This window comes from Euleptes europaea, chromosome 1, assembly GCF_029931775.1.
Source record: "Euleptes europaea isolate rEulEur1 chromosome 1, rEulEur1.hap1, whole genome shotgun sequence".
In the NCBI taxonomy this organism is placed as follows: Eukaryota; Metazoa; Chordata; class Lepidosauria; order Squamata; family Sphaerodactylidae; genus Euleptes; species Euleptes europaea.
This window is the reverse complement of record NC_079312.1, coordinates 158440157-158684298: the sequence shown is the minus strand read 5'-3', so window position 1 is coordinate 158684298 and position 244142 is coordinate 158440157. Positions and strand designations below refer to the sequence as shown.

Genomic DNA, 244142 nt, shown 5'->3' with positions numbered 1-244142 from the left:
TACATATGCAGTATAACACAGGTTTGGCCTTTGATATCAACTTAACACTCCTGATAAATTTGGCATTCATTTCTTCCAGATCAATTTTCCAGCCTTCGTGTTATCAGTCACCATCTGGTGAAGGCTCAGAAACAGTGATATTCCCTCTGATTAGGAGTCAGGTATCTATGGCTTAAATAGTACCAGGTTACATCTCATAACCCTAGTCCATTGTCTGTCTGCTTCTGGAAGCAAAGAAGTGGAGTGAGACCCACATATTTTGCAGGGCCCACTCCACTGATTTTATGGCATGCACTGATGAATCGTGATGCATTTTAGTTTTAGAAAGATTGTGTTAGAAGCTGAAAAGAGGAAAATTAAAAAATCTGATATCAGTGGTGCCCAACTCTTATACCTTGCGCTAGGTAGCATTCCACAGCAGAATAGAAGGACAGTATTAGAAACATTTTGCTCAACTAATTAACAAGAAGGCTGTTTTGCTTCTGGGGTTGTGATAAGAATACTTGAACTGGAAAAGCAATATGACAATAATCAAGTAATGCAGATTACTGTATACAAATCTGTGACAGTAAATTCAAGAAATAACTTTTGAGTATCTGCTTCACAGCAGTCCTGACCCATATGGCATCTTTTCTATTTGAATACCCACCTATCGGGTGGAACTCAATTAAGCAAGTCAAAGGCCTCACCAATATTTTCCACACAAAAAAAGCCTACTCTTAAATTTGCTGAGATCTGTCAGGACTTGGTTTATATTATGGTTATCAGATGCTTAACTCTAAGAGGAAGATGTTTTTAGATGACCTGGAATTGCGCAAGCTACATACTTTGCAATACACATACTTTCCCTCCAGGAAACAAAAAGAGGGAAGTGCATGACAAAGGTATTTTTAATCACTATAATTTCCTGTTGGTAGTTTTGCATAGCTGTGAGGTCAGCTAGGGGGATATGGAGCCACATCACTGTGGAAAACTGAGATGAATATGATCAAACGGTATCCCTAGGAGTTGGGCTGCTTCCAGTGGTCATCTCCAAATGGCTATTTTTGAAGGCAATCCAGCTCTCCAAAACATACTTCATCGCTGTGTTTTGCTGATTTAGGCAGCAGGGGAAAGAGAGCAATAGTTTCAAACAAACTATGGCAGTTTTCATTCAAACATTATTTGAAAAATCTGAAGTAGAGACTTAAATCAACTATGAAAGACTTATTCATATATTATTCATTTATGGAACCCATTGCCTTGGGACATTGTGACAACCAGGAGCTCATTAAATAGTCTTATGATATTTAATGATATGCCAAACAGCTGGGCAGGTCTCTCCTGAAACATGGATACTTTCTTTCTGGGATTTGGGTAGTTTGATTTTCCGCTCCCCCTTTTACTGCCCAATGGTGCTAAACTAGAAAGACAAGATCCAAAATCACCTGCTATTAATGGCTTTCTCCAATGGGATAGTATTTTGCTTTGGGTAATCTGACTCACAAAAGGCAGACAGGCATGGTTATTTTTGGATGTATGCTTGTAAATATCAGTCCTACAAGTATATTATTATTTACTTTTATGTTACTGTGCATAAATGTCATAGAGGTTTGTGTGCGAATATGTGTTTGTGTGAGAGAGAGTATGTGAGGGCGTATGAAAATGAAGAAATGCGTTTGAGGATAACAAGGACTGAGTTATTTTTTTATTTTAATCACATGACCAAAAGGCCATTCACTGGTTGAGATTGTTTTTTATTTGTTTGTTTGTTTTGATCACATGACCAAACACAGCACTTGAACATCAAATAGATTTTAAAATATTAAAAAAAAATTAAAATATAAAAAAAATGAGTTTAGAGCTTTTCACTCCGATCCTGCATTTGGGACATGCATAGCTGTCATCTCAACCTTTCCAAATGGAAACCCCATTGGCTGGCTTTGAAACGGGAGGCCGCCAGTGAGGGGAAACTGGGATTCCAAGGGGAAAGCTAATGCCAATACAACATGTATCGTGCCATACAATAACCTTATTTTCCCAAAAGGTGCAAGTTGGTTTTAGGTCATGGCTGATGTTAATCAACAGGGCCTTTTGTTGTACTTGGTCAGTGTGTCCACTCACACCTCTCCATCATCATCCCAAGCTGCTGCCTTTCTCTACAAAATGGATGCCAGTTCACTTTGGAAGCAAGAGGCAGTCCCATCAGGACATTTGGGGAGATCTCAGAGACTTTGCAGGAGCGAAGCAAGGCGCCTGGACTTAAAAATGCTGAATGTTCATTGTAAAAATTTCTGTATTGAGAGACTGCTTTAGGCTAAGGTACCATTTGCACTATGGAAGGTTAAATAAAATTTAAAGAGACTAGGATGGCGTTTCCCTTTTGCGACACACCCTAGAGCTCAAGAAGAGATACTTTTTATGTTTGTGCTTTCTCTTTTTGTAATTGCTGTGTGTGAGGATTTGTGCGTATGAATCTTGATGTAGTTCCCTTCCTGTTGAAGGCAATTCACTGTGTAGTTCTACATTCCCAGCAATCAAACAAGCTGTTGTATCTGACTTCCAAGCCACAAAGTGTCTTGTTACTGCCATACCTCTGAACACAACTTTCACAGGGCAAACTAATCCCTATAGTTGCATTTATGTATGAAATATCAAGTAGACATTTCTGATTGTTGGATCTCCTAATTAATATAATTAGCCAATCAGTGTCCATCTAAAATTGGCTCCCTTAGAATGTCAGGGATGAGGGAGAAGAATCTGTCTCAAATAACTAGTTTAGGGCAAGAACCTGAAGGTGGACTTTTAGCATATTTTCAGATTGATCCTCACTTATTAAGAAATCAGCAGTCCTTTTAGCAAAGATAAATGCATTCTCGCAGGGAATTAGGAGTATATTCAACCGATGGAAGTGGATGGTCTGATAAGTGGGATCAGTTCTCCAAAGAGGTGGCATATCAGCTTTCTAAATCAGTAATAAATAGGATCAACAGCCTGGGAATTGGGATTCCTTAACTCTCCTGCAAGAATCAGAAGCAACTTTGGTCTAATTTTGAGCCAAATTGACTTTATCTCTGTGTGGAACAGGGATGAGACCTCTCTCCTACTGGTGTTATGAAATGTAATTGGTATAGCTAACGGAAATGCTAAAGGCACAAGAGTGATCAAGTTATTCAATACCAATGCATAAAAAAGAAACCAGTGTACTTTGTCTCTCTGCCAGCATTCAGCTGATTTAAAATGTTTCATCATTTCATGCCATACTTCTTCACACTGCTCAAGTCTATTTCTTAAATGGCCTCATTGCCTTTTATCAGATCAGCACAGTTCTGGGCTGTTTCACTTAACAGCTTGGGTACTGGAGAAGAACTATGAGGCAGAAAAAAATATATAGTCTTCCTTCCTCAGTTGGAAAAGTTCCTAGTTATTCACTTTGCCAAAAACCCAAGAAATGAACATATTTCAGGTACAGGTACCCACTATCTTCGTCCTACTCCTGAGGATTTACTGACTGAAAACATAAAACTAAACTGAGGTGGCACTCATTTGCGAGGAAGTGGGGTCACAACAAATGGGGACTTTTGTAGCTGTTATTTCATATACATTTTAGAAAAAGAAAACTAGAGGAAAGCAAACAAAAATAAGGGTTGCCTTGGCTATTTCTCTTCTGTGTTGTATAAACTAAACTTTTTCTGTAACTGGCTTTAGACTGTCAAGTATATCATAACCATTGCTTCTGTTGCAATTTCTCTTTGTCCTTTTTTAGATTTTTTTTGTACAATAAATATATATATAGCAAAAACATGTTCTTCTTTTAATGCACTGGCAAAAGTATTCTGAAACCTCAGTGAATAATTTAGGAAGTCTTAGCTTTGTGTTCCCAGTGTAAACATTAGATATAATTTCAGATAATTGTATTATACTTTGATTTTGTTTTGGGAAAGGAAATGAAACAGGACAGCAATTAGACCAGAAGGTGGACAGGTGTCTGCTGCAGATGGCAGGGATGGGACTAGTGATTGGATGCACTGGGTCTCAGAACCATAAATTGTATTTCCCCAGGAGAGCAGCGATACAACATGCAAGACACAGGGCCCCTTGGCTAAACAGAGTTAAATCTACAAGCCTGCTTTAATTTAGAAGCCCTTTATATTTCAAATCCCTTGCAATCCTGAAAATTTCCCATCAGTCTTCCCTTTCAGTTACTCACTTCTCCCTGCTTAAATTTTAGTTAGAAATATTTGTATTGGCTCCATAACTTTCTCTTTGGCTTCCCCACCCCAATATATTGGATGCTATACCACCAGTGCAGCACTTTGATTAGGCTAAGCACACTGGGGGCAGAACACAGAAGAGGGAACCTTTTTCCTTCTCTTTTAAACAGAAAGCAGGCTGTGTGACTTTTCTCCCCATCCCCCAGAGTAATCTTGGGCTGAGCTAATAGCCTCACTCAAGCTAAATCTGAAAATATTCCTTAATGCCTCTCATTTTCCCCCACACTCCCTGATGCTAAATCATCAAACTACTCCACTGGAAAACAAATTCCAAACAGCCTCCAGCAGCCTCCTATTCCTCTTTCCCTGATAAAGAGAGAAAGCAAATGTCACAACATTAAGAACTGGGGGTAGCGGATAAGAGGAAAGTCAGAATTTCTCATTTATACCGAAATACTCTAAATAAGACCCCACAGAGGACTGAAACCTGAATTGAATACTAGCCAAATTAGTTTGATTCTCAAAGGCAACCAAGCTAGTCCCAGTCTGCAATTTGAGCACCAATCTCCATCCAATTTCTTTTAAGAATGTTTTTGTGGTTCCTAAAGGGCTCATCAGCCCAGTGTTTACAAAAATCAAAATGGGCTACAGCCTATTTAAAGGATAATTGATATCTTTCCCTATTATAATTACTGTAATTTATCCCACTACCCTTCCTAGGACTGCATCTGTACTTGGGGCACCACTGTGTAGATTCTAAGGTACAACAGTGAGCTATGCATAAACTGCTATGCCTGAGGGCTGCTGCAAGCAGACCTGCTGGTCAGATGGTTAGTGTTATCAGCTTTGACAGTGCTGATTACCTGCTGGGAGGGTTGGGGAATCTGAGCTCTCCCGTCTTTTATGCAAAATGGGATGACAGCCAATGTGAGAGATGACAGCCTTGACCATCAGGGCTACATGTAGCCCTACATGGCAGGTATAGTAACTTTTTAACCCATGCAAGCGCACTTTTAAGTGCCGTGGATGCTATCCAGAAAGATATCCCATGGAAAAAAACTTGCATCTACATGTAAATCATCCTTACTTCCTGATGAGGCAATGTCTCATCCAATGTCACTTCCTGATGTTTTTGTCATACATTGGAACACGGCTGGAAGCAGCAGAAAATAAGGTAGTCCTTCCCTCCTACTGGGGATTGAGTCTAGAGCTTCTGTATGTCTGCTCTTTCTTCCTTATCTAAAAGAAAGGTCGTGAAGTAGCTCAAAGTCATTCTTGGGTTTGAAATTCCCTAGCTGAAAGAAGGTTAAGTTCAGAGTGCTAAAAAGGGACACTGCAGAGCAGACTACAATGTTTATTAATGTAAACCAGGGTAATAACTGGCTTTGGAAATGAAAGCTCATTGCTGCTGAGAACATAGGAAGGCAAGAAAAGCCCTGCTGGATCAGATCAGTGGTCTATCTGGTCCAGCATCCTGTCTCACACAGTGGCCAACCTGTTCCTCTGAAGATCCAACAACAGGGCACAGAGGCCGAGCGAGACCTTCCCCAATGTTGCCTCCCTGCACTGGTATTCAGAGGTTTACTGAGAAAGATTGCCATGATGACAAGCTCACCTTAAAAACTGAGAATGGCCAATTGGTGCCGATGACAACATCTTGAAAGGTACCTGTTGTTCACATAGAAAATACTGGAAAATACAGGTTCATCTCTAAGAAGCCCTCAGTGCTTCCTACCTGAAGTCACTGTTGATATATGATTGGAGGCATTTTGTCTTCTCCACTTTTACCTGTAACTAAGTTTCAAGGTAAGTCCTCTGGGCAGAACCTGTGCACTCTGGATTCCATTTCCTATATAGCACAATGTTCATGTACAAATAAGGACAATATTATAGCTGTACAACAGGAAGCATGTCTACTATACATAGGAAATCAAATCCCATCTAGAAAGGCAGGTACAAAAAGTAAAATTACTCCATCTTCTTTGTTCAGATCAGAAGGATCTAAAACATGATTATTATAAGAAAGGGATGGTCGATTAATGCATCAGGACCAGTATTCCTACAAATCATCAACTTGTAGTCCTAACACCTTGTGATTATTCACACATACATACAGGAAGGACACATGCACTTCAATGCAATAGCCAACGTTACCTTTCTCTCCCTCATCCTTAGCTGCACCCCTGAATCCTGTCCTCTCTCTTCTCTTTTATTCTTTCTGTACTACAAGATCATTGGACAGAAATTATGCACTTCTGAGTTCCATGTAGTATAAGTGTTGGGACTAACGGTTTAAAATAGTAACCTTATTCTATTATAATTTCATAGGGAAAAGCAAGCCTACTATGCATAGGAAATCAAATACTGTTGTGAAAGTAAGGAGCACAAAAAAAAGTTATTCCATCTGTTCTGCTGTCCCGAAATTGTAAAAGCTGAGATTTACAACTGGCCAGAAGTGCTGCAGGAAACTGAATCATGGGATGCTGTTTTATGGAGCCCTCATTAGGAGGTGACAGGTATGCTGAGAATGCAAGAACTAATTACATTGCCCCAATCAGAGGAAGTGGTGTGAACGTACATGCACACATGGACATGAAGTCCATCAGAGCAACTTTAGCGTGTGGGTTATGTTTTGTCAGAAAGAAAGGATTTGACACAAATTCAGTTGCTCAGTAAAAAGAGAAAGATGAGCAAAGGGGTGGCAGGACAAGATAACATACCCCTCTAAAAGCACAGGTTTGTTTCAAGGAGTAGAAAGTTGGACAAATGTGTTCCAAATTCTAAGTAGATTCTAATCATCCATGAATGTCAACCTTTGACTCCTCAAGGCATCAAAGCTCCTGCTTAAACATTGTGGGGAACATTCCTGACACAAAGTTTTGAATTCACATGACACACCCCTGTGAAAACATTTTAGCGGTGTGTAATTCATGCCAACATGTTCAAAGACGGTGTCCAGCCAGATCCAGGAGTTAGTTGAATCTTTGAGGAAACTGAATAGGTGATATCCAAACTAATGTATGTATACATGGAAACTAGCCTTCATATGTGTGAGTTTCTGAAAGTTCCTCTGCCTAAGGTTAATTTGATCTAAAGTGTCTTAAAGATATAAATACATGATATCACACTGGGTCCAGTAACTAAGTATTGGGATAGATAGATAGATAGATAGATAGATAGATAGATAGATAGATAGATAGATAGATAGATAGATAGATAGATAGATAATTTGCGGCCCTTGGCCAGATAAAACAAAATACATGGACTAAAATGGTTTTACCGACAAAGGTTTACTGTCCGAGTCTTAAGTCACTTAAAAAAATAAAATAAAATAAAATAACATCCAAGTTACATCTGCCATTTGGACTAAGAGACTACTTTGTGGCAACGAATTTTCATTGCAGCCGTACAAAATTTTGCTACCTGAGAGGTGATTGAGGGATTATCTCCTTGTAGGAGCTTTTCTATCTTTTCTCTTTCCCTGTCGGGTCCCATTCTCAGTATGAGGGGCTCAATAAACTTAGAACGGGGTATAGTGTAAAAGTTACAGTTCAGGAGAACATGTTCAGTGGTTTCTAAATCCTTGGATTTGCAGGGGCATAGTCTCTCTGCCCTGGGTATCTTCTTGAATTTCCCCTCTAACATAGCAGAGGGTAAGGCTGCACACCTAGCCAAGGTAAAAGCCCTCCTATATTTTTATCTCTAAGTAATGGAGATAGGCTGCCGGTGCAAGGATAAATTTGCAGTGGGGGGGGGGAGCCATAAATAGGGGCACTCTTGCTAGATCTACTTGTCGCTCGATATCTTTAACCCTTTGGTTTATAGTTGACTTAGCTTGATCCCACCCTAACTGAAGTAGTGCTGGGGGGTAAAACCCAGGTTATTTAGTTTGTCTTCAATGGCTATTATCCACTTTGACCTAAAGGTATCACAAAGAATCAGTGAAAGAAGACTCTTGGGGTTGAAATTAATGTTCAGCCAGAGATAAAGCGAGGACAAGACAACCCTTGCCTCCACCTTCATCATGCCAGTTTCTAAATGGATCATAGCATTTGATACACATCTTGGCAATTGCAAGGCAGCTCTAAGAAACTTGGATTGTGCTCGTTCCATGGGAATAAGACATGAGGGTGGAGAGTCAAGTTGTGTTCCATATAACATTTGTGCTAGAGTTTTCGCCTGAAAAAGTTTAAGGGCGGCTAGAATATAGTGTGCCCCTTTGGTCCGGAGAAAATTTATTATTGAACGGGCTGATCTTTCCCCTAAATTGGCAACATAGGTATTATGGGCCAGCTTGGAGCCAGATGCCTGGATTGTCGTTCCAAGATATTTGAATTGGGTTACCTGTTCCAACCTATGGCCATTTATGCTCCACCTCTTATAATTAGGGCAATTACCAAAAGCCATTACTTTTGTTTTGTCATAGTTAATAGTCAGGCGTTCCTTCTCACAGAACGCTCCCACTCACTAGCGCCCTCCTTAGGCCAACTGGGGTTCTTGAAAGAAGTACAGCATCATCGGCATAGAGCAGAATATGAATATGCCTTTCCATTAGTTTAGGTGGATGTAAATCTGGTGCATTTAAGGAACTGACTATGTTATTTATATAATAGGCAAATAGCAGGGGGGGCGAGTAAACAGCCCTGCCTAACTCCTCTATAGGTGTTTATGGGGACGGTAAGATGTCCTCTTCTATTGCACCTGACTCTCAGTGCTGTCTGTTCATGTAGGGCTCGCAGCAGCAACAGGAGCCTTTTATCTACATTTGAGGCTTCGAGCTTGTCCCAGAGTAAAGGTCTGGAAATCGAATCATAAGTATTGGCTTACTAACCAAGTGGTCAGAGCTAGCACCCCCTCCATCTACCAGAGGCAAACAGCAGCAGAGAGTTCTTACCACCATACCCTGCTTGCAAATTTCCCAGGAGTACCTGGTTAGCCACCAATGGAGACAAATGCTGGATATATGGACCTTTTGTCTAGCATAGCATGTCATTTTAATTTTTTTTGTCCACCCCTAATTCCTTCTATGGCATTAGCTTTCCCCACTCTTTCCACAGGTACAGTATCCTTCTAATTTAACTATTTGTAGAAGATCCAAAAACATACTATATGAAGTACACAAATAACAGTTTAGTGGGCCACTGTCTACAGACTCACAGTTCTTGAAAACCCCAACTTTCCTTTCCTTCTGTTCTGAATTCCCACTCTGTTCCATTCATGGTCTCTCTCATCTGATAAGATTTCTTTTTAGAAACAAAGGTCTCCTGTGCTCAGGGCAAATTCTCAATGCCAACCGTACCTGAGCAAAAAAGGCAGTTGAAACCTTAATGCCTGCAGCTGTCTTAAAATTTCTTTGTTAGGGTTCAGGTTTTCCCCAAGGATTCAGCACCTAAGCATGTGGATAAAACCGTGAATCCTCTCAGAATGTATTCCTAGGGGTAACATATTGATTCCAAGGCAGTTAACAAAAGGAGAGCAGGAATGAGGACAAATCTGTGAAAAGGAGAGCAACAGGAAAGTAAAAATTCAATTCAAACCATTATGAACAAACTAAAAGAGCTCTGAGGACCTGCACTATCATCTTGAATAGAAAATGATAGATTATATTCCTGGCCAGATATTGATTGGCACTCAGCAGCTTCAGGACAACTGAGGGGAAGCTGACGAGAACGCAAGACCATAAAATACATAAAACATTAGCTTGATTTCTTGTTAGTATACACTTTATTAGTTGTTAGGACTATATTGTGGGTTCTGCTAACTATTCAGTTAATGTTTGCTATTAGATCATTTTTTTGTTAACATAAATTTACATAAGCAGAGGCCTGCAAGGAATCATGGGGAAAGGCACAATTTTTGAAGAAGAGTTGGCTTATGCCCCGCTTTTCTTTACCTTTGTCTCAAATCGGCATACATTCACCTTCCCTTCCCCTCCTCACAACAGACACCTTATGAGGTAGGTGGAGCTGAGAGAGTTCGAAGAGAACTGTGACTTGCCCAAGGTCACCCAGCAGGCTTCATGTGGAGGAGCGGGGAAACAAATCTGGTTCACAAGACTAGAGTCCACTGCTCTTAACCACTGCACCACGCTGACTCTCTACCCCAATTGACACCCTAATTCCCCTCTTCAGAATCCTAGAAGTACTCAGGGGCTTGAGCAAATTATCCTCTGCTCCTCTCTCTCATGATTATGTGCTTTCTGGAACATATTCAGTTCTCATAGGGCCATTCTGGTTAATTTACGGTCATATACTCCTATGTGGCTTAGGAGTACCTTGAGTATGCACAGACCCATACCCTGTTTATGGAGGGCCTGATTTGGCTACTTTTGTGACTGACACAGGGGCCAGCCACTTTGGTATAGTGAGCCATTTGGAATCACGACTTCAAGGCTTTCCCTGAATTTCTTCAGCTGTGCAGCTTGTGTGTGTATGTGTGAAGTGCCGTCAAGTCGCCTCCGACTCATGGCGGCCCTATGAATCAATGTCCTCCAAAACGACCTATCGTTACTGTGAGTAAATCCCTACTTCTCAGCAAAGATACAAAGGATATGTAAGCAGGCAGGGGTAGCAATTTGTTCTTCACTTGGGAGGAGGCAAGGGGACACACCAAGGCAACTGTTCACTTTCTCCCAGAAGGCATGGGGGGGGGGAGATGGGCCAGTCCAGTTAGAGGCTTCCTCCTTAAGCTGAGGGTGAAATGGAGTGACTGTCTCTCAGCCTTGCCTCACCTGAAGGCAGAGCACTGTACATTGGTGTCTGGCATAGGCACAGAGCAGATGATGTCTCTTGGGAAGGTGGGAGGGGAAGAGGACCAACAACAGCCGTTTGTCTTCTGCCAAAGCTCAACAAGCTGCTGTTCTTGGTTGAAACTGGTGGTTGGTGGGGCATGGGCACCCACTCCAGGATTCTATTAAGCCCTCAGAACCTTAAGCAGACTAATTTCCCTTCCTTTTACCCTTTAACTGCCTTTCAAGTGTTGGCAAAATTCTATGCTTCCTGAAGCATATTCAGTCATCATCAGGCCATTTCTAAAGTCACATTTTCCTGCTTGCCTGGATAATCCACAGACTTGTGTAGAAATGCCTGCCTTGTTTGTGGTTTTGTGTTTCTAATAGATATTGATTTGAAGGGAGAGGTGCACAAGGGGAAACAATTTGGAAATCCCACCCTGCCACTTCTGTTCAGAATTCTATAAACTCTCAGGGTTTGGGAAGCTCATTTTCCTCCCTTCTCCATTTTCCTGATTCTGAACTGCTTTCAACAATTTGTATCTCCACCTAGATCATATTAAGTCCTCAACAGGCCATACATATATGTAGAAACCCCTGCCTTGTCTGTGAGTGGCTGGTTTGATCCTTTCATGATCATAATGGGGCCCAGCTACTTTATTGTTAGAATGAATAAGGATATGTTCCAAGGGTTGCAAAAGAAGCCAATCAAGCATATCTGAATACTCTATCCCCGTTCCACAGTTTATCTGAATATTATCTGGGCCTTAACAAAATGTTGCAAACTACTCGGAGTGTACAGGTAGGTTCATATGGGAGGAAGCTGTCCTTAAAGTATGTTGGTCCCAGGCCAGGCAGGGCTTTAAAGGTCAACAGAAGTATAGTGTCCAGATCACGTGAAGTGATTGTATCGCTTTACTCTGCTCTGGTTAGACCTCACCTATAGTATTGTGTTCAGTTTTGGGCACCACAATTTAAAAAAGATGTAGATAAGCTGGAACGTGTCCAGAGGAGGGCAACAAAGATGGTGAGGGATCTGGAGACCAAGTCCTATGAGGAAAAGTTGAAGGAGCTGGGTATGTTTAGCCTGAAGAGGAGAAGACGGAGAGGGGATATGATAACCATCTTCAAGTACTTGAAGGGCTGTCATATAGAGGATGGTGCCGAGTTGTTTTCTGTTGCCCCAGAAGGTCGGACCAGAACCAACAGGTTGAAATTAAATCAGAAGAGTTTCCATCTAGACATTAGGAAGAATTTTCTAACAGAGCAGTTCTTCAGTGGAACAGGCTTCCTCGGGAGGTGGGAAGTGCTCATTCCCAGGAGGTTTTTAAGCAGAGGCTAGATGGCCATCTGTCAGCAATGTTTATTCTATGACCGTAGGCAGTTCATGAGAGGGAGGGCATAGAATCTTGGCCACCTTCTGGGCATGGAGTAGGGGTCGCTGGGGGTGTGGGGTGGGGAGGTAGTTGTGAAATTCGTGCATTGTGCAGGGGGTTGGACTAGATGACCCTGGTGATCCCTTCTAACTCTATGATTCTAATAGCAGCAGCTTGAATTAAGCCTGGCAGCAAATTGGAAGCTGGTGTAGATGGAACAAGACTGAAGAGATATGGTTCCTACTACCCACTCCAGTCAACACTCTGACAGCAGTATTCTGTACCAACTGAGGCTTCTAGGCAGTCTTCAATTAGCAGCGCTACTAGAGTTCATTGCAGCAATCTAACTTAGATGTTACCAGGGCATGCATAGTAGCAAGATCTTTTCTGTCTAGGAAGGGCTGCAGTTGGTTCTCCAGCCAAAGCTGCTGAAAGACACCCTTGGCCACCTGTTTATCCAACAGGAGGCCTGTGTCCAGGAGCATCCCTAAGCTATGAACCTGTTCCTTCATGGGGAGTGCAACCCCATCCAGAATAGGGAATAACCCATTACTCAGATTTCCCCCCCACCAGCAGCACCTCCATTTTGTTGGGATTTGATAAGGTAAATTTAGTGTTTTATCCTGTCAGTTTTATTGTTTTTATATGTTAACCTGCCTCCCCACTGGAACACACTACAGAACATATACTTAAATAACATATAAAAATCACAGAATTTAAAAAAGGGGAATATTTTCAAGCCAAAGCCAGAGATACCTAGCTCTCATCACCCTATGGTAAGGCAATGAGGAATCTCATATGTTGAAATCCACAGCCAGCCCTAAAACAGCAGTCCAACCTCTGCCAAAGTGGGTTCTCGAAGGAGAATTCAAGGACAAGAGATTAGTGGGTGAAAGCATCACATTTCAGGGAGCACAGCCTGCCTGAAATGCCTGGACTCCTTCAAGCTGATGGACTCCTCAGTAGACTCCGCCAAGACCAGGCCCTGCTGCAACCTGACGGGCACCTTCCCCGGCTGTGAGGCTTGCAGTCTCCTGAGGTAAGTGCCGAGGTTGAAGCGTTGCCCCTGGACAGCTTGTTACTCCTCATTTCAAATATAGCTAAAGATTCCCTCACCCCCCAAAAAGAGGCTTCATGTAAGATTATGTGCTATACTTGCATATTTTAAAAGTGGGCACAGAGAGCTCAGATAAAGTAAGATGAATTCTTTTTTTTTTTAATAAATTTTTATTGATTTTTTAAAACTATAAATTCTCCATAATTTTGACAACAATGTAAAAATAGTATCGCAATCACAATTATATTGATTGTTGTCTTAATTACCATTAAACATAAAAGTATAACAACTTCCCCATCACCTCCATCTACCTCTTAATAAAGTATTATTATCCTTCGTTAACATGTACTGATCCTAGCTTTAATTTCATTCTAAAGTTTCATATTTTATAAAGTTTTACATTCTGGATCAGAATAAAAAATAACCTTCCATTATTCCCAGGTCTTGTACATTATCACAATGATTCCTTCAATTCTCCCCTTTTCCCTAGTTTCTCCAACTCCACCAGTTCTAACATTAAAATGATTTAATCCCTTTATTCTGAAACCTTTGTCCCTTTCCATTTGGCTGCATCAAATTGCAGCCATTATAACATAAATTTAATCATACTAAACAACATTCTCTCCAGTATTTTGGGGATATTTCCTGTTTAATCAATCTTATTTCAGTGTAAATCATATCCCAGATCCATATCAAAAGTCTACCCATTCCAGTATACCTTTATATCAATTGATAATCTATATTAGGAGGACTTATTTATATAATCCAAAAGTGATGTCTTAATCTTAATTCCACTACTTCATTAATAGCCATGCCACCCGTCCACACTGTCAAAGCCTTCCAATCCAGCAATCATATTTAAGTCCATCCTTTAACCATGGTCTAATACTTCCTTCTGTAACTGAAATAAGCCAGTCAGGTATGGGCACAGGATTTCTTTGTTCTCTCTCATTTCCTCAAACAAGGTGCGTATCCAAAAATAATTCTTTCTGGGCTTCATCTTCATCGTGGCTTCAATCTGTGTTCCTTGACCTGCTCTCTCCTTCCTTATATCCACACGTCCTTCCGTGACTTTTTTAGATGAGAAGTCCATTTCTTGTATATCTGATCTCTTTATCGCCGACTGGTTACTTTCTTGAACTTCTGTCTTCTTTATATCCTTGTGTTCTTCCGTAACTTTTTGGGCAGAAGAATCCATTGCTTGTATGTCTGTATTTGTAATCATCGTTTGAATTTTCAAGACTTTTATGTCTTCTGTAACCAGATTCAACTTCTGATTACATACCTGTGATGATTGGTCAAGAGTCATCATCATTGAAATCAATTGAGCCATCTGTGTTGAAATCTGTTTTAATTGTTTAATTGTCGCCTCAGAATGTTTAGCAAGCATATCCTGTACTTTTTTTTCCATGGTTGAATTCTGTAAAATTCCCTTTGATTTCATAAGAGCAGGGCTATATATTTAGCCAGATCAGGGAGAGGTTCCAGAATATATAACTTGATTGAATTAGGTGGTCATCTAGCAGGAGACCACTCCAGGTGGTGAGTAATAGAGGGTAGTTCAATGATCAGCTTAATAATTTTTTCGGGTTGAAAAGAGCCAAATTTGGCTTTAAAACAGCTTGATAAAGTTTTGAAATACCAGCGAGTTTTACTGGACGCTCTAGGTCGGATCTACCAGGAAGTATTCCGGAAGTTGAATTTGCCACGGACCTTCTACCGCATCTCGATGGTTGTTTCCTTCAGGAGTTGTTTCTGTGTTACTCAAGTGCGACGCGTATCCGGTCCTGCGACTTGTTTCCTGTTGTTATGACTCAAATGATAGAGAGGGTGGTATAGAGGGGCTTCCGGTCTGATGAATCCCTTGCTGCTAACGTGGCAGGAAATTCTTTTTCACCAGAGAATCAGGAAGAAATTCACCCTCCCCTTCCTTCAAAGTTGCTTCTCATTGGTGGAGATTTTAGTCCATCATCTAAGCGTCCTTCCAACTCTTTGTTTTGGTTTAAGCTGATCTATTTGATAAGGCTCCTGCCGCTAATCCAGATGGAATTTACAAATCAAACTTTCCCGATTCAGATAAGGGAGGAGCAGAGGTACTGGGAATATCTTCATCTACCCCCCGGTTGTTCAGTAATGCCAGTAAAAGACGAAGGATTCTTTGTACTCACTTAGGCATCGAGAGGTGAGGTTCTTTTCTTAAAATAGTCCTTATGTTGATATTAAGGTGGTGGAGGGTAGAGCCTTATGCCAAAGTTGCGTTTTGGCGATTCCTTTCCCTAAGTGCCCTCGCAGGACCAGCGTCCAAAGCTCCGGGGGACTTGTAAAGCTCCCTCAGAGTCTTTGGGAGGTCAAACTGCGTTTGCGGGCTGCAGGGAGTTCCTGCTGTCCGACCCATTTGCAAGGGTCGGATTGGGGTGCATATATCACCCCTAAATTAACGCAAACTTGGATTTCCCCCAGGACAACCTGAGGGAACGTCGTACTCGTCCCAGCACACCACCGGAAGCCCTAAAGTAAGATGAATTCTTAAGAATGTTAATTAGCCTGCTGGAATATGCAGGTGGCAGGCTAGACTCAACTTGCCATGGGATTATTCAGTTGGAGCTGCTAACCTTTAGGATCATTTTCAGACATGCACAAGCTAGCATTATTTCTAGGACCAGTTAACTTGAGGCTGTGTGTTGTTTAAAGCAGTGGTTCTCAACCTTTTTCCTTCCTGTGGCCCCCTTCCGACCTTGTTTCCTTCCTGTGGGCCCCCTGTCCTGCCTGTAGAAAGGTAGGTATTTAAATATTTTGTTTGTAAATAGCCAAGGAACAAAGAAGCATAAACAGCCACACAAAATCCACACATGCAGTTCTTATTGGGAAACTGAAATTTACAAAAAATACCCCACAAAAAGGGAATGCGTGTGTGTGTGTAAAGTGAATACAACACGCTAATATGTTCACATGCAAGGGAGAACAAAGCCTTTGCCACTGTTGCACAAGATTACAGTGGTACAAAAATCCAGTTGCAAACGATGCATAGAAGTGCAATGAAGAAAGTCATGTGTTAGGTTTTCATGTGTTTGTTTTCTTCACTTCTCACTTCCCTCTGTGGCCCCGTAGTCTCATGCCATGGCCCCCCATTTATGCAGTTTTCACCTGTGGCCCCCTTGGAATATCCTGGGGGCCACTGGGGGGCCATATGGCCCCAGGTTGAGAACCACTGGTTTAAAGGATTGCTTGCAGCTCCTGATTGTAGTGACTGCTTCATGAAAATTGCTCACTGTGATCCAGTGAAGTGTAGCTACCTAGAATCCATCCTTGTCTACAAGAAGCTGGATGGAGGAAAAATGGTAAAACCAAAAAAGGGTGTTATAGTAACATCTCTTGTGGATAAAAATGTCATAAAATCTTGAGCATCAAGCTGGAAAAATAAAATGATTTGGCTAAATCAAACTATCCAGATACAGTTACGAAATCACATCAACTAGCGTTCTCCACATGCTCTTCCAGGTTAGAGCCAACATGCTTAGCAACGGATATACACCAAAAACAAAAAGGCTACCTGACTGCCGTGGACATTATGAAGAAGAACAAACCGCTTGTTGCTAAAGTTGCTAGCATCAGTACCATCACGCCATACTACTATGTGTCTATAGCACCACAAGGGTATCTTCTCCCTAGCACGCGTTTCACAATGTAATGCACTCCCAGAGGAAAGTACAGAGCCAAGACTGATTTTCTGTAGTTATACAAGGGACTCTGGAATACACTGTCCACCCCTAACTTGGAAGAAAGTATGTAATATGGGGATAGCAAGACCATCACCACTGACAAGTTTCTGCTTGGATGTGTTTGTTTTGAAGAAAGATGGCAAAAGTTTAACGAGCAATTGCTACTGTTCTAGTCACGTCTGCATCACCTGCTTCTGCTTGACCAGTGGCTGACCTAATTCAGAGGGAGAAAGTATGGGGGGTAGGCTATAAACTCTGAGCAGAAACTGGACAAATTAGGACAGACATATATTGGTTGCCCCCACTGTAGATGACCACCCACATACCAGGGCCAAACCCCGTGCCAGCTATGAAATAATGTAGGCTTCTGATCCAACTCTTTTTACTGCTTATTCACAAGTCTGCCTTCATGCAAACATCCATAGTAATTAAAATTCTGAGCTAGAAAGGATGACTGGCTTCCATCAGTTTTGTTACTGGCAGATAAAAGTTGCCAGAAACCATACACAGGAAAGCTTGCAAGGCATTTATCTCAATTTCTCCACAAACCGACAATGGTAATCAGCTTCAGCCTTCCCTGCTGATGTTTTTGGGATTATTTTGCTCAAAGCCACTACAATAAAAGTGTTCCCCTTCACAAAAAAAACCTTACAGAACATCCTACAACACCCTCCTTCAGTGTTTAAACAATGGAAAGATACAGATCCAAGTACAAGGATTTCATTCTGCCTCACAGAGGGTATCTAAAGCAGGTTTGTCATCACAGAAGTAAACTAAAATCCTTTCTAAGGTTTTAGAAAGGTTGTCTCCTGAGCACCTGGTAATCAAAAGCATTCATACTCAAGTACAGCATCCAGTTTCATTTAGAATGAAGGTGGAGCTTTATCAAAGTCTCTTTCCAGGCTGAGATACTTATTGACCTTACAAGGATATGGACCATGATAGGATAAATAAAAACATATCTTCCTGTAATTACCTATGTGCTCTGCAGTCAAGAATGTGATATTAGTATGAACTTCAGCACACCAAGGACCCATTTTCAAATGGGGAAAAAAATGAAACCCCCCTTTCTGTAGGGCTACAGAAAAAAAATCTTTTCGCAAGTTTTCAGGATGTTCCCATGCAAGTATAGCTGTAAATCTAAAAGATGCTATCAAGATCTCTGCTTTTACTTCATTCATGTGGAAAGTGCTTAATGATTCTCATTCCTTAAAGGTAAATGTTGCACTATCACATATTAGTTAATAACAGCATCTTGTTGATAAGTGACACCATCCTCCTCTGATTTGTTGAAGTGCATCAGCAATGAAGAGTATACGGGGTGGCTGATTTCAAGAGGTACCTGAGATTTCTGGGAATAAGATTGAAGATTCTGCCACTGTTTTAGCTCTTGTTATTCACAGAGAGGCAAAGAGGAAAGCAGCTGACATTACAGAGAAATTACAGCTCGGAGCACAGGAAAGCAATTCACCTCACAGCTGGCCAGAAACAAGCCAATCCCTTCTAGCCCCTCCCCTAGTAGAGGGGGAATAATTAGAGTCTCAAAGGTCAAAGCTTCAGGTGAGAGGTCAGTTGATTTGCCCGCCTCTAGAAATAAAATTTTGCTGTGTCTCTATAAATATTTAAAAGAGCAGCAGGGTTGGGGGCAGGGATGAGAACATATTTCTCTTTATTAACTCCTCACTGGTACACACTTCCAAGCCCTCTCTCCCTTTGTTTTATTATTTTCCTGAATTTAAACAGGAGATTTTTCAAACCCAACCACAGAGGGCTCAGGGGCAAGAGGCCACTGGGGAGTATAGGACACTGCAATTGGGAAGAACATGTGTTTGTATTTCTTTTTGAAGGGATGCGTGCACATGCACACATGGTATCCCTTCTCTCCCATTCCTTTTCCCATTTAAATTGTGCATGCCTAATGCAAATTTCCATCTTCCCCTCCCTGACCTACAGTTCTACTTGCATTTAGAGTCCAAGCGTCTACTGTTGAAAAGTGACTTCATGCTGAATTTGGGTGCTGCACGGTCTTCCAGTGCTCTCACGCTGCAAGGCTTGGCCATCCCTTTCTTTCGCTCGTTTTCCCACTTTCCACAACTCATTGTATGCCTGCTGCTTTTTCTATCTGCCTATTCAGCTCAAATTAGTCACGAGCAGCCCCCAGCTTAGAGAGGAAAAATAAATTAGGTAGTGTTTTAAACACAGTTTGATTAGAATGATGCCCCCCGCCCACTGAATAAGAGGGAATGAATACCTTTTAAAAGATAGTGTCCTAATAAAATCCTTCCCCCACTACAGGAGTGGGGCACAAGACAGGGGATAGGAAATCCTAACCAGCAGTTACCCTCTAGGAGCACAGACAAAGGGTAAAGGTGCCCAGATAAGGAAATCAAGTGGACAAAAGGATTTATAATCATATCAGTACCTGAGCCAGAAGAGAAAAGACAATGGATTTGATGGATAAGGAATATATCTGGAATGCATTTTTATTTTACGGGTTTGAACAAGGACAGTGTAGTAACTCTCTGTTTTGCCCATTAAGAATAAGGTTTCCCCAATCCAACCTTAAATCAATTGGTTTCACATCTTTCTGAGTATATCTGTATTTACCTTTCCCTTCCAGTAGCAGCTACCTTGGACTGCAGCAACTATGCCGCTTCTGTCTATGTGACCCTTAAGCTCTCTTGACAAAGTTATTCTTGGCACTGAAAACAGGTAATGACTAAATATAATCCTTTGTTTGGGATATAACAGACCAACAGGTAGGAAGAAAAAGCATGATCTTGTCAATGAATAACAAACAAACAAAAAAACCCTCCTCATACTGAGTACAATAATTCAGGAGCAGCATTTGCTGCAGAATAACCCACATTAATTCATTTTTAACTAGTGTAATCATCACTGAATAAAAATTAATCCTAAAAAAGAAAGAGTAGTTGAACCATTTTTAAACAGATAGCAAGGCTGAAGTGTAGTTACTAGTACATGTTCTAGCAGGTTGTAGAATTCTTGGATTCTATCTACACAAATGTCAAAAGTTTGAGACACTGTAGAAAAGTTATTTTCAGATTTTTGCTGATTATTCCAATTGTCCAAAATAAGATGCATTTTTCTAGTCCCTCTGCAATGATTTTCAGCTACACTGACAATGTTCCTGTGAAATACAAAGCAAAGACAAAGACAAACTAAAATGAAAAACACCACCAAAAGATCAAGCTTCTTTTGCAGACCAAAGCCTATTTATTAAAACCTGAAATAAAATGCTTCCAAGTACCAAACAGTAAGATGGACTTCTAACATGGATTGGGAATGTGAGGAATCATAGTCACAGACTCCATATGTGACCCTTAGACAAATTAACAGTGCTCAGAATTACTTAACAAGGGTAAGGTTTTTTTTAACACGTCTTAATTGTCCTTAATCAACCATCAACGTGGTTAATGAGTAGTAGGAATGAATACTCCCTGACCTGGATGGCCCAGCCTAGCCCAATCTTACCAGATCTCAGAAGCTACGCAGGGACAGCCCTGGTAAGTATTTGGATGGGAGACCACCAAGGTAGTTCAGGGTCTCTATGCAGAGAAAGGTACGTTGTTTACTCACCGAGAAGGTCCTTTCCGCTCTGAAGTAGAAGGTCATCTTGAAGCATTGGGTGTTTCTCGCTCCCATTGCTTGGAGAGGCAGGACAAAAGTTAAACTAACTTCCTGTCTTGGGGCGAGGAACGCCCACAGATCCAGTTTTACTACTAAGAGCTCACAGGAGACAATCAAACAAGAAAAAACAATTAAACAAGATAACAGAAGAGACACGAGACAGGATGTGTGTTTCCTTCTGAGTGTCATAAACTTCTAAATTCCTTTAACCTTAAGTATAATACAGAAAGGTAAGGGAGATAGGCTAACGAACAGATAGCCACCCTTGGAAGATGAGTTACATCTCCGGGTGGGCAAGATGACCTTCTACTTCAGAGCGGAAAGGACCTTCTCGGTGAGTAAACAACGTACCTTTCCCGCTCTGAAGGAAGGTCATCTTGAAGCATTGGGATGTCCAAGAGCCCTTATTGTGGGTGGGCAACTGAGTCCTCATCTTCCACTACATGCTGAAGAATGCGTCTGCCAAAAGCCGCTTCTGCAGATCCTAGAGTGTTTATGCGGTAGTGCCTAATGAATGTGGAAGGATTCGACCATGTGGCGGCCCTACAAATCTCTTCAACCGAAGCCTGTTTAAAGAAAGCGGCTGAAGTGGAGGTACTTCGTAAGGAGTGTGCTGTGATACCCCGAGGGACTGGAATGCCACTTGCTAAGTAGGCTTCCTTAATGCAGTCTCTAATGGTTGAACTAATGGATTGGCGAGACATGGAGAGGCCTCTATTGGGACCATTAAGGGAAATGAAAAGAAATTCAGTTTTTCTAAGGGAGGCTGTTCTGGAAATATATACATGTAAGGTACGCCGTAGGTCGAGCGTATGCCAGGCTGCTTCTCTGGGATTGGAAGGATTAGGGCAGAATGAAGGAAGATTAATGTCCTGTGTCTGATGAAAGCGAGAGCGAACTTTTGGAGTAAAGGAAGGGTCAGTCCGGAGAACTACCCTGTCTTTGTGGAAAATACATAAATCGCTGCGTACGGAAAGTGCCTTCAGCTCCGAGACTCGTCTGGCAGATGTGATGGCTGTTAGGAAAAGAGTCTTCATTCGAAGGAATTTTAAAGGAACTTCTTTCAAAGGCTCAAACGGTTTGGAAGTGAGTGCTGTCAATACTGTATTGAGCCTCCAGGTGGGAAAACGATGTGTCACTGGAGGAGTGGACTGTTCTACTCCCTTTAAGAATGCCTTGACCTGAGGATGGGAAGAAATGGAGATTCCGTCGATAGAAGGACATATTGATGCAATGGCCGCAACCTGTTTACGAAGAGTAGCAGCTCTAAGGTTTTGGCGGACGCCATCCTGTAAAAATTGGAGAAGTTGCGGTAAGGAGGGGGAGGTAGGGTCGGTATGTTTGCGGGTGCACCATCTAGCAAAGGCCTTCCAAGTGTAATTGTAGATTCTATTAGTGGAAGGACGCCTGGCCCGAAGAATTGTGGAGATAACTTATTCTGAAAGGCCGAGAGCTATAAGCCGGTTCCTTTCAATCTCCAGGCGGTTAAATGGAACCATCCCGGATCCGGATGGTACATGGGACCCTGTTTGAGAAGAGTGCGAGTGGATGGTAAATGCCATGGAGGGCGGACTGACAGTTCCATCAAGGTTGGAAACCAAGGACGGCGTGGCCAGTTGGGGGCTATAAGGATGATGTCCGCTTTCTCCTGGCGAATCTTCCGTATCACCCTTGGGAGGGTGGGAAGAGGTGGAAATCCGTAGAGGAGACCCTTTGGCCATGGGGACAGAAGAGCGTCCACCTGCTCCGCTTCCCAGTGGAAGAATCTGGAGAAGAAGCGAGGGACCAGACGGTTTTGGGCTGTGGCGAACAGATCCAGGACTGGCATTCCAAAAAGCTCCGCTACTTGTTGAAAGATCTGAGGATCCAAGGACCATTCTCCTTCGATGATTGTCTGACGGCTCAGCCAGTCCGCTTCGAGATTGTGGGTTCCTTGTATGTGTTCCGCTTTTAGTGAGAGAAGATGTTTCTCCGCCCATGAAAGGATGGCGATGGCTTCCTTGTTCAGAGTTCTTGATCTTGATCCGCCCTGTCTGTTTATATGGGCCTTGGAGGCCACGTTGTCCGTCCTGATGAGGACGTGTTGATGGTGCAGTAAGGGCTGGAACTTTAGGAGGGCCAGGTGGATTGCCTTCAGTTCGAGGAGATTGATATGCATCTTGGATTCCGCGGGAGACCAGATGCCCTGTGTGAAGGTGCCCGATGCGGTTGCTCCCCAACCCACAAGGCTGGCGTCGGTGAATACTTGAATCGGTGGCGGGTGAATGTAATGTTGTCCCCCCATGAGATTGTTGGGGTTGGACCACCATTTGGGGCTGTTTCTGGCATCTATGGTCAAATCGATTTGTTTGTCTATCTTGTGGGCGATGAGGAGCTGGAATGGCTGAAGAGCGTTCTGCAGGGGTCTGGAACGGAAGCGGATCCACGGTCCCAAGTCGATGCAGGAAATCATCGAACCAAGGAATCTTGCAAGAGTCATGAGACGATGATGAGGTGATCTGGCCAGAGTTTTTGCTGTCAAGGCCAATTTGGATGCCTTGTCCTGGGGAAGAAACACTTTGTTTAGGTTGGAATCTATTATGGCCCCTAGATGGCGGATGCGTTGAGAAGGGGCTAAAGAACTCTTGGATTTGTTGATGATGAACCCATGGAGTTGTAGTGATTCGACTACTCGGTTAGTGTGGGTAGAAGCTAGGGCGGCCGATGGAGCACAGATTAAGATGTCATCAAGGTACGGATGTAATTGAATTCCCTCTCTTCGAAGTGAGGCTATGATGGCGACTAAAATCTTGGAAAAAACACGTGGTGCGGAAGCTAAACCAAAAGGTAAGGCCTTAAATTGAAGATGTAAGTCCATGTAATTGAAGCGGAGGAACCTCCTATGAGAAGGGTGAATGGGAATGTGAAGGTATGCTTCCTTTAAATCTATTGAGGACATGTGAGCGCCAGGGCGAAGGGCCTCAAGAATGGACCGAAGGGTTTCCATCCGGAATTTTTTCTTCTGGACAAAGCGGTTTAGGTATTTAAGGTCGAGAATAGCTCTCCAGTCGCCGTTTTTCTTAGGGACGGTAAAAAATATGGAATATATTCCTGTGGACCTTTCAGGGAGGGGTACATCCTCAATTGCCCCTATGTGGAGAAGATGTGAGATGGCGCTTAGGGTAATTCTATGTTTATCTGGGTTTTTGTAGACTGGGGAGGATTGGAACCTGTCCCTAGGAAGAGATTTAAATTCTATGAGATAGCCGAATTGAATGGATTGAATTACCCAGGAGTCAGCCTGGGAGGAGGTCCATTGAGGAAGAAAACCCTGAAGCCTGCCACCTATCATAGAGGATTTATTGTTTGTTAGGTCTGGGGAACTTGTCAAATTTGTCTCCCTTGAAGGACTGGGGGGGAGGTGGTCTTCCAAATCGATTGAATTTGCGAAAGGAGCCACGCTGGGAAGACCATGAGGAACGCCTCTGGTCCTGCCTGAACCTAGGGAGGGTATGGGAAGAACGGAAAGTTGGAGAGTAACTGGAGTGTCTGGTGTCCTTTCTCTGATTTTTCAGCATGTACCTGTTTTTGTCTTTGGTATCTACCAGCATCTTGTCCAGCCTTTCCCCAAAAAGTTTACCTCCTTTGAAGGGGTGAGCTAAAAGAAGGGCCTTGGAACGATAGTCAACCTGCCAAGGTCTGAGCCATAGAGCACGGCGTATAGCCGTGTTGGAGGCTATTGCTCTGGAGGCTAGGATAAGAGCATCCAAGGATGCATCCGCCATGAAGGCGGAGGCCTGTAGGACTCTAGATAAACCCTCAGCTACTCTCTTGTCTGCAGAAGGTAAAAGTTTGATTAACTTCTTGGTCCAAGCATTAGTTGCTCGGGCCATCAGTGCATTGGTGGTGTTGGTCTGTATAGCGAGGGCGGATGCCTCGTGGATCTTTCTGGAAAGGAAATCCATCTTTCTGTCTAACATATCCTTGATAAACCCTCCCCCATCTTCTGTGAAAAAATCAGAGGTTTGTAGTGCAGTCACCGCTGCGTCCACTACGGGGAGCTCCAGCAACTCCATGGCATATGGAGCCAGGTCATACAGCTTTTTGGCAGAGCCTGAAAATTGTTTATTGTGAAGAGGTTTGTCCCATTCAGCTCTGATAAGATTCTCAAAATGTACAGGGAGAGGGACCTTGATAATATGTGAATCTCCCTGGGGAAAATAATCCTTGCAACCTCTGCGTTTTACCTTAGATTGAGGTTCTTCAGAGGGCTCAGGCTCGCTCAGGAGGTCTAGAGCAAATAACGCCTTAGCCAGGAGAGACTGGTAGTCTTCATGGTGAAAAAGCCTAGGTTGTTGTTCCTGAGTGGAGGGGAGTTCTTCATCTGAAATGAATTCTCCTTCCTCCAAATCCCCTGGTACAAACTCCCGGCTAGCCACAGAATCATCATCCCTGATGGGAAGGTTAACACTCTTGGACTTAACCTTAAGAGCAGCTTTAGTTAGCCATTGTGGGTTGGGTTGGCTGCAGGCTGGTTCCTCTTGAGAGGATGTAGAGGACTGGGAGGGTGATTGGGAGGCAGAATCTGAATCCCTGGGGCCCTCAGTCCGGGGGATAGACTCTCCCTTTTGTGTCTTCAGTACAAGGGCTTGCAGTTTGAGGAAATGATCCTCAAAGGTGTTTTTAATTAAGGTCTGGACTCTTTCCTCAGTCAAGGGGGCATTATTGGGGGGCCCACCCTCAGCCGAGGGGGGGGTACTTTACCCTGAGAAGCTTCTGCTTGGCTGCTGGAGGAGGGGGCCGGCAAGGACCTTAGAGGTCGATGCGGCGTTCCTCTTAAGATGGCGGCGGCGGGTCGTCCTGTTCCCGCTCTTTTTATCCTCCTTCTTCCCTGCCGCGTCCGCGGCGGCGCTGCCATTGTCGGGCTTGGGGGGGGCTGGAATATTTGCCCGATTCCCGCGCTGCGGGTCCGCCTGGGCGGCCCGCAGTGGAAATCACTTTAAGGGCTGCATCCCTATCGTTGTCTGAAAGGAGCTCGACTTCTTCCGAGCGGGACGTGGCGGCGGCCATCTTGGTTTCCCTAGCCCAGCCGACTCAGCCCTAACTCCGGAGCAATGCAGCCGAAGCCGCTAAGGTCCGGGCGGGCGCAACAAAGACAAACGGAGGGGGGGGGGGAAACGCAGACGAGAGGAAAGGTAAGAATAATCTAGGAAGGGGAAGAAGTAGAAAGGGCTTCCAAATTTGAGCGCTAATTCCCAGCTAAGGCTGGGACGTCCTCTCTCCGCGGAGGCAGGAGAAAAACTGGATCTGTGGGCGTTCCTCGCCCCAAGACAGGAAGTTAGTTTAACTTTTGTCCTGCCTCTCCAAGCAATGGGAGCGAGAAACACCCAATGCTTCAAGATGACCTTCCTTCAGAGCGGGAAAGGAGATGGCAAACCACCTTTGTAAGTCTCTTGCCTTGAAAACCTTAAGTGGTCGCCATAAGTCAGCTGTGACTTGACAATACTTTACACACAGAGACACACACACAAGAATGAATATTCAAGCATGTTTAAGTATAGAACCAGGAGGCAGTAATTATTTGCAATAAATTAAACAAATTAAAGGACATGATCAATGTACATACTTATATTCACCCTGGGCCAGTTTCATGAATGCAAAACCAGGAATATAGAAGAAAAATGTATGATGATAAAGACATTGAAGATTAAGATTTTCCATGGATTTTTTCACAGCCAGCTATATAACCAGAACAACATCAGCTCTGCAACAACAATTAAACTTTATTGTAAACATAGCTATTTACATAAGTATGCAGCTACTCTTCATGATCTCTAGGAACCTGAATAGCTGCTATAAATGCTTTAATGAAGATTCTTTTTTACCTTTACAAAGATGTACTCAGGGGGACGGATACATATTTTAGACAAGAGTAAGTAGTCCTGTGGGAGACCACCAAGGAATACCAGGGTTGCTGTACAGAGGAAGGCATTGGCAAACCACCTCTGTTAATCTCTTGCCATGAAAACCCCAAAAGGGGTCGTCATAAGTTGGTTGCGACTTGACGGCACTTTACACACACACACAAGTAGTCCTGGTAGCTACCGTCCGGCCTCCTCGGTACTAAGTTACATAACTGCTGCATCCATTCTCTCCTTTTCTTTGCCCCTTCCCCCTTTCGAGCAAACTTAATCAACAAAAAACACCATAATGTATGAAAGAAATCTTGTGCGGTGTTTAAAGCGAAACATCAAGTGTAGAGGATTTTCTGCGTTCAAGCAGAAGGCACACATGGTCATTATTTGTATCCTAAGGATACTTCTTTCAGTTCCTTTTGTAACTTTATGTGCGCATCACCAGATTAAAACACAAAAAAGACACATCTGGTACCCTGTTCCATCCAAGAGGCAGATAAAAGCGTTGCCTTGAAGAAGCAGTTTATTATGAAACCAAGAACAACAGTCAGTTCTGGTTTCAAAACACTCTACAAAATATCTCAAGCAAGTACCCAAACCACCAACATTTGATGAGTAGAAAGCACATATTATAAAAATCAACATACGATATAAAATCAAAATAAAGTTAAGAATATGCATTTTGAAGTTGGGGTTTTGAACCGATATCAGATGACCTCAGGATCTAGTGGCAAATTAGCATATAACTCTAATATGGCATGAATAAAACAGAGCATAACACATAGGAATAGCTGATTAATTAAATGCAACACAGCTGAAATATGCATAACATATAAAATGAAAGAGGCACCTAATCATCTGTCTTAGCTGTATTTAGCCTTCTCCGTATACAGAAAGCTGTGTGATGAACAAAGAGGAAAATTCGGATTTGAGCCCAAACAGAACCAATTCAGACTAAAATCCAAGCAACGACAATCTAAAAACCAGGAGCAACAAGAGAGAATACCATTTGTATGCAGAAAAATTTAGAGGATGAAAAATCTGTAATATTAGCTAAACAGTGTTTGATCTGGTGGTGGAAAGTGCTGTCAAGTCGCAGCCGACTTACGGCAACCCCTTGGGGTTTTCAAGGCAAGAGACTTCAGAGGTGGGTTGTCCTTGCAAGCCTCTGCGTAGCAACCCTGGACTTCCTTGGTGGTCTCCCATCCAAATACTAACCAGGGCTGACCCTGCTTAGATTCCAAGACCTGATGAGATTGGACTAGTCTGGGCCATCCAGGTCAGGGCATGTGTTTGGTCTACATAAACTGATCTGGATGAAGTTATATGTAATTCCACAAGAGTAGACTTCTGTTCTTCTACCACCATCTTTATCTAAATCCTTATATAGGGAACTGGTAAAGATGGTGGCAGAATGTGGAACTACATATAACTGAAGTCCTTTTGTAAGAAATGAGATGCAGCAATATGAGAAGCTTACCCCAACTCACTACATCTTAAAAGGTAAAGGTAAAGGTCCCCAGTGCAAGCACCGGGTCATTCCTGACCCATGGGGTGACGTCACATCCCGACGTTTACTAGGCAGACTTTGTTTATGAGGTAGTTTGCCAGTGCTTTCCTCAGTCGTCTTCCCTTTACCCCCAGCAAGCTGGGTACTCATTTTACCGACCTCAGAAGTATGGAAGGCTGAGTCAACCTTGAGCAGGCTACCTGAAACCAACTTCTGTCGAGATCGAACTCAGGTCGTGAGCAGAGCTTGGACTGCAGCTTACCACTCTGCGCCACGGGGCTCCTGCATCTTAGAGCTTCTTATTTAGCCAATATACCAAATCCAAAGCTTAGAGCAGCCTTTACATCCCTACGGTTTCAAACAATGCCAACGGCTGTATTGATCGGCCGTTATTGCTGAATTCCAAAAGATCAACGTTTTTGCATCTGTGGAACGTCTGCTCTGGAGGACTTATACCACTACTTATTTGAATACCCTCTATATGTGGAACCCAGGGCTAAATTTCTTGCTGGGTTGGTTTCTGGCCTAAACACTTGTCCTAGTGCTGAGAAATTAGTATTTTTGTTAAAAGACACTGATGGGTTTGTTTCTTATAGGACTTCCCTGTATGCTCTGGCGGCAAAGAAAATAAGATCCAATATGGTTGCTAAGACAGCTGATCCTGTGAGTTGATTTTAATGGTTGCTAGGTCCCATTGGCCTACTGGGACACCACCACAATTTTTAGTTATTATTTCTCTGTATGCATCAATTTAGCATACTGGGACACCACCACAATTTTTAGTTATTTATATTTATTATCAATCCAGCATTTTATTAACCCTGTATTTCCTTTTATTACGTATCTGTGGGTTTGTTGATATGTTTGTGATGGCCTATGGCTAAATGAAATTAAACCATTCATTCACTACATTGTCTAAACAACAATAATGCAAATATAAGCTTCAGATCTTTCCAAAATGCATCAGATTCATGGAAGAAATAAGAAAAACAGAATTTGAACATTGAGCTAAGATGCATACAAGAAACTCTGAACACCAACATTTCATTTCAATAATTCCATGGTTATTATCTCTACAGTTTTTTGATGTCATACTACTTCTTCAAAAAAAGCAAATGCTTTCATTTTAAGACAAGTAAAAATGAAAGACAAGCCTTCTACAATATCATTAGCAATAAAGCATCTCTGGTCAGCCCTGGTTAGTATTTGGATAGGAGGCCACCAAGGAATTCCAAGGTCGTGATGCAGAGGCAATGGCAAACCTCTTGCCTTGAAAACCCTACGGGGCTGCCATAAGTGGCTGCAATTTGACGGCACTGTCAACATATGTCAAAGTTATGCCTAGTCTGCAGTTTGCTAAACAGATCATACTGATCAGAGTGACAGCTAAGTCATGTGATGAGGCTGGTCTGATCCAGTTTGTACAGCCAGGAATGGGGATTTCCAGAATGACTCATCTCAGGTGAACTGTGATTGGTCATGAATGTGTATATAAGTCTGTATAGTGAATGTAAGTTACCTATTGCCTGAAATATATATGCTGGCGAAGCACTTTGATGCTCAGAGCTGTGAATGTTAACAGCCAAAGGACTCTGTGTAGATATTGTAAATAAACTGTACATAGCAGAACTGCGTGGTGTGAAGTTGCTACCAGGTAAACTCCTGAAGTCCAGACAAGCTGTGCGCGACAGGGTTATCGGCCCAGATAGACTGCGCTGAGAGCTGGAGGTTCTATTGGAGTTGGTGAGCTACTGCCGTGAGTTGCTGCTGTGAGCGGTTTGGATGTCTACAGAGGCCAGCGACGCTGAGGACCTTGATGTACAGTCTGCAGACGGGTCAGTTGTTTCTGACAAAGAGTCGGAGGAGGAACCAGGGGAAGATAATCAGCTACTGCCGGTGAGCGAGGATATCATGGCGCAAGCTGTTTCTGCCCTGCTGGTTGATAAACTGACCGCAGATAACTATGCTGTGTGGTCTCTGCGAATGGAGCATTATCTTAAGCGTGAGTCATTGTGGACATATGTGGATTCTCCCCCACAAGCTCCCACGCCTGAGGAAAGTTTAAAAGACCAGAAGGCATTGGCCACGTTGATATTAAGTGTTGCTGATGACCAGTTGGTGCATGTGGCGGGACAGGGGTCAGCTAAAGTTGCCTGGAATAGTCTCAAGGCTGTATATGTGCAAGACACGGCTGGATCTCTTATTTCCCTGATGAGAAGGATTTATAGAAAGACTATGGAGCCAAATGAGAGTGTCAGAGCTCATTTGAACACCTTAGCCACGTATTTTCAACTGCTGGCTCAGAGGGGAAAGCAGATTTCTGACCAGGACCAGGTGTTTATAGTTTTAAGTTCCCTGACGGAGCGTTTCGACCCACTTATCTCAGCCCTTGAATCTGTGGATGCAGCAACGTTATCTCTGCAATACCTCACAGGGAGGTTATTATCAGAGGAGACGAGATATATGCAACGGGAGTTGGCAGCCGGCCAGACCGGGAGCTGTGCCAAGCAAGAGATAAGGAAGGATACAAGCCTCAGCTGTGAAGCAAGTAAGCCTATACCTATGGTGTTACGTGAAAAGAGATGTTTCAGATGTGGGAAAGAGGGACACATTCAAAGATTTTGCCCTGCTGCAAGAAAATACAAAGAAGGAAAAAGGACTCAATTTGTGACCAAACAGCAAGCTACGCTGGTGAGAGCAAGTCCAGACTCCCTAAATGACTCTTGGATAATTGACTCAGGAGCTTCACAAATATTTGTGAGGGAGGAAAGGCTACTAATGAACTCACATCAATCGGCGTTAGGTCATGTAAGTTTGGCAGATGGACGTTCTGCAACTGTTTCCTGTGAAGGAAGTGTAATGTTTGGAAGTTTAAACCATACATTCAATGATGTGCTTTGTATACCCTCTCTTGAGAGAAACTTATTAAGTATAAGTGCACTAGATTCTGCAGGATTCAGTGTGACTTTCAGAAATAAGTGCTGTAATATTCTCAAAGGTGATAAAGTTATGGCAGTGGGGAATTTGAAAGATAATGTGTATGTGCTAGAGAACATGGCAGGTAAAGCACAAACAGTGTTAAATAAAAACCCACACCATAAATGTATACATTTGCTACATAGAAAACTTGGCCATGTGGGTTGGGGTACCTTGAATAAAACTCTTGCCATGCTGGGCAAAGAGAAGGTTGAAGGGTGCAAAACATATCTGGATTGTGATGTGTGCAAGCAAAGTAAATCTAAAGCACACCCAGTTGCACCAAGGAGTGACAGAGTAACAAAAACCCCTCTATATCTTGTACATAGTGATCTGGTAGGCCCTTTCCCAGACAGTATATCCAAAAGAAAATTTCTTCTTCTTTTGATAGATGATGCCACAAGGTTCACATGGGTGTATCCCATAGCAAAGAAGTCAGATACTATAAAGATGTGGGCTAACAATGTGCAAAGGCAATTGGGGCATAAAATTTGTAAGTTCCAAAGTGATTTTGGGGGCGAGTACATGTCTGGTGAAATGGCTCATTGGTTTAAGACTCAAGGTATTGAACACAGAATTGCAAATGTATCTATGAGTCAAGAAAATGGTGTTGCAGAGAGAAAGGGAGGAGTACTGCAAACAATGATAAAATCAATGCTACTTGATGCTGGATTGCCAAAAATGTTCTGGGCTGAAGCGGCAAAAAATGCTTCTTATATTTCAAATAGAATTTGGACAAGTGCCACAAATAATATTCCATACAAGGCTTTGTATGGGAAAGATCCCAGTTTGGATCATATCAGGATATTTGGCAGTAAAGCATGGGTTAATATACCACTGAAACAACGTAGGAAAGGTGGTGAAAGAGCAAAAAAGTTGACATTCCTGGGGTATCAGACAGGAATGAAATCTTACCGTTTTGTAAATAACCAAAATGCATTAAGTTTCAGTCGTTCAGCTACATTCTGTGAGGATGCTAATTGGCCTAAAATACATGCAAACCAATTACCATCTACAGCAATGTTACCTATGGATGATAATTCTGAAAATATGCCAGAGGTGAAACAGGAGGTGCAGTCACCAATACATGCAGACTCTGAGAGTGTGCAAAGTGCAGATCAGAGAGTAGTACCAAGAGTGTCCTCTAGATCTACAAAAGGTATTCCACCTCAAAAGTATGGTGTAACTGCTAACCATGTGTTTGTTAAAGTTCCAACTGATTACAATGAAGTGTTAAGTCTAGCCTCAGAAGAGAGAAATGCCTGGCTGCAAGCCATGGAGGCGGAATATAACTCATTGGTGTCAAATGAAGTATTTTCCTTATCTGAATTGCCAGCAGATAAGAAAACTCTGAGTTGCCGTTGGTTGTACAGACTCAAAACCTTGCCAAATGGGAATGTTAAATATAAGGCAAGATTAGTTGCAAGGGGATTTACGCAGGTGGTCAGACAGGAAACATCTAGGCCCAATTAAGAATTACCTAGGGGTGCAAGTCTCCAGAAATGAGAATGATTGGTGTGCACTAAGCCAGGAGACTGAAATGTTTGAATACTGAAAGGTTTCAATAGTTAAAGAAATGGCTGTGTTTAACAAACGTTTGACTAGGGAGGCGTGTCAACATATGTCAAAGTTATGCCTAGTCTGCAGTTTGCTAAACAGATCATACTGATCAGAGTGACAGCTAAGTCATGTGATGAGGCTGGTCTGATCCAGTTTGTACAGCCAGGAATGGGGATTTCCAGAATGACTCATCTCAGGTGAACTGTGATTGGTCATGAATGTGTATATAAGTCTGTATAGTGAATGTAAGTTACCTATTGCCTGAAATATATATGCTGGCGAAGCACTTTGATGCTCAGAGCTGTGAATGTTAACAGCCAAAGGACTCTGTGTAGATATTGTAAATAAACTGTACATAGCAGAACTGCGTGGTGTGAAGTTGCTACCAGGTAAACTCCTGAAGTCCAGACAAGCTGTGCGCGACAGGCACTTTACCCACACACAATGCATCTCTGAGTCTGGATAGCACTGGTTAATAAATCCATGGTGAAATCCATTAGCTTTCTTCACCCTGGGATGCTCTAAACTGCAGCTAAGTGCTGTCATTCAATTAATTCCATTCTGTGGGCCAAAAGTATCTTTTAATATACATGACAGCTGCGTAAAGTATAAAAAACAGGGCTCATACTTTAGTTGGTCACTGTACAAGACCCTTCCAGGCTGGTTGTATAGCAGACCTGAGATCTTACTTCATAAGACCCAACCTAAGTGAAATTGTGTCAGAACCTAAGGAAATAAGTGCTTTGGTTTTGAGCATAAAAACATTTTTATTCTCGGGTTGGGGGCAGTCACCTGAGAGATGATCTTTAGGAATTATATTATTAATGGTGGCAGGGAGAAAGAGGAAGACTAGTACTTAGTCATAGGCAATATGGAAAAGGAATTAATGAGGAGATCAATGTGTAAGAAAATTGTAAGGGTGGGTATAGACTGTGCCTGATTTAACTTCAATTCGAGCCAATGATACAACAGAAATCTTAATATTCATTCTACTTCCAGTTTTTATTTTATGCAGTAGATTTTATCTGTACAAAAGAGGAGAAATGTTGGAGATTTTGTACTCCCCTCTATACACTGGCATACACTGAATACAAGTGGCTGGTAAGAGAATATGACAGACAATTCAAACTGTTGCATACTCAGAAAGAACACTTTTATTCTATACTCCAAAATGTATTTCACGTAAAAGTCCAAAGGGGAAGGGAACAATTGAACAGCTAGTTTTAAAATGCAAAGCCAACATCTGTGTAAGGAAGAAAATTATATTTCTTATTAGATTTGCAGAACAAGAATGTGTAAAAGACACACCCCAAACAGGTAAGCACTAAGACGAGGATCATCAGACGATGCCAAAACGTTCTGCCCTTTTTCTTTTCTTTGCCTGCAAATAGGAATTAAAAGAAAGGGGAAGTAAGACAAAGGGGAATGGCAAACTGTGAGCATGCGTTTTGGCACATGGGAAGGTAGAGCGTGTGTACAAAAAGCATCACATTGTTAGTTCAAGAAAGTATTTTTCATATCACATTTCACAAGGGTCACCACATTTGCAACTGGGCCTCCAACCAGAGGAAGAAATTAAATTGTAAAAGCTCGAGATACAGTGGCCTGGTGGTTGCTTCATCTTGGTGGGTTACACAAGAGAGCTATGCTAGGAACAATGACCACTTTAGAGGCCTGGAAAGCCTTCCAGGCAATGGGGAGGTGGGAAATGTAAAAGGCCAAAGGGTTAACACTCTTCTATTCATGGGGAAGGCAAGTGGGACACAGTCAAATGCATTAAATATACTCATGCGTCTCTGAGATATGCCTCTAAGTCAATACACCAGGGGCATATAAATCTTAATTTTACCAGGATAAATAGCCTGGGGGGTAACAGAAGTCCTAATCAAGAATCTCCAGGGGAAAGGTGCCATTCAGCATGCACAATACTAGAAAAAGACCTTTTTGTTTCAGGCACAGTCTCTAAGTGACCTAACGGAAAAGCATGGAATCCTTCAGACCAGAGCCCAAACACCCCCTTCCCTCAAACTGAACAGGGGGATCATTCTACAGCTAATACTTCATTTTGTAGAGCAGTGCTTGCACAACATCTGGCAAAAACAAAAAGCACCAAGCCATATCTGAACCCTATACAAGATGCCAAAGAAAAAAACTTCCTGTATATATTACCCAGGATTCATTCAAGGAAAGGGGTTCAGAGACCCAAAAATTGCTTCTCTTTCAGAGGAAAAATCTGCCCACAGCAAGAAACCCTCTTGTGACAGGGACTATGGCTCAACACCAACCACAACACAAAGAACTACCATGTTGAAAAACAAGGATCTAACTAAAATTTGTTTGTGATCAATTGTTCCCTATCATGAACCAGAAGACCCATAACAAGATAACTTGTCTGGTTGTAAAAACTTACAAAATGTGCTATGAGCAGTGGTAGCAGATAACTGCTCAAAAAACGATAAAAACCCATTAAGAGATGGGAAAAATCAAAGACAGTGAAAAAACATTACTACTTCTCTCCTTCTCCCTTGCCAATAATTTCAATAAGGAGCTTTTTAGCCACCTTGCAAGAGGCAGGCAATCGAATCCATAAATCTGGAGTGACATTACCTACTTCTTCCTCTCTCTCACCCACCCGTCCAAATTAATGGACAGAAAGCTGGATCTACTGACCCAGGTTCAAATTTTGCTTCAGCCACAAAGCTAACTTGCAGGTTTTGGACAAGTCACAAAGGTCTACTCTACTCATGAGGATAGGACAGAAAGTCCACAAGTGATAAATATTAAAATAGTGATAAAATATAACACTGAGGCAACAAATAATGACCTGATATACAACCTTTAAAGAGAAAAAGCAGCAACTTTCAAGGTCACTGATGGAAGTATCTGTATGGCCACTGAGGCCAGTTCAGGGATCTAGAAGGTGACTGAGGTCACAGGATAGGGGAGGAGAATTGCATAAAAGGGAGATAGTACCATCTTGCAGAGTGCTTGGCATTCTTAACAATTTGCTGCAGAAAACATTCTTAACCGCTACCCAGAACATTATAAAAACAGAACATGCCCCTTTTCATCTTTACCTCTGTGTCCTCTGTGGTTCCTGCCCCAGCTGAGCTTGTTACAATACCAAATCTCTCCTTTCTCTTTTTGAGCTTCTCATCATCTTCGGTCTATTCAAAAAGAAAGAAAAAATCAGTTGCCTTTGAGATCCATTTAATTGCTGATTTACTTTCTTTCTGTGCTCTCTCCAAGTCTTATAGAGCCATTCAGTGGAAGTAAGTTTTACAAGACTGCACAGGTAGTTAGTTCTCAGAACTAGATGCTAACCTAAGTATAATAAACTGCTATCTACTTCCAGAGAGATTGCACATCTGTCAAGTCTGTGATGTAAAGCAAGCCAGGTTTCTCTATTTTAGTTTCCTATGTTCAGACTTGCCCAAAGGCTGTTCCTTCCTTGGTATCCCCCCGATATGTAATGCATATGTACACTTACACACATCATATATATATAATCACATATACATAAACATATACAGCTGATTTTATCTGCCTATTTGAGTTGTAGTCTTTCTGAGTGGCACTGCTTATATGGATTTCATGCCGGATGGGTCAGCCCTGGTTAGTATTTGGATGGGAGACCACCAAGGAAGACCAGGGTTGCTGTGCAGAGGAAGGCACTGGCAAACCACCTCTTAGATTCTTGCCATGGAAACCCCCAAAAAGGGGTCGCCATAAGTCGGCTGCGACTTGACGGCACTTCACACACACATACTTATTTGACGTCTTTTTTTTTTTAATTTGTAGTTTATTTTTTTTAACTCGCACATACAAACAAACAAATACAATACAATTCGTAACTATTCAACATCACACATTATGATAAATTGGATCAAGAGGTAATGACTTTAAGAATAGTAGGTTAAACCTTTACCCATTGGAATGTATTGAGTAGTTAGAACAGGTATTTAAAATTGGGAAAAGCCAACATATCAAATTTTTCTAGGATTCTAAGAAAAGTGACTCGTGGTTGGGGTTTTCCATTTGCTGTACTTTTTCTGATATTTTTTCCATACTCAGGAAATCTTTAATACGATTCAGCCACATAGAAACTGTGGAAGGATTTTTGTTTCTCCATTGTGATGCTATTATTATTTTTGCTATAGAAATAAGAATTTGTATGAGCTGGATTCTAATCTTGGGAATTTTGGGATCATATCCTTGATTTAGTAATATGAGTTCTGGTTGTTTTGGTATGGAATAACCTGTGAGTAAAAGGATTTCTCTTAGAATATCGTCCCAAAAAGAATTAATGTGTTTGCATGACCACCAACAATGTAGGTAGGTACCCAGACTACCACAATTTTTCCAACACTTTGGAGAGAAGGAGTTATTAATATGGTTTAATTTCACAGGAGTTAGACACCACCTTTTCAACAGTTTCACCATTTGCATCTTGACAGAAACTATTCTTGATGTATAGCTGTATGATTTCCAAGTTTGTGACCAATGTTTGTCTAAAATTATTTTTCCACAATCTTTGTTCCACTTAGTTAAGTAGGTAATAACTCCTTTTTCTAATGTTTTCCCCAGTAAAATAGGATAAAGTTTTGAGATTAGGCCTTTTTGTCTATTGGTGTTTAAATTAACCAGAGTTTCAAAATCAGTTAGGGGCTTTTTAAAAGCTTGTATAAATTGTTTGTTGTTACATGAATGTTTTACTTGGAAATATTAAAACCAGGGTAACTTAGAGCTAGTACCAGCTTCAATCCTAGATTTATCTAAAAGATGTCCTGCTTTGATGATGTCTTCAAAAGTAATTTTCCCATTTGTCCTCCACCAAGTAAAGTCATTAGTGCTAAAAGCTGGCACCATTTTTGTCCTGTAAAGGGGGATATTCTAGATGGATGGGGCGCTAAAGTTTGTCGATATTTGTCCCAGATTTTTATACTGAAATTAAGAAAGGAATTCTGAGTTGTTCTGTTTGGTCTATCAGTGGGATTATTCCAGAGGAATTCAAATATTGAGACTTGTGTTCCGCCAGAGAATTCCAAGTCTAACCAGTCTGGGGCAGGCTTATCTTTCATTAGTACTATTATATTTTTGAGGTGAATAGCCTCATGGTAGAGGCAGATATCCGGGACATCTAGGCCTCCTTTCGCGGATGGAGACCGAAGTGTATTTAGTGAGATTCTTGGTTTGTGATTATTCCAAATGAACCTTTGGATCTTGTTTTGCCAATACTTCCAACAGGAGTAAGAAAACATTGATGGGAGAGATCTAAATAAGAATATAAAGTGGAGAAGAATTAAACTTTTAATAAGGTTAATTCTTTCAAATAGGGAAAGTTGTATTCTTTGCCATTCCAAATATAACTGGTTGAGTTTCTGATTTTAGTTATATTGATTTTTTCTAGATCAGCAATATTGACAGGATTGACAAACCTAGGTGGTTCCAAGTTGTAGACACCCACTTGTAGTCAAAATTCTCTTTGATTGTTGAGAAGGATTTAGGTGATAAATGTACAGGGTAAAGTTCACTTTTATTTTTGTTAATTTTTAAACCTGAAATACTGGCAAAATGCCCAATAGTTTCATCCACGAAGGGGAGTGATGAGCAGGGTTCTGTGATATAAAGAACCATATTGTCTGCGAACAGTGACAATTTGTATGTCTTGTTTCCTACGCTAATACCTTCAATTTTTGAATTAGTTCTAATGTGATGGGCGAGGGGCTCAATCGCTAATGCAAACAATAGTGGAGACAAGGGGCACCCTTGTCTGGTTCCTCTGTGTAGTCTGATTGATTCTGAAGTCAAGCCATTAACTTTTATTTTAGTAGTGGGATGAGTGTAACTTGCTTTGATTGCTTGCATAAATTTTGGCCCAAATTGCATTTTCTCTAATAAAAGAATTAGGTAATTAGTTTCTACCGAGTCAAATGCTTTTTCAATATCTAAAGAAATAATGACCGAATCAGTTTTCAAGCTTTTGCAATATTTAATGATATTCAAGGTTTTCCTGATATTGTTTGTTAGCTGCCTCTGGAGAATGAAGCCTAATTGGTCTGTATTGATATAGTTGCCTATAAACCTGTTCAGTCTGGCCGTTAAAATTGATGCAAAATTTTTTGAATCTTGGTTTAAAAGAGAAATAGGCCTGTATGAGGATGGATTTGAGAGGTCTTTTCCTGGCTTTGGTATTAAAATTGTGGCAGATTCCGACCAGGAGGGGGGAGTTATTACCCTTTCCATTACCATATTGCAAATTTCTGTAAAAGGAGAAGCGAGTAAATGAGAATTTATTTTGTAAAATTCTGATGGAAAGCCGTCAATTCCAGGCGCCTTGTTAATTTGTATTTTTTTAATAGTATCTAAAACTTCTTGGGGGGTTATGGGTTGATCTAAGAGTTTTGGTATAATCTATTGTATTTAGATAGTTCTCAATTTCTCCATAATTCCAATTGAGGTCTAGAAAATTTTTTATTTCAAGTTCGATTTATTTTGCAATAGAGCCATCTGTCAGCAAATTTCTGTTGAGAGACCAATAGTAATTTTTTATATTGGTTTTGGGATTTTTTATTGTGATCTCAACACAGTGGTGATCAGTCCATAACTTTAGTCCTATCTTTGTTGAGTTGAATAGAGGTAATATTTTTTTTTAAATCAAGATATAATCGATTCTAGTGTATGTCTCAAATTGTGAGGAATAATAAGTGTAATCTCTGCAATTGGGATTGTGGACTCTCCACAAATCAATCATATTAAATTTTTGAATTGTTATGGCTAATTTTGATGTATTGTTTCCCAGCTCAGATGGGGAACTACGTTTTTTGTTTGTGATTTTAGACCTATCTAAATGAGGGTTGTTAATAACATTGAGATCTACTCCCATAACTTCTCCCTCTTTGACGTTTTCTAATTTCATAAGAACATTCTCAATGAATTGAGTTTGATTGGTGTTTGGGACATATACTGATGCCAAAGTAATTTTGACGCCATTTAATAAGCCTGAAACAAAGATATACCTACCATTATAGTTTTTACTAGTTTTTTGTAGGGTAAAATTAACATTACTGGAAATTAAGATGGCAACTCCTCTTGATTTGGATGTGCCATAAGCATATAATGTCTCAGCCCATCTCTTTGATTGGAATGGTTGTGTTTTAGAATTTTTTAAGTGAGCTTCCTGGAGGAAAACTATATCCCGGTGTTCTTTTAGAATCACAGACTGGATACGCTTGGCCTTGATCCAATTATTTAAACCTCTACAGTTGAGGGAGAATATTTTGTGCGACATCAATAACAACTTATAAAATTATAACTCTATAACTTTAAAGAATTATCTAAATTTAAATTTACTTATTAAACTAAACTAAACTAAAGCCCCTCCGGAAAAGGCTATACCCAAACATACACACACACAAATTAAATAGGTGTATTAAACTCACCCTTGTTATTTAACAGTAGAAAGCACTTAATTCTATATCTAGCCTATTAAAATACAGGGTCAATAATGACACCTGCAGCCGGGGGGGTTATAATAAGGAGGGAGAAGATCAAACTACCCTGAACTGCACCACATAAGCTTGTTAATATATGCAAAAGCCGCAAATTAAGTTTTTAAGTATGCTCAACAGTCTGGGGTTTTGTTATCTTTTTTTTTTTTTTTTTGGTGTGAAATGCTTTTTCAGTTCTGTGGAGCCTTTAGTTGATTGAGTTTTCGCCAGATCTTCATTCAAGGTTTCCTTTATGTCTATCTGTAAGTCTTGAAGGAGTTTGTAACCTGAGTCCAGGTCTTCAGCTGTGAGAGTATGGCCGTTTTTTCATACCAAAATATTTGAGTTAGGCAGCCATTTGTATCTTGTAGATGCTGCTGAAAGAGAGGATGTGATGGGTTTCAGGATTCTTCTTTTAGCAAGGGATTCCGGTGCAAGATCTTGGAAAACTTTTCAACTGTTTAAAAAGAAGAAAACCTTTAGCTCTGGCCTCGTTGTAAATCTTGTTTTTGGTTCTGTTGTCTGATATTTTCACTATAATGTCTCTCCTTAATGATGAGTCTGGTTTAGGAATGGGGCCTGATCTATATGCTTGAGCAATATAGGGAGCTACCCCATCCTCCAAGTTAAATATATTAGCTAACCAATTAGCTATGAATATTTCCAGAGGTTCGGATTGTTCCACCTTCTCAGGGAAGCCTCTAAGTTTCAAATTATCTTGACGCAGTTTTTGCTTTAAGTTATTTTGGAGCTCTAGAAGAGAAGAAGAAGTAGGTTGGAGTAATTCTTCCATCCTACTTACGATTTTGTGCTCAAGTTGGCGAAGGGCAGTCGTTATTTGATTTTCCAAGGCTTCTGGAGCTTGTTCTTCACACTTTTCTTCCAGCTTAACTTGTTCGGCGGCCATTTTGCCTGCCTGCCTGCCTAGGAACCCTGGAGGCTCTGAAGGTCCTCTACGCAGAAAAGGCTTCAAATCCGGCGATTTCAGGTTGCTTTTCCTGTTTTGCCTTCCCCTGATTTCCCCATAGCTTTTTGGATATTTTTGGCTTAGCTAGGATTTAACTGTGGCGATTTTTATGAAGATTGGTGAAGATAGTAGCGATCGGACGTCTTCTACATAGCTCGACGCTCCGCCCCTCCTCATTTTACATCTTGGTTAATTACCGCTGTAGCTGGTTTTTACTGCATCTTCAACTGGTTTTAAATTGTTTTTATAATTTTTAAGAGTTTTATTAATTTTATTGTTCTATCACGCAGTTGTTTAATGCTGGCTGCATCAAACAGAAGTCTGGAGAGTTGGCTTAAAAATGTAACTGCCTACCTAAACAACCGTACATATATTTTTTCCAAGGAACACTTTTCTCCAGGCACTTTAATCACATGACTTGTCTCTCCCCTGCTGCTCCTCACTTCACTTCTGTTGTTGTGGCAAATCTTGGCCATTAAAAGCTGGAAATGACATCTGGAATAGCCTTATGTGGCTCTTTCTACCTGGAGAAATATTATGATGTCTGCATGTGTGCATTCCTTTTCTCTTTTTTCGAGATTTACAGAACCTGTGGTTCTTTAGAGCGAATAAGAAAAGGAAGACAAAGTACAAACTGTATTTTTCTTGGATACAAGAAGCAACACCACTTCTCCTGGCTTTAAAAAACCACAACAGACACACAGAACACTACACCTATGTAGTGGGGGTGGCTATGTGAGGGTGCAGCTTGCCTGGCTCAAATGCTACTCACACCGGATGAATGACAAATTAAACGGTTGATTTATAACAGGCAACTTACTATAAATGCTCTCTGAGTCAAAACTAGCACTTTACATTTTGCTGGTAAGACAAAACACACACACACACACAAACCACTAAGATGTTGAGTACGGTTCAACATCTCCAGCGTCCCAGCACCACCAAATAGCCACCATAATAATCAATCCCACCTGAACACCGCCTTAAAAGAGAAAGCTAAGATGTTCCCAGTTCTACGCCAATGCCTGAAGTGCAAGGCATCATTTAATGTGTCATGTTAATACTTCTGCTTTGCTTCAGTTCTGTTTTTAGACTTCTGGTTGGTTCTACAACCCTAATCCTATTGCATTTATTGAATGTCCCATCCACTGATTGTATTGGCTCACTCTGTGTACTCTGCCTTGAGTCCCAGTGAGAAAGGAAGACACCCCCCCCACACACATGGTATTCTCTCTTTTTGAGTGAGAAAACTCTGGTCTTACAATGTATTCCATTCATTCGATAGGTACAGCATGAAACGGTCTGAGGATCTCTTCAATTTTTCCAATGTAAAGATGGGATCAGCCCCCCCTGATCCCACCTTTACAAAACTTGGGGGTTCTTACAAGACTCCTCTGAAGCTACGCTGAAAGTTTGGGGGCTGTACCCCCAAAAATGCGCCCCCTGCAGCCACGGAATGGCTCGAATGTGTGCTGTAAATGGAATAAAAATGCACATTGGGGAGGACCCCTTTCGGGGCTCATATCTCGGGACCCCCTGACCCAATCTTTACAAAACTTGGGGGTTCTTGCAAGAAGCGTCCCCTCAAGCTACCCTGAACGTTTGGGACCTCTACCCCCAAAAATGCCCCCCGGAGCCACGGAAAGGCTCGAATACATTTTTAATGGCTTTATTTGGCCGAATTTTTCCCCGAACTCGGAACTTGGTGCCGAATTCCACGGATCCGAATCGGGAGAGTTTGGACTTCGGCATTTCCCAAATTAAAACAGGCCGAATTTTGCCGAATCTGAATTTTACGAATTTTTTTTTCAACAGCCTACATGGCACATTCTTTCTCCCACCTTGCAGCAGCCTCTAGTTGGGGTTTCAGATCTCCCATTAGAATGGCTAGAGATGCTGCAGCTACGAGGGCAAATGCAGAATCTTGGACTAAGCTGATTACCCTCTGGGGGTATCAGCACCTCTCAGCTTAACCCTCACAAGAGGGGACCACCAGGGGTTTAGGGATACACAGCATGCTCATAATTTGCATACTTGGGCACTAAATAAAGGGACAGAAGTAACTGGCCGCTCTAACAATGCAATTCTGTTGCTAACATCATTAGGCTCGGCACAATATGCGTTATTAGGCTGCTCCTCCTTGTTCTCCTTATATTTTAATTTTGACACTGAACAGAGGAGAGTAGGGATCAAGAGATGAAATGGATATTCAGACTTTAGGTTCCATTATATAAGATTTGACTTTTATAAGACTTGAGGAACAAACATTTTTTAGTGCAGGAAAGCAGCTAGCGACATAAAAACTTGCTATGTAAACTATATCTTTGCCATGGATTTATCCTTTCCTTCCTTAAAATCTTTTTTAATGTAACCAATTTGCTATCATTATAATGGAAGCATTTTCATTAAGCTGGCCTGCATGGCACTTAACTTATCTTCCTAAATTCCACTTCAATTATTTTCTAAGCTGAGCGAACAAATACATTTTGACTTCAGATCTCTTTTGGTGCAGATTCCTCATAAGCAAGAAGGTTTTTTTATTCTCTTAACCTTTAACCATGCTGCTGGCCTCAGCCTACAGTAATAATCAAGGCTGTTATTGCCCTTTAAGAGCTTCCACCACATCCATTTACCACGGGAGTTCTCTTGTGCTATTTTCAGCCCACCAAGACTGTCCAATTACTTTGTTCTACTCCTGCAATTCTCCTCACCTGCTCATAAAACACATTTACAGTTTCCATTCTATCCTATTTGATATATTTGATTATCCAGTAGTGCTGGCCATGAGACGCACTAAAGTAATGATAGCCTTTCACAATAATCATATTGAGGATGCAAGAATCAATGGGATGACGGAAATGAGCCATGAAGCAAGCTAAGACCTTTAACTATATTGCTAGGTTTTATGAAATTCTAGCTGAATGCACAGCTTCCCACGTCCATTAAGTGCCCTGATAAAATGTGGGTTTGAACCTTGCCATCAGCTGGTCACATTAAAAATGACAGACTGGTGAGAATGAAAACCTGGGAGAACAGTTCCCCTATGACTATATTAAGCCTGCCCTCTCCTCCATAGTACATATTTGCAAATAACTTCTAATTACAAGTGCTCAGGTTTGATTCATCGACATTAATCAGTCAAAGCAGTGACAACCACTCTCTGCTTTTTAAAAACAAATGTAAAACAAAATATCAATCAACTCTCAAAGCAAGCTTGCTGACATCACTGGTGCAGCAGGCAACTTTTGTCACAGAAAGTTGTGTTCGACACCTCCTCAGTGAGTGGCAAGACTGCCTTCATTATGTCAATCCCTTACATAAATGACACCATAGCAACCAGGCTCAGCTTTATTAATTATGACATCTTCATCTGTTGTGGCAACAGGAATGATTGAAATGTTTAATAAAAATGCAGCCGTTTCTCAGGGGCTTCTGACAACAGCAGCAGTTGTTACCGTAATAGCATGCAGATACTCTTTCCGTGCATTTATAACATTTTGTAATAGTGAGTTCCTGATTCTACAGGCTTGCCATTCCTTTGGCCACAGGACACTTTGGATTTTCTGCTCCAATATTTCTTCTAAGCCTTCTTTTTCTGAGGGCCATCGTGAAGATAAGAGTTGTATTCATGACATGACTCTTATGGAAATGGGTTTGGAGAACTTGTGGTAGGTTGGCTGGCAGATTTATTCTACCAGCAGATGGAATGCTGAAAAGGAAGACAGAACAGTGTACAACATTCTTGAGCTTTCCTTGTAGGAATTTCTGAACTGTTATCTTGCAGTATTTCTGCCATTCTCAGAATATAAACTAACACTGAGGAATCCAGATAGCCAATACTTGGTATGGCTGTCTTAATGGAAACTGCCTATCATAACTACTCTTAAGATGTGGCACCAAGGGAGGATCTGCATTTTGAGCTCAGTTTTGCATGGTGGCACCTTCAGTAGGCTTTGTTCACATGAACAAAACTGCTGTGGCAGAGCATAGCAGAAGTCCTACAGGCTATGTGGCTACAAAACCATTTAAGGTGTTGTGATAACCAGAATCTTGAATTGAACCTGGTAATATCTACAGTGTTACTGAAATATCAGGTTCCTTTAACCAAAGAATGGTACAATAGTAAGATAATACTATGATAATACTATGCCAGTAAAGTAAGATAATACTATGATAATACTATGCCAATAAAGGAGACTGCATTGTATTGTAATACTATGACTGAGGCCAGGCATGTTTTAAAAGGATAACTGGCATACCATCTCCCCCCTCTCTTTTAAAGAAGAGCTGTTGTCATGTTTAAATGCCTAAAATGTACTATGAATTGAGCAGAGAACCAGTAAGCCCTGATTTCTTCTTTTTAACTACCACATGCAAGGGAGAAAATATTAAAAATTAAAAATGGTACATTGAAACAACACACAAAACACTGCTTCAACAGACTTTTATGATTTGATATGTTCTCCCTTTTGTGCTATAATGAAAAAAGGAAAAATGCACGAGTAAAACTAAATAACATAACATTAAAAAATAAGATAACATTGGGGGATAAGGGGAGAGACGCAGCAGGAATAACCATAGCCAGGACTTCATGCTATTCCTGAGTGCTGATTTAAACACAGTACTGAAGTTTGGCAGTAAGCCCTGGGTACAAGGATTGGGAAAATGATATATGCAGTGGCTTCCTTGTGATGTATGCATGGTTGTCTAAATTTTGCCAATTGCACACTTTTTTTCTGACACAGATTAATCTGCATGTGAAGAAGCCTCAGGTTTTCCTGTATTAATGCAAATGCAGACACAGCCCGCAGAATATATGGCCTACACTATTACTACTACACAATAAAAAGTATCCTGCTTTTGGAGACCATGGTAAGAAATATTTCAGAATTAATATGAGGGAAGAAATGCTTCTATCTAGCAATTCAAAATATACCAAAGCATGAAGCCTTGCGCTGAATCAAGTACCTCCCAGTTCACACAGAAAGTAGAAATGCATAGCACGGAGAAACTGTGACATGTTATTTATACTTACGCTAATGCAGTCAGCTCAACTAACAACCAAAACCCACATTATTTACATTGTTGATGATAACCAAGTCAGTACCTTTATGGTATATAAAGGCAACTTGGGAGAGGGGGGGAGGGAATCAGTCAAACAGCAACTTTAAATGGACAAACTGATGTTGTAGGGCATGTAAAATGCCGCAGTGAGTTGAAGTTTTTATTTATTTTTCCAGTAACCTTGTATAATCACCCCACCCCCCACTCTTTGCCCTGAAGGGAAAGTGTGTAACAATCCCACTAAATCAACACTGTTCTAATGATCTCACTCACTTGACCCCCTAGCACACCAGTGTCAGATGCAAACACGCTTACAATAAACTTCACTCCATCTTTAGCTCCTCACTGACAGGTTTTGATACATGGGGTGCTGAAACCCATCTGAGGAAAATTACCTCTATCAAAACACAGCTATCTCAGCATCTATCAAGCTCTGCTACAGCCCTGGGGCATACTAGAATATGCACATGGGCATTTATGTATGTGAAGGGGGGTGGGGTGGGAGTTGACCTTTCCTGGGCAGTGACAGATAAATTTCTTGAAGCATGTGATTTCCAGATTTCCCCTTTTACTGCTCATGAAATAAACGGAGCAAGTATTTGGGGAAAGATCCCAGCTAACAACCTTCACAATTTAAAATATTGTCATTTATTCAAGGAAGATCTTAAGTTTGAAATTCAGTAAAGAGACTAGAATTAGCCACCCATACTTTTGTTTATGACAAATTAATCTCTGTCAGAAAAAGCTTCTACTATAGTATTTGAATGGTGGCAAATAAATGTTTTGCTGTGGAGTGAATGGATCAGGAAGCTCAGCAAAAGAAAAAAAATCAATTCTGAACACCACTTGGAATTGACTACGTTAATGCACAGAAAAAAACCAAGGAAATGCTCAGCTACTAGGAGAAATAAGATTTCAGGACACAAGGGACCAGCATCTGTACCATCCACACAATCTCTACTCCTATTTCCTGCACAACTGCTATTTCCAAATCTTTCTTGCCTTACAGCTCAATTCTTGCAAAAAAAATTTCCAAAATGTTCTACAGAAATCTAGGAAGCAACTATGCAGTACACATTCAGGGCCCCCCAAAGTAATATGCTTCGTTTATACTGAATATAGAATTTACACTTCTTTGGAGTAGAATCTAAACTTTTGAACATCTGGGCAATAACGGAAAGTATTAAAAAGATACAGTTTACTTCAGGTTCTAAAAGAATTACATTCTGATCACCTTTAAGCAAGGGAGCTATTTTATGGGCAACTGCTGGAGAGAGAAGAGGAGGACACCGCTCTGACCACATCCCCTACCTTGTACAGTCTGGTCAGCTGGAGTAGGAGAATGATATGGCTGTACAGGCTAAACAGCTGCCTCCTAAAACAGCTGCTATCCACAACAGTGGAGAACAGGAGGTGTGGCTGTTTCTCTGTGATGCTGGCACTTTCTGGAAGTGTGGTTCAGGGCAAGGCAGAAACTGGCATCTAAGCAAAGGTGGTGGCTTTCAAATCTTCAGTGGCGGATGGTAGAGAAGGAAGGATCTTTACATGGCACCATCAGACATTTAGGTACAGGCCTCAAAGTTTTGGTGTAGCTTCATTTTTTAAAGAATTCTCAAAATGTTCATGGCATGTTTCAGGGCTGATTTGGGTGCATGAGGTATAGGAAGTCCCAAAGCACAGCCATTTTGGTTAGCTCCAAACAAAGTGCAGCAAGGACTTGACCACACTGCTTTGGCAATTAGTGCCATATGTTTGCCCAATGTTTCCAAAAGCATTCAATGTATTTTGGGATTTACAGTTTGGGACATTCAGGCAACTGGAGTAGGATTAATTTGCTTTGGCTGCCACAGTCTCATAAAATTCTCCTTTTTACATGGGGAGGGCCCCTTAACGCCCGCATGCATGGCACCATTAGCACTGGCTGCCCAACCTGTGTCTTCTTTTACAGCCTGTGAACTATCCTGATTCAAAGACTATGGTCTGAAACTCAAATTAATTTTGGAGTGGAGACATTCCACTTGTAAGCACTGTGGCCTCCAAGATGGTCCAGTATCCTTATTTCCTTTTGGGGAATCCTGGAATGAGGGATCTGAGACAATGCCTAGCTAATGATCAGAACAGAGTTAAGCATTTGTAAGCCGACTTAATAAATGTGCTAATTAATTTTCAATGTTTACAGAATTCATGGGAGTTATCTTACAAGCACAGCCCTAGTGAAGCCCCTTTCTTGCTAAGTATTTTGACATCGCCTACCACACATCATAGACATGACATGGAAAACTATAATGAGAACTCTGAAATGCAGCCTGTGCTTAACTTACCCCCACTTTAGGATTGCACACAGTTGAAATAGCACCTGTCAAGACTGCTCTTAGATTATACAGCTGACAGTGACTACCTGCTGGCCTAATCATAAGGAGTTATGTTCAGGCAGTTTACAAAGGCCCATGAATTCACTGCATATCCATCTGATACCAATTCAAGGATTGGAAGGTTAAAAAAAAAACGGGCCAAGAGATAAAGAAGTGTAATGAGGTCCTCCCTCTCTATGGAAAGTGCCTGGCAATTCTAAAATAAAGTCATAAATACAGTAAACCCCATTAATCCCACAACTCCAAGAAAAGGCCTGCAGCTCACATCCAATTAAAAGCCCTAGTAAATAAAACAGCTGTACAGCACCACCTGAAAACATCAAAGGACGGCATTCACCTCAACAAGCCACTGCTGAAAAGGCCCTGGCTCTGTTAGAGACCAAATGGGCAAGTTCAAGCAGGGAAAAAGCAGAAGGTGGTACCTAGAGAATGCCAATTGGCACACAGGGACATATGGGGAGGGGTGTCCTCACATTTGTGTGTCCAAAGCCATAAAGGATAGCCTGGATGTTTCCATTAAGCGATATTGCTAATTAGAGTACTTGTATTCCACTTTATTATAAATACTGGCATTGTGGCTTACAAAAAGTTTTAAACAAAACAAACCCCCAACAAATAAAAACAAAAACAAGACAACTGGGGCTGCAACAAACCTGAAGTGGTCCTCTTTGCAGTGCTGCTGGAGGATGGAGACAAAGCTGACAAAACTCCTAATCCCATATCTCAGATGGTTTTGCTACTGCTGCAGTTGATTTCCCTCTAGGCTGCAGCAAGCCTAGGGGATACTGCCTTCCTACCAATGTAGTTGCTAAGCAACCTTAGCAATGAATGTCAACAGTCATGGAAAGTGGGTGAGGGGCATCTCCTCTCCCAAGCCATAGTTCTTAAAGCAACCCCAAGCCCTTCTCTTCTTGCTGCAGTACTGGTGAGAACTGGAAAAGACAAAGCTGACCCAAGTCTTTGTTTCTGTAAGGATTTTTTTAAAATTTCCTTAGGAACTGCTATGCGCCCAGGGGGATTACAGCCCTCCAGTGTTTCTAAGGAATCACAGGTTGATTAACCGTTTATCACATCCAGAAAGTGCTTGTCCGATGACAAGCTCAGGGTCTTCAATATGTAGAACAAGGAAACGTGTCAGAAGGTCATATTAAAGGAGACACCTTAATTTTGCCTGTAGAATATTCAGTTTTTCCTGACAGTGCTCGTGACTCAATAATGTGCAAATCAACACTTTAGAGTCATATTTAGTATAAGTGAAAACTTGTATTTTTACACTTCTTCCTCAAGCACTACAATGCTGTTTTCTGGAGAGGAGAGACACTGGTTAAGCCTGAGCTGCAAGTATACTCTTGACACTCTTTCCGTTTTGAGCCATATTAAAAGTTGCTATAGGTGGGGAGTTCCTAAGCTTGTCCAGTGTGAAACACTGATCCAGCTGGACAAGATAAGAACACTATTCCAGTTTTGCTGGGTCATAGTTATCTTTTCTAAGTATGTGGATCCTTAGAAGTGGCCATAAAATTATCTTCTGGGCATAATAAAGTGCTGGCAATACCAACAATAGATTGTAGTTTAGCTTCAATTCAGTTGCCAGGACTTGAATTGCAAATCATGGTATGAGACCAACCGCTCCCTGTAGTTGTTTTTTTGTGCAGGTTTATAACAGGTGATGGCACACCATTTTTTCTTGATTCATGTGGATATGAGTCAATATCAGCTATCTTTGGAATACCTTACAAGGAACTTTTGAGACACCAGATCTTACACTTTAGATTGCCTAGAACTCAAGGAAGGCTACGGAACTGCGCAGCAAAACAAAACCACTTTGGTGATATAAAGAGGACTAAATTCATTCTCAATCTTTCTTGCGTCTACCCCATACTTGTGCTTTGGCTTATCCAGAAACCAGAATTTTTCAGGATCTCTCTTATGGCTAGATGTGGGTGGGGGGAGGGGGAGATATAAAAGGTCTGGAACAGAATGCTGCTGTTACATGCAACTTTTTGATGTTATTAAAGAGAGGTGTAATACTTGTTTTGTAACTTAATGAAGATATACTACTGAGAGACTTCTCCCACTGGAGAGAAAGCGAGACTTCTTGAGGAAGTGGGAGAACTTCATAGGTTGGAAGCACCAGGGGAGAAGAGCTAGAATTCCACCCTTCACTTTAGCTAACTTGTTATGAACCTGAAATAAGTACAGCTAGAAGGTCCACCTTCGGTCTGATGCTGCATGCTTCTATGGGATTGGAATGATGAGTTTTCCTTAACTGCTAGGTTATCTTTATTGTTGTTTGAGGCACCTTGAGTTTTATTGTAGTTTATTGCTGTTCTGTAATTGATGCTTCTATTATGATATGTTCTGCTTTGGAGGTATTTATACTGAAAAATGGGATACAAATAAGTATCTGCTGATCTACATGGACAAGAGAAGACAAGTCCATTATTGTCCAGGCTTATGAAGCCCTACCCACTAGTAAAACCCAGATCCATAGGCCTGATTATCATCTGAAATATGCTGTAATGCCAGTCTTTGGTCCCCGTGCCTTCGTGAGAAGAGGGGTCCAACTGCTTACAGGTCAGATATCCCTACCTCTCACTCAGGCAGGTCTCTTACTGTTGTTCCCTTGCCAGACTGATGGCTGCTCAGTGCACTTTCTTCAGATGTTCCCTCTTCCTATAGTTCCCAGCTGGCTGGGCCACAAGCTATGAGTCACAGACTAAGAGCCAAAGGCCAAGAGCCCTTCGAAATAGAAAGGTGGAGTATAAATCTTCTAACAAATAAAATTTTGTCCATAACTAAGCCTGGCTCAATTCTATTATTTTTTTATGTTTCCAATAGAGAAGAAAGTGTTTTAACAACTGAAAAAAGCCACAGACAATCTGAAAAACAAATCAACTCCAAGGACAAAGAGTTAGGAAGATCCTATCCTTGCAGCGGTGGAGAAGGAACTGAGGAAAGGGGATGCCATTCCCTCAGAGCATATGATGGTTTCAGTAGAAAACAGCAAAGTGTCCACAGTCAAGGCAAGTTCTTGACTTGCCTGGCCGACAATTTCCTTCATCAAATGGTGGAAGCAGCGAGGGGCTCAGTCATACTCAATATTGACCAACAGGCAAGAGATGGTAGATGGGGTGAAGGTGATGGGGCCCTTAGGGGGAAGTGACCATGTCCTCCTAGAATTTCTTTTGCTGTGGGGGACCAAGGAAGTTAGTAGCCACATGTGTCTGTTAGATTTTAGTAGGGGAGACTTTAATAAATTCAGAAGCATTATGAGAATCATTCCATGGGCAAGACTGATGGAAGGGAAAGAAGCAAGTGAAGGGTGGGCTCTTCTAAAACAAGAGCTCTTGCAAGCTCAAGCTCTCGCTATTCCAACAAGAAGGAAACATGGTAGGGAATCCAAGAATCCAATATGGATGAACAGAGAACTCCATGATGAGCTAAGGAAGAAACAGCAAATGTTCAAGAAATGGATGCAAGGACATACCTCTAAAGAAGAGGTATCTGAGGGTTGTTAGGCACTGCAGGTCAGCCATCGGAGAACCCGAAGTGCACAGTGAGCTGAGGCTGGCCAGGGAGGCTCACTACAACAAGAAAAATGTCTTCAGGTATGTGAGGAAAAATGCAAGGTAAAAGAGGCTATAGGCCTACTGATGGGTGAAAATGGTGAAACTCTGACAGAGGACAGAGAGAAAGCAGAAAGGTTCAATGCCTATTTTTCTTCAATTTTCCCCCAGAAGAAGAGAACAGGCTCATCTAGACATGGCAGTAGGCAAGGCACGGCATCTGGGCTGCTGGTTGACATGGGCAGAGAGATAGTTGAGAAGCACCTGGCTGCATTGGATGAGTCCAAAACCCTCGGGTCAAACAGTATGCACCCAAGAATGCTCAATTAGCATGATCTCTGCTTTTTTCTTCAGCATCTTCTGCAGTACACTCAGAATGTTTGCTCATACAGTAAGATTGGAGTACATCACTTGAGGGCATCAGTATCTAGTGAAGAAAACTCACAGTTTGTGGTTTCTGTAAACAGCTCCACTCTGAATCTCCCAAATCATGATTTGACCTGATTTAACATTACTGGGTGTAGCTGCCATCCTGTATGACTCAGTGTGTGTCTGCTGAGCCACCCTGCTGTATGTTGGATATGCTTGTTATGTGCTCCACCTTGATAGACTTGAGGTTCACTTCCTAGATGATAAGCAACTATAGCATCACCTTATGAAGAGAAGAAGATCTTGCATCTTCTTTGTTTATTCATGCCTTTACCAACATACTGTCTGGGTATATTAGAACATACACCTCCTGTATCCTGTAAGGCCAGGAGAACTAGTCTGGCTACCTTCCATTCTAACTAACTGATGTTCTCATTCACTTTCTGAATGCCTCGGGCTGTAGATCTTTAGAAATGAACCCCCTAACCTGTGAAACTGGTGTCCTTTTTAAGCATCACCTGTATTAGAACGTGGAGTAGTGACCCTGACAATAGTCCTTGGGTAAGCTACCACCTTAGCTCTTTCAGGAAGGAATGATGAAGAATTTGAGATGCTTAATTTTGGCAATTGAGAAGATGTCTCTGGAGAGCCTGGGCACAGAACTGCATCCGGACAAGATAACAGCATGCCGAGCAACTGTGTTAGATGTAGAATGTTGTCTTGAGATTGACCTAGAATCTTTGTTAGCACCTCTATGATCTTTTCTTGCCTCCTAAGAAAGTAACACTTTGTCAGATTTTGTGTCTCCCCACAATCCCAGGTGTTGAATCTGCTGCCTGAGAATCAGATTGGTTTTGTCCTAATTGATCATGAATCCATGAAACTGGACTCACCCAAATATGTCTTTCAACCCCTGATAAAGACTTGAGGATCGCCTCAGAAGGTTCTCTAATTATAGGAACCAGATGTAGGGTATCTTTGTAGGATCTTTGTAAAGATTTGAGAGACTTAGAAACAGAGAATAAATACATCACGTTTTACAATGCTAGAGGTTAAAATGGGATAAAAGACAAATTCCCACCCAGTGTATATACATTGTTTTCTATATAAATAAACAGTAGATGTAATATTTTTGATGCATTATTGTAATCCCCTATTTCCCCCTATCTCTTTTCTTTTATGTTCACTCCTTTATTCTTTTGAAAATTAAAAGAAAAAATATTTGAGACTGAAGAAAACTCTAATGGGAGGGGGAATGCTGAAAAAGTCTCTCTATATAAGATGAACTGGGGGGTTCATTTTGAGAGAGATGGTCTGACTGGAATGTGGGAATCTAAACCGGGGTTTCCCCAGGCCTAGTCCACAAAAGTTCTCCTTTAATAATGTTCCAGAAATCAAGCTTATACTGTGCGAAAACGTCTTTTATTGTTGTTTTATCAAGCACCTCCAACCCATTTCCTGCATTTGGAACAAGTGTCTTTTTAAAGCACAGGATATGTATTTCAAGTACTAGTTTCCTTCCAATAGAGAGAAGATAAATTGTTTTCTTTGGAAGTGGTAGGTGAATGAAAAAAATTGTTTCCAAAGAAAAGATGGAAGGAGACGTCCTCCAAGAGGGGTTGTTCAATAATAGATTCACTGAGCAGCACACTAAAAACAGTATATAACTCTAGTGTAATGCTAACCTAACTCTTAAAAATCAATGTTTTACTACATTTCTCTTCAATTACTTTAAGGTAATCAAGCTAGGTTGTAAAGACAAATGATAAAAGCAGCTGGTATGTTACCAGTCTATTAACCCTTCCTTCGCCAAAGAAAGTAACGGAACTTTCCAGATGCATTCACATTTTTAAAATCAGAATTGAGTCTTACAAAATGGATTCTGCAGTAATAATCCAGCTTAAACCATATTGGGAAACTGTCTAGTAGAATCATGACCCCAATAATTGGTAGTCAGGAATTCTGATGCTATACAAACATAATACTCCGCTATGCTGTTGATTATTGCTCTCTGATCTTCCAAGAGTCTAAGGTTTAGGAATTCACTGATCATTATCTGGTATAAAATAGCTATAGAGGGACAAATCATTCTTTTTCATACGAGGTATGTATTTACTTGACACTATGAAAATGAGTTCATCAAACCAATTGTGTACGCTGCATATGTAGATGGCAGTGATAGTGAGCAGAGCAGAAAAATCACATCTTTGTTTTAAACCTGTGGCCTGTTAATTTCTTCAGGTGTCCCTTTCCGTTTATTTTTAAAAACTGCTACATGACATTTTCCTGGATTGCATTTTATGAGCCAATGGGAGCGCATTTATATAAAAATGGACCCTTCTGGTCACCACTCGTATATCTCCACTGCAGCATGACTGATGGCAGGATGAAAAGCAGAGCCTCTAGGCTTTCAGGCGATGGTAGATTAATGATGACATGGCCTTGACCTCCAAAAGGTAAAGGTTATGAAACACTCACGAGTAGCTGGCTTCCAATTTCATACCCAGAGGGTGAATGACAGCCACTGATAGTTTTGTTCTTCAAAACACTCTAATCCTGGGATGCACAGCTGTCACCCACCACATTTTTGAAATGCATCCCAACATATTTAGATCTCCTTCCACTTTTCCCTTGTGGACTCTATTCTGTGTGCACATGAACAACATTCACTGACAAATGTTTAGTAGGAGCCATGAAGTGCCTGGAAATTGAATGGTTGCAGCGTAAGCATCCCCTGTGAAGCAGGGAATCCTCCCTTTTACAGCCCTAGAATTATCTTTTGCAGAGCATTCAACATGCTTAGTTACACATTGCACATGCACTGTGATCAAGTGGATAGGAACAATTAAAGAGCTGTTGGTTTTATAGACTCCAATACAGCCTACCTTCCCACTCTGCTCTCCACAAAAGGCCCAAAGAATATGTGATTGATCTCCCCCTTTCAGGACTAGTCAGTCAAATCAACACAGGCCTTTAATCTCAAACCCCAGGAGAAAGTCAAACACTGTGCAGCTCTTCCCAACCCCCAACAAGTCATGTTTCACCAAGAGCTCAATGTAGTTGTACAAGGATGCAGTGACACTGAAACAAGCTCTTTTCAGAGCCTCAAAAGTATTATTTGGAAAGGAAGCTACGCTTGTGAACTAGTGTTACATAAGGTCATGCTTCTGTTTCTATGCAGAAGACAGCTGACAGGGTTCACATCACGTGAATGCTACAACTATTTGTCCTTTTAAAAAGTATAATCTACCATACCACGAGACTAGCAATACATAAGATGTCAATATATATCAATATTCAATCATGCCTTTCTTACAGGAGTATATTTTTTTTCAGACTGCAACAAAAAATAGTTGCATGTTCAACTATGTACAAAGGCACAGATTAGCATGCTTAAAAGAAATGTGCTTAATCCATTCACTAACTTGTTTACATAAAGTTGCAAGTTATACATCCTAATGCTGGTTTTACAGTTAAACAGAAAATGCCAGCTGAAAATGATCCTCATAGTTTCTTCAAACTTAAAACACAAGCACAGACAACAAAAGAGAAAGCTTAAGAGATCAAAATTGTTTAGGGGTGTTGAAATTGTTAAAAGGCAAAGTTCTGAGAGTCCGCAGTTCTGAAAGCTGTATGTGTCAAAATACCAAGGCCTTCGCAGATAAAAGTTTATGCTTGTTCCAAACGGGATCAGCGGGGGAGTGAGGCACAAAAAAAAGTCACAGCCATGTGTTAAGAGCACACCTGCAACTCCCAGAGTTTAATTCTGAAGTTGAAAAGCATTCTTTGACTTAGACGTCAGAGGATGAAGCATACATATAAGGAATGCCACATGGCAGAGTGAAAGACACATCTCAGGTGAAAAGAAAAAAAACGGAGGGAGAGAGAGGGAGGGGGGAGAGAGAGAGAGAGAGAGAGAGAGGGAGGGGGGAGAGAGAGAGAGAGAGAGAGAGAGAGAGAGAGAGAGAGAGAGAGAGAGAGAGAGAGAGAGAGAGAGAGAGCTTTACAATCTTCTGACACGATCTAAAGAAGTTTAAGATTTAAAAAAATATTCAAGACGATAACAAATACAAGAAATACCAGCCATTCTTCTTAGGAAACATTTGGGTACCTATAACCTCCTTCCTCGCAGAAGAATCAGGTCATGGATTTCATAGCAGTTAAATATTTGAGTAGCTTCTCTATGCAAGGAAGGTCAATACTGGTGTCTCTCTACTGTCCTTACAACCAATGGGATTGTCCTACCACTCTGCTCACCTAAGGCCAGTATATTCTATTGGCACAAGGTATGTTTCACCACAGGAGAACAACAGAGAACATACCTCGTACTGATGGGAGCATGCTGCCCCTAAACTGAGCAGATTGGTAGGACACAACCTAATATACAGAACCAGCCAGTTGTGCTTCTGCTATGATCCCACATCTGTCATGCTGGAATATCTTTTCCTGGCCACCAAAACCAGGATGACAAGAAAAGAACTATTTCAAAACCTCTTCCTCCATATCACCAATTTGAATAAGGGTATATGTTAAGCTCCCCAAAAAATCTCTTTGTTAAATGTGTTAGAATAATCCACAGGGCCCTCAAGAAAAGTGATGTGTACTAGGAGTAGCACAAACCCAAAAGAGTATTCACTGTCCAAACATACTTTTTTCACTTCTGTATATGAGTCTACTGTTAGAAGCCCAGGAGTAGGTCCATAAAAAGTAGTGACAATATTCTGGACATATAGATTGCAGTAAAGCAGGCTAGAAATCATGCAGCTAAATACATGGAATATTTGTGGTGCATGAGACTGTACTCTGAGTGTGGTAGAATTTCCACCACAGAATCAGAGTACATTTAAAAAACATAATATATGTTTCATGATGGGCAGCCATGTTAGTCTGTCTGTAGCAGTAGGAAAGAGCAAGAATCCTGTAGTGCCTTAAAGACTAACAAAACCTCTGGCAGGTATGAGCTTTTGTGAGTCCCAGCTCACTTCTTCAGATACTTCTTCAGAAATATATGTTTGAGATTAAAGAAAGCCTGAAATATATACAAAGTTTCTTCTAAATGACTGTTTGTAGGGAACCCATAGGTCATACAGTATTGCCTTTCTGTCCTGTGGTTCTATTGCTGATAAATGACCAGCCTTTTTTGAACAGTTCAGAGGAAGGCGAATATATCATTTCCAAGCTACTACATAGTACCCCCCATATGAATCCACTATGCACATTATCCTTCTGCACACCAATCCCTCATTTCTACCTTCCATCCCAACCAAAGCCTCCCCATGGCTACATGAACCCACAAAGATGAGATAAAAGCTCACACTAATTATTAAAATATTATTATTTATTAAAACACAGGGAAATGAGGAAGAGAGGAACTATTGAGATTGCAGTAAATAATAAATGACATGCTGCAATTCTATGCCTACTGAATTGTGAGCAAGCTCTACTGAAAGTAGACTTACTTCCAAGTAAACATGCATCTGACAGTGCTACATGCTTCAAAAATAAAGCAATATGTACATGGAATGCAGCTCTCCAGTGTCCCAATGTGCTCTGATGATGCACCACCAAGGAACAGTTCTTCTGTGTGTCTTATGCTGTCTGATTGCATTGTTTGCACATTTTGTAATCTGATTTGAGTCTCAGCAAGAAAGGCATACAATGAAGTCAATAAGCCAGATGTGCAGATTTTTTCCAATTGCTTGCTCTAGTGCTAACAATGTTAGTTTATAGGTGATGAATGCTAAGAGGTAAACCTAGGGAGAGCATCAAGTCAAAGTTGAGAATAATGCATTCTTCTCTTCACAGGGAATTAATGTGGGGCTTTGATGCATGGGACACCTAGGATTATACATACAGAGGCTACTTAATTTTCTCTAACCTCAGGAAGTGTTACAACAGTTCCATATTTTACTCATTGTCACAGCCACTACAAATCATTCTTATTTCCATTTTACAGATAAGAATTGTGCAAACTCCCTTCAGCTGGCAGGGGCCCTTTATTCTCCTCCGTTTGCATCCTGCCCCATGGGTCTCCACTGGCCTCCAAAATGTGGGGCAAGGGGGACTACATTTGTAGCACTTTGAATCACTCCCTTTTCCCCAGGAGAAGTCGGCCTCTCATCAGCCAGCAAGGAGGACCTGCTACTGGCATCGGTTACTGCTGTGGCCGGCTCTGGAGTGTGCAGCTTGCCAAGGGACTTGCGGCTCAGGCTTGGTCCTTCTCCAGTCTTTTCCTCAGCCCCCACCATGTCACCGGTGCTACGGGTGGCCACAGCCAGTTTCTGGAGCTCAACAGCAGTGCCTGGCCCAGGGAGGCTCACCCCTCCAACAACTGCAATGAGGTAGAGCATGGGGTCACTTCCCCCCTTTCAGATAGCCCCAGTCCCTGCATCGATATCTCCTGGTCAAGTAAGTATAGGGCGATGGTGCGGACGAGTCCAGAGATGGTCCCATCTCTGGCCAAATTGTGTCTAAGTTCAAACACTAGTCTCCTGAAGGTAATATCTAGACAATGGACAACTAAAGATGGATACATCTGTAACTATAAAATACAGGTAACAGAGATACATGAAACTGGATTTAACAATCTCACCACATCCAAAATACTTTTGGCACCAACACTGAACATTTTCTTCTGAGAAGGGGCTAGGAAGGAAGGATGTCTCAAAGACCAAGGATATAAATGGTATTTTAGAGATAACTCCATGTGATTTGTAAGTAGCGCAGAGTGGTAAGCTGCAGTACTGCAGTCAAAGCTCTGCTCACGACCTGAGGTCAATCCAGCCGGAAGTCGGTTTCAGGTAGTTGGCTCATGGTTGACTCAGCCTTCCATCCTTCCGAGGTGGGTAAAATGAGTATCCAGCTTGCTGGGGGGAAAGAGAAGATGACTGGGGAAGGCACTGGCAAACCACCCCATAAACATAGGCTGCCTCGTAAACGTTGTGATGTGATGTCATCCCATGGGTCAGTAATGATCTGGTGCTTGCACAGGGGACTACCTTTACCTTTTTATAGCACTAACTGTAATTGCCTGGATCGGTTCAGTTTAATTACCCTGAACAATGTTGACAAAACCCTTTGGAGTGTGAAAGCCATCACCTGTAATTTAGACCATTACCTTCAAGCTTTATAAAATCTGGGAGTGAGGTAAAGAGACCTTTGATCCAGAAATAGGGCATGCCTGCTTTATCACAGAGTTCCCCACCCCCTGTAATAAGTAGTTAGCAGACTTTTATGGAGAGCCAGCGAGGTGCAGTGTTGTAGGACCTGGGAAATCCATGTTCAAATACCCACTTGAGCCATGGAAGCTTGCTGGGTGACCTTGGGCCAGTCACACACTCTCAGCCCTAACCCTGGCTAGTATTTGGATGGGAGACATCCAAGGAATACCAAAGTCGTGACACAGAGGCAGGCAATGGCAAACCACCTCCAAATATCTCTTGCCTTGAAAACCCTACAGAGTCGCCATAAGCCAGCTGTGACTTGAGTGCAAAAAAAAAGGGGGGGGGAAGGAAAAAATACATGAAATAAATGTTCTTAAGCATGTATTAGCCAACTACAGACTTGGGGAAAAAATTATTGAATGAGTGGCAGCAGAACAGTTCCAGGATTACTTGAATGACACATGTGCCCTTGACCCTTTTCAATCAGGCTTTAAGTCTGGTTTCTGGACAAAGACAGCTTTAGTGGCACTGATAGATGACCTGCATATTCTAATGGACAATGGGAATCCATCCCTGCTGCTTTTATTAAACTTTTTGCCTGTTGTTGACAACTGTGGAGCATTTCATACTGCTGAAATGATATGAAAAGGAAGTAGTTCTAGGTAGAGTAGTAGTTACAATGGTTTAGGTCCTTTGTAATAGGCTTCGGTCAGTGGGTGGTAGTAAGAGAAGCAGAACTAGATCCACAAGATCTGTTAAGGAGGGTCTCCCAAGACACAGTAGCCTATTTGCTATTGTAATCTGTCCATCAGGATCACATTACACCAGTCCTGAATTCCCCATTTGTTTCATCATCTAATTCAAGGTGCCGGTGCTTACCGTTAAAGCCCTTCCTAACCTGAGGCCCACGTACTTGAAGTATTGTCTCTTCCAACTGGATCCTCTTTGGGAATTGCGCTCCTCACAGCAGGGTCTCCTAGCAGTCCCCCTGCACTTGAGGATATGATCTGTTAGACCTCAGGCCTTTTCTGTTGCGGTCTCACTGCTAAAGACAGCCTCCCAGAAAGGTTAAGGCAGGCATCTAGCCTGCGGGGGGGGGGGGGGTGTCCTCTGGCAAAATTATAAAACACATCGAAAAGAGCTTATGGGATAACTTGAACTGGCTCTGCCTAGTTTTCACTATTTGTTTTAAATGATTTTAACAAATGCTTTTTCTAAGGGATGTCATGTTGATGAGGGAACTAGTTTGTTCTCTGTTGCTACAGAGACGGACACAGAGTAATGGATTTAAACTAAGAGAAAAGCGATTCCACCTAAACATTAGGAAGAACTTTTTGACAGTGAGGGCTGTTCGATGGTGGAATGCACTGCCTCAGAGGGTGGTGGAGTCCCCGTCTTTGGAGGTCTTTAAGCAGAGGCTGGATGTCCATCTGTCGGGAGTGCTTTGACTGTGGGATCCTGCATGGCGGGGGGAGAGTTGGGGTCACTGGGGATATGGGGGGGGGAGGTAGTTGTTAATTTCCTGCATTGTGCAGGGGGTTGGACTAGATGACCCTGGTAGTCCCTTCCAACTCTATGATTCTATTGTATTTATTGTTACTCACCTTGGGTCCTGGACTGTATGAGGAGAAAGGCAAGCAATATAAGTATTCTAAATGAATAAATAAAATGATTCTGGTTTTATAGGCTTTGGATCCTATGGAGTTTAACTGCAGGGGTTAGTTTATATACAACTGCTTAATTTTATTTACTTATTTGATTTGTTTATATCCGGCCCGATGAGGACCTAAAGCAGCTTACATAATTCTCCTGACCTCTATTTTATCCACACAATAACCCTGTGAAGTAGGTTAGGCTTAAAGTCTGTGACTGACTCAAGGTCACCCGGCAAGCTTCCACGGCAGAGTGGGGATTCAAACCTGATACTCCCAAACACAACTATTTCCTTAATCTTTTTAGTAAAAATATATATTCTTTAGACTTCTAAATTAAAACAGTCTTGCTTTCTAAGGCTTGAATTCCAAGCTTTCTTTCCACTTGCACCCACTGTTCCTACATTATTGAAACATCCTCTACTGTGGGGTACGTTCCTCTAGCACTAGGTGCTTTGAGCAGAGTGTGTAATGGAGGAATGCTCTCAGCAGCAGAGAATTGCTCCATAACAGAAAAGGCACTGCACAAAGTGTAAGCAAGGCTTAGGACACAAGCCAAGACATCTCAGTGTAGACGTGGAACACGCTTTTGCTCACACAGCAGGTGGCAGAGGCCACCAACTCTGCCTACTGATCTATAACTTCTGCCCTCCCCACAAGATACAAACTGGCTATAACCAAGTCAGTGAAAAACTGCTTGGGAGAGTTCTAGGCAAGCGCTGGGCTGCCAAAAGGGGGAGAAGTGGCCATGCCCCATCCCTCCTAACATGCCTCTTGCTTACCAAATACACTCTTTAGAGCCAAATCAAGCTTTGGGGGGGGGAATTACTTTTGCCACAAACTTTTCAATACAGAAGACATAATTAACACTTACTAGGTACACATTTCCTCAATCCAAAGTACCAACAAACAAGCCCATCTGTGTCACCAAAATCAATTTTGGGATTCTATCAAATTTCTCAACTACACAACAATGATGCCCCAAAGTCTTGGTCCACCTAAGTACCTCCTTCCTCCAAAGTGTAAGACAACTGTTTAATCAAAACTGAAAGTGTACCACTAATAACAAACAATGTGAACATTATGAACAATGACACAAGCTCCCTGGAGGATGGCATTTTTGTTTAGCAAGTCTAGAGCACTATCTTAAAAATCACTGAAAAATGTCAGTGAGGCAAATTGGAGTTTTGAGAAAGGGTAAATTATTGCTATCAAAGAAAGTATTGCAACAGGCTACAGAACCACGTTTATAAATGCCTACCCCATTCTTCTTCTCACTTTAGATTACTTTTGTTTTTTCATAGTGAAGAGGAGTTGGGGGGGGGGGGAAGAAATGTGACTTTGTTTCTCTGGTTAAAATTAGAATAGGCCCTTGAAGGCTAGGAGTGAGAGCACAGTTCTCTATTATTCCCCTGGTTGCTCCTCCAAATTCCTGCAGCCAAGTGGTTCAACAGTTCCTGAATGGCACACATAATGACATCATTGATTGAACTATAATAGAAGGGGAAGGGGGGTTGGGGAAAAAGATGTATTTGTGTTACAGACAAAAGATAAGTTCTGTTTCACAGCAGGGACAAATGAAGAACCAGATGACTGGACAGAGTGAGGTCGCCGAGTACCCTTTGCCATTGTCTTCACTTTAAGCAACCCTTCCACTACTCCCTAAAGGTTTGTTAGGGACTCAAAATCCTTTTCAAATGGCACGGTGGAGAAAGGAAAGATCAGGAGCCCTGCTGACCCTCCACAACTCTCTCATCATTTATTTTTGAAATATCATGTATTATATATTGGGGAAGGGGGTTGATATAAATACTAATAATGGTACAATCTTAAACAAGGAGCTATCATGGATCCCCAAATGTCAGAAAGGCATAAGAAATCAGTTACCAAAGAGGCTCCGAATTCAACAGGGTCCATCTAATATTTTTTCAGTCTGGTCTTCTGTGCGTATTTCTTTTTTTCCTAGAGTATGTTTCATTGGAGCATGGCTCTAGTATACGTTAGAAACCCCTCCCATGAATTTGGACCACCTACATGAGGACTGTGCTATTTTGAGATACTCTGAAAGGATTGGTTTTCCATTGTTTGCAAAATCTGGATTGACAGAAACCCAGGACTACATTTGTTTCGCTAATAGTAAATATACATAAAATGAAGTCATTTTAAAATATGCTGGCAAGGATAAATAAAATATTACATTAAGTGGACGGAAGCCACTGATTTTGATGCAAATACTGATAGTTAAAATAAAACAAATACAAAAAAATGCACCTCCAGCTGGATTACTATGGAACTAAAGTAAGGGAGTATTCAAACCCCAGTCTCAATAATTTGGGACAGCAGCAAAAGCTTCTTACATATTAAAAAGCATTTAATCTTGTATTAAATATGAAAGGACAAAAGCTTGTGTGGTAATGACACTGGTATGCCAAATATGTTTGGAGCATTCTTTATCCTTGACTTTCTCTCTGAATTTGAGCAAATAAAGTCATACTGTCTTCCAATATTATTTCTTAGTCTTACAAATTACGGTTAAAGTTAAAACACAGCGTCCATGCAATTATGCCAGTCCGAAAGAATCATCTTTGAAAGAACACATAAGAAAAAGTGACCATTAGAAGGAATACAAAAGCCAAAACATACACCCAAACAAACAAAAGGTAAGAGGCCCCTAAACTTCAGTGTGTTCTTGTTAAAATAGTGCTGAGTTCTTTAAACGAGATTCATGATTATACATTCCACTCCAAAAGAGGGGAAAATCCTCAAATTATATAATATATTGATACACCATGCTCACCACATGTGTTTAGGGTGATTTCCACATTAAAATGTACAGGCAACTCTGAAGATCCTGGTGAAGAAAGTGTTGGATGCTGACAGTACTTGTACTGCCTGGCAATCCACTGCTTACAGAGCAATCCTATGCAGAATTACTCCAGTCTAAGCCCATTGAAATGAATGGGCTTAGACCAGAGTAAGTCTCCTTAGGATCGTATTGTTTGTGATTTAAAATTAGTCTTTTACAATACAGGGTCTTATGCAGGAAAATGGAGACCTTTGAGAAGACGCTTTCCTTCTAGCCTATAGTTTCTGTTTATGACAGTGTTTCGGTGAATGCTTCCCATTAGCAAAGTAAAAACACTGTAATACTAAACATACATCTAAACAGACATGGAATCAAGGTGTAAAAGTAGTGAGAAAGTGGATTCAGAAATTTTAATGCGCAAAGCAATATTTAGGAGGCAATAACTACAGAACATCTAACAGAAGATTCTGAAAGAAGGTTAAAACAAGCAATACTCTGGTGGTATCTGAAGGAAAGCTGTGTCAAAGAGAAAATATTTAGGTGGTGGATTTGAGAAAGAGACTGGAGAGGATAGGGAGTGCAACATGAGATCAAAGATGTGCTGGGAAACGCATAAATAAAAGCCTTTCATGAATACTCATCATGAGCTTAGTCAATATTGTTTTCGGCAGAATACAGTCTAAGAATGATCATATCTATCTAACAGTACCTCTGAATATCTGGGACTACCATCTATCCCCCCACAATTTCCCCCAATATTTTAATTCACAAATTTGGGTTACAATTATTATTTTTAAAACCAACTTATTTAGTTTTAGAAAGTATTTGAGAACTGCCACACTGCTGAACTGAAAAAAAATTACATTGTAGCCACCAAAAGTTTTTATCTGGAGGTCTGCAGTTCAATGGTATAGAGCACTGGTTCCCAACCAGGGGTCCGTGGACCCCCAGGGGTCCACGAGAACTAAATTAAGGTCCGCGAAACAAAGTTATAAACCCATAATAAAATAATATTTTCAATTAAAAGTTCTCTATTATAAAATATATATATTCAAATATTATTCTAAGCTTAATGTTTAACTAACAGTTATGTTTAAAGTTTATTTTCAAATTCTCAGAATTTTTATTTTGAACCTTGGGGTCCCTGCACTGAACAAAAAAGTCCTAGTGGTCCCTGGTCAAAAAAAGGTTGGGAACCACTGGTATAGAGTATGCTTTCCATGCAGAAATTCCCATGTTCAATCCATGGCTTAGAGGCAATACATAGTCTTATGCAGGACAGTGGAGCCCTTTTGGAAGGAGCTTTCCTTATAGCCTATAGTTCTGTTTGTGATACTATTTTTGTTTATGAAGTAGAAGAAGAAGAGTTGGTATTTATACCCTGCTTTTTCTCTACCTTTAAGGAGTATCAAAGCGTCTTACAATCGCCTTCCCTTCCCCTCCCCACGACAGACACCTTGTGAAGTAGGTGAAGCTAAGAGAGTTCTGAGAGATCTGTGACTAGCTCAAGGCTACCCAGCAGGCTTAGAGTGGAGAAACAAACCCAGTTCTCCAGATTAGAGTCTGCTGCTCATGTGGAGCAGTGGGGAATCAAACTTGGTTCTCCAGTTTAGAGTCCACCACTCTTACCCACTACACCTGTGTTGGTCTATGACCATAATAAAGTATGAAGATGCATAACCACTACACCACGCTGGCTCTCATAAGACTAAAGACCTTGTAGAGCTGCTGACAATTCAAAGTACCCCACCCTTGGCTACTTGGAAAACTGACAATGTAGTTTCATAGATTCATATTCACCTTTTGAAAGTATCTAATCTTCAACCCCTCTCTGGGATGCACTTTAACATGGTACAGGGGTTTGAGCATAATCAGTGAAGCTGAGAGCAATACTGTTAGGAGTTTTGTCTCTGTCAAGAGGCTAAACTCCCAGCAGAGTCACTCAAGGCACAATGGTCAAGGCTGAGACCCCAGAATAAGATGCATCCACCCTCTTCAGGAATCACCGGAAACATCAGCAGAAGAGAAGGGACAGTTCCAATGCTGATGGGGGAGAAAGATATCTTGAAGGGCAACTACTGGACAGCAGTAGTTTATAGATTACAGCAAAGCTTTCATGTGTGGATCATGAAAATCTCTTGATGGGTTTAAATGAAATGGGTGTGCCACAACATCTGTTTTGATGCACAACCTATACTCTGGACAAGGGGCTACTGTTAAGACAGAATATGGAGAAACAGAATGGTTGCCAATTGGGAAATGTATCAGATAAAGATATATTTTACCTCCCTGTCTCTTCAATCTATTTGCAGAATGTATCATAAGCAAAACTAGATTAAATTTAAAGAAGTAGTGAAAACTGATGGAAGTAACTTTAACAATTTGAGATATGCAGAAAATAGTGAAGACTTGAAACAATGACTGATGGTTAAAGGAGAAAATGTCAAAACAGGATTACAGCTGAACATCAAGAAGACAACAGTAAAGACTATTGAGGAATTACACAATCATGGATCACAATAAAGGAACTGAAATTGTTAAAGACTTTCTATTCCTTAGTTCAATTATCAACTAAAAGGGAAACCACAACCAAGAAATCAGATGGAGATTTGAGACTTGGAGAGGCAGCTGTGAAGGAACTAGAAAAGATCCTTAAGTGTAAGGAAGAGTTGCTGGAGACCAACGTAATTCATACTATGGTATTCTCCATTACTATGTATGGATGTGAAAGTTGGACAATGAAGAAAGCTGACAGGAAGAAAACTGATTCATTTGAAATGTGGGGTTGGAGGAGAGTTTTAGGGATACTGTGGGCTGCCAAAAAGAGAAATAAATGGGTATGCAACTATGGCAAAATTGACATCTTTTATACATAAGTCAATTTTAGAATTTTGAGAAAAATGGAATGCTTTTTAATTGTATAGCTAGAAATTTGGAATAGAACTTAATTAAACTGAGATAGGAGAAAGATTTAGGTTAAATATGTTTAATAAGTAATACATGTATTAACAGATTTGGAAGAATATGTGGAGAACAAAGAGTAATGTAATCCTAAGAAATTAGCAATCGAATTGTAATTTTGAATGGCAAACTTCAAGTGTTACATTGTGTATATGATTTAATGTGCTCATGTTTGTTTGTGATGTCCTGTTAAAATAAAAAGATTCCCTCTGGGCATTACTGGCAATACAACAGCCCGCAGAGAGTGCAATCTAAATTCCTTAGAAAAATCTTCAGGCTCCAAATAACATCTCTAATGCAGCACTGAGAATTGAGTCTGGATGACCACGGTTCAGGCCAGTCTCTGGATTATCACCTTCATGTTTTGGCTAAAGTTGTTAAACCAAAAAAAGGGCTGGCAAACCTGATATTAACCAACTCTTTTGTAGCACCCTGGCAATTAACTCTTAATAAAAAATTGGGCCACTGCAGGCTCTCGTCAGCTCCTCCTATCAACGACAAATGAATTGGCTAAAGAACTTATTAAGACCAGAGTCTTTGAGGTAAAGAGGCAGCATGATCTGAATAAGATTCAGAATTCCCTCTTCAGAAAGGACCTGCTTATAGGGAACATCATTATGCCTTATTTGTCAGATATTACAAACCATGAATACCATAGGGCTTCTATGCTCCTTCGATATAATGCTCTTCCCTTTATGTTTCTCGAAGGGATATAGTATCGATGGCCAATGGATGCATGATTCAAAAAATTTAAAATTAAAAAAACCCTATAGGGTTGCCATGAGTCAGCTGTGACTTGACAACACTTTCCACCACCAATCAAGGTGGCTGAGAATTCTTTACCACCTTAAAATGGTTCATCAGCTCCAGCCCTTCTTAGATTAATGTAACATACCTTATGTGGGGTTGTTTTTGTTTCAGTTGGCTTGAAGTTTGTTTCCAGGTACTAGGTTTTTTTCCCCTTTTTCTTTGCTAGTTCTGACCTTTAAAGCCTTAAACAGTTAGGTCCCAAAGCACCCAAAGGATTGCCTCCCCCTATATATCCCTCTCTGTCCTCTGAGACAGGGGAGGCACTGCTGAGGGAACCATGGAAAACTGGTATATAAATATTCCAAAATAAATAGTCAGGTTTGACATACAGGGAAGGCGAAATAAAATGGGAAGCACCATGTTGTTCTCTTCTGACTAGTTTCAACAAGGGAAGAAAGGTTTCCTTGCTGTTTTCCTATATACTCAGAATTTGGCAATACTTAGAGGCTGAAGAGGGAGCATACCCACTTCTGCTAAAGCTACCCCAAAGGGGAAATCAAGGCATTTCCATCATCCTCTCTTGTAGTCTCAATCTAATATGCTGTCGGATTCAATCAGATTTCAGGCCTGATGATGTCCCCCAGCTGTCATTTTGCCATATCTACTGTAGAGGAAAAGGGGTATCTTTATTTTAAAGATCAAGTTAAGTAGGTTTTAAAATGTTAATGTGGGGTACTTATGATAGAAGCCTATCTACCTAAATGTTATTTGTGAGGGTTATGAGATGAGTCACCATAGAGAATATACTTTATTAGAGTCACAACTGGCCCAAGACAGGATTTTAAAACTAGGATACAGGTTTTGAAATCAAATAAAGCTTTTTCCATACCCCAAAGTCTTCAGTTATTTTTTTCCAAACACAAAGGGACTTTTTATTTAGAAAAGATGGGAAAGGCAGGAAAACTACCATATTTACCCAAACAGAAGATGAGTCAGTGTTAGACAATAATTCTGTTAGACTATCTCCTTAAAAATGATATGCAAATTTAAGATGCCCCCCTTTTCTTAATACAAAAGTACACAGCAACTGTGGCCAGTGAAGTAAACTACAAACTCTACAGTCCTATATATGCCAAAAATTTATCTAAGGAATCATCAATATAGATGGAAACTGATCATATAACCAATATGGTTAAAACCATTATGGACAAGATAACTGTTGCAAAAGGTATAAAACATATCACTCCAAAGAGTGATAAAAAATCCATAAATTCCATATACAATCAAATCCAAAGCCAATATCTCCATACATCGTCTCAATCCAAACAGAAAGACATGAAAAAGACAGGGATCTGGTAATTTCCTGTATAGCAGTATCTTCATCAGTCGCGGGTAATTTGTTCCACAGAAGTTCCCAGGGACACATCATAGCAAGTTCACAAACACCACGTGTCTGAAATTGTATATGAAATTATCTGAATGTTTTTGTCACTCTTTGGAGTGATATGTTTTATACCTTTTGAAACAGTTATCTTGTCCATAATGGTTTTAACCATATTGGTTGTATGATGAGTTTCCATTTATATTGATGATTCCTTAGACAACTTTTTGGCATATATAGGATTGTAGAGTTTGTAGTTTACTTCACTGGCCAGTTGCTGTGTACTTTTGTATTGATCTTACTGTGCAGTACTTGTGATTTTGTTTGATTACCCCTTTTCTTAATGGCACATGTGGAAAAAATAAATCTTCCTTTCAATTAAATAGGTTAATCCCAAAAAATATATACTTGACCTTTCTCATTTTTCTGTAACTTCACAATTAATTAATTTGTAATTATTTTAATTGTAAATGTGGTTGATTTTAAACTGTGCTAAAACTGTTTGTGAGCCACTCTGAGCCTGACCTGGTCAGGAAAAAAGGTAAAGGTCTCCTGTGCAAGCTCCGATCATTCCTGACCCATGGGGTGACGTCACATCCCGACATTTCCTAGGCAGACTTTGTTAACGGGGTGGTTTGCCAGTGCCTTCCCCAGTCATCTTCCCTTTACCCCCAGCAAGCTGGGTACTCCTTTTACCGACCTCAGAAGGATGGAAGGCTGAGTCAACCTTGAGCCGACTACCTGAAACCAACTTCAGTTGGGATCGAACTCAGGTCATGAGCAGAGCTTGGACTGCAATACTGCAGCTTACCACTCTGCGCCCTTTCCTGACCAGGTCAGGCTCAGAGTGGCTCACTGTTTTAGCACAGTTTAAAATCAACCACATTTACAATTAAAACTATAACATGACTTTAAAAAATCCAGGCGCCCTTAAACCATAAGTAGCACATAAAGGTTATAGTGAGAAACTATGCAGGAATACAAGGGAATAAATATATTCCAAGAAAAATAAATAAATAAATAAATAAATAAATAGGAAAACTCAGCAATAATAAAAGGGAGAGAGGGAGGGGAAGAGTTACCTCCTTATAACCACCAACACAAATGAAAGTCAAAATTTCCAGATGTTGCCCAAATAGTTTCAAGCTTATTTTTGCAGATATATAGACTGGAAACTTGCACTTTTTTTAAAAAAAAAAGTGAGAGTACAGGTTCTCAGGCTGCTGAATTCAACAGCTGCTCCAAGTTCTACACTCTTCTGTGCTTGCACAAAATAGCCACAACCCTGAGCTTATTTTACATTCTGCTCCTTATTCACCAGAGCTCTAAATATATTGTTACTGCACCCTCACAAACACATGAACACACATTCAGATTCACATGGGAATTAGCTTGCGTGTTTGTGCAGGACACAGCAAACCGGGATCTTTTACCTAAAGAGGTGGCTGTGAGTAGCAAGTCTTCAGTAGGAAAAGGATGACAGAGACCTGATTTAAAAGGGAATACAGAGTTTATTGAGAGATTGAGAGAATAGTAGGGGGGCTTATCCTAAGCAAATACTAGCAGTACTAAACCAAAGCACAGACACATTTCTTATCCCAATATAGCAACAATTTACAAATATTCAGCAAGCTACTCCAGTCTTGAGCAGGAGTTAATCCTTGAGCTAAAGGTGTGGAAAATGGGGAATACTGGTTTGGAAAATGGGGTGGGGAATAGATCAGGGGAAGAGCAAATATTACCTGCCCTATTCTGCGAACAAATGAGATGGAAGAGGAGGGATCCAGTGTGTGTTGGGAGTATGTTGCAGTTCAGCTAGCATCCAGGATCAGAGACCTCCTGGCTCTAAAGTCAGGTTAGTTATACAGTTTTTGGCCCATAGCATAAAATGGGTCTTTTTCAAGAAACAAAAGATTACGACAGAGGATAAAGGAATAATGAGAGTAATCAAGATAAAACTACATAACTGACTAAAGGGCTCCAGGAAGGGCAGTTTTTGATTGAATTATAATTCAGGATTACAAAAGCTTAGGATATTAAGGTCTTGGGCAGGAGCTCTGGGGACAATGGGAAGTTTTGAGTCGGAGGTTCCAGACTGTCACAGGGCACTTAGCGGCCAAACTGTTAATGGTCAGTTATTGCATATTCTGTAAAAGGCAATACAGGAAGAGGAATCTTTGTCTTCTTGCCAGGTGTGGCTTGACTGCGGTTGGCACATTCTGATTTCTTCTAGAGAGGCTGCCTTGGAAGCATTTTGCTGTGATCATTGACCCAGAATCCTCTGCTGTGTTCACCTTGCAAGGTTCTCTGTGAGACACAAAACATGGCAGTGCTCCCCACGTTCTGCATATGCCTCATAGGACTTGTTCCCGGTGTTAAGCTGACAGGACATCCATTCAGGCTTGGAGGGAGGGTGTGCAGATGAAAGGGGGGCTGGCAACAATATTGCACGAACTGTTCCCTGTTTATTTCTCCAGGCAAAAAGAATATTTTTATTTATAAGATGCTCTTCAAAATCAAAGCTTCCTCTAGTTAGGAATGGGGATATTCAGCACTAGATAAATGTCTCTCTGCCCAGATACTCTGTAATTATTGTCCCCCCCCTTCACAACTATCACCCTAAGCAACACAACTCAAGCGTTTTCACAAAAATTCAAATACTGCATCAGAATCACATAATTTGAACAATTACTTCTGAATTTTCAAATTTTGCAACAAGGGAATCGAATTGTGTTGAACCAGTACGAGCAATCTCTGCAGGTAATATCTCATAAGGAAGCCAAGAAGCCAGGAGCCCCGTGGCGCAGAGTGTTAAGCTGCAGTACTGCAGTCAAAAGCTCTGCTCACGACCTGAGTTCGATCCCGACAGAAGTTGGTTTCAGGTAGCTGGCTCAAGGTTGACTCAGCCTTCCATCCTTCTGAGGTCAGTAAAATGAGTACCCAGCTTGCTGGGGGTACAGGGGAGATGACTGGGGAAGGCACTGGCAAACCACCCCGTAAACAAAGTCTGCCTAGGAAACGTTGGGATGTGACGTCACCCCATGGGTCAGGAATGACCCGGTGCTTGCACAGGGGACCTTTACCTTTAGCAAGGAAGCCAGATAGCCAGGAAGAAGAGACACTTGATAAACACCTGCAATGAACTATTGCCCACAAAAAAAAAAATCACCATTTAATTTTGATACTAGTTGGAAATAAGTTAAAGAAAATATATCCCAACTTTTCCAACTGAAAATAGCAATGAGTGACACATACCTGCTCTAAGCATTGTTCAACTGGATTTCATATAGTTGTTTCCATCTTGTAGAGATATATGAGAATAGCTTATGGTTACTGGACTCCAGGGTCACAAAGTGTATAAAAGTCATATTGAAGTCTGTTTGCTGTTTAGATCTTTTTAAACTATTTCTTTTATTCATTCTACCCTTTCACAGGTAAAGTCAGTACATTCTACCCTTCACCATGAGAGAGTGTGAAGATGGTTCAGTAGATGGTTGAAGTGAGTCTTGGAGCAGGTGGTAGAGAAGAGGTGGGAATGCATGCACACATGGAAATGAATTTGGGCTTGAGGGAGAGCTTCTTATATGAATAAAGAAAATAATCTGGACTAATTGGTTCTTGTAGGTTATCCGGGCTGTGTAACCGTGGTCTTGGAATTTTCTTTCCTGACGTTTCGCCAGCAACTGTGGCAGGCATCTTCAGAGTAGTAACACTGAAGGACAGTGTCTTCAGTGTTACTACTCTGAAGATGCCTGCCACAGTTGCTGGCGAAACGTCAGGAAAGAAAATTCCAAGACCACGGTTACACAGCCCGGATAACCTACAAGAACCAATGAACTCTGACCGTGAAAGCCTTCGACAATAATCTGGACTAATAATAACAGGAAACAGGAACAAGGGAATGAGGGAAGCAGATGAAGGGTTAACATCCTGACAGCATTTACAAAACGATTTTTGGACAGTGATCTATCTTGTCCATGTATAATTAGTTTAATCTACCCTGAACCTCTGTGGTGAGGCAAGCTATAAATCTAAATGTGTAGCCATATAATTAATCTTTTTACTGAGACAACAGGCCTGCATTTAGCATAGGCTACATTCGGGAACTACTACGTGACCACCACTCTACTTAACCACCAGCAAGGAAATCTGGGTGCAGCAAATGAGCCTGTAATTATGAAATAATTACAGAATATTAAGTAAACTAGTTAAAAGTATACCTTGAGACACCAAGGACATCCATTGTATATTTGGATTTGCAATCCATGCAGCCTATGACATACATGTGTTCCTGCATAAACCATTGGACTTTCCCCCCCTAAACAACTCAGAGTGTGGGGGAGGAGGCGGCCTTGCTTTCAGCATCCCTATGTTGAAATGTCCATGACTGCCAGCACTATTCTTCACCTTGTCACTTCCCATTATTCTAAAATCAACAGGCCTACATTCAGAGCTACTCAAGTTGGAGCATGGTGACATCATTTCAAAGCAGGGGGGTGAGGGGAAGAGAGAGAGAATGTGTAGCTCCAAGGGCAACCTTCTACACAGGACGTGTCTATGTATTGTTTGATATTAGAAGAGATTCATACTTCTTAATATTTTGAACTTTGTACCAAACTTCAAAGTATAAAGCATGGATCTGCTCTTATACAGACATTGCATGCAAATTGAAATGCTAAAAGTCACAATCAGCATGCTTTTAAAGTGAGACTGGGAAAGAATATGGAAACTAGCATTTATCTCTGAACCTGCCTGCCTCCATATTAGTACATTTTTCTTATAGTTCAATGTATTTAAAGGCACAAGCAAAAAGGCAAAGCAAAATGGTAGATATTCTCTCTCCTAATTCAGGCTAACACACTTGCTGATCTGAAAACTTTACCCCTTCTTTCTGCCCTCCTAAAATGGCTGAACAAAAAAAAATGTGACCCAACTCTGACTTCTGACACACCAAAGTACTAGATTGTTCTGGATTGATCCAATACTTGCAGCTTCACTCTCTACTTTTTGCAACTCCAAAACCGTGGCAACCTCCTGAAGGACCTGATTATGCCAGTTTGTAGAAAGACTCAAGACTTTCTGAGAACATCATTACTCAAAAAGAGCTTCTCTAATATTATGAACACAGAGAAATTGACTCAAATATTTAAGCATCATTGTGCCAACTCAGTTCATTAGTATCAAGCATATCAGGACATTGTAGCTTGCTCTGAGATCCTCATCCTAAACATGATTTCTTAGAAGCAAACTCTGTATTTCCAAGTAACTGTACTTGGGATCATAGCCTAAAAGATAATATACTCATAATTTATCTTGAATGCTATGAACACCAGCTGCTACAAAAATAATGAAGTAGTATTTGCGGATACATTTTGGACAGTATGAATTTTATCCTAAAACTTTTGTTATGTATATTTATATGCCATATTTCATCAACAGATTTTTGACCTTGTCACTTGCAAAAACATGAAGCGATAAGATAATGCAAATTAATGTTTTTAAGTTTTGGGTACTTTTTATCTGTAATATGCTTTGTTGCCATACAGTGATCTAATAAAAACATACAACTCAAGCAAATTTCAAAGCCTTGGGACACCGGAAGGGAGGGAGAGGAGGATGCTTGTCCACAAGTAGAAGATTGAACTCCTTTCTTTCCATATAAAGCCTATTTCCATTTGCATCCAATTTTTGTGGCATATCCTAAAGTGATGGAGACGAGTGCTTGGTTTTCTTTCATTCAGCCCTTGAGTATAAGCCTCAAGGAGCTTTAAAAAATGTAAAAAATGTCAATCCATATACTCAACAATCCACATACTCGACCTTCCACAATTTCTTTGTGGAAGAGGAACGGAGAGTGAGAGAGAAAAGCTCTTGGCAATGGTACAGTGCTCTGATCTGGAACACCAATCTGGAGTGAAATTTAAACATGGCTTGTGTGTGTGTATATTTCCACCTTCTGTAGGTTTCTCTTGCCTCACCTGCTAGAGCCAGTGTACATTTTTGCACAGGTAAAAGCAGAAAAGGGCCAAACGATTTCAGATGAAATCTGAATACAGAAGATTGCCTGAGATGCATAGGAACAGAAGTAAAAAAGGTATGAGGAAACAGTGCAGAGGCCATATGCATACATGGAAACATAGAAGTCTGTCTATAAAGAAATAGGATAAAGTGAAATAGGATAAAGTGAAAAACAGAAGTCTGTCTATAAAGTGAAAAATAGAAGTCTGTTTATAAAGAAGCAAGATAAAGTGAAGCCCTAGGTTGGTTATGCATGGTCGGTTTAGCCTCCTTCATTCCTGTTTCAGCCAGGATCAAGTTTTTGAAAATGCACATAACCTCATTCCTTTTTGGCTCAACCCCGTTTCAACCGTAAACGAACTTGGCTTTTCCCATTCCTCTTCTTGGCTGAGTCAAACAGTCTTTCCTAGCTCATACCAGATTCAGAGAGCGTGCATACACCTGACTAGCGTTGAGCTTCCTCCCCCCCCCCCTTTCCAAACCCCTCTTCTGTTCAGTTTGCTGATAGCCATAATGGGGAAGCAGCAAAGACTGGCTTCTCTCACAGCCAATCAAAAAGAAGTGTATAAAGAGGCAGGGATTGAATTGCTCCCTTCTTCCTGGGAGCTCTTTCTGGAAGAAAGAAAGGCTTTTTTAAAACAAGACTTGGATTTTGCCCCCCTTTTTTCAAATGGCTCCATTTTTTGTTTTTTGTTCTTAAAATGCTTTTTTATGCAGCAGTTGGGTCTGGGGGGAAGGAAATGTTCTCTCACGAGGTGAACCAATCACAGACCAGCAATTAAAGGGGTGGGACTTGATTTGAACTTGGGAGACTGCTTTTCTGTATTCATGCCTCCGATTTGCACACCGTTTATTCCCTGATCATTCAAGCCAATGCATACAGTTTCCCCCAACCCAGGTTGCTTTGATCCTGGCTGAAACAGGGAATAAAGAAGGGTAAAGTGAGCATGCATAATCGGCCCTATTGTACCTTCCAAGTTAGCCTCAGCCATGTAAGCAATGGTTACAATGTCAATGGTTGCCTTCCCTCCTGACAACCTACCACCTCTAAATTTGTAGTGTCCAAGTGCCAAACATCTGAATTGGATGTCACTGGGGAAAATGTCTGACTCTTTAAAACCAATCAAGTTCATTCCATAAAATAATAAAATGGCATGTTCCCAAGTAAAAAGTTCTGTCCTTGCATTTGATGGCAGTTCCTGCTGATCTTGCTCCATTCTCGACAGTTTCTAACCAAGCACAGAGACTGAGCAGGGAATCTCCCCTCCCTCAAGAATACCCCATAATAATTCTCACAAACAAAAAATCTAGCCTCACTGCTTACACTGTGGATATCAGTGTAGTATAATATAAATCTTCCCCATCATTCAAAAAGCTTTTAAGTCTCAAAGTCAGTATGGTTCTACATTAAAGGATGGCCTAGACCAGGGGTATCAAACATACGGCCTGCGGGCTGGATCCAGCCAGCGAGCCAGCCACCTCCCCTCCACTCCTGATCTGGGTTCCCACAGCAGGCTTACCAGCCAAGGCAGCCAACCCCAAGTCCCAAGCTGTCCATGATCAAAGATGGATAAATAAAAGAAAATACTGTAAGAGTGTTAGTGTTTTAAACATGTTTGTATTTTAAGTAAAAAATAAAATCATTAATTGGCTTTGCCTGTGTCGTCTATAAAGTTTGTATCTAGGGTACCTGGAATTAAATTTTATGGTACACATGGCCCGGCCCAACCAAGTGACAATTATGTCATAACTGGCCCTCATAACAAATGAGTTTGACATGCCTAGACATTATAAAAGGAACCAACTCTTTTAAAAGGATAATCTTCTATTTTAGTTTGACAACAAAAGGGTCTGACTCAAGACCACGTCTGAGCTCGGAATATGAGAATTTGTCTCTAAAACTGTGACTCTGGTGATTTTCTGCTATCCTGTGTAGGCATCGCTTGCTTCACCTACAAAAGGGATGGGGAACGTCCGGCCCCCGGGCCGTTTACGGCCCCCGAGGCCATTTTCGGTGGCCCCCGGGAGCTCCAGGGCCCTGCCAGAGAAACACAGCACGGCCCTCCCTGAAGCCGCAGCGTGCAGGAACGCCGCAGCCCCTTTAAACCCCCTCTCGCCGACTGTCAGCTGTTAATCAGCGAAGGAGGGGGAGGGAGAAAGATGCTTCCCCCAAGGCGGAAAGGCGAAGTGTTCCTGCACGCAGTGGCGCAACAGTTTAAACCTCTCTCACCGCTGAGGGAGGGGGGGAAGAAGAGGAAAAAGCCAGCCGTTCCCGGCGGCGGAGCATGCGCGTGGGAGCCGATCAGGTGGAGGACTTTTGTGGAGGAGCGGGGAGGCTGAAGCCCGGTCGCATGGAGCCGGCTCTGTGTGTGTGTGTGTGTGTGTGTGTGAGTGTGAGTGAGTGAGTAGGCTTTTCTCTCTTTTCTTCCTTTTTCTGTCACTCTCTCCTATTCTTTCTCTCCTCTTTTTCTGTCTCTTTCTTTCTCCCCCGTCTTTCTCTATTTTTTTCTCTCCTTCCCTTTCTTTCTCTTTCTTTCCTTCCTTCCTTCTTCCCTTCCTTCTTCCTTCCCTTCCTTCTTTCCTTCCTTTTCTTCCGTCTTTCCTTCCTTTTCTTCCGTCTTTCCTTCCTTTCTTCCGTCTTTCCTTCCTTTCTTCCGTCTTTCCTTCCTTTCTTCCGTCTTTCCTTCCTTCTTTCCTCCCTTCCTTCTTTCTTCCCTTCCTTCTTTCCTTGCTTCCTTCCTTCTTTCCTTGCTTCCTTTCTTCCTTGCTTCCTTCCTTCTTTCCTTTCTTTCCTTCTTTCCTTCCCTGCAGATCAACCGCAGGCTGCAAGCTGCGCCCCCCTTGCACCTCGGTTGCCTTGGCCCACCGCTGGGCTCCCACGTGGGAGGAGGGGAAGACCTGGGGGAGCAGAGGCACCCTCCAAGCCTTCGCTGCATAGCTTCCCTTAGAGTTGCCAACCTCCAGGTGGTGGCTGGAGATCTCCTGCTATTACAACTGATCTCCAGCCAATAGAGATCAGTTCCCCTGGAGAAAATGGCCACTTCGGCCATTGGGCTCTATGGCTATACAGTCTTCCTCCCCAAACCCTGCCCTCCTCAGGCTCCACCCCCAAAACCTCCCGCCAGTGGTGATGAGGACCTGGCAACCCTAGCTTCCCCACACACACACACCAGGAGATCTATGCCCCCGAACGATGTTATAAATATGCAAATGGCCCTTGACAGAAAAAAGGTTCCCCACCCCTGACCTACAAGATCCAGATGATCTGGTGCGGGGGCACCCTAAGTCGTTGAATGGACTTAGAGAGGTATAATAGTGCTTAGGATTGCTCTGTCAGCTTTCTACGGGGAAAGTGGGATATGGCGAACAGTAAATGAAAATGTTACCAGCTATTTGAAAAGCGGCACCTTGCTTTCCTCAGCTCTCTGTTTGGGCCCTAAAACAGACAGAAAGACACAGACTAATTTATTTGTGGAGAAGAGTGGTGACCCATAGTATGGATGTGAGTTAATACTTGGAGAGATCTTCATTAGGACAGAAGTTAGTTTAGATGGCCTTCAGATCTTTTCTAGCCTTATGAATAAAAGCATTATCCCTTCTCCCGCTCTTAAGGGGTGAATATTTTTCCATCTGGCAACTGGTGGGGGGTATTTGGAAATATTACAGGGAAAGGAATTGGCCATGAAAAGTATCCTTCCTCAGCATGCTGCTCTAAACTTGCTGGAAACTGAACAATTAATCCAACTGTATTCTCTCATGTAGTTTGCATATATGCACAACTTTCTGCTATGTTTGCCTTACAAAAATCACACAAATGTTGTGAAAAACCAACTTTTCCAAGCCTATCTTAAACAACAAAGCACAACAGCTCTCTTCTGCTCTCTTACCAAGCCTCTGTCAAAGAGAATTAAACCAGTATTAAGAACTTCAACTAATATTCACATTTACCAGACAGGATAAATTACGTTTTATATGCAAAATTTAAAAATTAAGAGTTGGGTGTTAAAAAAGCATTTTCTTGACTGGGGAAACTGCTGCTTTCATTGTACCAGTCTTACAGAAAAAAATCTGTCTTCACAAGCAGAATCTGGGGAAAAGGCAATGCAAGCCATGTGAAGCTTGCTTTGTGATTTATCGGTAAAACAGGCTTGGTTTATCCATCTTTCCAAGGCAGAAGAGTACAAATGCAGTATCTTTTGCAGCTGGCCTCTTTTTGCTTATTCAGTGGTGACACATCATCATTCCATGGGGCCACTTTTGACAAATCTGGGTATTACTGCATTTGTAAATAAATCCCTGCTTGATTGCCCAGCACTAACCTTTTGGGTTCAAGCAGAGGACTTGGATTCAAAGTTCCTTTGTTTTCTTTTCAGCTCAAAACCCACATTTGATAACTGGAAGAAGCTGATGCTAAGAGATCTGGACTCAGATCCCTGCAGTCCTATCTCTATTTGCAGAAGGACTTTGAAATGCTGGTATTTCCCCTCCCCAGCTCCAACCTCTGACAGGCTGCAGGTTAATTAGCTACTTGTAAAACATTAGATGATGTGAAACACAAATTATTTTAGTCATTTGTTCTGACTGGGAATGGCACCAGATAATGCAGTGCAAAAAGGAGAAAGAAGCATTTATGCTAACCCAAGGGCTCTCTAAAGAGCCCCCAAGCTTCTATTTTGTGGCAATACTCTCTCTGCTGGATACCTAGGAGGCTGTTTTATGCATAAAGAGAAAAGCAAGCCCTCAGAGAATGCGCTTTTGCGTTACGATGCAGGCAGCCCCTTTTGCAGCAGTGAAGCCTGCAGCTATCAGCTCTCCCACTGGGAAGCCAGGGGTCCAGCGTGGTACAGGGAGCAGCTGCTACAGAGGGGGAATTTACAAGGGAAGGGAGCAGTTTAAGTGTAACTTGCAGAAATCAAGGGACAGCAGCCTCAGGTCAGAGGGTAAATTTTAAAAGGAGGACTCCCATGAGAACATGGGGAGGGGCATGTGATTCGTTCTGGAGAGAAAAATGCTTTCGTGATTTTAAAAATTAATTTGATGGTTCTGTGTTGACCAAAAAACAACAAAACCAAAAATAACCAACCAGTAAGCACCTGCCACTTCTATGACACAGTGCCAATCACAACCTCTGTTTCCGCTGTATGTTATATTTAGGAAGAAAATATTTAGCTTAATATATTCTATACTGGCATTAGTTTCAAAGCCACAGATTAACTAGACAGCCACTTCTCAGACCTAGGTTTGTTCCCCTAATCCCATCAGGTTTAAAATGGCCCTTAGCTATATTCCGCTTCCCCCCAAACTCCCTTCTTCAAAACCAATTTGAATAGGAAATAAAATGCGGCTCCATAGAGACAATGGTTTATTGTGAAGTTTTTGCTGTAATGCATGGTGTGAAAACCTGCAAAGACACATGTAACCAGGCTATTTTGTAATGAAAAGCTATAAAGAACACCCAGGTGGGCAACACAATACTAGAGGCTAATTGAAGCAACCAATAATATTCCTCAATAGAATTCAAGAGTGTGCTGTTCACAGGAGGAAACTACTTCCTAACAGAAGGGTAGAAAATCCTCAAGACAAATCACTATTATGGCTAATTTCATTGCTGGTCACCTTGCCTGGTATATACAAGCAAACAAACCCAACAAAGATGCAAAAGATAGTATTTTAAAAATTCACATAAATCTAAAAATCTTAGCAAATCAATTTCTGACCTTGGGCAAGTCATTCTCCTATTGGTATTTTCTCCATGCGTTCCATGGGGATCAATTCACTAATGAAACTAGACCCACATTCATTTTCTAAGAGCATCTAAGTTAGATAACACTTAGTTATAGCTTACATCTTCATCAAATATCGGGCAGGGAAAGGTCTTAACGAGTGCTTAGAATTCATATTAAGCCTCATCCATACAATTCTACTCAAAAGAACCTCAGCTATAAACGCTGACAAAGCATATATTCTTCCTGAAAAATGTGTACTCCTAGTGACAGGGTTAATGATGTTTGAGCAGCCTCTCGCCCTGACCTGCCCCTCTGCATATTCCAGCTTTAATGCACTTGCATGATTTCACTCTCTCCCCTCCCCACCCGATAGCAGAGGGTAGGGAGAAATGCGGCCTCCACCTCCAGTTATTCTCTACATGGTTGAACTCCCTGGTGCCAGGTTCAGTGCCTTACTGCAGAATGGAATGCATTAAGTATTCAATGTGCAAATAACCATGAGGGATGGAATAGCTTATTTTCCAAGGGTGAAGACAAGACAACAGCCTTCCTCCTCCTCTGCAGACTTTTTCAAGGAGAACATTCTCAAGTCTAAAACAATGAACAGACACTATTTTTCTTCTTCCATTCTGAACTCTTATCTGTTGGGCCTGAACAGCTACCCATAGGAAGTAATAGTTAAGCCCACCGACAGTTTCTAGAATGAGTTCCATTGTTTTTACTTGTCTCTCACGCTATTGCTATTCCTTAGGTAGAACATTTCTATAGGAAAGATTATACCAAAAGTCACCTGCTCCAACAAGCTCTGCTTGAGAATTCTGTCCATTCCCTTTTCCCCAGCAGCCAACAACATAGTGCTTACTCCTTTCAGAGATGCTTGTGTTCAGTTGTTAATGAAAGTATAACCAACCCAAGCCTTTTATATTTAATCCTGAGAAAACAAGGCCTTGAGTAAGATGACTGAGGAAGCCCAGAGTCATGCCCCACTAGGGCCAAATTCTCACTGAGGTGGCAAACAAACCTAGGCTGTTACACTTCAGGTGGTGAATCACAAAACAAAGCTCTTCCAAGAAAAACAAAAACTCAGAACTCCACACTAAAAAACCTAGCCCACTCTTTCTCAATTTCATTTTTCTACACATAAGGAAGCTGTATGGAGGAGCATAATTACTGGCAGCCTTCTAATGGAAATGGATCAACCCAAGAACATATCCACCACCTCAGAGAGAACAAAGCCAAGTTTGGTGGGCATTCTCATCTCTCTGAAACCAAGTTACTTGATGTTTGAGTTTTCTGTTTTCCCATTCTGAACAAACCTGTCCAAAAGAATATTACCCAAAGTACAGATAAAATGAAAGAGAGTCAAGAATCTGTCCTAAAACCAATTCCAGAGTCACATGTCCAAACCATTATTTGACCACCTGACACAGTTTAGCTCTATATAGGTCACGAAGCTGGAGGTTATGAATGCAATCCTGAGCACACTTACCTGGGAGAAAGCCCCACTGAATATAGTGGGTGTTTCTGCTGAGTAAACATGCACAGGACTGCACTACATCCACAGCCTATCAAGAATTTCCATCAAAACAATTAAGAGAAAACAAGAAGAACAGTAAAATTAATTGGTATATTTGCAACAATTCCTCCAACATCTACTCATTTGCCATAACAGCACTTGCCCTGAAACCTTACCTTTTTGGAGACTGTGGAGACATTCAAGCCAAATCTCTGAGCCCTTTCCTTTAATTTGTCTATATTTACCTACAAAAGTCATAGGAAGCAGTTTAATACAAATTCCACTTCTGTTCAATTAAGGAAACCTGAACAAAACCTTTATTTCTGGCAAAGAACATTATGACACCTGAAACAGAATATTGGTTTGGGTGACTTCGTTATAACCCTGAAAACAGATTCTCCCTTCAATGAACTGTCAAGATTGCATCCTCTCACCCATCATAGCTGAAAGGGACCGAATGATGGCATCCGGCGCAATTTTAAAAGGCGCAATTTTAAAAAATGTTCACAGTACTTTTAAGAAGGGGTTTCCACTATTTGTTTTAAGACCTCAGAACACAAAGATCAATTCCTTAATTTTGATATGCATCAGTATAAAAATGGATACCATATTTGTTGTTTCAAAGCCAGCTAGTACCTTTTCTCCAATAAACGAAATGTAATATATTTTAAATCACCTAGTTTGTATTTCTAACAATATAGCCGAAATTGTACACACCACTGAATTCTGCAAGATAATTTACACAACAAAAGAAACTCAAGTATCAGATGGAAGAAAAAAATTCCACCAAATATCATTATGCTTTTGAAGCTATGAGTAAGCTGCTCTGTATAATTATGTTCAGGATTAAGTAGCATTTAATTTAGGGTGGACCCAGATTTTCATGGGGCTTGCTTTTTTTGCCAGAAGAAGTTGACTTTTGGGGATACATGAAGGCCTCTAAAAGTGCAGCACACCCCTAGGGGGGGAAATCACCTTCAAAATTATGTAATTCGTTATATGCCACATTTCTGCCTGAAAACAGAACAGTTGTTAAGACACAACATAATAATATTAAAAAATTAAGGCAGTGTTGAGAGGGAGGGAACTTGTTGGGCATCACGATATGAACTGCCTCTTTTAAAGTGGCCACAACACATAATTTGCACTGAAAATTTAATATAAAATGCAACCCACCCCCTCTCTTGTCAAACTGCCAATCCCTGTGGGCCCTCCTCCCCTTACATGGGCTGCCACAGCCACTGTTAAGACCAGCATTTTGCAGCAATGCTTGGTGCCTGATCCTCCCACTACTGCTTGCCCAGGAAAGAAGAGGATCACAACACTGCAGATGGCTTCAAGGGGCAGTTATCCCTTTGAAGGAGGCAAAGATTTTTACTCCTCTTCAATAATCCCCCCCCTCCAAGAACGATTACCAAAACTGGGAGCCCCATCTGGCAGGGGCAAAACTGTTGTACAAAGAGAGTGCTCATACACTGACACAGCTTTGATTGGGCCAAGATTATTTTAATTGACACATTTCCTCAGCTTCTTTTAAACTACTTGAAACATGGTTATTGCCTGAACAACAGCATTCCACAACACAGTCTGAAGAGGGGCATCATGAAGTCCAAACAATGAGAGAAGTGAAGTGAGAGCAACTGAGATGTGACAAGGAAAGGCTAGAAAGTTGCAGGAGTCAAGGCAGGAGGCAACAACAATATGCTCCACAGTTGAAGCTGGGTGTGTGTGTGGGGGGGGGGGAGAAGAACAGGTGGAATTTTGCAGTATCACTGAGAAAGAAGCAACATGTTTTGTGGCAAACTGAATATGAGGAGCAAAGGAGAGAGAGAGAAATCAAGATAGCCAAAGCTTCTAGTTCAGTCTACTACCTTTGTACTAGAACTACTGAGTCTAAGGCAATCAGCATGGCATTCTACATTATGGGGTAAAAAGGACAATGAACATGCAACATGAATCTAGTCCGGTATTCTCTCATGCATCAAAGGAAGTATAAGCAAAAGGAGGAAGCACAATACAACAAAAATATATAATCAAACAAAATGTCTCCGGTCACTATGTTTAACACCAATTTTGAGATAACCATGCAATAGCTACAGCTTATCAATTTAGTTCTTGGTGGGAAAGAGATTTATCAAAATGGCCTTTGTGAACTAAAGTGTTTTAAAAAGCCAAATAAGACAACTGAAGGCAGAATAACCACTTACTGTAGTCTTACTTTCTGCAGCCAGACCTGAAATTAAAACAAAAAAAATACATTTTAATTACACCTGAACCAAGCAAAGCTCCTTCAGATCACTATGCAGGAGATGGAAAAAAGCAGCAAGACTCATCCTGCCACGTCTGTTCCATATGAAATTTACAGATTATGAATGATGAGAAGTAGGAAGGCAACCCTATTCCCATGCTTGGTTCCAGCAGCGTTTCGCTTCATGACCGTGGAATCAATCCCTAACTCCTCTCCCCCCAAATACAAGAGAAGAGGTGACAGAAGCCTTGCAACTTGCTGCCACAAAGATTCAATAAGCCAGCCTGATCCATTTTAATAGTGCGGGTCATTAAAATATTGTTACATTAAGGCCATTTGTATGCAGATTTTAAGAACAGCACTGCTAAAAGGGAAACCTCTGCCAGTCACCCCACTGGGGCCATCCATGTTCTATGGCCTGCAGCCAAGTATTCTAACTATCTTTAGACAGCCTATATACATACCACAGATGTGCTGCAACATTGCTTCTAGTATTCCCATTTGGAGGGAAATCTCCATGAATACAGAACCCTATCATAGGGCTAGGCTAAATTGTTAAATACAGTCTTGTCTTGGTGTGATGATTCATTTGACAGTTTGCCCCAATGGTCAATTTGGCTCACTAATGTGCAGCAGTTGGTTCTTGCTCTTGCCCATCCTAGATCACACCACTTTTAAGTCATATTTTTGCATGCTTTGATTTCCAGAGGTTCCAAGAGTAGAAATCCTGATTTACAGATCCTGGTTTTCCCACCTCATGTTCAGAATGAGATTATATTTATTTGCATCAAGGGAATGTTGCAGAGAGACGGGTAATGTACATGGGTAATTAAATTTTCATAAGAGTGATTCTCCCAATGCCAATTAATAGTGCCAATTTTCAAAACTTCCAATGGGTAGTCACACCGAAAACACAAACATTGCTAACAGCACCCAAAAGGTCACAAAGGCAACTTTTCTTCATTCTTTGCCCCAATTTCCCATGGTAATTGGCAGCAAAGGGGCAAAAGTCTGTAAAGAAACACTGCTTGACACTCACATACCTTTAGTGGAAGCTGTAGGCATACCAAACCTGTGGAGCAAGGTGAAGATTCAGTTACAAATTCCACAGTTTAGATTCTAGCCCATAATAAAAAGTAAAAAACATATTGGTGACAATTTATGAATTGTGAATATCTCTTCTAAACATGCTGAAGTGGTACTTGCACTTATCTCAGTCTGGCAGCAGCAGACAGCCCAGGATCTGCACTGGACCTGGCAGTGGCTTTGACAGCTCCCAGTGCACCCACCTGGAGCAGTCCAGGAGAGTCACTGAGAGGGAGACATGGAGGGGGGAGAAGCCTTGGCGTGTCTGCCTGTAAGCCACCAAGGGAGTCTGGGTAAGTCTGGGTAAGCCACCAAGGGAGGCTGCTGTGAGGAGGGAAGGCTTGGTGCTCGCCACCTAAAATGGGACTGTGGGGAGCGAACCTGCAAAGAAAGCGGATGGGGGTGAGGGGAGGAAGCAAGGTGTGTGTGTGTGGGGGGGGAGAGAAATGGAATGGCTGCTTTCACAAGTTTCTTACGTGTCCCCACTTGAATATAATAACAATTTATTCCATTTAAGGATGTAATATTTGCGGTCTATAAAAGGGACTAAATGCTCAATTTTGATATCCGATTTTGTACTCTTTTTGGCATTTGTGGGGGAGGGATGGACTCCTACCTGGAACAGGACATTAAAAGATATTACTACATCCTGTTCAAATCTTCACAAAGCAACAGAGTCCCTATGCTGTTACTCATAACTCCACTTCCACAGATCCTCCAGTGAAGCTGCACCACCTACTTAAAATATAACTTAACAAAACTTCCCTCAGTACATTCTACAGGTGCCAAGCAGCACATGGAGGCAGCAGAGTGACAATAGCACAACTACAGGCTTACCGAGCTGCCCTCGCAGCCTTCTTACTCTCCAAACTCACAGGAACATTGAATCTCTCTGCCCGTTTCTGCATTCTCTATTGTAAGAGACAAAGATATAAACACAAATTTGATGCAAACACTACAGAGAAAGAGTGCATTCCAGTTCTAAATTACCACGTATCTGTACAGTCACTGTCTGTCTCTGCCCATTAAAGGGGACTATCTATTCTCCCAATTTAATGCCCCAGAAGCAGAGGGAACATTATTTCGTTAGATTCTCAAGGAAGAAGTTGATTCTATTCAGGCAAAAAAATCAAGTCCTCCCTCTCCAGCCCTCCTGCGGCTCTTTGATATAGGGCTTCTTAGTCTTCTCAAATGGCTTCTGTCACCCACCACACCTTTGCATGCAAGTTATGAGTAAGTTCACATTAATTTGGCTTCTAAGCTACCAAAAATGTAAGAGCAACCCCCTCTCTAAAAAAGAGAGAGAGAGAGGTGGGAGCCAGAACAGTGTGACTAAATGCCTCTGCAAGCATAGAACACTTATAACTTGTTTCTAATGGCTACTCCCCTGTTCAGATGTGAGCTTCCTCATCAGCCAAAATACATAGTATTCCATCTCATGCCCCAACTACTATTGCCAAATCTGGCCTATTAGCAAGATCTTCTGGAAAGAGGTTAACTTGCCTAGAATGAAGGGAAAATTTATAGCTGTTTTACATCAGACAGGGGCAACTCAACTAGATGGGCCCAAGGGTTAACCCAAGCCGTCAGCTATTATCTTTCTGGTCCTTGCAGCACTTTCTATTCTCGCTTCAACAAGACTGACTCCAGCACTGTATTTTGAAGACTGAGCTATTATTCAGTATGGGGAGGATTTGCCAGCAAAAGTGAATTAACTCGGTGATATGAAGGAAACTGAAGTCGTTTCTTATTTTATCAATTAGCATAATAAAAATGTGGTGCTGAGGCAAAGGTCTGTGCGCCAAGCAAACGGCAGAAAATGTGGTAGATTTCATCTAAGGAGAACCTCTGGCCAGAAGGTACAGGAGCAGCAGCTCTGCCATAACTACAAAGTGAGCAACTAACTTTCTCTCCTAGCTACAGGAACCAAGTATCAACTCAAACTGCTCACAGCTGAATTGGAAAGCAAGGAGAACTTCTTTTTTTTTTTAAAGAAAATGTATCTTTAAAATAAAAACAGAAATTGTTCCATGGAACACTGGCATGAACCCAAGAGTTTCATGAAAATGGCTGCATACTGCATTCAGTAATTTTGCATGGAGTACATGATTAAAGCTAAATTTGCTTTTGGAATAAAGGCAAGCAATTCAGAAATGGCTTTCCCCTAGCAATCAGATTATAGAATGGAACATATAAAATGTGAGAAAGATAACTCCTAATGGCCAATCCTTCGTCTAGAATTCCTTTTGAAGGTTACAGAATATTTATGACTAACAAATGAAAATAATCTACCATACAATAACTATTAACCCCCAGCACTCATGAACATGTTAACTCATGAACTCAACCTACTCCTAATTCTTGCAAGCAGTAAATTTATTCACTCTACATGATTTATTCTGACTAGAAGTTTTCTTCCTGGACAGAAAAATATGAATTCCCGCAGGCAAATTTGACCTCAGGAGGTAACCTAATTGCACCTCATGTGACCCTTAGGCAGTTCAAGTGTAGTATCATCAATGACAGAGCTGGGAATAAAACCCTGGAGTTCTGGGAATGTCAACATGCATCAGGTGCCTTCCTTCATACGTCAATCGAAAGGTATTTACATTCTGTGGTTATAGAGGTTCATAAAACATCAACAGTTTTTAGTGTGAATGGAGCTTGGCAGAGTTGCAAACTGAAAGCAGCAGAAGAAAGAGAGAACATAGTAAAAGAATTTAATGATCTGTTGATGATGGCTTCCCACAAAGTTTGGAATACGTCATTCCATCACCAGCTCCATTTCAGATTATTTTCCTATTTATTGTTTCTGAAGTAATCATCTGTAATTTGTGACATCAGCCATCCCTAGCTGTGGTCAGTTTACAGATTAAGCTTTAGAGGAGGCAGTTAACAGCAGGGAGAAAGACTGTGTTTTCACATCAGGTTCACCAGTTATGGAAAGTACAATGAAAAGTGATGGAAATGAAGGATTATAGAAAGCCAAGCAACTGTAAGAGGGGAGGAAGTGTGCCAAGTTTCCCCATAACTCATCAACTCTTTCATTCCTTGTAGGAAAGCCAAATTTAAAGCTATACAGGACACCAAAGCTTATAACTTGTGTGTGAAAGTCATTTCACACAATGGTACCATGGGTAACATTCATCTACTGACTGCACCAGAGTTGGAGATTTGAATCTTGTGTTGCACTCACACAGGCAGCTATACTAACAGAGGTCACAGGGCAAACAGACAGGGTAAGAGAAAAAGGCTCATATGATACAACCAAATCCACAACTACAATACACAAATTAAAACAGAGTGGCAAACTGGCAACACAAAGCCAACCAACCAATCCAAGACTGGAAAGCTAAGTCAAACCAATTATGAAATGCTGCCTAAGTCTCAGCTACATGCTAAGATTATGGAAGGTCTAGACATCTAAATGTGAAAGCCTACAGGTTAAAATGAGGGGTCAGATTATCAAGAGGAAGGCTTACCTCCGTCTGTGGAATTTCTGAAGTAATTTTCACCACTTTCTTTTCTGCACCCCTAAAAAGGCAAACAAGATTGATCAGAGCCACAAATACAAATTTAGCTTGCCATTCCTATCTGATACAGATACCATTTTTTTAACTTTTATTGGAATTTTTAAAAATTATGCACAGTCCAGCAATCCATGTTTAATGATCAGAGCAATGCTTCAAGGGATGAACTCTGGATGCAGTTTCTCCCCTTCAATAGATAAAGTGTGTGGTGCCTCCATGTTCAGTCTGTATCCAAGCCAGAATTATTTGCTGCCTGCAGAATCTGAAGGACTACATTGACCCTGAGCAAGTACTGGTTCTGAGGAGCTCATCTGACTTCCCCTCCAGCTCCTGCCACTGTATCATCAAAAGAAAACATGTGTAATACATTCTACTTGGTTAAGACCCCTTACCAAAATACATCAGAGAAATGTTGGAAGATGCCAGGAGGAAGAGGCAAGTTTTTTTGGTAGCTTTGGGGGGGAGGGGAAGCAGCATGGTATAGCCCAATCTCATCAGATCTGGGAACCTAAGCAGGATCGGTACTTGGAAGAGAGACCACCAAGACTCTGTAGAGGAAGGCAATGGCAAACCACCTCTGTTTCTTCTTACTTGCCTTGAAAGCCCCTTGCTGGGGTCGCCATAAGTTGGCTGCGACATGACAGAACTTTACACACACGTACAGCTTTGGTGGTCTGTATCCAAACACATATTCTGAGGGCTTAAAGCCACTTAAATTTTCTTAAAATAGGCTACCAATTTCCACCAATCCCTGAGCCCCGCTTTTCTCCCTATGCTATTCTTAGGAGTCCACACAGGAAGAAAATGGGGGGACACTTAATAGGCTGCAGCGGAGGAGAGAAATTGGCAGAACTCACCACCCAGTCTTAAGAAGAAAAGTCTCTTAAGTATTTGGAACTGTGTGGTTGGATACAGGCTAATGTGTACAGCATGTACTGGAAAACTGGTAAGAATATTAGACATTAGACACAAAATGAAGAACTGCCCTAAAATATTCCATTGGGTTATAAATAATATTTCTTTCAGATAAACACAGGGACATACCACTAAGTTTATATATATCGAGGGAATCATGTAAAAGGAAATACAAGAGGGAAATGTCATAAAATAAATTTAGATTTTAAGGTGGAAGGAAGATCTTTTTTTAAAAAACCTTTGGATCTAATGTTAAGGTGTGATGCCATACTGCTCAACATATCCAAAAATGCAGCAAAAAACCTGATTATTCTGTAGACGAGTAGTCTTCAGTTGGGAAAAGATAAGATAAAATAATGTGCTGAACCTAAACTAGTCTAAGGTTGCAATGAACTCTGGAAGGCAATATTTATATGCATGGGATTCTAGGACAAAAATATCATGGGATACAAGAGAGAAGATCAAAAGTTTAAGGAAGCAGCATGGTATTTTGGCAAAGACAAGGTCTTGACCAAAAATGGTCTCCAACCCTGCCAAGCACTGATATATAAACAAGAAAACAAGAGAGTAGCTTGTCAGTTTCTTGCTCTGTTTTTTATATGGTGACAACTCTTGTATTCTAGTCTGACTGATCCTCAATTATCTGCACAGCTTTGAGAATGAAATTATCTTCAGCTCTGAGTAAAACAGATGTCATTCACCTCCAAAGCATGGGAAGAGAACAGGGAACAGACAAAGGATGAAGATTACTGATCAAGAGACATCCAAGAACTTCAGCTGCCCAAACCATCACTGTCCACATTCACTGCCTCTCCCACGAGTCAATGTAAACGGGACAGTTTATCCAAACTTCCAATTATTCAAATATTTGAATGCCCCTGTGCCACTTAAATAAACGAGGCTGTATTCACAATGTAATCACTCACATACCACCAGTACAACTGTAAAAAACCTCTGTCACTTACACACTGAGTAGTCTGCCTTAACCAGAAGCACCATGCCTGTGTTGTGTGCCCCCGAGGTTCTTTATTCCTTTATGGCCACACACTCACAAAAGGGCAGCTCTGTTGTAGTACACAGGAGAGCTATGGTTGACTTTTGGCCAGGTCAGCTCTTGCTCCATTTCAAACACACACTTCTTTAACAATGCGCAGTGGGAGCCAATAAACAGCCCGAACAAAAATATAATGGAGTGGGCGTGCTTGAAAGTTTATGCTCTGAAAACAGGGTTTTAGGCTTGCAAGAGAAAACAAAGGAGGAAGATACAAAGTTCGGAAGTTCCCAGGCTAAATGAAACAGCATCCTCCTCCTCCAAACAGCTCCCATAAAACAGTGGGTCATAGCCTGACTCATTAAGGTCTCCCATTTAGAGAAATGGATGGCTTTTGTTCAAGATGCCTGGACAGTTTTCTCATTTTTATGCCCCGAAAGGTAGTAATGGTTTAATGACTTTTTCACAGGAAGCAATTCAGAACAGGAACCAGGGACTTGTTACCCCTGCAGCACTGCTGGCAGTTTGTGATGCAGAGAAAGGGCACCCCCTGCTGCCTAGGAGCAAACACTGCACAAAAATACACATCCTAGCCTCCTAATTCAAGCTTCAGCTATATCAAAGAGGACCTGGGTTAATTCTGTACTTTTCTGCTAGATGTTAATGTACGAACACACTTCACAACTCCTAGCATTCACGTAAAAGATGCAAATCAGCCTTTGAACATGGTAGTTGGTTTTGATGCTAACATAATTCTGGAGCTATTACTTCTACTTTTTTTTTTCCAAATCACAGCTGACTTATGCCGACCTTGTAGGGTTTTCAAGGCAAGTGACGTTCGAAGGTGATTTGCCATTGCCTGCCTCCATTTCACAATCTTGGTATTTCTTGGAGGTTGCCCATCCAAATACTTGCCAGGGCCAACTCTGCTTAGCTTCTGACATCTGACGAGATCTGGCTAGCCTAGGGCTATCCAGGTCAGGGCATCTTCTACTTTATACTCGTGCAGAAAACAAGAGCAATAATCTTCCTAAATATGTTTTTGTCTCCACTGTACTGTGAATGTGAACATAATGTAAACATGGGAAATTGCTGAACTTCTAACAAAGATATGTAATATGTCCCTTCAATCAGCCTCTGTACCAGAGGACTGGAGAATGGCCAATGTAACACCCATTTATAAAAAAGGTTCCAGGGGGGACCCAGGAAATTACAGGCCAGTTAGCTTAACGTCTGTTCCGGGTAAATGGGTGGAAAGCATTATTAAAGATAGAATTGTCAAGCATATAGAAGGGAAAGGTCTGCTGAGCAAAACCCAACATGGATTCTGTAAGGGTAGGTCCTGTCTCACTAACCTATTAGAGTTTTTTGAAAGCGTCAATAAGCATGTGGACAGGAATGAGCCTGTGGACACTGTGTATTTGGATTTCCGAAAAGCTTTTGACAAAGTCTCCCACCAAAGACTGCTAAGCAAACTTCAGTCATGGGATAAGAGGACAAGTCCTCTTATGGATTGAGAGCTAGCTGAAAAATAGGAAGCAGAGAGTAGGAATCAATGGTCGGTTCTCACAATGGCGGAATGTGAGCAGTGGGGTGCCTCAGGGATCTGTGTTGGGACTGGTGCTTTTGACTGTTCATCATTGACCTGGAGTTGGGGTTAAACAGTGAAGTAGCCAAGTTTGCAGATGACACCAAATTATTTAGGGTGGTTAAAACAAAATTGGACTGTGAAGAGCTCCAGAAGGATCTCTATATACTGGAAGAATGGGCATTAAAATGGCAAATGAGATTCAATGTAAGTGTAAAGTGATGCATATTGGGGCAAAAAATCCCAACTTCACATATACACTGATGGGATCTGTGCTGGCAGCAACAGACCAAGAAAGGGATCTTGGGGTGGTAGTGGATAGCTCAATGAAGGTGTCAACCCACTGTGTGGCTGCTGTAAAAAAGGAAAATTCCATGCTGGCCATAATTAGACAAGGAATAGAGAATAAAACTGCTGATATACTGCCCTTGTACAAATCTATGGTGAGACCACACTTGGAATACTGTGTACAGTTCTGGTCACCACACCTAAAAAAGGATATTACAGAGCTTGAGAAGGTGCAGAAAAGAGCAACCAAAATGATTAGGGGACTAGAGCAACTATCCTATGGGGAGCGGTTAAGATGCTTAGGGCTGTTTAGCTTGGAAAGTAGACAGCTAAGGGGAGACATGACAGAGGTCTATAAAATCATGCATGGTTTGGAGAGAGTGGACAGGGAGAAGTTTTTCTTCCTCTCCCATAATACTGCTGTCACTTACAATATGTCTCTTTTTGCCCTAGCAGCCAGGAAAATTCGAGCCAGCATTGCAGTTAAACCGGACAACATTTGTATTTGATTCAAATTTATTTTTTTAGTTGATTTTAACTGTTTTCTTGTTGAATCTGATTTGATTGTGTCTACTTAATTGTAACGGCCTTTGGCTATATGCAATAAATCTGTACCTACCTACCCTCTCCCATAATACTAGAACACGGGGTATACTACATGTATACCAGTAATTCTTGCAGTCGGTACATACTATGTAAGAGTAAATACAGCTCCAGGCAAAACAGTTCTTAGTTCCTGTTATAAGAACATAAGAAAGGACCTGATGGATCAAACCAAGGCCCATCAAATCCAGCAGTCTGTTCGCACAGTGGCCAACCAGGTGCCTCTAGGAAGCCACAAACAAGACGACTGCAGCAGCACCATCCTGCCTGTGTTCCACAGCACCCAATATAATAGGCATATAATAATAATAGAGGGGAGTGGACATATTCACGGAGGAAATTCATGGCTATTAGTTAGAATGGATACTAGTCATGCTGCATACCTATTCTCTCTAGTATCAGAGGAGCATGCCCACTCGGTACACACTAGAATCTTACAGTGACTATCCACAACAATAGATAAAAAAGAAGACCAGTATGTTCTAATTTCCTAAGTACTGGGAAAGATACTGGTAAAGTAAACCAGAATGCTGTTCATATTAATGGCAATTTATTCCCCAAAGCAAACCACTTGGCTTTTCTACGCTCTGGTTGTGCCATTTTATAAGCCTAACTTCAACAACAGCTCAGAGCTGAAAGTTCTAGCTAGAAAAAAACTGGAAGGAGGGCTGGACTTTATTTCAGTTCTTTCACCTGGGTATAAAAGCAACATTCATAAAAGCCCTGATATTTTAATACCCTGGATTAAACAGAAAATGTAAGACTTAAATCTGCAAACAGGGCTATGCAGGGTTTGCAAATACTTTTAAATATATCCATGGAATTGAAAACACTCACTCTCAGGAAGACCAGGCCATTTCACAGATTCCTATGTCAAGGAAGCCCCTATGCGTTTGCCAGAGTCTAATAAGGATACTGAAAGCAACTGAGAGCAATCATATCCAAGTGCTCACAAAGAGCACAGTCTGCTATATTTTGTTTATTTTAAATTCATGTTTTCACCAGAAATATCAAGAGATCCTTAGTAAGGGCAATTGTTCGGGGAGGTGCTAGTTCACCCTACTTGACCTCTTACTCCAGTTTGTGAGTATGCCTGCATGACTGAATCAGGAACAGGCTGTGAACCCCTTTAAACATTCAGTTGATGAATGGCATTGAGGACAAATGGGCAATTTGCTTCTCAGTCTTTAAAGCATACCGTTGACACAGGTGGCCTTTTTTTTTTTTTACAACTTGCTTGTTCCTTGATGTAGAAGGAACACTGCAAACTAAGCTGTGTATCTTTGCTTTGTCTTTTTAAATGCTGAAGTAGTGCTAACAGTTTTTCTTAAGACTCTGGAAGGCTCATCAGCAGTGAAACCGAGATTCCACGCTTAAAGCATATGGTGGGAAAGATGATATAGTGGTGAGACAGCAGGAAGTGTGATAATATTAACTTCTTAGGAAAAAATAACAGATTCACACTTGTATCACACAGAAGCTTTGCGACAAAGATTGAGGGCTGGGCATCTTATGCAACTGCATTATGCAGTCCCACTAATTAAGCAAGGCACTTCTTTTTAAAAAAGATGAGCTTCTGGTTCTGTAAGTTGCAGGCAGGCTTGAGAGTACAAGCAATACCCACTTGAATTACAGGGAAAGGAGGTTAAAAAAAGTTTTTCAATGTTAACTCATGGAGTTTCAAGTGCCTTGCATACTTCCTTATCCCTTCCCCAAAATTAGCAGAAGCAGCACAAAGTTTTCAAAATGACATCAAATTATTTAGGGTGGTTAAAACAAAATTGGACTGTGAAGAGCTCCAAAAGGATCTCTACAACCTGGAAGAATGGGCATTAAAATGGCAAATGAGATTCAATGTGAGCAAGTGTAGTGATGTATATTGGGGCAAAAAATCCCAACTTCACATATACACTGATGGGATCTGTGCTGGCAACGACAGACCTAGAAAGGGATCTTGGGGTGGTAGTGGATTGCTTGATGAAGACATCAGCCCAGTGTGCGGCTGCTGTGAAAAAGGCAAATTCCATGCTGGCCATAATTAGACGAGGATTAGAGAATAAAACTGCTGCTGTCATACTGCCCTTGTACAAATCTATGGTGTACAGTTCTGGTCACCACACCTAAAAAAGGATATTGCAGAGCTAGAGAAAGTGCAGAAAAGAGCAACCAAAATGATCAGGGGACTAGAGCAACTGCCCTATGAGGAGCAGTTAAAACGCTTAGGGCTCTTTAGCTTGGAAAGAAGGCAGTTAAGGGGAGACATGGTAGGGGTCTATAACATTATGCATGGTTTGGAGAGAGTGGACAAGGAGAAGCTTTTCTCCCTCTCATATAATACTAGAATGTGGGATCATCTGCTGAAGCTAGAGGAAGAGAGATTCTAAACTGATAAGAGGAAGTATTTCTTCACACAACGCATAGTTAAACTGTGGAACTCCCTGCCCCAAGATATGGTGATGGCTGCCAACTTGGAAGGCTTTAAGAGGGGAGTGGACATGTTTATGGAAGAGAGGGATATTCATGGCTACTAGTTAAAATGGATACTGGTCATGATGCATGTCTATTCTCTCCAGGATCAGAGGAGCATGCCAAAAATATTAAGTGCTACGGAACACAGGCAATATGGTGCTGCTGCAGTTGTCTTGTTTGGGGCTTCCTAGAGGCACCTGGCTGGCCACTGCTGAACTTGATGGGCCTTGGTCTGATCCAGCATGGCTTTTCTTAGGTTCTTATGTAAGATTTTTCTGGTGCAGAATCTGTTATCTTGATGCAGAATACGGATTTTTAAAAGAATGTGTACAATTTACCCAGCCCTTGAAATTGTCGGGCTACATTATCATAAACAACACAGATATAGTTGATGAAAGTGTAACTGCAAACACACTAGCTTACATTCACAGTGCATTCCTGACTTCTGAGGTCTAAGTCCTCGGGAGGCCAGGAAGGGGCTGTGCTGGCATCGGGCCCCTCTATGCCGGTGTCCAGGGTACTTACACTACCGTGAGTGGCCCTAATGCCGGTGGCAAGGCCCAGATGCTGGTCTCCCTGCGCTGCCATGGCAGCGCCACCCCTGGACACCAATGGGGCCTTCCACCAGCGTCCCACTGGTGTAAAGTCCTGCGCCGGTGTTCCGGGGGGCGTTCTCAGGGTGTGCTGGGTGTCCCCTTTCAGCCCGGCTCGCCAGTGGTGACAACGGTGGTGCTGCGCCTGTTTTTAGCAGGCGCAGCCTCGCTGTTCTCTATGGAGCGAAAGGCCCCATTTAAAATTTTAAAAGCCTTTTTTTGAGCTTTCAGCGCCTGGGAAACGGGTTAGGAGGTGCCATAGGGGCACCTCCTCCTGCCATCCCCGGCCACCGACAACTCAGGAATGGGCTGTAAGAATAGCATCCATCTGGTTCTCTGCAAAAGAGATATCCTATGCATGAAAGAACTAGCAGTTTCACCTATTCTATGTGACGTAAGTTAAATCTAATTTCCAAAATGACAGAATATTCTATGACTCCATTCTGCTAATAGCAGAGCCTTCTTCTCACACTAGGCTCCTTATGCTGGAAGATTCTGCCGCTAATGGAAGGGAGTCATGCAACACAGCCCCTATGTCTAGCCTTCCAGCATTTCAATTTATGATAATGTTTCAAAATATAGCCTCTGTATTATCTACCACCCACCCTGACCTATTCTACTATAGATCTGGATTTGCCCTCTTCAACGTAAGTGCCTAAGAAGTTAGCTCATAATCATAAGATGGACAGTATTTCACAGCAGAGGTAGCATTCAGATGATGGAGATACACGAACTCAGTAATCTTTGACCAATAGCTTGCTTTGGTTATGAATGATAATTACACTTCAGCTGATTTTTCCACAGGCGTTTCCTCTTTGACAGGAGTGTCTACTGGCTTCTGTTCTTCTTCCTGCAATACAATCACACAAAAGAGAAAGGTAAACCTGCAGAACAGAAGCTTCACAAGAGATGCTGATGTGGACTACGGATACTATTACCAGCCTGGTACTACACTTTGCTTTGGAAGTAAGCCCCAACATGTTCGATGGAACTTAGGTATGCATGGGATTGCAGCCTTATTTGTAGCACCCCAACACTACAATCATTGCTCTGGGCTCAGAGACACATTTGCATATTTACAAAAAGAAAAACTGGCCCAATGGATACACTATCCTTTTTATTTTTGTAAATTTCAGTCAAAGCTCATACATCTTTTCCATTAGCTCCATGCTTAATAAGCTAATTTACAAGCCATGGAGATGGATTCTAGCAGACTTACAAGAAAATTAAACTTCAGAAATAGTTGCTCTATCCCACCTTTTTTAAAATGACAGACACAACAGACACCCCACAATAGGTAACATGATAAGATACTACACCCACATCTCTTAGTAAACACAATATGAGCTGTCAAATTACACAGAATTCTTCAAGCTGCAGAAGACAACTCCAAACTGCCTGACATAATATTCTAGGTAATATCAAAATATTTATGCTGTTTCAGTATTATCACAAGTTGGCCCAATAGTCAATAAGCACCATCTTTCTTTTTTAATACTAACAAGGCAAAAACTCTAAAAAGCTCAGAGCAATTGATGCTATAGGTATTACTTGAGGACAGATAGTGCACTTTGTTCTCTCATACTTTCAAGATTTCACCTTTAAAAAAACCTTAATGTCCATATAAAAATTTCAATAGCTAGTTTCTCTTGGCTGCAAATAGAGATGATGGGAAAACTGTGATGAGATCCCCTAGGATTCTTAAAAGTGCAAAGTGTGCGCGTGGGGGGGGGGGAGTTGGAAGGCTGGGGGAAGGGACGTTTTAGCTCTCATTCTTTTCTCTAATTGTCCTCATGGAGTTATTTGGCCTGCAGGGAGAAGCCCGCAGCTATACAGAAGTTCTAAGCACCATATGTATATTTAAAGTGGGGGAATGGTATAGGTAGAAAGTGTTAACCACAACTCCCCCACCCCACCTCAGTAGACCAGATCTGGTTCCCTAATTATTGGCAAATGCTACTAGCATTTTAAAAAAATCATAGGATGTCTAATCATTAATCTTCTGTCATTCCATATAGTTGGTCCTTAGTTGGACTGTGCCTCCAAATATGCACTCAGAAACCAACTGCATGGTGCTCTAAATGAATAATGTAAATCTTGGTTCTGGGAGCACCACATAATCATAAGAGTCAGAACTCAGTAGATCACGTTGCCCTCCTTAACAGAGGAGCCGCAGTAGTATACTTCTGGCTTTACAGATAACAGAAATATGGTAAGCAGCATTCTGAACTGGACGTTTTTGGCTAGGAACCAGATCAGTCTGAACTCAAATTACTTCACCTTCCCTCATCAAATTTTTCCATGCTTCCAAGGGGAATAAAGATAGACTATGAAATTATACGGAGTTCTGAAATGCAAGAGCAACACAACAAACAATTTTGGGGGGAAATGCAGATCTTAGTAGCCTCATTTGGAACATTATAGAGAAATCTATATATATGGCTTCTTTCTGTAATCGTTCTGCAGAAGAACACAAGGGGTAGAATGTTCGTATTCTAAATCTGATTTCCATTTTAAACAAAGCAAATTTCCAGCTTTTATGGCTACAAAGGTATGCTTGAAACCATGTGGGTAATTGTTTATAAAATCTTGGCAGTGTGGAAGGAGCATGGGATAATGAGCTGAGTAGGTTCAGTGTCCTGTATTTGTTCCTTCCCAAGACTAGCAGAAGTAGAGCATACCAATTTAGCCAATGTGGCAGTTTGTTTAATATACTTGACTCAGGTCACAGAACCTATCTTTTTGGAACACAAATTGTGAGTTACTCTGGTGTAGCTTACTCCAGAATAGTCAAAGAATTATTGGTTCTTTTGGCTGACAGTTATTTCTGATCTCTTGATATTTCTCGTAGAAGCCCTTTTTGGTTTTTATTCACATGCAACTGAACTTTTCTGTGCAATTAATCTGGGGGTCATAGATACAGCTGTATCTAGGCCAGGCTGTGTGAATATTTGAGCTGCAGCCCAAACTGAATCATAAACATGAGTGACAGGGTCACATACCATCATGCTTCTCCTACACCCAATCACATTTACTTGCTGGGTTAATGTAAGCGATCATGATTTCTGAGGTCAAATGAGTAACACTTGCACAAGACAAAGGAATTTCCAGTCATTTCAATTCATTAAACTCTGTATCAACATGAAATATCAGTCATGTTTATGCAAACTTCTGATTATCTGAATAATTTAAATTTTATGGAACTAACTAGGATAGGCAAAATTGCTGCTGTTTTACATTGATCCACAAACCTATCTCATCAGCTCATATTTCAACAGAAAACCCCTCATAAATTCATAACTTGATTAAAAAATTTGTTCAATTCTATTAATTTTAGTTATAAATTTCTGAGTCCTTGTTCGGATGCATTTTTAAATTTGTAGGATGAATTTAGTTTTTGCAACACCAAATCCAAGCCAAGTATGAGAGATATTCAGAATAATTTCATCGTGCAGTCTCCTCAATGACAGAGGGAAACATTTACACTAAACAGGACAATCAGTTTCTTGACCATTCTTAAAATACCAACAGTGCAACCTTATGTGGAATTAATTCTACCCTTAAATTTCAATGGGTTTTAGACTGAAGTTAATTCCATACAGAATAACAGTCTCCTTAAAGCATTCATGAAATGGAACCGGGTGGGTCCCATTTGCTATCTTTTATAGCACGTCACCTAAAAACAAAATCTGTATTCATGTTTTAAGGGTATTCATCCCAGGCAATAATACTGGTTATCTGAAAAAATTAATTTTGACACATCTAACCATCTAGTATGAATAGCTCGAGTCTAAATTAATACTGTAAAAAGATAGCATTCAAGAGCCATTCACACTGTATCATTAGAGACATGGCAAAATAATCAGTCACCACTTGGTATTTCTGAATCTATAAATCATCAAACGTACATGATTCATTGGAGATTCATGGCTAATTACTAAACACCAATAAAACATGGTTTACTTGTATCAAATGATACAATCACTGTGGTTTCTTAGTCACGAGTATTATTTAACACCAGTGTTAAAAATATTCCTAGCTACAGATGTTACAGGCGACTACATATTTCTGGTATTACCACAAAACATTTTAAAGAAATTGTACCAAATACTGAGTAGTTCAGACACACTGTGGACTCCAATAAGACATGTGGCTCTAAACCTGATGTTACTGGTCATCATGAGCCTTGTTTCCAAAGTGCTAGTAATATAGACCACTATAAGGGTCTATATTAAAAAATTACATAAGCTACATTATGGAGGAGGAGAAGGAGAAAAAGAGTTAGTTTTTATATGCTGACTTCCTCCACCACTTAAGGAAGACTCAAACCGGCTTACAATCACCTGCCCCTCCCCTCCCCACAACAGATACCCTGTGAGGTAGGTGGGCTGAGAGAGCTCTAAGGACTAGCCCAAGGACACCCAGCTGGCTTCACATGTAGGAGTGGGGAAACAAATCCAATTACCTTGTAACCATGTATAACTTACCTCTGTTTCTTCACCCAAGACATCTTCTTCGTTTGCCTCTTCTTCAGCTAGAAGTTAGGAAAAAATCGAAACAGTGACTAATTAAAATACATTTTATATGCTGGACGTACTGAGATTCTAGTCATTAGGCACTGGAATTCTCCAAACAGAATGAATAAATTACATTAGTTTTGTTACATTATTTCAGAATATCTCAAACCACCTCAAAGTTAGGACACCAGTGATGTGGATTTTCCAGGAAAAACTGCACCAGAAAATTTTCTGATATAAATAATTTAAATAATATTAGCAGAAGAAGGCAAACATACCATGCACAAGCCTGTACTATGTACAAGCACTACTGTTTGTCCTTGTTTCATATCTCACATTTAGCCCATTGAACATTATGGATCACAACAGCCCTGACAACTATAGACAAAACTATATTTACGTACATGGGGTGGAAGATCTTCCACAAAAAATATAGCATTAGAAAATTTTCCACCCCACATCGCTGTAGGATATCACAGCAAATGCTACCAGATTTATAGCATTAGAAAATTTTCCACCCCACATCGCTGTAGGATATCACAGCAAATGCTACCAGATTTATACACACATATTACTAATGCAATTTAAAGAGAAAAAATATCGAAGTATCTTGTTACTGTCAATAATACATTCCCCCCAAAAATCATAAAAATTTATAAAAATCAGTCTGTAACAGCACAAACATGTTAGCATGTTGCAAGTTGATTAGACAGAATACTATGGCAAATTCTTCAATGGCAGCTAATTCTGTTTTTCGGGATACACATTTCCATGATTTAGGCTAGCATCCCATTGGTTTTTCTAATACAACTAATACTGGAAATATCTCAAGAAATACAACTATTGTTGTCACCTCAAGGGCTCTCTTATCCTCTGTGCAGCTTACAGGGTTACAATCCTGTCTGCCCCATGCGCTATTACAGGAAATCATTTTGTGGCTGGCTCCACCTCCTGCAGCAGCCATTTTGTTGCTGCACACGCCATGCTGTGTCAGAATTCCAAATGTGCCCACAGGCTCAAAAAGGTTGAGCCTATGTGCAAATTTACTATACTATAAAGTTATAGAGGATGGGTCAAGTGTTCCTAATAATTCCTACCCACCTTGCATCTGCAAGTAGCAGCAGCGATTTGCTCAAAGATTCATGGTATGAACCTTGTGCAACAGGCAGTCCTGGGGAGCACTTCATCCCAAGTCACAATTAAGCCCTTTCTAAGAAGTTGTGAGGAAAAAGGAAAGCACAAACAATTGTGACTATGTTCTACGGTCATGACTGTGAGGAGGCAAGGAACCAATTATAAGAATGAATTAGGGAGAGGGAAGAGCCTCAAGACTGCTGGACTGAGTGAAGGAGGACTGACCAAGCAGCCACCAACTGCTTTCCTATGCCAACTGTTGGCAACTCTGACTGACTACAGCCTACTTGTCGTGAGTCAGCCTGAACTCTCCTCGGAAGAAGAGGAGGAAGGAGTGGCAGAGCAGGGTGATGCACCGGTGGAAGTCTTACCAGGGCGACTGGACCATAGGTCTGAACCAGCAAAGGCGACAGATGCAGAAGAAAGTGGTACATATTGGGAAGGAGCAGAGGAACAGAGAAGGTTATCACCTCTAGACCCGCCCAGCCCAGTTAGCTGTCAAAGATCAAAGGTTCGGCTCAGTTTGCAGGAGAGGCATCGCAGCGCGAGATTGCAGGCAATTGGTCGTAGGTGTTTGCAGGAGTCAACACCAGCGAGTGATGCAGAACAACTGGCCCGGGAAGGGAGTGAGGAGGAACAGCCATAAATCTTAGTCTGGCCAGTCAGTCAGTGTGGGAACAACTTTGCTAATTACTGCAAGCTCTGCTGCTCGTGCTGAGATCTCTGCGCTCAGTATTATCTCGCTTAGGTGCCAGCTACCAGCTCCTGCCCTTCTGGTATCCCTGCAGAATCTGGGAGGACCGAGCCTAGACCTTGATGCAAAGGAACTCGTACTGGTAAGTGAACCTGTTCCTTGTTTAGAGTGCTGCCTTGGTTATACACTCAGTCCGCCCACACTACCAGGAAGAGTAAACCGCGACAGGCTCTGCTCCCCCCAGTACTCTCCATTGCTGGGAGTGGAGTCAGAGGCCAAGCACCTCTGCCTGGTCCCTGCCTGTACGCAACACTACTCATCCTACTGTATTTCTTGACCTAACCTGTTACCAGACACAGTGGACGTTGAATCTTAGGCTTACAGAGCGTATTATTTACCACTACAAGTCCTACCTAGGGCTTCACTCGTGCAAAACAATATGATTAGAGGTAACATGAAACAGGGGTGAGGGGGTGGGAAGGGATTCTATGACTTAAAGATGTGCTTCTATGGATAAGAGATTAGGGAGCACCAGTGAGTGAAAGCTCTGGATTCTAATCCTATTGCTGCCAAGGTCATTTTCATTCATGCCTCAGTACTGTTGAAAATGGTTGCTTGTGTGTGTTAAGTGCCACCAAGGTGCTTCTGACTTATGGAGACCCTATGAATCAATGTCTTCCAAAACATCTTATTAACAGCCTTGCTCAGATCTTGCAAACCGAGGGCTGTGGCTTCCTTTATTGAGCAAGTCCATCTCATGTTGGGTCTTCCTCTTTTCCTGCTGCCTTCAACTTATCCTAGCATTATTGTCTTTTCCAGTGATTCTTGTCTTCTCATAATGTGACCAAAGTACAATTAAGTTTAGTCATTTTAGCTTCTAGGGACAGGTCAGGCTTGATTTGATCCAGAATTCACTTATTTGTGGTGGTTGTTTTTGGTAATCCATGGTATCCGTAACACTCTCCTCCAACACCACATTTCAAGGAATCTTTCTTCCTGTCAGTTTTCTTCACTGTCCAGCTTTCACACCCATACAAAGTAATAGGGAATACTAAGGCATGAATTAACTTGATCTTGGTTGCCAGTGACAAATCCTTATACTTAAGAATCTTTTCTAGCTCCTTCATGGCTGCCCTTCCCAGTCTGAATCTCCTTCTGATTTCTTGGTAGCAGACTTCCTTTTGTTTGATGATGGAACCAAAGAATAGAAAGTCTTGAACAATTTCAATTTCCTTACTGTTTACTGGATGTCAAATGTATGATTAGATTTATATGTACACAACAGCTATGATGTAACCAGGGGCTACATTGGATACAACATCTTGTCTGTAATTATTCAAATCCCCCCTACCCGCTCCTAAGATAATGCTCTTTACCACTGTTACACAGCCTCAGGTCAGTAGTTGCTTCCTACCTTCTACTGAGACAGTGGACATTTCTTCCCAAGAACTATATATATATCCCAAGAAATTCTGGATGCAGAAATTTCAATTGTTTTCAATTGTTAGGAATTTCTCCGTACTAGCTGTATCTTGTACAACCTCTGGATATGCATTTGGCTTGGAGGATTTGAAGTTGCCTCTCTCAGATTTAGGGCAATACTGTGGGCCACAGTAAGAATACTGACAGACCCTAGAATATAACAAGGCAACCTGATGTTTTGCATCCTTAGGACTCTCACCAAGGGTCTGAAGTAACAGTGATGACGATGGAACAGATTGGGTGCTGCCAGCCACACAGCTGTGACGCTGTTGCAGAACTGATGCTGAGGGTAGAGAAGGCAAGCAGCGAGGAATCCAGGAGCGTTGTCTAGGCTCAGGCAGTGATTAGCGGTGGTGCTAAACTTTTGCTGATATTGAAAGGACTGTAGGCATCATTGCCTTGCTCGTTTCTAATTTTGTTAAATAGGCATTGTGCCGCTGACTGTGCATTGTATCCTATCTTGCCCGCACAAGCCTAGATCGAGTGCTACACAGGCAGCTTGCACTGACCACAGGAACAAGTTGAAAGGATAAAGTTTTACGACAAAGCACATAGAGAGAATACTTATTACTTTATGTATGCTAACATGTTCCAGTCAACATCTCATATGCCATCCTGTGGCCACCTTCAACAAATATGCAGTCCAATCTTTAAAATGGTTACTTGAAAGTAAACGCCACCTGATTCAACTGGACTTACTCTCTTGTTAGGATGCTTAAGACTGCAACATTAACTGGGACATCATCTTTGTTCTAAAAGATGATAAACAGAAAATTAAAAGGGGAAGAGGCTTGAATGAATTCACATAAGAATTATGTGGAGCATAATACTTATTTTCTTGTCACAGAGTCAACACCCTCAATAAGATTGCTATTGTTGAAGCTTTATATAAAAAGTACTTTATTGGTCCAATTATTGCAGCTGTTGGATGGAAAGACTAGGAGGAATTTTTCATGACTATGTAAAGAAACACAGTTTAAAGTTTATGGTTGTTTTAGCAGGACTTCCAATGAACCTCGTTAAGGACTGGAGAAGAGTTGTAAAAACCTAAAGAAGAAACCTACCATGTTGCTCAAGATAGGTCTGAAGCCTGTTGATGAGATCCTGTTTGTTTCCTTTTGTCTCCAGGCCTCGGGCTAAACATTCTTGCTTCAGCTCAGCAAGCTGTGAAGTATAACAGACTTTATTTTACTAAAGCACATGTACCCTCTTACAGATTTGGAAGGTGAAATGAGAAATTACAAGGAAACCAACAGAGATGGCTTTAAAAAAGTCTTTTCGAGCCTTAAACTTTTTACATCACTCATTTTATGATCTTGAAGAAACATTCTGTAAGAATGTGAGGCAGAAGCCAGATCAATACAAATTCTCTAGAAATACAGTTAATAATGTTGGGGAAGGAACTTGCACTCCTTTGGCACAGCTATTCTATTTTCAACACTCACACACACACACCATACTACACAATTGTATTGTTCACATTTATGGACATTGAATCAAGTCAGACACTCAAGGAAAAGTTTTCTATCCCAAGTTAGCTTGCATTTCTACACAATTTAGGAAATACAAACTAAAGGTTTGTCGTCAAGTCACAGCAAACTTATGGCGACCCTGTAGGGTTTTCAAGTATGGTTCAGATGTATTGACATACAAGGTGTTCCATGCAAACCCAGGTTCCAGATTGGGATTAAACTACTAGGTTAGATCTTGTGGATGGAAGAATGGTGGATCTTTTTCTAGTCACACCCATTTCTGACCCTGGGAAAGTTTATTTCTAGGATTGTGGGATCTGTTTTGGGAGGGCGAAGGGAGTGTAATCCCATGTAGGTTGAGAGGCTGCAGTGGGAAGGGGGAGTAAAAAAACCTCTTTCCTCTGTCTTCTATCAATGGCGCTGAGCTGATGGAGGAGACAGAGACTGCAAGTTCATCCTCTTCCCTCTCCCCATTGCAGCCTCCTGACGCTCATGGCTGTTAGACTTCATGAGTCCTGTGACCCCAGAATAAACTTTTCCAGGGTCAGAAATAGCTGCTGGGAAGGGGGCACAGGAAGGATGTGCATCCATTAGCACCTTCTGTTGAGGGATTGTGAGACCCAATCCATCTTTTGAAATCCTGGTTTGTTGAGAAAACATATAATATTGTTTGTCCTTTTGGGTGTTTCACAGTAAACTGTTTTGCTGCAAAAGTGGAAATAATTAGCTGATAAGGCGAAGAATCTAGGCTCATTTGCTTAGAAGAAGAGTTGGTTTTTATATGCCAACTTTCTCTACCACTTAAGAATCACCTTCCCCTCCCCTCCCCACAACAGACACCCTGTGAGGTAGGTGGGGCTGAGAGAGCTCTATAAGAGCTGTGAGTAGCCCAAGGTCACCCAACTGGCTTCATGTGTAGGAATGTGTAGGAAACCAACCCAGTTCACCAGATTAAAGTCCACTGCTCTTAACTACTACACCACGCTGGCTCCAAGCTGCCGTTACTCATAACAGTTAGTCATAACCCCAAGCCACCAAAAGCACAAAACTGGGACCCCAATTCTGTGGCATTGTGCCCAAAAAGAGGCCTGCCAGTATCTGATACGCTGAAGAATATTTTTATTTTGTGGTTTGGGTTTTTAAAAAAAATCATGGTAGTGTTATACATCTTTGAGAGCCAGAGTTGTCTGTTTGTTAAAGTGTCGGGTTAGGATCTGAGAAATCCATGTTCAAATCCCCCCTCCTGCTGCGGAAACTTGCTGGGTAACCTTGAGCCAGTCACACTCAGCCTTGACCCTGGCAAGTGTTTGGATGGGAGATCTCCAAGGAATACTGGGGCATGATGCGGAGGCAGGCAATTGTTCCTATTCAGAATCTGTTTTGGAAGTCTTATTGGCAGGAGGTCCTCTGTGAAAGGGGAAAGATTAGGCCATTTAGGATCTATAGACCATGTTTAATATTTAAGTCAGCTGTGACTTGATGGTGTGCATATACACACACATATTATTTATTAGGAAATCTAGAACCTGCTAAAACAATGCAGCAGAATTCAAGGGTAAAATACACTACAGAAATGCATTACATCACCTTTTCCCACAAAGACAGCACATTTCTTATATACTTCAGTTTAAGAACAGGGGCATTTAAATAATAGCTACAGCTATAATAAAAGAAGTTATGCACATATACATATTGGTTTGTCCAAGTCTCAACAAGCCCAAAGCTTCTTCCAAGCGTGTTCACTTATGGTAAGTATCCCATTGTTTGCTATGACATATAAATCATGGTAAGGTTTGCTAGTTCTTTTCTATACAAGTTTCTTTTCGTTTAAATGGAGTAATTTTAGATTACCAAGTGAAGGATTTCTTTCATTTCATCTGCATGCCAGGAAAAGCTTCATCTGCTAAATTCTGTGTTGTGTTACTGCTGAAGGTATTTGAGCTGGGCCAGAAAAGACATAGCAACTCTAACTTCGTAACAAATACTACCTGCAAGTCCCATCAGTGTAAAATTGCCTATTCCTAGGAATGCAGCTATTTTTGGTTCCTTTGTAGTTGTGCAAATGCAAAGATTACATATTCACTTCCACAAATTCTCCTATTATTATTTGTATCAGCCCTTGGTTCTCTTTTAACTAGGTTTTGATACTTGTGTAGCAAATGCTTGTTAGATGCAGAGGACAGAGTTCATGATCATGTGGTCCATTCACAGGATCTTGGCCATGGTTTTAAAAAAAATCACAATTTTATATCAGTATTGGCCTAGCAAAAAAAAACCTAAAAAAAAAATTTAATGAGGGATTTTTACAGAAGGATTTTTTCTTTGTGAAACAACAGATCTATTTACTGTTGCAGGGCATTTAGATGCTCTTTCTCATGGAAAGGCATTTAGATGCTCTTTTTCTTCTGTGAAAAGTATACAAAAAAAATTTTAGAATACATGCAGCAAATTTTTTTAGAAGCTGTGAACCCACTTTCACTAAAACACCCAATTGAAGTATCCAATTTGCTGCATGATATATACATCACTAGATATATACATCACTGCAAAACAGTGATTAAATGTTTAAATGCTCAGAGACAACAGCAGATACAGCTGCTACATCACCAGCTCTGTTCCTCTACAAGCGTCTTCAATCAATTAGCACTGTTATACCCTCCAGAGGAAGATGGAACCAACAGGTTCAAGAGAACTAGAAACATGCTAAGATTGCAGTACCTGCACCTTCTCTTGGTGCCTACACAACATAAAATGTACCGAAATTGTCTCTGGGGAACAACTTGGCAAGAAAATAATCTAATAATGTGGGAGGGTATTATTTCACACTCAGCTATTCTAAGTATGATCTTGTCAATGCTTTAGCTCTGAAGCTTCTGGTGGCAGAAAACGTTAGCCTGGAAGATTGTGAAAGAGCGGGTCACCGACATTCACTTGGACTTCATAACAATGAGAGAAAGTTCAGAAACTAGTAAAGAAGGAAACAGGCCCATTTGTGCAGGTTATGTGTATTTACTTGGAAATAAACTTCACTGCATTCCAGGGGCAGGGTTTACTCAGGCATACGAATACACACAGTAGCACCCTTAACATTTAAGGCATGAGCCACATTTTGAGATTCTAAGAACTGGAAAAGAAACACTACTCATACCTTCCTGGGTACCTAAACGGTTTAGTAATTATTTATGAGATTACCGTTCCACAGACAGGCTCCCAAAAGATAGCTACTTCCAAAAGTAGCTAGAGAGGAAACAGTGATTGACTAATGTCACTTCCAGTCAAGGTTCTAACTAAAGAATATCGGGCTTTATGACTGCTCACATTCATTCGAACAAATCTTTCCATACAGCTTGTGGTTAGTAAGGGGTCAGCGTGCTGTAACTGAGCAGAGCCAAGAAAGGGCAACTTCCAGGAAATCTTCTGGAAGTAACTACAACTCATCTCTGGACTACAGTGTTCAGTTCCCTTGGAGAAAATGGCTGCTTTGGGGAGGTGGACTCTACAGTATTATGCCCCACCGCCCTCCCCAAGCCTCCACCCCCAAATCTCCAGGAATTGCTTGACGGGCCCAAACTACTTCCAAGTAACTATAAGAATACGAAAGCAAGCAGAGACTACAGCGTCCTCCTCCTGGTGGGGCCTGATAGTTAAAGACAGGCACACGCCTGCAGATCGGTCTAAGGAAAGGAGAACGCTCCGGGGGACGGGGACGGAAGAGGACATAGAATCATAGAGTTGGAAGGGACCACCAGGGTCATCTAGTCCAACCCCCAGCACAATGCAGGCATTTCACAACTACCTTCCCCCACACACACACTACCTCCCCCAGTGACCCCCACTCCATGCCCAGAAGATGGCCAAGATGCCCTCCCTCTCATGAACTGCCTCGGGTCATAGAATCAGCATGACGTGAGATGAACCGTCGCGTATTCCCCCCCCCCGCCATTCCACTCCCCTCAGGAAAGCGGGCAGGCAGGGCGTGCGGCCAATGCAAGCCTGACACAGGAAAGGCAGGTTACTCGTTAAAGACTGAAAAACGAGGCACCGTCGCAAAGTCTGAGAAAACTGGGGATGGAGCGAAGGAAGCCGCCGACTCCTCGGAATAAACAGAAACGATCCTCGTCCCTCCCCGAACGGCCGCGAGGGCCCGCAGTACCTTCAACTTATGCAGCTCTACGATCTCCGCCGCCATCTTATCGTCGCCTCTCGTCACAACTCCGCCTCCCGCCGGCCACCCGCAGCGCGTGCGCCTTCCATCCAATCGCGGCCGTCCTCTTGCTTGAACTTTACACCTACCAATATCGCCTTTGTCCATTGGCTCCTTTTGCCGGGAAACCGGCTAGAGGCCGAGGCTGGCGAAGGAAGCTGGCCAGTAGGGAAGAAGTGTGGAGACTGACGCGCTCGCCGATTGGTCGGATGATGAGGCAGGGGAGCGTTTGCGGAAACCGGGCTGCGGTGGAGCTGCGTGTAGAGGAAGTGTGTGTGTGTGTGAGGGAGGAAGTGGGGTTGCGCCCGCCTTCGTTTTTATTATAGGAAGCGACGTTGCCGAAACCGCCAGGTAGGCTCATTGTAGTCTGCGATGTGGGTCGGGGGATGGGGATTCAAAGCCCCACCAAGCCATGCATCTCACTGCGGGATCTTGGGCTGGTCACTCTATCAACCTAACCTGCTCTATAGGGTTGTTGTTATGATGAAATGAGGGCGAGAAGTGCTGTTCTAAGCTCCTTTGAAGGACACGCAGTATAATAATGCAATAGCTGGCAGGAATTTAGGCTTTTTTTCCTGGGGGGAGAAAAATCCAGTGCGTTCAATGGGGAAGTAGATAGTTCAGCACCTCCCCCTACTGACTAGTTCAGCGTCGTCGTCCCCCCCCACTGAAGTCTGTCTAGTTCAGCATCCCCCCCCCCACTGGCTATTCACAAAGAAGGCAATCGCCCCCCCCCCCCGTCGAAGCTGCATGTTTTGTTGCTTATGAAAAAGAGGGGGTGGGGGATGTCTGAGATGTCATGTGTGAGGTGGGTTGGAGCAGAGAACAAAATAGCTATTTTATGACAGGGGACGGACCATTCCTTAATGATCATGTCACAAGCTGTTATGTAACTAGGGGGGATAAGTAGCAATCAACTTTTTGAACATGTCTGTTATGCTGTATTTCTCTTTTAACCATTATCATTTTTTTCGGAACTATAAAGAATTTAAGAAATGCATAGTGAGCTATCATGGCATTGTATAAAGGTGCTATTCAGTTTTAAACTTATATTTTTATATTTGTAGGAGATAAATCTTTATAACTTCTGGTTTGGCATGGTCAGCAGCACTTGTAGTGTTGTCACTGTTCTTTGTGGAGAGTTTTTGCATATTTATCTATATTTGGTTTTAATTGCTTATTTTAACTGGGCTGTGACTCCTTCAAGCTATATTTTCTTAAGGAGTGACTAACCTTGAAAGATGCAATATAAATGAGTGGTTGTGTCTTTTTTTTGAGGACAGTAACGATGATGACCTCAGCTGAGTATGATGAGAGACTAAGGTGTACTTGTAGCAATGAGTTAGTGTGTATTTTTATTTAGAAAAATGTCAAAATAATGGCAAATCCTGATCTTATATACACACATATAGATACATGCACATACACAACTGAAAACTATCAAGGGCTGAATGTGTCATTCCTTCTGTCAAAACTGAAGGACCAAAAATTAAGAATTGTCAAATTTTAATCTGATTTCTCCACAGCATGAATCTACTGAAATGCAAGACTCCTGTCTTGGGTACCTTTTTTTGAGCTAACACTCTACAGACCTGATCATTCAGGAGATAAAGAAATCTCAAGAAGGGATTAAAAGGTCTTCTTGGGTCAGATCTCCTGCTTTGAGCCAGAATTCATGTGTACTGTTTTAGAGGGCTGAGTGAGATTCACTATAAGAAGGTTACTCTTGGATTGGGTATCTTCTAGTTTAAATTGCAGAAAACAAAAATCCGGTACATTTTAAGAACTTTTGTTGTGTTTAATATTTGTTCCTTAAAATAAGCAGCAATATAGGAGTTTATAAAGAATAAACATGTGGCCTGAAAAAGGAGTTTTTCCTTCGCTCTAAATGGTACCCCGTCAGGACTAACCACTTTCATAATGTAGCTCCTTAAAAAAATTGTGCTATGGAGCTTTAACCATAGCCTGTCACTAGCAGGTAGGAGCAACAAAGTACATTGCAATAATATACCTCTATGGTAGATCCTTGTAATAAAGAAACCTTTATAAATATAATATAAATGGCTTGATAAAGCCATTGCCTTCCCCTGTGAGGAAATAATCCCTATTATTGCCACCTCTTTGTAATTGTATATAGCACTTTTTTTCTAGAGGGCTTTGGGAAATTGCTGGCCCAGCTGTTTTCTTGGTTCTTCCTGCCAGCAGCTGCTCTGACTCAGAATTTCAGATGATTTATGTAATAAAAATCCCATGATGAGTTACAACAGAAGGCAACTTTAAGCTACCTAGATTGTTAGGCAGGTTGCAGCTAGTAGGGAACTGGGGACATCTGAATGAGCTGGTCCCTGATGATGAGCAGCACTCATCCAAAAGTAAAGGGGAGAGGCTGTGGCTCAGTGGAAGAACTTCTGCTTGGCATGCAGAACGTCCCAGGTTCAATCCCTGGCATCTCCACTTAAAGGGACTAGGCAAGTAGGTAATGTGAAGGACCTCTGCCTGAGACCCTGGAGAGCCACTGCCAGTCTGAGTAGACAATACTGACTTTGATGGACCAAGGGTCTGATTCAGTAGAAAGCAGCTTCATGTGTTCAAATCGTATTGGTGCTCAGGGCTGTACCAGCAAACATCCTTTTGCAGAGCCATCTTAAGTTCTAGTTTTGACCATGGGAAAACACAAAAGGTTGAGGAGTTGTAGCCTACTAGGATTCCTCCCCTCCCCCAGGTTTCTGTAAAGAGTTTAGTAACGCTAGACTCCCAGTATGAGTGGAAATTGCACTCCCCGGAACAGTGACTCCTAGCTGTCCCCGTCCCCAAAATACAATCTGCTACGGCTTGGGCCTTTTTTATTGCTGCCCTGCAGCTGTGGAATAGCCTCCTGGAAGGGGTGAGCCTGGTACCTTCTGGTGAGACTAAAACAAAGGCGCTTATGGGGCAGCTTGAAGGTGTGAGCTCTGGCTTATCTGTGTAATTATCTATTTGGATGATGTTTTATTCATTTTAATAGATAATTTGGTTTTGTATTTATTATTGTTACTTAGGTACTGACTGTGCCAGGAGAAAGATAGGGTATATAAATAAATATGCTAAATAAATAGCTCACTATTGGTTACAATTGGAAGTTACAGTTCCTCTTGAGTTGCAGCTCCCTTTTTGTCACTGATTCTGTGATCTCGGGCAGTCATGTTACTTGGGTGTAGTTTTCTGTGACTAATGTTTTGAAGGCGGTGAAGTTGGGTTGGATTCTGCATTCAAGCTTGTATGCCAAATTAACAGGCTGTCCCATACCAGGTCTGCAAAAGGCATTCTGGTTGGTCAAAGGAAAGATATTGTGACTGCCAAAGAGCTCAGCTTCCATTGATGTTTTTAGATGAGTAAGCGGTTGGTTCCTGGTGGTACCTTTGTGCAACCAACTTTTTTATTTCTCTTCAGCATGAACGTTGGAGTAGCACACAGTGAGGTGAATCCCAACACACGAATTATGAACAGCCGAGGCATATGGCTGGCCTATGGCATCTCTGTGGTCACTCTTCACATCATCCTTCTCAGCATCCCCTTCTTTAGCGTCCCTGTGGTCTGGACCCTAACCAACGTCATCCATAACCTGGTAGGTCAAAGTTCTGTTACTGTTGCCTCAAGACATACACTTCAGTTCCCTAAACCTGCCTCTTGGTCTTCAAAACCTTTAAGCATTCTCTGGGTGTGTCAGTGTTTTAAGAAGGTGCTTTATTTTCCTCAAGAAGGGAAGCTTGATTGCTGTTGTGACTTCCCATTATGGATGTTGCGGTGTGGAATCTGTTTGAGGATTTTCACTATGTTGAAGCCTCCCGAAAATTCCTCTGATAATACCATTTCATCTGAGCAGCATAAGGAGACATCTCTGGTGCCTTGTTGCACTTTTCTTTGGCTACAAAATAGGGGAAGAGAAATGGCCTCATGCTTTTTTACCTCATGCTTCCCTTTTCTCAGGCGATGTATTGGCTCCTGCACATGGTGAAAGGAACTCCCTTTGAAACTCCGGACCAGGGCAAAGATCGCCTCCTGACACACTGGGAGCAGATTGATTATGGTACACAGTGGACCTCTTCTCGGAAGTTCCTAAGCATCTCACCAATAGTCCTGTGAGTATCATGAGCCACTGTGTTCTGTTGTCTTTTCAACTCATCTGAGGCTAATGAGTCAGCTGTTAGCACAGCTGGTGATTAGACTTCCTTTGCCAGGCCTTGTGTCCCTGCCGACTTTGTCCCAGTTACGAAACACAAACTCACACTGTAACCACAGAAAGTTATTAAGAAAACACAGCACCTATGACCAAATGTAAATTAATAACTTACCATGAATGAGCAACAATAAACGTATCTTCTACATAGGATGTGTGTGAATATGCACAACTCAAGGGTCATCACTATTGTGTTCCACAATTTAATGTCTTATTTTGTGGCCAAAGGAAGGTTGCTAGTCAGCATCTCCTTTGAAAGATTGTATGTTGGATTTGGACATTGATTTCATTAAAGCAGTAGGTGGATATGGCGATTTGACTGAAGAAGCAGCTTAAAGTGAAATGGGTGGCTACCGGAACCCCATCTAAGTTCATCTTTGCCTTTGCACGGGTTTCTTTGTTCTGTATAAGTTCTGTTCCTACAGAGTGCCACAGAAAATTGAACACTACCTGCAAATTGTCGGCTGGCCATCAGGAAGTTATTCCGGACTTTGGCAACTAACCAACTGCATGGACCTTGTTACTATTTGTTTACCAACCTTATAAGCTATGTCAGCTTAATTTATTGTAGTATTTAGCCTATGTTAAAGGGTTTTGGAAAATAGATGAGGTCATGCGGCCAATATTAAATTGTAGAACACAATAGTAACGACCCTTGGAGTTGTTCATATTCACACACATCCTATGTAGAAGATATGTTTACTGTTGCTCATTCATGGTAAGTTACTAATTTACATTTGGTCATAGGTGCTGTGTTTTTTGCTTGACTTTCTGCCCCAAGCTACTGCCTTAGTTGCTAAACTTGTGTGGTATAAATCGAATAAAATAAAAATAAAATATATGGCCAGCAAGCCCTTCACAAATGATAAGATACAGAGAGCTGGCGCAATTGAGGGTGAGGTCCATTGTGCAGAGGGGAAAGTATTTCAAAGAGCTACCTTGCCCACTTGCTAAGAGCCAAAGCATACAGTAGAGCTGTCATCTCACATAGTTCAGGAAGCCCTGAGAAATCTGTAACCTGTATTGATTACTAGCCAACAAGATGGGGGTGCATGACTGAAATGGAAAGTCTATTGTTCCCTTTTTAAAAAGAAGGTCACCCATCAAACATTTTGGATGCTTTATGTACCTCTGTAGTCTATGTCAGGATTGAGCCAACAGCATGATTAGATCAAGGGGAAATGTGTCTACTTCAAAACCTAAATTTGATTATTTTAATTACGTTGCACTAAGTTGGCATTTTGTTACAGCAGGTTATTTCTAAGATCTTTTTCACGTACTTGGGTTAAAGGCTGAATTACTCTGTCACTGAAACAGAAGTGCAGGGCCAGGGTCACCACAGCTAGATATCCAAGTGAGAATGGTTCTACGGGACAGACCATTCAGATACAGATAACTCATTACAACGGTTTGAATTATGAGTGCTCTATTGCAAGAGTCCTCAAAATGTGAGAAGGCATTCTGAAGGAAGTATGGGCTTCTTGACCCCTTTGATGTGTTGCTTCATTGGGCTAGGAAGCAGTGGTAATGCACATCTTCGTTATTGTATGTATGCAGCTGCAGTCCTCTTCTAGCACTGAATGGTTGTGCTAGGAGTAAATGACGTACAAACAGCTTTTTGCTTCTCTTGCTTCTTTCATTAAAGGCATTCTAAAAATCCACTTGGCCCAAATTAAGCCACGTATGAGAGAAGTTGGAAAGAAGCTCCTATTTCCACAGGGAAGCCTGTATTCCCCCCTCTCACACTCTTTAAATAATCTTAAAAATGTTATGATTAAGTTTTGTTTGGAGAAGTCTTCTTGAGGAGATTCATTATGACACAGGTTGACAATGTAACTAATCTAGATTGTTTCTTTTCCTTTAGCTACATCCTGACTAGCTTTTATACCAAGTATGACCCTGGGCACTTCATAATCAACACCACCTCCCTGTTGAGTGTTCTTCTACCTAAGCTTCCTCAGTTCCACGGTGTCCGCATCTTTGGTATCAACAAGTACTGAAGCAGGCCGAACCTTGGTACTGCTGAGACTTAACTGGAGGAGAAATGGCTCCCAGCTCCAGTAACCTGGTGACAACCAATGATCACTGTCCTGAGACTCAACTATGAAGAGCCATGTGTAGATTGAGAGGGGTGGAGAGCTTTAGCTGCCCAGATAATTGAGCAGTACAGAACTTTGGGGGGTTTGCAAGGAGACTGAGCCAATCACTGGGTGTTGCTTCTGGTGGAATGAAAAGTAGAACCCTTGGCAGGGCCTGAAATCTGCGGATCTTCCATGTAAGACTACTCCTTTGAGCTGTTTGTAGTGAGTGACCGGGATCAGCTTTTGTGTTAAACCCTTTTCATTGTTTTTTTATACATTCCCACTTCAAACAATTTGTGTTATTGTGGCTTTTTTCACTCAGGGAAGAGGAAAAGATTGGGAATAGGGAGAACTTTTGAATCTGATTTGGGCACTCCTAAACTTCACAAAATATCCACTGTGTTCCTTCAGTTGCAACTTGATAGGACTGCATTCATACTAGTGAAACATGACATCTAGCCTCGAGCACAAACTTGGTTTTCGTTTTCTAAATAAGGCTTTTGTTTTTTTGGTTTTTTTGGCCCTTGTAGTTCTGAGAGAAAACTTAGGGTTACTGCAATAGTGGAAGTCTCAAAATAAGAGGGAGCTTTTTGTCAGGTCCACATGTTGGCTCCATCTATACCAGGGGTCCCCCATCTTTTTTAGCCTGTGGGCACCTTTGGAATTCTGGCACAGTGTGATGGGCACAGCCACAAAATGGCTGCTGCAGCTTACCTTGAGTCACACAGTGCGGATCCTTGTGCTGTGGGAGCAGCTGCTGCCAAAGCAATGTTTTTAAAAATCTGCATAGCCAATCAGAAGCCTTTCTTGGGGAAATCCCCTCTTGGCCCACTTTCTAAAAACCCTTGCCAGGCACTAGGAAAGGTGTCGGTAGAAACTGCATTGGGGGACCCCTCATCTTCACCCCTTTTTTTGCCTCCCTGTACCTAGTCTCCACATTTAAAAAAAATTCTTGTCACATACAGCTTCAATGCATGTTAAGTAGCAGTGGATTCTTTGAAAGTTTGAATCTCAGCGCAGCTTCACCCAGGTGTGAACTGATTTCAAGGGAGGGGGTTGGATGTGAGATTAAAGTTCTGTGGGTGGCTAAACTAAAGAAACTGCTAAGAGTTTTGGAAGCGGTGCACCATGCCCCTCACCAAGTCATTCTTGCCTTCTCAGCCACTATAAGTCATGAAGATGGTACATGCAGTGTTGTGGCCAGACTTTGCAGGCACTATTCCGCTGGCTGGTGCAACCCAAGCCAAGCTGACCCTGTACTGTGAAGATGCTGAGTCAATGTAACTTATCTAGCAGATCTGTGTAATGCAGGATGACTCATATTCAGGTGACCAGTTAATGACGCAGTGGACATCTCTTTATTCATGAAAATAATTCTTGTTCCACCTCTCCTACGCTTGTGTGTCCCAATGCAGCATGCAGAAATAGCCATGGTATAAAGAAAAAATATTAGTTGCACTAAACAAGCACATAACCAGCAGAAAAAATGGACTACATTCATCCCCTATTACTACAATATCTTTTAAAAAGCACAGTCTTCCCAAAATTTTGACAAGAGAAATAATCTTCCTGACCTCCTCTGGAAGATTGTTTTAGAGGGAAGGGGCCACCTCCAAGAGAGACTAAGGCCAGGCCAATGCTGATCTTACTGGCCTAATGTATAGAATGGTGAGCACGCAGTGCTGCAAAGAGAGGAATAGGTTTGTAACAATAGACTAGTTGGGGCCCAGTTTGTGAAGGCCTTTATGGATAAGAACTAGCCACTGCTTTGGACGCAGGAGCAAATGGGCAAGCCAATAAAGATGCTCTAATACTGGTGTAATATATTGCTATATGGCTCACTCATCAAAAGCAAGCCAGCTGCCTCCTGTGGTACTCATTGGATTTTGAATGGTCTTTGCCAGTATCCTTTTGTAACACATGCTACAGTAGTCTAGGCTCTGTTATGGTAGTGCAGAGTGGTTGAGTCTAAAAGGGGGACAAGTCTTGCTAGATGCAGTTGGGGGGAAAACCCTTCTTGACTACCACAGTAACCAGTTTAATTGCCAGCAGAGCAGAATCTTAAAGGACTCTGGTTTTCCACTGAATCCACCAAAGATAAGCTTGATTCCTTCCAGCACAGGCAAGGCAATCCCTTCCAGAATATCAGTCTTACTGATCATATCACCTTCATCTTATCTATCTTCAGTTTTACTTGTTCTCCCTTAGCCACACAGAGGTACCGTATTTTTCGCTCCATAGCACACACCTGACCATAACACGCCCCTTCCCAGCTAGCCGTCGGGGCGGGGAAAGCCGGCTCGTGCTGGAACCATGCTGGGAGGCGGGCGGGGCGCACAGAGCCGGCTGGGCGTGCTAGAACGGGGCGCACAGAGCTGGCTCGCATCGTTCCAGCGCGCCCAGCCGGCTCTGTGCGCATATTCACTCCATAACACACACAGACATTTCCCCTCACTTTTGAGGAGGAAAAAAGTGTGTGTTATGGAGCGAAAAATATGGTAACTACTTCTGAAGACTGGAATAAAACTGAGAATCTTCTTCCAAGAGGTCCACAGCAGTATAAGTTTTCCTCCCCTTCTATCCTCAGAATACTCTTGTGAGGTAGGTCAGGATAGTGTGTGACTGGTACAAGGTCAACCATTGAATTTCATGGCAGATTGAGAATCTGAGCCCAGATCTCCTAGGCCCTAGTCAGTGTGACCTTTAAACACTGAACCACAGTGGCTATCAGTAGTAGCATAAAGCTGTATTCATGAGCAGATTGATGACACTCAACCCCAATGTATGTATGAAGTACAAACATACACAAACACCAAAATGTCACACAATAAAAAGGAATGAAGATTCTTCTATAATGTAGAAGTAAACATATCTAGTAAGACCTGAGTTTTAAAGGCTATTATCTTAAACTGGCAAAAGGCAACACAAAAAAAAGCTCCTAGAGGTAAAAGCCTCACCCACGCTAATGTGTACCTTACACTTTACCTTGCCTAGTTCCACTAATCTCCAAGTGGTGGAAGCCTCCTTGAGCGGGTCTCTGGAGAGGTGGTATATGAATCCCCTTAAGACTGTTGCCTAAGCTAATTGTCAGCAGGGTTCAGCAACTTGTCAGACTTCTCTCTGCAGTTCAACCTCGTCCTTTTATTAGGAAAATACATCTCCCTCTTAAGGTGATCATCCCTTATGGAAGGTGTTCCTGTCTTCTGTAAGAGGGAAACAGTGTTGATGGGTTTGGCTTGATAGCTTTACTTCATACCCTAAGACACCAAGGAAATGTTCAAATAGTTTGAAAAGCTGCTTTTTCAAAGAGGGAGTGGGGGACATGATTAGAGGCACTGGAACTAGCATGTGCCCTGATTTGATTAGATTTATCAGAAAAACTTACCTGTCACAGCTGAAAACACTTATTTGGGTATTACCAGTACTTAAATAAAAGGCAGCTGAATCAAGGCTTCCTTTGACATGAACCACCCTGTCTTTAAAGATCTGCAAAGACCTTATCTTAGTTAAACTGCACCAAAACCATTAAAGGCTTTAGATATGATCACCTCTGTTTGTGTGTGTGTAAAGTGCTGTCAAGTCGCAGGCGAGTTTCGGAGACCCCTTTTGGGGTTTTGATGGCCAGATACTAACAGAGGTGGTTTGCCAGTGCCTTCCTCTGCACAGCAACCCTGGTATTCCTTGGTGGTCTCCTATCCAAATACTAACCAGGGCTGACCCTGCTTAGCTTCTGAGATCTGATGAGATCAGGCTAGCCTGGGCCATCCAGGTCAGGGCATACCCTGAAGCAAATACACACTGCTGACAAGCAGGAACCATTGTCTTACGCTGTCTGCCACCCAGCGCCATCAATAAAGCAACCACTTTGACCTACCTGTCAAAGAAGGGTGGCTGAGATGGCAAATAAAATCCATTTACTTGCTTCCCATATTGTTGTCGCAGTAGTTTTGTTTGTATTATTAATACTAAAAAATTCTGTCAAGTTCTTGCATTTCTGTATTACCTCATATTGTAATAATAGCATATTCTTTCTTTCCATCTCCTTTCCTATTGCCACTTTTCCTACTTATTTTGGTTATAGTCTGCCAAAATCTGGTAAAATTTCTGCTTTCCCAGCTTCTATAGTGTTTTTGATACCCAGCTCATATCTATTCTTGAATATAATTGATGTCTATCAGAAAAATATGGAATACTCGCCAGGTGTCTTCTCATTTGAAACTTCCACATACTTAAAGACATTTTTAGGAATTTTCTTTCCTGACGTTTCGCCCGCAGCTGTGGCAGGCATCTTCAGAGGAGTAACACTGAGAGACACTGTCCTTCAGTGTTACTCCTCTGAAGATGCCTGCTGCAGCTGCGGGCGAAACATCAGGAAAGAAAATACCAAGACCACGGTTACACAGCCTGGATAACCTACAACAACCAATGAACTCTGACCATGAAAGCCTTCGACAACATTTTTAGGAAGTTTGCCTCCAATATTTTAGGACCTATCTTTTTCGTATCTAACCTCCAATATTTTAGGACCTATCTTTTTCGTATCTAACCTCCAATATTTTAGGACCTATCTTTTTTCGTATCAAACACCCCATTCATATCTCCAAAAATTAAAATCTCTCCTTCTTGAAAGACCAATAATACTTGATAAAAATTTTCAAAGAATTCTGTTTTGGAGTTATTTGGAGCATATATCGACATCAATGTCTATACTTGTCCTTCTGGTGCTCTTATCTTCAAAATCAGATATCTTACATTATGATCTTTTAATTCTTCAAATAGTTTGACTTGGATTGTTGATATATATTGTGACATATTTTCTTTTTGTTGCTCTGAAGCAATATATACTTTGCCTAATTTTTTAGACCTCGGCCAGGAGAGAGGGCAGGAGACAAATCAAATAAATAAAAATAAATTCTTTGCAATTTAATATATATTAATGTTCCTTCTTTATGTGGGTTTCTTGCAAACATAATATATTATTAGCCTCATTTATTAGAGGAACCTTATTGGCAATAGCCACGAGGCGGGGAATCAATAAAGAAAATAACACATTGAAGAGTTTAGAACACAATCATAAAGCTACAGGAAATAAGAAAAAAAATGAAGGAATTAAAACAATTAGAGTCATTTCCTGGGGGGGTGAGGGGTGAACGAAAGCGGCTGGGATGGCGCAGCTGAGAAGCCTCCTCAGAGGCTTCCTAGCCACCGCAGAGGGGGGGAAGCCTTTTTTCCAAAATAAAAACATGAAAAAAGCCTTTTCCCCCCATAGGGGAAAGCAGGCCTGCACCACTTAAAAAGGTGGCACAGGACCGCTGGCATCCCTGGAGGTGTTCCTGAGCAAAAGGGTTTGCCTAAAGGCAGCTATGCCCCCGGAACATCCTGGGAACGCCTCCCAGGATGCTGGTGCAGGGATTTGCACTGGGAGAATGGCAGCTGAAGGTTCTGCTGGACCCTGAGCCCCACATAGCAGTGTGGCATCCCAGGGCCAGCAGGGATGCCTTCTGCAGCGGCGTAAGTGCGTTTTCCCAGGATAACCAGGCACTTATGCCACTGCAGGGTCACGTCGGCTCCTAAGTCGACTCAGCCCCCCCCCCAATGCAAAGGCTAACAAAGATTTCAATGGGAAATGCTGGAAATGTCACAACACAGATGCAGCATTTTATCATATGTGGTGGACTTGTAGGAAGGAAAAAATATTGGATAATGATACATGATGAAATTCAAAAATATTGAAACTTATGTTTGCTTTGGATCCAAAAACACATGTTATTAAAAATCTTGCCAAGCGACATGCCAAAAATATACAAGTATATGATGACAGCAGCAAGAGTGATACATGCAGCAAAGTGGAAAGAAGAGGAACATCCAGATTTAACTGAATGGATAAATCAACAGAATATGCAACTATGGCAAAATTAACATATTTAATACATAATAGTTCAACTTCTAATTTTATGAAAAATGGAATGTATTCTTTAACCATATAGTCAAAAATTAAGAATAGAAATAGAATATAAAAATCTAAGTAACAAATTATTAGGAATAAATGTATTATTAGATATGAAAACATAATAAGAATATAGAGAAATGTATGTTAAAGAGCCCCGTGGCGCAGAGTGGTAAGCTGCAGTACTGCAGTCCAAGCTCTGCTCACGACCTGAGTTCGATCCTGACGGAAGTTGGTTTCAGGCAGCGGGCTCAAGGTTGACTCAGCCTTCCATCCTTCCAAGGTTGGTAAAATGAGTACCCAGCTTGCTGAGGATAAAGGGAAGATGACTGGGGAAGGCACTGGCAAACCACCCCATAAAAACAAAGTCTGCCTCGTAAACGTCGGGATGTGACATCCCCCCATGGGTAAGAATGTCCCGGTGCTTGCACAGGGGGGACCTTTACCTTTTTAAGTTAAAGAAGCTAATAATTGAAATACAATTTCAAAGTAAGCTCCAATATAATGTAATAACCCTATTGGTTATGTTTATATGTTTGTATGTGTTGTGTTGAAAAATAAAAATTTTAACCTCCCACAAAGGAAAATAAAACCCACTGACAGTACATTCTATGCCCTGTTCTACTGTAACTGGCTATAATCATATCTAAGATACATTACATGAGAATCTCCCCAGTCCTCTTTTGATAATGAAAGCAGGGAGGAGCAAAAGGTAACACATAAGAAGTCTCCATCTATGTTTGGGCCCCTGTCTCCATACAAGTACAGTCAGGTATCAGGTATGGGAATGGAGGTTTCCATACTCAATATCTAATGGCCCATGTTTCCCAGTCTGAATCCAGGCCTGAGCCTAGACTAATAAGGGTCTAGACCAGAGAGTCTCCATTTTCTTGCTAACTGGGGGATGGATTTTTTTTTAAATTGAGGCTGGAAACCCATTTTGCTATTACAACAAAACAATACATTCTCAGTCATTATTCAAACTAGTAAGAAGAAATCCTGCTTGAAATGGTAGGATAGTTGAGTATTGTCACCCCACTCTGGCAGGGACGGGGGCTAAACTAGGCAATGCTTCACAAATTGCCTCCTCTCCAAAGTTATCATGGCCCTCGACCTTACAGAGGCCTCCTCTCCAAAGTGATCATGGCCCTCGACCTTACTGATGCCTCGGATGTGGGGGAAGAGACAAAGGACAACCCCAGACCCAAAGGGCCTAAGGAGTTCTTCCCTAGAACACAATCATCCAGCAATGTGGCCCCCTTCCCTGAGTACTTCAAAGAGCTTGTAAAGAGGGAATGGGAAAAGCCTACCTTGCTAAGGCAGTTCCCAACCAATACTAAGAGGATGTATGCCTTGGCCACACACACCATGGAGATGTTAAGACTCCCAATAATGGACGCCCTTATAGCACCACTCCAGTCCTCTGGACTCCTGAGGATAGCTTGGGGTTGCTCAAAGACCCACTAGATAAGCGGGCTGGCCTTGCCTCAAGGAAAACTACCTCCATCCAAGACATCATCACCTATCTCCAAGAGCTCCAGGAGAACCTGAAAAAGCTGAGATCGGCTGCTGCAGACAACATGCACAGAGCCCAACGGAAGCAGAAGACCTGGTATGATGCCAAGGCCAGAGACAGCGTTTTCAAACCAGGAGACCAGGTCCTCGTGCTGAACGCCAGAAGACACAACTAGACACAGCTTGGGAAGGACCTTTTTGTGTTGTAAATAAAGTTTCCAATGTCAACTATTTGGTAAATATGAACTCGGAAGGGGAACAGTGTAAGCTTTTTCACATAAATATATAAAAGTCTTACTATAATAGAGGAAACCTAGTCCTTATGACTAGAGGTGGGGAGAGGGAAACTATCACTTTGACAGGTTGAGGAAAGCTTACCAAGGGGAGTACAGTAAATGAAGTGGTTTTGTCCCCATCCCTGGCTAAGGACCAAGTCTGGCATCCAAGCAGTATTGATGGAATTTCAATCCAATGAATTAAAGAGGCTGGTTTGACAGTAAAACTGCTAAGTGTTCAATAGCAATGGGACAAGTAAAATACCTTGGACATGTACTTGAAGGTGGTGTTATCAAACCGGATTGGAGCAAGGTGCAAGTAATACAAGAATGGCCCAGACCCACAACTAAAAAGGAAACCAGAGCCTGACTTTATGCAACCCTTTACCCTATTCACTGATGCTTCGAATATTGGAATTGGGACAATGTTAAGTCAGAGAGGGTAGGATGGTCAGTTCTACCTCAGAGTAGAATGTAGCCCTGTTACTCACCGAGAGGGCTCTTTCCGCTCCGAGGTAAAAGGGGCATCTTGAAGCTTGGGTTTTCCCACCCCTTACTCGGGGAGGCAGGACTAAACTTCTCATTTCCTGTCTCCTGGGCGGGAAAGCCTCCAGCTTCCACTTTTCCAAGAAGCCGATTGCTAGAGACAGGAATAAAAAACTAGAGAAGACAAACATGATAACCACAACCAAAACTTGGTATGGAACATTTCAACATTTAACATCCTATCCACACAAACAAGACGAACTACTTGGTGTAGAAGGGAATTAAAAAACAAGAGGGTAACTACCCTGAAGGCTAAACAGTCCTACGGTGAACCAGTGGACTGAGGTTTCTTTTTGCATGTGCTGTAGATAACCCTTAAGGAGGGATTGACTTGTGAAGGGGAATGTAGCATATGTTCTGAATAAGCCCAGGTTAACTAAAACCTGCCCCTCTAAGACGGGTGGGGCAAGATGCCCCTTTTACCTCGGAGCGGAAAGAGCCCTCTCGGTGAGTAACAGGGCTACATTCCCGCTCCAGGCAAAAGGGGCATCTTGAAGCTTGGGATGTCCAAGAGCAAATTGTATCCCAGGTGGGAATTAGTTTTCCCCTTCCTCTACCACATGCTGTAAAATTATTCTTCTGAATGCCGCATCTGCCGAAGCGTATGTGTTAATGAGGTAACGTTTCACAAAGGTGGAGTTGGAAGCCCATGTGGCAGCTCTGCAAATTTCATCGAGTGACGCTTGTCTGTTTGCCGCTGCTGTAGTGGCGGCACTACGGACCGAATGGGCTGTGATGCCTGCTGGGATCGGAAGTTTGCTTTGTTGGTAAGCCTCAGAAATGCAGCGCTTGGTTGCTCGACTTAAGGAAGGCCTGGATAATCTGCGACCCTTATTTGGGGCGGAAACAGAAATGAAGAGATCTGTCGTCCTAAAGGCTGCTGTCCTGTTGATGTATGTTTTTATAGCTCTGCGGACGTCAAGAGTGTGCCATGATTTCTCTTTGGGGTTAGTAGGATTAGGACAGAAGGAAGGAAGGTATATTTCTTGCTTTCTGTGGAAGGTAGAATTGACTTTTGGGGTAAAGGCCGGGTCGGGTCTAAGCACCACCTTGTCCTTTTTGGAACAGACACAGTTCTTTCCTGATTGAAAGAGCCCCCAACTCTGAGATTCTCCTTGCAGAAGTAACTGCTGTAAGGAAGATAGTCTTCATTCCCAGATACTGAAGTTGGGCCTCTCTTAAAGGTTCAAATGGTGGTCTTGTGAGTGCTCGAAGAACTAGGCCGAGGTTCCACGTGGGGAACCGATGGATTGGAGTAGGATGTGTTTGGGCTACTCCCTTAAGAAAAGCTTTAACTTGTGGATGGCTTGCTAGGGTGTAACCATCGAGAGAAGGAAGTACTGTGGCTATGGCCGACACTCGTTTGCGCAAGGTATTTGTTCTTAGGCCCAGTAGAACTCCATCCTGTAAGAAGGCCAGCAAGGATGGGAGATCCACGTTGAGGGGATCTGTATGTTTGCGCCTGCACCACCTGACAAATGTTCTCCAGGTGTACTCATATATCCTCCGCGTAGAAGGACGTCTGGCTTCTAGTATGATGTTGATCACCTCTTCACTCAGTAGTAGCTGGCACAGTCTTAGCCTCTCAATGTCCACACGTTGAGCTTGAACCAAGCTGGGTTGGAGTGAGAGATGGGTCCCTGATGTAGTAAGTTGGGGAAATTCGGGAGCCGCCAGGGTCTCTGAATGGACATTGCCATCAGGTCCACATACCAAGGCCGATGAGGCCAGTCCGGTGCGACCAGGACCACCAGGGCCTTCTCCAGCTGAATCTTTCTGAGCACCCTTGGGAGTATGGGAAGGGGAGGAAAGGCAAACAGGATACCTGGTGGCCACGGGACTAGTAGAGCGTCTATTTGTTCTGCGCTTGTATGGAAAAAGCGGGAGAAAAATCTGGGGAGTTGTCGATTCTGATCCGATGCAAATAGATCCACCTGTAGTGGACCCGACTTCTGGTCGATCAGTTGGAAGGCTTGATGACAAAGAGCCCACTCCCCCTCGTCTAGTGTCCGACGGCTGAGCCAATCTGCCTGTACATTCTGCACTCCTTGAATGTGTTCTGTCTGGATGTGAAGAAGGTTCTTCTCTGCCCATCTGAGGATCTTTTCTGCTTCCTGGTGCAGCGTGGACGACCAGGATCCACCCTGCTTTTTGAGGTGGGCCTTCGTTGCTATGTTGTCCGTCCGAATGAGGACGTGTTGGAATTGGATGCGACTGTGAAAATGGAGTAATGCCAGGTACACCGCTCTTAGTTCCAGAAGGTTTATGTGATGTTTTTGTTCCTCCCGGGACCAGATACCCTGGATCAGTTCCTTTCCTAAGGTGGTCCCCCACCCTTGGAGGGAAGCATCGGTGAATATCTGCATCGGTTCTGGCAGGATGAACAGCTTGCCTTTCTGGAGATTTGACGTGTGGCTCCACCACTTGAGACTTGTCCTTGTTACCTGGTTCAGGGGAATGAATTTGTTGACTTTTTTAGTGATATGGGCCTGGTGAGGTCTCAAAAGCCACTGTAGCGGTCTTGCGTGGAGGCGGGCCCAAGGCATGGCTGGGATGTATGAGATCATTAGACCTTGGAGACTTGCTAGAGTAAGAAGATGTGAGCTTTGTACCCTGGACAGTTGTTTTGCAAGAAGAGATACCTTGGATACTTTGTCCTCGGGGAGGATGATGGTGTCTTTGGCCGTGTTGATGATGACACCTAGGTGTAGTAGAGTCTGCGAGGGCTGAAGGAAACTCTTGGTGTAATTCACAAGGTATCCGTGATCTTCCAGGGTGTGGATGACCCTTCTGGTGTGCGATAGCGATTGTTGTTGTGAGGGGGCGCACACTAGCAGGTCGTTGAGGTACGGGTGTACCTGTATCCCCTCGTGTTGCATCTCCGCTATGAGGGTCACCAGCACCTTGGTGAACACCCTGGGGGCTGATCCCAAGCCGAATGGAAGGGCCTTGAATTGAAGATGGTCTCTGTGATAAGCAAATCTTAGATATTTTTGATGTAGAGGATGAATTGGGATGTGGAGGTATGCCTCCGTGAGGTCGATGGATGTCATGAATGATCCATGTTTCAGAGCTTCTATGATGGAGTGGAGGGTCTCCATCCTGAAGTGTTTTGTGGGGACATATTTGTTTAAAGTTTTTAGGTCTAGAATGGCCCTCCAGTCCCCGTTCTTCTTCGGGACAGTGAAGAAGGTTGAGTAAACCCCAATGAACTGTTCTAGGAGGGGCACTCTTTCTATTGTACTGATGTGAAGAACGTGGTTGATTGCTTCCGCAGTCCGAAGATGTTTGGATTCCGATTGGGATCTTGGAGAGGGGACGAAGCAGTCTGGAGGAGCCGTGCAAAATTCGATCTTGTAGCCCTCCTGTACCAACTGGAGCACCCAGGCATCTGTCTGGGAGCCCACCCACCGAAGGTAGAAGTGTTGGAGTCTTCCTCCCACGGGAATCGCTTGGGCATCACTGTTCGTTGGTCTTTGGGAACTTGCCCGTCTTATCTCCCCCTCTGAACTGGGATTGCTGGAAAGGTCGGTTGTTGTAGCGTCCCTGTCTACGAAAGGGCTGGTTGTTGTGAGACCAGGATGGTCATCTCTGGTCCTGTCTGAATCGTTGAAGAGTACGTGAGGAACGAAAGGAGTGAGTGAAACCCTTCTGTTCCTTCTTGGAGGACTTAGGCATGGTTCGCTTTTTGTTCTTGGTTTCTGCCAACATCTTGTCCAGACGTTCACCAAACAGCTTTCCCTCTTGCAGAGGGTAAGAGAGAGGGACAGATTTAAACTTTGAGTCCACCTGCCAGGTTCTGAGCCATAGTGCCCTGCGGATTGCCACATTTGAGGACATAAGACCTGGCCGAGGTGAGAGCATTCAGAGATGCATCCGCAAGGAAAGAAGATGCTTTAATAACTCTTTCCATGCCATCTGTAATTCTTCTATCTGCTCCTGTGAGCAGTTGAGAAATCTTTTTTGCCCATGCGATGGAGGCTCGGGCTATGGCAGCAGTAGCATTGGCTTGGATAGTGAGGGCTGTGGACTCGTGTACCTTCCTGGAGAGAAATTTCATTTTGCGGTCAAATTGGTCTTTTATTGTACCCACCCCCTCCTCTGATAAACCATCTGAGGTTTGGAGGGATGCTACTGGGGCATCCACCACAGGTAAGGCGAGTAACTCCATGGCTGGTGGAGTCATCTCATACAGGTTTTTTGACTGATAATGGGAACTGTCTGTTTTGAGTGGGTTTGTCCCACTCTGCCCTAATAAGCCTTACAAAGTAATCAGGTAGAGGGACTCTCCTGCTCTTTGGGGCACCATGTGGGAAGTAATCCTTAGTACCCACTGGCCAGACCTTGGGAATAGACTCATCTGTCTTAGTTGCTGGTTGTTCAGAAAGTTCCAATGCAATTAATGCCTTAGAAAGTAAGTACTGGTAATCCTCAGGGGAAAAAAGCCTAGGCTGCTCTTCCCCTGGTGTGATATCAACCTGTGTCAGAATTGTACTCTCCCTCCTCTCTATCCTCCTCAGAATAGTTGGATTGGGAATCATCAACTTGCCCCCCTTGCCCTTGAGAAGCGCCACTGGGAGCCTTTAGGGCAGCCTTGGTGGGCCAGGGGCCAAAGGTCCGAGACTGGCTGCAGCAGGGTTCGCTTGCCAGGGATCTGGAAGGAGAGGAGGCCTGTGCCCTAGGCTGAGGGACCTGTGGGGCCTGTAAAGGGGCGTTTTGTCTGGCCTGCCTGCGGTCTAAAACTCTTTCTATGACCGCCTCCATATCGGTTAAGGTAAATACATTTGCCCCCGCCTGCAAGGTCCCAGCGATCCGTGGTTCCTGCATGGACTAGAGTGGACCGACTGCTCAGCACACCGAGAGGAGGAAGAGAAGTCGGTAGATACGGTCCCTTGGACACCCGAGCTATGCTTTGGGTCCCGCGACCGCTTGCGGCTCTTGTTACCGGAGACGCCTGAGCCTGTATTCTTGCATTTGGCCCCCACCTTTCCCGCCTTCTTTGAGGCAGCGGAAGGGCTGGCAGGCTCCACGTCCTCTGAGAGTCCGCCTTGGCGGCTGATGGAGGATCCCTCCTGGGATTGTGCTCCTAGAGCCCTGAGGGACTGATCCCTCAGTAAATCGTCCTCTCTGGGGACGTTCTTTGCCGCATCTGCCAATTTGAATCGGATCGGGCAAGTGCAAACTGACTAACTTTTTTTTTTTTTAAACAGACGAAGTGAGATGAACAGCACAAGGAGCACACGGGAGACACACAGATACCACGAACAAACAAAATAAACAAGCTGAAAAGGTAAAGTCAAAGGAGCTCTGCTAATTGCGTGCTCTCCCTGCAAAGGCAGGAGGAAAAGTGGAAGCTGGAGGCTTTCCCACCCAGGAGACAGGAAATGAGAAGTTTAGTCCTGCCTCTCCGAGCAAAGGGCGGGAAAACCCAAGCTTCAAGATGCCACTTTTGCCTGGAGCGGGAAGGAACCTTCTTGCGGTAAGTAAAAACAGAGTTTCACTTACCTGTAACTGTTGTTCATCTGATGGTACTTCTATGCAGTAACACATTGGGACTGCGCAGGCCAGCCACGGATAAGATTTGTTAGCTTCTAGCAAATTCTAAATAGAGTGCTCCCCCTCCCCTTGGGGCATGCAATCTCCCCGCCCCTCAGTCACATGTCCCAAGGGGGAGGGGGCACTCTTCCCTCCAGTTCTCCAATCCGGCCGCCACGGAACCATAACCAGGACTAGCCTAACGGTCCCACAGCGGGGAAGGAGGGAGGGAATGTGTTACTGCATAGAAGTACCATCAGATGAACAACAGTTACAGGTAAGTGAAACTCTGTTTTTCATCTGAATGGCTTCTATGCAGTCCCACATTGGGAGAGTAGCGAGCTCGCTTACCAGGACGGTGGGTGTGGGACAATCACCGGAATAATGAGTGCAACACAGCACGTCCTACAACTGCCTCTCTCGCTGCATCCACATCCACAGCGTAGTGTCTCATGAACGTCAAGGGAGTGGACCAGGTGGCAGCTCTGCAGATGTCCCGGAGATCTATCCTCGATGCGAAGGCTACGGAAGTCGCATATGCCCTAGTAGAATGTGCTTTAATCATGGGAGGACATTCCTGACGAGCAAGCTCATAGGATAGTTTGATGGTAGCAGTGATCCACCTTGAAAGAGTTTGCAGGGATGCCCGGTGACCTACTCTATGCCCTCCAAAACAAACAAACAGGTTGTCATCTTTACGGAAAGGTTGGGACCTCTTGATGTAAAAAAGGAGGGCTCTCCTGACGTCTAGGGAGTGTAAGGCCCTCTCCGCCTCCGAAGAGGGTTTGGGGAAGAAAACAGGAAGGACAATGTCCTGGGCAAGGTGGAAGGCTGAGACGACTTTAGGCAAAAAGGAGATTTGAGGTCTAAGCACCACTCTATCCGTATGAAATTTAGTGTAGGGAGCAAGACAGTGCTGACAAGTCACTCACTCTTCTTGCCGACGTAATTGCTACTAAAAAGGCAGCTTTAAAGGACAACAGTGATGAATGGCAGGTGGCCATTGGTTCAAAGGGAGGTTTCATGAGTTGTGTTAGAACCAGAGAGAGACTCCACTGAGGGACCAGGTGAGCAACCGGAGGATATAAATTAGTGAGGCCTCTCAAAAACTTTTTCGAAAGGGGATGGGAAAAAACTGAGGAGTCAATATTAGGATGAAAAGCCGAAATTGCGACTAAATAAACTTTAGTAGAAGAGTTTGATAAACCACCATCCTTAAGTGACAGCAAAAACTCAAACACCACTGACAGGGGGCAGGAAACAGGAGAAACATTTTTGGTCTGAGCCCAGACCGAAAAGCGGCCCCATTTTGCATCATATGAGAGTCTGGTGGACCCTTTCAATGAGTGTAACAAGACCTTGGTTACTCTGTCAGACCACTGACCCTGGGATGTACCCTCCAAGCCGCCAGTTGTAGGTCTGGGGGGAAGGAGGGATCTTTCGGTAGAAGGACGTAGTTCTGTTGCGCAAGCGACATTAGCACTGCGAGCCACGACCTCCTGGGCCAGAATGGAGCGATCACAATAGCATCCAAGTTGTCTGCGCTCAATTTGGCTATGGTCTTGTGAAGGAGGGGGAATGGGGGAAAGAGATAAAAAAGAGCTCCGTTCCAAATCATCTGGAAAGCATCCCCCATGGATCCTGGTCCGACTCCTGCCCTCGAACAGAACTTGCGGCACACCGTGTTGAGGTGAGTCGCAAAAAGATCCACTTGTAGATGTCCCCATAACTGGAGAATATAATCTAGACAGGGTCCCGATAAGGTGAGCTCGTGATTCTGGTTGGGGAGACAGCTCAGTGTGTCTGCTAGAGTGTTGGTCACCCCTGCGATATGAATCGCTACTAGTGTAGCCCGGTGAGCTATAGCCCATTCCCAGATTTTGCTGGTTTCCCTGGAGAGCGAAACGGACCCTGTGCCGCCCTGTTTGTTCACATAATACTGGGCAGTGGAGCTGTCCGTAGCGATCTGGATACGTTGTCCATCTAGGTGCCCTGTAAATGAAAATAGAGCGAGACGGATGGCACGAAGCTCTAAAAGGTTTATATGTAACCGGGACTCTAGAGGTGACCATATTCCCCTTGACGTGAGACCATCACAGTGGGCCCCCCACCCTGAGAGGGAGGCATCTGTAAATAGGTGTTTGTTAGGAGAAGGGCGAAGGAACGGAACTCCCGAGAAGATGTTGGTATCGTCCAGCCACCACTGGAGGGAGGCGATGACATACCGGGGGATTGAGAGTTGTTTAAATTGGGAGTCCACATTTAGCCGAAATGCGCGCAGAAACCAATTTTGCATTGGGCGCATACGGAGTCTTGCGAACTCAACTACAGCCGTAGTAGAGGCCATAAGGCCTAACAATTGCTGGATACGGTATGCTGTCTGGAGGCGCTTTCTTGCAAATCTGGAAACCAACTTTTGGATGGCACGGCCCCTGTCGACTGGGGGGAACGCTTTAGCCTGGACAGCTTCCAGGCGTGCTCCTATAAAGGTCTGAGTTTTTGCTGGTTCCAATCTAGATTTTTTGAAATTAACTACCAGACCCAAACTATGAAGAACTCGGAGAGTTAAACCAACCTGAGCAGACAACTGGGAGTGGGAGGTACCCACCAGAAGCCAGTCGTCTAGGTAAGGGAAAATTAAACATCCCTTAAGCGCCAGATGAGCTACTACCACCGCCAGACACTTCGTAAAGGTTCTGGGGGCTGTGGACAACCCGAAGGGCAATACATTATATTGGTAGAATCTACCTCCACATTCAAACCTCAAAAACTGGCGACACTCTTCATGAATGGCAATGTGGAAATAGGCATCGCGCAGGTCTAAAACCGCGAACCACATATGACCAGTCAAGAGTGGGAGGACCTCTGGAATTGATAACATTCGAAATTTCTCAGTCTTAATAAACTTATTAAGGTCCTGAAGGTCCAAAATGGGGCGTTTGCCCCCTCCCTTCTTATCTATGAGAAAAAACCGGGAATAGAATCCCGTTGTAACTTCACTAGATGGGACTTCTGAGATGGCCCCTTTAGAGAGAAGGCATTCAACCTCCTGCAACAGCAGGTTAGGAGTCTGCGAAGTAGAATGACCCAGAGGCCTATATGGAGGCAATTACTAAATTCGATAAAGTAACCGACGTTTATTATTTTCAACACCCAGGCATCAGAGGTAATGGAATACCACGCATGGAAAAATTGTGACAACCAATCTCTGAAAACTACAGACACGTCTAGTCATGCCTGTTTGTTCTTTGAAAACTGCCCTGGGGACCCCCTAGGGCCTTTCCTTACTCTGGGTCTGCCCTGAAATTTCCTCTCATTCTGGGAACGGGGGAATGAAGGGCGGAAGGAGGGCCGTGGAAACTGGCCTTGGAAACGGTACGGGCGGGGCGCTTGGGCCGATTGTCGGCCAAAGTACCATCTTTTGAAGTCTGGTGCCTGTGGGGCTATCCCAAGTGACTTAGCATTGGTCTTATTCTTTTTAAGACGATCCAGAAACGTGTCTGTCTGGTCGCTAAATAATGAAGTACCTTCAAACGGAAGGTCTTCAATCCGCACTTTAGTATCGTGTGGAAGTGCAGACTGCCGTAGCCACGCATGTCTACGGAGGACTACTGATGACGCAATTACTTTGCTAGTAGCATCCGCTACGTGTCTTGCTGCCGTCAGCTGTTGTTTCGCTAAGGACATACCCTCGGATTGTATAGCGACCGCTGAGGGGCGCTGATCCTCAGGTATCAATAGGATAGATGTTGACATACGATCCCAAAGGCAATATTGGTATCGTGCCATGATGGCGAGGAAATTAGAGATGCGGATGTTCACCGCACTAGAGGAATACATTTTCCTAGCGAGGATGTCGAGCTTACGACCCTCTTTATCTTGTGGAGAGGAATGTGACCCCGACCTATACTTCCCTGGTAGGGCTTCCACTATAACTGAGTTTGGGGAAGGGTGTTGAAAAAGGAATTCTCCTCCATCTTTACGTATTTTGTACATATTCTCCACTCTTTTGGAAGAGGAGGAGACTGAAGCGGGTCTAGCCCAGTTGGATTCAAGTATCTCCCCTATGCTCTTAATAATGGGAAAAGCTATGGGGCCCAGATCTGGATTGTGAAGGATATCCATGATATCATCAATGGGACCTGAGTCCTCGGGTTTACACTCAATCTTAAGGGCTTTAGCCATGCGGATTAGCTGCTCCGCGTACAGGCGAGTGTCCCCCGCAGGGGAACCCGGTTTGGAGTCCCCCACAGCGTCCCCTGGCAAAAGGGCCGAAATACGGGATTCTCCGTCCTCATCCGGAGAATATGACTCGTCATATTCATATGAATCATCGTCCCTCGTTTGCGGGGAAAGTTCTTGCCTTGGACGACTGATGACTTCCGTTGCAATGGGAGATTGAGACGCTGCATGTCTACGTGGATGGGGGTTCCTTAATAATGAGCGGGAGCGGGTCCGTCTACGGCGATGATCCGTGGAGGCAGAATATGTCGGAGTGGGGTAATGGCGTCGAGATACCTCCCGGCTCCGACGAGAGGGAGATCGACTCCTGGAAGAAAGGTGGCGCCCTTGACCCGTAGTGGAATAGCGGGGAGGACGACTAACATCACGTATCCTGGCTACTGCTCGGCCGCACTGGCACAGCAGCCAGGGAGCGATGAGGAGGAGCCTCTAAAAGAATGGGCTGGTTAGCCACTTCGGCGAGTTTCGCCGCTGCAGGTCGACATCGCGGAGAGGTCGACGGTGATCAGGGTCGAGAAGACGCCGTGATCGACGACAAGGAGACATCGATGATGATCGGCGTCGAGAAGGCTCGGGAGATCTCGACGACGGTTGATGCCGAGGAGACTTTGGGCGGGAAGATTGGCGCAAAGAACCCCTGCCACGGCCATCTTGGGACGAAGGGGCAATCGGCTTGACTTGGCGGCCATCTTTGGATGACGGGGCAATAAACTTCGCTGGGCTGATTAACCCAGAGGGACCCCCCCCCGCTTAGATTTTTTTGAGGGGGGACCTTGACCCGAGTGAGTCTTACCCACCGAAGTACTCGGTTCAGCCGATTGGCCTCTTGGTTGAAGAGATTCCTTGTAGAGATGAGATAGAAGACGAGTAGACCTCATCCTCAAGGCGTTCTGGGTGAACTTAGCACAGCTCTTGCAAGTTGAGGGAATATGTCCCTCACCAAGGCAAAGAAGACACTCAGCGTATCATTCTTTGCCATTTTAGAGCCACAAGAGGTGCAGTTCTTGAAGAGGAATTTTCTTGGATTCCATAGCTAGAGCACTAGCTAACACGTTCTCTCTCCGTGGCGGCAGAAAGAGAACTGGAAGAGTGCCCCCTCCTCCTTGGGACATGTGACCGAGGGGCGGGGAGATTGCATGCCCCAAGGGGAGGGGGAGCACTCTCTTTAGAAGCTAACAAATCTTATCCGTGGCTGGCCTGCGCCTGCGCAGTCCCAATGTGGGACTGCATAGAAGGTCCTGTTTTGAGGCCATCCAAAAGATTTCCCCATGTTATAGCTGAGAACTGAAGAACCATATAACCCATACTTGTCCGGTGATGGGAGTGGGACCCAGAATGTAAAGAGCAATTTAGGAATGCCCCATGCTTAGGCTTTATCCACAGAAGCTTTTACTTCCTTTGAACAGCCCTCACCCCCCCCCCCTAAGGATCATGCAACATAAACCTTTAGAAACTTAAAGGAACTTTCAAGGCGATGTACACAGTACATGAAATTCTTGCATTTTGAACAGTTTCAGGTAGGTAGCCATGTTAATCTAGTAGCAGAATGAAATCTGAGTCCAGTAGCACCTCAAAGATCAACAAAATTTCCCAGAGTATAAGCTTTCATGAGTTGAAGCTCACTTTGTCAGTTAATTTTGGCAAAAAAGCTGCCACTGCTCCAATATATTCAGTTCCCCAAATCCCTTCTAGAAACCTCTTGACAGGACCCTGGGGTCAGAACAAAAGCAGGGTGGAAAATGGTAGAAATTTCAAGGCATCAGATGCTGAAAGTCATGGTTGGCCTACCCATCTGAAGTTCCTTGATTCACAGTACTGGCCTGCAGGAAAGCCCCTCCCCCCAGCAGTGGGCTAACGAGAGAAGACAGCTTCATCACCCCCGCTAAAGACAGAAAAACTAAGACTCAAGTTCTAATAAGAAATTTTAAAAAGTAAAAATACGTTAAGAACTTTCTTAGAGAAGGAAAATTGAAAATAAATTTTTCTGCCTTTATTGTACATTATGCACATTTCAGAAGTGATTCAATACAAAACATGCCACATATGATTTTTGGTTTTGTTTTTATTGGTTTTTTTTTTTTTTTGTAAAGGAATAGTTCTGTTTCAGACTCTTTGCTCTCATCACAAAAGGGCAACTTCGCTACACAAAAATCACACACAAAGTAATAAAACTGCAAAACACAAAATATAATTCCTCACAAAGTCCACACTTTATTTTTAAAAAAGTGATTATTTTGGGATCATAAAAGGGTTAAAACTTAATATATATAATATGTGCAACTGTAAACAGAAGTATGGGACAAGGCGTCAAATGCGATTATACAGGCAGAGAACTTTAAAAAAGTTTTAGCTTCAAGACCGGGTTATAGTTTATATAAAAATTAAAAACTGTATAGTCTTTCTTCATCAGCTAAAATCTACAGGATTATTTTAAACTCTAACCGTCATCCAAAAAAATCTTGACAATCTATTATATTCAGTCACTTTATCATTTTTTAAAATCTCTCTCAAGCTTTTAAACCTTTGTAGCAATTTTTTAAAATTTATTTTTTTTACAACTTTACAGTCTTCCAAGTTCATGGAAAGACGCACAAATCCAAAGAGACCAAAAAAAGAAAAGAAAAAGAAAAGGTATACTGGCTTTTAACTCAAACCTTTATCTTAATACAATGTCCAGTGGTATTGTTACTGATAAAAACGTTATCTTCTCTCTACACAAATGCCATCTTATTTACAAATTTAATTACTTTTACCTTTTTTTTAAAATAATTTGTCATTATTTCTTCCCCCCCTCCCCTAGCACACACATGGTTTTTAACCATTGTAGTTTGGAACGGTTCACAGAAGCAGCTTTTTAACTGAAGAACACGGTTTCCCTCCTCTTGCCGAGTTCAAAAAGAAACACACTCTTGTGTGCTAAACCCTGATTTTATATGCCCCACTGTGAAAGATAACGCCTCCTCCCCCTTGTTTGTTCAATCAGGTGAGAAAAATGCACTGCAGCTTGCCAGATCTCTTAATGCAACTGTGGCAGGAGTGCTGGGGGGATGTGTGTGTGTGTGTGTATTTAACGGAGGGAGGGGAAATGGTGCAATTGTGCGTTAAAAGATCTCAACTACACAATGTTAGTCAAGAGAGCTGTATTTCCCCCCTTCCCTGATACCGACCCCGGTTCAATGATACAACAGTCTCCTAAAGGTATGTTCAACAGCAAGGGAAGACTGTATTTGTGTTTTGTTGGGGGCGGGGGGGGGGGAGAGTTTGTCCTGTCTAATGCCCACATTTTGCCTTCTGTTAACTCATATGGAATCTCCCTGCACTGAGGGAGATGCTGCTGGGCAGATGGCTCTTAAGATACTGGTTATAAATTGATTCTATTTTCTTTTTTTTAAAAAAGAAAATATAATATATATATATATATAATCTATATACACACACACACACCTAGAAAGCATAAAAATGGGTTCTTTACACATGCCCCCTCCCACCCGAGATTCTGTTGATGAACAAGGTCACCCTTCTGCTTCCCTTCCTGCCTGGTGCTGGGGGTGGGGCGCAGGGGTAGGGGTTCTGCAGAGATCCACCCAGCAGTCTATAAAACCCTGCAGCCAGGGCATTCATCCCCATGCTAGTTCAAATATACACACAATATATATAAATAGATAAATAATCCCCAAACTCTGCAATGTGCCAACGTCTCTCTTTCTCACACACGCACGTGTAGTGCACACAAACATACGAGAGCCTTCAGAGCAGCAGGTTGGATAATGGGAAACTGTGGAGTGGGAGCTGGGGTTTTCAGGAGAGGGGCCTGATGGCGGATGGCTGCCTACGTCAAAACTGACCACTAGCTATCGGCTCCATTGGTCAAGCGCAGGCTTCCCTCTCTGCAGACTGTGTGAGCTCCACGGGACAAGCGCAACGGGGAGCAGGGCGCTGGTGTCTGGTGACCAGCAGCTCTTGGTTCATTGGCACATTCAAAACACCACCGTTATGTCTTGCAGAGGGATCTGCCTTTCAGCGGGTGGAAGAGGGAGCCCTTGATGGCCCATTTCAGCAATCCAGTCAGGAAGGCTTTCAAATTGTGCTGGGTGGGGAGGGGGGGTGGGCGGTGGGGCAGACAATCCCAGCAAAACAGTCCCCACCTCCACATGGAAACTATTCCCGTGTCTGCCAGAGTAGATGTGGCTCTCCATGTTCAAGGAAGAGGGTTCAAAAAAGCAGAAGGGTGGCACAGCGAGGGGCTCACATTAGAAAAAAACAAAAGAAACAAAATCTAACACTTCAAATGAGGTAGGTTCAAGTGCGGACGCTTCTCGCGCATGGAAGATAGGGAAGGGTGGGCAGGAGGAAGGGAAGGTCCATGTCCAGCTTCAGCAAGTCAGGGCCTGCTGTTCACTAGAAGTATTTCCCCCCCAAAAAAGCGAGCGGATGCATACACGCGCGCATACACATACACACATACTCACACCCCCTTTTCAAATCCAACACCTAAACGTATACAAAATCCAGAGCTGGGGAGCCCTGGAAGGTGGATTGTCAAGCTAACGAGTCTCTTTGAAGCCTCTTGTTACCCTTGGTAAATTAGCAAGCAATAGACATTAAGTTTTATTTTAAAAATCAGCTGTCTCCCACACATGCGCGCGCACACACACCCACAAGAAATTCCCCAAACACACAGAAAAAGTTACAAACTCTCCCCTGGGGATCCAACAGCCGTGCCACAGTTCCCTTCCCCCAGCTCTGATAGGACAGAATGTCACCCATCTCCTCCCAGTATATTTCTAAAGGCCATTTATTTACAGGTGCGCAGGGGCGGAAGGTTCCCCCATTACGGCCTCGAAAAGAAAAACGCTAAAAGAAAACCCCTGAGTTGCCAGTTTATCAGTTCCCCACCCCAGATGGGGCTTGCTAGTGGCTGCTGCCTTCTGCTGGGGAAAAGCAGGTCGCCTTGCGTGGAAGAGGAGGCAGCTGAGCCTGACAGCCAAACAGCCGGCCTGATATAACTCCATAACCAAGGTTGGCAGCGTGGTGGCAGATAACGCTGACGCTGCCCAAGCACTTTGGTGTCCCAGCTGCCCCACCAGCATGTTGGGGTGGTGAATTCCAATCATGCTTTCCTGGGTTGATTCTCTACCCTACAGGAGGGTTGGGAGATCCGGTAGAACAGGCCTCTCTCTGCAGAGCCTCCTGTGCCGTTTGTGCTAGGCAGTTAGGATGCCCTCCCCACCGTGTTTGAAGAGCCTCTTTGGGCTAATTCATCCATTTCCTGCAGTTCCAGGCTCCACAATGGCACGGAATCTTGTGCTGATCATCTTCAAAGTCAAATTGGTAGTCATAAGTTAGCTGGAGAGGAAGAATGCCAAGACAAAAAAAAAAGGTTAGCCTTACCACACTTATAATGTGTAAGGTACTATTTTTGGGGTGCAACATCTGCCTTTATTTAGCTATCTATATGCCACCTTTCTACTTCAATTACTCGTCCCCAAGATGCAGTGTTGCCAGCCTCCAGGTGGTGGCTGGAGATCTCCCTCTATTACAACTGATCTCTGCTGGCAACCCTACCAAGACAGCTGTGAACCGTTGCTTCAGTTTAAAAAAAGAAAAATCTCAATAAATTTCAACTCCTGTGCTGCTCTCAGAATAGTAATGAAACCGTGAAAGAATGGACTCCTCTCTAAAAGAAGGACACGTTTCACTATGCCCAAACAATTTCTTTACGTGGACTAGGGACCTGCCCCGCCCACTCGCAGGATGCCTCTGTCTACCAGGCAGAAGGAATGTCTGTTCATGGAACCAGAACAAGAGAATGCTGAAATAACCTCTCCAGAGTTCACTCAACATGACCCAATATGCACATGAATGTGAACAGGGCACAGATGAAGGATACACCCACGCAACCCCCTATATTTGCCTTTATTCACGGGAGTGGAGCAGGGGTTTCTACTGAAGCAGGAGTGAAAACGAGTATTTGCCAGCGTTTCAGTCTTACGGTCTCCCAAGGTTCTGTACAGATTTGAACACTCGTGCACCGCATACAGTTCACTAGGACTACATACATTCTTGTGACTGGTGCATATTTGCTGTGCCTCTGCAATGTGGGTTCAGCTCTCCCTTTGTTACTGACATTTTCCCACTGCGTTTGTGCATTCGCACAGCAACCACTATTGGTGTAGCCGAGTAAAGACTAGAATGCGCCCCCACACAAGCCAGATTTCACAGGGCAAGACGGGGAAGCAGAAATACTGCTCTTCCAGCTTAATAGGCTGTGCAGTAAAAGATGGTTAACTAGTTCCTGTTGCTACCACAGAGCTTTTCCTTGCAGCATCATGGGGAAAGATATGCCAGATACACTCACAGTAGAAGGTAAGCAAGCAGGAAACTAAGATTAAGGCAATATCCAGCTAAAAGCAGGAGACACAGAAGCTACTGATCATTTCTTTGCTACATCCCCTTTTTCTTTTATCTTGCCTGGGATAAGGATGTGCTAATCTGCACAATCAGAGCTTTGCATATGTTAAACTAGGGGAGCCTGGGATGTTTTCCTTGTCTCAACGAACTTCCTAAGGACAAAACCATGGGCGCATTTTCTTCACAGGCTGGGGGTTATGCACATTGATAGTGTCTTGCTCTCCTGTGTACCCCACCCCTACCCCCCAGACCAGTTCAAAACCCACCTCCTCTCCTTTGGGTATTCGGCGACTTGAGATGATTATAATCTTGTCCTCCTTGTCGAAAGTCACAACCTCGGCCACACAGTTGGGAGCACAGGAGTGGTTGATGTATCTGTGGGAAGTAGGAGGGGGAGAAGGGCGGAGGAACATTAGAGCCAGGTAGGTTGGAAGAACACCTGATCCTTTCTTCCCGAGGCACCCCATCTCAGTGAAGCTGCCCCCCCGAGGGCTCAGCAACATCATCATACACCCTTCTTGGGAGTGGCTCTGCAGCTTGGGAAAGGAGGATGGGGGGGTTCAGGACTCCTGGGTTCTATTCTTAACCTCACAAGAGAACAAAGAGTCCAAGAAGATAAAAAAGTTCTGAAGCGAAGTTCATTATGAAATGTTAAAAATTCTAAAGGTTAAATTTGCAATGGACCCTAAATTAATGTTGCTAGGATTTTACCGTCCCCTATTGTGAAGTCTTCAGAAGAGCTGGTTGGATACATTATAACGGCAGCAAGAGCGGTTAGCAACAAAGTGGAAATCAGAAGACTCCCCAGTTGCAGAGGATTGGAAAGATAAGTTAGCAGAATATGCAGTAATAGCTAGCTGAATTAAAAACACCTAGTGGTGAGTTTCAAAAAAGTTGGAAACTGTATTACTCATATGTCTCGTGAAGTTGGTGCAAACAGAAATGAATATGTTCAACTTCAAAGCTTTACTGGAAGTGTTTATTATGGAACTCTGTCATTACATAAAGGTTAATATGTAACTGTAAACGAGATAGCATTTAATTTTGGTTAAATTTATTATGCAAGAGTAAAAGCAAATAGAAACGAAAAATGTTAAGACATAAAATTATATTTGTAGTTTGTTACAGGTAATTTACATATGGATAAATATGATTCAATAGAGACTGCCTTATTGTACAAATATAAAGCATATATATTAGCAGATAAATGAGCTTTTAAAAGGTAGTTCGTATAACAACTGTATAATTAGAATTAGAACAATATTATAAGGGAGAAATTAGGATGAAAACAAAATATATTCACCCAACTAAAGCATGTTTTGGTATACTCTTTGAATGTTTGTATTGTGCTTTTTGTTTTGTTCGGATATATGGTATGTTTATTTGTATTTTAATGGCTAGAAAATAAAAATATATATTAAAAAAGAGAGAACGAAGAGTCCAGCAGTTCAAAGAAGGACTAGGATGGTGGTGGTGGGGGAAGCAATCAGGACTTCTGGATCATACTCTTAGCTCCGAGAGGGGGACTCTAGAACTAGCAAGGAAATCCCAGATGCAGCATTGTTCAGACTTCTGACAGAAAAACTGAAGTGGATGTGTGAAAGCAGCAATTCAGTTCATCGTGTTGCTAGAGATTTTCATTCAACGTGGCATGAGGCCACACATGTAGTCCACAGCTCTCCTGGGCAGCTAAGCTTTACAAATGAGTAGGGCTGCAGAAAACAACCTGGGTTCCCTCGACCTCCCCCCCACCAATGCCAACACAAACCAATATATAATACAAAAACAAACTGCCTGGCTCCATGGACCTCGGAACTGGTCTCCTTCTAATCCCTCTGCAAAGGAGGGATCATGTATGTGTGTGTGTGTGTGTGTGTGTGTGTGAATAACTCTTGCTAAGGGAAATCTTCCCAGAACTCCAGAGGCACCTCAGCTAGTTTAGGTTGCAGCAGCCTATTCCTTCTACCTTTCCACTAGTTGGTTGAGACTCCATACACACACACCTTCAAACAGAGATGGATGCAATAAGTTCATCCCCTGGGAGCAATAACATCATTTGATTTAATGTTTTGAAATGGAAAAAAGTCAGTAAAGTGTCCTAAAATAACTTAGTTTATAACAAAATCCCCATTTAATTTGAACATGCCAATCTATCCTTAAAGGTAAAGGTCCCCTGTGAAAGCACCAGGTCATTCCTGACCCATGGGGTGACGTCACATCCTGATGTTTACTAGGCAGACTATTTACGGGGTGGTTTGCCAGTGCCTTCCCCAATCATCTTCCCTTTACCCCCAGCAAGCTGGGTACTCATTTCACCGACCTCGGAAGGATGGAAGGCTGAGTCAACCTTGAGCCGGCCACCTGAAACCAACTTCTGCTGGGATCGAACTCAGGTTGTGAGCAGAGCCTGAACTGCAGTACTGCAGCTTACCACTCTGCGCCACAGAGCTCAATCTACCCTTACAGTCTCTTAAAGCTAAACCCAAGACTCTTTGGCCTTTTATGTAAGGATGTTTTCCTTGCGGACACCCTCTGACTGCTTCAGGGCTTTGCTTTGATTATGAATGCCTTTTCTGACCATCAGAGGTCCCCTCGCTTTCCCCGCACGTTTCCGTGTGAGGTGACCTCTGACAGTCAGAAAAGGCATGAATAATCAAAGCAAAGCCCCGAAGCAGTGGGGGAGGGGGTGACCACAAGGAAACAGCCATGCTTTATGAAGCAAGTGAAATAAAACCCAGCTTTTCTATATACAAGGTTGAACTAAGGAAGAAAAATACCTGCTCTATTTCAGACCTACTGTATCACTTATTATAATGCATGAACACAAAACATGCAGAAACCCACTGATTTCAATGGGCTTAAACAGAACTCAACTGAATTGTGGCTTGGGTTGTCAAGGAAGCCCTCTTGTTCATAGTGTCCTTGCATATCCACAGAAGCAGAAACTGATTATTTCACAATTGCCCCTCTCGTGGGCTACGTGAAACAATGAATTATGCCCCTAGGTATAAGGCTCTACTTAGATGCAAATCAATAATTTTAAAAAATACATCAGCAGAGCTAAGCCTTTAGATACGGACATTACACGGCAGATCCTCACTCACCTGGCAGGGCCGCCTGTCAGCGTGGCATCAATGACATGCTCATTGTTGATACGGAACATGTAGATGCCTCGGTTCTGGAAGGAGAAGAAGAGTAGGTTTGGAACAGGCCAGAACATCCATTGGGCCTCATTCTCTTACACACATACCACTTCACCCAAAAGCAGGGTCTTCTCCATCATGATCAGTACCACTACCCCAATACAGGATCCCTACCTCCTTCCCCTTCCAAGCTGGACACTCCAATTCACTTAATCAGGACAGGTCTTCCCACCCTCAGCTCCCCTGGCATCTGAGGAATACTCCAGGACTGAGCTCACGCTGCCCACCTGCTCCTCATAGATCTTCTCACGCCGGTTAGCCACTTCATTGCGGATGATGGTGCCGATATACTCAATGACCATTGTGTGCTTTTCTAGATCCTTGGAGGCATAGAGCCCGAGCCCTTGGATACGCGAGCGTGCCAGGTAGACGTTGTTCTTCCACTCTGTCTTGAGGCGGCGGTACTGCGAGGACTTGGAGTGGACAAACTGCTTGCTGTACGGTGTGTTGGTTTCACCTGTGAATGTGCTCTGATAGGCCTTAGACATGCTGGTACTGTTCAGGGTGTGGGGCCTTTGGAAAGTAAAAAACAAAACATGTTAAGCCTACCAAGCAGGGGGAGAGACAGCACCAAGTGAACGATCCTAGTATCTTCAGCATGTCTGGCCCAAGGTGCAACCAGACTTTGAGAACAGCATCTTGGAGCCACTACACTAGAATACTAATTACATTAGCATTTACTCCAGTTACATAACTGTCAGGCCTGCTCTCTGCATTTAGGGATAGTTTTGGTTTCTCAGATACTCTGCTTTGCTCAAGGATTGTTTTCCTAATGACTGCATTCCTCTCTGGCTTTGAAGCTCGTGGGAGTCTGGCCCGTTGGACTGAGGGGTTTCCATGCCAACCTGTGCTATCTTGATATGACCTGTTACTCCATATAGGCTGCTGTATGTCCCTTTTACCCCATTCCTGCCTTAATGTAAGCACTTGTTCCCCGTGGACTCTCACAAGCAACACTCGCAGACAGGTAGTCCAAAGAAGAGTTGACTTTAATGGAGGTCATACAGGTATACAGAGCTTGCAACAATTAAAAAGGCAGGAATGGGGTAAAAGGGACATACAGCAGCCTATATGGAGTAACAGGTCATATCAAGATAGCACAGGTTGGCATGGAAACCCCTCAGTCCAACGGGCCAAACTCCCACGAGCTTCAAAGCCAGAGAGGAATGCAGTCGTTAGGAAAACAATCCTTGAGCAAAGCAGAGTATCTGTGAGAAACCAAAACTATCCCTAAACGCAGAGAGCAGGCCTGAGCCGAGCGACACCGCAGACCCCTGCAGCTTCTCCTGCAAATCCCAAGGCTCCTGTTATGGTGAGTGAAGTTGAGAATACTGTATATGTGGACGTAGTGTTACAACATTACAAAAGAGGCCCCCAGTTACATGTCAAAGCACTCATAGACTCAGGTTGTGGGCGCTCCCTGATCAATGAGGCCACTTTCAATGAACTTAAAGTCAAATCAGTGACACTGCCCAATCCCATCCAATTCGCCCAAATGGATGGCAGCCACGTTGCCCGCAGCAAAAATCCAATGGACTCCCCAGTGCCAAACCACTTTCCAAACACTTAAGCAACTGTTCACCTCCGAACCTGTGCTAAAGCATCCTGATCCCGAACACATGTTTATAGTACAAGTAGACGCTTCCGACGTGGCCATGGGAGGTGCTCTTTTGCAACAAGGTACAGACAGTTTATTACACCCCTGTGCTTATTTCTCTAAAAAATTCGCGCACTCACAACTGAACTGGCCCATCTGGGAAAAGGAGGCAGCTGCTGTCTACCATGCCCTCACTATTTGGAGGCAGTTCCTTGAGCGCTCTAGGGTCCCCTTTGAGGTCTGGACAGATCACAAAAACCTAGAGGCGCTCACTGGGACCCATAAACTGTCCGCGAAACAACTACGCTGGGCTGACTTCTTCGCCCAATTCCGTTTCGTACTTAAGCATGTCCCCGGTAAACACAATGTGCTAGCAGATGCCTTATCTCGACTTCCCCAGTATCCTGCCAAGGTAGACCGCCCCACCGAATCGCTCTTCTCCCTTGCGCACAGAGGAGAGCTCCCTATTCTGGCAGTCCAAACCAGATACCAGACCCAACTCCGCTCCCATTCTGGACCGGTCGACATGAACGCTCGAGGGGGGGAGACCGCCACCCGTAACTTGAACCAGACTCCCTCGCCTGCTTCATCCTCCGGCATCCGGAAGCCAAAATGAGCCGCTTGCGCAACCCCCCTCTTCACCCCAGAACTCTGCTCCCACTCAGCCTGGCCATGTCCCGCCTACCTCTCAGGGTAAGATGGATCTGCCTGTTTCTTTTCTAGACTCTCTCCGTTCCCACTGCCAAGCAGACCTCTCTGCTCACATACTTCCCCCTTCTTTGCTAGAACGGGGAGGTTATTGGTACAGAGACTCGAAACTGTATGTGCCTATGGGGTTATGAAGAGAAGTCCTGCAACTAGCCCATGGAGCCAAAACCGCGGGGCACTTTGGTTTTCTGAAAACGCTCCACTTATTACGCAGGCAGTTTTGGTGGGCGGGCATGCGTGCCGATGTAAACTCGTTCATCCGCAGTTGCCCAGTCTGCGCCACTGTCAAAAGATCCCAAGGGAAGCCCCCTGGACTACTGCAACCGTTAGAAGTCCCTTCTAGACCCTGGGAAGTAATCGCTATGGATTTCATGACTGATCTTCCTCTCAGTGAAGGAAAAACTGTTTTGTGGGTTATTACCGACTTGTTCTCTAAACAGGTACATCTCGTTCCGTGCGCCGGTATTCCCTCTGCCCCAAAGTTGGCCCGCCTCTTTGTGTCACATATCTTCCGACTACATTCGTGAGCGACCGCGGAAGTAGTTATGTCGCAAAATTCTAGAAGGCTTTCCTCAAACTGGTCGGGGTGGAACAGGGTCTCTCTAGTGCTTTCCACCCCCAAACTGATGGGCAAACTGAACGTGTTAATGCAGTATTGGAATGTTACCTCCGTTGCTATGTGAATTATCACCAAGATGATTGGGTTGGGTTGTTGCCTTTTGCTGAGTATGCTTATAACAATGCAATCCACAGGTTTCAGCCCGTTTCAGGCGGTATATGGCCAGGACTTTAGTCCTATTGGCCATGTCGATGTTTTGGGGGAGGAGGGTGGCAAAGATGTAGCAGCTTGGGTGGATGCAATTCACACCACCTGGCCCTGGCTAGTGAAAAATCTTGAACGGGCTAAACGTAAATACAAGGCTCAAGCTGACAAACAGTGGTCTCCTAGCCAGGACTTTAAAGTGGGCGAGTTGGTCTACCTGTCCACCAAAAACCTCCGGTCCATCCGCCCATGTAATAAACTCAGTGCCAAATACGTGGGTCCCTATCCCATTTCTCAGATCATTAACCCGGTAACCGTGGAACTTTCCCTTCCAAAGACTCTGAGACGCATCCATCCAGTTTTCCATGTGAGCCTCTTGAAACCTCATGTTGCCTCCCCAGAGTGGCATCCCGACCCACTTCCGGAGCAACCAGTGATGGTGGGGGGGGAGGAGCATTTTGAAGTTGCTAAGATCCTGGACTCCCGTATTCGTCACGGCTCCCTCCAGTATCTGGTTCGTTGAAAGCACTTCCCCCCTGCCTATGACGAATGGGTTCGTTCACGCGATCCGCCCCTCACCTGGTGCACGCCTTCCATACCCCCTACCCCCACAAACCAACCCCCTTGCTGGACGGGAGAGGCCCCTAAGGGGAGCAGAATGTCAGGCCTGCTCTCTGCGTTTAGGGATAGTTTTGGTTTCTCACAGATACTCTGCTTTGCTCAAGGATTGTTTTCCTAATGACTGCATTCCTCTCTGGCTTTGAAGCTCGTGGGAGTCTGGCCCGTTGGACTGAGGGTTTTCCATGCCAACCTGTGCTATCTTGATATGACCTGTTACTCCATATAGGCTGCTGTATGTCCCTTTTACCCCTGCCTTTTTAATCGTTGCAAGCTCTGTATACCTGTATGACCTCCATTAAAGTCAACTCTTCTTTGGACTACCTGTCTGCGAGTGTTGCTTGTGAGAATGCATCGGGAACAAGTGCTTACAATAACCCTTTTGAGCAACAACTGTGTAAGATGCAACAGGCCATGGCAAACAGGCTTCAAGTCTCAGCGTTATCAAGTCAATTCTCAGCGTTATCCCTATCTCCCCGCCACTATTTATTTTAAAACATAGGTTCATCACAAGTGATATTCACCCACAGATCACAGAATTCTACTCTCCCAAAGCAAGTTACACTTTCTCCTTGCGAAAAGGGGAGAGGCGGCAGGAAACACTCACTTCCTTCTTTATTTGGGTAGCCTTTCAGACTGCATTCACTATACCACTGGCTTTCTAAGTTCTTATGCCATTCTTCTAGCCATGCTCACCGTTTGTAGTGTGTGAGGATTTTGGGCTCTGATCGAGCGCAACCTGTAGGATTGATCATGAGGGGGAGCTCCATGAGCGGATGCCGCCCATATCGAAACATGTAGTTCTGGCAGCTCTCAACACCGGGCAACTGGAAAGAGAAAGGGGACAACAGCTGTGGCAGTGAGACCCTCACCATCTTCCACATCTCACTGTGTTACAATCATCTGTCACAGGCGCTCTGAACCAAAACCCCTTGAATGCAACACCAACACAGATTTCCCACAAACCATTTGAAGGTTCCCAGTACAAACCCATTCATGCTACCTGAAGTTCAGCCGATAAAGGAAATGATCCCAAATTTATGATTGATGGCAGCCATCCTCCAGCCTGCAGACAGATCCACGCACGGGCTTCTTCCCTAGCCTTCAGCACCCCTCATCCTAGACACTTCCACCACGTTTCCTGTGGTCATGCCTTCCCTGACCCCCCCCCCCAAACCCCACACACCCAGTCTCATTATTTCAATTCCTCTCGTTCGATACATACAGACTCTGCGATGCGCAGCACAGCGTGCACCGTCAAGCCAAAGAGCTCTTCTCCCTTCAGGTACTCGGGGAAAAGTCGCAGCATGTCAGCTTCCTTGCGCATCATGGCCACCGGTTCAATGATGCGGTTCCACACAGCTTTGCAGGGGGGGAGGAAGGAAGGAAGAGGAAGAATGGAAAATTAAAAGGAGATTGTTTCACCCTGGCACACATCTGCTTCAGGAAGCACAATCGGATCCCAGCTTCCAAACTTGTCACAAGAAGCTATTGCCCTGTAGCTGTTGCAGTTCCAGGAACGTTCCTTGTGACTGAGGAATCCATGCAGAAAATACTGCACAGCCTTAAGAGGGCAAGCAGTAGGGTCCTAAATGATGACTCAGGTGGTCTCCAGCATGAACTACTGGAGAATAGAAAGTCAGCAGGCCTGAGCTTAGCAGGGGGCTCCTTTCCTCAATGTATTTAGCTGCCGGGCATCCCTATATTTGTTTCACAAACATATAACCGCCCCCCCTTTGCCTCCCTCTGTGCTGTTCATCATTCCATCTCATGCCTTGAACACCAGCGACTCTTGTCACCCAATGGTCTTCCACACATTTTAATTTAATGTACATAACATTTCCAACCACAGAACTCACGACTCCCTTGCAATTACAACTAAAAACCATTTCTGGCACAAGATGTACAGCCCCTCGATTAATGCCATCCTCCAATACAATTAGGAGCAAGAGATCCAGGTGTGTGGAGGCTGAAGAAGCCCCTCCAATGGCAACTTATTTAATGGCTCACAAGGTTATCTGAGTTAACTGGTAAGGAACCTGAGGACTGGTGTGACAAAGGCGGTTACAGTGCTGCAGAGCAGGAGAGTCGGGCGGGAGGCAGTAGCTTTTTCCTTTGCATTTCAGGCCACACGTGACTATGCCCTGGGAGCACCTCTCTCTCTCCCTCCCTAAATCAAATGGCTGTTGGTATATAGATTTATGTGCATGAATGCATCAGTTTCTTTGCTGAGGGGGTGATGGTGGGGGGGAGTACTTACTGCTCATGTGCTAATATAACTAATGCCGCTTTTATGAGGAACTTCGATCACGTTATATCTCTCCTCCCCTTTTAACATATATATATATTTAATGCCGCTGTGTCTGACATAATGACTTTTTAAATTAAGTGACAGGGATCCCAAGGCTACATTGTCAGTGGCAAGATTTCAGTCCTTATATCCCTCAAACATTAGATTGGTGCTGCTCAAGATCAATGGATCAAGGAGCTTCTAAGGGATAAAGGAAGGAAAAGGATAATATAACTACATTTTACATGGTATGAAAACCATAATGGGAAATGCAATGAATGCTCTTAGCTTTTAAAACATCCAAGAGCGGGCCTCTGCAGAACACTGCTTATCCTAACCAATCAAACACACCCCAAAATCCGAGAGGGCAACTTCGCAGCAGGACTATCCACATCATGCACAGATCCCTCTCTGCCTGGATCTCTGGCACTTTTCAAACCTGCTATCTGCATACTGACACTTGAGAGCTTCCCTCCGAATTGCCAACCCCACAGCTTGGCAACACAAACCAGACTGCAACAAACATTTATCAGGCAGACCTGTCACAGGAATGCAAATGCTGCTTTTTTGGGGGTGACTGTAAAATGGAGGAACTGCAGTTTCTGGCCACCAAAGCTTAATCAGCACAGCAGGATTCTAGACCCACTTGATGTTACGTAGGGAAAACCAACCCTAGCTGCTCTCGGAAGCTGGCAAACGCACGGACACAAGGGCCCAGCAGCAGAGCTAATCCTTACCCTGCGGCGAGGAGTCGGTGAAGACCAGGTCCTCCAGACCCTGCTCCATAACTTGCACCACAAACTCAGGCCGGCCGTTGTTCTCACAGATGGTGCAGCGGTAGCAGCAGCGGCGGTTGTTGGTCCGCAGGCTCCAATAGATGCGGGTGGCCTCGTAGCCCACGGGGTAGAGCGCTGTGACGCTGTGGAAGTCTGCCATCTGGTGAGGCAGGAGCTGCCCGATGGCATGGAAGACCAGGCCCCCCACCCGAAACATGTGGAGGCGCTCTCCACGCTGGATGATGCTGGCGATCTGCTTGACCTCGTCACGCTCGATGTAGACCCGCCGGAAGACAGTGAAGGTGCTGAGCTCCTGGTCACAGGGGCCCTTGAGCTTGTGCAGAGGACACAGCATCGTCTTGTCCTTAAAGAACATGCACTTGGCCCGGATGGCACAGGCAAAGTGGTAGACGTTGGGGCAGCGGATGCGGTTGCAGCTGTTCGTGGCACCAGTCTTCTGGCAAAGCGAGCATTTGGTGAGCAGGCCCCGGTGCAGCGCCACTTCCACATTGATGAGGGCTCCGCCCTGGGTCTCGTAAACCTCGGTGGACCAAAGAGCACAGTTGAGATGCACCCACAGGTCCAGGTCCAGGTTCAAGAGACGTGCCGGGCCATCGGTGGCTCCATCCCCTTCCTCATGGCAAAAGCAGCATTTCCGCAAGTCACGCGGCACTTTCTCGGGCCGAAGGCTGGTGGCAAAGCGCTCAATGAATTCCGCAATCTCCCTGTCCCCATCGCGCTTGGCACCACCCTTCTGGATGGTGATCAGGAACCGCAGCCGTTTCCAGCGCACCCCTTTCCATTTCTTCACCCGCGGCTTGTTCTCCTCATTGTCTTCCAGGGGCCGGGAGCGGGGCTTGGCTTTGAGCGGAGACTGAGGAGCTTCCTCTTTAAGGGAGGAAGCCGGGGGAGACTGAGTGGGTAGAGGCAGCAACTCTGGCTCAGGGACAGGCTCTTGTGCCCTGGGGGGACTGGGCGGGGAAGGCGCAAAAGGGGAAAGAGGCGGGGATGGCTCTTCCGGGAGCGTCAAGAGCTGCCGCACATCCAGGTTGGCAACATTGTTGATGTAGCAGTGTTGGGCAGTCTTTTCTGGAGCTGGGCTCTCCTAGATAGAGGGGAAAAGATAAAGGGGAAAAGTCTTAAAGAAGAGATCTGGGTTACATTTAGGAACTTGGGAGACTGTGGCTAGAATGCTGGCCATCATCCCCACCCCAAGCTCTGCAAGAAACATCTTCCACTCATGTTTTTTCTCTACCAACTGGGCATGAGATACCTAATACAGGCTTCCTTCTAAAGAAATGGGTGAGCGATAGGCATAGGGAGGGGTGGTTGAGGGTCTCCACATCTTGTAACCATGAAAACCTTCATAGATACTTGACAGCAAACCTATCCTTGCAACCACAAGGGAGAGAAACTTCTCAAATACCAGGCTGAGGCGAGCTGGCTTCTGTGGAACTCATCGGCTATTCTCTTATTCTGTCAGCTAGAGCTTCACGGATTGTGGGGCACAACCCCAAAGTGAGTCGCAACTGTCCTGGCAGATAGGATGCAAAGCTTAAGCTTCTGAGCTGGGGAAGGAGACCCCAGCGGAACGAAGAAAGGAGGGGAGCTGCTGCATTCCCTCCTCAGCCTCTCCTTTGCCCCACTTCCCCCTTCATTCCCTGGGGTTCTGCTCACTCCCAGACTCCCATGGTGCTGAAGATGATTAGAGTATACCCATTACGTCTGGAACCCCTACTGACAGCAGGGTGGATCCTACCCCTACCCCACCACACTACTGAGCAAAGTTTATTTATTAAAATATTTACATCCACCTTTCCTTTTGAAGCCTTCCTCTAATCTAAGGGGCCATCCTTCAACTTAAGTTGGAAAAAGGCTCCTTAGACGGCAGGAAGGCTACTTGGAGGATGGCTGGATCCATCCCAACAACACTACATTAAAAAGGTAGACTGCATTTAGAAGTGGGTCCCTACTTCAATGAGGTTTGAGAACCCACAGCCACAAGCCAACCTTACATCCCCCAAGATATCCTCCATCTGCCAGCCTCATGCTCTGAGCAAGAAACTATCCCTATGTTTTGGGCTGTCCACTGAGGAGGAAGAGAGGAGAGAAGCATTATGGGAAAGGCCCCTCCCTCCTTCTCCACCTGCTTGAGCAACGTCAAGATGTCCAGCTCATTCTTGAGACTGTAGCCAGGCAGCATGGCGTCAAACTGCTTCAACCACTCGGGGCCACCCTCAGGGCCCTTTGCAGCAACCGGCTTCTCTTTGCCTGAGGAGAAAAAGGGAGAGGGGCGGGGGAAGACTATTGTTAAGAGTGGATAAGTTGGGGGGGGCAAATTATCTAGGGCCCAACCCAAGCCACTCACCCTGTGCATCAGCTTCACCCTTCCGAGGTTCGCTGGCAGCACCCCGCATTGGGCTGTCTGGAAACAGCACTTCGTAAGAACTGGGGATCTTCATGTTCAACAGCTCAGCAACTGCCACCATGACACCGTTCAAGTTCTGTAAGAGATGGGGAGGGGGGGTTGGGGGGGATGTTGACAGCTGCAACCAAAACCTGGCAGAGTAAGAGGCTCCTTTTTTAAAGCCAATTCCTCCTCTGCTACCACCACATGACAGAGAAATATTTAGCTTCCACAACTGAGAGCCAGTGCGATGTAGAGTGTCGGACTAGGATCTGGGAGACCCTAATCCCTACCCTGCCGTCGAAGTTTTCTGGGTGACCTTGGTGCTGCTATGCAAGCAAAGCATGTGCTCTACCAAGGTGAGATACCCACTGGTGTAAAGGTCACACACTCTCAGCCTAACCTACCTCACAGGGTTGTTGTGAGGATAAAATGTAGGAGAGGAGAAGAGTGTTTGCCATTTGGGGTCTACTTTGGGTAGAAAGGTAGGGAATAAATGACATAAATAATAACCTGCAGCCCATCAGTCCTGTGTGGTTTAGCAGTGAAAAGTGGAAAACTAGGATGAGGCAGACCTGGGCTCAAATCCACGCTCTGCCATGGAAGCTTGCTTGGTGACCTTGGGCCAGTCATTCTCCCTTGGGTTAATGTATCTCACAGGGTGGCTGTGAGGTTCACATGGAGGAGGGGGGACACCATGAATGCTACCCTAAACTACATGGAGGAACGTTGGGATAAAAACAAACTGATAGATGTATTGCAGCCTAATTGACAGATGTATTGCAGCCTAATTGACAGATGTATTGCAGCCTAACAAGTGCTCAACAGTCCCAGGAATACAGGGAGGTTACAAAGGTCTTGATGGGCCATCACTTGACTTTGCTTGGGGTGCAGGATCAGTATTATTCGTATGAGGAATTCTGGGTGACACACACACCCTGCAAGGTGCATTGGGCTGAGGGATAACAATGTCCAGGTCAACTTCGGCCAAGCAGGGGTTTGAAACCACACATCTTACGACCACAGCCTTACACTAGCTCACATGAACACATGAAGCGGCCTTATACTGAATCAGACCCTTGGCCCATCAAAGTCAGTATTGTCTACTCAGACTGGCAGCGGCTCTCCAGGGTCTCAGGTAGAGGTCTTTCACATCACCTACCGGCCTAGTCCCCTTTAACTGGAGATATCAGGGATTGAACCTGGGACCTTCTGCATGCCACACAGAGGCTCTACAAAATGAGCCACAGCTGCTCAAGCAATTGGTCCACTAGAGCTCAGGGTTGCTTGCTCTGACTGGCAGGATCTCCCTGAAATCTCAGGTAGGGAACTTTACCTGATGACAGAGACTGATAGCGCATTCCTGACCTCTGAGGACGAAAGTCCTCAGGAGGCCAGGAAGGGGCAGCACTGGTGTAAGTGGTCCGGATGCCACCGGCTGCGCCACTTACGCCGTGCAGGCAGGCACGTCCACCAGTGGGGAAGCCCGGACGCCTATCTCCTGGCGCTGCAGTGGCAGCGCTGCCCAGGGAAGCAAGCTGGGTGTTCTGCCGGCCACCCACTGGTGTAAAGGCCGATGCTGGTGTTCCAGGATGTGTGCCGGGGTCCTGGGGGGCGTTCCTGGGGCATGCCGGAGGGCGGAGCTGCTTGTAGGCAGAATCCTGTCCCCTTTTGCCCAGGGTACACCACTGGGATGAATAGCAAGGCTGCATCTGCTTTTTAGCAGGCACAGCCTCGCTATTTTCAATGAGGCGAAAAGCCCCATTTAAAAAACAAAAAGCCTCTAAAAGGCTTTTTTTGACATTTTGGCGGCCAGGAAATGGCTTTGGAGGCACAGTGGCGGCGCCTCGGTCACACTGTCCCCGGCCACCGAAATCTCAGGAATGGGCTGTGAACCTGTGCTGCTATGCAAGCAAAGCATGTGCTCTACCAAGGTGAGATACCCATCCCAAGCCAGGCCTAAATCTCCATTACCCGACAGTGGTGCAACAAACCAAAACCACAGAACAGGAAGAGGCTCCTGTGCTAAATATCCTGCCTGTTTAGTCTTAACACTGAGCCCAGTGGCTGAAGAAAATGCCAGACTAAATAAGCCCACATAGTAGCTTTCCAACCCCTTTATTTTATTTATTTATGGTGGTTCATGGTGGCTACATTAGATTTTTCTCCCCAACACGGGTGGAGACATTTATTTATTCATACCTTGCTGTTATCCCCAATGTTTACATTGTTCTTTTTCTCTTCCTCCACTTGATCATCACAATAACAGCAACAACCACCCAAACCACCCCCCATGAGGTAGGTTTAGGCTGAGAGTGTGTGACTGGCCCAAGGCCACCCACAGAGCTTCCATGGCAGAGTGGGGATTCGAACCTGGGTCTCCCAGTCTGGAACCATACCCACTAGACAAGTGCTTCCCAAACATTTCGGGCCACTGCCCCCTTGGTTCCACAAACTCAACCCCAGTACCCCCTACCCTATCCAACAACACAGTTGAAGGGGCCCACCTCTAGTGCTGCCCCCTTGTCTCTTAGTGCCCCCTAGGTAATCTCACTGCCCCCCAGGGAGTGGTACTGCCCACTTTGGGATCCACTGCACTAGACCATGATATGGAGAACTGCCCCACTGCCTCCTACCTCTCTTCTCCTCCACATCAAGGATGGCCAGGAGAAGAAAGAGGGAAGACAGAAGTGTCCCTAGGGCCTTGGTAAAAGTTTTTTTTGGATCCTCACCAATGGATACAGGAGTCACGGTTCCCAAATGTTGGCTCCCCTTAATTCAATCCCAACGGCAGAACGTTTTGGCCACTTTGGGAGGCTCCCATCTGCGGACAGACCGTGTAGCTGTGACACAGGGAGCCTTGACACCCTGCTCCATCGTCTATTGGATTGTCCAAAATTTTGAAGGTATAGAACTATATTTGTCTCTCCCTTTCTAAAGACCTGGTTAGCATTCCAGCCCACTGTAAACTGCAGACCCTTTTGGCTGGAAGTGATCATAGTATCACCTTGGCAGTTGCCAAGTTTGTTCCCCATGTAGTCAAATCTAACAGTTAGACAGATCTGAGCAACCTGGCACCCTAGTTGTTACAGGCATATTTATTGTTATTATTGTTGCTTTTTTGTTGTTCTGTTGTTGGAACTGCTTGTGCTCAAGACTGTTGTCATAAGAGCAGAGAATGAAGAAAGAAAGAATACAGAAGTTGTGTATTTGCTAACGTTCACCTCAGTTGAGTAGTTAAAGGTTCAATTATGACACAAATAGAAATCACATGAACACTCAAGCTCAAAGCTGATGGACCAGCCCTGTGCACTGCCTCCCTTGAAGAATGGTGCGTTCAAGGCAACACAAGGAGAGATGAAAGCTCTGCCTCTCATGCTTGACCTGCGATGGCTGCTTTACATCTGCCAGTCGTTGACTGATGCCACAGGAGACAGCACGAGCACATGCAAACTTGCCACAAAAAGTGTAAAAATTACGGAGAAACACACAGCTTTGTTCTGGCTGCTAGGAAACCGGTCAGCACAGTTCAGTCCCACAGTTTAGGGCCAAGGATCCTCTGCCCAGGCATGAGGTTTGGATACATGGGAAGCTTGGCAATTTCCAGAAAGATGGTGCCTGACATACAATTCAAGTGGTCGAATCATCATGTCAGGACTCTGTGGCTTGGCCCTTGGTCAGGTGCCCTTCAACCACATACCTTAGCAGCAGCTGCGGACACAGTGAGCATGACGGACACCTCGCTGCCCTTGGCCTTGTCCCACGAAGTGCCGGGCGTGCCCTTCCCCACCTGCTCCAATGCCACATAAGGCTTGACATCTGGGAAAGCTGAGAAGCAGATGGGGAAGAAACAGGATGGGAACTGGAAACACTTTATGCACAAACATATACACTCCCAGATCTAAATAACTGGATAGATAAGGTTAAACAAACTTATGTATTAATTAAGCTGACTTATTATAAAAATGATAAAGACATGGAAAATCTAGATGGTGTCTGGATCCTATATATATTTAAATACTGGATCCAAACTATTCCAATCTGCTATTGGCACAGCCTTCCACCAAACACAAGGAATCCACTGGAGGAAGGCACCATCATTACAGTAATGAACAGTTTAGAACCAACCCTAGATAGTCAGAAAGTTTAGCCCTCAACCTAGGTCCTATTTGCATGTTAACCATTGGCGATACACTACCAAATGCTTCATTCTTACACCCTCTAAAGTCATTGGGATCTTTTTCTGCAGAAAATCAAAACTCTCTTAATTTATATCCTATTCCATCCACCTGAACAGGCCACCAGCAACTCAACATCTCACCCTCCCAAGCATGCATTCCCTCTCCCACCATGGCCATCCCCCCACAAACCTGGGATGCTGGCCTTTGGGATGATAGGTATGACAGGTGACAACGGGCGCTCCTCCATCTCAGACTTGGCTCCTGCCAGCAAGGGGAAGCGTAGCATCTCTTCTCCTAGGACACTCTCAGGTGACGATGCCGGGACAATGCTATCGGGGGAGTCGCTTTCTTCATCACTCTCCATCCTGCAGGGGAGTTTGGAGGGACTGGTGATAAGACTCTATAAAGGCTGCTGCTAACCCCAGCCCCTTCAGATGAATCATAGAGTTAGAAGGGGCCATACAGGCCATCTAGTCCAACCCCTTGCTTAATGCAGGGTCAGCCTAGACTAGCATCCCTGACAAGTGCTTGTTCAGCCTCTGCTTAAAGACTGCCAGTGAGGGGGAGCTCACCACCTCCCTAGGTAGCTGATTCCACTGTTGAACAACTCTTACTGTAAAACATTTTTTCCTAATATCCAGCCAGTACCTTTCCTCCCACAATTTAAACCCATTATTGTGAGTACTATCCTCTGCTACCAACAGGAACAGCTCCCTGCCCTCCTCTAAGTGACAGCCCTTCAAATACTTAGAGAGCAATAATGTCCCCCATCAACCTCCTCTTCTCCAGGTTCAGAGAGGATCCAAACCCACAGCAGGTAATAACAAAAGTCCAAGTGTAGCCATTAAAGCAATCAGTTAAACACGGGTGTGCTACTTCCCTCCACTGACAACGGAGAGTTATATCTCTTCCCCCTTCTTTCTGTGATTAAAGGTTACTATTTTGAGCAGCAGATCCATTGGCAAGACCTCCGTCAGGCTACAGCCCTCAGAAGGCAGCTTCTCCCCTCACAGGTTCAGCACTATATGATTTGCTGCCCACAGTAAGGGGTTCAGCATCCCCTTTCAGCCTTGCACTCTGCCCCTTGCTTTGTCGGGCTGCCTCCATCCTTACCTGACATCCTCAGTTTGGTTGTGGGGTGGTGTGGGCAGGGCGGCAAGGAGGTCGACGCTTTTCACTTCCACTGGGGGAGCATCTGTTAAAAGGGGGAGGGGAGGACAAGGAACAAAAGGTCAGAAGGATGCTCAGAAGACAGGGCTGAGTTTTTGCCCGAACACTGCACAATAATCCTAGTAATGCTCTATAACCACTGACACAGTATTTATTTACAGGGGACTCTTCCTTAAGGGGTCAAAGCGCACAAGGCTGATCCCGTTTGCCACTGCAGGGCGCTGCTTGGCACCCACCTTCCCCCTCTTGAATTTATCCGTACCACTCACTACTAGGGAAGAGTAATCAATTGCAAGATGAATCCAAAGTCACTTCTGCCTCACAGGTTTATTTATTTTACTTCTATGATGCACTGCCACTGCAAAGTTCAAGAGCAGCTTACAGAGGGCTCCTAGTGGCTGCCTGGCCAGAAAGCGACCGGGTCCACCCAAGCTTCATGTCAACGGTGTTGTAGCATCAGACGCTCCTAGACCACTTGAAGAGGTGTTTTTTTTTTTTAATCCTGCCCTTCCTTCAAGTAACTCAAGACAGTATACAGGCCCCACCCCCCAGTTTTGTCCTCACAACCACCCTGTCAGGTAAGTTAGACTGAGAGTGTGCAACTGGCCCAAGGGCACCCAGTGAGCTCCACAGCCAAGTGCACATCCAGACCAGGGTCTCCCCCAGTTATCATCCAACATTCAAACCACTAGACCGTGCTGGGGACTAATAATTCCAGAGCTCCCTTCCCAGCAACATCAGGGCCCTGTGGGACCTTAAAAGAGTTCCACAGGGCCTGTAAGACAGAATTATTCCACCAGGCCTACAACTGAGGACAGCCACAGATGGCATCTGTGCTTGCCCCCCTCTTCTATTCTGTTCATTTTATGAACTATGGGGGGGGGGGGGGGACTGTCTGACTGTAGTACTTCTCAGTGGTTACTACTCTAATTTGAGCACCATCTATTGCTTTATTATGGTTTATACTATTTAATATGGTTTATATTTATTGGTTTTAATGCATATGTATTATGGCCTTTGTATTATGGTTTTAACGTTGTTACCCGCCCTGAGTCCAGCTTCAGCTGGGAAGGGCGGGTAGAAATCTCAAGTAACACATAAATCAATCAATAAACCTTACCCTTTTGACCTTCAGGCTCATGGGGCAGTACTGGCTCCTTAGGCTGCTCAGTCAGCTCCTCCGTCGACAGAACTCCATTCACCAGCTTCTGCTGCACCGAGGGGGGTGGTGTGGGGGGCAGAGAAGACGGCGGTGTTGGCGGGTTGCTTAAGTTGTTCTAGATGGGACAGTAAAGAAGTCAGCGACCACCACAGTCCCCTGCCTAATTCCTCCTTTCCAAAGCCTAAAAGTGTGGCTGGATCACGCCTGCCCCATCCACAGCTCATAGGATCAGTGAGGGAAGCAACGGCATCTCTTCGCCCCAGGAAAGGCTTCAGCTGCTCTGACCTGCTTTGAGATCTCCTCCTGTATCTGGTCCAACTGACTGTCCTCCTTTGGTTTCCCCATCAAGCCCCCACCTCCGCAAATGCTTCCCCAATGCTATGGGCTTGAAGTGGGAAGGGCTTCCCAGTGGGCAGAGGCAGAGCTACGCAGAAACAGCATGGGACACATACTGCACAAAATGTATACACAGAGTGGTGGAGGGCTACAACACAGGAATTGGCAAGCCACATGTGGCACGAAGGCTCTATAGCGATCGGCACCTGGCAGACCCATTCAACCCTTGACGAGACTAATATCTGGCCCCACAAGAGCCAACCTAGAAGCAATAAGAATGAATGGAAGTCACAGCTGTAAGCAATGAGCCCTACGAACAAGCCCATGGCTCACCACCTCCACCCCTCCCTTAAGAAAGCCTTGCAATAAAATTGGTTCCTGACCAGGGCTATACCTGTCCAGAGAAGAAGAAGAAGAAGAGTTGGTTTTTATATGTCAACGACTTTCTCTACCACTTAAGGGAGACTCAAACTGGCTTACAATCTCCTTCCCTTCCCCTCCCCACAACAGACACCCTTGTGAGGTAGGTGAGGCTGAGAGACCTCTAAGAGAGCTGTGACTAGCTCAAGGTCACCCAGCTGGCTTCATGTGTAGGAGTGGGGAAACAAATCCAGTTTACCAGATTAGACTCCGCCGCTCATGTGTGGAAGTGGGGAATCAAACCCTGTTCTCCAGATTAGATTCCACTGCTCCAAACCACCGCTCTTAATCACTGCACCTAGCTGGCTCTCGTGCAAACTTTCAGCAATTCTTCACTGGCCTATAAAGCGTCTTTTTCTCACTCTTGTGATGGCCACCCATACGAAGCTCAAGTTATCATTATGGAGATCGCTGGCAATGAGATCTAAGATCAAGCTCTCCAATAGCCCCCCACCCCCGGCCTGGTGTCCTTTCTGTGAACAGCTGTGCCAGCCCCGCAGGCTGAGAAGAGGCCCAGGGCTGGCCTTACCTTGGTAAGCAGTTGTGAGTAGTAGTCTGGAATGCTGTCCAAGGCAGCGTTCCCAAAAGAGCCCTTAAGCTGGCTTTTGCCGTTGACAGGGCTGCTCCCAAAGGGGCAAAAAAGGTTGAAGTTGGCTGTGATCACAGGCTCCATCAGAGGCAGCAAGGAGAGTTCCTGAAGCATGAGGGAAGAGAAAGAGAGAGAACGGAATTGGAGAGATGGCTGTTTCACAGACAGACACTCCTGGGACAGTATGAAGAGAGTACCTAATAAGCATCCGAGGAGGCAAAATTAATTCTCTGCTTGCATTTCTCTTGACATTAGCCTGCACAGTGGGAATGAATGAGCTGGGGGATGTCCCTACACCTACAAGCCCTTTAGTTTAGAATGATTTGCTCAACCATGGCAGGCATGCCCGGAACAGCAAAGGCACAACAGCAGCTTGACAAGGAGAGTAGCGGAATTATAGAACAGGTCTATGAGACACTCTGCACTAGGGACGTGTGCTTGGGTATATCCTGTCCGACTACATACCTAAAAAATACCTTACCAGTATTTTCGGATATTGGGAGCAGTATTCAGGTATCAGGAATACTGGTATTCAGGTCCTGTATCTGGAATAATTAATATCTGGGCCTGCACTTTAAGGTTCCCAGGCCTGTTTTTTAGCCCTTTAACAGGTTTCCCAGGCAACGGGAAGGAAGCTTGGGGACAGTGAGAGTCCTGCCTGGCCCAGAAAGAGTGACTCGTGGCCAGCAAGAGTCTCCCGTGGCCCAGCAGACCTGTGGGTCTGGCTGGCTCCTTCCCCTCCCTCTCCTCCCTCCTTTTCCAGGGCCATATTTTCCTCCTAGTCTGCACCTCTGCACGTAGGATGGCTTGGGCCACCTTGTTCAGGGGGTTGTAGAAATGGATTGCTTTTAAACTTGGGGGGGTGTCTTTAGTGGACGGGTAGCACTAGCTCTGCTCCCCTGCAATTTTGGTGTAATTTGGTTGAAAAACAACTCCAGACCCCCTGATACAGGTCCTCCATGGGGAATAAAGGAACCCAAGTAATTCTGGAATCTCAGAAAACCTGAACCCCAAAACTGTACCAGGGGACACAAATACCATAGAATACCAGTACTTATGCCCTTCCTGATAACTGAAAATACCGTTCCCCCCCCCAGGTGTACATCCCTCCAGCACACGCACGGTACTTATCTTTCATACACATTAGCAAGCGTAATTTAGGCTTGAAAGGAAAATGTGCATTTTCATCACCATGTATGTGGCTGTTAAAGGGGGGGGGGGTACAAAATTCAGGGCAGTGGTGGCTAGAGAGCCAAGAAAGGGGCTGTTGAAGGGTAGCTGTAGCATACCTGTTCTAAGCACTCTTCTGAATGTGGGGGGTTCAAATATGGTCTGCAGGGAACCCAGACTTTGTCTGGGGAACCTGTGGTAGCTCTTGGCAGCCCTATAAACACAATATGTCTCTCTTGTAACGGAAGGTGACTGAAATTCGGCTTGCATTTCTCCAGTGCAAAATGGGGAGGGAGGGGCCCTGACCACAGAGAAGAACTTAAAGATGCTTAGTTTCATAGATCCTCACTCTGCTTTCTGGATGAGATCCATCCCCTACCCTCTTGGGCAGTTGTAAGGTGGTATACCTGCTTGAGTTGTTTCATTAGAGCTTCGTTGGACTTCACCCCATCTTCCTTGCGCAACTTCTTACGGGAGTTGGCAATTCTCTCTCCAGCCTTTTGACATCGTTTGGGCTTGGGAGGTGGGGGTTTCTTTGCAGTTACTGTATCCTGTAAGGAAGGGTGCCAGAAAGAAAACAGAAGTGTGCTTCAACATGCCCATGTAAGCTTGGACCCATCACAGATTTATGCGGAGGGAGAGGATGTTAGTATGTGGAATAGGACTTTCCCACTACCTCATCCTCCTGCAGCCTCAAATCCCCCCCCCCCAATGCTGTTCTCAGGGAAAAGGGAACTCGCAGGAACATCATGACAATAGAGTCAGAGGCCTGCATTGGGAGGGAGAAATCAGCCACACACAAAAATCACACACATCCCTTTTGCCCATGGACATTTTCTGTGAGACTCAAGGCATAGGCTCTAGTGCATCTTCCTCCCTGGAAAAACCATTTTGTAACACCCCTCTGCCCCTTTCACTGGGTCTGCCTTTCAATCTACACATTATGCAAAGTGAAGTGGTAGAATTCAGGATGGCACCACTCCAGACTGAAGGTGAGAAGGTGTACTTTTGAATGCTTCCACATTTAAAAAAAGAAGCCAGCAACATCAGACAGAAGGCTATGCACTAAGCCTGCATCTCTGATTACTTATATGTCACACAACTACTGTAACTGACAAGTAAATACAGTCGTGTGGGGAATCTTATGTGGAGGCTTTCAAGCCTCTCCACACCATCTGAAGTTGCACAATCCAGCTTTCTACTACCTCATTCCAAAGTGTGGAATGCCTCTTAGGGACACACAACTGAAATGTCAACAGATCAGTCATTCTGCAAATCAGTTAGCATGGTTGTTCTCAGCAGAAGTTACATTCTGGAACTTTTGTAGCAATGAGCGCGCTTTACATAAAGGGGTTGTATCCAACGATTTCTGGCAGTTGGGGGAGGATTTTGGCAAATTCCCCCCTTTCACTGCAGAATACCCCCCATATCACACTGTGGTGTTTTAGGGGTCCTGTGAACCAAGGGGACAATGCTTTAGGGATTGCAACAGGAGGTGGGAAAGTTGGTTGGGTACTATCTGATGCTGGACATGTACTCTAAGGTTGGTAACTTTCCACTCAACTGAGCACTTTGGCTAAATGTTCTCTACACATCCTTTTCTCCTAGGACAGGAACAATCAGAAAGAGGAGAGAGAAATGCCTGAAATTAAATTAGATCTCTCCCAAGGAGCATGAAGAGAAGTGGGGGCAGTTCCCTGCTTTGGGGTTGTAGGAGAAGGGACAGGACAGGAATAAAAGAGGGAAACTAGGAGGTCACGTATGGGATTGGAGCGCTTTCGCAGAAGATTTAGCAGACAAGTTTGAGGAGGTGAAGAAGAAAACCAGAGGGATTTTTTAGACAGAACTTTTTCTTTTTCCTTTAAGCTGGGCTCCAGCCTTCACAAGAACAATCACACATTCTGAGACAGATGAGCAAACAGCTGTTGAAAAGGGGACCTTCTCAGGGCACAAAGAACCCATTACTTAATTAGCCTCATGGAAAAGGCACACATACTATCTGTTGGTGAGGAAAACAGGAGGAAGTGGGTAGAGGTGGATAGAACAAGGAGTAGGAAGGTAAAAAAATGGGTGGCCCACAACAGCTAGGAGCAGGGTCAATTAGTTGGGGGGGGGTGAGGAAAAGAAGGGTTGGATTTCTAAACCCACTTTCAAAATCTGTAACCAGAAAAACTCACATTCAAAACCTAGATAACATCTGCAACTCCTGGAAGGGAAGGGTGACAGCAACTTAAGGGGCAAACCTTGACAATGAGCTGGTAGCCACGGTCCCAAAGAATCCTTTCTGACCTTTTAGGGGGACTCTAAACGCAGCACACTTCCCCCTCCACAACCATGATGAGTATGCTGCTTTAAGGGAAGGGAAAGGCCAATGCTCTCTAATCTGTAGCATCAATAATGCTATCAGAATACATGCTGTACAGACACATGGATTTTACACTCCCTGGCCATCAGTCAGTGAAAGGATGGGCTTCTGAAGGATTACAGCGGGGCCTGGTAAGAGCAGCCGCTACACTGACAATAAAACAAAACCCGACACTTGGTCCTTTCTGTGTATGCTCACCGCTCTCACGTCTGGGACTGCCTGCAAGCGGCCCTCCGCTCCAGCCACTTTTCCGTCCACGTGGCCGTTGACATCCCCTGAGCGCTGCGTTGTGAGCGTCACATTCTTGGCCCGCAGCAGCTTCTGCAACAGAAGGTGGCCAGCTTCAGAACGGGCAAGGCTGTTGGTGGTAGCAGGAACGGTGGCGGATGCTGACACAAGATCCCCGTTGGCCTCGCGTTTGACCAGCTGGGTGCTGCTCATCAGGGCACACTGTGCCGCCTCCTCCTTGGGTTCTTGTTTGATGGTGACGGGTAGAAGATCGCCGGCGGGGGCCGGCACTCTGCCTACTGGGGGAGAAGCAGATTCCACCCCCTGCCCATTGACAGCGCCTTGCTCCACGGAGTCTTTGGTGGGGCGCTCAGAGTCCCTGAGGTTGCAGGTCCCAGCGACGAACTCCTCGGTGCGTGGGACAGGAGGGGCTAGCTCAGGCAGAAGCAGGGGACTGGGGGTCGCAGGCTGTTTTCTCTCGGTGGGGGTCAGCCGCTGCTCAGGGCTTTTAGCTAAGATCACAGGGGAGGGTCTCTTTGGCTCTGAAGGGCTAGGATGCTGCTGGGCAGGGGGGGCCACACCAGCACCACTCAAGGGCACAGAGGAAGCCTGAGGAGTGGGAAGCCTCAACACCCCCTGCTGTTGGGGACTACTCGTCGCCTGCTGGCTCACAGGTACCCTCTGCTGTTCCACAGCGGCGGCGAAGCTTTGCTCGGGACGAATCTGAAACACGGCGAGAGGCGACTGTCTCTGCGGCTGCTGTGCCGCTGCCCCTGGCAGGGACAGCTGCTGAGCAGCCGGCTGACATGGCTCAAGCGACACCTGGGCCTGCCCTTGGTAAGGGTCGGCTTGCCGCAGCGCTTGGTTCTGCTGCTGCTGCTGCTGCAGCAGGTTCTGCTGATGCCGTTGCATCAGCAGGGCCTGCAACTGCTGCTGCTGCTGAGGAGTCAGATTCCGCAGCTGGGGGTTTTTGGAGATGACCCCCTGGAGCTGGGCGCGGATCTGGCCCATGACCGGGCTGGACAGGATGCTTTGGCCTTGGGGCAATGACTGCTGGACCATCATGCTTTGCTGTTGTTGCTGCTGTGGCACCATCAGCCCTGGTGTTTTAGGAGGACCTGCTGGGCTCTGCAGGTGCTGATGGTGCTGGTGGTGAAGCTGCTGCTGCTGGGGGGGAAGCTGTCCCGGCAGGCCTTTGGGAGGCTGCTCCAGGCTCTGACCCGCCATCCTTTGCTGCTGGGCCATGATATTTTGCACTTGACCTTGCTGCTCCATCTGCGGGCTTAGCAAGTGGGGGGCCTGAGTTGCATCGCGACGGTGCTGTTGCGGGGACACTTCTTGCTGCAGGGGACCATCCCTGGGCAGGTGAGTCCGCAGCGGCTGTTGCAGGAGGCTGCTTTGTTGCTGTTGTTGCTGCTGCATGCGTAGCTGCAGGGAGCCCTGAGATCCCAGGAGAAGGTGCTGCTGCTGCGGCGCCTGGCCCATCTCCGCCGGAGCTTTCTGCTGCTCCCCGTGCTGCTGGAGCATCAGCTGGGAGGAGGGCTGATCCTGCAGAGGGGCTCCAAGGCTGGCCATCCCTGGCTGCTCCTGAGGACCTAGCTGCAGCTGCCCCCCCAGTTCCTGACCCCCCACCAGATGGGGCCGCAGCGCCTGCTGGGGCACGCCGTCCGCCCCCTCTTGAGGTGGCACGGCGGCACCTTCTGGCCCTCCCTGCTGTTCCTTGACAACCAGGCCCTGCTGCGACGGGCCCGGGTGCATTCCCTGACTCAAGTGCATCTGCTGGTTCAGAGAGCCGTGCTGGCCAAAATGCTGGATAGGCTCCGTGGCGATACTCTGCCCTTGGCCCACCATGCCCCCAGGCTGAGCGGCCTGCCCCAACAATCCCGGCTGGGAGGCCTGCCCCTGGCCCAGGGCCCCCTGCTGACCAGCCTGCCCCTGGCCCAGCCCCCCTTGCTGAGCAGCCTGTCCTGGGCCCAGGAGGGCCTGGTGTTGTGCCATCGAGCTTTGCTGCTGCTGACTCAGCAAAGTCCTCTGCTGCCCGAGAAGTCCCGGTGGCTGCTGCTGCTGCTGTGACAGAAGCAGCCGATGCCCCATCATGCCTTGCGCCTGCTGGGCCAACTGCTGAGGGGATCCCAGGGCCCTGTGCTGCTGTGGAGCCAAGAGCATTTGCCTCTGTGAAGCTTGGTGACCCATCACCCCAGGGTGCTGCAGCATGGGATGTCCAAGCATGGACTGTTGCTGCTGCTGCTGAGGGGAGAGCTGCTGGACCATGACTCCCGGCTGGCTGTTCAGCAGTCCTTGCTGCTTAGGGAGCAGGTTCTGGCTGGGCTGGGGGGTGGGCGGTGGGGGAGGGGGCTGGCCCATCAAGCCAGTCTGGACAATAGCGCTTGGCTGCTGCTGCATCGAGACCTGTCCCATGAGGCCTTGCTGCTGCTGCTGCACCGAGACCTGTCCCATGAGGCCTTGCTGCTGCACCGAGACCTGTCCCATGAGGCCTTGCTGCTGCATGGCCATTTGTCCCATGAGGGTCTGTTGCTGCTGCGGCTGCATCGACACCTGCCCTATGAGGTTTTGCTGCTGCAACTTCTGGGCCAGCTGCAACCTCTGCTGCTGCAGCTGCCTTTCCTGCAGGAGACGATTACTGGGAAAGAAGCTGTTGCTGGTGGCGCCCCCTGGAGGCTGCTGCTGCGGCTGCTGCGGCTGCTGCCCCATGAACGGCAAGCCCTGCTGCACCGCCATGGTGGTGGATTGAGGAAGGCGCAAGCCACCGGCCTGGCCCGCTAAGCCCTGTGGCCCCTGTTGGAGGCCGTGTGCAGAGAGCAGCTGGCCAGGGAGCTTGGCCATGAGGCGGGGGCTTTGCGAGGGGCTGAGGGCCAAGACGGTGGAGGTTTGCTGCTGATGCTGCTGTTGCTTGTTGCGGTACTCGGCCATGAGGTTGGTGTGCTCCTTCTGCTGCTTCCGAACCTGTCAGAGAGGGGGATGGTGGGAACATCAGCACAGAGAAACAATCCATCACCCCTTTCCTTGTTCTCCCCTTCCACAGATTGGATAATCTGTTCAGCTCTGAGGGAGGCACTACAAACATGGGTTTTTTTTTTCCTGTTTGTAATGGAAGCTGAAGTTCTCATGATGTTCAAACTCGGGTTCAGATCTTATACTAGTTGAGCAGACCAGATATACCCGAAGCTGCATGCAGCATCAGTTCCTTTCCAGCCCGCCTGCAAATACCTCCACTGCTCTTCTGCTTTCAGCTACCCGAGTGATCTCTCTCCCTGCTTTTCTTCTCCCTCTCCCAGTCTGAGATCTTACAGCAACTTTTTATCTCCTGTATCTATAACAAGCCTTCCGATTCAAGTGCCACCCTTCCCATCCAAATGCCACCCCTCCATTTCCACAAGCCTTCTGATCTGGTCTATGAGCATCCTTGGTCATACTAAGAAAAGTGCTTACAAGCCAAGCCAATGGAAGCCCCGGCACGGCTGTTTACCTGATCCAGCTGCTTCTGGATCTTGCTTTGCTGCTCAGTCACCAACTTGAGCTTTTCGGCATCTGCCTCTGGGAACTCCCGGCCCGCCTTTTTAGCTGTCCGCTGCTTGGCACACAGGGCCTTGCGGGATTTGCGGTGCACTCCTATTTGCTCTTCCAGAACCTTCAGCTGCATCTGCAAGAGCTGCTGTGTGTGGAAAAGCCACTCTTCGTACTGCCGCTGATCAGCTTCATCTGGGTAATGAGAAAGGAAAAAACAAGCACAGGCCAGTTCATGCTTTGCATAGAGGTGAGGGAAACAGAGCTCTGCAGTTCAAATATAAAAGAGACACTACATGGACCAAAGCAGGATTTCCAAGCTGACTTACTTTACATGAAGGGGGTCTCAATGAGACGGTCTATATATCTGAAATTCTACAATTTTTTTTGCAAGAAGCAATATGATAGTAAGGAATACAGATAATCAAGGGACAGGAGGAACTGGGGAGGAACTATGGCTCAGTGTGGAGCCTCTACTTAGCATGCAGAGGGTCCCAGGTTCAGTCCCCGGCATCTCCAGTTAAAGGAACCAGACATGTAGGTGATGTGAAGGACCTCTACCTGGGACCCTGGAGAGCCGCTGCCGGTCTGAGTGGACAGTGCTGACTTTGGTGGACCACGGGTCTGATTCAGTATAAGGCAGCTTCATGTGTTCATGCGTTCAGGAGACAGGCATGAATGGAGGGGGGAACGCTCCACAAGAGTGAGACACAACAGACATGCTATTCCCCATTATGCTGAGTCACAGGAAACAGGCAGCACTACAGCTCACCCATTCACAAACCTCCACTAGACCTTTCCAATCCACAAGCGACTATGGCAACCAAGAAATGCAATGACCTCATCGCTGCTCCAGCTGAGACCCTCTTGGTTATGGCAAGCAAACAAGCACGTTCAACTTACAAAACTATTTTGCCATCCATTAACCACTCTTTATTATACCTGCAGTTGCAAGGTGACCAAAAAGTGCTAAAAGGGGGTAGGATTTTAACAACTGCACAAGGGGATTCAATAGCATTAATAATAATTTCGGAACCAGGAGGGGTGGTGGGGACCTGCAGTAAACTGATACGGGCTTGCCTCTGCAAGAGCCCAGCTGAGCAGGAAAGGAATCTTGGGATACTAGCTTAAAGCAAGCAACACACAGGCATTTCAAGTAATCCCCTGAGTACTGGAATGTGGAGCTACTCACTGATGACACCTTGAGCAAAAGTGGGTGGGTTTGGACGAGCCTGAGTCGGGTCATTGCTCCGTTCCTACAAGGGATTGGAAAGAATCAGAACATCTAGTCAAACGCATCCACAGTCTTTTCTTCTCACCACTACACAATTCTGACCCCCCCACCCCCCAACTAATCTCTTAGCCAATACCAAGCAGACCGCCTAAGCAATGAACGCTCCTCATCCCCACTGTCAAGAAATAATCTGAGATGTTCCCAAGGCCTGTTAGCCTCTGCTCACCTGCCCTCCAGAGCCAGGCAGGACGTGGTTCTGCATTTCAGATGAAGCTGAAGCTCCAGACAGCCTCTGAGCCAGCAAAGAGACCTGTTGCCTGAAAGAAAAGAATGGATACACGGAATACAAAAGAAGCCAGTATTTCCCCAGCAGAAAGACCTCTACACCAGGGTTTCCCAAAGGCAAGGTTGCTTGAATCAACATTACCAAGCTTCTCAGACTTCCGGTGGAACGGCAGATTGATGAGACGTGCCTTTTCACGTCTCCCGACCTGGCTCTGTTTTGGGACCCCAAATGGCTGATTGGGGCCAGGTGGGGTAAAGAATTGTTTTTCTAACCCCACCCCTATTTTGAGAGTCTTGTTGCCAGCTGCCATGGATGCGGATGCACCAGGCTTGGCTGATTTAGAGAGGAGAGTTGCAGGTATATCCCGGTAAGATCCTGCCCCCACTGATTTTGTTTTTTGTTTGTCTTGTGTGAGTTAACAATTGTCTTGGGAGAAGCAAAGTAAATGACCCATCTAGCTGTGGATTACAAAATCCCTTTGGAGGGAAAGCGTGGGAAAGACAGATGTTGCCGAAAGAGATTGCAGCTTTACTAACTCTTCAAAACAAAGTAAGAACTTCTTGTTTAAACTTTGGCTTGGTGGAACTAAAGTATAGTAAGCGTGGGGAGTGGGAAGAAGCAGGACCCTTGGCTCCCGTGAGGAGGGGGATCCATGAGAAAGAGTGGGAAGGAAGACTCCCCCCCCACCTGAGGTTTGTTTTGGCTTAGAAAGTGAGACTGATTTCCTGCACTTAGAAGAGCAAGCCATACCGCTCTAAAAGAAAAGGTGGGGGAGGTCTGGAGAAGTCCATATTGGCAGCTGGGTGCTCCTCCTGCCCTAAGGGAACAACTGAGGTGGCATTGGGGGTTCTTTCGATAAGAAGTGCTTAAATGGTTCAATAACTATATTTATTGGCTGGATTCTTTACATCAAAACTTTAGAGAAGCCGCTTCAAAAAGGAACAAGAGAACCAACAGAGGTAATAAACACTTTAAGACTGCCATCTAGTGGATACTGAGTTTTTGCATCCTGCCTGAACAAAAGAATATATTATATGTCACTGGATTAAAAATATTATTTTGCTTCAGACAAACCTGGTATTAAGTAGATATACTATTCTGTAATTTGCTATAGCTTTTGATTTTTCTTTAAGACTGCTATTTCAAGAGGAACAAACTGTTTATGCTTCATTTTATTGGACCAGTGCAACAGGCTTGGGATTATAACCCTGGTACTTACCGAGAGGGGACTTTCCGCTCTGAGATAGAAGGGCATCTTGCAAAGCTTGGGTTTTCCTGCCCTTTTGCTCGGGGAGGCAGGACTTAACTTTAAACTTCCTGTCTGTTCGGCGGGAAAGCCCTTAGCTTCCACTTTTCTTCTAAAGCCAGGACGGTGACAGGAATAATCTGAAAAAAGACTAAAAAACGATCCCACAACAACCACACGAACGAGGAACGTGGGACAAACTTGGGGATAACCAAGGGAGACTGGACTACTGGACGAACACAACACAACCGGCCAGAGACCAGACAATAACATGAAGGAGAAACATAGGAAACATGAGGAAGAAGTGATATTGGAGCATCCCGTGTGTAAAAACAACCACCCATAATTTTGCTTCAGGCCTGATCGGGTGGGGGCAAGATGCCCTCCTATCTCAGAGCGGAAAGTCCCCCCTCGGTAAGTACCAGGGTTACATTCCCGCTCTGAGCGAAGGGCATCTTGCAAAGCTTGGGATGTCCAAGAGCTACTTCCCGGGTGGGATAATCAGGTTTCTGGTTCTTCCTCAATGACGTGTTGCAGAATTCTTCTCCTGAAGGGAGCGTCAGCAGAGGCGAGGGTATTGATCCGGTAGTGGCGGATGAATGTAGAGATGGATGACCAAGTGGCCGCCCGAAATCTCTTCTGGGGAAGCCTGTTTGAATAGAGCCGCTGTAGTAGCCGTGCTGCGTAGAGAGTGAGCAGTAAGTCCTATTGGAACTGGTAGCTTGACTGCGCGGTATACGTCTGTGATACAGAGCTTGACATAGCGACTCAAAGACTGCCTAGACATCCTGAGGCTCTTGTTGGGAGATGAAATCGCTACAAATAAGGCATCAGATCATCTAAACTTAGATGTTTGATTGACATAAATCTGTAGTGCTCTCTGGACGTCCAAGAAGTGAAGATACCGCTCCTTAGAATTGGAAGGATTGGGACAGAATGAAGGGAGGTGTAGCTCCTGCTGGCGATGGAAACTCGAACTGACCTTCGGAACAAAGGTAGGATCAAGTCTAAGAGTGACCTTCTCCTTGTGGAAAATACAAAACTCTCGATTGACGGAAAGGGCCCCCAATTCCGAAATCCTCCGTGCAGAAGTAATGGCGACAAGGAAGATGACCTTCATTGTGAGAAACAGCAGAGAGAACTCTCTCAGTGGCTTGAAAGGAGGCTTTTGCAAGGCCCTGAGGACGGTGTTGAGTCGCCAGGTAGGAAAGCGATGATTGGGAGTGGGGTTGGATTGAGCCACTCCCCTAAGGAAAGCTTTGATCTGAGGATGAGAGGAAAGATTATATCCGTCCAACTGTGGAGAGACTGTAGCTAGAGCTGACACTTGTTTTCGCAGAGTAGCTGGTCTCAGTTTCTGGGCAACGCCGTCCTGTAGGAAGTTCAAAATGGATGCCAGATCGATGGGAAGAGGAAGCTTGCCCATTCTCTTGCACCACAGGGCAAAGGTTCGCCAGTAGTCATAGATGCGTCTGGTAGAAGGACGTCTGGCCTGCAGGATAGTGTTGATGACCTTCTGGGACAGGTTTAACTGGGCTAGATGGAACCTCTCAGCGTCCAAACGGTTAGCTTGAACCATCCAGGATCGTGGTGGTGGATAGGCTCCTGCTGAAGAAGGTCCGGCAACAGAGGTAGGCACCAAGGATCTCTGACAGACATCTCCGTGAGATGAGCATACCAAGGACGAAGAGGCCAGTCTGGAGCGATGAATATCACGGATGCTCTCTCCGATCGAATCTTCCGGAGAACCAGAGGTAAGATGGGAAGAGGGAAGGCATACAGTGTCCCTTTTGGCCATGGATAGAGGAGGACATCGGTTTTCTCCACCGCTGGGTGGTAAAACCGGGAGAAGAATCTGGGAAGTTGGTGGTTCATTCCGGAGGAGAATAGATCTACCTGAAGTGGTCCGCATCGGTTGTAGATCAGTTGGAAGGCTGTTCTGCAGAGCGTCTATTCCCCCTCGTCGATCGTCCGTCGACTCAGCCAGTTGGCCTGGATGTTCTGCACCCCCTGTACGTGTTCTGCTCTGAGTTGAAGGAGGTTCTTCTCGGCCCAGCGGAGAATTTTTACCGCCTCTAGATGTAGTGCTGAAGACCGGGACCCATCCTGCTTGTTGAGGTGGGCCTTGGCTGAAACATTGTCGGTCCTGATCAAGACGTTCCTGTTGCTGATGAGGGGTAGGAAGGACGGGAGTGATAGACGAATGGCTCTGAGCTCTGTTCTGACTGGGACCTGCGTTACTTGGTCTCCCAGTGTAGCTCCCCAACCAGTCGATGAGGCGTCTGTATAAATCTGTATAGGGTCCGGTAGGATGAACTGTTTCCCTTTGAGGAGGCTGGTGGTCCGAGGCCACCACAAAAGACTCTTCCTGACCTCTGGAGTAATGATAACCGCCTTGTTGATCTTCTGTGTAATGCTGAGCTGGTGAGGCCGCAGCAGCTACTGTAGGGGACAAGCGTGGAGGCGCGCCCAGGTAACGGCTAGCATATACGAGATCATAAGACCATAGAGCTTTGCAAGGGTAAGCAGGGGCACAGAACGGGCTACGGAGACCGACTTCGCCAACCGGGTCATCTTCTGAGCTTTTTCAGTGGAAGAAACACTGTGTCCGCTGAAGTGTCGAGCACCATCCCTAGATGAAGTAGACGACGGGAAGGCTGAAGGTGGCTCTTGTCCCGGTTTATAAGGTAACCGTGGTCCTCCAACAGATGGATGACTCTGGCTGTGTGGGTCTGAGATACCTGGGCTGATGGAGCGCAGATGAGGAGGTCATCTAAATAAGGGTGGACCTGAATGCCCTCTCTTCTCAGGACAGCGACAAGCGTAGCGAGAATCTTGGAAAAGACCCGGGGAGCTGACCTGAGCCCGAAGGGAAGAGCTTTGAACTGGATATGCCTGTTGTTGTAGGCAAACCTTAGGTACCGTCTGTGCTTTGGATAGATAGGGACATGAAGGTAGGCTTCCCTCAGGTCGATCGAGGTCATGAAGGAGCAGTGGAGTAGAGCCTCAATGATGGAGTGAAGCGTCTCCATGCGAAATCATTTGACGTATCTGTTGATGTGCTTCAAATTGAGGATAGCTCTCCAGTCCCCGTTTTTCTTGGGGACCGTGAAGAAAATAGAGTAAACGCCCTTGAAGCGTTCTCCAGGTGGAACTTCTTCCACGGCCCCGATGTTCAGCAGATGAGAGAAGGCATCCATAGTTCTCACATGTTTTACTGAAGAATGAACAGTTGGTGAGGGAAGAAAACGATCTGGGGGAAGTGATCTGAATTCGATGAGGTACCCATGGAGAATGATTTGCAGCACCCAGGAGTCCGGATGAGACCCCGCCCACTGAGCGATGAAGAACTGCAGACGCCCCCCCACTTGAGTCAGGGTAGCGTCATTGTCTGGAGAACTTGGAGAACTTGTTCCCCTTGTCCCCGCTGTACTGCTGATGGTACTGCTGCTGAAATGAACGATTGAATCAACCCTGCTGGCGAAAGGACTGCCGGCTACTGGTCCAGGAGTTCTGGCGGTTCTCAGGTCTATAGCGCTGGAGGGTATGGGAAGCACGAAAGGGCTGGGAGAAAGGTTTAGAACGCTTTTTAGGGGGATCTGGCATAGATCACTTCTTATCTTTTGTCTCGGTTAACATTTTATCTAGCCATTCCCCAAACAGTTTCCCTGCTTGAAGGGGGTAGGCCAAGAGGGAGGATTTGGTTTTTACCTCTACCTGCCAGGACCTCAGCCAGAGGGCCCTGCGAGTGGCCGCGTTAGAGGCCATAGATCTAGCCGAAAAGGAGATTGCATCCGAAGATGCATCTGCCAGGAAGGAGGAAACCTTCACGATCCTATCTAGACCCTCCATAATTCTCTTGTCAGCCCCTGTCAGCAATTTGGCCACCTTCTTAGACCAGGCAATAGTGGCTCTGGAAATAATGGCTGCAGTAGTGTTGGCCTGAATGGCCAAGGCAGTGGATTCATGAACCTTTCTTGTCATGAATTCCATTTTGCGATCCCATTACTCCCTAATATTACCTGCACCCTCCTCAGAGAGACCGTCAGGAGACTGGAGTGCAGCAACGGGAGCATCGACCACTGGCAGTGCCAGTAGTTCCATGGCAGGAGGGGACATTTGATATAGTTTCTTGATAGACCAAGGGAACTGCCTATTGAAGGTGGGTCTATCCCATTCCGCCTTAATCAATCTTTGAAAGTAGCGAGGAATCTCTGGGGAAGTAGGTTTTGGTGCCATCTGGCCATGAAGACTCTGTGTCTTCAGCCTTGGGGGTATCCTTGTTAAGCTCTAAGGCAATGAGAGCCTTGGTAAGGAGAGCTTGAAAGTCCTCTCCATTAAAGAGCCTGGGCTGGTGATCCTCCCCCTCCTGCTTCTCCTCAGTGTCAGAGGAGTATTCGCCCTCCTCTCTAAATTCCTCTTTGTCAGATTGCTCCTCCTCTACTAGGGGCCTAGACTTTAAGGCTGCTTTAGTGGGCCAGGAAGCCCTGCCAAGTCCCCATAGGAGCAGCCCGGTTCTCCCTCATCATCATGGGCAATGGAGGGAGATGGCAACTGGTGAGGAATTCTGCCCCTTGGCTGAGGTTCCCTATCCCTATATTGGGGCTCCCTGGGAGGAGGGTAGGCTGCAGCAGGCTGTGACCACACGAGGGCCTGTGCAGTCATGGCCGCCACTAACTCAGGGGACATGCACTGGTGCACTTGTTGCGTAGGTTGAAAAGTTGGGGCAGGAGGTACGTTACTGACTGAAGCCTGAGTCTCCCGGTGGCCATTGAAACGAATGTCTTCCACTCCCCGTTCAGCGGAGGGAAGGTCCGGGGAGGAGTCTTGCGGGGTGACCGAGCGGCGCTTCGGTCCCCACGGCCATTTAGAGCGCCCCCGAGAAGGCGCGGACGGCGCTGCGCGCCGCTTCATGGCCGCCTTCTTGCCGTCCGCCTTTTTAACGCCCGCCTTCTTATCGGGCTTCCGAGTACCGTCGGCTGCCTCAGCGCAAGCCAAGCCGGTGTCGGAGGTTCCTGCCTGCTCCTGGTCTTGGCGGAGGGCAGGATCGAAGTCTCCTACTGAGAGGAGGTCGTCCTCTCCGTCAGTGGCAGCCGCCATTTTAAACGACGCGGCTAGGACTAAGCTAAGATAAATCTAACTAACAATTTTTTTTTTAACAGGGAACAATAAACACGGACAAACAAGACAAACAAAAAACCAATAATAAAGCCTATACTAGCTAGGTACTGGACACGTAGCAAGGCTACTGACGTGTCCCCCCGGCAAAGGCAGGAAGGAAAGTGGAAGCTACGGGCTTTCCTGCCAGACAGACAGGAAGTTTAAAGTTAAGTCCTGCCTCCCCGAGCAAAAGGGCAGGAAAACCCAAGCTTTGCAAGATGCCCTTCGCTCAGAGCGGGAATTTCCCTTCTTCGTTTTATTTTTCTGCTTTTTGCTTTTCTTCTTTTGTTTGACTTTTTGACCCTGAATAAAATTTGTAATATATTTTCCATTTCCCCCCATTTATTTTCAAACATTTTTCACTGGAGAATAAATAACCAATTTAGAAGTATTAAATGTGGTATAACATAGTTGAGTAGCATTTTAGTAAAACTGATTTATCTACACTAATACATAATTAATTGGAATAATATATTAATAACTTATTGGAAATTCATTCATATTAAGAGCAATTTTCTATCAATGACTAATTATTGTACTTATTGATTGTGGCTCTACCTTGCAAAGCCATATTTGTATTGCCTTCTGCATTGAGCTTTTCAGGCCAACGGTAAAGTTGTATGGGAAAATTGTACAGCTACATGAAACTGAGAAGACAAAAAAGCAGACAACTTATGAACAAAAAGAGGGGGAAAGGTGCCAAAGCATCTAAACAACTAAGTCAGGGTTCTCAAAACTGTGGCTCCAGAGCCGCATGCGGCTCTTTGGCCCGTTGAGTGCGGCTCTCCGAACTTGGTTCGGAGGCCCTGCTCTTGTGCCCGCTCGCGCCGGCAGCCAGGCTGCGGAGCCGGCGCGCGCGCGAGAGAGAGAGAGCGCGAGAGAGAGAGAGCGCGCGCAAGAGAGAGAGCACGAGAGAGAGCGAGAGAGAGCAAGAGCGCGAGAGAGAGCAAGAGCGCGAGAGAGCGCAAGAGCGCGAGAGAGCGAGAGAGAGCGCGAGAGCGAGAGAGAGCGCGAGAGCGAGAGAGAGCGCGAGAGCGCGAGAGCGCGAGAGTGTGTCTCCCTTTCCCTTGCCCTCAATGGTTGGGAGGCTAAAGCCTCCCCTCCCCTCTAGCCACGCCATTGCTGGGCGGGCGGCTCGGTGGTTCCTGCCCCCCCCGCCTATCAGCTGTTGGGCGGGGCGGGCTTCCTTTGGTAGACCTGGCCTCCGGCTGAGTCCCATTGGGAGGCCATGTCTACCCACTGGCTTTCTTGGCGGTAGACCTGGACTCCGAGGAGGGGGAAAAAGTCCCCCTTCAGAGGCCAGGTCTATCAATTGGCTTCTATGGGCCTCTGGAGGCCAGGTCTACTGCCAAGAAAGCCAATGGGCAGACCTGGCTTCCCAATGGGACTCCGCTGGAGGCCAGGTCTACCAATAGGCTTTTATGGCGGTAGACCAGGCCTCCAGACGAGGACTCCGGACGGGGAAATGGCAGGGACTTACAATTAAATTTTTATCAATAAATAAGATCACTATTAAGTATGATATCAAGTTTTATTCGGTGTACCTATAGTTTAATTAAGACTTAAAACTTTAATTAAAGTTTATTAAGTTAATAAACAGTGTACCTACCTATATAGTTTAAGTTTAAGAAATTTGGCTCTCAAAAGAAATCTCAATCGTTGTACTGTTGATATTTGGCTCTTTTGACTAATGAATTTGCCGACCCCTGAACTAAGTGAGGAAGATTTCGAGGAAGAACAACATACTATGGTGAACACATCAAAAGCGTCACTATCATCTCAACTCCAGGCTCTGGCTAACCAAGTAACAAGCTTAGGGGAAATTCTGAGATCAGACTTAAAGTCTTTAAAAACCAAAATGAGAGAATTGCTCTCATATATTAATTCCAAAGATTACTGATAATTCAAAGGACATAAAGAAACTAAAACTGAGCATCAAGTGGTGGTGACACAAGTTTAAAAACAAGACATCTGGAAGGACAACGCAGAACGGAGAATAGAGATTTTGGAAATACAGAACAGAGAATCTAATTTAAGATTTCGTGGTCTGGTGGAAGATTTCGGGAAAGAAAACCTAGAGGTAAGTTTTAGAGAATTAATGCAAGATTTTATGCAGGTGCAAGGAGATTTTCCTGATATAAATAATTTTTATAGAATACATTCTTTCTTTGCAAAAAGGAATAATATCCCTAGGGACATCTTTGTAAAATTCTCACAGAAAAAGATGAAACACATGATTTTACAGAATCAAAGAGAAAACCCACGGTCCTATAAAGGTAAACAAATCCAAATCTTCCAAGACTTGCCAGCAAGTGTAATAAAGAAAAAAGAAAAAAAAGAAAAGAGTACAATTTCCTAAGACAGATCCTGCTAAGGAGAGAAATAAGATACTGTTGGCAGGTCCCCTTTGCTTTAGAAGTGTATCTCCCTATGGGGAGGAGAATAATTGCAAATACAGACCAAGCTGATCTCTTGGCAAGAGAGCTGTCTTCAAAGAAAGGGCTGAAAAGAAGAGAAGGTAAACCAAAAACAAAATAACTGAATCCAAAAGCAAAGAAGATAAAGATAAACAGAAGAACGCACCAGAAGAATCATCAGGAGAAGGGACACTTTCTGAGCAAGAAGACAACAACCATTCAGAAAAGGAAGAAGACAAAATTTGAGAAGCAGCTGCATTCAAGTAACTAAAGTCAAAATGGAAAAAAATTGAAGATTATATCCTTAAATATTAATGGCCTAAACTCCCCTTCCAAAAGAAGCAAGACATTTCATGCCTTGAACAAAGGCAGAGCCGATATAATATGCCTTCAAGATATACATATTAAGAATTCACATGAACATGTGTTGGAAAATAAAAAGCTGGGACATCTGCATACTTCCTTGTGTGTGTGTTAAGTGCCGTCAAGTCACTTTCGACTCATGGAGACCCCATGAATGAAAGTCCTCCAAAATGTCCTATCTTTGACAGCCTTGCTCAGATCTTGCAAATTGAAGGTTGTGGCTTCCTTTATTGAGTCAATCCATCTCTTGTTGGGTCTTCCTCTTTTCCTGCTGCCCTCAACTTTTTCTAGCATGACTGTCTTTTCCAGTGACTCTTGTCGTCTCATGACGTGACCAAAATACAACAGCCTCAGTTTAGTCATTTTAGCTTCTAGGGTCAGTTCAGGCTTAATTTGATCTCTAACCCACTGATTTGTTTTTTTGGCAGTCCATGGAATCCGTAACACTCTCCTCCAACGCCACATTTCAAAGGAATCTATTTTCTTCCTATCAGCTTTCTTACTTCCTTGGCCAAGGTTAAAAAAAAAAGGGGAGTTGCAATATATTTAAGAAACTCGCAAATAAAAATATTAGATGAAACTAAAGACACAGACGAAAGATATCTATTTCTAAAAATACAAGGAACAGAAGGGAAGATTTATACACTTGCTGTAATATATGCCCCCAGAGTCACCAGAGACCAATACTTTGAAAAAGATTTCCAAACTATATTAGAATTCCAAGAAGGGGAAGTGATCTCTATTGGAGTCTTGAATGGAGTATTAGATCCAAAATTGGGCATATCTAAAAATCATAAAGGAGTAAACTTCCAAAAAAGTATTCATAAGTATATGGAATTGATGCAACTGAAAGATGCTTGGAGATGTAAAAATCAAAAGAAAAAGGACTATACCTTTTATTCAGACAGTCATAACTGTTATTCAAGAACTGACATGTGCTGGATCTTAATAACACTACAAAACAACCTGGACAGTGTCAAAATTCTCCCCAAGACTTTTGTGGACCACAATCCTTTAGAAGTGGTTTGGGAATTTGGCACACATGGACTGAGAAGGTGCAGACTCAATGATAATGTGTTGTGTGTGTGTGTGTGTGTGTGTGTGTGCGTAAAGTGCCTTCAAGTCGCAGCCGACTTATGGCGACTCCTTTTGGGGTTTTCATGGCAAGAGACGAACAGGGGTGGTTTGCCAGTGCCTCCCTCTGCACAGCAACCCTGGTATTCCTTGGTGGTCTCCCATCCAAATACTAACCAGGGCTGACCCTGCTTAGCTTCTGAGATCTGACGAGATCGGGCTAGCCTGGGCCATCCAGGTCAGGGATATGTGTTACTACAAGAAAAAGTAATAATACAACGTCACAAGGAACTAAAAGAATTTTTCATCCTAAACAATACACCAGATGTTTCAAGTGCAATGATTTGGGACACAAGCAAAGCTTTTATGAAGGAAAGATTAATTGTGATTCACTCAAAGATGAGAAAACAAAGATCAAAAGAAAAGAAAAAATTAGTAGAAAATTTAAAAAATTTGGAGGAACATGCTAAAACTCACAAGAAAAACAGGAGGCAACCTGACCAACCCTGTCAATTCACAGAAATTGTCTGGGAGGGCGCTGTAGCTCAGTGGTAGAGCATCTGCTCTGCGGACAGAAGGACCCAGGTTCCCAGTTCAAACTTCTCTGGTTAAAAGGAGCAGGTAGTAGATGATCTGAAAGACTTCTGCCTGAGACCCTGGAGAGATGATGCCAGCCAAAACAGACAACACTGACCTCGCCAGACCAATGGTATGATTCAGTCTAAGGCAGCTTCATGTGATCTATTGGCCCACAAAACAATAATCAGCATGCGTTAAGAGGTACACTGGGTTACAGTGACTACAGCATATGGGACAGGTCCATAATCTGGCTCCTGGAAAAAACCAATATACACAAAATTCTGAATTTTTATGACAACGGTGGGTCTCAGGAAGGAGCTCATACTTCTTCCTAGGTGCTGTTGCCACACCTCTGGAGGCCTCTGAGTCTCTGGAAAATGTAGCCTTAAGTACTTACCGACTCATGCCAGGAGCCACTCCAATGCTGCCCTGTGCCATGACCTTCTTGATACCCTTCAGAGCCACCATCTTGGCCTTGGCAATAGGATCCATAATGTCCTCTGCAGCAAATTTATCTAGATCTGTACAGAAAAAGGAGACCAAAAGGAATGCAGCTACAAGGCACTATTTTCCCATCCTCTCATGCCCACTGGGCAATGACTGGGTTTTCCCCTCTATGCCTGGCTAGCATCTCGACTTTAAAACAAATCTGGCTAGGACTTCTGGTGGAAACGGCACATCGAGGAGTCGCAGGTTCGCTTGCTTCCCGGTTGCAGCGCCTCTTTGTGACTCCAATTGGATGACTGGGGCCAGGTGGGGGGTAAGGATTGCTATCTGATACCCCCACACACACTCTGTTTGAGTGCCTATTTTGCCAGCAGCTGATGTGGATGCACAGGATCGGCACAATCAAAGGGGAGAGCCACGGGCTAGTCCCGGGAAAACTGTGCCCCCACTGCTTTGTTCTATGTTTGTCCTGTCTTGTCCTGTGTGCATGGTGTGACTTCTCTGGGCATTAAACTACTTTAAAGCCGATAACGACATGCAGGGGCTCCAAAGCCCCCCTTCAAAGCCTTGGAAACGAAGTTTGGGAGATAAACCAGAAGTGGCAGCGAAGAGAATACTACAAAACAAAGTAAGAACAGTTATGTACTTTTACTGGTCCCTTCCCCTTATACAATCAGAGCAGGTGAAACAAGTGGGGTATGGAAAGGTGGGAACAGAAGAAAGATTTCACACACAGGCTTATTTTGGCTGTGAAAGTGCCCTCAGGTTTGCCTGAAAAGTGGTCTGTGCTATTGAAAGTGAAGAGGAAGGGGGAGGCCTGGGCTTTTTGAATAAGTGGCTAGGCGTTCCCGTCTTTCTGAGCTTGTGAGGAGGTGAAGGGAGCACAAGGGAAGATTTCTGGACGTTGGGCTGAATTAGTGAAGAATATTCACTGGATTATAATCAGTTGAGCAACAGCCCTACAAGTTATTGAGGGGGTAACCCATGTATAAAACTACACTGGACCTAATCGAGGAAGGGTCACGACCCTAAGCAAAAACAAACCACTGATGCAGAAGTCTACTTCCTACCTGTATCAGGGAAGAAGCTGTTTGCGAGCTGCTGCTGCTGAATCACAAGCTGTTGGGGCTTAAGCCCCATCATCTGCTGCTGCTGCTGCGGTGGTGGCGGTGGCGGCTGCTGGACTCCCGGCATGGGCTTCTGAGCCAAGACCTGTTGCTGGTTCTGTTGACCGTGTGTTGCTTGGATGCTGTGCTGGGTGGCAAGCATGTGAGCCTGGTTCTGAGTCACTCCCATATGTGGGGCCAGTACCTGGCTTTGCTGAGGACCAGCCAAACGCTGCTGCTGCATCAACTGCTGGTTGGCCACCATCCCTTGCTGCCTGGCCACTATGCTCAACTGAAGCTGCTGCTGTTGCTGCTGGGGGTTTACCAGCTGCCCGTCGTGAGGCTGGCTAGGAGGAGTGGAATGAGCTAACATGGCGTGGGGCTGGAGGTGCTGGGGTGGCCCTGGCACTTGGGCAGACATCTGCTGCTTTTTCTGCAGCTCCTTCTTCTCGTGTTCCAGCAGGTCTTCGATCAGGAGAGGCAGCTCACTGGCCACCAAGGAACTTTCCATCTTATCCAGATCGTCAGCCGGAGAGTGCTGTTGGGTATTAGCCAGGCTCAAGGACCCTCCGTCTAGCTCAAACTTTTCCAGGACTGAGTTATTTGTGCTGGTTATCTGGCAGGGAGCAAGGGGTGGGCGGCTTGGGGCGCCGTACAGGACCTTATCCGAGATGGAGGTATGGCTGTTGCTGTGGAACTGGGTCATGCTAAGCCGTATTCCAGGCCCCCCAGCTCCAGGGCTCATGAGGTTCTGGCCAGGCTTGATGTTCACTGCTAAGGTTGCAGCCATTTTTTCTGCTGCCTCAGATTTGACAGGGAGCTTCTCTGAGGTGCTGGTATTAAACTGGCAAGGGGAGGGCTTCCGGCAGCCATCCTCTATCTTGGGCTTAATATCAGCCGGCAGGCCAACCAACTTGCTGTCCAGCATGTCACTGTGGGTCTTGAATGTTGAAAGGATGGGTGGAGGTACTCCTGCAGAGGAAGAGCAGGGGACACTGAGAAGATTCAGTCCCTCCTTAGCTTTGGGCACACCATCTCTGGGCAGCAATTCTGCCTTCTGTTCACCTGGCTTGCCAGCACCAGTGGGAGGCTCATCCTTGAGGTAGGGTCCAACAGAGGGCTCTTTCTTCAGCAGGTCCTCACGTTCAGCCTTCTCGTTGGCAGATTCCACCAGACGCAAATGCTCATTGAAGATGTCCTTCTTGTCCCCAGTGTCCAGCTCTGGATCTGTGTAGGCCAACAAGTCAAATTCATCACCGTTCAGCAGGTCATCAAGGTGCGGGTCATTGGTTTCCAGATTGTCCAGGTTGCCAAGATCATCATCGCCTTTGGCAACATCAGGATCAAGACTCAAGTTGGCCAAGTCATCGTCATCCTCCAGATCTTTGTGGGAATCAAAGTCATCATCTAAATCTGGCTCCACCGGCACTTCACAAGGCATTTGCCTACTGGCCAAACCTAACTGGTTCTTGCCAGCAGCTGGAGGAGTGTCTATGGCAGCTGGGGGAATGGGCACCTCTTTGGGGCCAGATGAAGAAAGTGGACGGGGTGGGACGTGCTGCATCTCCAAGTTTCCAGGAGGCAGAATCAACTGGGACACAGCCTTGATGTGAGGGTGATGGTTGTTGCTCATTTCTGCCCCCTGAGGGGAGGATGAAATAGAGATTGACATTTTGGGGGCTTGTAGGCCTTGAGTCCCCAGGACAGGGGCCTGCATGGGCATAACAGAACCTTTCAAAGCCTGGTTGGTGCTGTCATTTCCAGGCAGAAAGAATCTGGGTCGAGCCTGGGTATTCTGTTGGACAAAAGCTGGGCCTGTTCCGCTTCCACCCACTCCTTTCTGGATATTGTGTCTTAGCTCGATGAACTGGGCTCCCAGAGTGCTGGTTGAAGCCTGAAGCTGGTCTCCAGGACCTGTCAGGCGCGGGGCAAGGCCACCCAGAGCCTGACGGCTCAAGTCTTGGGTGTGCGGTTGTGGGAAGCGTGAAGGGGTTGGGAGACGCATGGACACTGCTTGCTGCTGTTGCTGCTGCCACATCTGCTGCTGTGGGGATGGGGCTTGGAAGACACCACGAGGATAAAATGGTTGCGCGGCTACCACTGATGGCCTAGAAGACAAGGGAGCAGAGAAAAGGAAATGTCAGATCAGGAAACAAGGAGTGGCTTCTCCAAAAACTCCACATTGCATTCTACAGGCTGATTAAGACAAAAAAATAACTCCTCAGAGGATGTGCAAACAATGAAAATATTTTCAGAGCACTCTATGCACCACAGTGCTCTTCAGACTCTCTGTGCAAAGTGCAAAGCTCCCTGCACTCCAGGTTCTGCAGGGCTAGTCATATATACTATAAGATGCCTGCATTTTCCTTAAAATCAAGACTGTAGAGGCTCCCAGCAGCTTACTTCATACATTTAAAAATGGAGAGACAGAAAAGCAACCCCCACCCAGCTGTTCTGCCAACCAAAACAGTAAGTAGAATCAGAGGTGATACACATAACATATAGCATTCATTTACTTTTAAGGACAACATTTTACCATGCATGGAAATATCTCTCAGAACTCTTATATGGCACTACCTCTTCTGCCCTGGCTTCAAGTCACTTCTGAAAACCCACTTTTGGCAATGCCTTCATCTTGGCCCCTTTGTTCCTATTCCCACCTGAGTTCACGTACCTGCATTTGTCCCTTGTTACCCTTATACCCTCCCTTTCTTTTCTTCCCTGCTGCTATTTTGTCATTCTCCCCTGCCATTAAAATGTAGCTTGTGGGCTCCTCGGGACAAGGACTAGCCTGTTCTGATGTATTGATGGTGCTTTACAAAACAACTTAACAATTTAACACAACAATTTAAAAAATGTATCATATCCTATGATCTCTTTCCAATGAAGGATTGTTACTTTGGTTAGCCAATTTCCTTCTTCTACTGCAGACCTCCCTCCCCCCCAATGCTGTTCCTTGGGGTCCTCTGACTCCTCGGTGGGCAGTGGGAAAGTCTCATTGTGTGGGGAGGGGCTGTGGCTCAGTGATAGAGCATCTGCTTGGGATGCAGAATATCCCAAGTTCAATCCCCGGCATCTCCAGTTGAAAGGGATTAGGCAAGTAGGTGATGTGAAAGACCTCTGCCGGAGACCCTGGAGAGCTGCTGCCAGTCTGAGTAGACAATACTGACTTTGATGGACCAAGGGTCTGATTCAGTATAAGGCAGCTTCATGTGTTCAAGCCTGGCTTACAGTTCTCTTAGGATGTTCTCTCACGCACACAAGAAACCTTTTTATAAAGTTATTTTTTTGGCTTCACTTAGTACAATCTATTTCTCTGGGATTTTCCATTCATCTCTTCCCCATGTGTTAGACTGCACGGGTGCTACTAGGTTGGTTATACATTATTTTGTTCTTGCTCTAGTGCTGTGCTGGAAGACTATCTTCTCAGCGGGTCAGTCTAGACCTTCTCAGGAGGTCCTGAGTGGTGGCGGTGGGTCACCAGGGTACTTTCCCGGGAACCCTTGGTCTAAGGGAAGTTTCCCAGCAAGGAAAGGCACCATTTTTCTTCCTTCCTACTGTAACAATGCAAGCCAATGATTTCAAGAAACTTGCCACAGAGGAGATGCGGGCACAGCATCCATTGCCAAGCAAAGTAGGGAGAATTACCACATTCGCCTTCTGTAGATTAAAATCAGCCAATGACACACAAAGGCAGCACTCTGCTCACTGCCAATCACCCTCCTCCGTGGAGGAGACACTTCCAATCAGAGTGCCAGACTCACCTGCCATTGATATCCATAGTAGGAGTGGCTGATGGGGGCGGACGGGCAAGTCGCTCATCCTGCACGTAGGGGGCCTGCAGCATCACAGCACTGGGCAGCTTGCTGCCTCCTGGGCTGGTACCCAGGCTGCCTAGGAGTCCTTTCTCCTGGGGAGGAGGAAGAAAGAGACACCTTGTGTAGATGTAGCTGCACTGCTTTTCATTACCGTTTTCAAATCCCTGCATCACAAAACTAACTGGGTGGCCTTGAGCCATTCATCCTCTCTCAGGCTAATCAACCTACCTTGCAGGGTTCGGCTGTTGTGAAAACAAAATGAGGGAGAACCATGTGCGCTGCCCCGAACTCCTTGGAAGAAGGGGTTGGGGATTAAAAATGCATTAACTAAATAATAGTCAATAAATTAATAATGCACCAGGTTTACTGTGATGCATCTGATGCAGGCATGATCCATTTTGGGAGCGATAGGGGATTCGGTTTCTTTCAAAGCCCACCTCATCAGACCTGGAGAAAAGCAGGCCCTTTCCCCAGATGCCAAGCCAGCATCAAATTTTTAAGCAAGACCATGCAACCTCCTATTGAACATTAGTAAATCTGGACTCATGGGCCACCATACCAAAACGGTTGGGAACCACCAAGTTAGGGCTGGACTTCTTGGACCAAGTGGCCTATCTACTACGATGGCCAGTTGCTTTCCAATGGTTTAGGCAGATGAATTGGAATCTCCCCCCCAGCTTGGGTCTAACTTCTAATGGTCCCAGAAGAGCACTGAACATCTGGACTGCCAGCCAGCAAAAAGCATGGAGAGCTAGACCGTTACAAAATATTAAGTGTTTTTCAAAGTAGATCACTCACAACAGCTTGCCTATATGCAGTTGGAATGGCCAACTTCTTAAATCAGAAGAATTTCAGCTCCCCTAAGCTGCTTGGGGTCTGCCCACCCCCCACAGATGCAATGCTCCTGCCGATAGGTGAAAAGAGGCACTCACGGCACAGAGCTGCCCACTTGACTTTGCCTGACTAGGAAATCCAGGCTATAGTTTTTAAGAAACCTTTGGCTGCTTAGGACAGACTTCCACTTTTGAAATCCAAGGTTTTTGCTTCTGAATTAACTCTTAAGGTGACCTGGCATGAGTTGACCTGAGCTTCAGATATATTAGCAGCACCAATGATTCCCTCATTTCCAATCACCGTATTACTGTATTTCTTTCATAGGACCTTCAGTATCTGTGAGAGTCGGATTCAACAACTCACAGCCAGGCACTCTTCCCAATCAGTGGCTCAGTGGCAGAGCATCTGCTTGGCATGCAGAACGTCCCAGGTTCAACCCCCGTCATCTCCAGTTAAAGGGACTAGACAAGTAGGTGATGTGAAAGTCACCTGAGACCCTGGAGAGCCAGTCGGTCAGAGTAGACAATACTGACTTTGATGGACCAAGGGTCTGATTCAGTATAAGGCAGCTTCATGTCCATACCTGTGCCGATGGAAATGGAGTCATGCTCCGATTCATCTGTTCAAAGACCTGCCCGCTGCCTTCAGGGTTCCACGACGCCTGGGAGTTGTTTGCGGCGGCTGCAGCACTCTCTTTTTCTTGCCGTAGGTTATTCCTTTGGATCTGCTGACGGATGAGCAACTCGCGGAGTCTCTGCCGCTGGAGGGAGGCGCAGAAGAAAATGGGGCACAGGCTGTTAGTCTGTCCTGCCCTCAAAAGTCTTTTGAGCAATCTGCTTTTATTCTAGCCGAATGTGTGGTTCTTCTGTAAACCATCCCTACCCCCACCGACAATGTCCCAGCTTCTATGACTGGTAGCTCCAAGTTCTCCAATTAGATTAGGTTAACCTCTGCATTGAGACCTGATGATTTTACATGCTACTCTCTGGCTGAATTCACATGTAATAACCAGCCATGGCTTTGTTAGTACAGGAATGAGCCTGGGAGCATCTCAGACTCAGGCCTAGCATTAACCCTAGTTTGGAAGCAAAAGGGAACCTTGGGTACTTACCGTGAAGGTCCTTTCTTCTCTGAGGTAAGGAGAGCATCTTGTAAAGACGGGTGATTCCTTCCGGTTCCTTGGGATAGGCAGGATGTAAATAAACAAACTTCCGGTTTCCGGTCCGGAATCGCCCCCATTTCCAGTTTCAATACTTTCCGAGCTAGTGGATTAGTAAAAATTAAGGAGGCTTGCCGTGCTATGACGGCGGTCGTTACGGAATGGAAGTATACTGGAGCCAAATGACTTGATCACTTTATTTAACCATTTAACCATTTAGTAACAGGATGGGGCCATCTGGGTCCCCCCTTCGAGGCTAACATAACTAACTCAACTAAAGCTGCAAGTGACACCCACATTGGTGACCTAGTCACTTCCTGACCATGTGCTTGGGCCAGTATGAGAGTGCTCCATCTTCGCCCGGGTGGGCCAAGATGCTCTCCTTACCTCAGAGAAGAAAGGACCTTCACGGTAAGTACCCAAGGTTCCCTTCTCTCTCTGAGGGGGAGAGCATCTTGTAAAGACGGGATGTCCAAGAGCTTGGCGTCTCCAGGGTGGGTTAGCGTTCGTCTACTACGTGCTGGAGCACTCTGCGTCCAAAAGCTGCGTCCGCCGAGGCGTAGGCGTTGAGGCGATAGTGTCTCACGAAGGTCGATATGGAGGACCACGTGGCTGCCTTACATATTTCTTCGACCGTGGCCTGTTTGTCGAAGGCTGCCGAGGTGGCCGCGCTTCGAATGGAATGCGCCGTGATGCCCTGTGGGGTAGGTACGCCGGCAGCTCTGTAGGCCTCTATGATGCAGGAACGTAGTGTGCGACTGATGGATGGCCGGGAGAGCCGCTTGCCTTTGCTGGCTCCTGACATTGAAATGAATAGGAAGTCTGTTTTCCTGATCGGAGCCGTACGTTCCAGGTATATGCGTAGAGCGCGGACCATGTCTAAGGTGTGCCATTCTTTCTCCCTGTCGTGACCTGGTTGTGGGCAGAAGGATGGCAGGTGGATCTCCTGCTGTCTGTGGAAGGTAGAGTCCACTTTAGGAATAAAGGTGGGGTCAGTTCTGAGAACCACCTTGTCGTGGTGGAAAATGCACAGTCCCTCCCTCATCGAGAGGGCCCCCAGCTCGGAGACCCTACGCGCCGATGTGACCGCTGTGAGGAATAGTCTTGAGTCGAAGGTACTTTAGAGTGACCGTCGCCAACGGTTCGAATGGAGGGCCCGTCAAGGCCGACAAGACGACGTGGAGCCGCCATGATGGAAAGCGGTGCAAGACTGGAGGAGACGTCTGAGAGACCCCCTTGAGGAAGGATTTGACATGGGGATGCATCGTGGTGGTGTATCCCTCCAGGTAGGGATGGACCGTGGCGATAGCGGCTAGTTGTCTACGCAGGGTGGACGCCTTGAGACCTTGTTGTACTCCGTCCTGCAGGAAGCGCAGTAGTTGTGTTGTGGACGGCTTCATGGGATCTTCCTTTTTGCGGCGGCACCATCTGACAAAGGCCTTCCAGGAGGCGTTGTAAATTCTCCGGGTGGAGGGCCGCCTGGCTTCCAGTATGATATTGACGATGTTGAGCTGGTATCCGTGGCTCAAAAGCTGCTGCCTTTCAATAGCCAAGCGGTCAATTTCAACCATTCTGGATCCGGGTGCCGTACCGGTCCCTGTTGCAGCATGTCCCGAGATGTGGGTATTCGCCAGGGCTCCTGTAGGAATAGTTCCCTCAGCGTGGAATACTATGGTCTGCGAGGCCAATCTGGTGCTATAAACAGGACTGTCGCTCGTTCCTGCTGAATCTTTCTCAGCGCCTTGGGGATGATGGGAAGAGGCGGGAAGGCGTACAGGAAGTCCTGAGGCCAGGGCGAGAGCAGTGCATCTACCTGCTCTGCTTCCCTGTGGGCATACCTGGTGTAGAAGCGGGGGGTTTTGTGGTTCGTCGGTGAGGCAAAAAGATCCACTGCTGGCACACCGTAACGTTGTACTAAGAGGTGAAATACCCGGTCGTTCAATGACCACTCGCCCTCGTCCAGCTTCTGGCGGCTGAGCCAATCCGCCTGAAGGTTGAGCTTGCCTTGTATATGCTCCGCTCTGATTGACAGAAGGTGCTTCTCTGCCCAAGAGAGAATTCGGGTCGCCTCTCCTTGTAGCGAGGAGGACCTGGATCCTCCCTGCTTGTTCAGGTGGGCCTTGGCGGAGATGTTGTCCGTCCGCACCAGAACATGGCGACCTGCAATACTTTGCTGGAATCATAGGAGTGCCCTGTGGATTGCTCGCATTTCCAGGCGGTTGATGTGCATGGTCTTTTCCCGAGGCGACCATATGCCCTGGGCCACCTGATGGTTCAGGGTAGCCCCCCATCCTTCCAGGCTGGCGTCCGTGAAGATCTGCATCAGGGAGTCGATGATGTATGGTTGTCCCTGTTGTAAGGTCGAGGTCTGGGACCACCAGAGAAGGCTCAGCTTGGTGGCCGCCGGGAGGGTTAGACGAATGTTCTTCTTTTGGAGAATTTGATGTTGGTAAGGTTTGAGAAACCATTGTAGTGGTCGTGCGTGGAATCTGGCCCACGTGATCGTGCCGATGCAGGAGACCATCAGCCCCTGAAGCCGAACCAGAGCTGACAGCCCCACAGACCTTGATCCCCACAAGTGTTTGGCTAGATGAGATAGCTTGGTTGCCTTGTCCTTTGGTAGGGTTAAGGTATTGGTTTTGGTGTTGATCCACACGCCAAGGTGTTGAATCCTCTGTGATGGGGAGATGTTGCTTTTGGCTCTGTTGATGAGGAATCCGTGGTCGCTCAGTACCTGGAGAACTCTGGCGGTGTGACAACTGGCTGTGTCCGCCGTAGGCGCACAGATCAGGATGTCGTCTAGATACGGATGGACGTGTATCCCTTCTCTCCTCAAGAGCGCTACCAGTGTGACGAGGACCTTGGAGAACACTCGAGGAGCTGGGGAGAGTCCAAAGGGGAGTGCCCTGAATTGGAAGTGAAGGTCCCCGAAGGCAAAGCGGAGGAAACGGCGGTGGTCCGCATGCATGGGAATGTGCAGGTATGCTTCTGTCAGATCTATCGACGACAGGAACATCCCCGGTCGCAGCGCTTCCACGATGGATCTCAGGGTTTCCATGCGGAAGTGTTTGGTTCGCACAAACTCGTTTACGAACTGTAAATCTAGTATGGCCCTCCAGTCCCCGTTCTTCTTGGGAACTGTAAAAAAGACAGAGTAGACCCCTGAGAATCTCTCTGAAGTTGGCACGTGCTCGATGGCCAGTATTTGCAGAAGATGATGAATGGCCGTCATCGTCCTGGTGCGTTTCTCGCGTGCGTGTGGAGTGGGAGACGGAATGAAGCGGTCCGGTGGTAGGTGGAGAAACTCTATTCGATATCCGTGTTGAATGACTTCGCGCACCCACCGATCTGGTTGCGCCCGCTCCCACTGGCGTATGCAGAGTTTCAGTCGTCCTCCCGCCGGTGCCAAGTCGCCGTCATTGTTTCTTGGATTTGAAGTTGTGGTTCGGCTTACCCGGTCTCTGGTTGTGGAACTGGTTTGGTCTGCCGTAGCGCTGGCCCCCTCTGTTCGCCCCTCTTGCGCCGGACCACGTAGGGCGCCTGGGGTCTGCTCTAGGTCTCGCGAGTGCGTGGTAAGAACGAAAGGAAGGCGAGGGCCGGAAGTCCTTCCTGAGGCTCCCCGGCATGGCCTTCTTCCTGTCCTTAGTCTCCACTAAAATGTCTTCTAATTTGTCTCCGAAGAGCTTGCCGCCTTGGAAGGGGTAGGCCAACAGCATGGATTTGGCTCCTTGCTCCACTTGCCAGGCTCGGAGCCAAAGGGCTCGTCTGGTCACGGCGTTGGTCCCCATGGCTCTAGCTGAAAGAGTCATAGAGTCCAGAGTGGCATCCGCCAAAAAATGGACTGCCTTCATCAGTCTATTGAGACCTTCATTCGCCTTTCGTTCCTCTGTGGGGATGAGGGTGGCCAGTTTCCTTGCCCACACTATAGCTGCCCTTGCAAAGAGGGTTGCGGTCGCAGAGGCTTGGACAGACGTGGCTAGTGCCTCATGGGTCCTGCGCGAGGCCTGGTCTGCCTTCCTGTCCAAGGGGTCTCTAAGGGATCCCATACCATCCCCTGAGATGATTCCCGGAGACTGCAGTGCAGCCACTGGACCCTCCACTACGGGCGTGTGAAGGAGTTCCATGGAGTGTGGGGCCAAGGTGTAGAGTTTGGTGATATTACGGGGAAGAGGTCTGTTACCCATGGGCTTTTCCCATTCCAGTTTAAGACGGTGCTCAAAGTATTCCGGAAAAGGCACCACCTTGAATGAGGGTTGTGTGCGGGGAAAGAATTCCTTGGGTCCCCTTGGCCTGCCCTTCCCCTTCTCTCCCCCATCGGGCTCTGGAGTCTCGTTGAGGTCCAGGGCTGCAATGGCTTTACAGAGGACAGATTGATAGTCCTCTCTGCAAAACAGCCTTGTCTGCTGCTCCTCCACGGATTCACCCTCCCCCTCAGAGGAGGAGAATTCACCTTCCTCTCTCTCTCCCTCGTCCGAATCATATTGGGAAGGGGAGGGGGATTCTTCGCCCTGCATTGATCCGGATGCAGTGGTGTGTTGTCGCCCCTCCCTGGCTGAAGGGGGCTTAAGGTTTCCCGCTGAGGTGCTGGGGCCATCTTCTCCCCCCATTTTGCCCGGGGGATAGGAGGGTTGAGTGTCCCATGAGCCTCCTTTGGCCGGGTATGTCTGCGCAGATGGCAAGCCCCCTTGGGCTGCTGGCTGCAGAAAGGGGAATTCCTCCCTGAGTACTTGCCGCATGAGGGCTAGGAGCTCGCTTTGGGGACCCCTGGTGACATGCCCTCCCGGTGTTCCGGAGTATGGGGTGGGTTGCTGGTGGGGGGGGTTGGAGCTCACCCATTTGGTGTGTGGGTCCGCTGGAGTCCCGTGCGCAGGCGGCCCCCTCCTGGGAGTCCCCGATGTTTCCAGCGACTGCTCGGGCTGGAGTTGCGGGGGGGGGGCGTCTCTGAGTTTCCTCTTCCCACCGCCCACCTGAGAGCTGGTAGGACTGGAGGCGTCAGTCTTCTTCTTCTTCTTCTCCTAGTCCTTCTTGCGTGCGTCGTCCGGCTGCTTCCTCTTGCCGGGGACGGAGGAGGAAGCCTGTCGCCCCTGCCGCTTCGCGTTGCCACCCTTGCGGCTGCCGGAGGGCTCAGTTGTCGGCGGGGGGGGGGGGGCGCGGGGACCAGCCCTTCCATAAGTTCCCCCCGCGCCAGAAACTCGTTGGGCGCGTTTGCAGCTTGCTGTGCCATGCGCCGGTTAACTTGCCAGCTGATCGCTGCGGGAATGGTTCCCGAAGCCTGTCGGTCGATCCGCCCGGACCACGTGTCCACAATGGCGGTCGGTCGCTGTTGGTGGGTTGCGGAGCAACCCGAGATGCTGCCTTCCCACAGCGAGGCAGGAAGAAAAAACTGGAAATGGGGGCGATTCTGGACCGGAAACCGGAAGTTTGTTTATTTACATCCTGCCTATCCCAAGGAACCGGAAGGAATCACCCGTCTTTACAAGATGCTCTCCCCCTCAGAGAGAGAAGAACTAAGTTGCTAATGGATGAGATTCCATCCACCCGCCACCAGAGCCTCTGATCCATGTGGCTGTTAATCTACCCTGCTGGCCATGCTCACAATCCAACCCAATATTTGGGGTAAGGAAAGAACTCTACTCCCACCTACAAAGATAATTCACAGTGGGTAGCCGTGTTAGTCTGTCTGCAGTAGTAGAAAAGAGCAAGAGTCCAGTAGCACCTTAAAGACTAACAAAAATATTTTCTGGCAGGGTATGAGCTTTTGTGAGCCACAGCTCACTTCTTCAGATACAGGTATACAGGTATCTGTATACCTGTATCTTTGTAGGTATCTTTCCCACCTACAAAGTTAGATACAGACACTGAGAGCCCATTCCTGAAGTGGGGGCTGAAGCTCCCTTGGAGCCGGCATGACCGCGCGCCGGCATAGGTGCCACCTTATCATGGATTAAGGTGGCCCCTACGCCAGCATGGGGGCAAACACGCTGGTGTCCGGGCACCACCAGCCCCCGCTGCCAGCGCAGCGGTACTCGGCTTCACTTTAGAGTATCCCTCGGGGAACTGAGAACAGAGTGGAAGATTTTACTATTGGGTACGATTTGGATATGTTTACTGTTTGGGGCTGAAGAAAAGATTTGAAATGGCCGTCCCCCACCTTTTCCCAAAAACTGTGTGTGAGGACTTTGGACCGGGGTCCGGGATTCCGCCCTCGTTGAGGCCCTCGCTATCCATTCGAGAGGAGCTTCCTCGGCCTCAGACCACTCAGCAGGCGAGTCTGAGCTGTCCTCGCCTGCTGTGTCGGCCAGCGTGGTAGTTTGCAGAGCCTGCACCAGCCCTGCAGCACACCCAACACTGGCTTCCTCACTCCTCCTCGGCCTCCGCTCTCTCTCTCCTTATATCCCCCAGCCCCGTCCTTCCCCTACCTTATAAGGAGTTAGCCTATTTCCGGCCCCACCCCTCTCCTTTCCTTTCTCCCGTGCGGGCCGGGGAGCTCGGAGGTTGCTCCTCCACGCTCTCCCCCCACCCGGTGGTTTCAGCTGCCCTTGGCCCCTTTGCCGGGACCCGCCTCCTCCCCCGTCTGGGCGCAGCCCGTTCCCCGAGCCCCCGTCTGCCCCCTTCCCAAGGCCAGACCGGCCAGCCCGCGGGGGCCCCAGCGACGGCTTCCCCGCCCCTTCTCTGCCCGCCGGTGCCGCCGCCGCTGCGGCCGGCCGGGCTGAGGCGCCGGGCCCGCCTGCGGTCGCCACTCGGGCGCCGCCCGTCGGGGCCTCGACTCGCCCCCCCGACGCGGCCCTCGTGGGCCCGAGCCGCCGGCCCGGTCCCGCGGCTTGCCGGGACCTCCCGCGCCGCGCTCCGCCAGACCGGAGGTGAGTGTGGACGGGGGGGGCCCCGCTGGCGGGTCCCTGGGGCGAGTCCTGGGTTGGCTCTGAGCCCGTTCCAGGACACTGTGCTTTTGGGATAGTACCTACTATTGGACTTTTTGAAGAAAATACAACATTTACTTGAAAGAACATGGCAATTGGTGCATTGACACTGCACTTTACTTATATCGTACATACTGTATATAACTTTGATTGTTCTTATATGTATCTTTCACTCTTGTATTTTAATGTTACATGCGTAAGCACCAATAAGAATTTTTTGCTACTTTTGTACAGGAGACTCCTTTGCAGATTTTCTAACCATTGGTTTTGGCACAGAGGTGCCTATTTTGTATTGTAGCGCAGCCATGCCAGCAGGGCTTTCCCAGAAAGGACCGCCCAAGAAACCGTGTTAACCCATTCCCACCCGGGCAGTGGAGAAACGTATTCCCTCTGCACTATAAGGGGGCTGGGGGTGGAAGTGGCGACAATGGGAGAGTTAAAGGAGGCAGGGCCAGAATGCGTGCGGTGGGGGGGGGGAGTTCTTAGCCAGTGTGTCCTCATTTCATCCCTGCAGGCGGAGGTAGCAGGAGACGGCTGTAGAATCCGGCCCTCACCATGAGGAGCAGGAGCAACTCCGGTGTGCGGCTGGATGGCTATGCCCGGCTGGTGCAATAGACCATCCTGTGCCACCAGGTGGGAGAGTGTGCCACCGGTTGGATGCCTGCCTGCTTACCCATGCTGGGGGGGGGGTCATCTGGGGCAGCTGCCTGCTTGGGGCTTGGCTGGCTAATTTTTAAGTTGATAATTTTGTATGGCCTGCGAATGATGTTATAAATATCCGAATGGCCCTTGGCAGAAAAAAAAGGTTCCCCACCCCTGCTTTAAAGCTACGACTGATTCCCCCCCCTTCTTTTCCCTTTCAGAACCACCAAAGAAGCAACCTTCTCACCTGTCGCTGTTTCTCTAATTCCGTCTGGCTGATGTTGCTGACTGGCCCCTCCTGGCCGGCTGGCAGTTCTTGCAACTCCCTGTTTGGTGGGCCGGCCACGCCTTCTTCCCCCTTGTCACCAGGTGGCACCATTCCCGCCCGCGGCAGGTAGGGCAAGGTGCTCTCTTGCTGCGACGGCTGTTGGGGCAGGACTGAGGGAGGACGCAGCGGGGAGACGTTGTAAGAGTCAGTGGTGCTCTTGCCTGGCCCCAGTGGGCTCCCAGCTTGGTGGAACCCCGGCGAGGAAACATAGCTTGTGCTTTGGGGCTTGCTAGAAGCAAAATGGCTGTTGATCCCGTGGGAAGGGGAACTCTTGATTGGCTCGCTGGGAGGGAAAGTGAAGCGCATTTGGGGTTGAGCATTCGGAAAGACGTTAGCACCAGGGGAGCGAGCAAACTGGGGCTGCTGGCTGGTCTTGGGGTGGGGCTCACCCGAAGGAGGCACTGCTGGATAGCCCCCAACTGCTGGGCTGTTGTGGGAGACTGGCAAGGGTTTGAATCCGGCATCTGGCATCTGGGGGCGGGGAGGCTTGTGCAGAGGGGCAAAAGGGTCCCGGGACTGTGGCCGCGAAGGAGGCCGGGAGTAGGGGTCGGGGGACTGAAAACGAGGGGTGACTGGAGACTGGCAGAAGGCTTCATTGGAAAGGGGCCGAGGAGTGAGAGGCGACTGGGAGCTCGACTGGGACTGTGGGCTGGCTGGTATGCGCGAGAAGGGGTCAGAAGGCAGTGAGCGAGGAGGGAGGGCACAGCAGCTTTCTGGGGGTGGGGGCTGAGGCCTAGGGGTCAACGGAGGCTGAGCATAAGGATCCGGGAACGGAGATTGCCGGTAGAGATCAGCCTGGCTGGGGGGAGAAGAAGCCAGAGGATGAGAATCCGGGGGCCGATGCCCCAGGCCTGGGCTCTGCGGCTCCACCTGAGATTGCCGTGGGGTGAGCGGGGCTTTAAACACATCCGGGGCTTTCATTTCAGAGGGGTGATGAGCTGGGGAGTCGCCGTAGCCGTAGTTTGGAGAGCAGAGTCCTGGCCCGGCATCTTCTTTCTTGATATCCAGCCCTTTCTTCAGTTCCCCAAAGGGTGGAGGCGAAAGCATCAGTGAAGGTTGCTGAGGGCTTCCAGGCACAGACAAGTTTTCCAAAGACCCACTCGGGCAGCGGGGTTTGAGGAAGGGGTCTGGGGTGGAGGGCTGATGCCTAGGGGTCCCAGGTGGAGTGGGCTGGAACTCCCCAGACGGTGGGCCTGGACGAGGGTTGGGCAGGTGTGGGGACTGTCCGGAGGAGGAGGAAGAGGAGGTAAAGCCGGCAGGCACTGCTGAAGGAGAAGGAAAACGCGGGTCTGGTGGAGGGCAGGCAGAGGCCATGCCGTAGGGCTCGTGCAAAGGCACTTGCGCTGGGGGCTGGGCACTGGTGGCAGAAGAGGGAAGATTGAGGAAGAGCTCACTGGGCGACTCAACGCCTGACCCGCTTGGCAGAGCTGCAGCATTGTTGACATAGATGGGCTGCCCGGCTGCTGAGGTGGCAGCAGGAGGTGGAGGTGGCGGCGGTGGCTGGGTGGCCCCTGGCAGTGGCCCCTGCTGAGGTGGGATGCGCAGATGCAGGGCAGGGCGGTCTGGTCTCCGCGAGACCTCTACTTTGGTCTGCTGCTTGCTGATCTGGCTCTCAGCTTGCTGCAGAGGGGAGCAAGAATGCACCAGAGGCAGGTGGTCAAAGGCACCATTCACATCCCCAATCCCTTTTCCTTCCCCACAAAGTGACGAAACAGAGTATCTCAGCTTTCTGGCTCGTGACTGTTGCTTAGAAAGGAAAGGAGTATTCAATAGGTCCAAAAAAGGACCTCTTGAGAGTAGATGAAGTGCTTCCACATAAGGTAAAAAGGTAAAGGTTTCAGCCATGCTGAGGGAGGGTAAAGGTAGTCCCCCGTGCAAGCATTGGGTCATTCCTGACCAATGGGGTGACGTCACATCCTGACGTTTACTAGGCAGACTTTGTTTAAGGGGTGGTTTGCCATTGCCTTCCCCAGTCATCTTCCCTTTACCCCCAGTAAGCTGGGTACTCATTTTACCGACCTCAGAAGGATGGAAGGCTGAGTCAACCTTGAGCCGGCTACCTGAAACCGACTTCCGTCGGGATTGAACTCAGGTCGTGAGCAGAGCTTGGACTGCAGTACTGCAGCTTACCACTCTGCACCACGGGGCTCCTGCTTCCACATTACTGCAGGCTTAAACTTTACCTATTATGTAGCCTCTAATGCATCATCTTTGATGCCACAAACATAACGGGCAAGGGCAGAAATTGGTACAGGGCAGAAATCAAAATTTGGAGAATCTTCACTTTCCCCCCAGTTTGATTTGGTTTTGCAGGAAGACGTTTGTACTCCTTTAAGGCCACGAAGGATAGCTTAATAATGTTTGGGCATCAATAACTGCAGGTTTTGGATGCACAGAAAAGTGAAGCTTTCGGTGCCAGGATCAGAACTGCTGGAGACAGCTGGTTGAACAGGCTATCATAGATGAGGCCATGGTGGCCAAGTCCATGCTCCTAGAAATTCTCCCACTCTGCCCTCTAGCAGTGCCCCCCCAACCCCATAGTGACTTTTAATCATCATCTTGCTTACCTTCTGCACCTTGTTGATGCGGTGAGCCGCCCGGTTATCTTTGGCCTTTTGCTGCATGGAAAAATCCACAATGAGAAAGGATTATGATGACATTACGATGGTAAGCAATTCCCCCCTTCCCAAAGTGTTCCTTTCCTGCCTCAATGAATGGGACTGCATTTTAAACTGTTAACATTTTTAAAACGAGAAACAAACACATAAGTAAAACTGCAACAGCCTTTACTTCATATATACAAACGTGCATTACCATATATTCAAGCCAGGATGTCCATAAAAGCATGGATGCAAAGGCCTTGAGTGCACTAGGAAAACTTGCACAAGAGCAGCTATCATTCATACACTCCCACGCCATCTTAATGGACCACATACCAAATAAGGGGCTTTGTCTGGGGCTGGCACCTTTCTCCAGAGCTTCATGATCTGCTTGCAACGACTAGACCAGTCTTGAGGAGAGGGAAGGAGAAGAAAAACATGCCACAGTCATTTTCATTCAGTTTTGTCCCAGGTTCTGTCACAGATTAAATATGACACAAAAACCGCATCTGTACCTGGCTGGATACTGCATTACTGTGCAACAGCAATCGTTTACCACTGGACTGCCTGTCTACATGGAACAGTTCAGGTGAGAGTGACTGCTATAGTGTGACAAGAGCACAAGATCCAACAATGTGCACATGTGGCCAAAGACAAACGTTTTGCACAGGCCGATGTGGTTTCAGCCATGCTAGTTCTGGAGGGTAAAGGTAGTCCCCCGTGCAGGCACCGGGTCATTACTGACCCATAGGGTGACGTTACATCAGGACGCTTACTAGGCAGACTATGTTTACGGGGTGGTTTGCCATTGCCTTACTCAGCCGTCTGCACTTTACCCCCAGCAAGCTGGATACTCATTTTACCGACCTCAGAAGGATGGAAGGCTGAGTTGACCTTGAGCTGGTTACCTGAAACTAACTTCCGTCAGGATCGAACTCAGGTTGAGCAGAGGTTTGACTGCAGTACTGCATCTTACCACTCTGTACCATGGGGCTCCTTAGTTCTGGAGGAGATACCTTAAATCCCTGCAAAAATCTTAACACATACTGGATTGCCTTGAACAAATCACCCCCCCACCCCCACAACCTGTTGGGATGAGAGAGGAACGCTTAGAAAGAGGTTCATGAGTTGCCAGTGACAGAAGAAACACACTATTAGGTCTTTTGATGGGAGACTCACAGGTCACAGTTCAGTTGTAAAGCCCTTGTCAACCATGCAAAATGTTCCTGCCCTCTCCCATCAAAGTACTTTAGTTAGCGGGACTAGGAAAGGACTCTGTTCTTAGAAAGTGGCTGCCAGTCAGTACTAGGCTGGATGAACCAATGGTCTGATTCAGCATAAGGCAGCTTCATATGACTCCAGAAATTTGTGAATGTCTTGTAGAGGAGGGGGAAATTCATTCCACCACTGCTCTTTACAGTATATTTTCATCCTTCACAAACATAATCTAACTCTGGTCTTCCCCCTTTAGTCACGGCTTATGACAAACATAAACTTCCTAGCCTGTATTATGGAATACAGAACTAAAACACATCCTACACAGAAGAATGAACAGAAGACTTCCCCTTCTCCAAGTAACCAGAAGGAGACTATTAGTTAAAGAGAAAGCTTTGATCAAGTAGAAGGTGCACTGTTGGAGGGTCCTAGCAATAATTTCTTCACACGAAACGTGGATGCTCCATATCTTGTGGACTACACAGTTATGTCATCTGAGGAAAATGGGAAAACGTCCCTAGCAATGACAGGAACATTGTGCATGTTGCATACCCAGAAGCCGATTGGCTGTGGGAACTGGTGTCCTTCACACTACTTACCGTATTTTTCACTCCATAAGACGCACTTTTTTCCTCCTCAAAAGTGAGGGGAAATGTCCGTGCGTCTTATGGAGCAAATGCCGGCTGGGCGCGTGAGCATTGGGACGGCGCGAGCCGGCGTTCCCCGCCCCGACGGCCAGCTGGGAGGCGGGCGGGGCCGCACAGAGCGAGCCGGCGCACGCGCCCAGCCGCTCTGTGCGGCCCCGCCCGCCTCCCAGCTGGCCGTCGGGCCGGGGAACGCCGGCTCGCGCCATCCCGACGCGCACGCGCCCCGCCGGCTCTGAGCGCCCCGCCCGCCTCCTAGCTGGCCGTCGGGGCGGGGAACGCCGGCTCGCGCCGTCCCGATGCGCACACGCCCAGCCGGCATTCGCTCCATAAGACAAGTTTTTAGAGGAGGAAAACAAGATTTTTTCTTGTTTTCCTCGTCTAAAAAATAGGCGGGTCTTATGGAGCGAAAAATACGGTAATATCTCAAGAAACTCAGCTTTCGTTTTTCAACAGAGGCAAACTTCTAGCACTAGTAATGATGGGAAAAAGTGTTTGGTGAACTCAGTGGCGGAGGAATGCCTCCAGCAAGAAGAAAATATGCTGGCGTGCTATCAGCCCAATTAATTTTCCAGAATGTGGCTGCTCTAACTGCAGGATTGGAATCAACCTGACAGGATTTGGATTTTTTTGTGGGCAGCAGACACGCCACATAGCACTCGGTGAGGGAGTCTTCGTTGGATGATCAAGACTCACAGCCAAGCAAAGTCAGTTTGCAACAGAAGGCAGAAATGATGCCGCATGGGGTGTGGGGGGGAAACACCACCTACCTGGGTAATCCTGTTTGAGGCTGGGGAAGTTCATGTTGGCATAGAGCACAGGTGAGATGGTGGACATCTCCCCCAGTTCCTCGTCCTTCTCCCAGCGCTGCAGGCTCCGCTGGTTATAGGAGAGTCCGTCACTTTCCCCCTCTGTTGTGGGTGTGGTGGGCGTGGAAGCTGCAGAACTGCTGGCCCAAGGGCTCTCTGGCTCACACTGCTCAGGGCTGAAGAAGCCACTCCTTTCCCTATAAAGTAGGGGGGGGGGAATTCAGGAACAAAGATGAACGAAAGGTGTGTTGAACAGGTAGTTGAGGGGCTAGGTGTTAACATTATGGGCCAACCCAGACCTAAAAATTGGGAATAAATCTTTTTTATGGAAGGCTAGGACTGATAGGGAGATTTTTACATTGCACCAGTTGAAAGACTATGATGATCAGTTTTTGTCACTTTCTTAGCAGAGGTCAAGATATGACACTTGTCAACTTTGTTGAATGCCAATATTTACAATTGCAACGTCTGTGGTATCTAAACATGGCCTTGCGGCATTAAGTGTTGGGTCTCCTTTGCTCCTGGAAACTCTAGTTGAATATTTGTCTATATTTGATGTTGATTAATAAATATAATACACTGTTTCAGGAATGAATGGAATAAGGAGTTAAATCACCCGGTTTTGCCAAAGCAACAGGATACGGCCCTAAAGTTTATACTTGCTCTCTTCTCCATGGATCTTAAGTTGCGACTCAGCAAAAAAATTACGTTTAGAGTATATCGAACACCACAGTGACTCTTCAGCAAAGGACAGTGTAAAGTGTCTAACTGTTGGTGTTCTAACTCACTGGATACGTGAATAAACATATTCTTTGGGCGTGTCCAGTCATTCGGTTTTTCTGGGAAGAAGTTATTACTCATATTAATTTGTATTAGAATGTTCATTGACTTTTCAGGATGCTTGTGTACTTTTAAACTATCTGACCATCTCTTGGAGGCTAACTGATGGTCAATGAAAATGGACCCTCCGTGCTTTTACTACAGCTAAAGACTCATATTACAACACTGGACAGATAAAAGCCCACCCCTGGTAAATCAGTGGATTGAGGACCTTATAATGCTATCAATACTGTAACACATCACATACAGACGACAACTGCATATGGACATTTTTAGATATTTGGAAACCGTTTATAGAAAAGTATGTGTAGATCTGCCAACGCTGTCATTATATTTTTGTCTCTATGTATACCTTTCCCCCCTTTATTTGCTGGATTTTACGTTTTCTCCTTTGTTCTTTTTTTAAAATAAATAAAAAATAATATAAAAATAAAAAGAGGGGCAAGGATGGGATGGCTGGAGCAGGATTGGTAGGGGAACAGTGTCAAAGGCTCCTGCAAGGCAGGATATCACTGACTTGGGCCAACTTACCTGCTATCAAGAAACGGGGACTGGCAAACTCCAGAGCAGGTCTCCATAGGTACAGCAGGCTGCAGTGGTCCAAGGGAGACCCCACCGCCTAAGGAGAGGACAGAGAGAATCACAGAGCTTGAATCAAGAGCTGCTCTCCCTGCTCCCATTCATCTTTAGCTAAAGACTTCTGAAAGCAAAGATGATCCAGGCTTGGTTAGCTGAAGCAAAGATAGTCTTGCAAGCTAATCCACAGAAATTTCTAGCTCACGTGCCTATGCTATGCTGTAGTCTCATGCCACCTCAACTCCAAAACCCCCCAAAAATTACATGGTAAAAGGTTTCTTGCGTGGTTAACTGAAAATGAATCTTACCTACTCAACACAGGAAATGCATGATTATTTACAAGTAAGAAGTCCTGTCCTATTTGTAGCCCTAGCCAACTACAATTGGGCTCATGCTACTAAGATGGTCTGGCTGCTGTAACTCTCTTGGTCCCACAGAGTTAGATGTTACAACTTATAGAAGGAAACAGGAAGCACTTTTCCTGTTGCCTTCACTTACTGACAGATCGAGTTGCTAATATTACCCTTTCTGGTCAAGCTTATGGTCCTTGCTGCTCTCAGGCCTGCTTTTTGAGGAAAAGCTGTGTTTAGGAATTCCTTTCCCCCCCCCCCCCCCATTTACACCGTTTAGAACCCTTATGAACCAGACTGACCTTGCTACACTGAGTCATGCTTCACTAACTCAAATACTATAACACACTCTACAAGGTGCTGCCCTTGAAGACAACACTGCTCCAGCCTTCACTGAATGGTGGGCTCGTGTTCAGCTGATTTTATGTCAGATCAACATATTCACAGTTTGCTTTCAAGCTCAAATCAAAGTACAGGTGTTAACCTGTAAAAATCTTCATGGCCTGGGATCCTCAAACCTGAAGGACGACCTCTCCCCATATGAACTCATGCACCAACTGGAATCTAGCCAACAGATCCAACTGGTGCCTTCTGTTAGACATGCTGAGACGCAAGGGACCATGAGCCAAAACGTTTTCCTGTTGTGGTCATCTTTGGTGTTCCAAAGGCTCTCTCTCATGGTCCCAACTTTTTAAAAACTCTTCATTCTAGTTTCAGCTACTAAACACTGGCCCCAATAAGACATCATCATCATCTCCATCAATTTCAGGACTACCATAGTCAACGAAGACCCAGTTCCTTCAGCATGACCCCGTGGTAATCGCCCCACTAACTGCTAAGTATAAAAAGCCGGAGTCCATCCAGCTTTAGCTCACAAATGCAATTCCAGTTTAATGTTCCCTTTATTTCATAAATACCTCCCTTCTCCAGGGAGAGAGCAAGGAAGCATTTGAACACCCTATAATGAGGTCATCCTGCCCTAGCAGATGAGAACATAGAGAAGTTAAGTTCCAGGGAACTAAAGTGCTATAAAAAAGGTAAAGGTCCCCTGTGCAAGCACCGGGTCATTCCTGACCCATGGGGTGACGTCACATCCCGACGTTTTCTAGGCAGACTTTGTTTACAGGGTGGTTTGCCAGTGCCTTCCCCAGTCATCTTCCCTTTACCCCCAGCAAGCTGGGTCCTCATTTTACCGACCTTGGAAGGATGGAAGGCTGAGTCGACCTCGAGCCGGCTACCTGAAACCAGCTTCCGTCGGGATCGAACTCAGGTCGTGAGCAAAGCTTGGGCTGCAGTACTGCAGCTGACCACTCTGCGCCACGGGTCTCCTATTAAAGTGCTATATTAAAGTGCTATAGTTACACGAAATGCCAAGAACAACTCTTTTCTCCCAAAAATCCACATCACCCCCAGCCCCAGCCTCTCCTTACCCCAGTGCAGAGGGGCTCACCTTGCAGGAAAGGCCTTTGGGCAAGCTGTGTGCGGGTTGGGTCTCGAACACCTCCAGTCTCTGGTTCAGCCCCGACACAGTTGAGCTGCTGCTCTCGTTCAGCTGACCCCAGGACATCTTTAAAGAGCTGCTGGACATCCTTGCTTTCCATTTTGGGTAGCTCTGTTGGTGAGGAGGAAAGTTGCAATGGAATCACGGGCAGTAAGATCATCAAGAGACAACCTGAGCCATGTAGGGAACCTGGTGGTCTCCAAAAAGAGCAGGTTGACCTCCGGAGGTGGGTGTTATTAGACCAGCATAGGACGGATGCGACAGCAGACGGTCTTACTTTAAGCCACTAGGATCTACCCGTTCCAGAGCTTGGGAGAGAAGCCAGGTTGCCTGGCTCCCAGTCTCCCCTGCTCTCCGTGGGGTAGATCCTTAGCAGAAGGATGGGGGCAGTAGGGTCTATTCAAAGGGCCCGCCTGACCTTCAGTGGGGATTTTGTCAAGGTCGGAGCTGAGCACCCCCTCCCCCGGGGGTGTGGCTGGGTTCTCGGCACCTGTAGGATCTGGAGTGTTCTTGGGCACCATCTGTTCTTCCGTGCCTGTAAGGAGCAAACACCAGACCTGTCAGTACAGGGAATGTCCAGCAACCACCAGCCATAGCACAAGAGGACACGACAGAGAAACTAATCATATTGACCCTTTTCAGTAGGCCAAGCAAGCATCAGGAAGGATCACCTAACCTCTGGAACTGGAAGGGATAGTCCTCTGATCTGGTGAACCGGGCTTGATTCCCCACTCCTCCATATGAAGCCAGCTGGGTGACCTTGGGCCAGTCACAGTTCTATTAAGAGCTCTCTCAGCCCCACCTATCTCACAGGGTGTCTGCTGTGGGAGGGGAAGGTGATTGTAAGCTGGTTTGATTCTGCCTTAAATGGTAGAGAAAGTCGTCATATAAAAAACAACTCTTCTTCTATCTAAGTAGAGCAATTGTGGAACAATTTAAAGTTGGTCAAGTGATACCACTGTGGTTTGCAGCTCAAAATTAAAGAAGCAAGAGTGTGTGTGTGTGTGGGGGGGTGATGCTAAAAAGCTACTTTTATTCTTAAAGGATCTCTGGATGTCTCCAGCAGCTCACAACATTACAGCCCATCTTCTAACATGAGTGGGCTGGTAAGACCAAGTCACAGAGCTCATCTTGATTTGCTAACACAATTCGGTGCTTTGGAAGGGACAGGGAGGGTTGAGCATCCCATGCAGGCTTTTGTGTTGCACAGCTCCTTGCCCTTCCCCCTTGAACATAAAATGATGCGAAAAACAAAAAGGGCACATTTGCATAAAATTTGTTTCATGGAGACAGACAGAACCCCAGTTGCACCACTGGTGCTGTAAGTTTAATTTCATTTCTTTATTTTAGCTGCAGAAAATACATACTTGTGTTGTTTTTAAGAGTAGTGATTTCATATTACTTTATTTTAGTATTACATTTTTGTCCCAACCGTCCTCCAAGAACTCCCCCGCCCATTTTATTCTCACAACAACCCTGTGAGGTAGCTTAGACTTGAGATATGTGACTGGCCCAAAGTCACCCTGTGAGTCTCATGGTAAGAACTGGAATTCAAATGCGGATCTCCCCCGTCACAGTGCATCAGACTAGTTGTCACTTTTAACTTGATTGTATTTGTCCTTTTTTAAACTATGCTGTTTGCTGTGCTGGGAACCAGACGCTTTGAGTTCACAGCACATTCTTTTGAAAATAAATATAACACCCTGACACAGAGTAGTGCTTTCTCACCTGCTTCTGGAAGAGACAGCTTTAAAATATACACACATACACAGTAAGATCTTGAGCAGAGATGTGAAGCCTCCATCCCCACCCCAGGATGTTTCACCCAAAGGCTTAAAAAAGGTTTTCCAAAGGGAAAACAGGGACATTTTGAGAAGCACTGGAAGAAGACCCTTACGAAAAAATTTCTTTGCAGAATAAGTGAAATATTTTAATACAACGTTTCACTCACTCAACACACACAGCATGAAAATTTTTATGTAAGGCAATGCGCTAATGATAACTCCTGCGCTGCATACGTCTACAATACACAGCCATACCTCGCTTTAGTGCGCTTTGCAGATATTGCGTTTTTTTACAGCCATCAACATTGAGGCAAGACAATCAGCAACAAGATTACGACTCGCTGAAGGCTCAGATGATGATTAGCATTTTTTTTAGCAATAAAGTATTTTAAAGATATGTACATTTTTGTAGACACAATGCTATTGCACACTTAATAGACTATAGTATAGTGTAAACATAACTTTTATATGCACTGGGAAACCAAAAAATGCATGTGTCTCGCTTTATTGCAATATTTGCTTTACTGTGATATTCGCTTTATTGTCCGGAACCAAACCCGCAATATCTCCGAGGTATGCTTGTACATGTTTTCAAGGTCTGGACACTTTCCCCCACTGATTAAAAGGACCAGATCTGACCGTTGTGACCGGATCTGAGCACCCAAACCTTTGCGGTGGTGGTGACTGACAGGCTCCCACTTAATCCAATGACTTCTTTAAAATGGGAGCTGTAGCTCCCATTTTAAAGAAGTCATTGGATTAAGTGAGAGCCTGTCAGTCACCACCACCGCAAGCCCTATGGCTGAACAACAAGCAGCCCTTCCATTCTGTATTTCTGAGCGGCATCTTCAGCTTCATGCTGCCCTCCCACCAATAGCAGCCCAACATTAAACACTGCCAAGCACCAATCACAGAGTTCCAAACTAGACCGCCACAAGCTCTGAATGCCACAGAGAAGCATGAATGAACAGCTCCGCCCCTCTGAAGGAGCTGGTGAGCATTTTTCTATTCTTAAAGCTGAAGAGGAGGTGGTCTGGATTTACACAAACCAAGTATGCTCAGGTAAGAGAGCCAGTGTTGTGTGACTGTTACAATCTCAGACTGCAACCAGGGAGGTAAAGGTCCCCTGTGCAAGCACCAGGTCATTCCTGACCCATGGGGTGACGTCACATCACAATGTTTTCTAGGCAGACTATGTTTACAGGGTGGTTTGCCAGTGCCTTCCCCAGTCATCTTCCCTTTACCCCCAGCAAACTGGGTCCTCATTTTACCGACCTCGGAAGGATGGAAGGCTGAGTCAACCTTGAACCGGCTAGCTGAAACCAACTTCCGTTGGGATCAAACTCAGGTTGTGAGCAGAGCTTGGATTGCAGTACTGCAGCTTACCACTCTGCACCATGGGGCTCATTGCAACCAGGGAGACCAGAGCTCAAAGCCTTGTCCAGTCATGAACTTCATTGAGTGACCTTGCCCCAAGCCCCCGCTCTCAACCTAAGCCGCCTTGCAAGGATAAAACAGTAGAGGGGAGAATCATGAGCACTGAACCAAGCTCCAAGAGCAGGATTAAAATGTGGAGGGGCTAGAGTGTCAGAGTGGGATCTGGAAGATCCCAGGTTCAAATCTCCACCCTGCCATCAAAGCTTGCTGGGTTACTTTGGGCCAGTCACATACACCCAGCCTCATAGGGCTGTTGGGAAGATAAAATGGAGGGGAATGATGTACATCCTTCACTAAAACACATAAAGCACGAGGTATAGCAGATTGGAAACTGTTTTCTATAGTTGCCTTTTGTCAGGCCTTTGCCCTTAGCAGGAGTAAAGGCTCTTGACATGAGTTAGGCCAGTTTCCGGCTACACGTCAAGTCCTTGGTTCTCATGCCTGTAAACGTCTGTGTACAGTTTCGCTCATCCTGTTTTCCACAGCTGTGCTAATGTTTAGTCTTCCTTCCTGGTAATCGCTTATCTCGGGGTTGCTTAGCCATGTTTACCTTCGCAGCCTGTAGTGCTTTTAAACATGTAACCTGCCTATGTTTCCTCATTACCAGCCTCACCTGCCTGTGGGCAGTCAGCTCTTAAATCTGCCTTTTGCTCCCAATAAAGTCTTACTGCTTCAGATCTACCTGTCTGGATGAGTTTGCTTATGGGATGCTAGGGATCCTGACACCTCTAGTCCTTTAAAGTGATGTGGCACTTTTCATCATGGAGGCAGAAGTCACGCCAAGCTCTTCATGCTCCATTAAGAACCCTGTACTCACCAGTATTTTCAGGCTTGGCCTCGGCAGCTTTCAAGATGTTTTGAGGGGCAGCTGTCTCCCTGCCATCAACACATTCATTTCCTAAAGGATGACCCAGAAAAGTGGATATAGTAGAATAGGGATGGTCATTTGACTGCTTGGATACACCCCCTCATCCCCCCTCAGGATAATTAATCTGGCCCTTGTGGCTGCACCAAATACTTGTCATGGTAAAACAACTGAAGCTGTATAAATGAAAGAGATTCCACATTGACACAGAATCTTTCAGATATGATGTGTATGTAACTTGTAGGCAATAGGTTAAAATACTCATATATAATACCGTGCCTGAGTGCTGGCACAATGAAGCTTACTACTAGACAGAGGTATGCTTCCAGCCCCTAGACTGTTGGAGTAACCACAGGAGTATGTGCGTGGGCCACCCCTGCACAGTACCACCTTTCTGTGGGCACCAATTAGGCTCTGTGCCTGAGCAAAGCTGAACAACTCAGCACCACTGTGTCCGCTCCATTCCAGTCCTCTTTTCTCCTGTTATCTGTCCCCCGTGATCCTAAGGCTTCACTGATAATTTCCACTGTGGAAGGGATCGTTGACAAAGGAATGGGACTTCCTTGCCTACCCATCTTGCTGCAGCCCAATATGCCGCCCCAGGGGGACAGAGAGCCCGAAGGAACAGGATGATTGGTGAATTGGGGGGGGTCTGCTGTGGGAGAAAAGACTCAATGAAAGCCATACCCACTTCCATTAGTAGAAATATACTGCCGGATCCAACCCAATGACTTGGGGAAATAAATGAAACCTGCTCCCAAGAAATTAGGTTTAGGACCTGCATATACCTAGCATGAGTGCGGGGCCCTCTCCATTTTACACCAGCTGTCTCTCGACAATACCTTTTTATTCTATGCCAGCCACCTCTGCCCAAACCCAGAGTCCCATCCACAGCTCCCCCAGACTTCCGACCCTCAATCTGGCTCCCTGGCTCCCTCGTTGGCTTACCTTTTGGCTGAACCAAAGCCTCCTTCCCATCCACTGGCTCTTTCGGGAGCGTGCTGGAATCCACCTTGGGCCTGGGAGCTCCCTGGCCAACAGGAGGGTGAGCCGTCCCATCTCCGCCCATGCCACCGGCTGCTAACAGGGCCTTCCTACTCAGGTCCAGAAGTGCTTTTCCAAAGAAGGCTTCCTGTCAAACAGGTGGGAGAAGGAACAAAGCGGTAGGAGAGGGATGTCCCCAGAAGTTTACTCAGTTGAACCTCTGGAAAGTCTACTTTTATCAACTGCTTTACTGCAACTATTCCCTCTGGTAAATGTATGTATTTACTTCATTTATATCTTGCTTTTCTCCCCAATGTAGACCCAAAGTGGCTTACATCTTTCTCCTCTTCTCCAAATTATCCTCATGACAACCCTGTAAGATATGTGAGGCTGAGGGAGTATAACTGACCCAAGGTCACCCAGCCAGCTTCCATGGCAGAGTGGGGGAGTCAAACCTGGGTCTCCCAGGTCTGACACTGTAACCGCTACACCATGTTGGCTGTCTTCTAGCCTGCCGCTCAACCCTATCTAGCCTCCAAGGCAGTTCATAAGACAATTTAAAACCAAATGGCAAAAAGTCAGAGGTGATTAAAACACTAAAGAGAAGCCATGTCCACCCTCCCCACTCCCCTAGCCGCACCAACATCTAATATGGACTACGGTAACAACGCCTCAGTCTACATCAAAGGCCCTCTGGAACAGGTAATTCTTTAAACAATTCAGAATTCCCTCAAGGATGCAGCCATGCAACTCCTGGAATAGGGCATTCCATGGGGAGTGGGGGGGGGGGGAGACAGCTAAAAAGGCCTTCCCTTCCTTTGGGTCAAAGCCAACCAAACTACTTCTGTTAATGTTGATTCCCAATGGAAGGCCCCCTCCTGTGAATCTCGAAGTCTCAGGCTACAAAGTAGAGACACAGATGGTCCTTTAGGTACTTGGGACCCAAGGTAATAAGGGCTTTAAAGGCCAAAACCAGCTCCTTGTACTAGGCCTGGAAACAAACTTGAAGTCAGAGTAGATAGCACATTGGCTTTGATATGATCATACCAAAATGTCCCATTAACAACTCTAAGCATCTGCTCTTTATACCAACTGTAGTTTCTGAACCATCTTCAAGGGCAGCCCCACACAGTGTTACAGTAGTCAAGTCCAGATGTTTTATTAAGGCATGCGTAACTGTGTCAAGATTGGCTTTCTCTACTAACCGGTGATGCTGGTAGACAAGCTCCCAGTATCGGCAACAATACCTCCCCCCAACCCCCCAGCCAGCCACTTTGTATTTTCCCAGGAAACAATGATCAACCTCACAGTGTATCATTTCCGGCTCCCCAATATGACGCCTCACTTCCCGTTCTCCCAGTCTGCACTAACAAAATGATGGTGCAGGAGAATTCCACGCACTTCTCTTTAGTATGGTGTCCAGTCCAATCCATTAAGACATTTCTATCAATCCCCCAGCTGTCCTTACCTGAAGGTAGGCAGGGAACATGTCCTCCAGCTTGCTCTTTTTTCTGCCACGCCGCTTCTTCTTCTCATCAGCCTCAGCCACTCCCTGCTCAGGGGCGCCCTCTGCAGGGATCTCAGAAAGTTGAGCCCCTGGTGGAAAGAGAGGGCTGAGTTGCCATTAGCATACCCCAGCTTTATGGACAGGAGGTGGGTGTGCTCAGAACACCTGGGGAGTTTGCAGTCTGGCTCAGCTCATGCTACCTGGCAGGTTAAGAAACTCGGAAGAAAAGGGGGTGGAGAGAACTGAGGACGACTAAATTGAAGACAGGATTTTAGGAGGAGGACAGAAAGCTGTACAAGAGCTTGCACCAAACCATAATTTCAGCCCCATTCTTTTCACCCTTATCCCTTTTTCTCATGACTTGCTAAAAAAGCTCTACATTTTAAAACCTAGCTCTTCAAAACCGTAACTCACCAGAGCCACTGAACACCTGCAAAAAAATTTGCATAGCAAATTTGTATGAAGGATGCTCTCAGTCTGCTAATGGAAAATGGATGGCATTTACAACCTTTTTAAGAAAACCACTACAGATGGAATATACTCCGCCTAAGATATTAACTTAGGGAAACTTTGAGAAGAACACCAGAACCCTCTACTGTGTTATCCCAAATTACAAGAATAAGGAATAACAAAATACAGTCACGGCACCTACCCTCTTCCGGGTGCCCCTCTGTACCAGTCACCTCACGAGAGACTTCCACCAAGGCTGGGCAGCCCTTTTTCAAGCGTGTGTGTGACTTCCGCTGCCGCACCATAAACCCTCCAATTCCTGTGCCAGGAATACAGCAGAGGAGAACTTTAGTGAGAACACAGTGCCCCCCCCCCCCCCGCCCTTGGCCTCATCCAGAGAGGTAGCACTCACCCGGGCGGTACGGCTTCCGCTTCCGCTTCTTGACTTCCTCCGAGTCCTCCAGCAGACTCTTGCCCAAGTCGGCATCTGCAGCAGCTTCCCTGTCTGGAGTAGCCGGAGCTTCCAGTTTGATCTCACATTCCATATGCTCAACGCTCACTGCAGGTGGAGGGGAAGAGAGTAAGGGTGTGCATTTGGCAAATCTGAAACAACCCCCCCCCAAAAAAAAATACCGTATCGGTATTTTGGGGTTTCTTTTTCCACCCCAATAAAGGTGGCAATTTAAAGGGAGCCAAAAAGCAGATCCCAAATCATACCAAATTTTTATGGCAGGATTCAGGGTGCTTCAGCCCCATCACCATTAAAAAAGAGAGAAAAGAATCCCCTCTCCCCCCCCCCTCCTGCTAGTCGGCTCCACCACTGCAGCCTCTGTGTTTCACGTGGAACTCGGAGGCAGATACCCCCCGCCGCTGGAGTTCAAGTAAGTAGGGTGAGGGGGAATTAACCTTGGATTCAGGTCTAATGGACCCAATTTTTTTCAGGAACCCTGGATTTTCCAATGGGGGGTGGTTGGGAATATCCAGGATTCCAGAAAAAGTTCAGGTGCATTAGATCCAAACCCAAATTTTACCGGGTTTTTTTGAACACCCCTAGAAGAGATATGACTAGATAAGATCCACTGAATTCCAACTTTCATTTAAACAAGTTAAAAATTCAAAATCTGAGATTAGATTCTCATTATAGCGCTGCTTACTGGTTAATCACTTTCATGCATGCTACACAACAGTTCCAGAATCAATGGGGTGGATCCAACCATCCTCCAAGGACCCATCCTCCATTCTAAGGAGCGTTCCTTGAACGGAGGTTCTTCCTCCAATGGAAGAGCTGCTTCAAACTTCGCTCAGTGGAGTGGCAGAATGAAGACTGGATCCACCCCCAGTAACCCTCCTGAGCTGCACAATCTTGAAATATGGGATCACAGAGAAGTCTCATGCTTAAGCACACAAACAAAATTTGCTTCATTAACAAGTATGTTATGTGACCTCTTCTGTACTTCATGGCATCTCTGCAGTCTGCAGACACACCATGAAATGTTATCTCTTAATTTCTACACAGTGAGAAAATCACTCTGCCTGGGATTCTGGAGAACTGCTTTTGAATTTCTGCTGCCGGATAGGTTTAACTGCACCGGGCAAAACAAATCATGAATTTAAATGAGCGCCAGGCAGCTCCATTATATCCACACTCCAACGTACAGGGCTGCTCATGAAGTCTGCAGGAAGGGCACAGACCTTCGGCTTTCAGGATCTCCTCTGCCTCGACATCACCGTCCTTTTTCTCATCTGGGCCCAGAGGGTCAGCTCCTTCCAGTCCGCCTTCACCACTGAGGGTACAGGGCCGTGGTGTCGTTGGCGTTGCCTTACGCGGCCGGCGCTTGTGCAGTGGTGACAAAGACAGGTTACGTAACACCGCCATACCAGTCTCCGTCAGCCAGACACCTTCAAAGCGAAAATACTGGGGCTCTGTGTGATGAGAAAGGAGAGTGGAATTTGGCAGGTAGGTAAGTCTACTACAACACCTCCAGTGTCACTTAGCAGGACTGGATAGAAGTTTAATGTCTCTTTCCTTTGGCCTACTAAAGCCTATTGCTTTCCTGCAGTTGAGGATAGTAATCCAGAAGTCTGGGCCCGTGTTTGCTCCTGACACAAAGCCTTCTGTGTTTGAGACAGACTAAAGCAAGTATATCTTCATTCAAAGAGTAATTAAGTTGGGAATTCACCCCCACAGGGTGCTGTGATGGCCACAAGTTGGCTGGCTTTAAGGAGGGGTTACACAAATTCATGGGAGGATAATGACCACTGATGGATCTATCAGCCACGGTGACTAAATGAAACCTCTATTTTTAGAGGCAGTAACACTATGAATACCAAACAATGGAGGGCAAGAACAGGGGGGAGAGTCTGGCCTCTGTCTCCTGCTTTCAGGTTTCCTAGGAGTATCTAGCTGACCTCCGTGTGAAATGAGATGCTGCACTAGAAATTCAGGATGGCTGTTTGAATACTTTGTATCTACCCCAAGGCTTATTCCCTCTCGCTCAGATTTGCCCAACAGGGATTATGAGCTAGAAAAACTTGGCCAGACTTCTGAAAGTATAGGACTCCTATTGGATGCTTGTGTTCTGCACTTCGAGCAACTAAATCCTCTTCCAACTGCCAAAGTTTGCAACTTGAACTAACTATGCAAACATGCACAGATCTGACCAATTTATTCTCCTTCTCTGATCACCAGGAATTATGTGGAGCCTCACCTAATCAACAAAATCCTTTTCAGCCTCTTTTTTAAATACTGTTAATAATATTTATAGATAATAACAACAGCAATAACGTATTATACAGAACATGAATAATTAAAAATGAAGGAAAGACTAACAACAACAGTATCCAGTGATGATCCAAATTAGGGATACTCGGATCAATGAGGATTTAGGATCAATATAGAATTGCGGTGGTCTGTAAAATATTTTAATTACTCTAGATTTGACTACTTAATAAAACAGGATGGAGCTGTATTTCAAAGGCCTTCGGTGTTTTTGCTGCTCGGATTTTCCAAAAAGTGTAGCCATCTATTTATGACATTAGTTGAGCATGATGTGATAGATTGTCGGTAAATTTGAGCTGGAGGGGATTTTGTCCAAGATCAAGTGATCCCAAATGGTTATCACTGACTGCATGTTTTCAAAGCTCATCCACAGTCATGAAGATTAGAAATTTGGCTTTTCTTTAATTACAGGTATGCTTTTCTTTAAGGCTGGAATCCTCAGAAGCAGAATCCCACCCCCAATATTTAACACCATGCTTTTGCTATGAAGTCTGGAGACATACAAAATACATTCAGCTTTACTTGTACATCAAATGAACAACTCAAGCCAAAAGGGGATAACAAAGCAATGCAGATGGTTGCGTTTAAGGTCAGGAGAAACAAGACTCAAGTAGAAACCTGGGCTTGTGTTATGGGCTCTTAAGCACAACAAAAAGATTTCACATCTCAATTTCCTAGTTAAGACCCCCATAAAAAGTGGGCTAGAGGAAGGACCGGGGGATGGTCCTATTTACTTGCTTATCGATGTATTCATTGTTTTCCTACATAGATGAAACTTACTCCAAGGAACTCACAAATCATACCCAGTATAACTTCAATCATTACTTAAAATACTCTCAGTAACAGAAAAAACGTTTGCAACAATTAAGAACAGTGCTAATGAAAACCCCACTCCTTATGTCGTTTACAGTTGGAAGAGAGAAAAAAAATCTTCAAGAATTACTCCCCCCTCAGAAAAGGCTTCATAGTTTGAGAACCAGCTCCACAGACAGATCAGACAGACAGACGAAAGTACCCCAACAGCAGAGGCTAGTCAACCCCAATCTACCCCTGGGGAGCTTTAGGAATGTTGCTTAGCCTTGGGCCCTGGCTGTAGGGAGTGTGCGTGTTTGTACAGGACCAAGGTACAAGGGAGTGTTTACCATTTGAATCAATCATTGACAGTTTTCATACCCATGCAATAAAAAAAAGCTAATCTTCTCCAAGAAGCTTACCTGGCTCCTTGATCTTCACTGGGACAATTTCTGGAGGGGGAACTGGAACTTAAAGGGAAAGACAGGCAAAAAGAGGTAAGAGTCAAGAGCTATTCCCTACGGCTGCCTTTTTGAATCCCTCCCCGCTACCTCAAAAACCCACGCAATGCAGAATTCAGATATTTTGAGAATATGCATCACTCCTGCCCTTTACCCCTTGTCCTCCTGCTCTGTTCCCTCAGCAGCGTTCTCACTACTGCAGTGCCCATGGATGATGCCTTTCCCCATCCACTCTCAGCAATACCATGCTGGTGTATCTTCCAACCCTTCTGCCCTTTCCAGCCCCCTCCTCTCTTCCATCATCAACCAAACTTCCAGTTTCCGCTAACCCAAAGGTACATCCCACCCCGCTACATGCAGCCATGACATACCCTTTCTGTGACCCCCATTTTCAAAGGAAAATGCAACAACAGCTACCTGGTACTTCCTGCTCCAGAAAATTCGGAGGAGGCAGTTCTCTATCCTCCTTAAAAGGGAATACTTCCTTACCCTTTCCCACTGCCACTTCTCTCTTCCTCCCCACTCTTGAAATACTTGATTTGAGCCAAGACATTTCAAGAGCGAGAAGGAAAAGCGGGCAGTTGGCAAAACCTAGGAAAATGTAGAAGGGGAAGTAAAACTGCCCTCCAAATTTAGAGAAGCAGAAAATTCTCACTTCCACTGGGCAGTACCTATCATCCATGAGTGGAAGGGCACATGGAATTTTTTGCATCCCCTGCTATCACTGCAGTTTCTTCTAAACCCCAGAAAGATCACTCCCAGGGTCACGGGACCTGCACAGAGGAACAGTTGTGAGGGTTGATGTGTTGGGACAAATTGGGACAAGGGGACAAAATCACAAGGGCTGTGCATATCGATATACCAAAGTAAAAAAAAACCCCGAAAATATATTTGTCAGTTCCGTCCCGCTGGCCTTCTCTGGACCCTGGAGAAGACCAGCAGGGCGGATCTCAAAAGTTGGGGGGGGGATTGGTATTTTTCGGCTTTGGGTTTATTAACCTGAAAACATTTGGAAAATCTGGGTTTTCCTGAAGTTCCAAAAATGTCTGGGTTTGATATGCCCAAAGCTGCAAAATACCGAAAAAAATTAATGCACACCCCTAAAAATCATGGCACCTTCCCTCAACAACTGTGTGTGCAGGATGCGGGGAGCAATTTCACTCCAGCTCTCACCCACCCGCAAAAGTTCTGCAACCCCAGGACCAGATCCCTCCAGAGGTCAGAAAGAGGAGCAGCAATGGAGAGAAATGCAGAGCTACCCCTTCTTCACACAAAATGGCAGGATTCTGCCCCACTGTCTAGTAGCCGCTGCTCCTGTTTCCTCTTCTTGAAATGCAGCTCAGCTGGAGGCTCCCTGGTACTCACCTACAGGCTTGATTATATAGGGCTGACACGAGGTACAGTCAAACCCCTCATCTGCTGCCTGCTCTACTTCTTCCTCAGTGAAAAGATTGTCGCACACTGCATGCATCCACCTGAAAAGCACAACGTGTTTTAAATGGCTGAAGGCAGAGCCAGTGGGTGCCTGCACTTCCTTCTCAGAGGGGCCCGGTCATCAAGACGTGCAGGGGTGGTGGGGGTTGAGCCATGCTACTGAACCACCGAGGCTGATCTGTCAGGGCTGGGAAATAGGGAAGGGCTTGAGAAGCTGGCTTTTAAAAAAGAAAAATATGGGCTCCCTACAGACCAAACCATGTATTAGACACACTCACAGGCTTACGCATCATTTATTTTCAGGTGCTCTGCTAAGCCCAGGGCTTACCAGAGGCACTCAAAGGGAAGGAATCTGGGAACTGGAGCCAGCTGAGAAAGGTCTGCAGAGCATTTGCTCCTCCCCTTTCTAGGTACTTTGCAAAGCCTGCTAGAAGTATGTGGAAAAGGGCTCCTTGTGGCTCAATTTGTGAGGCATTAGCAGCACCCGGGGATTCATGCCAGTAAGGACTGACGTATTGGACACTGCCACTGAGATCTGTGGCTGCCCTGCCATCAGTAATAGTGAAAGGTATGACCAAAGAAAAAAGCACCTATGCTGTAAATCATGTAAGATTGGAGCTAAATAAGACAGCACAAAGGCTCACACTGAAAATACACTTACATCACTATATTCATCACTATAATCTAATCTAATAGACTCCCAATAGGCATGATACCCTTACACACATGAATTAGCTCAAATAAGCATGGTAACCTAAACCAAACTTATATAAAGTCCAGATGACTAATAATATTAAGGTCCTGTAAAGTCCGTCAACAGATGGTAAACATCTTCATCAAGTTGCTATAAGGCAGACGAGACCAATGACGGAAAAATCCCTGAACAACAGGTGAGTTCCTGGCTTGTGCAGCCAAGTGTCCGGAGCGCGGGAAAATGGGGGTGGAAGGCTGCCAGAAGGCGGGATGGCTGGGCAGCGCCCAGCTAGTGAGCAGGAAACGCTCCTTCCGGAATTGGGTCCCCGTTTTTGCTAATGATATAGCTTCAACTTAAATATTACAGACTGGTTTAAACAACCTCAGAGGGTTCAAGAATTCAAGCACTCACGCGAGTTGCTACACACATTCTAGAATTTGTAATATTTAGGTTGATGAAGCTATATCATTAGCGAAAACGCGGACCCAATTCCAGAAGGAGCGTTTCCTGCTCACTAGCTGGGCCCTGCCCAGCCATCCCGCCTTCTGGCGGCCTTCCACCCCCATTTTCCAGCTCTCCGCACGCTTGGCTGCACAAGCCAGGAATTTACCCGTTGTTCAGGGATTTTTCCGTCATTGGTCTTGTCTGCCTTATGGCAACTTGATGAAGATGTTTACCATCTGCTGACGGACTTTACAGGACCTTATTATTATTTGTCATCTGGACTTTATATAAGTTTCCTTTGATGGTTTAGGTTACCATGCTTATTTGAGCTAATTCATGTGTAAGGCTATCATGCCTATAGGGAGTATTAGATTAGAATACAGTGATTATAGTGATCGATATAGTGATGTAAGTGTATTTTCAGTGTGAGCCTTCGTGCTGTCTTATTTAACTCCAATCTGCCATCAGTAATGGCAGGAAGATGAAGTTTAACTGTGGGCATCTGGACCAACCCATCACTGCTCCCTTCCAGTGAGCCGAGCTCTACCAACTTGCCCAAGGTCCTTACTGTGTTTAAGAGCTGTGTTACTGATTTGATTGTAGCATTGTTTTAACTTAGGTTAGCACCTGCCATGGGTGCAAGTGAAAGGCAGATACAAATTTTTGAAACAAAGGACTGCTTCCTTCTATATGTCCCAGTGGGCCAACTACGGTCATCAGGTAGCCATCTATTGGCTATGCCAGCACTTAGGGTGGCCCGTCTGGCATCGACTAGAGCCTGGGCCTTTTTCATCGTGGCTCCAGCTATGTGGAATGGGCTCCCTGAAGAGTTGAGGGGGGGTCCCTCCTTGGAGATTTTCAGGAGGCGCTGCAAGGTCTACCTGTTTGCCAGGGTTTCTGAGGGGATAAGAATGGCAGGCATCTTTAAAGGGATGAGGGGGTAGAGATTTGGGGTTTGCCATTTCATTTTTGGTTTTAACTGAAAATGTTTTTAATTATTGTAAGTTGCCTTGAACCAAGAGGAAAGGCGAGATATAAACATTTAAACAAAACAAACAAGCTTTCACTGGAAAGCAGCTTCAGACTATTAAACAAACCCTTTCCTGACTCAAATATTGTCCCTCAAGTATGGGTTGATTATTTTTCCAATGTCTTTGGCCATGCTGTGGTCCCTCCATCTGATAATGAGGAGATTATTCCCTCAAATATCCCTCCATGGCATGCAGTAAGTAGGGAAGAAATTATGACCCTAATTTCTAAACTAAAATCCGGTCGAGCACCAGGTCCTGATGGGCTCCCTGTTGAACTCTTTAAGAAATATGCTGACTGGTGGGCTCCACTACTAGCCAGCCTTTTTACATCAATTGATCATTATGGTATCATTCCTGATTCATTGCTGAACTCAATCTTAATGCCAATCTATAAAAAGGGAGACCCCAATTTACTGGGAAATTATCGTCCTATTAGCTTGCTATCAGTACTGGGCAAGTTATATGCTAGACACCTTGAGACCCGCCTTTCGGAGTGGTCTCAAGCTAAATCTATTATTGGCCCAGAGCAAATAGGATTCACTAAGAACAAATCATCTTTAGATCACTGTCTCGTTTTATCCTTTCTTGTGGAAAAATACATGAAGATTGGGGGGGGGGAATTGTTTGCTGCTTTCATAGATCTAAAAAGTGCTTTTGACTCTATTTCTAGAGAGAAACTGTGGGACAAATTGTCAAACCTAGGAATTGACCCCAGGCTGCTAATACTTTTAAAGAACTTACACTCAAACACCACCTGCCAAGTTAAATACTCACCTAATGGTGGACTGACTAAGAAAATTTTAATTCAAAGAGGCGTTAAACAAGGGTGTGTTTTAGCTCCCCTACTTTTTAATATTTTTCTTTCTGATTTAGCGCAGTCATTGGGTTCAGTTAATGGTCACCCACCCAAATTAGGGTCCCAGTCTTTACCTCTACTTCTTTATGCGGACGATACCGTCATTCTTTCTTTCACCAAAGTAGGCCTCCAACGATATCTAGATGCTTTTAATAATTATTGCCATTCGAATTTACTTTCTATTAATTCCTCCAAATCAAAAGTAGTGGCATTTTCCAAAAAATGGTCCTTATACAAATGGCATATTGGGAAGGATTCAATCGAACAAGTTAAAAGCTATAGGTATTTGGGAATTACTTATAACTATAATCTCAATTGGTCTATACATCGACAAAATATTATTAAAGCCACCAGGATTTCCTTAAATCAACTCAAGCAATTTTTCTACGCGAAGGGGAATCAGTGTGTTCCTGCAGTGATCAAAATCCTGAATTTGAAAATATTTCCCCAACTTCTGTTTGGTGTTCCCTTATGGCTTGGAACTCTTAATCAAGAAGTGGAGAACATCCAAGCCATATTCCTTAGACAAATATTGGGGATACCTAAATGTGTTTCATATTTTACAATTTGTCTTGAAACCGGGCAAAACTTGATTGCCACCAAAGCCTGGATTCAAACAATAAGATATTGGCTCAAATTATACTTTCAAACTGAGCCAGGTTCCCTTTTATATATTTTGAAAAGTGAACTTCATTATTTCTCATGGGACATATTGATTAGATCTAGACTCTGCCAAATTGGAATTGATTTAGATAATCTTGCTCTGGCCAATGAATCTTACATCTTTAAAAGAATCAAGCAACGTCTCCTTGATGTAGAATTACAGAATTTTAATCCAGCTCTTCCCCCCATCTGTTCTCCGGCGGCCCTAGGCCTTAATAATGGATCGGGTAAAATAGCTAGGTATCTAGATAACCTAGAGATACCTTCTCATCGCTGCGCTTTTCTATTAGCTAGGGTTAACGCATTCCCATCTAGGATGCTCTTAGGCCGATACCTTCACATCCCTAGACACGAATGCCTATGCACGTGTGGTTTAAATTTGTTGGATACAATTGACCACATCCTTTTAGATTGCCCCTTCTATGTGACTTTGCGGGATAAACTGCTATTTACTTTGCTCCAGTACAAGAGTTACAGGAGTAATGAAGTGAAATGCAAATTTCTTTTAAGTGATCATGATCCTAAAATTACGGCTACCGTGGCTGAATTTCTTACAGGAGTTCTTAAAGAACAAGAAAAGTTTTATTAACCTGACTTGTAACTTATATGTATTGCCCTTTGGAGGTATATTATTGTTGTTTTTTATCTCTGTCTTTTGGTATGCCAATAAAGGTTAATGAAATGAAATGACTAAAAAGCTAGGATATTTTCATTATTATTATTTTTTGCACTCCTCTTTTAGTGACAATTGTTCTCCCTACCTATGGAACAATGCTCTTCACATTCTTTCTCCCAGATGACCACATCCACTGGAAGAAAATTACTTCCATTCTACAAAGCAACACTATGGACAGGCACAAACAACCACCCCTGTCACCTGCAGCCTCCAAGAGATCAAGCCCAGCAACAGCATTCCCCCCACAGAAGCAGCTAAGTGCAGTTAATGATGGTCAGAGGCTACAGATTACCGCCTTCTCACACACTTCCAGATGCCATGGATCAAGCTTTCAAGTAGTTGTTCCAAGGCTCCTATTTGTATGGACTCACCACTGCATCAGTATCTTCAAAATGGGGGTTAGAGACAGCTTGCAGAGGAGCATGGGAAAACAGACAGAAGAATTCTGGTATTCTACCACATGACTTCTGAAAGGGTTACTCCTCCAAGAGCAAGGCAGCAAGTCCATTACAATCCTTACAAGAAATACCTCATGCTACTTGCACTGGCTGATCTGAATATATTGTGCTATATGGGCAGGTATGTAAAAGGGGTAAGGAAAACCAGGGCTTACCGCTCACAGTGCTGGCACTGGATTAATAAGTCATCCTCCACATACTTCACATGGCAAATGGGGCAGGTGACAAGACTGGCGCAGGGCGCGCAGTGGGTATAATTGTTCTGCCATTCACAGTGGAAACCAGGCGATACTGACCCACACTGCACACAGCACACGCACCTGACAGAAAGGAGGAGTAAGAGGGAATCAATGGGTGCCCTGTGACCCAACACATCATCCTACCTCAAACCAGGGAGATCGCTTAAACTATGAACAGCATCTCAGGAGTCCTCCCTTTGTTTGTGGCCATGTGTGTTACATGCAGCAGCCTCATGCATGTGCATAAATCTGTGTTTTTATAGAAAGGTTCCACTTAATTCCAACTGGGATAATCACTTGCATAAAAAAAGCTTAATATGGTTTTCAGTAATGCATAGTACTGAACTTCTTGGTATCTTGCATTGTATTCAGCAAGCGTGATTTTTTCAGCATTTCATTTTTTCAGCGTGATTTTTTCAGCATTTCATTTTTTCAGCATTTCATTTTTTCATTGTATTCAGCAAGTGATTTTTTTATCACTTGCATAAAAAAATTAATATGGTTTTCAGTAATGCATAGCACTGAACTTCTCTTGGTATCTTGCATTGTATTCAGCAAGCGAATAAAGACTCTCAAAGTATCTGGAAAACATTGCTGAACTGTGGGTGGGGAGAGATCTGCCCTGGTCTCATATAGGAAGGGAAATTAACAAATGCAAAGGGTACTATGCCCTGAACTAGAAAGCCCAGGCTAGCCCAATCTCGTCAGATCTCAGAAGCTAAGCAGGGTCAACGTTGGCTAGTATTTGGATGGGAGACCTCTGAGGAACACCAGGGTCGTGACGCGGAGGCAGGCTATGGTAAACCACCTCTGAACGTCCCTTGCTTTGGAAACCCCACCAGGGGTCGCCATAAGTCAGCTGTGACTTGACGGCACTTTCTACCACCACCAAAGGGTAGCAGAGGGTGGGATCCTAAACCCCCATCCCGCTTGCTTGGCTACCCACTCACTGGCCAGCCTGTCCACTTGCAGTGCCGCCACCAAAGGCTGGCTCACGTGGTGGTGCTGGCAGCTGCTCCTGCTCCTGACGGGCTCACGTGGCCAAGGTGGCTCCTGCTTTACCAACTACCTGGCTTATGTGGCAGCAGCGAGGAAGGCAGCCCTTGAAAGCCAGCATTTCCACCAGATAGCTGGAGAAGGCACCCAGACCCCCAGGGTTGAAAGGGCGGAGGAGGGAGGCTGCTTCACCCGTTTCCCCTCTCAAGAAACAACTGCCGCTGTGGTAAGGAGGAGCACTGCATCAAAATGGTGGCCATTTCCTCCACCATGGCAACTTATTAAAAGTTTTAAATACAATGTTCCCCACCCCATTGGTAAGATTGTTATGCAAACCTGAAGACTGACCCAGATTTGCAAAAATATCCCCTTACACTCTACCTGACCCTAGTGGGTGGGTTTAATGATCCACAAGCCAAGGTCCCAGTTCAGAATTAGATACAGGAATGTTTGAAATGTACCAATCCTAATTCTTCTAAGGCAGTAATGCAGATCAATGAAAATGTAAGGGATAATTTCAGTACATCGGTTTTGGCCTTGCCTTCTTTTTACTGGGCCACCGACTGTAGGTTGCCACCCTAGCTGGAAGGAAGGGTAGCGGAGCAGTCAGCCATGGAATAATAGAATACTGACTGTCTCCATTCAAATTCCAGAATAGGAACTATTGCAAGCCCCCCCCCCCCATCATGACTTTGAGGTCAAACACATTAAAAATGGAAAGATCACATTTCATGAAGGAATACTTATACTTTGAATGTGAATCCAACAGGGTTTTTTCCTTTAGATTTCATGCCTTGAAAGTTACTGCTGTTAAGCAGAGATGGTTTTTGAAAAGATGAAATGTATATATATTTTTTACAACTGGGACAAAAATGACATTGACACTGGTTGCAGTGAGAAAGAAGAGGATCCTCAGATGAATATTCAGCCCCCAAGCTTCTCAGGCTTAGAAGGGGCTCTGCTACAGAAACCTAGTTATAGAGGTATATTTGGTGGGAATGTCTGCAAGGGCCTTCTTGGCAGCTACCCGAGTGGGTGGTTTCCTGTTGCCACTGCGGCTGATGTACAATAGCAACAGAACAGTGGAACTCACTCTGCAGCTCATGGAGACCCACAATGGCAATTACCGTCTAAAGAGTCACATTTACTTCCATCGCCGGTATGAGACCCACATCTCAAGGAGGCGTGTAGCTTAACTGTTCCTCCAGTGGCCACTTTTTCAAGGTGGGAGCCACCTGCCAACCACAAGCCCCACTGGGCAAGGGTCTTGCCCCCATACTTGAACCATGGGTCAGGTGCCACACTGGAGAACAATGTTCAGAAAAGCCGCATGTGGGATGTCAAAGAGCCACATGTGGCTCCCAAGCCACTGACTGTCACTGCAATAGGGCTTCCACATGGCAGGTTTCTCTGGGGTTTTCAAGCCCTAGTACCCTGCAGTGGCCATTTCCCTACTCTACCACTGGAGGGCTTTAAAAAAAAACCTTGGCAACTAACATATTGTTATAGAACTATAATGATTTGCCTGCCAGGTTTCTCTGAATTCTCAGCTTTCATTTCAAAAAGGAAGTCTTTAGCCCCTTTTGTTGCATAAGGGAAAAGACATATTGCTACAATGAAAAGCACTGGGGACTTGCTTCATTTCTTTAAAGTAGACCTGGGGATTCAGAGAACCTGATAGACAGATTGTTATAATGGGATAAACAACATGTCAGTTGTTGAGTTTTTTAAGTCCTTCAGTGGCAGGGTGGGGGAAATGGCTGCTGCAAGGGATTGGGACAAGAAAAATGGCACCAATGCAGGCAGACTGGAAAGATTTGAACTTCCTCATCCACATCGATGCCACCCTGCTTCACTGCAACCTTTCCCAAAGCATCATATTAAAGCTGATTTAGGAAAGATTGCAGGAAAGGGGGGTAGAGAACCCAGGAGGTGCCCTGAGGCACCACAATGCTGTAGGGAAAGTGGGGGGAAGCTCGCTTTCCAATATCATCCCCACCAGGGAAAACGACCAAATGACCCCAGTCTTTAGAATATTCTCTAGGAATTATGCCTGATATAACCTTTCAACACCAGGTAATGCCAAAGCCCCTTTTCAAGTAGATTCTTATCCTGGTTTCAGGTTTAGTATTAACACTTACTGCTATAGTGACAATTTTTATTAAAGTTAAAACATCAGTTTTGTGTTATCAAAATCTACTGCTCTAGGCAGTTTGCAAGTGGAATAGTTTCATAGAAAGACTCTAAATAAATAAAATATTGAAAATTAAATAGAATTCCATCATGGATGGAATGGCTGATTAAGCTTTAATTAGTTGCAGAAATTGAGAAATTAGTTTCCCACATATTTGTAACTCACAACTCATGAGAACCGTAGTGTGTTGTTCTTTAAAAAACAACAACAACTGAAGCAAGCTTTGAGCCCTCGTACCTGTGGAGAAAGACTTGAAAACGTGTGGGCAGTGTGTCTAGTGAAACAGATTATACAAGTCCAGCAAACATATGCAAAACTGTGTACACAGGCCACAGAATCTATTTATTTGATTGATAAAACATTTCCAATCACAAGGTCCTCAAAGTTGTTTGCATCGTTTTAAAAACACAGTGGCAATTCTTTTACAGCCCCACTCGAAAGCTCACAATATAATGCCCACTGCTGCTCTGCCTCCGATGTTATTCCATTGGTGGCCTTGGAATGGAAGCCACTGATTGGCAGGGAGCTAGGTGCTACCCTACCTCAGATATTTTTATCACACTTTCCTAGCTGCACAAATTCAATTTTCTTGAGAGCAAAAGTATGCAGAGTCCTGTCCTTAAAACTCTCCTGCCAAAACCTGCTGAAGTTAGAGCAGTTCCTCAGTGAAAAGGCTTCCTGGGAGGTGGTAAGCTCTCCTTCCCTGGAGGTTTTTAAGAAGAGGCTAGATGGCCATTTGTCAGCAATGCTGATTCTATGACCTTACGCAGATGATGAGAGGGAGGGCATTTGGCCATCTTCTGGGCATGGGGTAGGGGCCACTGGGGGTGTAGGGGGGAGGTAGTTATGAATTTCCTGTATTGTGCAGGGGGTTGGACTAGATGACCCTGGTGGTCCCTTGCAACTCTATGATTCTATGAAACCCTCATCTCTCACCATTTGCACTTCCAGCCACCCTTGGGCACGGTGTTGAGGGGCGGGTCCAGGCAATACGTGTGGTAGCTGATGTCACAATCATCGCACAGCAACAAACGGGACGGGTCGGAGGCTTTGCCGCACACTTCGCACACGATGCACTCGACGCAACGCCAGCCCTTGATCAGCATCACCTTGGTAATCTTGGAGGAAGAAGGAGGAACAAAAATGGAACCCCACATGCTGTGGCAGAAGAACTCAGGAGGGGGGGCGCCCTACGTGGCAAGGCAACCAAGAACCAGGGCTGCATTTCCTATATCGACCTCACAAGGCCTGGTTCCTGTTCGCATGTGGGAGGGACAGGCCCCACTAAACTCAGGATCTCCGCCCCCCCACAGGGCCTGGCCCGAGTTGCAAGGAAAAGGCCAAACCAACTAACAGACCTACATATTGAAAACCACAAAGAATGTTGAGCAATTTTGTTTGGATCTCAAGGAAGCAGGTGTGCAGTTTGGTTTTCATGTGGCAACTGAGTCCAGTACAACTACTTAAAAACAAAAAACAAAACCTATGCTCCCTGTTCCTATACCACATGTTCCATGAGACCGCAAACCTCCTGACAGAAAAAACAACAACCACCCCCCCCAAAAAACGTGAATGTCTCATGGTTTTTCAAACTCTGCTCAGATTAAGCTCAATGCAGGAAAGCTGAAACATTTTAAGTCTAAAGTTATCTAAATCTGGGCTGACTCACTATAGCATTTGAAGTTTAAGCGCAGGGTTTCCTGGGGATGTGGTAGAGGTCTTCAGCCACTGCCTGACTGTTGTGGTTAAATGGCTGAGAGTGAAGAAAAGGAAACTGAACCCTGACAAGATGGAGGTAGGAAGAGCATGCATATTACAACCAGTCTGCAGTCTGGTTGCCTATTAGTTACATTGGCTGCCTATTAGTTACCAGGTTCAATTCAAGGTGATGGTCATCACGAAGCTCTTCATGGCCTTACACCCTCATATCTGCAGGATCACCTCTGCTCTTATGCTAAGCCATGACAAATTGACTCATGTGAACACATCTGGAGGGGGGACTCTGATCTGGAGAACTGGGTTCGATTCCCCACTCCTCATGAGCGGCAGAGGCTAATCTGGTGAACTAGATTTGTTTCCCCACTCTTACACATGAAGCCAGCTGGGTGACCTTGGGCTAGTCACAGCTCTCTCAGCCCCACCTACCTCACAGGGTATCTGTTGAGGGGAGGGGAAGGGAAGGTGATTGTAAGCTGGTTTGATTCTGCCTTAAGTGGCAGAGAAAGTCGGCATATAAAAACCAACTCTTCTTCTACTGCAGCCTTCCTACAGGTGCTACCCTCAAAATGGGCAAGATCAACAACTGCCTGTAAATGTGCATTTTCTGTAGTGGCCCCTTCACTATGAAACGGATTACCTGAGAAGGTCAGGAAGGCTCCCACACTTTTGCCTTTCGACAAACTATGTAAAACAGAGGGGAATTTTATAAAGGAAACAGGGCTGCATCAGACTGATTCAGAAAGACACTTCAGTAGAGAAAATGGGACTCTGGACTCTACTAATACTAACATGTCATGTTTAATATTTATGACAGATTTCGTCCTATGACATTGTTTATCAGATGTCTCCTCATCCTACTGACTGTAATGACTTACATTATGTAATCCACCTTGAGTCTCAGTGAGAAAGGCAGACTATAAATAACGTAAATAAAATGCACATATGGCTCGCCACAGCTCTTACCTTGCTATTGACACAGTACGGATGGTAACACTGAGAGCATTGAGAACATGCGAGAAGATGTCCCTCAGCACCACGGCCAAAGCTACCACAGACGACACACATGTCCTGCCGGGGAGAGAGAAAGAGGCATCACAAAAGACCTGGCAAAGTGCAGGGAAGGGGAAAGAGAGGACCTCCCATCTTGTCTTATTTATTACATTAATAATCTGCCCACGCTACAGACTATGGGCATTTTACAGCAATATAACAGCAACAACAAAAACTCAGGGCTGCCAACCCAAAAAATATTTTTATCACACTCTGGTGTGTTTTTTTATTTGATGGAAAGTTTATATATTTAATGGAAATGGCCTTTCAAGGCTCTTGAACAGGACAGTTTCTTTTAAGTATGAGAGTATCTGCAATAATAAAGCCAGCACTTGTAGCTAGAAGGCCATCCTGTGTGTGTTGTAAAGTGCCGTCAAGTCGCAGCCAACTTACGGCGACCCCTTTTGGGGGGTTTTCATGGCAAGAGACTAACAGGGTGGTTTGCCAGTGCCTTCCTCTGCACAGCAACCCTGGTATTCCTTGGTGGTCTCCCATCCAAATACTAACCAGGGCTGACCCTGCTTAGCTTCTGAGATCTGACGAGATCAGGTTAGCCTGGGCCATCCAGGTCAGGGCAGAAGGCCTTCCTAGGCATCAATAAAAAGCACCACATAGTTTAGAATGCATGTGTATACACACAAGCCAAAACGGCTTCAAATAAGTAAACTTAAAGCCCGCCAATACTGGGGGTGGGGAGAGAAATATGAGTTTGAAAAATGTTCTGACACTGTCAGCTGCAGCAGCTGCATTAAAAACAGCCAGACTTTCACCCAAAGAAGGAAACTGCTCCCAGCTGTGAGTTTTAAAGGCTTCATTCAGAGAAAGGCATACAACACCCATCCAACGTGGCAGGATATCGGCTTCTCGTTAGCCCCAATTAAACAGAGTCAAAATTCTAATTCATAGTAGATTTTAATGCACACTTGCCAGTGAATTAGTGCAATTAATAATCTATCCAGACCTTTATTGGCATAGAAGCAAAATATGAACATTCATAAACAAAAAGAAGGAGACTATAAATAAAATATCAATAAATATCAGTAAAATATCGACCCATCAACTTTGGGGGGAAGCCAGCCGACGTTTAAATTTTAAAACAGTTCCCAAAAATCTGGCGACCCCCACTGTGAAGTGCAAGCTAAAATCATTCAATAGATAACGAACCAGCCTCTCGTCGGTTTCAATAGTACATTTCTTTAGAAGCGGCTCGATAAGTTGCTCACGAGGATAGAAACCAAGTTCACAATGGAGCAGAACACGTGCAGCAGATTCCACTTGTTTAGCAGAACAGGAGCATAATCTCTTAATTAATAATAATAAATAGATTGAAGCTTGCAACTCTAATACCCACCTGCATCAGCACAAACTTGTCGGTGTTGGAGAAGAGCACCACTGTGTTTTGCATGGTGTCGTCGTCATCGTCGTCGTCCTCTTTACTCGGGGAGCTGTCGATGTCAGCAAGCTTAGGGAAGGGGCAAGGGAGAAAGCAAGGAACAAAGTAAGCCACGCTTTCTAGGGCTCTAGAAACTCCCAAATCTGCAGCCAGCCAATCACGCACAGGAGGCGCCACCCTTGCTACAAGGGCCAGCTCTCACAGACAACACGGCTTATACCTATTCTCCCAGCCCCTTCCCAATATACTGCATAGGCGAGTTCTTGGTACACACTCCAGAATGGACAAGGCCCCTTTGCTCCTTTAAGAGCACTGAAGGAGAAAGAGCTCCAGAAGCACCCCTTCTTAGTATTATATAACAATCAAGAAAACGGCAGCAGATGAAAAAACAAGCTGTTTTGGAACATTTAAGGAGGGAAGTCTCATCACAGGTGGAACGGAGACCCAACTTTGGGTACCAAGAAGCTTGTATGTAACTTTTCTAAATAAACAAAGCAAATCTACAAGAGGGGGTCTTTAACAAAACTGGAAAAGTAGGGCATGCCCCATCAGCTCAAAGCAACATCAGTAAAAGTATGGAGCTAAAATACAGTAATGAGGGGTGTGGGGCAACAAGCAAGGCTTGTTCTCATTTTTGTGGGCCCAAAAGCCATACAAACCTAGATGGATATGCACTAGTCAGCCACGTGTTTTCAGCATACCGCAGCTTCTCACTCCCTGGGAACCTCTCACTGCCACCCCACCAAAATATTCTCCTGCCTGCCGGAACTGTCCTTACCGCCAACGTCTCAATTGAAGAAGTGGTGGATTTCAACCGCGAGCGGCCCCGCCCCCGACCGCCATGAGACCCTCCCCGAGGCCTTCTCCTCCCGGGAAAACTGCTGCTGCGACCCTAGGGTCAGAGTAAAGAGAAAATATATTTGTGGGAAAGTGCGCACTTTCTCCGTTTCATTGTTTTCCCTCCAGTACTCCCGCTACTGATGACAGGGTAGGGGTTATTTGGTTTGGGAAAGTGTTGGTGATCGAGCAGTAGCAAAAATCGACTGGCCGAGGGCAGTTACCTGTTTGACACGGGAGCGGGCTGGGGAGCTGCGCCGCCGTCCCTTTCCACCCTCGCTTTTTACATCAAAGAGTAAGGAGTCGTCCATCTCTACCAGGGCCAAGGAGGCTCCATCGTCCTTCTGCAGGCTGACGTCCGTGGAGGTCAAGCCAGCCATTTCCATGGAAAACGAGCCCCCGCCTTCGTGATACGGGGAAGCAAATGGAAGCTCTGAGCCTGGGAAGCTGCTGGCGCTGGCGTCGCCCTGGCTCAGGTTTGAGATCTCGTTAACGATATCTGACTTAAGCAAGGGGTGGGGCCTCAAGGGTGCCGGTGCCAGTCCCACCTCCTCATCTCCCCCTGCCCCTCCCTCAAGTGGGTTGGCGGCGCTGTAGGCCTCTAATGGGGTGGACGTGCTGCCCAGCAACTCTGCCTCCACTGGCGAGGGAGAGCGCTTGGATTCACTGGCAAAGCTGAGGGGAGTCTCATTGGGCTCTGGCCCCACCGTGGCATGTCCTCCTTCTGGCGCCTCCTCCTCACTCAGCTGTGGGGAGAATCTTCCCTCCAGCTCCATCTTCGGTGCCACTGCCTCCTCTTCCTCCTCTTCTTGGCTGGCCTGGACTCCGCTGTCGCCCAGGCTGCCTGGAGCCAACCCCTCAGCACCTGTATCCATGGGCTCCTCACTAGCCTCTCCTTCAGCAGCTTCAGGGGAACCAGCTTTGAAAGAGGAAGGCTGAGGGCTTGTGGGAGACGCTGCCTCAGCTGGCTGGATAGAGGGTTCTGTTTCAATATGGCTCTCTGTGGGTTCCTGCTCTACAGGCAGCAACTCAAAGGCAGGATGCTCTTTGGCACCTAGTGTTGACTCCTCGGGGTGGGCAGGCGAGACAGGATCTGAGGAGAGGACAGAGAGCAGAAGGGAGAACAGACATCTCAAGAGGAAGGAACTATTCCCAGGCATGTGGAAACGGTAGAATGCAAGAATCACAGGCAAAACAGCCAGCATTCTATAGCTGTTACGAGAGTCAGATGCGGATCTAGAAAACCCAGATTCAACCCCCGCCCCACTGCTTTGGAAGTCTGCTGGGTGACCTTGGGCCAGTCAAACTTTCTCAGCCCAATTAACCTCACAGGGTGGTTGTTTTGAAGATAAAATGGAGCAGGGTAGAAATGATGATATTGGCTCCCCCTTAGGGAGAACTGTGAGTTATAAAGAAATAAAAACATGGAGGCACCGCATGGGACAAAATTATGCACCCGCTCCACAATTAATTCAATGGGATAATAATAAGCAACATAATGAAGGCTATGCACACAGCCCTAGCCCCAATGCTGACTTTGCCAACACGTTAAATTACTCCTTTTTATTGAGGTCTACTCTAGGCAGGCAGCCGAATAAGATGTGAAAGCACTGAGGTGACAGAATGGATTGTACTACTTCAGACTACAGAGGAGGGCTTACTTTATTCAAATTCCCCAACATTTCCTATGTGGAAAACCAGCATAGCAGGTCCACTTCCCTGATGTTCTAATTTTTTAAAAAATTGCTGGGAGTGTTTCCATGGCGAACAGCAAAATCGTGACCCTCCCCTTGGCTGAGGTGCAAAATGATACAGCCTATTCTACCCCTCATTCTGCTGCTTGGGTAGACTAAGCTGAATTTAGAAATGGGAAGAAGAAGAAAGGATGCTTTCTGATAAAACCAAATCTCTGGTGCAGCAGAGTAGGGGAAGGAAGATGGTGGCTCCTCCCACCAGAAGGGAGGAACATTCTCTGCTTTGACTGACATTACCTTGCTCGTAGAACAGAACCTTGTTTTACTTACGGGAGGGTTCCTTCTGCTCTGAGGAAAGTAACATCCCCATGCATGCATTAACATTACTAAAAATAATCTGAAAGATTCTCCCTGACAAAGCAGCACACAAAATGCATAGGGGTCGTAAAAATTATTAAAGAATTTGTTTCCCTCTGCAGACCACTTGTCAAATGCTTTTTTTGGGGGGGGGGGGACAAGCAACAGAGGAGCCACCTCCATGTCATCTTTGCAAGCACTCAAAGGCGTTTTGGCTGGAGATGGCTGAAAACCAAATACCATACTAACTGTAGCCTCACCCAGCAAAGCAATTCTTACTCTCTTAACTTGCCAGGCAAAACTGTACAAAACTATACATTTTTGTATGATTTCTTTGTGTTTTTACTTTGCCTTGTTGCTGCCATTTGGCACTGCCCTGGATACGGCCCACTGACTCACCTGGTGGTACCGGAGGAGGGGGTGCTGGCGAGGGGGCATTTTCAGGCTCTACCGTTGTCTCCACTTCCATTTGCTCCTGCCCTGCAGGGGCCTCTGGATCCACACTGGACATCTCTAAAGGCTTGTCTGCATCTGGTATAGAAATTCAGACAATGGGGCAGCTCGTTAAAAAGGACAAACACATTAATCCACTCTGTAGCTCAAGGGCCCCCCAATCTCGTTAAGACTGTGGGCCCTTTTGGAACTTTGGTAACATGGGATGCTGCCACAAAACGACTGCCATGGTGGGTGCAGCCCAGGGCCAAATGGCTGCCCTTCAGGTCTAGGAACACTGCCAAAAGGTTGGAAGGTTCCAAGCCAAGTGTCCTCCTTTGATGGAGGCAGCCGGGTCAAAACGGGTACTTCCTGAAGACACATAGGTGATGCCTCCTGGGCTCTTCTGGAGCACTTCTTACAGAGAGGTGGAGGAAACCCAGGATAGGCTCTTTGCTTTGGGGAAAAAGTAAGAAGGAACCAGCAAACCCATAGGAAGCCACCACACTGGAATCACTTACTCAGGACAATATCCACTGCACGTTCCCAAACTCTTCCCCACCCCCAAATCAGAAGGGAAAGCAGGAGGGTGGCAAAACTCCAAGGATATTTTGCTCTGCCTTTTGTATATTCACTCCGAACCCTGCTCTTACATGGACAGGGCTTGCAGCATTAACAAAAAGATGAACAAAGACAAATAACGTGCAAAGCTCACTGGACTTCCATTTGTTTAGCTTTAGTACTACAACCTCACCTCTGCCTGGTTATTTCTGAAAAAGCAATAGGGATCAGTGACAGAAGTATGGAGAATCACCTGTTCTTCACAGATTAAAGGAGATTATGGAAAGCTTATGCAGGTGATCTCTGGTATCTGCCTTTTACTGAGACTGGTATCTGGTATGAGTCTCCGGTATCCGCCTTTTACTGAGACGCACCTCCTAATAGAAAGTCATGGGGGGGATGGGGGGGGAGAGAAGAGGGGGAACAAAGAGACAGAGGCCAACTCACCAATGGATTTTTCATCACATTCCGATGGGACCTTCTCTTCTTGGTGTAAGCCAACAGGACCATTACTGCTTTCTGTTTGCCCCGGGCTGGCCACATGAGCTTCCCCCAGTGGCTTGGGAGATGCTGGTGTCTCTGCTGCAGGGTATGTGTTCTTCAGAGGACTGTTTGCTGGGGGAACATTTCTGAGATGGTAAAGAAAAATGGACATCCATTTGAGACACACAACATAAAAAACCCAGGTTGTCATTGTTAGTACTTTTGAGTGTTCCAAGCACTTCGCACACATTATCTCAATAGCTCTGTAACCAGTTCTGGAAGTACTGCAGTAGGGAAAACAAACAGTAACAACCAACCCTAACTAGCCAGTTTTGGAAGTACTGCAGTAGTGATAACAAACACTAACAACCAACCCTAACTAACCAGGTTTGGAAGTACTGCAGTAGAGAAAACAAACACTAACTACCAATTTCAGAACATTAACCAATACCAGACATGTAGAGAAAAACAAGGGACACCCCATGGTTCTAAGCAGAATAGACGGGGGAGAGATGCAAAAACAAAAATCCTTAAGAGAAACGCAGGCCCCAGTCAAGGCAAGTCTTGCTCTGTCTGCTCCACAGGAACCTTCATGGTAAATCCAGTGCTTGACTCTCCTTCATCCAAAAGACAACATCCAGTGACAGGATGTTCTGCAGCAGGGGACCAACCTACACACATGTATGGCTCATCTGCATCTCCTCCAATCATGCAGCATACTGAAGCGCTCTCTGCCATTCAGCAGAGGCAAAGGTGTCGATTTTGTAATGTCTAAATAAAAAGGCAGAAGGAACTGGACACATGGTGGCTTGACAAACGTCCACCAAAGGACCTTCAGGAGAAAACGCCACTGCGGTAATGGCTCCGGCCAATAGAACAAGTTAAAATTAGAGAAGGAAAAGAAACACTACCAGGACTCCTAAGTCACAATAATAATTTTTTTTACTAGATATTCCAGGCAGGGGAAAATAAGGAGCCCAGGTGATCTGGATCCTCAAAAAACATACATGAGGGCTCATCAGATTAGGACAATCCTTTCTCCCGGGGGGTGTTCCCAGTCCAATTCAAGAAAGGAGCCACCTTTAATCAGCCTCCTTTGGGCCGGGAACGCCCCCTTTGCCCTTACCTTGAGATACACCACCTTTTTAGGTGGCATATCCCCATGGAAGAAAATATTTTATAGGAGCCTTTTGCTACTCCCCAAAAATTTCATTGGAAAAACAAGAACCACACCAAATGCACACAAACTAATTCAGCAACAAGAAATCAACTGGGGGGGATATCTTTCATGCTCTACATTGTGAGTGAATATAACCTTGCATTTCACTCAAAGAAAAAATATTTCATAGGGTTTGTTTTGTGTTTTTCTACTGAACTGAAAAAATCATCCTTGGAAAAGTGGAGGGAAAGTGAACAAGAGGGGCCTGCTAATAATATACCTCTTCACATCTCCAATCAACTGTTGTACATTTTTGTACCCTTCAGCCTGACCTTCAAGGCTTTTTTGCAAGTCTATCAGGATGTGGAAGTGATCTTCATGCTTCCATTCTGTTGAAGGAGGCTACTGCTCTCAGACCCCACGGAGACGGCGGTGGGAAACTGGGAAGACAAGGTCTGCTCCCCCAAGGTCCAGTTCTCCATCAGGAACTGGAGTGGCTCAGCCTTACCGTGTAGAAACTGAGAGGTCCATCCTAATCAGGCGAGAATTCACCAGTGATGAAATAGTTGATAATATGCTGACTTGATATGAGGAATCTACAACTGTCTATAATATCTGGAAGGCTCTTGAATGATGGCGTAGGCAGAAGAGCATTTATCCTACTAAAACAGAGGTCCATCCTCTGTTGGGGTCCTTCTTGGGAGGTGAGGGACAGTCTATGGGTCTCTGTCATTGTATTAATTCTCAGAAAGCCAGGGTCCCTCTTGTTGAGTAGATATTTCTACATTATTTAGTTTCTGAAGGGGCATGGTAGATCAGAACCTGCCATACCCACAGATTTCCATCTCGGTATTGAGTACTCACCAAGACTCCGTTTGTGAAGACTCCTTGCATTTTCTATCTCTGAAGGTACTCTGTAGCTGTAACTTTTACCTGAAGGATCTTGTAGATGGGGTTGCCCTTTCTGTCAGGAAGGAGCACTGCATTGTTCATATTGGTAATATAGCTGTAAAGATCGATTCCCTTGTTTATGTGAAACATTACCAGTTCTTTTCAGAGATCTCAGAAACTGATTTTGTCAAATGTTCCAAAGGATTGTCCTAATCTGATGAGCCCTCATGTATGTTTGAGGATCCAGATCACCTGGGCTCTTTATTTTCCCCTGCCTGGAATATCTAGTAAAAAAAATTATTATTGTGGCTTAGGAGTCCTGGTAGTGTTTCTTTTCCTTCTCTAATTTTAACTTGTTCTATTGGCCGGAGCCATTACCGCAGTGGCGTTTTCTCCTGAAGGTCCTTTGGTGGATGTTTGTCAAGCCACCACGTGTCCAGTTCCTTCTGCCTTTTTATTTAGACATTACAAAATCTACACCTTTGCCTCTGCTGAATGGCAGAGAGAACTGCAGTATGATGCATGGTTGGAGGAGATGCAGATGAGCCATACATGTGTGTAGGTTGGTCCCCTGCTGCAGAACATCCTGTCACTTAAGAGAAATGCAGGCCCCAGTCAAGGCAAGTCTTGCTCTGTCTGCTCCACAGGAACCTTCATGGTAAGTCCAGTGCTTTACTCTCCTTCATCCAAAAGACAACATCCAGACCACATTCATACTCTTTCTTCACTGAGGTTAGAGTTCAGGTTGAGTCTGACAGAAGTTTCAGAAAGACATGTAATTTCTTCGCCCTGCTGGGATCTGTCAACCCCAAAATTACATCCACAAAATCACTGGATAGGAGTTGTCAAAATGGTTCTCTGGCTACCAACCTTACAAAGCATTTCAGTGTACAAAAACAAAACAAAAGCTTTGGAATCACCCCCACCGTTTCACTGTGTGGTGGGCCATCGCTATGAAGAGCCCACTTTACTGAAGCCAAAATATGAATTCACAGCCCAAGGAACTCACTCTTGCCTGTGCTGTACGACCTCCAGGACCGCTGTGTCCTTGAAACGCCGCTCTTGACACCCTTCACACAGAGAGTAGTTCTCGTACCACTGGCAGCAGGGATCTAGTGCAGACGGGCGGAAGCCGCAGTCAGAGCAAACCCGGCAACTCTGCAAGGAGGAAAACGAGAGGCATTCAGCATGCCGGATATTCCATGAAGGCCAGATTTTGCTCGGAGCTGGCTACTTTGACCATGGACACAAACCACATCAAAGCAGAACCAGACAGTTTGAGAGCTCCAAGATGTGGTGATGGCTGCCAACTTGGAAGGCTTTAAGAGGGCAGTGGACAGGTTCATGGCGGAGAGGGCTATTCATGGCTACTAGTCAAAATGGCTACTAGTCATGATGCATACCAATTCTCTCCAGGATCAGAGGAGCATGCCTATTATATTAGGTGCTGCGGAACATAGGCGGGATGGTGCTGCTGCAGTTGTCTTGTTTGTGGGCTTCTTAGAGGCACCTGGTTGGCCCCTGTGTGAACAGACTGCTGGACTTGATGGACCTTGGTCTGATCCAGCAGGGCTTTTCTTAAGTTCTTATGAGTAAACATGTGAGTGGAATGGGGGTGGGGACAGGACACACTGATTTGAACTCAAGTGACAGGGCCCCTGTTAGGTACTAAGAAATAGTAAGCAAGACCTTGTGCCTATAGGAAGCAGTCAGGTCTCCCTGACACTTCAGAGGAGTCTATTTCTGTTGGCTGAGCTGGGGAAAGCAGAAGAATATACTGCTTGGCTTCCTGTATTATGCTAACAAACAACAGAAAGCAAGTTCATACCAATGTGGGCAAATGAGCTTATTTTGCCTAAGTGCTTTCAAATTACCCAGGCACTTAATACTCCTCCCGCATTTGCAGTCCTGATTCCCACCTCTGTGTGTGTGTTTTAAGAGCTGTCAAGTCACTTCTGACTTATGGCGACCCTATGAATTAATGACCTCCAAAACATTGTAAGAGCCCCGTAGCGCAGAGTGGTAAGCTGCAGTACTGCAATCCAAGCTCTGCTCACGACCTGAGTTCAATCCCAACAGAAGTTGGTTTCAGGCAGCCAGCTCAAGGTTGACTCAGCCTTCCATCCTTCCGAGGTCGGTAAAATGAGTACCCAGCTTGCTGGGGGTAAAGAAAAGATGACTGGGGAAGGCACTGGCAAACCATCCCGTAAACAAAGTCTGCCTAGTAAACGTTGGGATGTAATGTCACCCCATGGGTCAGGAATGACCCGGTGCTTGCACAGGGGACCTTTACCTTTTTAAAACATGCTAACTGCCTTGCTCCCGCCCCTGCAAACACACCCCTGGTAGAGCAGGAATGAAATGGGTACTTGATGGGTGTTACTAAGGAGACCATGTAATATACAAGATGTAAAATTCTCATCCCCTGATAGCTACAGCCTTTCTACATAGGCATGAGGGCTAGAACTTGGCTTCTTTTTTTATTTGTAGGCTCAACGCGGAGATAACAAAACGTTTTGCCAGACCTCAAAAAAACCATGCAGTGAATCCAACGCAGAGGCTGGAATGTTCGACTATGGAGGAAAGAGACTGTTTTCCTCAGTGCCTGCTCCAGCCCAGTCTCTTTCTTTGAAGAACAGCCTGCCTCCTAGTGGACGGAGAAAAGATCACCCCACGGTCTGTACAACTGAACGGGGATATATTTTGTTTACTTCATTTATAGACACAGAGAAAGCCAGCTTCTTTTTTCCAAATCAGACAGGGGAATCTCAAAAGCTTCGTGCCTGTTACCAAATGCACAGATTTGCGGGAAATTCCAGCCTTTCCAACAGTGATGTGAATTCAAGATGTGAATTCCCAAAGCCTCAAGTATATGTAATCAATGGTGGGGGGATATACAGCGGTGCAATGCTAAGAAGATCCCACCTGTCCTGGCACCTGTCCTGAAGAAAGGAGAATTCAGTGCACATAAGCAGGACAACATAGACTCTGCAATTCAGCACAGAAGTCTGAACAAGCATGCATCAGGAAAGTCATTTTCCCTTTTTTTTTAAAGCAAGTTTCTACCACTTAGGACTGAAGTCACACGGATAACTCCAGGCACTATTTCAGAAACCAGAAGAGACGCTAAGCAGAATTTCTACAGGCCTGCAACTGCTTGTACTGCTTCCTGCCTCTCCCTATGAATTTTGGAAATAAGAGTTATCTGAACATTCAGATTTGCTTAACTTGCACAATGGAGAATTCAGCTGTGCGAAGGCAGGACACTCACCTTGCACTTCCAGGAGTCTGTGGGGAGGCTCTCAATGGCTGGCTTCAGGCAGTACGTATGGTAACATTTGTCGCAAGCTTCACACACTAATGTCATACTGTCCTCTCCCGATAGCCTGCAAAGGACAGACACCACATGGGCTAGCAGCAAATGGAAGCATTCTCAGCATTTAATCCTTCCTGCAACGCTTTAGCACAGGTCTTTTCCTTTCCAATTTCAAAGGGCTTTAGACTTACCTACAGGTTTGGCAAACTTTGCATTCGTGACACTGCCAGCCAGAGCGTTTGCGGGGTGTTACCATGATCTCCAAGCAGGTGCCGTGGTAGTGCAGGCCACAGCTGGTGCAGAAGAGCAGGTCTCGCAAGTCCCCCGGTGCATCACACACCATGCAGCGTGAATCCTCTGTGGGAAGAAGGGTGCAATGGGAATAAAGCCACCGAGTCACAACCACCCCATATGCCGAGTCCCCTGCAGCCAAACCCCAAACTCTGCCGGGAGAAGCCACCGACGTTATCTTTAGCTGAGATGCTGTGATGTATAGATTGGAATGTAACCTTTGAATGTAACTTTTGCAATCCCTTCCGGGAGACAAACAGATGGCAAGCTGAAGATCTGAAATGTGCGCAGGATCGACCCCACGTCCCTGCCTTCTTACACCGTCATTTCACGAGCCACTTAGGATTTTCCTGGTCAACTATTGTGTGAAAATTTTTCGGCATTTGCTATTATTGGCGTGTTACACTATACAGCGCAAAATACTGTGCTTTGAACTTCATTTACGCTTGGAACTTAGTGCATCTTCTACTGAATAGCATACGCTCCTTTGTTCAGGATCGCTTTCTTGTTTAGGTTTTTTGTTTAGGTTCGTATTTATTCCAGTCAGGAATTAGTTTATTGGCATGAATGTCATGCTTATTTTTAATATATAATCATAACTAGTAAGTAGGCAACATATTTGATGATATTGTTTACTATAATAGAGCCTCGTGCTGTGTGTTCTCTATAGCTTTCACTATTTCAGCATAGGTATCGTTTATTACTAAACCCCAAGCTAAGGCACTAGTGCCATTGGGATCTCCCTCCCCCAATCCAAGCAATAGATCCTGCTTCCTCACAGCCAGGAACAAACCTTGGAATACCAAATCCATAACCCCTTGAGCCCTCAACCCATGAAAGGCCACTTTCCCTCAGTTCTACCGCTGTTCAGAAAGCACAGAGATAAGAAAGACCTCATTCAAATTCCAGCAGGTTACCAGCAAACCCTTGCACCAGCAGCTGACCCTGGCATCCTACTAATTTAATTTATTTATTAGTTTATTTATTTAATTTATTTTTTACCTCGCCCTTTCCTGACCAAAGTCAGGCTCAGGGCAGCTAACAACCAGTAAAACATACAATTAACAAATACCCTATACATTGTGCATTTAAACTCCTACCAAACATTAAAATTCAAGACAGTGCCCCAATAAAGATGATACTAATAATGGGGAGAACAATCAGGGAAGGGGAGGAAGAAAAGGGAAAGAGAAGAGAAAAAAGGGGGGAAACAAGGGAAAGGAAATGGGGAGGGAAGGGGCAGGGGACATGGAGGCCGGCTAGAGTGGAACAGCCGCTGTCCTCAACCATAGGCCTGCCAGAACATCTCTGTCTTGCAGGCCCTGCGGTAACACATACCCATTTGCACAGCCTGGTCTAGGTGCTCCGGACACAGGAGCTTCAAGGACTTCATGGACTGGAAGGAGCCACTGGCCGCAGCACAGGGGAAGTGATAGTGGCGCTGGCATCCCTCCGCACGACATGGAATGGTAGCACCCAATCTTCTACAGTGTTCACATTTCTAGAAGAAGCAAGGAGAAGATCACAGGTTCAACAAGGAAAACTTCTGGAGAGAACAGCAGCCCAGAAATACAAATCACCCAGTGCTGAAATCCAATAATATTGAAGGCTAAGAATGATCTACTTCCTAATCCGTACTGGAGTTTGCTTGCAAGATCTGGCCCTGCAGGATTTGCACATGAGCTCTGGAGAACATCGTTTCCAAAGCCTGAAGTAATGACCACACAGTGCCACATTAATGCATTGGTCTCACTGTTAGGATACCAGCAGAAGTACTGCAGCTTACCACTCTGTGCCATGTGTCTCTTGGAGCACTACAGTAAACAAAAAATTAATAATCAAGATTTTGTTACTGGAATCAAAACTGGGGCCAGATTCAGTTACCAAATATTTTACAACACAACCTGGTTTCAGAGTTTTGGGAAGTTACTGTGGAGAAGGATAGGCTTTAGAAGCCCGTGTTCAATTTGTTGGGGTGGAGGGGGGGCAGTGGGAAGGGGTCAGGGACCAGAGAAGCCCCCTGGAAAATGTTCCTCTCATGGACCCTTCCCAAGCAAACCAGTGGCCATGAGGAAACCCTGTTCCTTGATCACTGGATTCCAGTATCCACTATCCACCTATTTAGCTAAGACAGCTAATGCAGATTGGTCTCTGCAACCCTGAAGATACCATATCCTGCAACTGCAGTTAAATTTTATGTAGTCTCTAAACATGTTATTAAGAAATAACGAATTTACTCTATAGTCCCCTTCACAGACACCAAGGGCAAAATCTGGTGTTCGACAGAACAAGGCAAATCGCCCCCTTTCCCCAAGCGTGTTCAGGAACTTACCAGCATGCAACTGAGGCAAAGACATTTTATTTTAAAGTGGAAAATGACAATTTTAAAGATTCTGCACAAGTTAGCAAAATCTAGATCAGAGATTCTAATGCAAATGCATACAGACTCCTAAAGCTTTTCCTGCTGGCAGTGATGCTGATTCCTGGGTGATGCCTTAATTCCCTCCCCTCCCCATATGCAGCTGATCCTGCCAGACCTGAGCAATCCCTGAGATGACAGCTTTGTTCACATGGCTCAACCATGACCCTTCCGCACGTAGGATTCCAGCTGACCACACCACACACCAGTGATGAGCCCAGAAGTGCCCTGTAAGGAAAGGGAAAAGGAGAGTGTCAAAGGGGAAAGTACACCAAACCTTATTTGGGGCATGGGGCATACAGCCGGCTTTGAGTAGCTGGGAGACCAGGAAACTGGGTGACAGTGTAGAACACTAAAGAAACGGTATCATGTATCCTAACCCAAGTCCTTGTGATAAGGCAGAATATGTAACCAAATAAGAAGCCAGCTACTTGGAGCATTTCTTGCCATTGCTATACCAAGGCTGCACCCTAAGGAAAAAAACACTCAGAAAAATCCACCATTTAGACATGAAGGAGCGTTTGACACAAGGAGACTACAGGTTGGATTTGACACCACAGTTGAGTGCGCCATGCTAAGCTCTTCTTACTAGATTCTCCTCCTTGCTCACCACTCACCTGTTGGCTCAAACACCTCTCGCACCGAAATACCATCGGCAAAGCCAATGAGAGTCTGGTCCTCACTTCCAGCTTCTCTTAAGCCAGGCTGCTCCCCTTCTTGAGGCTCAGAAAGACCTTCTGCCCAGTCGGGTGCCGGATCAAAACGCAGCAGCTCACGCTGCCCATGTAAGCTCCACTTGCTGCAGTTACAGAATGCACAGCGTTTGGGTGGGGAGCTGGGGGGTAGGGAAGAGGCAGAGATGAGAAAGCGTTTGTCACTGAGAAGGACATGAAAATATGCACCCAGTCCCATGAAAGGTAAAAGAAAAAAAAAGTCTTGTATCTTCCATAATTTGCAAAGATGGGCCCATCCCAAACTGTCTCTTCCCAGCTGACACATTCTGATTTAGCTCTTAGGGAGATTCCCCAGATCCCTAAGGCACTTCAATTCCCACAGCCTCCAACACTCTTTGGCAAACTTCCCTTAACCATGCGACGCCTCGCCTGAGAAGTTGTGTCTGGGAATGTCTCTATGGTGAAAACCTTGATCAGTCCAAAGCTTGCTAGCAAGATGGCCTTTGGCAATCCATACGCTTTCAAGTTATCGGATGTTGTTAAGTACAGAACAAGCGAATTAACTGAATGTATCAAGCAGCAAGAAGTCACTGGATGACTTTGGGAAAGCCACGTTCCCTTAGTTTTAGCACATACAGCTGAAATACAGGGGGTAATAATACCCTACCTAAAAGCCCACCTGATATTAAAGGAAGCTGGTTTGAGTACTTCAGGGGGAGGGAAAACATGATATAAATAAGGAATGGGCAAAACCCAGCATACATGGAGATGTACACCACAACACTCTATGTCAGGGGTCCCCAACCTTTTAGCGCCTGTGGGCACATTTGGGATTCTAATACGGCGTGTTGGGCGTAGCAACAAAATGGCTGCTGCAGGAGGTGGAATCAGCCACAGAATGATTGCCACGGTATCACTTCAGTCACATAGTGTAGACCCTTGTGCTGCAGTGGCAGATGCTGCTAAAGCAACATTTTTTAAAAATCTGCACAACCTACTAAATCTTCAATAGTCAATCAGAGGCCTTGCTGGGCACAGGCCACACCTGGCCCCACCCACTTCATAAACACACTTGCTGGGCACCCAAAAAGGGGTCCACGTTGGGGACCCCTGCTCTATGTGAGCGGTCGCATTTGGGATGGATTACTCAGCTGCACCGGCAATCTTTGACTACCATTGAACGATTCAAAGGGCTTGAGGGGGATGCTCTAGCTAGCTCCCCTCTACCAGCGCCATAAGCACAGGAGCCTCTTTAGAGGAAGGGGGGACTGCTACATCTCCCTCCATCAAGGTGCTCCACATGATTTGCCGTAAGCAACTTGAGTATCTTGCTGAGGTCCCATAAACATGCCTGCGCACTGTGGCAACCATGAAGTAGAAGAGTTGGTTTTTATATGCCGACTTTCTCTACCTCTTA

The 244142-nt window shown here is 45.0% G+C and overlaps 4 protein-coding genes across 5 annotated transcripts; 1 reads left to right on the top strand and 3 right to left on the bottom strand.

The window, feature by feature from the left end:
* Nucleotides 1–33805: 33805 nt before the first annotated feature.
* Nucleotides 33806–110297, bottom strand: SARNP (SAP domain containing ribonucleoprotein). Of its 2 annotated transcripts, XM_056857991.1 has the most exons (11): nt 110234–110297; nt 105673–105772; nt 101269–101315; nt 97564–97631; nt 89287–89338; nt 86642–86715; nt 85762–85790; nt 84678–84703; nt 82647–82715; nt 35744–35833; nt 33806–34047 (listed from the first exon to the last, which is right to left on the bottom strand). In XM_056857991.1, exons 1-11 carry the CDS (start codon nt 110267–110269, stop codon nt 34006–34008), a joined length of 633 nt encoding a protein of 210 aa, XP_056713969.1. In that variant the 5' UTR covers nt 110270–110297; the 3' UTR covers nt 33806–34005. The 2 variants fall into 2 exon arrangements, with proteins under 2 accessions (XP_056713969.1, XP_056713977.1); XM_056857999.1 differs by lacking the exon at nt 82647–82715.
* A 3388-nt stretch (nt 110298–113685) lies between these two features.
* Nucleotides 113686–116609, top strand: ORMDL2 (ORMDL sphingolipid biosynthesis regulator 2). The gene is made up of 3 exons (XM_056861723.1): nt 113686–113888; nt 114251–114402; nt 116365–116609. The coding sequence occupies exons 1-3, from the start codon at nt 113715–113717 to the stop codon at nt 116498–116500; spliced, it is 462 nt and encodes a 153-aa protein (XP_056717701.1). The 5' UTR covers nt 113686–113714; the 3' UTR covers nt 116501–116609.
* A 23252-nt stretch (nt 116610–139861) lies between these two features.
* Nucleotides 139862–233016, bottom strand: KMT2D (lysine methyltransferase 2D). Its single transcript, XM_056849107.1, has 46 exons — nt 232899–233016; nt 230673–231541; nt 230390–230503; nt 229570–229680; nt 228132–228236; nt 226386–226567; nt 222176–222340; nt 217130–217239; nt 215726–215773; nt 213425–213655; nt 212145–212291; nt 211935–212051; nt 211244–211371; nt 209740–209923; nt 208744–208824; nt 205124–205240; nt 204655–204816; nt 202810–202897; nt 201400–201635; nt 199107–199180; nt 198738–198788; nt 196090–197790; nt 187708–187884; nt 186237–186382; nt 182437–184580; nt 181317–181440; nt 170021–170111; nt 169753–169816; nt 168523–168755; nt 167484–167999; nt 165006–167363; nt 162850–162993; nt 161213–161377; nt 159886–160042; nt 158709–158790; nt 157785–157960; nt 157115–157242; nt 153376–153511; nt 153154–153278; nt 150969–152112; nt 149167–149303; nt 148638–148768; nt 144483–144768; nt 144157–144230; nt 141319–141427; nt 139862–139987 (listed from the first exon to the last, which is right to left on the bottom strand). Exons 1-46 carry the CDS (start codon nt 233008–233010, stop codon nt 139895–139897), a joined length of 14073 nt encoding a protein of 4690 aa, XP_056705085.1. The 5' UTR covers nt 233011–233016; the 3' UTR covers nt 139862–139894.
* Nucleotides 233017–237030: 4014 nt separating this feature from the next.
* On the bottom strand, nt 237031–243902 carry LOC130477102 (histone-lysine N-methyltransferase 2D-like). Its single transcript, XM_056849096.1, has 7 exons — nt 243883–243902; nt 242669–242886; nt 242170–242279; nt 240971–241133; nt 239533–239698; nt 239297–239411; nt 237031–237183 (listed from the first exon to the last, which is right to left on the bottom strand). The coding sequence occupies exons 1-7, from the start codon at nt 243900–243902 to the stop codon at nt 237031–237033; spliced, it is 945 nt and encodes a 314-aa protein (XP_056705074.1).
* Between the last annotated feature and the right edge of the window lie 240 nt (nt 243903–244142).

What these genes read in the sequence shown, in the direction of transcription:
- SARNP (XM_056857991.1), bottom strand. Translation starts at nt 110,269, where the DNA reads ATGGCGGCGGAGATCGTAGAGCTGCATAAGTTGAAG. An exon ending in GACCTATCTTGAGCAACATG is followed by an intron (nt 101,316 to 105,672) that starts GTAGGTTTCTTC and finishes CCTAACTTCTAG; the next exon opens with CTGAAGAAGAGGCAAACGAA. An exon ending in CTGCAGAAAGTAAGACTACA is followed by an intron (nt 82,716 to 84,677) that starts GTAAGTGGTTAT and finishes TGACTTTTGTAG; the next exon opens with GTAAATATAGACAAATTAAA.
- ORMDL2 (XM_056861723.1), top strand. Translation starts at nt 113,715, where the DNA reads ATGAACGTTGGAGTAGCACACAGTGAGGTGAATCCCAACACACGAATT. An exon ending in CCAACGTCATCCATAACCTG is followed by an intron (nt 113,889 to 114,250) that starts GTAGGTCAAAGT and finishes CCCTTTTCTCAG; the next exon opens with GCGATGTATTGGCTCCTGCA. An exon ending in AGCATCTCACCAATAGTCCT is followed by an intron (nt 114,403 to 116,364) that starts GTGAGTATCATG and finishes CTTTTCCTTTAG; the next exon opens with CTACATCCTGACTAGCTTTT.
- KMT2D (XM_056849107.1), bottom strand. Translation starts at nt 233,010, where the DNA reads ATGTCCAGTGTGGATCCAGAGGCCCCTGCAGGGCAGGAGCAAATGGAA. An exon ending in GCATCAACAAGGTGCAGAAG is followed by an intron (nt 197,791 to 198,737) that starts GTAAGCAAGATG and finishes TCCCCTCTGCAG; the next exon opens with CAAGCTGAGAGCCAGATCAG. An exon ending in TGTCCGCAGCTGCTGCTAAG is followed by an intron (nt 153,512 to 157,114) that starts GTATGTGGTTGA and finishes CATCTCTTACAG; the next exon opens with AACTTGAACGGTGTCATGGT.
- LOC130477102 (XM_056849096.1), bottom strand. Translation starts at nt 243,902, where the DNA reads ATGGTAGTCAAAGATTGCCG. An exon ending in AGACCAGGCTGTGCAAATGG is followed by an intron (nt 239,699 to 240,970) that starts GTATGTGTTACC and finishes TTCTTCCCACAG; the next exon opens with AGGATTCACGCTGCATGGTG. An exon ending in CAGACTCCTGGAAGTGCAAG is followed by an intron (nt 237,184 to 239,296) that starts GTGAGTGTCCTG and finishes TCCTCCTTGCAG; the next exon opens with AGTTGCCGGGTTTGCTCTGA.